The sequence below is a fragment of the Haliotis rubra genome, unplaced genomic scaffold (genome assembly GCF_003918875.1).
Source record: "Haliotis rubra isolate DU_JTF1 unplaced genomic scaffold, ASM391887v1 Scf520, whole genome shotgun sequence".
Classification (NCBI taxonomy): domain Eukaryota; kingdom Metazoa; phylum Mollusca; class Gastropoda; order Lepetellida; family Haliotidae; genus Haliotis; species Haliotis rubra.
The window spans coordinates 259,940-548,297 of NW_025767214.1; the positions used below are offsets into that span (position 1 = coordinate 259,940).

Below are 288,358 nucleotides of genomic sequence, written 5' to 3' on the forward strand. Positions count from 1 at the left end.
GGTTACACTAAATTCCAATTCCCTGTTTCATAAGAAAATGGTATTTACAAATGAAGTTTAATTTTAACTTTAATAACAACGTATTTCTATATTTTATGGCGAGGTGTAGGCAGCATGACCTTAACTAAGATGTCACAGACTGCCCCTGTGTGATGAGGTCGTAAAATGATTCACAATGCATCTGACTTACTGGTTACACCTGTTATGTATTGTTTGTGCTTATTCAAAATAGTTCTGTAACGCACAATGTGACTGATATAATATCAATTACGTACCAGACCGCCAAACTTTTCTAGCGACAGAGCCTCGTTTTGAGATTTCAACGAGTTCCATGTTTCCGTTTGTCGGAGCTCGCTGTACGACAGAGCACGCTGCACGACGTGTTTGCAAGGATTAGAAGATGCGTAGTGTTGCAATATACAGGTGCTTAGATGTATCAAATAATACTGATTAATATTTCTGTATCCAGTTAAATGAATTGGTCTCAAAGTTCTGGACTGGTTATTGTACTAAGTTGCGCAATAGGACGGAACCCAGTCAACGGGAAACGACACTGTTGTGTAATCAATGTTTTGACTTGACCTGCCCCTGGCGGATTGGAACTACTACCAGATTACCGGCCCAAGAACCAACAATCAATATGTGATTTTGCTAGACATAAATGTTTCTTGATTGTAAATGATGTATTAGTAGTTGTAGTTTGAATGATTTTAATTTACATCAATGTAATTAATTTATGTTAGGAAAACTGTATTTCTATGCATTTTGAATGTAGTTTATTTAGTGCTCTATATATCCTTGCATGTCTTCTTGTAAAAAAGAAAATTTCTATGAGAATAACGGCAATCAATCCATATAAATCGTTTATCACTAAAAGGATCATGGATGAAAAAAGTGTGTTATGTATTTTAAGTGGTGTGAATAATGGTTCATGGAAGCATTTCATTTATCTACCGGTTAACAATTTAGTATCACACATGTGTTTAAAATCTTTATACACGTTTGAACATGGTTGTTGACTGAATGGGATGGTGTGCATTTCCCACTATGTGACGTTACAGAAACGACATTACGAAACTTTGTATTGTATTTCCGTCTTGTTGTTTTTTTTTTATCTGTATAAATAGCATGATGCATGGGAATCATGTTCAGTTGTGTTTGACATGGCACCTTGGGAAGAGTATCTAAACGAGATTTATTTTATGATCCAAAACATCCTAGCAGTTATGCTGGACCCAAGAAGTTGTATGAAGCCGTGAAAGCTGAGGGTCGGTATTAAATTCGCTTACATCGAATCAAGAAATGGTTGAAAGGACAAGACACCTATACCATGACGCATCAGGTTAGAAGAAAGTTCCCCCACAATGATGGCATTAATATATTTTAGTCATCATATATCTATGTTCACGTTATTTGTGGGTACGTCCACTCATGTCTACCAAAGGTCAAGAAGTGGTGAAAGCATTAACAGAGTAATGGAATACAGAAGATCGCCAGTCTGGTATTTTTCAATTCGACATGGGTTCAGAAGTTAAGATTCGATGAGCAAAAGACTTTTGGACAAAGCACAAGATAACCCAACTGATTACACTGAATGAAACCAAGACCCCTTATGCTGAGAGAATTATTAAACCATTAAAATGACATTCTATAGATATGCAAGTATGTTGAAAGGAGACGACCAAAGAATACTCAGATATTGACTCAGATGTTGAGAATGTGAATGACTCAGATATCAAACTTAAGATAGATGACAGCTTATTCTTAGAAACATTTCCTATGAAAGTTCGAGGTAAATCAATATCTTTTTCATCCTATCTTAAAAAGAAAACAAAGGACAAAACAAATGGGTTAGAAACTAAAATAAGAGACTGTGAAGATACTATTAGAAAAGATTTTCAAAACGTAGATGAAGCCTTACTATCTGAACTTTCTAAATTAAAATCAGAACTACAACAAATTAAGGAAGAAGAGATACGACGAATTCAACTCAGAAACAGAATTCTGTGGTATGAAGAAGGGGAAAAACCAACAAAATATTTCTCTCACTTAGAAAATAGAAATTATGTCAGCAAATCAATTAATAAAATTATTACAGATAAGAATGACGAAATAACTGACAGCGAGGCAATCTTAAATGAACTTAAAGAGTTCTATAAAAAAACTGTATTCTTCTGCTGAGAACTATGGGAATGATGCATGTTTAGAAAATGTGATAACTCCAACCTTGAGTCACCAACAGAGAGACAAATTGGAAAAAGAATTAGACATAAATCAAATATCATTGACAATAAAAAAGTATGAAAAATAACAAAAGCCCAGGTATAGATGGATTTCCAATTGATTTCTTTAAATTCTTCTGGAAAGAACTAAAGGTCTGGATTTTCAGATTTATCAAAGATGTATCAAAACGAAATAAGATGTCTCTTACCATGAAGAGAGGAGTTATCACTTGTATACCTAAAGCTAATAAAAATAGGAACTTATTGAAGAACTGGAGACCAATTACTTTATTAAATGCTCTGTATAAATTAATAAGCGCATGTATCTCAAATCGGTTAAAAACTACCCTTGATTCCCTGATACATAACAACCAGACTGGATTTATACCTGGCAGAACATTAAGTGAAAACACAAGACTATTATATGACATTATGTTTGAAACTAAGAAAAGAGATATGGCAGGTTTATTAATTTTGATCGATTTCGAAACAGAATTTGACACAGTTTCTAAGGATTTTATCAATTCTGTCCTAATAAAATTTGGTTTTGGTCCAAAGATTATATGTTGGATTAACGTCTTAACATATGACACAACTTCATGTGTTATTCAGAATGGGCATCTCTCTGATTTCTTCCAAAATCAACGGGGTTGTAGGCAAGGGGATCCCATATCTCCATATTTCTTTCTTTTTGTTGCTGAAATCCTAGGATGTATGATAAGGCAACATGAAACTATAAAGGGTATTGTAATTGATGATCAAGAATACAAATTAGGTCAATATGCAGATGAAACTGAATTATTTTTGGATGGCTCAGATGGAAACTTGTATTCTGCTATAGACACACTTAATACATTTTACAACATGTCAGGACTAAAGATAAACATAGATAAGAATAAAGCAATCTGGATTGGCTCAAAAGCTGGTAGCAGGGATATATTATGTGAAGATTTGAATATACAATGGCAAAGAAAACAATTTGAAGTATTAGGAATTAAATTTACTCCGGATTTGAATGATTTATGGGTTATTAACACAAAGAAAAGACTAGAAGAAATTAATAGATTACTAGCAACTTGGAGAAAAAGACATTTGACGCTGATAGGGAAAATTACTGTTATTAAGACATTGGCTCTTTCAAAATTAGTTCATATTTTTAACACTTTACCTAACCCTCCACATGATTTTCTCACCGTGCTTGAGAGAGTATTTTTAAATTCATCTGGAATGGCAAAATGACAAAATCAAACGGAGCACTTTAAAAAAGATTACAAAATGGGGATATTAAAACCTTTGTTAACGCCATGAAATTATCGACACTCAAACTATTGTTAAAAAAACAAAAAACAAATCCGGATACCCATGCAGTTTTCCTTTTAAGGATATGCTTAAATATGGAGCAAATTTTCAGAATATAGTTGCAGTTGATAATCCTTTATTAAAAGCATGGACATTATATTGTATCAAAAATACCACAGATGAACATTAACGAAATTTTAGCCCAACATTTATGGTTGAATAACAATTTTAAAAATCAAATCACATCATTAGTCACTGGGCTAAAAGTGGAATCTTGATGATCAAAGATCTTTGTGATGAACAGTTTATATCCTTTGATCAATTGAAGCTTAAATTTGGTATAAAAGGTACTCACTTAGATCTTGGATATGTTATATATATATTACCTGAACCTTGGAAAAGACTTTAAAGGAATATAGATATATCAACATTAATGACCACAGAATTGCTCCAAAAGGATTTCATATCCCCAAGAAAAGGTTCAAGAATATTTTATGATAAATTGTTATCTGAAAATGTTAAACCTCATATGTGCCAAAAATGGAAACATTATTTGACTGTATTGATTTTGATTGGCATTTGATTTTTCATACTTGTAGAAAAAAATTAAGAGATGTGAAACTGTTAGATTTGCAATATAAATTTCTGCACGGAATTGTTTATACCAAAAAAGAACTTTTTAGAATGAATCTGGTGGACAATACAATATGTTCTTTGTGTAATGATTCTGTTGAAACTTTATGCCATGTATATTGGGAATGTGATGAAACCAAAACTTTCTGGAAGAAACTTGAACAGTGGATTACGAAACGTATCCAAACACTTAATTTGACAAAATCTTTGATTTGGTTTGGCTTTTTAGGTAAGAACCCATTATTGAACCACATAATCTTATCTGCTAAGAGATATATTTACACTTGCTCATTGACAAAAATAATTCCAAAAGTTGATAATTACTTAAGGATATTGAAAGACATATTTACCACTGAATCATTCATCGCCAGAAGAAATAATAATGTTGAAAGCTTTTTAGTCAAATGGTTTCCTCTCATCCCTGAATTTAACCCTGAATGACTATTAAACAAAGAACATATCACTAACATTGATATTCAATGCACTTAGTGTACTATGTCGCTATTGAGCCCACTAGCTTGTATATGCACACATTCCTCTATATGCTTGAACTCATCATGTTTTTGTACTCATCACATTGGGAACAATAAAAAAAATTTAAAAAAAAAAAAAAAAGAAAAGAAAGTATGTTGAAAAACTTTACCTACAGATATGTTGATATCTTACAAGAGGTAGTCAAGAGTTACAACCATACAAAACATAGAATGTTAAGACAGTATTCTGCTAGTGTGAAAAATAAAATGAATATGAAGTTAGACTCTCACAGTACTTGATTGGACCCCAAATGAGGTTCGCAACCGTCAGAAGAGAAGATTCACCTTCAAGGTGTCAGATAAAGTCAATTAGTCATATCAAGAAAAATGGTCAGGGGAAATATTTACAGTAATAAGAAGATATTGGTCTCAAGACACCGACTTGTACAACTTGAAAGTTTTGGGAGGCGATTCTATCAAAGGTGTCTTTTATGCTGCTTAACAGCAACCCGTCGCTGAAAATTCAGATCAGGTGTATAGAATTCAAATTGTCAAAAAGAGGACAGGAAATGAACAAAAAGAAGTATTGGTGAAATGGTCCAAAAATACAGTTCTTGGATACCAGAAGGTGATGTGAAGCAGTATATAAAGGACTGAGGAACCATGTCAACATCATTTATGATAGAAGAGACTGAGGCAGCATCTCTCATGCAGAGTACATCTGCAGATACTACCAGTTATTTGGATAGATTTCTTATTTCTTTTGAATTTCTACTATTAAATATTTTCTTCAATGTTGATAAATTGGGGAAGTACATATGTCTAGTTAGTAAATATTTCAAGCTAATATCTGTAAGGGTTTCACATTTAAATAAGTAATGAAATTCATCGCCTATTGCTGGTGAATTGCAAAGTTTACATGTTCTGTTTTCTCTAGCAACACCATGCCAACGACCAGTTTCTACCAGGAGACTGTGAATACAGGTTCTGTATTTCTAAATAGGAGAGTCAATATAAGTCGGGGAGAGAAGATAGTTTGCAAATATGGGAGTGTCTTTAATATGTTTATAGTAAAATCTCTTAGAGCTGTTTTCAATATCTACTTTCCAACTTTGTTGGAATAGTTCTTCGAATGCAGTCTCCACTTGTGAAACTAGCCATTGGCATGGTACGCTTACAGGGTTATAGAATACAAAAGATAAGCTACATGATGCATCCAGGGCTCAAAATCATGTTCAAACATACTTTGTACATATGCATAATTATTGATCATTTTTGATAATTTCTGCTGCATACCAGGATTATTTTGTTTATGCCAGTAACAAATAATACGCTTAGCCACTGTGATATTTAGAGGAAATCTTTCGAGTTCTCCATATACCGTACAAGTAAAGGTAGAATTTCGTAAACCGCTGGCCAATTTTATACATTTGAAATGGAATTTTTCAATTATATTTAAATTTTCATATGCGCAGGTTTCACAGCCATGCAGAAGAATTGGGGCTATCATAACATCAAATGCTTAAGTAAACAATCCAACGGGATATTATGATTTCTAGGTTTTTTAAAAGACAAAACATTGCTTTGGATGAGCTTGCTGCAAGGTTTTGATTGATAGATTAAATTTCCTATTTCTATTAAATGTCACTCCAAGATAAGTATAGTTATCTACAATTTCAATAGGAGATTGTTCAAAGACAAATTTGAGTTTACTATTATTGTCAGGACCACTTCCAAAAATTAAGACTTTCGTTTTATCAAGATTCACTTCTAATTTCCAGATTTTACAATATTTGCTAAAAGAATCGAAAGGACTCCGTAGTTCGGAATCAGCAAAAAGAACAGTGTCGTCGGCATAAAGGAGTATAATAAATGGTAAAAATAACTGCATGTTTACATTCTGGAGCAAAACACTCTCACGACTGTCATCAATGAGAAATTATTCTAAATCATTAATGAATAAACAATATAAAAGAGGTGAAAGATTTTCCCCTTGGCGGACGCCCGAATAGCACGGCAAGTAACCTGAGAACTTATCATTTGAATATACACAAGATTTAATATTTGCATACACGTTTTGTATAAGCGTACAATCCTGATCACTCGACTGCCACTGATGAGCGTTTAAAAATGTAAAATGGTGGTATGCAGTTATGACGGCCAGTTTTCGAGAATACAAAACACACTACCCCATTCAATCTGTCAGAACAACAAAATGGCCGTCTTTTTTTTACTTTTTACACCCCTATACAACATCCACTTACCTATGACCTAGCACGTATGAGAGTATGAAATATATGATAAATCTAAACCTGGTCACACACGATTTCAAGGGCCTTTAAAGTTGTCAAAGGACAACACTTAAAAATATTTGACACATTATAGATATATGACACATTTACATATCTGTTATATTTGTTTATATAGTCTCTCAAACAATGTTTTATTTTATGAATATGAACATATATTGATCATATACTAACGGAAAAAGGAACTATGCATAACATAAAATTGCATAAAATAACATAAACTGAAGCGCTAGTAAAATCAAATTAATGACAATAACTATAAATAGACATTTCAACCACAACATTTTGTCGGCACGGTGGCCGTGAAGTAGAGCGTCCGCATATTAATGTAATAGGTGCGGTTCTAATCCTGCTTGGGAAAACATTTGCACTTTGAATTTGATCTTGGGCGATATTTTTCAATTGATTTCAAACACTCATATATCATTTGAATGTTGATGTTCATATAAAGTTAGGAAAAAATAAAACCTGGGAAGAGGTCTTACTTACAAAAGCAAAACCTGGGAAGAGGTCTTACTTTCAAAAAGTAAAACTTGAGAGCAAACAAAAACCTCAAATGCGGTTATTCCGGGAAAAGAAGAGATGCTTAATATATATTCTACCATGACTACGTGAAATACTCGATTTTGATTGGACAATCAAGAAATTTAGACACCATCAATCCTGGATTGAGAATGCGTCTGATTTCATGACCGCTTCACTGCGCACGTATACAACACTGCCGCACTACTTCAGCTTGGCCACCAACATGACTAATATCAACACAACAGACGTGATGGAAATTCTTATAATACATTTATTAAACTCTCAAAATACAATTATATGATTTTTCCTCCACAATTATTTAGGGAACCTCACTATCACATTACCTTGTATTATATAAATATTCAAACTCAATTACAATGCACAGCCCCAAACATAAACAAACCATATCTAACTTATAAATCAGAAAACCTTTTACATCCCCATCTATACAAAATTTGCAGTCCCAAATGATGAAAACACTATTTCCAAGGAATTCCAAGTCAGTGGCATGTACACAAAGCGGCACTGTCAATATTTCGTCGCCTGCGTGGGTGGAGGCACGTACGTGAAATCATGATCGACACTCGCCTGTCATAAATATTAACAGTCTTTGATGAGTTACAGGTCGCAGGTCGATCAGAAAAGGGTCTATTCTTCGATTCTGCAGGGTTCAGATTCGACAGTCAGTCAAGTATTTTCCACTGTCACTTCAAATTTCAACCTTTCTCAAAATGTAAACACTGGCTTGTCCGCCATTTCAAACTGTTGCGCTCTCAACTACTTCCAAGAATATAAATTGGTCAGACGATTCTATCATAGTGTGGCCAGAGGGGTGGAGTAACACGGCACGCAAAACAATAGGCTGGTTTCGGTATTGTGAAGTTGGGATTATATATACCAAGCTCTTAGGTATCACATTATTGCATTGAATAAACATTAGTTTGGTTTCTTTGCACAGGATATTTTTTATGTGGCAATGCTAAAAAAATAGGAACGGCACCTACCACTCCCTTCACAGACGAGTTCAATTCGCCTCTCGTCCCATGCCGGATTACGCAGTGTCTTCCGTGGAACGAAGGATCGGTTATGGTAGAATGGAGATAAACATTCTGTGTTTGGAAATTAGATGAATGTTAGACCGAATTGATAGTCTCTAAATTAATCATTTGAAACCTCATGCTACGCGTTCGGCTTCAAATGAAATTTAGAGACTCTCAATTCGGTCTAACATTCATCTAATTTCCAAACACAATACGTTTATCTCCTAAGTGAGAAGCACACTTCAGGTTTATATGTAAAGGATAAAATACGACTCCGAGGTTTTGGTAGCAAATGTAAACCCGCGGAGGAGGGAAAATCCCGAGGGCAATTTGTGCAAATGTCTTGTGTACCTTTACTGAGCAGAACAACATTGTTGGAACAGCCCGCAAATAACGGAATGCGACTGGCAACTGGCAGCCAACACCTTGCCTCGCACGCGCAATGCACGCGCTACCCGTGTCCTGCACGTGCGCTGCCCGCAATACCCGTCTTGTGAAGAATACACGATTTATACTGACAAACGATCTCGTTCTTCACAGCGATCCTTCGTAGCCTAGTTGATAAAACCGCCAGGCTAGAGAGCGAAGGGTAGCGGGTTCGAAACCAGTTATCGCCACAATATATTGGAAGTTTTCACTAATGTGGTATTTTACGATCAGTAACAGCAAGACAAAGTTGTATCAATCATAACCTAGGTTATGAAATGGTCGAAATTTAACCTGATATGAGGTTTCGAAACGTGTACTTCAAAACCTAGGTTTAGAAATGATCAGTGCAAAGTCACAGCAGAGGTCTTACCTGATTCTGGAAGGAACCTACCTTACTGCAGACAAAATCGGAGATAGGTTTATGAAATAGAAGAACGATTGATTATTCTCTAACCTTTGAATTTTGTGGAAACCACGTTAATTTCAGCCTAACCTGCGTGTACCTCATGCCAAGGCTTTTTGAAAATCAGCACCTCCGCGCCGTAGGTATGCTGCAGCCTGGAATGACCCAAAGTGAAGTGGCCAGAGATTTTGGTGTCCATCGAAACACGATCTCATCTCTATGGAGACGTTTTCAACATTATGGCAACATGAGAGATTTGCCTCGGACCGGCCATCCACGCGTGACGTCTTGTCAGCAAGACAACCACATATGGCTGACCCATTTAAGGAATCGATTCCAGACGGCCAGATTGACTGCTCGGACCATTCCTGGCTTACGTCCAATCAGCTCCAGGACTGTACGGAAGCGATTCAGGGAGCACAGCATCCGGCCTGCAATACGTCCAAAGTTGTTCCAACGTCACCGACAGGCACGTCTTGCCTGGTGCAGACAGCATCTACGGCACATGAGACAGGATTAGGATGGTGTTTTGTTCACTGACGAGTCGAGATTCCTTCTGGACAGCTCAGATGGCAGGGCAAAGGTGTACAGACGGCGATGCTGAATGGTATGCTGACACGTGCGTTGTTCAACGCCGACAGTTCGGTAGCAAAAGCGTTATAGTATGGGGTGGCATCACATTTCATGTTCCGACAAAATTTGTCATTTGCAATCTCACTGTGATACACAGATGTGATTATTGGGCCTCATGTGCAGCCGCTCATTCAAGGACAGAGACGTATCTTCACGCTTCAGCAAGGTAATGCCCGTTCACGTGTCGTTTGTGTTGTGACAGATTTCCTGAGACAGAGGAACATTCCTGTACTCCCCTTGCCAACTGTTTCTCCGAACCCGTTCCCTATTGAGCATTTTTGGGATGAAATGGAGCGACTTTTACGTCAAACCCAGAATCAGCCATTGACTAAGCTGAATTGAAACAAGCGTTGGTTCAGACATGGAACATCATTCCCCAAGCTTTCTTCAATCGCATAGTGTCGTTTATGCATTGTGGTTGTCAAACCTACATCAATACCAATGGTGTACACACACGATGCTGAATTTGTAAACTGACCTTTGACACTACATTTCGATCTTATCCTGTCAACAGTTAAACGGTGATTAGGAAAACACCACAAATCATGTTATTATCTTTTTGCATTAAAATATGGCATAACATCAAATAATGCACAGTTACATTATTCCAGTAGTATATAAACATCCGATAACTCGTTAATTTCTTACGGTTAAATTTGGTAAATCCTGTTCCTTCGTTTGGTGAGGCAGTGGAGTAGCCAAGTGGTTAAAGCGTTCGCTCGTCACGCCGAAGACCCGGGTTCGATTCCCCATATGGCTACAATGTGTGAAGCCCTTTTCTGATGTCCCCCGCCGTGATATTGCTGGAATATTGCTAAAGAGCGGCGTAAAACCCAACTCACTCACTCCTTTTTAGGTGCTTAGTAGCACCTTGTATCAGGCCGCTTTAAAACAAGAAGCATCGCAGCTATATCAAGAGGCTCAATGTTAACGCCTCCAACCTTATAATCAGGCTGAATTTTCTCTCTGGTGAAATTCCTCTCTATATATACACTTGGAATATTCAAAATAACTTTAAGCCAATGATACTTAGTCTCTTTGTATTTTAGCATTTCCAAATAACCAATGAACATAGCTGTAGCAAATTAGGAGCCAAAGGGACTTTGTGGATAATCCGAAATAATTGTCCCGCTTTAATGAAGAAATCGAGTTTTCTATAAATCTCCAATTTAAACACATTCTTGTGTTTTACTGATCAAAAACGTTAATAAACTGATACACTTTCATTTCAAAACAATTGTAGTATTGTAATAGAGCACACTTGTACTAGTTCAGTGCATTAATTCCGAATTGCAGAATCGGAAAATTCATTCCATTTTAGTATCACACATTAGGTTTTCTTACACGTGTGTTACTATTTCAGGGAAGGAATCCCCGACACGTCACGTGATTCAAAATGACGCCGCTGAAATGTGAGTGATCGACTGAGAAATTTCATGGCTTGGAAATATTAACCTCTGGCTATTTTTATAACGAAAATAGGGCGCGCTTGTAGGTATAAGTAACTGACAAAGAAGTCATCCATATATCTGCTTCGTGCGTAATAATCATAACGGGTGCGCGACAGTGCGACAATTGCGGCCTATAGAGGTGCTTCATTGCGCTCACGTTTGAGTCTTGTCGTTGGTAAATTTGTTGAAACGACAGTCTTTAAAACTTTATTTCTCATGTTTCTGATATGAAACAGGACAGTGGGTTAGAATCTTGATCGTTCAAATGTTTTTGTCCCGACAATTTATTTAATGACCATTGAAACTCTCGTAGAAACGGGTGAAAATGGACTGTGCGCCCCCCACCCACCTAACCACCCCTTTCCAGAAAAGCTGTATCCGCCCCTGTATACTGGAGAGGAAAGTACCGTATTTGCGATGCGAGTACCGATCTCTAATTGAAGTAAGTCTCTAAGAGACGGAGGTATGGTCATCTGAAGCACTTGAAGTCCTCCTGAGAGGGTACGTAAGTCCCCAAACTTTCAAAGTAAAATGTAAATTAACCATATTTTAACCGTAGTATCTTTGTTCTTTTAACTGCCGGCTACATTTTCCTACAATAGCCAGCGGCTGAAGGGATGGTGTAAATCCAGCTAGGGTCCATGCAGGTAGCAAAAGTAATGTAAGTCCCCATGGTTCCTAGTATGGTGGTCTACCATTCAGTTGTTGGCGATCTATAGCCCGTGTTTTATACTGTATTGTCCTCTTCAATTGAAATGTTTTAGCTTTGTTCGCTAGTTTTATTCATATCTGTGATTCTCTAGTATTTTTACTGTCCATCGTCAACAGGTTTTAATCTTCAAAACGTTTTCTTTTTATATTGTATTAATTGTTTTCGCCACGATATGGCCGAGATATTGCCGATGTGACGTTAAATATTAACTCACTCACTCACTCACTCACTCACTGATGCACTTGAAAGCCGCTTCATCCCCCAAATCATCTCACGTCCGTCTCACTAAATTTCTTAATTTGCTCATGTGTCTCCTCAATTGCCTTTTTAAAAGGCTTTTCTTGTTAAATTATCAAGTAATTGGCATTTAAATTAATCATTTATTAATTAAATTACACTTCCAAATATTAATTGTGTATGTTTTATGAGATTGTTTTATTATTATGTTCTATTATACACATTTGCACAACAATTATAACAGGCACCAAACCACTGCACCATTGTTGGAAATAAACCCACGCCATAGAGAAGGCAAGTGAACGCTTTTACCACACAACTACCCTGTCGTATACTAGACTGGTTCATGTTTAGCTTGAACGTTACTCAACATGAAACCAGTAACATCACAGCTTTATCAGGGTGTCTCCAGTCGTTTGGTAAATTTGTTGAAATGACAGTCTTTAAAACTTTGTTTCTCATGTTTCTGATGTGAAACAGGACTGTGGGTTAGAATCTTGATTGTTCAAATGTTTCATAATACAACTTGAAAAGAAACAAAATGCTTACCCTTTTGGCGATCGCGTGGTGTCATCACTTATAGTTTAACCCTTCATTCCATGAATAATCAAGACTTACGTTCCTGTTTGTCGTTTGTAATTAGGAGATCAAGTGAAAACATCCCCAGTGCATTACCTCCGGTGCTGCTGTCATGTTGATGTTCCTAGTGTGTATGTTCCACTCATCAAAACAGAACTCCGCTGCCCTGCTCCGGTTGTCTACAGCCCTGTGACGGGATATGACATCAAATGTTCGTAGCCTAAAAACGTCTTCATCTGAACCACATGACCTATATAACAACATTCCCCACTCTGCATAAAAAAAAAATTCGGCCGTGGCTGAAAGTTTTATTAAAGACTGTGTTTACATTCAATGAACCTAATATGAGGTTTCTATTAGAAAAAAAAACACCTGTTATATATGATGATAAGGCTGAGTTTTGGTTCAGCAAATTTTCAGCTCAAAGTGCACATAAGAACGTTGTGTAAAGCTGACCTTATGTGCCTTACTTGATATTCACAAGGTCAGGCCTCAGTGAGTACCACTTAAGCTTTGAAATACTATCATTATGGTAAAGGCATGAAACATACTCGACGGTGCGTTCAGACCTTTATGAATGATCTGTTTCTGTTGTGTTTAGATTACTCTATCAATCCCTGTGCCATCTGAGACCTGGGATGTCCTCATATGCTGAGAAGATATGATTTGTGTGTGGTGAATAATCTGTTTGATTGGTGAATAGGCAGTTTTAAAGAAGCAGGGCATCATGTGCGTATGGCGGATTTGACAGTCCTGTCGAGCTTTAGTTGCATTAAGGTGGACAGGTCGTTGGCAGTCACGGACACAATCTGTTTACTCATATCGGTTAGACAGAAAACAAATAGATGCAGCTGGACTCTTTAGGCGACATCACTGCGTCACGTTCTCCTTTGCACTATGTGCTAAGAGTTCGTTGTCTTTATTGGAGAAGTGGCATTCGAGGTGCCGTGATACCGTATGTAAATATTAGGTATGCACACACCCGTCTCTGTTAATAAATAATAATAATAAATAGCGCTGAACGCCACGCCGCATGGGCATACTCCAAGCGCATACAACATAATCGACGTTATTACTCCGGATAGCCCAAGCTGTCTTTAGGCACTGAATGGTTGATAGTCATATGACTTACAAGACCGAGTAACCATTTTCAGCTGGGTGAGACAAAAACAAAGCCACTTGCCTAAGGTGAGACGACATGTGTCACGTGTGCTTCATGTGGGGCAAGCCAGAAGTCCTAAAATGTCTCAGGAGTCAAGCTGCCAAACAGGGTCACCCAACCAAGGTGGCCAAAGTTGCTTAACTTCAACTGACTTGTGACCTGGGCTCTACACACAAGACGACGCCACCACAACATGGTCGCTCCCGAACTCTTATTCACTCGCTGTCAAATTCATCTTTGTGCCCCGCCGCAACGCGGAACGGGGGACTATGTATTCAGCGGCGTCCTTCCGTCCGTACGTACGTACGTCCCGATTCTTGATAACGCGATATTGTGCCCAATGTCTTCAAATTTGGTGACAGCCTACATTGGGGGATTTAGCAGACACCTGTCGATTGGGGTGACCTTGACCTTATCTTCAAGGTCACCAGGACACTTTGAACACTTTTCAAACTCTTGTTAACGCGACATCTAATGGACTGTTGTACCCAATGTCTTCAAATTTGGTGACAGCCTACATTGGGGGATTTAGCAGACACCAGTCGATTTGGGTGACCTTGACCTTATCTTCAAGGTCACCATGACACTTTGGCCGCTTTTCAAAGTTATTTAAGCTCGTTATCTCATAAAACATTGCACCCAGTGTTTTCTATTATTTTGACAGCCTACATTGGGTGATTATGCAGACACCAGTCATTTCAGGCATCTTGTATGTGACCAAAAAATAAAAAGCAGTAAATATAGATATTCCATTCTTAAGCGGCGGGGGACATTGCGATATCAGTGGCAAACACTTGTACTTATTGGGATACGACAGCACTCGAATTCTAACCGCGCCTTAGTCATTTGAGGCCACTGACAATCACCACCAATATACATGCAATGTCCATGACATGTTGCCTAGTAATGTGTTCTAACATCGTAACTCGCAATTTCACGCAATTTCAAAGCATACAATCAACAAGTGCATTCATATCTCAAGAGGACGAAAAGTGTTTTTGAAATATATTATTTGGTAAAAGCAAACGAAGAACAAATATTATGAAATGTTTACCAGCGTCATGCGTGGTAACTGTCTTGAACCTGCTTAACAATGCAGAGATTTGTTCATCAGTCCATACACGTGATGCTATTGAATCGTCCAGTACAGTAATAAGCGAATGTATGATTAAGCCAGTAGTCAGTCTCTACCAGTAGGTAATTTTAAAGCGCATTTAAAACCTTACTGGAAGCAGGATGGGCTGCATAACGAACATTTTAACATGCGCGTTGCTAGGAGGCGATGGTTGTGCGAGGATAAGCCAAGGGGGTGGGTGGGTGGGTTGTGTGGGTGTGTGTTGGTGTGTGTGTGTAAATTCGATTCATATAAATCATATAAGCAGGCCAAGCGAGAATTCCGACGCCGCCATAGACAGTCAAAGCGGGCCTATACTAAGAATCTGTACTCGGACCTACAAACTACCTGTGAGACCGATGTGAATACGTTTTATAAGTCTGTGCGAAAGCTACGTAAGCACAAAATCGGAGTTGATAAACTTGCGTATGATAACTTCAGTGCAACATCTCCCACTGACATCTGTCAGCTCTGGGGTAGATACTATGCAGATTTAGCAAAACCGTACGATTGTGACCAATTTGATCAAGATTTCAAACATCGAATTGACCGTGAAATTGTCAAATTAGCCTCCAGCAATGAAACTAATTCATGGGTTGATAATATACTCTGTGCAGACATATCCGTTCACGAAATCACAAGATATATACAGAAACTGAGTAGAAACAAATCGCCTGGCCCTGACAAAATTAATAATGAGCATGTGATGTTTGGTGGTGAGCTTTTGGTAGGGGAAGTTAGCACTATTATTCAGTACACACCTGCTGCGTATAGACACGGGGTGATTATACCCATCTACAAGGGTAAAAAGGATAAATCAAACCCGACCAATTATAGAGGTATTACGCTCACATCTTGTTTAAGTAAACTTTTTTGACAAAATTCTCCTAGAAAGACTAGAAACGTGGACCTCCCAAAATGCTTGCAATTTTCCCGATGTGCTACAATTTGCATTTAGGAAAGAACATGGCTCGGTCATGTCGCTATTTACCCTTATTGAATGTGTGCAAACCTATCTTAACAGGGCGTCATGTATCTACACATCATTCCTAGATAACAAGAAGGCCTTTGACCGAATCTGGCAATCGGGTCTCTTCGTTAAACTTTACCATCTGGGTATAAGAGGTAAAATGTGGTCTCTGCTACGTCACTGCTACACTTCCATGTATGCTTGCGTCCAGTATAAGGGTGAACAGTCTGCTACCTTTGCTGTTAAACAAGGCATCGGTCAGGGTAGAGTTATCTCAGCTTGGTTATTTCTCGTGTACATAAATGACCCCATAACTGAGCTCCGGAAGGTAGACACTGCAATATGTATAAATAACGTTAGATCGCCATGTGTACTACTTGCTGATGATACTACACTTATTAGTTGCAGCCCTAAAAGTCTACAACTAGCTTTAGACACAGTTGTTAATTACGCATCCAAATGGCGATTAACCTATAATGCATCAAAAAGTAACATTGTGGTGTTTCAAAAAAAAGAAGCAACTAATGCGTATGCATGATTATCATCTTGGAGACCATGACATACCCCTGTCTGATAGTGTCAAGTACGGGGGTGTTCTTCTCCAAAGTAATCTTTCTTTTAAACTATATATTGATGAGAGCTGTACTAAAGCAAGGCGCACTGTTAATTCCCCTCCTCTCTGTTGGTCTAAACAGTAGGGATTTGCATCAGTATTCAAGTATTAAGATATGGAAAAGAATGATATTAACAACGAGTTTTTATGGCTGTGAATTACTACCCACTCTCCATGGTAAAGACCTTGAACTAACTGAAAGCACTCAGCGCTACTTTGCCAGGATTGTACAAGGTTTTGATAAACGCTCTCCTACTGACGCCACCATTGCTGATCTAGGACTCTGGAGCATGGTCGGCTATATAGATAAATGCAGACTACAGCTGCTTGGGCGTCTCTGTAACTTATCATGTGTCCCAATCTGTAAAACAATCTTTTGTGCATCTACCTCACTCTATTATTCTCATACCAAGAACTTAGACAGTTTATGTGGAGTACTGCTTTCAACAGCTAAGAAATATAACTTACTTCATTATGTATTTGACTACATCTGCACAGGAGAATTCCCGGCGAAACATAAGTGGAGAAAGATTGTAGTAAATGAAATAAGTAGCCACGAGGAAGAAGTTTGGAAATATAAACTATCATGCAGAGCTGACTTGTCTAGATATTCTAAAATCCATACAGCACTTTCACCTCATGTGTTATACAGCATGGAATTGTTATACAGAACTGAAAGAATTGCAATATGTATAAGATCCGAAGCAAACAATCAAAAGAATGTAAAAATGTAATACCTTTGCTAACGATTTCTCTATAACCATGTTATCCTAAATTGTGGATCTCTACTTTCAGAGAGAGATGTATTTTCTCAACTCTAATCGATAATCTTGATATTGACATGTATATCAAAATAGAGATGATGGAAGAGCATGACGTGCTGGCATTCTTTCTTGGGGCCAATAACAATGATATTGATGAAATAACAAGGCATTTCACTATTATAGAATTCTCAAAGTATTTGTATAAACTAAAAGATATCCTCAATTACCTGTGGTAATAATCTAGCAAATACCTGACTGTAAATAACCTGTATATATTTGGGGAAATGTTCCCATATTCTATGTATGTACATGTATGTGTATGTGTGTATATATATATATATATGTGTATATATATATATATATATATGTGTGTGTGTGTGTGTGTGTGTGTGTGTGTGTGTGTGTTTGTTGAGTATTCTGTTAATTATATAATTATATAACCATGATGTTTTGAGGATCTTCGGACCTATCTGGAGGAAATAAAGACATTCATTCATGCATTCATTCATTCATCGTTGGCGCTTATGGATGGTTTCCTTTTCTTACTACTAATGTTGTTACCAGCGTTTCCTGCTTGTCAGGGCCCCAGCTGTTAGTTGGGATGAAGGTTAAATACAATTCCCTATTTTAACTTGTACCATACAGTTATGTTTTCTTCCTTCATGAAATTGACTATTACATGTAGAGTGACGTAGGCGCCATAATTCTATATCGGAACGAGGCTATCGGTGATGATCATGTGACCATGTACAGAAAAGCCATTAATATCATGCATTAAGCTCATTACACATACGTTGCCGTGTTTTTCAAACAATTGACTTGCATCTGCATGTGTTTGTGGCCGTGCCATTTGTGAAGAAGTAATTGACCTAGTATCATTACTGTGAAGGCGATTCATAACAAAACACGACATTGCTCATGTTCTTGTCTGAATTGTAAAATCCTGTATTTACTTGTCGTCAAGATTTCATATTTTTATGACATTTTAAAGGTCATCTACGTGAAAAAAAACCCCAACATTTTACATTACCATAATGACTCTCCCAAACTGTTTATGAACCTAAATCACAATCTAAACAATTATATTAATGTTCACGCTGATGAACATGGATGTTAGAATCTTCAAAGAAATATGCTGGGTGATGTTTATCCCATCTGTGCATCCATCTCGAGTGTAAAGAGCATGAAGAAGAACAGGAAGGCCCACTCTGGTGACATTGGAAGGTTCGCAATGCCTTCTGGGTAAGCAGTGAAAGCGAGATCGGAACCTGAAACAAAGTCAAAAGCGAACTGTGTTACCATAACTACCTAAAAATGTTTGTATGTGTGGTATTGGCGTTTTTACAAACCAGACAGCCTGAACAAGAAATCATGCAAAGACCAATAAATGACAAAGATAGGATAAAAACTCCCAAAGTTGAATACGGTTGTTTTGTTTTTGCGGGAGAGAAAATGCTCTCTTCATTGTTTTTCCATTCCCCCGAGTCTGCATTCAGGCAAAGTCAGTTGTCAAATTGTTGATCTGGCGAAATCATTCGGAATACTTGCATATTATTTTATACTATAAGACCTTGTATAGACAGATAATGGAGTTGAGTTAGTTCCGTCATATCGGAAGTAATTATAGACTTATAAAACTCCACACCCCAAAACATGACTGACTGACTGACTGAGTTTGGTTTTACGCCGCTTTTAGCAATATTCCAGCAACATCACGGCGGGGGACACCAGAAATGGGCTTCACACAATGTACCCATGTGGGGATTCGAACCCGGGTCTTCGGCGTGACGAGCCAACGCTTTAACCACTAGGCTACCCCACCGCCCCCCAAAACATGAAACTGATCTCCACAAGGTAGTTAATGCATCAGAACACAATGTTGCCTACTGAGAATATCGTGTACTGTACTTGCTACTCATGTACTAGCCACGTAAAGAAACTGTGCATTGTCAAAATATTATCCCAGTTGATAAGTACGATAACAATGTCAAAGGTACATATAAACTTTAATGGAGAGATCATGAGACCATAACAAGTCGGGAGAATTTCAATTGAAAAGTCAATCACAATGACGTCACGAGTCCACAAGCGGGACAGGGGTCAAACGACCATGTCACAAGCCCAATAACGGGTATGTCCACCATCGGCATTGAGAACAGCAGTGCATCGACGACGCATAGAGCCTATCAAACGTGCAAGGAAGGCTTGTGGGATGTCACGCCAGATTCTCTCAAGTTCTGTTGCAAGGTCAAAGACGTTATCTGGCGGATGAGGAAGACGGCGTAGACGTCGATCCATCTCGTCCCAAACATGCTGTATCGGGGAGAGATCCGGTGAATTTGCAGGCCAAGGCAGTAAGTCAACGTTGTGGTGTTGCAAGAAATCCATAGCAACCCTTGCCGTATGAGGGCGGGTATTGTCCTGTTGGAATGTTAACCCAGGGCCAGAAAAGGCATTGCCACAGGTCGAAGAATCTGATCCCTGTAGCCCACACCAGTTAAGTTGCCCTGAACAATCACCATAGGAGTTCTTTGGCGTGCTGTTATTCCACCCAAAATCATCACGGAACCACCATCAAAGCGATTCCTCTCCAAGACACAGGCCTGTGCATAACGTTCTCCCACGCGTCGATAGGCACGTTGACGTCCATCACTATGGGAAATGTTAAACCTGGACTCATCTGTAAAAACAACATTTCTCCACCAAAACAAGGGTCTGTGGACATGATTTCGGCACCGCATTCGGCGAGCTTTTTGATGCCGTTGTGTCAGGATAGGCCGTATGGCGGGACGTCGTGGTCTGATCCCGTGATGACGTAAACGTTGTCGAACTGTGTTGGGGTGGATACGGCGAAGTCCTGGGATGGTTCGGGCAGTCATCACTGCAGTCTGAAACCTGTGGCGAAGATAGGTCACCCTTATCCATCTGTCCTGTCTTGACATTCCCCCACGGGACCATCCCAATGGCCTCATGACGTTGTGCAGACATGAGCCTTGGCATGCTATGCGTTTCAATAGCCGTTTAATTTTTTGAACGATCTCAAGGGCAGGGGTTGAGCTTTCCAAAGTGACAGTATTGTGTGGCATTCATTTGCTCTGTTTCTCTTTCCCGGAATTGCACGTGCAACAACGTATTGCACGTCTCAAGGACGAACCCACGGACGTCACGGAACGTGGCACGTGCATGCATGTTGGATACATGCCACTAATCTCTGAGTTTAAATCCTTATGTGTCTACACAGGTTTGATAAATTTAGATTTTAAAATTTTTGTATGCACAGTTTCTTTATGTGCCTAGTATAGATAGCAGCATTTTCAAAGTATTATATAACATACAATATAAGTGGCTATCATCACTCTGAACAATGTTGGTTGCCTCAATGCCTCAAGCAGTCATTTATGCTTTAGATGTTATGATATTAGCTGATAGACAAACATAATAAGAATGTTCTCCACCTGCCATACTACTTCGTCCGGACGATGTCGTTTTCAATGCTTTGCTCCTATAACGATGTCTGTATTATGTTTGAATAATTTATAGCTAGACGTTTGACATCTATCATACGCCTTAGAGGGATTGGATAGGGGATTATGACCACCTACCAAATGTTCTGGAGCATAGACGATAACCGAACATGAAAAAGCAAACATTATTTTACGAAAGACATGGTTCAGGCGTATACTACCTACCAGTAGACCAGAACATACCTACCCTTTTCACCTGATGTCATCACTGATTTTCAGTCATCCGTTCAAATACTTTTCACAACTACTTTCTCCTTTACTCCAAACAGATTTTTTTCTGAAGAAAGTCAAAACTAATTATTCTACTGTAATGTTTACAAATTGCTGTAGGTTGACTTCAAAAGATACCTCTATTATAGGTGTCTCATGTGTCATCGCATGGGATTTAGTTACTCGTGGCTACTTTGAATAGAGAGCAAAGGAGATATCTCAATGCTAAAAGTATCTGTAAAGTAATTATCCATCTTCAGGGGAGATAAATACACGTATTTATACAAACACGTGAACCAAAATTTAAACTTAATTATATTTTTACAATTAATGGAAAATGTCAAATACCCAATTGATTTTGAGTGAGGTGGGTACAATTTATTTAGTTATTCAAAGAATGACTCAAAAAACGAAAGCACTCAAAGATTGTTGACTGTTGGAGTTCAGACAGTTAAACATGTCAAGCTCTAGTCAAGCCTGACAGCAGTAAGGGTTGAGTTCTGAAGGCATCTCCTATACGCAAGGCTCTTCTAACGGTACTTCAACAATGCGTGCAATTCTCTGAAGATACAATTGAGGCAATATTGAAAATTCTGATGTGGTCAAACTTCAAAACAATACCAACGGAAGTAGCAAGAACAATTTCTGTTGCAGTAAAAATTGCTGGCATCAAGTTCAAGACGACAGCTACATCAGGACATCAGTGTTTGTTGCAAATTAAAAATGGCCTCATCAAATCTTTGCAGAAGCAGCTTCTACACTCGGTTCCATTGATAATTTGTGAAGAAAAGTACAGATTCACTCCTGATGACTTCAAGGTCGCAACGAGGGCAAATATACAGAAGAAGATGAAATCTGGAATTAGTCATGTATAACTTGACCCTTATCAGTCAACACAACGATGTCCAATCTAGCTGTTGTACAGACAACTACAGGTAAAAGACTGATCAGTCGCCTCCTTGCAAGAAATGTAAAGCAGTTAAAGCTCAAAACCTTATTATCTTTTTTATATTTATGATCTAAAACTGAGTAAAGAGAAAACAACTGACGGGGTTTTGTGATTTGTGACAAAGTATACTTGTAACATTGAAACTCACATAGACATACTATGACTTACAATGAGGACAATGTGATGTACATATGGGTGTTGCTGGTTTGTGTTTTTTGGTCTGTGTTCCCACATGTTAGTGCTAATGAGCATTAATGATCATATTTTCCAAAACGTTTATGAACAGAAATCTACTGACTGATTTTTATTTGTTTTGTTTTTTATGTCCAGGTGTTGTTGAGATAACTGTAGTTGAAATGAATTTATTATATATATGAATGTATTATGTCATGTATTATGTTGAGCTTCACGGGAATCTGAGTAACTGAAACCCACTGGAGCCTTGAAGGAAATGTAGAGAAACGGTCCGGAAAACTAACTGAAACTTAAAGGTCACATGCAACCCAAAAATCAAGCATAATTAAAACACAATTATTACTTATTCATAACATATAATATACATTGCTGATTATGAAAAACATATAAACAAAATTATAAGCGTACAATCGCAAATCAAAAGTGCAATAATTTGTACTTGGGTTTACTTCCCTCGAAACGAAGCACCCGGGATACCGAACCCAGTCAGAGCGGGTGGGTGTGCACTCAAGTGTAACGACTTTCATTGGCTAGTTCATTTGCCGATGCCCTCACGGCTCATTGTGTGTGTGTAGAGATGTTGGGTTTTATAAATACATGCTCATTTTTTTGCGTATAACATGTTGCAATCGACAGACATCATAACATGTCATGTGTACAAGTATCACACCTGCCTGTCTGTAATTACATAATGTGACAGAGATAGAACTCGGGTGCACGAGCCATAAATCAATGCGTTTTGTTTACGGTGTATAGCCTGATAGGTGTTACGTTCAAATTGCATGTGGTCAGTGATCGAAGTGATCGAGTGATCGAAGTATTGCATATTGTCATTAGCAGACAGGCAGGCATACACATAGGTGTCAATAAAACAGACATTGAGTTTTGTCTGTGACAAAGACATATCTATATCACAGTTAGAAATTCTGTCAATGCTAAATAATGACCATTGCATTAAGTATCGAACTGAGAAAGTGACTCTGTAAGAAGAACGTGTGGTGAAATAGACAAATGAAATTATATAAACAGTTAAATCGGTAATCATGTCATAACATATAAAAAGCTCGCGCCTGTGAAATATCAACAAAACATTAGAAAAATAGCTCACATCAAAGCCTTCACCGAGTATTCACCACCAGCGAAGGTTTTCCGTCTTGAAATGTCGAACGCCTCACTGGTTGACACATAGCTGAGTAGATCTAGATCCTAACAAGGTTCTTTTATGTAACGAGTAGATTATTTTCTATTTGTTTTGATTAGACTACTCCTGCTCACGACGTTATAATCCCCACAGTTTGTATCCGGACATCCCGCTTCCAAGCTGCGCGAACCCATTCACTGCGCATGCGCTATGAGCGCAGCCAAACCACTTTTCATCTTAAAATTTAGTGAATCGTTTAAACGCCGATTTCGCGGGTTTTTTTCATCACGTTATTTTTCAACTTGAAATTTGCATTTTTGATGATTTGTAGCTCTAAGTCCATACCGAAAGGTATCAGAATCTGCAAAGTTGTGTTTAACGTTGCATGTGACCTTTAAGTTTCCTTTATTTTTCCTGTGCTTGGATAAAAAAGATTCACTCACGAAGGTTTCTTTACGTAATGCCATACATCTCATAAGCTTAAATTTTGAGATTGTCGGAAAACCAATTGAAGACTATTTGAGAAACTATTATAATGGGTGATATTCCAGGTAAACATCGCATTATAAAATGCGCAACCCTAGCGCTCTCCGATCTCGGGACACGGGAGGATTCAATAAACCCGGTACGGAAAACACGTGGAGTTTGTAAAGCAGAGTATTTGGGTTAAGCTTGGTTATTTGGCTCAAGGTGTCCTGACTTCATCATTCTGCAGAAATGTCAGTTTATGTTACATTTGTTTAACCAATAAGGTTACAGTAATTGCTGCATTTCTCTGATGGGGGAGGGATGTCATGTTGCGTACTGAGAGATGCAGAATATTTTGTTCCGCTAATGAGTTTTTTGTATTAGATGACCGGAAGTAATAGATGGAGCATGTGGCCGAAAACCGAAACAGCTGTGTGGTTTATGAAGAAGACTGCAGTTGTAACTGAACTGATCATACTGCTAATTAACACTAAGCACCCGATGACATATCTCACGATTGAATGAGCCCCGATCTTAACCCTTTGGAGCATATCTGGAACATGATTGGTCGTCGAGTGCAATAAAGGGATCCTCCTGTACAGAACCCGATTGAAAGCTGCTTTACACGAGGAATGGCGTAGACTGTCCCTTCAGAGGATCAGGAGGCTGGCAGGGAGTATGAAGAGAGTGCTGGCTGTCATACACTCACATGCAGGTTATGACATTTTGAATGTTCACATTCGCCAATAAATTCAACATTCCAGGGCCATTCTTTTTCAGACATGGTTCTGTATGAAAACCAGTGTTTTAAAAATGAGCAATTATCATTATAAAATCAACATGAATTCCAATCATTTTGTCTTTTTTTATGAGTCAAAGGATCATACGGGTCAGGAAAACTCATCTTTTTTTCGTGGTCACCACGAGAAGTGTTATGTACGTGTTGAAAACCTTTAATTGCAAAACTACAATTAATTTCTGTGTGTATAGAACCCTAGCTGTAGCCATAATTCAGGAATATGACAAAATCGGTTCCTGTTTTCGTTTTGATGGTTCCCAGCTCATATTGTCAGTTTACAGTCTCTAGCTGTAGTGTAACTGGATTGTCAGAACCATATTTGGTACTCTCTTCGGTGTTCTTCAAACCATTGCAAGAGCCATTGTTGCCCACAGCGTACACCTGGTTATCAGTTGGCGCAGCACTGACCGAGTATCGTCCTGTCCGGTCTTCCTGTTTGGCAGGACCCCAGCTGGCTGTTGGGACAAAGGCCTTCCTCTGAATAGACAATAATCGCTATGCGTGACCATTGTTGCTGTGGCATATGAGTCCAAATGAAAAGTGGCGGTAAAATCCTTTCCAAAGCCATCAGGACAAAATACAACATATTTCAACAAGAAAACGCAGATTTACTGCGGAAAATGCACACTTTGGTAAATATTTTTTTACAAATGCTATAGTTTGTTGTTTGATCTCGAACAAGGGAATGACCCAGCTATATCACGGGGGCGGTAGATTTCATGTTAGTCTCAAAGTGAGTGAATGAGTTTAGTTTTACGCCGCACTCAGCAATATTCCAGCTATATGGCGTCGGTCTGCAGATAATCGAATCTAGACCAGACAATCCACTGATCAACAGCATGAGTATCGATCTACGCAATTGGGATACGGTGACATATGTCAACCAAGTCAGCGAGCCTGTCCACCCGATCCCGTTAGTCGCCTCTTCGGACAAGCATGGGTTACTGAAGACCAATTCAAATCCGGTTCTAGTCTGAAGGGTGTCTTCTCATGTCATGTGAATGAATTTCAGGATATATTTAGCAAAGCTGCAGCGTGTATGTGTTGAGACGTCCATACTTCTCTACACACATCAATTTGAAGCATTTTTCATCGAACTTACTGGCCCGAGCTTGTAGATTTGTACTGCTACAAGGAGGAGTATCATAGCAACAGGGGCGACAACCATGCACCAGCCAATGCCCTGAGCCCACGGTGGGAACTTGTAGTCTCCATAGTTGGCAGGGACGTACTGCATGGCTGACACGATTATAACAAACTGAAACAAACAAACATTAGGTATAGTCCTTTGCACACATATAATTCAATGGGTAAATGGATCTTTGCTCCTAAATTAGGAATGATGGTTCTTTAAATGAGTTAAAATATAGCCCTTCTCATACTCCGTATTACTCCCCTTAGATAAATAAGAAGACATTGATTGGTATAATAGCAAATGCATATGAGACTTACAAGCAGGGTGACGGGAGTCAGAGAAGGAAACACTTACAAGCAGGGTGACGGGGACCAGAGAAGGAAACACTTACAAGCAGGGTGACGGGAGTCAGAGAAGGAAACACTTACAAGCAGGGTGACGGGAGTCAGAGAAGAAACACTTACAAGCAGGGTGACGGGAGCCAGGAAAACCCAGTTGACCAGCCAGTAGGGATTGGGTCGGTGGCCAATCATCATCTTGATGTCCTCCATGAACTGTTTCACACCTGCACAGCAATAACATGACAAGAAACCTTAAAACCCATTTCAAAACCACTTGGAGACAACCCACCGAAGAGATATAACGATATATTTTGATGAATGATGCGGTATATTTTCCATGCCACTATGATAAAAGAGCATTAATTTATTCATTGCGTGCAATCCACTCGTACAAATTTACCAAGTCATTCACGTGTACTTACGTTCGTCTGAGTATGATGTACGTATTACCAATAGCGTAGTGCCACGATGGTTATCGTTATGATACGTGTATATAATCATAAATACTTTTTAAGTTCAGGCTGTCTTTTCAGCAAAACGTTATCAAATGTAACCTTTACTGGTCTCTTATGGCCCAGGTCGATTCTCCAAGTGGCTTAGCTGCGCCCTCTTGCACAAAAAGATCTCAGCTTCACGATAGTCGTAACTTTCATAACCTTGTACTGTGATCGTTTTGTGCAAGTGAGCCCTGGAGACTACAAATTCACCTAGTTCGTGCATACCATAGACATACATGAGGCAGATGATCTCCGCCAGAGCGACCAGCATCAGGTTATAGCTGCTACAGTACCAGTCCATCAGTGTCAGTATATAGATACCGCCCTGGAGGAAAACATAGACGACATTCAGAGGTACAGGCATGTTGATGAATACTATACATGTCCGCATGCACAAATGTTAGCCGTTTAGAGACAGATATTGTATTCAATATTTTGCAACAAGTCTGAATGTCATAATGTTCGAAGTGATATTTATTGATAGGGTTTCAAAATTGCATACATTAAGAGGAATGAAATACACGTACTTATTTTCGCGTGGTGCAATTTTCGCGGAATTGACAGTTCAGACTACATCGCGCGGTCAATTATTCGCGCAATCAGTAATTGCCGGAACTGCCAGCTGTCTCTTTGGCCGTCACTAATAGCAGTGAAAACAAACAGAGTGGCTTAACCTGTCAGGCGGCGTTTATTGCTTACTCACAGGAAATCCCTATCTGTGCGATATACTAGTACACAGTAATCCGTTTACTCACGGAAGAGATGAAAAACACATCAGTCTTATGTTCCGAATTCTGACGATCTGACGAATTAACTTCTACTGTATATGAAGCTCTTTGTGATTTCAAACAAGCCGGGTTGTTGTGAATGAGATGATTGAGTGTTAAGTGACTATTCGCTTCATGATGTACTGGTAAATAAAATCTTAATTAATAAATAAAATACTTCTGTATTATTTCTTTCCGAGTCGTTTCATGGTAATCTGTTTTGTATCAAACCATCTGTCATGTGACCAATTTCCATGGCGGCCACAACACACATTGCTGTTTTCGCTAATTCGGCGATGAGATTTGGCTCATTATTTAATTATGTTTTGGGAAATCCATTACATCGACAGTTAAGTATGATTCATAAATTTATCTAGGGTAAATACGGTAGTCTAGACGGACTACCGGTGGGGGCATGTGCTGCACGAGAAGTTGTGCTTGTTTAGTCACGTGGTAGAAGGTTACAAGGTGGGTTGAAGATATTGTTTCGTCACTCGAGGTCTACGCGTTACTCAGGCGAGTAGCTTTGCCTTGGTTTTTCTTTTCATTGGGGACAGGGCCACTGGGCCGTGTGTTTGGCCACTGGGCCGTGTGTTACGAATGTAGGCCACTGGGTCGTGCTGTACACATGTAGGCCACGGATGTGATGTTATGGTGATATACAAAGTTACTTGATTGAGGATCAGCAGAAGTAAATAGAAAGAATTGCACGCATCCTGGGATTGGTGACAGGGACACAGCCAACAACTCAACAGAGACGAATCTTATGGAGTGGAACGGTCAATATTCTAAGTTAAGTATGCTTTATGTTTAGGCTGGCAATTCTTGTGTGGGTCTTAAATGGTTTATTTTTCTGTAGTTACTTGCAAAAGTTTAAAGTAACGATGGGTTATGTTCCCGAATATTAAGTAAAGCAAGGGATTATATTTCCATTTAAGTCAACGTTAGAGTTACTTATTATAGAAGTTTGCAATTGTATCGATGGCTTTTATGGACCTTGTTTCAGAGGCAGTTCAGCTCAGGGTTGAGTCGTCTCAGATGTATACAAGACTCAAGGATGCATGATTACGTGGAGATCCGGCATTGTGTTCGTGCGAACTATGGAAGGATAACCGATTGGGCAGTGTATGGACTTGCGCGATATCGCATTTATATCTGTGATCTGTGTCGATGAGTTCTTGCTATGTAAACTTCAGAAATAAACCTGCTCGCACTCGAGGCGCGGTAGACAGCACCCTGTATTACGAGTATGTTATACTTGGTAAATGTTTTATGTTCGTTTGAGCGAAGCGAATTAGAACATAATTTATGCTACTATCAGTCGTCATTTTAAGATTCCCGTAGATTTCTGTCTTCAAACTTGATGTGTTATGGTAACAACTCAGGGGCGAGCGTGGCTAGACTGAATGAATTACAGGTTTATTCGCGGTGTATAAATTTTCGCGCTAAAATGTTTTGCGCGAAAAGCGCGAAAATAAAATCTGCGCGAAATATAATACGTTTACAGTAACAAAGGTGAAATAGAGATCCCAGCTACTAGTATCTGAGAATAACCAAGATCAGTGATAGTTAAGCCAACCTTTGTAACCATGGACAAGCCCAGGAGGAAGCCAAGGAGACAACAGAAGGCTGTGAAGGCAGTTTTGTGGGGTCTCAGGAAACGTGGGAAGATGTCACTGATGCCGCTCAACACAGTCTGCACTTGTGTAAACTGCAGAAAGACATAATCCAGAAGTTTCGCAATCTGTAATTGGCACCTTGATTACTTGTAAGCATCCAGACTTATATTTCTGGCATGTGGTATATTTATTCATATTGATAATTGATAATACTTTAATATTTCTCGATGTATCAGTTACAAACACGCAGTGTTTTTGATCAAATATTCGTGTTCACATATTAGAAGAATTTTAGTCAAAAGAAACGACAATGCAAAATGTGAATTCAAATTTCAAGAAAGTACTTTCAGGGTTCCACGTATGTTTACATATTGCAAAAAAAATTAGCCAAAAGAAAAAACTCTATGCAAAATGTGAACTTCAATTTCCCAAAAGTACAGTCGGGGTTCCATATACTTCAGGCAAAAGAAATAACATTATGTAAAATGTGACACAGTGATGGTTTCCGCATACTAAGCTTGTCTGTGCCATTAGTTCAACATGGTTTCCAAGGTTATTTATAAAATATGCTTTTTTTATATAATGTTGGGAAAATAAGAGATTCGGATGTTTTTATGTAAAACCAGGGATAATCTACAACGTTATATAGTCTCCCTGGTAAAACGCATGTAACTTCTTATTATATTTATGAATGTATTTTGGGCCAGTGGCCCATTACTGAATAAAATGTCTGTCTGTCTGTCTGCTTTGGGCATGTCATTCTGTGAGAAACAATATTTCTACGAGGTATGACTGTTCAGACAGAAGGTGACTGATGTTTTTGCTTTACCTGGCCATTTATTCCAAGTGTACAAAACATGAAGAAGAACAGGAAGGCCCACAAAGCAGGCTGTGGTATCTCAGCAATGCCTTCTGGATAAGCAATGAAAGCTAGACCGGGGCCTGAAACCAAATGTCAAACATTCTATTCTATATCCTTGGTGCTATTCTTTATGGCTCATCATTCTTGAATATGCATTTATGTATTACCTCAGAAGTAAAATAATTTATTGATTTTGTCATGTTACCAACAGAACTTCGAGTGATGCAATGTCGAGTGTGACTGTGTGTGAGGGTATGTGCATGCGTGCGTGCGTGCGTGCTTGCGTGTGTGTGTGTGTGTCCTTCTGACCTTGATGTACCACGCTCTCGATGTCCTGGTTGGTGATGTGAGCCATGTAGCCCAGAATGGAGAAGATGGTGAAGCCAGACAGAATACTGCTCACACAGTTGACAAGAGCAACTATAACAGCATCTCTGTAACAAGAGCTAAAATGTACATCGCGCAGAATACCAGATAATAGCTCAAGTTTTCCTGATAGGAAAGGCTATTCCAATAGTCTTGGAATATCCACACCATTTGTCCAACAATTTTTCATAAATCCATAAATTCAGGTTGTGAAAAATGAATCTTTCAATCATTAACATATTCTCGATTTTGGAACAATCTAATATTTTTTTCTACTGGCAAATACGACGTATTGCGTTGGTTGCAAAGACATATCAGTAACTTTCGACAAAGCCTGTCTCTCATCTTTTGATATGATGCTAAAATTATATACCAATGCATCGAAGATTTAGTCAGGCAGTTACTGTAAACAAGTGTGGCCATCCTGGTGGGTATACACAAGCTTCCCTAGGTATATCTGCCGGTGCTATCAGTCGTTTATGCTGAAGTTGTTTAATCCATGAGTGTTTCTTAAAATCAAGTTATAAACTTAACATATATTTTCATATGCCTAATCTATTATTTCATAATAGCTTTTAAACAGGAAATATATTTCATTGATAGAATTGTAACTTAGTTTGATTTAATTAATAACTTGTTTTGAGCAAGTGCCATTTTATCGATGGTGACACGTAACGCCTGATAATATCAAAATGCATTACAAAAGAACGATGAAACATACAACTTTATGGATGATAACTTCTGGTTTATTTGCGTAGAGCGACGTTTCGATGTAGATTCTTACATCGTTATCAAGAATATCTACATCGAAACGGCGCTCTACGCAAATAAACCAGAAGTTGTCATCTATAAAGTTGTGTGTCATTTGTTGACTCACCAACTTCTAGAATGCCGATCAAACAATTAAAAGAACGAATATGACAGGAACGCGGCTTTTATCCTCCATTCTACATTAATCCTATGACTTCTATGTACTGATCTGACTGAACATTACATTAAACAGGAAGTTAACGTTGACCATGTGACAAGGTTCGAGGGATGCTTCTGCAATCAACTCACAGCTCACAGTTGTTGTTGAACTTGTTGTAGCTCGACACGGTCACCACACCGCCATATCCTGCACTCAACGAGAAAAATACCTGAGTGGCTGCATCTCCCCATACCTGCAATAAAACATTAGCCGATCATTAGCAAGCAGTCTTATTTCTTTATACATGGTACTCATATGTGTTGTTATGTACCTTGTCAGGAGGAAAATAATATTTACTCTACGTTTGCAAAAGCAATGAATCTATACACAATAAAGCTGTTTTCGACAATATTTACCTTGCAGACAGGCTTTCTGGATAACTATTTCTTTGTTTTGTGAGTGCGACGTTTCGATACAGATTCTTGTATCAGTATCAAGTAGGGATGATACAAGAATCTGTATCGAACCGTCGCACTCACAGATTAAAGAAATTCATAAAGTTTGTCTTTATTGTACTTCTCAGCTTCCACAATGCCACTCAAATAAGTAATTACGTTGGCCTCTGTCAGCCTGTGGACCTTCGGTGTCATGTAAAAAGCGATGCCCTTCTCGTATCCTGGCAACGTCAGGCCCCGCACCAGCAGCACCAGCATGATGACGTAGGGGAAGGTGGCGGTGAAGTACACGGCCTGGGAGAGAAACAGTACGAACAATCTACATGTGCACATATCTACACGATAATTGACAAAACGTCAACATGACAGTGCTAAATACATGAGCGAGTGAGTGAGTTTAGTTTTACGCCGCACTCAACAATGTTCCAACTATATGTAAATAATCAAGTCTAGACCGGACATTGCAGTGATCAACAGCATGAACATCGATCTAGGCAATAGGGATACGATGACATGTGCGAACCAAGTCAGCAAGCCTGACCACTTGATCCCGGCGAAATACATGAAGATTTATGTCTTCCGTATCAAATGTTAGGTTTCCGTTTGTTTATGTGTGTTTCACAGCACAAGAATGATACATGTAGGTACATGGCATATCTGTATCAACAGTGCGAGTACCCATTTCCCATTAAATAGCCTATAATTTATAAGATAGCTTGAATGTAATCTTAAGTCTAATATCATGTAGTCAATAGGGTTTTATGTCACCGATAAATGGATGTTTTTGACAGAGGATTCAGCACAATGCAGATTTATTTAATACAAAGCGACCGATGAGTGATATTTCTGAAGTAAATAATACTGTAACAAGTGATGTTTGTAAAAGAAAACATTCCGCAGAATCAAATCAAGAATATTGCTGAGCGCGGGATAAAACTAAACTCACTCACTCTGGTGTCATAAATGAGGATAATCAGCTACTTTCAAGATTACCAGCTACTAATACAGATTAGACCACAATCAGAAGACTGACCCACCAGATTCAGGGAAACAAACAGTTCATGGTACATTACCTTGCCAGATGATTTGATTCCTTTCTTGAGACCGATGAAAAGAAGAAGCCAAGTAAAGAATAGACACAAGGTGTTCTTCAGACTGAACCCTCCCAAACCCTCAAACCCATCGGATTCATGGAGACGAAGAACATAGCGTCTAAAATTACAAATATAACCATTATTATAATCACTGACGAAAAAAGTAACATGCTTCATGTAAAGTTTAATAATATACACATACACTGAAATAAGATGCTCCGTCGTTCATTATATATTCATGAGGACATCTTGATTTTAAGGTTTTCAATCACAATTTCAAAATGCGTATTCACGCAAGGTGCCAAGTCGATGGTTACGTGTACGTGTATATCTAAGAATGATAATTAGACGCGTGTTTTTCTGAAATGTGAACTAAGTGTGCAATAGTCATTTCTGCTAACTATTTGTTTTGAGGTGATTAAGTAACTTTTGGATGACATTAAGAGAGAAGAAGAGGATTTCAATGCATCTTTGATGATACACAACGTATGCACTACGTATTATGGACAAACAGGTTGGTTCTACATATAGCCAGATCTGATGCGTACTCCCAGTACTCTTCACTTGCTGTGCTGTATTTGATAAGGCATGTCTTGGTGATGTCGTTCTGGATCATGGTGGAGTGGAGGTCGTCGGTGCTGTTGAAGGTGGAGTTGTAGACGTCAGAGATGTTGCTCAGGAGGCTCTCTACACACGGTTGTTTGTACAACACTTCTGTTAACAAATGCATAATGGCAAGTGATTAAACATTACAGCAAAACCGATGTAAGTAAAAATGTATAGGACTAGCCCAGTGGTTACAGCGTCCGCTCCTCACGCCGAAGATCCGGGTTCGATTTCTCACATGGTTACAATGAGTGAAGCTCATTTTTTTAATACTGTTGGAGCTGAGAAGAGCCACACTCATTCACTCTAAATCCCAAATCCAACTCTATCATCAATTTGACTACATTTTAATATGAATCGTGGGAGATCTTACCAAACAAAGTCGTTGTTCTGTTTGCCTCATCCATCAACGTTAGTGAAGGGAATGGCTCCGACCTACAGGAATTGGTGTTCCAGGGATTGCCACACGACCCCCAGGGTACAGTGTCGTCAAGGTTGACGAAGCTGACAAACATGTAGTAGATGCCGTACATGACGACCACGTTGTAGTAGATGACAAGGATAGACATGGTGATCACCATAGCAACCCCGATACCTGGAATAAATCAGAAGAGTGAGTTTAGTTTGTCGCCGCATTCAGCAATATTCCAGCTATATGTCACAGTTTTTATATAATAGATTTATCTTATCTCATATCTGAAATGATTTGTGTAATACTAATATGTATCTTCCGTGTATGTGGTCTTTTTGCCAATACGCCTTTTGTGAGGGTTAGCAGCAAGGCCCGAGGAGAAAAGCTTTGTGTATGTGAGCCTGAGATTAGAAAAATTACCTGATTATATAGTAATACATTTTTGTTTGAATCCGATTGTGTTACATGCCGTCGTACTGCGAGCACTATTGTCACGTGCAGCCTTTGACAGGAAACAAAACCTACGTTTCAAAGGTTTTTTTGTGTGCAGGGCTGATGCTTCCCACGGAATAGGACATTTTTCGTGAACACCAAATGACATTACTGATTTTCGGTGATTGATTCATGCAGATTTCATCATCATGATGATGATGATGATGATGATGATGATGACTATTGTTCTTTTCAACGAAAGGACATCTTACAGTAGACAACTGGGAATGGTTATTGTCTTGCATTGACGTTATAAATTTGAAACAACTGAGAGAACTGTTGATAAGGCGACCAACCAGACTATTACCCTGGAAAGCGGGGCTGACCTTCCACACCGTGATCGGCCCTTCTGAGGCGAACTGACCGAGGGCCATCTCCAGGAACACTATTGGTAGGCCAAGCACCAACATCATGATCAAGTAGGGAATCAGGAAAGTGGCTGCAAGAAAGAGTACATAGTGTAGAGACGGGATCAGGCTAAAACGGCCCCATGACAAAAGCGGCCCCAATTTTGCTTGGCTAAAACGGCCCCGGTGCAAAACGGCCCCGATGTTGCTATCAACTATGTTGCTTGAAATAACCCCGTACAATTGCAAAAAACAGACGTGAAATATATTTGAGCATTTATATTGACATGGGGCCGTTTCAGCTATAACCCGTAGAGGCGAGTATTTTAACACGGTAGCTACCTGTATGTATCTACCTAAAGACAGTTACAAGAAGCTACAAGTGGCAAGAAAAGAATATATTGTTGCACTTCGGTAGTTTGTGACACACAACTATTTATTGTCTGGTATACACTGGTTCTTTTTTCCACGTTATAGTGAACCTTTCACAGATGAATTTGATTAATAACATTCATTAAAGATTAGGTGAATTGAGGCATCACAGGTTGTTTTGTAATGGACAGCGGAATAAGCACTAATTATTCATTCATTGTAATGGACGGACTAACGATATTCAGTAACGCCACAGAACCATCCTGATACTGTCCACGGCTACACCGAGTAGGCCATCGTCCTGAAACCCTACCTCCTCCATTCCTGTAGCAGAGATAAGGAAACCTCCAGACGGTGCCAAGGCTGGCTGCGTAGCCAAAACAAGACAGCAAGAACTGGGCCTTGTTTCCCCAGGAACCCCTCGCATGATCCTGAAGTGATCAGCCGATATACATTATTGTTAATAGCAAGTGCATTATATAACGTATATATTACCGTCTATAAGCCGACCCCATAGATAAGCCGACCCCCAAACTTGACCCTTAAAATCAGTGTCAAATGGTATGTTTCGTACATAAGCCGATCCCCCGCGATGGGGTCCTAATCCTGGCAAACACAGACCACGGACAACTGGCTGTTACCAATAATTCCTCAAATACCTCAAATTCGGCTTACAGACGGTAATATGAGGTACATTATTATAAAAACATTAAATATATGATATAAAATCTAAAAAATTGCAAGAGTAGTCCAACACTCTAGTACTGAACAGTATGTTCTGGTGCAATGTTACAGTGTATTCGAACAGACTGCAATATAACGGGACACCCAACTCTCTAAAATATAGGGGCGGCGGGGTAGCCCAGTGGTTAAAGCTCTCGCTCGACAAGCCGAAGACCCGGGTTCGATTCCCCACATGGGTACAATGTGTGAAGCCCATTTCTGGTGTCCCCCGTCGTGATATTGCTGGAATATTGCTAAAACGGCGTAAAACCATACTCACTTTAAAATATAAAACCGTTAATCGGAGTAACAATAACCGTGAATAGCTTCACGTCAGCATTAAATGATAATGACTCAATCACTCAGAAATAAGTGTGCCAGAAAATTGGCTATACAGAGTGCAAGTTGAATATTGGGGCAAACAACAGCGTGTCTAATACGGGAGAAAATCATAAATACAGGTATGGAAAGGAATATTGGTATGTGTAGCTCTCATTTTAAGTGTCTAATAATTGGAATGTGTGGTCATTAATGAAATATCTTCATGTATTCGTGTTTCAAAATAACGGAATGAATGCAATATATATGATAAGTTTTATATGCAAATTGATTGAAATAGAAACGACTATGCCTCAACTGTTTCAATGGGGTTGGATGTGGTTCAAATTACTGGAATTGTTCAAATATGTTCCAAACATGATGAAATGGCACTGGGAGTGTCTGTCACACAACCTATTTCTTGAGTTCTAGACGTTTGTGTGTGTACTTGACAGTGTTAAGTGTTATTGGCAGTGTTTGTACATTGTAAACCGATATCAAAGTGGTGTGTTGATCCCTCACAACGCAAGTGGTACGCCAGCACTTGGAATGGGAGTTATGGTGGTGATTTCAGGGTACTGATGTTTATAATGAGATGCTGTTGTCCTGAATCTGATATATGTGCCTATTAAATAAGGGGAGGGTCAGCATTATGGAGCTTGACTAACAGCATTATCAAATTAACAGGATCTGTTGATCTATTAGGGTTGCTAGGTCGGGTTTTGAGAATTTGGAAACTGAGTGGACTTTTAAAAGTTTGTGTTTTGGACGCCTTGCCTGCAGTTTCATATTTAGCATATCAGCTATATAAAGAGAACTCATTGTTTACTTGTTCTTTGTGTTTTTGATAAATTTATAATGATATATGATATATAACGGGTAACAGCCAACTTGTTATTTCTCTGCACTGTCTATCTCTACCTAACCTTGCTATCAGCTTGTCACTGTTTGGTTTGCGCTATTTTTAGGATACACCAGAATAATTTTCATGTCTACATGCATACATGACAAAACACATGCTTACATCATGGCGGCATTGGCCTGAGCTGTGACAACGTCGGCTACAAGAGTTTTGGAACATTGGAGAAAGTTGGTATCGTTTTGGGATTTTTTGTTTTGTTTTTCCATTTTCTTGTTTCCAACAACAGAAAACGAGTGAAAAAGAAGAAATCGAAATAAAACTTAATATAAAGAGCTAAAAAGAGTCGGGCCGTTTTTAGTGACAATAGATCCATTACTTAACACTGGAACCATAACTATAACAGAGCTCAACATGTGTTTTTGTTGCATGCATCAAAAGGCCATTCATTTACGATACTGCAGAGGGTAGATGTCAAGTACCCAAATGTTCACCGTGTGAACAGAATAAAATAAATTGGGTATATCGTGCTACCTGCAGCTGTACCTGTCCACTGTCGTCGCTCATGACATCAACCACTGGAATCGACACAGGTAGAGTATCACAGCTGAAGAATAACAGATTCACGCATTAGAACTAAACTTTAATAATTCCATAATCAGAAAATCAGAAAAAAGAGAAGAGGAATTGATATTTAATGGAATCCTAGAAGGGACATTGTCGACCTTACAAAAACAAGCAAAAAGTGGTAAAATTAACCAAAGTGCGACAATGTGACAACGCGACAATGTACCTTCTAGGATTTCATAGATATATGCAAAATTTGTTGAAGAAAATGTTAGTGCATATTCTTATGATAATATTGATCAGAAGCGATTCGTAATTGTTGCGCTCGCTATAACAGCAAACCGTATATGGAACGTCTGCACACGACTCTGTAGTGGGATAGGATATTTCTATAGCGCACATATCCACGTAACAAGTACATGCTCATCCCCCCTCCCCCCCCCCATCATTGGATATCAATCTGAACGGCAGATGATATTATCAAACTCCATGGGGAGTATACAACTATAGGCGCACCGAGTTATTTCTCATCCTTACGAGATACTCATTCACAACCGGGTGAACTGGGACACATAGTCACAGAACTTTGTCCAAGTTTACTGCACGTTGCTGTACCCGCAACTAGGTGTTTGCTGGTATTAATGTGGCCACCATCTGGTCATATACCAACGGATTCGTGGGTTCTTTTAAGTGCACAAGGTTGTGTTCTGTACACTCGGGGTTGTGACAACACTGAAAGAGTCTGCACACATTTATATTTTTAGTTGACTCCAAGGTTTTTACACTCGGTCACAGGTGGGCTCGATCCGGACACCTCAGGCTCACTGGATCACTAGCCTGGCGCCTAAAGCCAGCTCGCCCACCGCGCCCAACAGTATAATAAAATGAACTTTTTTCAAGTGAATGCTTTCTGTGTACTTTAATATGTCGTACGTTGTTAAGTGTTTGCACTGGTCCCTTTGTCATATATCTCTGCAAAACTCCCAAAGATGCATTACATGCTATTTGCGCGTAGATGTGTGTGCGCGCGTGCGAGTATTTGTAAGTGTGTGTCTGTGTGTGCTGTGTAGTGAGTGAGAAGAGAGTGAGTGAGTGAGTGAGTGAAGAAGTGCTGGATACGACACAAAGGAAATTCATCTTCAGCTGGAAGATGACATTGAAAAAGATATTGGCTGTGATTCCCGTTACCGTGTAACGATTGAGCCAGCTGTAAGCACCTTCAGACAACAGATTTATTGACTGCGGGTATAGAGCAGCCAGCTGCTCACGATTAAAATATAATACAATAAATCTAACATACAGAGCCTCACATAACTCTCGATTCTATCTGTCTATCACACATTGTGATTGTGTATCTTCAGAACTTGTGTGCGTTAGTATCCTGCCTTTGTTTAGGCGAAATGTACGCTTGTTGCAGTCTTATGTGGAGTTATTCAATTTGCGAAAATTAAAATTGTTGGCTAAAAGTTCGTGTACTTTGATTATTAGCGCTATGAGCATTCACCTAGCATTTTGATTGTTAACGATATCAGCATTCACCTAGCATTTTGATTGTTAGCGCTATGAGCATTCACCTAGCATTTTGATTGTTAGCGATATGAGCATTCACCTAGCATTTTGATTGTTGATAGCATTCACCTAGCATTTTGATTGTTAGCGATATGAGCATTCACCTAGCATTTTGATTGTTAGCGCATTTTGATTGTTAGCGCTATATGAGCATTCACCTAGCATTTTGATTGTTAGCGATATGAGCATTCACCTAGCATTTTGATTGTTAGCGATATGAGCATTATGAGCATTCAGCGCATTTTATGAGCATTCAGCATTTTGATTGTTAGCGATATGAGCATTCACCTAGCATTTTGATTGTTAGCGATATGAGCATTCACCTAGCATTTTGATTGTTAGCGATATGAGCATTCACCTAGCATTTTGATTGTTAACGATATGAGCATTCACCTAGCATTTTGATTGTTAGCGATATGAGCATTCACCTAGCATTTTGATTGTTAGCGATATCAGCATTCACCTAGCATTTTGATTGTTAGCGATATCAGCATTCACCTTGCATTTTGATTAAGCAATTAGCATTCACCTAGCATTTTGATTCCAGCCTAGCATATTCACCTTGATTGTTAACGATATCAGCATTCACCTAGCATTTTTAGTGTTAGCGATATCAGCATTCACCTTGCATTTTGATTGTTAGCAAGCATCCACCTATCATTTTGATTGTTAGCAATATGAGCATTCACCTAGCATTTTGATTGTTAACGATATCAGCATTCACCTAGCATTTTTAGTGTTAGCGATATCAGTATTCACCTTGCATTTTGATTGTTAGCAATATGAGCATCCACCTATCATTTTGATTGTTAGCAATATGAGCATCCACCTATCATTTTGATTGTTAGCAATATGAGCATTCACCTAGCATTTTGATTGTTAACGATATCAGCATTCACCTAGCATTTTGATTGTTAGCGATATCAGTATTCACCTAGCATTTTTAGTGTTAGCAATATGAGGATCCACCTATCATTTTGATCCACCTATCATTTTGATTGTTAGCAATATGAGCATTCACCTAGCATTTTGATTGTTAGCGATATCAGCATTCACCTAGCATTTTGATTGTTAGCGATATCAGCATTCACCTAGCATTTTGATTGTTAGCAATATGAGGATCCACCTATCATTTTGATTGTTAGCAATATGAGCATTCACCTAGCATTTTTAGTGTTAGCGATATCAGCATTCACCTAGCATTTTGATTGTTAGCAATATGAGCATCCACCTGGCATTTTGATTGTTAGCGCTATGAGCATTCACCTAGCATTTTGATTGTTAGCGATATCAGCATTCACCTAGTCAAAGGAGTTTAGTGCATTATAAATGCACTTTATTTCTTTACTTAACGTTTATATATGCCATTAAATCACCTTAACATTATTTACGAGCTTTCACAGCGCAGAATCTGTCGGTTTTAGTTGCAAAAAAATGCCTCTTATCACGCTTATTAGTTATACTTTCGAAACAGACAATATGTAAATCCTTCTTGGGTTTGTGTTGGAGAGGGCAAAATGTGAGCGATTGATTGTGTGATGAGATTTTAACTATATGTGCTGGAAACAAGGCTTAAACGCCAGATGTAGACATGACTTGAGTCTCGAAAGTGAAATGCATAACATGACTTAACGCAGGGAATTTGTTTGACCTAACTGAATACATCTAAACTTGCTAAAATAGTATAGCCTTGCCTATAGGTTTTCATTGCGTCGGGCTGCTGTAGGCTGCACATGTGTAGGACTAGTCAGATCGGCTGACCGGGTACTATCTCATTTAAGAATTGAAGTTGTATTTGTTGCCGTATATCACCTGATGAAGACAGTGCTTCAAGCGAGCAAATTCCATGATATATCATGCATGGTGTATTGACAGCTACACAAATCAGAAAAAAAGAGTCCATTTAAATACCAATGTAATTATTCAAAGTGAACTATATTAGCGCGGAGAGCTGCTTTTGTCGCGACGTCATCCGTCCAACAAAGGCGATTAGCGATATAACGTACCTTGACGTTGCAAACGTTACAAAATGGCGGCTTCGTTCACTTGAAATAGAAGACTCACCCAGTAAACGTGGAACTGGAATGGAATCCAGAGCCAGCTGGTGCTGAAATGGATTAATTTGAACTTTTGGTGCGTGTTTCAGTCATTCGAGTGTATGATGAACTGCTGACGTCGGGGATGACCAATGGGACACAGCACAGATGTCTTTTATAGATCTAGAAGCCTCTGTTACTTCAGTAAACCCGTCGTGTCGGGTATCTTGCATATGTGCAGGATCTACCCTAAGGCTGCATGGTTTGACTGTCTGTTGTTGAACGCTGCACTCAGTAATATTCCCGAGATATTCCCGGCTAAGGCAGTATCATATGAAGGCACTGTACCATTGATTCCATGATGCGCAAAATATTGACAGAAATGTAACCTTCTGCTCGACTAACAACACAATCGCTCGTCATTCTGACATTCATCGGGAAATAACGACAGCTGGCTTGGTATCATTCATGCAATATTTAAGAATTGACGTCGTACTGTTGACGTTCATCAGCTGATGAATACGTTGCCTCACGCGAGTTCATTCCATGATGTTCTGCTCGGTTGACAACGTAATCACGCTATATACTGATATAGCGAAATATACAACAATTGGCTTGGTAGTGTTCATCTAGTAACAGAATATAATTGGGTATATCGTGCTATAGAAGGTTCGTGTATTATTTGTGACTTGACAATTCCCGCTGTAAGATGCGACTCATGCGGAGACCATTTGATATTGGCAACATTCTTTGTGTTAATTGTATGTCACGACATTCGGAATAACCTTCAAGGTATGTCATGAGGCTGCCCATGACATACATACATTAACCTTTCTTATAGGCTTAAAAGCCTGTTGAAGCCGTGAAATAATCTGGGTTAGAATTGATCATCCGCAAACCATGATTGTCGTAAGAGGGAACTAACGGGATCGGATGGTCATGCTTACTGACTTGTTTGATGCATGCCATCGTATGTCATTTGCGAAGATCGATGTTCATGGTGTCATGTAGCTTGTCACATGAGTGTGATGTACATGTACTCGTGAAGATCCCGGTCAGAATTGGTCTTTAGCAACTCATGCTTGTCTCTACCTGTGAAGATCCGGGTTAGGATTGATCTTTAACAACCCATGCTTGTAAGAGGCGACTAACGGGACTAGGTGGTCTGGGTCGCTGACTTAGTTAACACATGTCATCACTTCCCAACTGCGTTTGGTTGCTGAAAGCCGATTCTAACGGATTTTCACGATTTGGTTGTCGGTTGGTTTGTTGTTTAACGCCGCAATATTACACCTATATTGCGGCGATCGGTAAATAATGGAGTCTGGACCATACCGTCCAGTGATCAACAGCATGAGCATCGATCTACGCAATACGGGGATACGATGACATGTGTCAACCAAGCCAGGGAGCCTGGCCACCCGATCTCTTACAACAAGCATGGGTTGCTGAGGACCAATTTCAACCTGGATCTTCACGGAGTGAAATAAAGTGAATGACTTCCTTTCTCAGTTACCCCGTCCCTTTCGAGCATCAGTAAGAGGCCCATACTTTTCAAGCAGATCTACTGTTATAGCAATCACTATATCAAACTTTAATTTGGGGAAATTTCATCACTGTACAATGGAATCAAGCATAATGAAGATGATCAACTGATCGTTTTGTGACTGTCTTTAAGATAACAATCTTAGAAGAAGCAGCATCACAGCCATATCAAGGGGCTCTTTAAACACGTCATACTAAATAAAACTTTCTCAAGGCACTCTATAACCATCAATTTACTTTTTATCAAGTGTAATACAACGAGTAATATTGCATCTATATAACATTTTGTTGGTTTTTTTATTAAATTTTACTGTACACATCCAAACATGAATTATGTACGTTTTATTATGTTGTTTCGTTATTATGTTCTATTATACACATTCACACCATAATTATAAAAAGAACAGGCACCAAATCACTGCACCCATGTTGGAAACAAACCCACATCATAGGAAGGACAAGCGAGTGCTTTAACCACACAACTACCCCGGTGTCCTATGGTATACAAGACTAATTCATGTTTAGCATGAAAGTTACTAGTATATCAAAAGGTCATGAAACCAGTAATATCACAGCTATATCAAGGGAGTCCTCAACCATTGGTAAATTTGTTGAAACGATAAGTCTTTAAACTTTGTTTCTCATGTTTCTGATTTGAAAGTTATATGAAACAGGACAGTGGGTCAGATTCTTCATAGTTAAAATGTTTCACAATACAGCTTGAAAAGGAACAGAATGCTTACCCTATTTGGCGAACGCATGGCGAACTTATATTTTAACCCTTTATGCCATGAAGAAATCTGTTTCGATACATAATCAAGACTTACTTTCCTGCATTGTCGTTTCAGGTGTAATAAGGAGATCAAGTAAAACATTCCCAGTGCATTTACCTCCGGTGCTGCTGTCATGTTGATTTTCCTAGTGTGTATGTTCCACTTATCAAAACAGAACTCCGCTGCCCTGCTCCGGTTTTCTACAGCCCTGTGGCGGAAGTGTCAACAGATGTGCGTAGCCAATGAAATGTCTTCATCTGAATCACATGACCATTATGAAAACATCTCCTTCCACGCCAATACCCTCTCTGTATAAAAAAACATTTTCAGCTGTGGCTGAAAGATTAAAGACTTTGTTCACAACCAAGGAACGTAAAATGAGGTTTCTATTAACAAACCACCTGTTATATATGATGATAAAGCTGGGTTACGGTTCAGGAAACTTTCAGCTCAAAGTACATATTAGGACGTGGCGTAAAGCTGTCCTTAGTTGCCTTTTTTGTTATTCCGGTCAGGCCTCAACGAGTACCATTTAAGCATTTTTAATACTATCATTATGGTAAAGGCTTGAAACACACTCGAGGGTGCGTTAAGACCTTCATGAATGATCTCTTTCTGTTGTGTTTAAATTGATTTATCAATCGTTATGCCATCTGAGACCTGGGACGTCTACGGATACTGAGAAGATACGATTTGTGTGTGGTGAATAGGCATCCGTGACGTCCAACGACGTTGGCAGTTTTACATGAAGCAGCGCATCATGTGCGTGTGGCGGATTTGACGGTCCCGTTGAGCTTCCCCGTCAGGTTCTCCTATGCACTGTGTGCCCAGAGTTCGTTGCCTTTGTGAGAGAAGTAGCATTCGTGGTGCCGTGACATGATATCTGATATATAATGATAATGATAATAATAAGGCCACTTAAATAGCGCTGAACGCCACACTGGACCCGCTGCAAGTGCATACAACATAACGAACATTACACACCTTGGGATGATATGGTCTTTACAATAGATAGCTGTTTATTTTGCATATCAACCTCTTGTGACGTCATCAGAGGTTGCTTCTGTAATATCGCCCTAGGGCGACATGGCTTTAAACCCCGGATAACGTTACAAGAGATCAGTCTAAATAGCCTGACAAACGTATCCTCGTCCGGATACATAAAAACTTTGGCTTCGCCTCAGTTTTGTATCCTTCCTCGGTTAAAGGTACGTCAGGATTTCTTGAATATCACTCTCGGCTTCGCCTCAAGCAATATTCAAGAAATCCTTCCGTAAAGATGAGTTGAAGAAACGACACTTCATATTTTATTTCTTGAGCACTACATTGATAGTGCGATTTGATGCTGACATGATTCCACCTGGCATTGATGGAGGAACATCCCGCGTGCACCTGATCTCGCTCGAGGCTGCGGTACAAGTCTTCTCACCCACATCTGTACTACAGTCAGTAGTTGCTATTGCACTGGCCGGAGAACTGTTAATGACGGCGCTGACCTCGATCTTCTGGCCTTCTGATTATCCGTGTGTAGATACAACCTGCAAAATAAAGAGTTGGATGTTAATTTGTAGTATTTGTGTTATTCAGGTTATGACGAATAACTTTGATAATGATTAATTACAATGGGTTGTTCTATGCAGTTTGTGACAAACATGAACATGACTAAACGATACTATATGAACATATTAACTCAGTCCACATACGCCCATTTGTAAAATTCAAACAAGTTCATTGATATGTATATTTATGTAAGGAGGCAATACTATTTCTTTCCACCTCCCGATAAAAAATTCCCAAATCTTAAATAGTAATATTTCAAATAGTTTCATGTTGTCAGATATAAGGATTTAGCATGAACTGTGTATACTGAACCGCAAAAAAAACGTCACTCCCTTTTTGAAATTGTTTGATCATCAATACTTCAAGACGAATTCAGACAATGACAAGTCAAAATGACGACAGTTGGCGCGACAGTGCGATCCGAAAGTCAATAACGTGTATGGCCTCCATGAGCGTTGACAACAGCGTTGCATCGTCTGTGCATGGAGTGGATGAGACGGTTGATGAAGGCCAGAGGAACTTGCGCCTATACTCGGTCATACGCCAGAGAGAGTTCAGCTGCAGTTGTCGGCCCACATCATTGAGCCTCCTCTGAATCTCGTCCCACAAGTGTTCTATCGGGTTTAAGTCTGGACTGAGGGAAGGCCATTGAAGAGTTTGTATGCCGTGTTGGCGGAGAATGTCTGTTGCTATGGCAGTATGGGCACGCGCGTTGTCATGCTGGAAGACATGGTTTCCATGACGACCAATATGTGGTACGATGAAGGGTCTCAGCGCTTGATCAATGTAGCGGGCAGATGTTACACCCTTTTCATCAGCCAGGACCAATATTTTGGAACACCATAGAGCCTAGTTTGTGATTGAGAGCAATAGCACCCCACACCATTATGCTCGGACCTCCCCACGAGTCTCTTTCCAGGACACAATCATCTGCAAAACGCTCCCCGCTTCGTCGCCACGCTCTCACTCTGCCATCAGCCGTCGAGACGCAATATCGGCTTTCGTCGGAGAAGACTACAGTTCGCCACTCCCGGTGACGCCAATTCCGATAATGTGTGGCCCACTGGAGACGAGCACGACGATGTCGAACAGTGAGGATAGGACCCCGGTAAGGCCTGCGACATCTGACGTTTCTCTGCCTCAAACGCTTCCGCACTGTGTCGGCGCTGTTTGGTCTCTGGTTATTGCCAATGGTTGTCTGTGCAGTTTCCGTAGCCCGTTCCGTTGTTTGTTTATGTACAGTAAATTTACAGTTTGCACCATTCTCATGCAGTTTATACTGTTAATCTCAATCTGGATACTTGTCACCCACATCCTCATATCTTAGACGTGGACTGTGTGAGACAAGCAGTGGGGGTAAACCTTGTTTGTTGTCAGTAACCTGGACATTCTGTGGCTAGTTCCAAGGCGACAAGATGTTCTGGAGGGTGGAAGGTGTCATACTGATTTTGTGGCTGACACTTTTACTGCTGCTGAGAGATTCTATAAGATAGGCCCTGTTATTACTTTGGGCCAAGGACGAAGTTTTTGGCGTGTTCCAATGTTGGGTGACCTCGACTTTGTTAACTGCTGAGCATTAGAGATAACTAGACTTCATTTCTAAGCAAAACTATTGTGGCGATTCCTAGAAAAGCGCTACAAGCATTACATAAATTACACATGATAAATAAGAAACTGTTGAGAGGTAGTCGTTTATTATAAGATAGTGATTGTGTAGGAATGTTTACGATATTACGTTTCATGTTAACCTAGCCAGTGGTTGCATCATTAAGGTCAACAAAATGAACAGTAGTCTGTTCCTAGAAACCGTCTTCAGACGTCATAAATGACGAGATAAATAGATTGCATTTCTAACCGGAACTATTGTGGCGATCCATTACGGTTCAGCCTCATGAGCAACAATAAAAGTGACACAGACATTACCCAAATTGTATGTCTCTAATGTCTGACGTTTACGATTACACGAACTTGCTTACATTTTAGGATAATGTTTAAAGTAAGTGGGTTTTTTCTATTCGCCATCCTCGGTGATTGACTAGGAGCGAGTGAGTGAGTGAATTAAAAATTCAGTTCACAGCGGCAGTATTTCAGCCATATCGTGACTAAAACATTTGTACATTTATAAATGAATACATTTTTTTAGAGAATATACTTACTTGTCTGTAAAGGACAGTAATACAACTAAATTATTACAGATATCCATTTAAAACTAGCAATTATATTTAAATTATTTTAACTATAAATCACAATACAATATTAAAACAGGTTGTAGATTGCAAACAACTGAAGGTTGATCATCATACTATGGATCATGGGGACTTACAGTACAATTTTGCTTCCTGCATGGGCCCTAGCTGGGTTTACACCATCCCTTCAGATGTTACCAGTTTAGGGCAATCGAGCCATAAATTGAAATGACATATATACTGCGGTTAAAAAAGTAGTAACGTTTTGGGGCTTACGTAGCCTCTCAGGAGGACAATATTTTTACAGTACTTTAACCCCCTTTGAGGATACAGCCCTGAACAATTCCAGCTGATTGTATCTCTTTACAAAACATATAAAATGTTATGCAACAATTCTATTTCTGTAAAAAAAATAGTAATAATTAAATGAAAATTTACAGTAGTAAAAACATCTTTACAGGTTTTTACATTGAAATCTTGTGAGGGAAAAATCAATATAGTCAAGCAGGACATGTTTGACCGTGAATCTTTCATCACAAGGGATTCAAAACGGAGGAAAGTCACCTTTTAATAAGTATTAATGTGTATATCGCGTATGGCCAATGCGACATCGTCGCATAATGACCTCCTCAAATCTGGACTGACAACCCAAGTAGGTGTAACCGAGTGTTGGTTATATTTGATGTAATTTATTGATACCTACTTGGGTGTCCCACTTCTCCTGCATCAGATCATGGATATCAGATTTGATGATAGCTTTATAATCAGAGTATGGAATTAGAAGTGGTGTCACAAATTTGTTGAGTGCTGCCTTAGCAGCAAAATCGGCCCTTGTATTACCAGAAATTCCCACATGGGTGGGTAACCAAGATAAGACGATGTCGTATTGGCCAGTAGCAAGATCATTATATAATTTAATAATTTCTATTAAAAGTGGATGTTGAGAAGACAAATTTGTAATAGCCTGAAGGCACGAAAGAGAATTGGAAAAGATTATGTATTGTTTATGTGTATACTTTAAAGCTGTAAATATGGCATTTGCTTCAGCTGTAAAGATAGAGCTGTTATCGGATAATCGAGAAGATATTGTTCTGGATCCAATGACAGTGGCAGAAGCAACCGCGCCACCATCCTTATATCCATCTGTAAATATTTGTAAGTTTTATGTTTATTTCTTAATTGATTATATTCTTGTCTGTAATGTAATTCATTTGTTTCGGATTTTTTAATGTGGTCAGTGTTAAGTCTACTTGTGGCCTAACCAATTGCCAAGGAGGAGAATAAAACAGGCGGGAAGGAGATATATTATTTAGGTCGATGTTAGAAGCAGAAGATACGGTTTTATTCGTATTCCAAGAGGTGGAATAAGAGAAGATTTTTTATTGTACAGATCCTCATGAAGAAGATTAAACACACAGTTATAAACAGGGTTTGACTGGGTGTATTATCTAAATATAAGTCTGGGTCTTTGTGAGGTTTATATTTGCGACAAAAACGGATACAATTAATCTTTTTATTTTGAAAATTCAAATCCAAATACCATTTAATAATCTTGCTTAAACAAAGCTGTAGTTGTCTTTCAATACAATGCATATTCATTCCACGACAAGAAATGTTAAAATCATCCACAATTAACCATCCATCAATTAAATCATTAAAAACCTTTTCTAAACTGTTAATCTTTATACGAAACAATGTGACAGACAAAATACTGCCTTGTGGGACACCCTGATCCTGACTATAATGATCAGACAGGGTAGAACCCACTCGTACTTAAATTGCCTGTCATTTAAAAATTTGGTTATAAATTGAGGGCCTCTCAATCCAAAGTCATGTAAATCTTTTAAAATACCGTATGTTCATGTAGTGTTGTATGCTTTTTCTAGATCGAAAGAGATCGACACTGCATGTTGCTTATTAATAACAGCGTTTTTGACAAATGATACTAAACGCACTAAGTGATCAATGGTATTTCTGTTTCACGAAAAACACATTGAATGTCAGTTATTAGGTTCAAAATGTGCAAGCAACAATTTGCATGCTTGACATTGGTAGAATCAAACTTATAAGTGCGCAAAAAGGCTTGTTCAAGTGACTCCCCCTTCATGTTTACTGGAAGAGCTTGTTTTGGAGACACTACCCACCACCCTTTCAGATGACGTAATCAAAAGGACATAACTTATTCTAATGTTTTCACTTATTCATACATGTTGCTAGGGTTCAAACTAAATACTGAATGGTCACACAAGTGTCAGCTCTCAATATATTGTATATCTCGACACAATGTTTTTGAAAAATTAAAATGGGGGTGTCCTTAAAAATCAGTCCCCGACTAAATATAAATCAAGCAATCCAAATCTTTGACTGTTGATTATGATGGGAGGTCATCCAACACTATACTGGACATATTTTATATGATGTTATCTGAAGTCATACCATTATCCAAGAAGTACCAAATGACAGATCGTATTTCATGTTTTGCAAATGTTTAAGAAATATTATACCCCAATGTGTTCTGATGACTAATATCTCGTTAACCACATTATCCACATGTGTGAACTTTTGGATAGGACTTTGCTAATGATTCCTTCAAAATAAATTGGAAGCTTTTCAAACATTGGACATCGAGAATATAGTTAGGCTGGCTACTTTTTCAACGCCCCTCGTAACATACTTAAAAGAAAACAGAACGCCGAAGGAAACAGGCATTCCGATCTCTGCGTACTTCTGACCTATATAGATACAAAATACAGGAATAAAGTAAATAATCTGAAAAGAATAGCCAAGGGAAACTTTTATTCTAATTTTGATAACTATTTATCACTTCAGTCTACTCAACCAGGTGGTTGTTGGACCCATTCCCCCTCTTGTAACTGATGATTCTGGGATACCTTCATTTTTTACAGACTTGGATAAAGCTCAAACATTAAATGGATATTTTGTATATGTTTCAAATGTTAATGATGGCGGCAAGACTTTGCCACCTGTTATTCATTGCTGTGTTAACAGTATGACAAATGTCATTGTAACCGAAAAGGAGGTTTCTGATATGATTAAGACCTTACTAGCAAACAAATCCAGTGGACCTGATGCCATTAACATGAGTGTGTAAAACGAATTTGTACATCTATAGCTGAATCTCTTTGTTTGTTGTATAATATATCACTGTGTGACTGTATTTCCTACAATGTGGAAAACGGGTAATGTTACACCTATTTTGAAAGAAGGAGATACATCCCTCCCAACTAATTACAGACCTATTAGTTTACTATCTATCCTGGGGAAAATTCTTAAAAGAATAATGGTAAAGCATGTGCACAACGTGTTTCATGAACACAGCATTTTAAGGAAATTGCAGTCAGGTTTTACTGCTATTCATTCTACTTTCAGACATCTAAAACATCAAAACATCAATTTGATCAAAACATCAAATTAACTTCAAATATGTCCTTAAAAAATAATTCCAAAATGAAGAAGAATAAACGTACTTTTCAAAGCGTAAACAAACAATATGGTGTTATTTTAGGATATGCCATGAAGAACTTCAACATGTAATAGAATTAACATTAAAATATTGAAAGCTATTGCTCGCAAAATATGTCCTTGCGTCAACAGTGAAAATAACTCCATAATGAATAACAATTAACTTTAATATTCAAAACAAACACAAATAATCTCTGGTAGTTTTAAGACGTGTCACGAATAATTCCACAGCTGGTAGAATCAAAATGAAATTATAGAAACCAATTTCTATCAAAATTTTGAAAATCCGTAATGAAAAGGTTTTTGTCACAAACACAGCTATTACCCCCGCCACATGTCGATATCTGAATATTGCAATAAACCTCTGCGTGACCCTGCAAAATAACTAAACGTTACCGAAACTGTCATCGAATGCCATCTATTAGTTTGCGGGATATCGCAAGAATACTCGCTGTCACCTTGAAAATTATCCGAAGATCACTGAATTCGACTCACGTTAGACGATACTCCCAACACCTTTTGGTACTACTTTTAAGCAGAATATATGAATTGTGTCTTGTGTTTTTCCACTAAAAACTTAGACATTTGCTGTGAACTGTGAGCACAAGTTCCCAATCATCTGGTGTTGGGGGAATCCCGCCAATACACCTTAATATAATTTGGATCAAAATCTATTAATTCTTTCTTGAGTTAACAATCTTTATGTTGGCAAAACCCTCAGATTTTTTCTGTGACCTTGCAAATTTTCTCAAGGTCACCAAATTCAACTGGAGCCGGTGAATCTCACCATGACACCTTGGTGCCAAATTTCTTTCTGGAGTTAACGCGCTAACAATCTGTATATTGGCAAATCCGTCAGAATTTTGCTGTGACCTTGCAAATTATGTCAAGGTCACTAAATTCGTACCGGTGTCGGTGAATCTCGCCGCAACACCTTGGTACCAAATTTAAACAAAATCAATCATTTCTTTCTTGTGTTATCGCCCTAACAAGCTTATATGACGTATGAAATGCAACGAAAAACGAACACACGCGTATTTACGAATCATTAAAACTGTTATTACAATTTACGTAAATATTTATTACATTTTACCGCAACTAAAATTATTACAATTTACATCAATTTTTATTACAATTTGCGTATTACAATTTACGTCAATATTTGTTAGAATTTATGGATTTATTACAATTTACTTCAAGGGTTATTACAATTTGCAGCAAGTATTACAATTTACGTTTTTATTGCAATTTACGTCGTAACACGAGTACCCATTTTCTGCTGGGTGAACAGAGGCAAAAGCAACCCCACTTGCCTAAAGTGACACGACATGTGTCACATGTGCTTCATTGTGACAGAAGTTCTAGAGACTCCCAAGAGTCAAGCTGCCAAACACGGTCACCCATTAATGAATCTCCATGACCAACGTTGCTTAACGTCAACTGACTTGTGACCTGGGCTCTACGCACAAGACGACACACCACCACGTAGTTCCCCCCTGACTCTTATTCAGTCGCTGTCAAAGTAGTTTTAAAAATTGGGATACTGCACCACTCGACATTCTCATCGCGCCATGGTCATTTCCGGCCATAGACAATCACCACCAATACACATGCAATTAATCTCCATGACCTAATGTGCTCTAATATCGTAGCTCAACTCACTTTCGTACAAAATCACGCAATTTCAAAGCATATAATCAACAAGTGCATTTATATCTTAAGAAGACAAAATGTGTTTTTGAAATATATTATTTGGTATAAGCAAACGGAGAACAAATGTTATCAAATATTTCCCAAAGTCACGCGTGGTGAAAGGCCGACATGTTTCTAGTCATGCACAGTAACATCCTTCCGTTGTATTAAACATGGTTGCCACCATTACCATTGGCGCTTGTGGATGGTTTCCCTTTCTTAATGCTACTGTTGTTACCAGCGTACATTTGTACCAGCTGGAAGTTGGGGCGAAGGACAAATTTAATTCCCTATTTTGACTGTACCATACTGTAATGTTGTGTTCCTTCATGTAACGTTTATTTGTTGACTATAACATGTAGCGTGACGTAAGCGCCATGATTCTATATCAGATCGAGGCTCTCTATCAAGGTTATGTGACCATGTACGGAACAGCTATTAATATCATGCATTAAGCTCAGTACACATACGTTTCCGTGTTTTTAGTTCAACAACTAACTTGCTTTTGCAGGTGTTTGTGGTCGGTGCTACTGGTGAAGAGGTATATGACCTAGTATCATTACCATGAAGGCGATTCATAAAAACTTGACATTGCTCATGCTAGTCTGAATTGTAAAATCCTTTATGTACTTGTCATGATTTCCTAGTTTTATATGACATTTTAAGTTCATCTCCGTGAAATAACAACAATAACATTTTACATTATCATCTGGACTCTCCCAATTTGTTTATGAACCTAAATCACAATATAACCATTTTTTTGCTTTCATGTCACATTGATGAATACGGATGCTAGAACCCCGTGTGTAAAGAGCATGAAGAAGAACAGGAAGGAAGGCCCCCTCTGGTGACATTGTAAGGTTCGCAATGCCTTCTGGGTAAACAATGAAAGCGAGACCGGAACCTGAAACAAAGTAAGCGGCGACCTATGTTACCATAACTACCTAAAAAGGTTTATGTACGAACGCAGACGTCCAAAATGAAAAATTTATGTGTGTGGTATTAGCGTCTCGTCTAACCACATAGTCAAAACAAGAATAAAATCATACAAAAAGAAAATAAATGGCATAGTTTTCAAAAAGAAAATCACAAAGTTGAAAACGTCATCTTGCTGAAGAGAAAATGATCTTTTCAGTTTCTTCGACTCCCCCGTGTCTGCATTCAGGCAAAGTCAGTTGTCGAATTGCTGATTTTGCGAAATCATGCACAATACTTGCATATTATTTTAAACTATAAGACCTTGTTTAGAAAGATAACGGAGTTCAGTTAGTTCCCTCATATCGGAAGTGATTAAAAACATGAAACATGAATGCATCAGAACACAGTGTTGCCTACTGACAATATCGTGTACTATACTTGCTACTCATGAAATGCCAACAGCCTTTTGAAAGTGTTATACAACATACAATACAAGTGGCTATCATCACTCTGAACAATGTTGGTTGCCTCATTGCCTCAAGCAGTCATTTATGCTTTAGATGTTATGATATTTGCTGATAGACAAACATAAAAAGAATGTCCTCCTCCTGCCATACTACTTCGTCCGGAAACTGTTCTCGTCACGATATGGCTGAAATATTGCCGATGTGACGTTAAATATTAACTCACTCACTCACTTCGTCCGGACGATGTTGTTTTCAATGCCTTGCTCCTATAATGATGTCTTGCAAAGGGCGTACAGAATAACTCAAAGAACTTATTATGTTTCAATAATTTGTAGTTATTTGACATCTATCACACACCCTACTGGGATAGCATTGGGTGTCCATGGCCACTTACCAAATGTTCTGTAGCATAGGCGATAACCGAACCATGACAAAGCAAACATTATTTTACGAAAGATATGGTTCGGGCATATTTTTTAATTGCGGGTGCAACCGGTTAGGACAGACTTACCCTTTGTGCAAAAACCTGGTGTCATCACTGATGTTCTGTGACCCGTTCACATACATTTCACAACTACTTTTTCCTTTATACCAAACAGTTTATTTCTGAGGATAGTCAAAACTGGGTATTCTTTTGCACTGACGTTCTATAAAAGACGCCATACACGAGCGGTACTGTAATGTTTACAAATTGCTGATGGTTGACTTCAAACGATCCCTCTATTATAAGTGTCATCGCATGGGATTTGAGTTACTTGTGGTTACTTTGAAAAGAGAGCAAGGACGCTATCTCAATGCAAAAAAGGTATCTGTAAATTAATGGAGACAGATAATGATCCATCATCAGGCGAGATAATTAGACGTACTTAAAATATATTTTCGTTGATGTTTTTTTTTTAAGAAAATCAACAAACTGTGAACATAACGACCCATTCTTTTGAGTACAGATATAGTGACAATGGGAGGGATAAGTGAAGAAACTCTCTTCTTCAACGCAGCCTTTGAAGCGGGTTGATGATTCTCAAAGGACCGGCGCACATTCATAATATGGCTGACGGTATCTGGATAGCGAGAACACTGGCAGCAGAGGTACAGATAAGCTGCATATCTGTGTAAATTACGCAAATATTTATGTGAAAACTCAAGTCTTGTCAAGTCTATTGCGTACAAGTATGCTTGAATTTTTGTGAATACTCAATTATTTTGATCTTACATGCGCACACACAAACAGGTCAAATAATAGCTTGCCTATCGGTGAATTAGTTCCTGTAATTAAAATGTTGTATGGCGTCCAAACAACGGGGCAGGAAATCATTCATTCGTCACCACTCGCCCCTTTCCGTAACCTCCGCTTGTCCCGGAATAACACGAGTTGGTCACGAGTGCCCCAAAAGTTCAAACAAACACTTTATTTACGTCCATTCAAGGTCAGGAATCCAAACACATAGTGAGTCTTATTGAACATGTACACTGTGAGGAATCTGACAGGAAAAGACGACACAGCGGGGATACTGTATCAAAAAGACAGTGTCCGAATGGAAAAGCAAATTCCCATATCTTCAGTATCAAATATCCTTAAAGCTGTCAACTGTGTAGTCGTCTAAGGAACTAGTACCATACAGATGTCAAGCATTACTCTTCACAAAGATAGCATCCAACACAAACAAGCTAGTTAAATGAACGTCCCTCTGTGTGTTGTTGTTGTTGTTGTTGTTGTTGTTGTTGTTGTTGTTGTTGTTGTTGTTAATTTCCACTGTTTGCTGTTTCAAATGGTAATGAAATATATTTTGTCTGCTATTACAACCTATTTTCCGGTTTATTACATAATTTGATTTATGATAACATGACATATTTATAGGTGTCAAGAACACAGTTGCACCCAAATATTCACAAATACCTCTGCTTTTGGATTCATGTTGAGTGGCTCTATGCATTTTGTTGCTTATTCATCTATATATTTAGTGATGTCGTAATTCCTAATGGTCAAAAGCTGCCTTTGTGTAGTATGTTGTTTCCTAATTATTTCAGCAAGGGGTATAATGAGAGTGCAATGGCGACAGTGGTAAGAGAAAACTTGACATCCAAACTTATATCCAAAATTGAAAGTATCTAAATTAAATCACTACATCTGAGCTCAGAGGAAAAACTATTTCAGAATGTAAAGAAAATTGAATATATATAGGGATGACTGGTTTCTAGTACTTTCATGATGAGTGTTCAATGAGTATACTAATCTTTCAGTAAGGCTCACACAACTAGTGAGTTCGAATAGTCATACATTATCAGTATATAAAAGGAATATCAAAGTCTATGGGCATTACAGTTACTTTCTTCATGTAATTACTCACAAAATATATATGTTGGGTTTTACAAGGTTAGGGATGTCATTGCCTCCGACATTTTACACATAAATGCAAACAAAAATTAAAATTGTCATTAACTCGTTTATTGTTCACAGTTGGGTAAATCTAGCAACTAATTATTTCAATTTTGCCAGCTAGCAATATCTAATAGAATCGACATTGCATACAAATGCTTTCTGTAGTGCATAATTTCTACTTAATCATGTTGACCATGTTTATAGAAAACTTCCGATACCTTCTCAGTAATGCATATACCTCAATTACGTACTACTTTGTTTGATTCAAGGTGAATATGATAATAATTAAAATAACGGTTGTCGTATTGTAATAATCAGAAAACAGAAGGTGGCTGCAGTCCTAACCCCAGAACTGACATCGCCAGTGGTGCCCGACACAGAGGACTGTAACCTTCTCTACTGTGTTGGATTTTCATGGGAAAGCGAGAAGCTGCTACATTATAAGACTCTACTGGACAATGAACGAATGGCATAATCATGCTCCAGAGCCAAGGCACAAATGAAGACGCCACCCAAAAGAATACATTCAGTTCGTCCATCCTTGCCATTGAGATATGATAATGAGGAGGAACATGACTCCTGATAGTTAGGGATAAGATAGAATGTCGAAATGTACATTTAGTTATTTCCTGTATTCACCCTGTATAGGAAAAAAACAAACTACTATTCAGACAAAATTTCAAATCCATAGGGCCTACGATGACACCATTCCTTCACACCCTCCAAACAGGGCTGGGTTTTGAATATGATAATATAACTAAATGTGTGTTAGTGTGGAAGTGGTTTGTGTGTTTTGTATGATCTAAAACTGAATAAAGAGAAATCAACTGACGGGATTTTGTGATTTGTGATAATGTATACTCATGCCAATAATGGTTGTGAGGTGTGTGTGGAGTTGGGGTGGGGAGGGGGGTGACAACCATTATTGGCATGAATACATATTTGTAACATTGAAACATAGACATTCTGTGACTTACTATGTGGACAATGTGATGTATATAAGGATGCTACTGGTTGGAGTTTTTGGTGTGTGTATTCCTACATGTTAGTGCTATTGACAATATTTTGATGATATTTTAAAAAATGTTAATGATAAATATGAGAAATCGACTGACTGATTTTTTAATTTAGTTTTCGATGTCCAGGTGGTGTTAGAAACTGTACTTGAAGTGAACTTAGTTTATATATGAATGTATTATATTATATATATATTATCTCCAATCATCATTCAATGTGGACATACGTAATGGTAATCACTGAATGATAATAGTTGAAACCAAATGGAGCCATAAAGATTCTGATTTACTTAAACTTATGGAACGTGGTTACTGTGATTAATAGAAACGGAAATCAAAGGGAAACCTAACTGAATTAAGTAACTAACTGAAACCAACTAAAAGTAGAGGATAACGGAAACCCACTTGAGCCTTTCGGTAATCTGGGTAACTGAAACTCATTTGAGCCTTTCGGGAATCTTGGTAACTGAAACCCACTGGAGCCTTTCTTGAGTCTGGGTAAAAGAAACCTACTGAAGCCTTTCGGGAATCTGGGTAACGGAAACAACTGGAGCCTTTCGGGAATTTGTGCAACTGAAACTCACTGGAGCCTTTCGGGAATCTTGGTAACTGAAACCCACTGGAGCCTTTCGGGAATCTGTGCAACTGAAACTCACTGGAGCCTTTCGGGAATCTGGGTAACGGAAACAACTGGAGCCTTTCGGGAATTTGTGCAACTGAAACTCACTGGAGCCTTTCGGGAATCTTGGTAACTGAAACCCACTGGAGCCTTTCGGGAATCTGTGCAACTGAAACTCACTGGAGCCTTTCGGGAATCTGGGTAACTGAAACTCACTGGAGCCTTTCGGGAATCTGAGTAACTGAAACCCACTGGAGCCTTTCGGGAATCTTGGTAACTGAAACCCACTGGAGCCTTTCGGGAATCTGGGTAAAAGAAACCTACTGAAGCCTTTCGGGAATCTGGGTAACTGAAACACACTGAGCCTTGCCGGCTTCTGGGTAATTTGTAAGTTTCATTTCTTTCTGGAAACTTGAAGGCAATGTAGAGAAACGGTCCTGATTGAAACTTAAGTTTCCAGTTTCTTTCAGTTAGGCTTCCGGTGTCCGGAAACCAATCATTTTTCCTGTGATGGGGCTATTGAAGCAACTTTGGTCCCAATGTCCACTGTAAAGAAGTAGAAAAGCTACTTGGGAAGAGTGAGTGAGAAATGGAACAAGTAATGAGAGGTGCCAGGAAACAAGGTAACAAACACGAAGCACAAAGTTAGGTTTCTGGGTGAAGGATATTGACCCCCATATCATGACTCTATCACCACCATATAGGTCAACCTGGGCGAAACAATTCTGGGCAAAACGTTCAATTCGACGTCGATAGACACATACTCGTCCATCACGGAACTGGAGCAGAACGCATGATTCAGTACTTGACCATGCCCCCAGTTTTGTAGATTCCGGACCCGTCGACGTCGATGTAGTCATGGCAGCAAAGAGCTAAATTAGGGTCTTCTGGCTCGAAGTCCAGATTCTCGTTAACGATTTTGAATGGTTTGCACGGACACTCTCCTCAAACCAGGCACTGCACTTGCAGTTGCACTTGCACATTGCAGTTCCTGTGGCAGTTCGATTCCGCAATGAAATATTTGTATGACAATCCGAGATCTACTACTTCGAGGGCGAGAGTTGATTCTGTTTATCTAACATCAGAAATTTCTTCAAGTCAAAAGACGTTAGAGGAATGTTTTATTCATTAACACTGAATAAATTAATAAGGATCTTTAAGCTTGAATACTTGTTTGTAAACAACATTCAAAATAGAGACTGCGAGAAGTGACCGCCGCTCACTGTATACTAGCCTGTCAACAAATTAATTAGGGCTTATCACGTCAGTGTGAATTTACAGTTGTTACAAATACCTCGTGACATCATGATACTTGTTGGGGATGCAATGTTTGACGCGAACTGGGGCTGGAGAAACATTGCCAATTAAGCCGAGTTTTCTAGCTCAAGAATTTCACTCGGTTATTCCCCTTAAAAATTCCCGGCCAAATCTCGTGGAACGTCAAAAGGTGAAATCTATACTTTGTATACATAACATTGTAAAGTTTGTTGAAAAACGAACAGGTTATATTATTAGCAAATACACCAATCAAATCACCGGCAATACCTTAAACTTCAAAATAGGAGGAAATCAAGTGACTGATAACAGTGATAGGATCTACACCGAAATTCATTCATTCATTCACTGCAATAAACAAGTTGACTATCCATAGAACTTGGTTTTCCTCCATCGTCACAACTTCTAAAAATGCCCTCTCAAAAACGTTCAAAATAGGAATTTACTTGTTATTGTATCTAGAAATTATGTCACTCAATTCAGGTATATTTCAGAACACGTTGGCAGAAACACGAATGCACCTCGCAGTGACCGTCAGTGTTGTTATTTTAACACCAATAGGTGTTAAAAAGGAGTGTTGGTATCCGTACAGAAGACGAACATGAGAGAGCATTGACTGAGGGTTGGCCGAGACTCAACACTTGGGTACGACGGCACTAGGGCATGTAAAGAGACCTTTGTCACCAAGTCGTGAAAGGGATCTCCTCCTTAACCTTTTCCAACCTAACTTCAAGAAACGCCCCAATAACCACAGCTACAACTGAATGTCAAGCAATAATCCTGCCTTCTACAGATATTGTAACTGGACCTCTCAGTACACAGGGGTTCAGTAGAACCAGTTTAGTCAATCGGTAAATGTGTTCGCTCGTGACACCGAAGAATCAAGTTCAATCACCGAAACGAATACAACATATAGGTCATTGCTGGTATCACTTCCCGATACTCGTCTTAAAAGTGACCTACTCACCACCCGAGTCTCATTTGCCGTCACATACTCATGGCGCAGAAAAAACAAATTTCGATAAAGACATTTATGGATGTATGTCTTGCACAGAAAAAATAACTTAGTTTCCGTTCTTGCGGAAACCTAATGGATACTGGGTAATGTAATTGAAATCATTGAAAACATATTTAATCGCTCATCCATAGTGAGTGTTGTAAGGTCACCACAGCTGTAAACAACTCCCCACATATGTCGGGTACAGCAGCACATCTGTAAGGGAGCAGCTTGTCCACCGAAATGAGTTTACTATATATAGACACTGTGTGTGCTGTGTGTATGGAACTACATTATAGAAAAATATCATTGTTAATGGCCATCGTACAGAATGTCCTCTATTGTTTGGAATCGCTGTATCGTGAAATGTAATGTGATGTCGTTTAGAATCCAGAACTGTGAATAAACCAGTTCAATCGTGGAATATTTGACATCGTTAATAACGTACAGCGCTATATTAACACTCAAAATGACCCAATTACCTTGCAAACGTCGAATATTTGACACATAATTATTTTGTAGCGCCACATGACTGAATTTAAAGGACCAAAATGACATTCGTGAACTGGTAGCCGGATGCAGAAGCCATCATTGATTTTCAGAGATACATTCATATAACTTCAGCAGAGGATACTATTCCTTTGCACGGGAGACTTATACACGGTAGTTTGAAACCATCCACCCATATTGATTCGGGCAATTCGTCAACAACACAGAAGCATATCAATGATATGCATTAACTATAGCATCAGCTGGTCAGGATCGACTGACCGACAGTCTGTAATAAAGACATGTCATATATATTTAAAAAATGTATTTTTCCAATCTTGCAATATGAAAAGATTTCTGATCATTTCACACAACGAGCATACGGTCTCCTATGGAATGTTATGCTAGCTGCTGATGATGATACATACCCTCCAGTGTTTTTGGCGTCATAAGTGTGGTAATCTTTTGCTAATGGTCATGGGATTTTGTGCGGGAAGGGTTTCTTATACATAGATTCTAGGACAGCATGGTATATAACAATACAAGACCAATTATACGAAATGTATCTAAACCCTTTAAATGACTGGTTATTAGAACTTTAGAAATGAATAACGACCCATGTTTGATATATTGCACTATTGTGCCATGACCACGTGAAATACTCGAATATGATCGGAAAATCAGACATAATCAATATATTGCTGTGTGCGGCGTTAACAACAAACCAACGTTTAACCAACCAACTAAATCTTGTCATTCGGTCATCGGAGCGGTTAGAAAAGCAACGAATAAAACCAACTGAAAGAGGGTTTTGATGCCTTACAAGTACACGATACCACTTAATTGCCTGCTATATTCTTCATCTCAGATCCGCCTCAGCGACCCAACAAACTAGGACGAACACCTTGACAAGAGGAGATCCCTTGAAGGTTCACATTTGACTGGATGAAGCTTATTGAAACCTTTCAACTTACAAATTCGTTTAACAGTGTGAATGTGTTTGCTCAGTTATGTATTTAAGTCCACAGCACCCGCTCACTAGTTCGCGGTTTGGCAGGTTTGTGTGCAGCAATCGTGCATTGAATTTGATTATGTGTTTGGTACCACTTCAGCTCGCGTTTCAACCACCTTGGCACGTACGTTAGCTTCACGAGAGCCCTGCACATACTGTCATCATTGAGACAAGGCAGGCATGTGAGGATAAAACTGAAGACGTAAATAGAAATTGAAATTTTGCATTGTCCGATCGAGAGCGAGGCCAATACACAATTTTGCACGAGTTTCATATAAGGGGTTAACGTCGTGCTTGAGAATATTTCGCTCATATGACTACGTGCATGCGTGTGTATGTGTATGTGCGGCTGCTTGTACTAGCCCAGACTGAAGCTGGTTTTATAGTGCTAGCCCACTGAGATACCATGCCGCAGTGAAGCATGAATACCCCACTCGGACACATTATACTGACTTCAAGCCGACCAATCCTTGTACCCATTAATGCCGAGCGCCAGACAGGGACCAACAAGTACCATATTTTAACGTCTTTTGCTATGACGTTTTCGGGGATCGAACCCGCGACCTTCCGCACTCCGGGCGGACGCTCTAACCACTACACCACTACACCATGGAGGCGGTCGTATAAGTCTTGAGGCACACTTGCTAGTGTAATAATTTCTTTATTATCCCTTTTATTCATGTACATCTGTGCAGATAAACACGGTAAGCAAGTGTGACTGCCCTGTTCATTGACGTCATGTCAATTGTTTAATGACGTCACTGACGACGAAATACAGAAACAATGGTTGCAAGGCAAAAGTGATATAAGCACATTTGCACATATGAAATATATGGCACTGGTTGTAGCGTAGTAATATTATACATCATATGATGTAATGCGCATGTGAGTGGCGTACCGGATGCTCTGGCACTCGGGAAGTAAAAGGCTTATCGTCAACACTTAGTTGGGTCGTCTCTCCTCCTGGGAACTACAAGTCATGCAGTGAAGAACCCATAGACCACCTCACTGGTTATGTTTCACCATATGGATAATAAATGGAGTCATGTTGTTTATGCAAAGGTTCAGCATATATTTACACTTACTAAATGATAGTAATCGAGAGACCTTGATTTCGTCATTAAAGGAAGTTGGGTTCAAGTAAACCTATTGCTGTGGTAATGTTGTGTACAGCGCTGCTTGTTTGACACGTCTATGCTATATGAATATGCATTACAGGCCATGCCACATATGATAGTATATCAAAACTTTTTATCAGAAACATGACTTCTGATTTGTAACGAAGTCGTATATATTTCTGTGATAACCCAGTGTTTACTTTCAGACACGTGTAGAGGCCATACCTGAGTATGGGACAATGTTGGGAATGTTGTTCAGACCAGACACCAAAATATTGGATGTCAACACAAAAGGATGCATTAGGCTCCGTCGTATACCGCGATGAACAGAATTCAGACGCTACACCTGTCACAGGAGAACGATGTGGTGAGAGCGTGGGGCATTCGTATGAGACTGAGCTTCCTAGCACTGAGGAACCGGACAGTATTTGCACCAGAATGGGCATTATTTCAGGCCAGATGCTTTGTTCTTTCATGCCTTGGGTGTCAACACAGTTTGAAGTCGTGACCCACATCCCGATTGAGGAAAGCAAGGAATCTTCGAAGAACAGTGAATCGTAAGTTTATATTTGTGAAACCTGTCTAAACTCTAATTGAAATTGTATACATATTATTGTACGTTGTTTGTCTGTCTGTGTCTGTCTCTCTATCCAAATCCAGAGAAGGCACAATATTGCTGAAATATTGCCGATGTGAGTACAAAACCTAACTCGCTCACTCACTCACTCACTCCATGTGCAGATATATACTACATGACTATTTTCATATTCAGTGGTAAGCGCTGGGTAATTCTGACAGCTCTTTCCCCATTGTGGACCTGGGCCTGGATTTTCGAAGCTCTCTTAGCGCCTAGATAGTCGTAAGTGCCATACATCAACATGAACTTACGACTATCTTAGCTCTAAGAGAGCTTCGAAAATCTAGGCCCTGAGTCGGAAAACGTCCTCAGCAACCCCACAAGGCGACTTATTTGCGTAACACGTTTGCCATGGGTTGCGTCCCAGTGTCGGTGGAGGACGTGATTCTGGTTGTTGACGGAACTGGTGACAGGAATAACGTTTCCTTCGTCAATAGATCACTTCGATGCTTACTTCACTCAGACGGATGGTAGAATGGGCCCGGTTCTGTCAATCGGCTGGTCGTGTCAAGGCGACTAACGGGATCGGGTGGTCAGGCTCGCTACTTGGTTGACACATGTCATCGTATTCCAATTGCCAAGAACGAAGCTCAGAGTGTAGTTTCTGGATTGTCCGGTATTTACAGACCGCCGCCATATAGCTGGAATATTGCTGATCATTGGCGTTAAACAACAAATAAACTATGATATGATGTTGCACAAACATGATTCAAAATTATTAGAATATGTTTTTCAGTCTTGGCAAAGGAAACAATATCATTAAGATTTTCAAATGGATAATATCCTTTATCTTTTTTGCCTGCAGACAAATGCCTAGGAGGCGGTGACTCATGGGCCAATTGGGGAGAGAAAAAAATAATCATTTAGAGTTTCTGCTGGAGTACGTCATCTGAATATCCTTGGTGCTGCAAGTTGGAGACCCACTTCTTTCAAGCATTGTCTTTATGATACTACATGATTAAAATTTAAACTCAAAACATGGCTTATGAACTCGACCCCTCCTCCCTTAAACAGACGTTCTCTTGACGTTGATCCTAATGACATTGAGTATAGATTGCCCAGATGGCTACTGATTTTCAGAAATTCTTTCAAATATCTTTGAAAGAGTTTGGGTGTCGGGAAAATGTCCTTCTGCATGGCGTGATGCTACAATGATCCCAATACCGAAACTTGGACAAACAAACACACATACAGGACACATCAGGAATACTGCTTGACTGTCCTAATTCTGAACATACAAAACAGAATATATCATGGCATAATCGATTTATTCGATGTCTGTTCGATTAGTCTCCAATTCGACACAAATCACGAGGGTGACAAGTACAGCTTGAAGACTGATCACAACACGTTGCTGACCACTGCTACGTGCATCACTTGTTTAGGGTACTAGCCTTCTAGAATATTCAAGTACAGAACCAAACACAGGGACCTGTGTTCCGTACTGTCCTGTCTGTACGGTGCCTTTAGTATAGTATGCTTTTCTGATGCGTGTGGTACATCTCCACCTACTCCTTTCAGTCAGGAGAGAAAAGACGTCTTCATTTTGCTAGTTTTATCTTGGTCAAGATATGAAGGAACACTATATTCATTCTCAACTGGCTATACAGTTTTCTTGTTCAATCTCGATCTTTGGCGTCCACAGTTTGTATTTATAGTCTATCGTTGTAGTATCCAGGATTGGATGATCCTCTGTTGGCGTCGACTGATGGCATCTCCATCTCATTATCGGCGTCGATGCCGTCTCCAGAAGTACCATGAACATTTGCACTGACGAAGTATCTTCCTGTCCGGTTTTCCTCGTTGGCAGGTCCCCAGCTGCTCTTTGGAGAGAAGGCTTTCCTCTGAATCGACAATAACACTTGCTATCATGACGTTATGTGAATCACACTTAGAGAGAGCCACAACATGTGAAAGAATATATTGATATACAAGATCAACATAATGAATATACCTATCAAGGAGAGAGTGAGTAAGTTTTTACGCCACTTTTATCAACATTTCAGCAAAATCACGACGGGCGACATCAGAAATGGGCTTCCCATAATGTACATAATGTACAACTCCAAGGCCAACTCTCGTTACTGTTGACTGGATATTTATGTTGCAAGGATGCAGCCGTAGGAGCATCCTTAATGGGACAGGAAGGTGGTATAGGTGTTAATGTTTCATCTGATTTTAACAATTTGTGTTCACTTATGTTTGCTGATAATGTTTCTGCACTTTCTGATACATGTAATCAGTTACAACAGAAGATAAATGCACTTGAATGGTTTCTGTGAACAAACTGGAATGTCAATTAATCTTAGTAAAACAAAAGTTTTTGGTTTTAGAAACGGTGGGCCATTACGGGAATATGAAAAGTGGTTCTATAATGGTAATCCTATTGACACTGTATCCTTTTATAAATATTTAGGACTTGTATTTACACCAAAACTTGTATGGAGTAAAGCTCAAAGCTGTCTGGTATCTCAAGCTAACAAGGCAATATTTTCTGTAAATTGTTTTTAAAAAAAGATGGGAAGAGTAAATTGCAAAGACTTGTTTAAGATTTTTTACTGTATGGTTTCACCTATTTAGTGTTATGGGTCTGAGATTTGGGGTACTAACAATTGTAGCATCATTAAGTCTGCTCAGGTAATATTTTGTAAATATTTCTTGAAAGTTGGTAAATCTACCTGTAATAACATGGCTCTTGGTGATTGTGGCAGACTTCCTCTACAACTTACTTATATGACTAAAGTAATAAAGTAATAAACTGGTGTCACCTATTGCATATGCCTTATAATAGACTGCCAAAACATTGTTATATTATGCTCAAGTCCTTAGATGGTGTTGGCCGCACTACTTGGGCAACTTGTGTCAGAAATATTTTATTTAAGTATGGTTTGGCTGTGCATGGATGTCAGGATGTTGGCAATGTTGATTATTTCATATCCTTGTTTAAGCAGAGACTTTCGGATAATCTTAAACAATGTTGGTTCACTTCAATTCAAAATTCTAATAAATGTTTTTTATTATTCCCAATTTAAGACATTTATGAATGTGGAAAGGTATTTAAATTCTGATATTCCTTTACACCTCAGATCTGCACTCTCTAAATTTAGATGTGGTAAGTTTAATTTAGCTGTTGAAACTGGAAGATGCAATAAAGTTAATTACAATGAGAGATTATGTTTATTTTGTAAATTGGATGACAAAAATGTTATTGAGGATGAAATCATGTACTCCTTAAGACTGATTTTGATCCAAATGCCAATTTTATTAACATTATGAAGATGCATAATGACTGTATCATAAAAGATGTCAGTATTTTTCTGTATCATGTACTTCAGTGCATTAGAAATGTTCCTCTTACACAGCATGTGCACTAACTATCTGTACCATATGCAAATGACTGTATGATGGGCCTGTGGCCTTTTACTGAATAAACTTGTCTGTCTGTCTGCCGTAGGAGCTGTATATACAGTCTTACAAGGTACAATATTTACAGGTTACAAGTGGTATTGTATAGTATCCCAGTTGTAAATATCGATGCTCATGACATCAGTCACCGGATTGTCTAGTCCATTTGAACTGAACTGAATTTTATTTACACTCCGGCCGCGCGTTCTACAGACCGCTGGAATATTGCTGCGTACGACGTTAAACAACAATCAGACAAACAAACCAGACTCGATTATCCACATACAACCGTCATACAGGTGAAATATTTCTGAGTGCGGCGTTAAACAACAAACAAACTAAAACTTACAGGTCCGAGTTTGTAGATGTAGAACACCATAACCAGGATGATGACAACAACAGGAGTAGCAGCCATACACCAGCCGATCACCTCAGCCCATGACGGGAACTTGTAGTCGCCATAGTTGGCGGGGGTGTACTGAGTGGCCGACATGATCATGATGAACTGAAATACACCCAACATCAAGAAACCCGTAACACTCTATATTTTATGTCCTACCTCCATAAGTGTACAGTATCTTGTATTAATTGTCTCGTTGAAGACATCTGTATTTCTCTGTCTGATATCCAAGACAGATCATAGTACGTTTCATAGGCACCACGCAAAGTCAGCGATCTACCGTGGCATCACAAAATCCACAAAGACGTCAGACAACTGGTAGTCTTGGTCTGGTGTAGGTAGACCGGTCTGACAAGTGTAAACTGGTGGGGATGAAGGTGGGATGGCTGAGTTGGTCAGGTGGATGACTTTGTGTGCTGGCAATTAGGTGCGGGACTCTGAGAGTTTGGCTTCGAATCCCGGATTTGATTTGATAGGAATAAAACACACTAGAATCGGCACTTTCCTTTGAAAGTGTTATCTTAAAATATACTGAACAGCAAAAGAAACGCAAGTCTGGCTTTTTGTCACTTTACCATGTGTTCCATCAACATGAATGCTTACTTTTTATGACATTTCATTTTTTCGAAACTTGCGTTTCTTTTGCTGTTCAGTATATAACAGACATAGTTCCAAGACACCCGAAAATACATAATACGTACGAGTAGGCTGACGGGAGTCAGGAAGACCCAGTTGATGACCCAGTAGGGGTTGGGCTTGTGACCAATCATCATCTCAATGTCCCCCATGAACTGTTTCACACCTGTACAAAGTAAAATTATAATTATAATTAGAAGCGACAAAACCCTTTCCACATTCATAAGAAATCTCTGCTTAGAGCATAGTCGATTGTACAATTGTGACTGTAGATATTTGTTTCAGCAGCATTACAGTTGTTCGATGCTGTATGTAAACAAATGAAAGCGACGAACAACATTTGCTGGTCACTGACATTTTCAGGCAAAGATCTACATAAACAGATGAGGCGGTTTTACTTGGAAACATCCACGTATCTCCTATTTAATTGAAATCTTCGCAGACGGATCATGTCGGGTTTATCTGTATTATGAATATGTATTTAAGAATCACCATCAAATACCGTTGGTATCATTGATGCGTGATTGTTTCCTCATCCATTGGTGCGTCCGTCACAAACATGACATCAGTTTGGTCACTGATCAATCAAATTTGGAAAAACCATTCGACGTACATCCCGTTAAAGGTTTGCAACCGTTACTTTGCGATCGTACTTCAAAAGTTCTTAAATGTAGAGTTCGGGCTGCTAGAATATTATTCATCATGAAACAGACGTTGACTAATTTAAAGTTATCCCTCCTGTCCTACAGTCTTGTGGATAATGTACGTAACTCTAAACCTTCACCCATTAATGTAAATAACAAACACATAAGAGCGGTTTCTAATATTTCAAGTGGATGAACCAGTCTGAGTGAAAGGGATCCGGTGACGAATCTGAAACTTCGTGACTATATTGCCTCGTTTTGATTTTGTCAGTCGGTCAGAACTTCCGGTTTATGTGAATAAAGAGATAAACCAGCAAGAAGGGGACTAGACTAAAATTATGTCTCTGAAACGAACATATTTTACAGAAACATATAGTTAATAAAAAATAATAAAATATAATGAAAAGGAGCAGAATCTAGACTGGCCACATATTCTAGACTTGCATGGGCTCTCTTGTATGTGTTTCAAAGTCTGACTAGAAAAAGACCAAAACCGGTGTTGGGGATCCCAACAGAACGATAAAAAACATCCAGCCCGTAGGAGGAATATTCTAATGTCTGAAGTGAGATTTTACAGATGATTCGCTTTGAACATATACCAGCTTGATCAACTTGTTACCTGCAAACCTCCATAAAACAAAGTAACAAAACTGTTGCATTGAATTTATATCACTGCTATATCTCCAGGGAAATACAGTGTCGGTTTGTTCCAGTTAAGGTGGCATGGTAACTTGGTATTAAGTTTTCAATTGGAAATGTAAAGTGTAAACCTTCTTTCTATAGTTATGCAACATAATGATCACAGCTGCCGCCTGTTATGTAGTGTGGTGTTATCTGACCAAGGTTATATTAGTTCCACTGATATCAGCAGATCTACACGGTTGAGATGAGTCGGGTTCCATCAGGTGGTCTAGTCGTGTAAGGGGCGGTGGGGTAGCCTAATGGTTAAGCGTCTGTTTTCGATTCCCCCACATGAGTACAATGTGTGAAGCAGTGATATTGCTGGAATATTGTAAAACCATACTCACTCACTCACTTTAAGTGATAAAGCCACAATAATTGTACTGCAACGCTATTTCGTACTGCCATTGTTACTCATTTGCAATAATATTCGGCGCTTTGTTCACCTAGAATACACTATAACATATGGCAATAAGGGAGTTAAAACACCTACCAGCACACATTTCACTGTGGAACCTCATTTGAAAACGTCCTGCACACTTGTTCCATGAAGCTTTGGTGAGGCCTTGAATGTTCTAACCTTGGTGAAGCAATTTTACGCTAAATACCTTTCCTAGAAATTACTTAGTCGAACGTACCTATGAAATTGAGGAATATAGACACAAAAGGAGGCAGCTGTAGGAATATTGCCCGGCATAAAGGGCAAATCGACGATTGTAAATCTAAGGTTAACCCTCGTGTCTTCATATTTTAGATATAAAACAATATCAATAGATTTGCATAAATCTAAATATCAAACAGACCAGGCGACTATATCGCCAGGTGACGTTGGTATCTAAGTGGAAGGGAATTATTTTTTGGACTCTTCTGAACTATGTGAAAACATCAATACATATAGCACTAATTCCCTTGCTTCGATGTCAAACAGTTAAGGACCTTTTTTAACGATAATTATCATTTAATCATTAAGAAATAGAATTTTTAAACATTTTTTTATAAATGATTAGATATTAGATTAGATATTTATGAATAGATACATATTTTATCTTTGGAAGTATAATTGAGCAACTGAGATTGTGAGTGGCTGTATTCTCACAGGGGAATGAAGTGTTGTAAAAGTATTGTCCTCCTGTGGGGGTACGTAAGTCCCAAAACATTAAAGGTAAATTAAGCTCCACGAATATTTTAAGACGTAGCATTTTTTGTTATTTTAAGTTATGGCTAAATTTACCTACAATCACCAACGGCTGAAGGGATGATGTAAATCCGGCTAGGGTCCATTCAGGTAGCAAAAGTACTGTAAGTCCCCATGATCCCTAGCATGGTGATCTACCTTCAGTTGCTGGTGATGTCCATCCCGTTTGTATATTGTATTGTCTGTACTATTTGTCTAATCTTAAAAGTTACTTGCTAGTTTTAATTCTCGCAAACCTCCATAAAACAAAGTAACAAAACTGTTGCATTGAATTTATATCACTGCTATATCTCCAGGGAAATACAGTGTCGGTTTGTTCCAGTTAAGGTGGCATGGTAACTTGGTATTAAGTTTTCAATTGGAAATGTAAAGTGTAAACCTTCTTTCCATAGTTATGCAACATAATGATCACAGCTGCCGCCTGTTATGTAGTGTAATGTTATCTGACCAAGGTTATATTAGTTCCACTGATATCAGCAGATCTACACGGTTGAGATGAGTCGGGTTCCATCAGGTGGTCTAGTCGTGTAAGGGGCGGTGGGGTAGCCTAATGGTTAAAGCGTCCGTTTTCGATTCCCCCACATGAGTACAATGTGTGAAGCAGTGATATTGCTGGAATATTGTAAAACCATACTCACGCACTCACTTTAAGTGATAAAGCCACAATAATTGTACTGCAACGCTATTTCGTACTGCAATTGTTACTCATTTGCAATAATATTCGGCGTTTTGTTCACCCAGAATACACTATAACATATGGCAATAAGGGAGTTAAAACACCTACCAGCACACATTCCACTGTGGAACCTCATTTGAAAACGTCCTGCACACTTGTTCCATGAAGCTTTGGTGAGGCCTTGAATGTTCTAACCTTGGTGAAGCAATTTTACGCTAAATACCTTTCCTAGAAATTACTTAGTCGAACGTACCTATGAAATTGAGGAATATAGACACAAAAGGAGGCAGCTGTAGGAATATTGCCCGGCATAAAGGGCAGATTGACGATTGTAAATCTAAGGTTAACCCTCGTGTCTTCATATTTTAGATATAAAACAATATCAATAGATTTGCATAAATCTAAATATCAAACAGACCAGGCGACTATATCGCCAGGTGACGTTGGTATCTAAGTGGAAGGGAATTATTTTTGGACTCTTCTGAACTATGTGAAAACATCAATACATATAGCACTAATTCCCTTGCTTCGATGTCAAACAGTTAAGGACCTTTTAACGATAATTATCATTTAATCATTAAGAAATAGAATTTTTAAACATTTTTTTATAAATGATTAGATATTAGATTAGATATTTATGAATAGATACATATTTTATCTTTGGAAGTATAATTGAGCAACTGAGATTGTGAGTGGCTGTATTCTCACAGGGGAATGAAGTGTTGTAAAAGTATTGTCCTCCTGTGGGGGTACGTAAGTCCCAAAACATTAAAGGTAAATTAAGCTCCACGAATATTTTAAGACGTAGCATTTTTGTTATTTTAAGTTATGGCTAAATTTACCTACAATCACCAACGGCTGAAGGGATGATGTAAATCCGGCTAGGGTCCATTCAGGTAGCAAAAGTACTGTAAGTCCCCATGATCCCTAGCATGGTGATCTACCTTCAGTTGCAGGTGATGTCCATCCCGTTTGTATATTGTATTGTCTGTACTATTTGTCTTATCTTAAAAGTTACTTGCGAGTTTTAATTCTCGCAAACCTCCATAAAACAAAGTAACAAAAACTGTTGCATTGAATTTATATCACTGCTATATCTCCAGGAAATACAGTGTCGGTTTGTTCCAGTTAAGGTGGCATGGTAACTTGGTATTAAGTTTTCAATTGGAAATGTAAAGTGTAAACCTTCTTTCCATAGTTATGCAACATAATGATCACAGCTGCCGCCTGTTATGTAGTGTAATGTTATCTGACCAAGGTTATATTAGTTCCACTGATATCAGCAGATCTACACGGTTGAGATGAGTCGGGTTCCATCAGGTGGTCTAGTCGTGTAAGGGGGCGGTGGGGTAGCCTAATGGTTAAAGCGTCCGTTTTCGATTCCCCACATGAGTACAATGTGTGAAGCAGTGATATTGCTGGAATATTGTAAAACCATACTCACGCACTCACTTTAAGTGATAAAGCCACAATAATTGTACTGCAACGCTATTTCGTACTGCAATTGTTACTCATTTGCAATAATATTCGGCGTTTTGTTCACCCAGAATACACTATAACATATGGCAATAAGGGAGTTAAAACACCTACCAGCACACATTCCACTGTGGAACCTCATTTGAAAACGTCCTGCACACTTGTTCCATGAAGCTTTGGTGAGGCCTTGAATGTTCTAACCTTGGTGAAGCAATCTTACGCTAAATACCTTTCCTAGAAATTACTTAGTCGAACGTACCTATGAAATTGAGGAATATAGACACAAAAGGAGGCAGCTGTAGGAATATTGCCCGGCATAAAGGGCAGATTGACGATTGTATATCTAAGGTTAACCCTCGTGTCTTCATATTTTAGATATAAAACAATATCAATAGATTTGCATAAATCTAAATATCAAACAGACCAGGCGACTATATCGCCAGGTGACGTTGGTATCTAAGTGGAAGGGAATTATTTTTTGGACTCTTCTGAACTATGTGAAAACATCAATACATATAGCACTAATTCCCTTGCTTCGATGTCAAACAGTTAAGGACCTTTAACGATAATTATCATTTAATCATTAAGAAATAGAATTTTTACATATTTTTTTATAAATGATTAGATATTAGATTAGATATTTATGAATAGATACATATTTTATCTTTGGGAGTATAATTGAGCAAGTGAGATTGTGAGTGGCTGTATTCTCACAGGGGAATGAAGTGTTGTAAAAGTATTGTCCTCCTGTGGGGGTACGTAAGTCCCAAAACATTAAAGGTAAATTAAGCTCCACGAATATTTTAAGACGTAGCATTTTTGTTATTTTAAGTTATGGCTAAATTTACCTACAATCACAAACGGCCGAAGGGATGATGTAAATCCGGCTAGGGTCCATTCAGGTAGCAAAAGTACTGTAAGTCCCCATGATCCCTAGCATGGTGATCTACCTTCAGTTGCAGGTGATGTCCATCCCGTTTGTATATTGTATTGTCTGTACTATTTGTCTTATCTTAAAAGTTACTTGCGAGTTTTAATTCTCTTACTGTGATAATCTAGTTATTTATTATCCTTTGGCGACAGTTTTTTTAATAATCTAATTGCGTTTATTGTTATTTTAAGTCACAATATGGCTGAAATGTTGACGATGTGAGTATAAATCTTAACACAGTCGCTCCGAGCATATACTCTGGTTCGTATGCACATACTTCGGTTCGTATGCACAAACAAACAGATAGGCATGAAATGGTTCTGTGCTACCCGTAGGCATTGCTGCTTCTTATAAGAAATGTCTGGTCCCAAACACAGATGGTACTGATGAGGAACCTCAGTATTTTGTTTTCTACGTACATCAGGTGGCATTGGCATCCGTTTTGTGCGAAACTGTTCTGAGCTTCTTACGATAGAAATGTAATAATATCCGTGGCCACAGCGTTTTGTTACGTATGACCCATAGACCAAGAAATGAAGTTTGTCATTAGATGTGTTGGACCAGAGTGTAAATGTTTGGACAAAACCGAACTCGTTTTTTTCTGAGATTGCAAAACGTCTAGCATGTGTCTCAAATACTTTCTGTGAATGTAATTAAAAGTTATTCCTCTTGGGGAATAAGGGTTATTTTAATCTTGAAGACATCGATTTGGTGAAGGTTGATAGTACTGATGCATTGTGTGGGAAGATTTCTTCCCCAGTTAACATACCCGCATGTGACATTATTTGATGTGACACTTCTGTAATGCTCTTTGATCAACCAGTTAATGTACTGATGCTGTCATATAATGGTTATGTTAAGGACCTTGTCCCATATCCAACTGCCCAAACAGTGGACTGTACGTCACATCACAGCGTTCTCCCACAGTGTCTAACACACTAAGGACAGTGGTTGGAGATGATGAACAATGCAGAGAGTACATACCGTACACATACATGATACAGACAATCTCTGCCAGAGCGACCAGCATCAGGTTGTAGCTGCCACTGTACCAGTCCATCAGTGTCAGCATGTAGATACCACCCTAGGAAAAAACCCCAAATAAGTTCAAACACGTTTTTGAAAGGGTATTGAGTGTATTTCTAATCTGTACATACACAGTCAATTAATCATGGATCAGTTAGTGAACATGCCCTACCTTTGGGTTTTGACATTTTGTAGATTTAGAGAAACAAAGATCAATGGGAACCTGTGATAAGGACAGATGCTAGTTTGACCCACCTTAGTGACCTGGGGCAAGCCGAGGATGAATCCAGTCAGACAGCAGGTGGCAGTGAAGGCTGTTCGGTGGGGACGCAGGAAACGGGGAAATATGTCTGTGATTCCACTGAACACTGTCGGCACTACTACAAACTACACAAAAATGAAATATATTTCTATATCCACATTTAACACATTTGGGACAACAACCGATGTGGCGAACTTGTGATTGTCTTGAAGTAAAACATGGCCCTGTATTCCTTCTTTAGTCATCATTTTGCGGGCATATGCATATTCCCTTTAACTCCTGCACAACGGTGTATCTATGGCAAGGCAAGTTACGGCAAATAACATTTCACTCTGGTTATGATGATGTGTTTGCTTGTTTATTGTGGAATCCATTCTTAATAAACGAGATCATGAGATGAAATATAGTTTACTTTTACTATAGGGTTAAATGCGGCAGTCACTGCATTGTTTCCTATCCAACATGATAACCTTTGGCCAGGACTGATTCAGATAGTTCCAATATGCAATGGGTGGAATATAGGGAAAGGCAATAATCTCGATATCAGTTAAACAGGATTGAACTTGTGAGTAGCGTAAGGTTACTCGTGACAAACATGAAGAACTGTTAAAATTATATATTGTTGTTTTTCTACGTGACTCAGGGTGAGTGAGTTGTTTCCCACCTGAGTGTCAAGTCCAAGGGTCACAAGCATCAGGAAGAACAGGAAGGCCCACAGCGGTGACAGCGGAAGTTTCGCAATGCCTTCTGGGTAAGCAATGAAAGCGAGACCAGGACCTGAAACAAAATGATTGATGGCTTGATTTTATGTCCATCGATCTCTTGGGGTTTGTCGGTCAGGAGTAATGCTGTGTCTCTTCAGGCGAAGAGGTGTTTCCAGTCTTAGGCAGATGTTCAGAATGGCTGGTGCTACCGGTGATGCAGTACATGTTTACCTTTGTCGCGAGCACCCGGTGTCAACACTGATTCTAAGTGATACATTCATAATGTTCACAACTAATTTTCCCTTTACACCAAAAATCATTTGTTTCTAAGGAAAGTCAAGACTGGACCGTCTATTGTACTGGCGTTCTATGTTGTATCAGTCTTGTCTCATAGATCGAGTATTACCATAGGGTTTACAAGTAAAGGCATGTTAATGAATATTCACGGTGTGAGTAACTTGTTTAAATCATTCCAATGTGTAGCATAACAGAGAGAATAACTTTGGGTGAGATAAATGACGCTAAGGCTTTGCGTTTGACCGCCAGCACCCCTTGCCTTATATGTAATGTCCTTCTTTGACTTCCCTGGGACATTCAACGATATCTGAAATAGTTGTGACAAATTGATGTCATGTCAAAGGTCAAGGTCATTCATCTGCATTATAGTGGGTTGCTGTGAAAATAAGGTGAGCGTATACAGCCCCACCGGTGACACCCGTCATAAACATATGCTAAGTCTAGTCATTTGTTCACCTGAATAATGCGGGAACGTATTTACAAGTCACAAAAGGGTACTGCATCGGACATCAAATTTCGATACCCTTGGAAGCTTTACTGCGGTCTTGAATGTTGTGACCTTGATTAAACAACTTCTGCGCAAGAGTGGTTTGACGCTCTTTGAAATCCTTGGTAAACAGAGCATGCTCGCTTATACCTCAAAAGTTGTGATCTGTAAACACCAAAGGCTGGAGCTGTTGGAATATTGCTCGACATGAAAGGGAAGTTGACTGTTGGGACGTTGAAATCATCCCTTTTGCCATACAGCCTTGTGAAGAGTATTTTGTCATTCTGAATCTTTATGATGATATCTAAATATGGAACAGTTGAGGCGGTCTCACTTGTCTCCTTAAGTGCAAGTTCAGGTGGGTTGACTATTTTATGGTTTATTGGGCGATACCATATGATCGAAATACCTCAAGCTTAAGTGAAACGTTTTGGCCAAATTACCTTTTTTATTTCGCCAAACCAAGCAGAAATTCTGATTCATGTGCATCAAGAAACAGCTCTGCAAAGAGGGGAGTACAGTCGGTGTCCACATGGGTATGCCTGCTTCTTGTCGCAATGCTTTACCCCCAAATGTTACAAAGATGTTATCAACGAGAAAGTCAAGCATTTCACATATTGTTTTCTCGGTAACTTTCAAATAACATTTGCTTTCATTTTTGACACATTGTCGTGAACCTTTGAAGATTACACACCTTGGTCGACCACGTTCTGGACCTCCTGATTGGTTGTGTAGGCCATGAATCCAAGAATGGAGAAGACGATGAAGCCTGCCAAAATACTCCCCAAACAGTTGACGATACCTACTATGAGAGTATCACTGTAATAAGACAAAAATATATTAAAACAAGAACGCTCAAACATGGCGGTTCAATGGTGCAACGAAGAGTCCACGAAAACAACAGTTTAAACATGTTTCAGCTCATGTATACTACATAAAATAGGCTAAGGAGTTGATGTTTAAAGTTCCTTACTCTTTCCATAGAATCAGATGTTGGTTATCCAGAATACTCACTGTTCAAAGTTGTTCTTAAACTTGTTGTAGCTGGACATGGTCAACAAGCCACCGAACCCAGGACCTAGGGAGTAGACGATCTGGGTGGCTGCATCCCCCCATACCTGCACAATATACCACACCTTCTCCATCTCATATACATGTATAATGTTCATAGTTGTAACCAGAAAATATCTGGAACGCTTGCCTTAAATAAAGATTGTGTGTAAAATTTCAGTCATATCGTCAGTCACCAGTACTGAAAAAGAAGTTGTGTGGATGGTTGATCAGGAAAAGATTAATATTATTGTCAGGAAAAGATCAATATTATTGTCAGGAAAAGATCAATATTATTGTCTGAAAATCTATTTCTTGTCCTGAGTAGTTTTCGCCCATAAAAATAAAATACACATACCAATTGCATTATTTCATGACCTTTATAGATATTAATTATTTGTTGGAATCTGTTGTCACACTTACGTTTCACTGAGTAACGGTGATTACAGCAGATAATATGTATGTCGAATATAACTGGGATTCAGCTTCTGTTGTTGTCCGTGCTTATAATTCCAACACATAATCACTTGCGAGTCCCATGATCCTTAACATGGTGTATGTGTACTGTAAGATACTGTCGTCTATGATATATGTATCAAATGTATCGTCATGGAATTAAATAGGTATCTTTTGTTATGGTTAACCACTGCGAACATGACGGTATACTTTCGTTTGCCAAACAGTTTACATGCCATATATGTTGGAACCAGGTGAACTATTTTATTCTATTTTGAAATGTCATCCTTTGATTTGTTGCAAAAACTCAAAACCACCATGTCAAGTTCATCGTTTAACCAGCTGTAACTAACAATCAATTAAGAGTCTATTGCAAGGATGCTTGCAGCATCCCAAACTTTTCAGTATTCTGACTATGTCACCGGAAACAAAGACATCAGAGGAGTACCGAGTCACTTTGTTGTCCTGTAGGCTAGAGCCATGGAACTGGATAGTTGGTGATGTATTTCAGAATGTACAAATAAGGGACTATGCAATTTTCTGTTTAAATGTTCGTATCAGATAACCTTGAGAATTTCAAAAACGGAAGGTTCATCCTTAGAGACAGAAGTACTAATCACGTTTCAAAGAACTGAGCTAGCGTCGTGAGGAAGTGAGCTAAATGGAAATGTATAGTTCCACCTCTATGAGCCTGTATTTTCCGAAACCGAAACGGACGAAACTGAAAGTTCTTTTGACTTAGTACTGTTCTTGAGGTAGATAAAATCGCTTTTAGCAATATCACGACCATGAGACCTAAATAGGAAATGGGCTTCACACACTGTACCCATGTGGGGAATCGAACCCGAGTGTTCGGCGAGACGAACCACTAGGCTACCCACCGCCCCTTAAATTCTGAAACCGTGAGAGACTTCCATGTATCAAATAAATTGATCCTCTTTGCTATTAAGACTCTTTAGAGTTAGAGCAATTACATGAAATGATGTGTTTGATTTCACTTCACCTGCTGCACCTCAAGCAAATCAGCTCAGCAGCTCAAAAAAGACCACGAATAACCAAGAGCTCTCAATCACCACGCAGTATGTTTACCTTGGCCTCTGTCAGCCTGTGGACCTGGGGTGTCATGTAAAAAGCGATGCCCTTCTCGTATCCTGGCAACGTCAGGCCCCGCACCAGCAGCACCAGCATGATGACGTAGGGGAAGGTGGCGGTGAAGTACACGATCTGAGGAGGAAACACGAGTGTCTTAATATCTGCTGACGGGATATAGACACCAGAGGAAGAAATAGACATCATCATGTCATTTGGATGAACCGTTTACAGATCATTTGCCGTTTTCCATCCCCAGTAACAACCCAGTATCACCCAGTCAAGTTTTGATAAAACCAATTAACATATGAATGACGCTGAGGCTTAAAGAAACGACACAAGAAACAACTGTTCTTCCACTGTCAATGACACATGGCTGTAAGACCTCAGTGACAGAAACAGGTTTCTGGCTGTATATATCCACCGGAGATTTAAAACATGTATTTGTGTTGCAGCACCTTGCCGGATGACTTGATTCCTTTCTTTAGACAGACGAAGATCAGGAGCCAGGAAACAAAGAGGCACATGGTGTTCTTCAGACTGAAGCCACCCAAATCCTCAAAGCCATCAGATTCATGGAGACGAAGTACATAACGTCTAAAATATAATTGGCATAAGTATTAATAACAATATTATTATAGCATCATTGTAATTTTGTCAGTATTTACTTGGGAAAGTTTGGACAAACAGGCCTGAACTCAGATTATTCTGCCAGTAGCAAAATCTATTCTTACTCCCAGTACTCTTCACTTGCTGTGGTGTATTTGATAAGGCATGTCTTGGTGATGTCGTCCTGGATCATAGTCGAGTGGAGGTCGTCGGTGCTGTTGAAGGTGGAGTTGTAGACGTCGGAGATGTTGCTGAGGAGACCGTGTACACATGGCTGTTTGTATAGTACGTCTGTAATAGGGGGAATAATAATGACAAACTGAGAGAACGAATAACAGTTACTGTCTTGAGAAGGAAATTATGGCACCTATTCACGGCACTAAACGAATGTGCTCTCAGACAACTGTGAAAGGAAGGGTCTGTTGACACTATGAGCACCTAGGTACATTGGTTTTCAAAGAGTGATAGTGATGAAATGTTTTTGTATTGACCATAGCAACAAGGCAAGTATATACTGTGTAGCTATTTTCTGTATAGGAGAGCCCTAGGCTAGGGTTTAGAGTCGACTTATGCCCCATCTCTTGTATGGACATATTACTGCTCTTTGTTATTGTATTTAGATTATGATTTGCCCTGATGCGGTGGCCAATAATGGTGTAACGATTTATCGATAGTATCGATGTTTGCATCGTCAACTACGCGATAGGAGTGCATCGATACAAAACACACTTAGGCAATATATAAGGATATTTATATCGCAAGGGTCCATGATACATCGATGTATCGCCACAAGAGACGATATATCCCGATACTACTCACGTAGTTTACTAAGAAAACAAACCATTAGAAAGCTTAGGTCAACAGCTTTTTAAGTGTGTGTGTGTGTGTGTGTGTGTGTGTGTGTGTGTGTGTGTGTGTGTGAATATGAGACAAATTCTGATGTGTGCGTGTGTGAATATGAGACAAGTTCTGATGTGTGTGTGTGTGAATATGAGACAAGTTCTGATGTGTGTGTGTGTGTGTGAATATGAGACAAGTTCTGATGTGTGTGTGTGTGAATATGAGACAAGTTCTGATGTGTGTGTGAATATGAGACAAGTTCTGATGTGTGTGTGTGAATATGAGACAAGTTCTGATGTGTGTGTGTGTGAATATGAGACAAGTTCTGATGTGTGTGTGAATATGAGACAAGTTCTGATGTGTGTGTGAATATGAGACAAGTTCTGATGTGTGTGTGAATATGAGACAAGTTCTGGTGTGTGTGTGTGTGAATATGAGAAGTTCTGATGTGTGCGTGTGTGAATATGAGACAAGTTCTGATGTGTGTGTGTGTGTGAAGGGAAGTGCGACGAAAATCATATTTCAAATGCACGATTTCATATGTAACGGTTATGCAATTTAGTTCTGTACAATTCGAACACATGGTTATACTTAGCGTTTAAATTTGGAAATCATATTTTAGTTGTAATGGTATTCGTACACTTACTCAACAGAGTGATTGTTTTGTTATCTTCGGTCATGGACGACAACGCTGGATAGGGATCGGTCCTGCAAGAGTTGGTGTTCCAGGAATTGCCACATGAACCCCAGGGAACTGTGTGATCGAGGTTGACGAAGCTGACAAACATGTAGTAGACGGCGTACATGATGACAACGTTGAAATATATGGACACCATGGCGCTGGTGATCACCATTGCCAACCCAACACCTGGAACCATCATTGGTATTAGGTAATATGCATTTATTGACAATGTTCTTGTGTATTTTATCAGTAGAATAATGGATTTCACAGACAAGACAGATAATATTTACTAAGTAGATGTGAAATTCAGTTCTAATATTCCAGATTCAGTCAACAATGTCAATTTCATCTTGCCAATTATGCATAGTGATGCTCATTTCTACCAGAATCGCTTGTTTATGTATATGTAGTACGGATGTGTTATAAATGACATTGAACACACCATGGAATGCAGGAGAGAGCTTCCACACAGTGATCGGTCCCTCAGAGGCGAACTGGCCAAGAGCCAGCTCCATGAATAACATCGGCATCCCTACCACCACCAGCATTATCAGATAGGGGATGAGGAACGTGGCTGCAAACAAGGTGGAGAAACTATAAGCACGCTCTTGTTGCTAGGATACTCCTGGTAACACTGATGTTGTAATATCTTCATCTTAGTTAAATATGGCACGTATCACTTTAAGTTTTAAAATTTTAATTAACCTGTTTTATTTATTAATATATAATTATAAAGTAAATTAAAATCTTTTCAGCTGTGACGGTCATCTGTCCGTTAGAGAACTTTTTAGTGACTATATTCAAACATCCAGACAGGTTAATTTGGAATCCTGGAAGGGACATTGTCGCGTTGTCGCATTGTCGCGTTGTCGCCCTCTCAAATACAAGCAAAATGGAGCAAAATTAACCAAAACGCGACACGCGACATTTCGCCCATTTGTCGCATTGTCGCGTTTTAGTGAATTTTTAGGCTTCTTTTTACACATCTTAGATAGGGCGACGCGCGACAACGCGACATATTTTGACCTTGAAAATTGTGGCTATGACGCGTGTCGCCCTTTGGAGGAATAGCAAAATATTATTCAAAACGCGACACGCGACATCGCGACAATGCGACAAATGGGCGAAATGTCGCGTTGTCGCGTTTTGGTTTATTTTGCCTCACTTTACTTGTTTTTGAGATGGCGACAATGCGACATAGCGACAATGTCCCTTCTCGGATTCCATAGGTTACAGATACACTATAACCAGTGCCGGGTTAGAATTGCAACGATATTCGTCAAACCCCGTGGTGGCATTTCAAGTAAATGCTGCACATACCAGCACCACCTTTGTGAAGGCATCTTGAAACGTGAGTAATTGCTGAGTGAGTGGGTGAATATTGCGTAACGCCGCATCAACAATATTGCAGCTATTCGCGGAGAGGAGTAAGTGTTGACCGAACGAGCTGTTGTTCTTTTTAAGGTAAAGAGTGATATCCTGGGACAGGCATTTGATGCACAAACCAAACTGTTTTTGCAATTTCATTTACTGGTTGTATGAGTCAGCGACTCGTGAATACATACCTCCTCCATTCCTGTAGCAGAGGTAGGGGAACCTCCAGACGGTTCCAAGGCTGACAGAGTAGCCCACACAGGACAGCAAGAATTGGAATTTGTTTCCCCAGGATTCTCTCTCTTCAACCTTCTCTTTCTGGTGAATAAATAATTTGGGAATAATTGTAGAAAGGGGTACACATTGTGAAACCAGATACTTTGAAGGGGAATCATGAAAACATGAATTATGCTGAATGAACAGTAGGGTTGAGTTGGCGGTGGATGGGATTGATGTGTTCATCAGTGAAAATAATTTGTTTCTATCACATATCGGGAATCTGTAAATGATGTGAGTTTGTATATTGGTTACCGCGATGGTTCGCAATATTACAGCTATATTACCGTGGCTTGAAAAAAATCGATAAACTAATTTAACATATCATATATTTTTTATTACACTTCCTCGGAAAATTACAGATTCTAGTACTTTGGTTAGGTTGTGTCTCATCCGGGATTCGAATTCACACGCTCAGAGTCCTCGCATAATAGCCCTCACACAACATAAGCGGTCTAACCCACTCAGGTGGGTTTCCACATGGCTTCCAAACGGATATGTTAGGTGTCTCTCCAGTTATACAATTAGGAACTTTTAGTACAGTAGACCATGACATCTTAATAATTGGAAGGTTGGATGAAGCTGTACATACATTCATCTTGAAGCCCCTTTTTATCAAAGGGAAAGATTGTTGAGACAAACTGGCAATATTCCACCATTATCTATAAGAGATATCTTTCGAAAGTCGAACCTTAGCTCAGAAGCACGATCTTTCATACACACTTGGCAACTTCAGAGAGGGTCTTAGAAAAAAATATAATTGTAGTATCGAGCATGATTGCATTTCAAGTAACAGTATCTAGCACAATTCCAAATTTTAAAACATTTATGTGTTAACATATTTTGATGTTGTTGATGTCCCCCCATAACACACACACACACACACTCACTCACACACACATTGATAGCTGAACCGAGAACAACGTAACTCATCCGTGGATCTGTTGGGTGTCCCGGGTACCCGCGCTTTTTATTTTCAGGTTAACCGCATTTTATAATTTACAATTTATAATGAGTTTGCTCATTCATAGTGCCTGCAGAAGATTAAAGAGAGTTTAACACAATAAAATAGTCAAGTACACTTGACCCAGAAGGCCAATGAATGTTAAATCCCTTAATCCCAGATCTAAGCCGCAATTCATACTGGAGATTGACATACTGAGAACAGGACATAGGTTTAAAAGAAGTCCGTGTACGGTTCGCTGTACAACCATAAGCGTCTCTATCAGTGGTAATATTGTCTGTTACATCGGGGACACATTCATGCTCCATCATCTCAGCTATGTCGTTTTCTGTTTGGTCGCTGAGAACACCAGTCCTGGCAGTGAAGTCTCTCCCCACTGAGAATATGTGTCTGTGCCCAACATCTGAATTATTTCGAATTCAAAATAAGATCATGCAGTTTGTCTCTGAAGTAATCGGTGGCCTGAGGTGTTGATGTGTTCATCACCGGTGATAGATCTTTAGAAACGCCACACTTGGACCCTCCTAGCCTCAAAGGTGCTCGGCTACCCCTCGTCTCTAGTGTCGTGAAACGTACCTATCTGAACGTCTTGCAGATCCCGTACGATGCATTCAGTAAGGTGAACCTTCTGCTTCACAGTATTTCGCACGACGTTCTTACTATCTTCAACACCATGCTTTCAAATATTAACATTTTTGCTGTTGCTATGATAAAACCCAAATAAAATCCAAAATTGAAATTTTACATCAAATACTTCATGGACACGGTTCATCTGCTACTGAATTTTCCGAAACAAACAAAGTCATTGTTACGGAATTTCTACAATTCCCATATGTGTTTCCTAAATTGATAGAAACAAATCCACAGTTGTGGTTTTCAAAGCTACGAAATAGATACCACGCCCATGTAATCGGTTAAATATTTGTGTAATATCTCTATGAAGAAAATAACCTTTACTGGGGATGTATTAACCTACACCTTCTTGGCTTGTTTACTATCAGGATTCGTTGAATAAATATACTAGTATATATAAATTATATATATTTGTCTATATACACAATGCCACATTAATCGATTGTATGGCTCGGTTGTATTTTGCATGTCATTGACATATCTGCTTCAGAAGCTGTTTGTTGATGTTGACGGGAAATCATCAGATATGAACATTACAGAGAACGCTTTTGTTGCACAATGATAATAAAATAAATATACAAGTACATACAAATAGTAGATAATAGTCTACCCCGATGGGAATATTTACAATGTCACATTAATGGGTTAACTAAGGCCCGGTTGTACCATATTAATAAACATTCGTCGCGATTCCTGTTAACAACAGATAACAACCAGACAACAACACTACAACACCTGTGGTGATGCATAATGATCATTAACGACAGAGACGTCAATATAATCACTGGATAAAGTGGCACATTCTCGATTAAGATATTTCTATTTTATCAATTTGGTCTAGTTTGTAAGATAGAACTTAACCAAACTGTTTACCTCGTCTGCCATCGTGTACCTCTCCCGTGTAAATGCCGGTCTGACTTGTTGGATGAACGATTCCCTTCAGAGTGTGTTCAGAATGTCACCAACATGAATATCATTAACCAGGGTAATGGACTTGTTATGATCCCAACCTGAGATAGAATACCCGTCTGTCTTTATTGGAATATCAGCTATACAGGATATATATATCAAATATTCGCCACCCATCATCATTTTGAGAAACTGAATCTGATATTTAAGCTCAGTCGAGAGTCTGTGGTCAGAGCTTTGTCATGGTTGATATCACACAGACCTGATCCTTTAAGGTACAATCGAGTATGCTATTTTAACAAGAGTGCAAAGAGGGTCATGCGACTCAGAACTTGCTTTGTCAAGGTTACAACATTCATCAGGACTCAAGTTTTTAAAGCTTTACATAGTAGTCATGGAGAGGATATTTCCAAATTTGAAGTGTCAGTGCTTAACGTGACTTGTGCCATATGCTCTGTGGTTCTTTTCGTTCTTTTATTTATTTTATACTTATTTATTTTATATTCATATTCATTGTATTCTTATATATTATTATTCTTATATAACGTTATCCTTATTTATTTATTCATTCATTCTTTATTTATTTTATTGGGGGAAGGGAGAAGTCTAGACTTTGCATGTCACTTTGATGGATTGCACCGGTGTAGTAATTATACATTTAAGCTCATAACATATTGAAAATTACACAGTGGGGGCGCGGTGGGCGAGCTGTCTAAGGCGCCGGGCTAGTGATCCAGCGAGGTTGAGGTGTCGAAATCGAGCCCACCTGTGACCGGGTGTAACAACCTTGGAGTCTAACTTTGTGTGCAGACTCTTTCAGTGTTGTCACAACCCCTAGTGTACAGTACACAAACCTGTGCACTTAAAAGAACCCACGAATCCGTTGGTATATGAAAGTGGGATAAGAAAGCCACATTAACTCTGTGCGCCTAGGGGCTGCAAGAGTTGTATACTCCGCAGGAAGTTGAGATTGATAATACGATGTGTCGTTGAGATTGATAATACGATGTGTCGTTGAGATTGATAATACGATGTGCCGTTGAGATTGACATCCAATGATCGAAGGAAAAAAATACCAGCGCCTTGAGCATGTACGAGTTGTGTGGATATGTGCGCTATATAAATATCCAATATTTAAAACAAATACAGTCGACTAGCTGCGATTTTAACAGAGGTTTATTGTGGATGTGGAAAGATATGTGTCGCCCTAAATAGTAAGTTACTTTACTGGAATCAGTTTCAGTTTGTCACAGCAACCTGGCTGTTTCTTTCAGTCCTTAAAGGGGGTTGATGGAGCGTAAACTTATTGTCGTCCCGTGAGGGTACTTAAGACCATGTCATTCAAAGTACATATATCCGTATCATGATTTTAATAGTAGGATATGTGTTCATTAAAATTTGGTTAAATTTGGCAAAATCGGTGACATCTGAAGGGAATCCAACAAGAGTCCATGCAGGTAGCAAAGGTACTGTAAGTCCCCATGGTCCCTAGTATGGTGTTCTACTTTCAGGTGTTGGCGATCTATAGCCTGTTTTTATTTTGTATTGTCCAAATAGTGCTATGAGTTTTAACTTTCCTCGCTAGTTTTAACTCTTATTGTGATATTCTAGTTGTATTACTGTACTTTGACGACAGGTTTATATAATATACACATGGTTCATTCCAATGTCAAATATGTTCTCGTCATGATATGGCTGAAATATTGCCGATGTGACGTTAAACTCACTCACTCACTCACCCATGCAGTTAGCAAAAGTACCTCTCGATGGTCTCTAGTATGGTGATCTACCTTCTGCTGTTGGCGACCTGTAGCCCATTTTTATATAATTGTATTGTTGAAGATTATAGTAATCGTGTTTTGTGTTTATATGCTAGTTTTAAGTGTATATATGTGATGGACTAGTTATTTTACTGTCCCTTGCAGACAGATAAATATACAAGTATGTTTTTATTCTTTTATACATATAAAACTTTCATAGTCCCGATATGGCTAACATACTGCCGATGTGACTTTAAATTTTTACTCACTCACTCACTTTCAATAAATGTGGTCTATAATATATTCTGATAAATCATACCAATAGCACTTTAGCCAAGCTGAACACATTGCGACAGATCGTTCATCACAAGGTGACAACACCAGAAGGGTAAGACGAATGATTGTTTTAAAACTATGTCAGATTTTATTACAATTTCAGTCATGCGTTTAGAACTGGTACGTCAACGCTGACAGCTGAAGCGGAGCTTGCGAGTACTATTCCATTTTATGATCGACGATGGAAGTAACAGCCGTAGGTGAGGAATATCACACTGTTTCTGAGAGGGTATGTTTAGAACAAGAAAGGAACAAGTTATTACCTGAGTACTATAGCATCTGTGCAGAACATAAAACCAACACAACAGAGTCTTCGCTTCGTTTTTACAGTCTCTTTACAGAATGTTAAACAAACATAATTGACCTCATCTTTACTTAGTCCTTTTATAGAGTGTAAAACTAAAATAAATGGTCTTCTTATCTTTACCTCGTTTTCATAGTCTGATTACAGAATATAATACAAACTATCTTGCCTAGTTTAAAACCTGAATATTGTATATGTACTGCTTCCAGTGTACCATTGTAGGTTTTCTAAGAATATAGAAGTTGATAACTCTTACCCACAGTGTGGGTTGCTGGTTGAAATTGAAATAGACGACGCTGATACTTGTCTAATAATTACCGGGCGGCGCCTTTGATCTTGCGTCCAATGGTTTGCTTGTTTGCCCATCTAGATTTCGTTTATGCAATAAAAATATGTTCCAACCAAGAAGGTTCCGTCCGAAACGCGTGTGTCAGAGAGTGCATACCCTTGTCCAAGTCCCTACCCACGGGTATACAGAACGGGTTCAACACGCGTGATCAACGTGCTGATCACGCGTTGCCTCACGCGTTGTCCGCATGTTAGAGGAATAAACATGGTATACACTATTCACTGTCTTAATACGTTTAAACAATATATCGGGGATGTTACTTATAGGTATGGCCCATGCAGGAAGCAAATGAACTGTAATTCCCCATGGTCCCTAGTATGACGATCTACCTTCAGTTGTTGGCAATCTATAGCCGGTTTTTATATTGTATTGTCATTTATAGGTAAAATATTTCAGATTTAATTACTAGTCTTAAATTTTATTCCTGTGATAATCTAGTTGTTTTACTGTCCTTCGTCGACAGGTGTTTTATAATGTAATTGTGTTTATTGTTAATTTATAACTTTTTAAGTCACAATATGGCTGAAATATTGCCGATGTGACTATAAATTTTAACTCACTCACTACTTATCTGTATATCCGATCTACCTATCATTGTTGAAAATTGTCGAAAACGTGATCGTTTAGAAATCCTTTGGACTTCAATCGCTACTGAAGCAACTAGAATCATGCATGTATCCAGCTCATGTACTGATGGTGTCTAACGTTGATTTGGACCGCGAGATAGGTGTGCTGGATCGCAATGTGTTGTGAGCTTTGTCATGTATTAATACATAAAGATCACAGGAATCTCTCTCTCCCATCCCACACCTTATCACAGGAGAGACACATTATTACACTGCCTTAACCAGTGTTAAACATATGTTAAGAAGTCTGTACACAGGTTCACAATGTTTGTGTATTCAAATGATGACATGATTCTAGATTACATAGTGTGGGCTATTGTTAATACAGGTGATACTTTTAAATCTAGAAGTTGATATGAATGGATGACGCATATGTTACTTCCAACATTTGTTGAGCTTTCAGCATAAAATTCGCTAATATAACCAGCCTAAAGAAATATAACCGCAAACGTGGCCATATTTAGATTGCAAAGAAACAGAGTGTCTTCACCACGTAGAAAGATAAAAGATATTTTTACTCAGGGATAAACTTACCAACAAATAGCAACTGTAACACCAAAACATAGTGTCAGCTTGTTAAACATGTTATGAAAAATACAACAAACGTTAGCTGCATCTTTCATTACATTAAATATCTTAACATTACAATTGTATCCCATATAATGAAACTTGGACAGTTACTAAATTTATTTAATGACTATTTGACACCAAATTCAAGCCCTACGCCAATACAGGATACCCGACGCCGATAAAGTAACCAGAAGGGAAGGACGATTTAATTAACACTTTGGATAGAAGGAAGGAAAAAAGAATGGTTTGTTGTAGTTTTGTTTTTGTTTTTGTTGTTTTGAGGTTTTTGGGGGTTGGGGGTGGGGGTGGGGTGGGTTTGGCGATGTTAGCAGACTTCGGTTAAAGACATCAATGTTGTTTAAAATATGTGTTATCGATGACATATTTATGTGGTTGAGCAGCTACCATGAAAACAGACAATAGTCAGGTAATTTCCATGAAAACAGCCAAGAGTCAGGTAATAACTATGAAAACAGGCAGCAGAGTCAAGTTAATATATATTTATGTAATAGCTGGTGTTCCTTCCCAGTTTATATTCATGGTAAAATGAAAGTAATAATTATATTTGTTTTTTTTATGATGATGCTTCTGTTCATAGAATCGTAGATGATCCAAATGCCACTGCAAATGTATTCAAAGAGGGCTGATTAAATATTTCTCAGTGGGCTGATAAATGCAATGTACCATTTCATCCACAGACATTCCTAACGACGAACCTAGTCTTCAAATGAAAGGAATAATTCAACTCGCTATGCGTCAAAACGTAGAATTAATCGTCCAATACGATTATTTATTATAAAATTATATTAATAGAACAGTAAGTCCTACGCTGATTTGTCCATTACGACACGCACATTGCTAGTATCTATGTTCAAGTCATGCCAGCCTTTGATTATTGCCATCATATTTATGATAATTGGAAAAACCACACCAGGAAAATCATTAGGACACTTAAAACTAATAACGTGGATCCATTTGATAAGGATCCATTTAGGACGATTTGCAGAGCAACTAGAGGAACAACCCTCAGTAAGTTGTACACTGAAAGAAGTGTCCTCATTATTAGGAGACTTTGGAGATTATAAACAATTACTATGTGTATATAATCCTAATTTTGAGAGTACATTTCTCCAATTATACATCCTCACCTCAGACGTGGCTGTAGTGGTCTAAATGACATTCGATATGAAAGACAAGAAAGTTGTTTTTGTGGATATTTACACGAACATGTGGATTATTAGAAATGATTCATTCTTCTACTCTGATAGAGTTGATCTTAGCCTGTTATTGAAAGGCGATGTTAATGTTACAAACCCTAAACATTTAAACATCGAAATCAGTAAATTCTTAATAAACTAATGTGAACATGTAATTCCGCACATGTACACATTTTATACTACTCATCACTACACACTGTAGCTCACGGTCACTTCCCTTTGTATATAGTATTTTGTGTTATCGTCACGCATTATTTTGGGAGGATGCCTTCGAGGATATATCTTTTACTGGAGAAATGGGAACATAAGCCTTCTAGGCTTGTTTACTGATAAAGATTCATTGGATAAATATACTAGTATATAGAAATCATACATATTTGTCTACAATGTCCCTTTAATCGGTCGTATTACTGGCTCGATTGTCATATAAATATACATTCCGAGCGATTCCTTGACATACCCGCATCAGATGCTGTTTTCATGTAGGAAGGAAAACTGTACTATTACATTTTTCTCAGACACCACTGACTCAAAATACTGACATATATATTTGTGCAATGGTGCATTATGTTTAGGAAGCGTGAAGGTACGGGTTAGAATATTGATCTTCAGTAACCCATGCTTGTCGTAAGAAGCGACTAACGTGATCGGATGGTAAGGCTCGCTGACTTGGTTGACACATGTCATCGGTTCCCAATTGCGCTGACCGATGCTCCTGCTGTTGATCGCTGGATTGTCTGGTCCAGACTCGATTATATACAGACCGCCGCCATATAGCTGGAATATTGCCGAGTGCGGCGTAAAACTAGACTCACTCATTATGTTTAGCACCATCTTGTTCGATGTATACCTACCAGTCGTTTTCAACTTATTACCTGGAGTGGTATTCACATAAACACGTTTTGCTTTTTAACCGATTCAGAGTTCTTTGGAAATAGAAATTTGTTTATAAATTACATTCCTAGCGGTTCCTTGTCATGCTTGCTGCAGAAGCTGTTCGTTGATGTTGAAATCGATTATTTACAGACCGCCGCCATAAAGCTGAGTGCGGCGTAAACCTAAACTCACTCACAGACTGATGTCGGCGGGAAACAACAGATAACAACACTGCAACACCTGTGTTGTTGCATAATGATCATAAACGGCAGAGACGTCAATATAATCACTGGATAAAGTAGCACATTCTCGATTAAGGTATTTCTATTTATCAGTTTGGTCTGATCTGTAAAGAGGGAACTTAACCGAACTGTTAACCTCGTCTGCCATCGCGTACATCTCCCGTGTGAATGCCGGTTTCACTTGCTGGAAGAACGATTCCCTTCAGAGTTTGCTAAGAATGTCGCCCTAATGTTATTGACCAGGGTGATGGTCTTATCAGACCTGATTGAGCCTAACCTGATATAGAAAGATCAGCTATGCAGGACATCATTTCAACCATTTAAGACCTGACATCCTATTTAAACCTAAGATACACCATTGGTCCGGGATTTGTCACGGTTGATCTCGCACAGACCTGAGTCTGAATACACGGTTCATAGTCGTCAACGTCGCATTGATGCAGCTACAGAGGCGTTGATGTCATAGTCTGTAAACATTGCATTGCTTATATTGTTGAGACTAAAATCGCCATGTCATGGATCATGTTTAAAACACGGGTATTACATTTCGTCTGAGATTATTAGCAGTGCGTATTCATAGATCTACGGTGACGTTAAATATTAACTCACTCACTCACTCATAGAACTACGGAGACGGTGGGGTAGTAAGGAGAGGAGGTGGCTTATTGGTCACACACGGCGGATCAGTAAACACGACTGTCCTTGTCAACAGTATGGGTCAGTGGAACACTGCCCCTTGTCAACAATATGGATTAGTGGGAGTCCGCCCTTGTTGACTAGAAAGAGTTACTGCGACACTTCCCTTTGAAATAATCCACGGTAATACAGAAATGCAGCTCCACAAAGGTATATTTCGATTAGAACGCTTCTCGACGTCTGTTGAAGCAGGCGAGGCTTCGACAATAAACGGCAACTGGTACATTGTCCAAGGCCATCGTGACGCAGCTAAAAGACAAATTGATTATTATTGCATACATATACCTTTAGTTCACATCCAATATTCAGTTAGATGGGTTATCGTATGACTGGATTTATGATGGATCACTTAATTGTCTGGTTTGTTTACATGCCCTTGTGGGATCGCAAAAATACAGTTGTGCCGTGTTAGGCCAGAAACATACCTTTCAAACACATGATAAGGAGGGGGTGCTACCTGTCGGAGAAAGTATGATTACCCAAGTTACAACCACCTGGTGTCTGCATTGATTATCAGTAATCCATCCATGTAGTTTTAACCGCACCTTTGTCTTTAACGCCCAATGGAATCCAGTATGTTGGTATGGAGACTGGTGATTTTATGTATTTAAAAGAGACTTCAGTCAGTTTGAGGCACAACAAAAACTTAAATTTCAAGAGACTGTAAAATGTACACAGAGGCCGCTCCCAACTATAGTTTATGGTATATTTACTGGAGATTCGAATAACAAGTTAATATCTGTAACTGAAGTATTGGTCTTGATCATGATATGAATCACTGGATTGTCTGGTTCTTTACAGATCACGGTCATATGGTTAGAATATTGCAGTGCGGTGTTAAACAAACAAACAAAACCTGTTTAAGGTCATGTTTACGTGAAGAAAAACTAAAGTTTGATTGTAAATCACTGACAACAAGGTTATCTGTACGTCTCCTTGCTCTGGATGTTAGGATAATGAAAGAGATTTATATTTCCAGAAACCTTTTGTTCTTTGATAAGGATTCTTAATGCAAGACATTTAGAACTTCGAATGACAAACTGAGACAAATTGTAAGTTTCATGTGAGTTCACATTAATCCGTGTTAATGTTACACCGTCATTTCAGATGACAAGACCCAAAGCCTTCATATATAAATTACAATGATTCATTGACGCAGACAGCTTTTGGTCATCTGACTACCATAGCCCTCATGTATGATGCACACACCCTACTTGAAACGATAATGAACGTAAATAATCTTCCCATAGTTAGGGGTGTTCATACAGAGTCTGATAAAACTATCGACATGCCTATTTCTTCACCAAGCCTAAGAAGATACTTGTGAAAACATTTTCATACTAGATCCACTTCAGTCAGACTTAAAGGCGTTTAGCTGCAGTGGTGTTTAGGAGTATATGAGGAAAGCTGTTTGCCCGCTTTGACAATTGAATCTGATCTATGTAAGTAATTTCTTTTTTGTTCCAATTAAGTCCAAGTATTTAACTGTGTATCTATCAGTGGATACGTCGGACAATGAGCCGAAGCATATTCCGACAGCGCCCATGTAGACTAAACTCACAATGTATAGTTGACCTTGTAGCTCTGTAGGGCACTGAACCCAAACACTGTCTAGGGCACTGAACCCAACCACTGTCTGTGTGACACTGTCTATGCGGGACATTGAAACCAAACATACAATGTGTGTCTGACAGTGCCTGTGTCGACGGTGAACACAGTGTGTATTTGCCCATGAGTCTGTAGGACATTGAATCTAAGCAGTCACTGTGTATCTGTGGCCATGCAGTACACTGAACTCAAGCGTACAATGTATACTACCCATCAAAAGTTTAGACTCACTGGTGTAGATGTAGCCACTTTCTTCAGTCAACTGTTCTAAACTAGATTTTGCAAAATATTCCATACTGTATAAAGGTACTGTTTACACATGAACTGATGTAGTGTGAAACAAATTCGTAACATTGAAAGATTATTGTAATGAGTTCAATAAATGATGAAACTCAGTGAAAATTGGTGAATTCTTAACAAGACTTTACACCAAAACGCAACTGTTCACATGCACGATATTTGCACAGGCTTTTCAGCGATTTATTTATTGATCCTTGTGCAATTCATCTGCATAAGGTTTGCAGTTGGGTCCCCCAAGTCAGTGGAGAAATTCATCTTCGATGTAACCTCATATATATACATAACATATAGTGAGTGCTTTAAGATAGTCTAAACTTTGGATGGGTAGTATATATATTTCAAGTATATTTTGGGTCACGGTCGTTGATGACCAAGATTGTGAAGCACAATTCAAATTCAGCTTACACATTGACTCAATACACGGTTCCTCTGGGCTACTGTTATTCAGCTTGATGACCGGGATCATGTTCACAAAGCCATCGTAGTTCTAAGATGACGGCAACTCCCATTCTTTGTCTAAACCGTGAAGATCCGGGTTAGAATTGCTCTTCAACAACCTATGCTTTTCGTAAGAGACGACTAACAGGATCGGGTGGTCAGGCTCGTTGACTTAGTTAATACATGCCATCGTATCTCAAGTTCGTTGATGTTCATGCTGTATATCACTGGATTGTCTGGTTGTCGATTATTTACAGACCGACGCCATATAACAACAAACAAAAAAATTCCTTGGCTAATGCTTACAACAGTAGTGGTGCTCAGTGAAACATGGCTTTAGTTGACATCAAACGTCATCCCTTATCTTCTGAGATAGACCCACACGGGTTTCACAAACTGACACAGTCGCCAACAGCTTTCAATGTAAAATTTTGAAATTCTTTGTCGCATGTTTTTTATCCATGTAATGTGAAGGAATCGCAAGGTGTTGCATGTGCATTCGGTCTCTCTGAAACACACATTGAATTCTCATGACATACTGCAGCAACGATTACGGTAAAAGGGTTGTCGCTGTTATCTTAATGCGAAGAAGTAAAAGAGGCTGCTGATTAATCAACATATGTCTGCAAGACAAACGTTATCGTTCACTCCTTCATGAGAAACCATGGATTTCGTTAATCAAATATTGTTGTGTGGTTTTACATATACGATATTTCTTGTAGGACATTGTTACCACGTACATTACATCAATGTGTGACACAGTACAATCCCCAGTACAAACTGGGTTAAAGGAACATTTATACTTATCATAATTTTTGGTATGCCCATTTCGTGTTTTATTTTTAAAAATATGATAATGTACTCCAGAATAAATCATCCAAACTTTTCACAGCATGACATTGCATCACCGAGGTCAGTGGGACATCTTCACAACAAACTTGCAAAGGGAAACTCAATCCTCCGCCATGCATCTACATGATCTCTATTCTGTTGCTGGATCATGTCAAATATTTATTGTCGGACACTTAAAAACTAGCTCCATTGTTACAGCGCATATCTGAAACATTTCTGTGGGTCACAGGCGCATTTCCCCGGTAAACCAATGTAACTTTACCCAGTAAGTAAGCAAAGTCTACGCCCAACACGAATTCATCTGACTTATGTCAACACCAAGGGGTGGCTGAACAGTTCTAGGCCTATACTGGATGTAAAGTACAGCTGCGGGTCTGCTTTACATTGTGCTACTTTTTCATGCTGTTTGTCAAATACGACGTATATCTCATCGAGATATGCGAAGCAACGCGTGGAAATTTCAGATTTCACACGATCAGATATTCATCGTTTTTGACAAGCAGCATGAAATTATAATATAATTTTTGATAATACATACATTTATAATATAATTTTGCCAAAATGTTCCCGTTACAATAAGTTGTCTTCAGATGCCCAAGTCGGGTTTGTCATCACTACAACCTTCTCACAAATTCCTCGATAAAAGTTTAACAGATACAATACATGTACCACAGAGAACTATGTCCTTAACTTCCAATATCTATCACTAATATTCTGTATGTTTTGGACGAACACGAAACCCAATGACACACAAAATTGCCTTCACGGCCATCTGCTGTCTGATTAGCTTCCTTCTCGGGTTGCCCCAGGTTATACGTGGAACAATAGAAATGTTCGTATCAAGAGTCTGTCAGAGAATAAGCTATCTTCCTTCTGAGTGAGGTTGCTGGAAATAGGGATCTCATCATGCTATTCTGTGTCCAGTTCCTTTATTGTATGTATACCTTGTCAATGGTCTCCTCTTACTCTCTCCTGGATCTACGATCAGTAATATGTGTTTTTGATATTATCAAGTATACTGTTAAGGTTTCTGTGCGAGCAGATTTGACACAAGCATGTTTAAACAATTATGCATCAGAAAATGATAATTTGTTCCCAGTTCGCCCATAAAGCTGGGTACTAATGATGATCACCGGTTTTTCGTAAGACCAAGTTGCGAATTGTGATGGTCTGACCACCTCAGATTTAGGGAGTGCAGGATTCTTCCCCAATTCAACACATACTGTGACTGACTTTCTCGACTCTCAAGATTTAGAAGGGCGGAACATGGTTGACGACCGCTCATCACGTTCCTGGAGGACGTCAAGAGATCGGGAAGATGATATGCAGCAAGCCCAGCCCCAAAACCCCTCCTTTGACCACACTTGCCTTGAAACTTGAATATCAATCCTGGCTTCACTGGAACAACATCTTTTAAATGTTTTCTGCCAATGCATAATATTAAGTCGATGATGGAACTTGTTCACTTTCTGAATACACCATTCGCAAGAAACATAAAACTCAGTTGATGTTTTTCTGGAAGCTCTAATTGACCTTTTTTAATATCATGAAAGCAAAAAGCAAAACATAAAATGAAATGGATGATGAGAAAGTTGAGATAAGAATAACTTGGACGCTCGGCATAATGTTCTGTGGCGTCTTCATCCTTGAATTTCACACAAGGTGGACAGCGCATCATCGTCACATTGAGCATTTGAACAAGTACATTTGGACATCGAGCATTTGTAGCAAGAATATGATTATATAAAGGCAAGATACCAATCATCTAAATACACAAATACATTTGGAGCTTCTTAATCAGTGCAGTGCAAGACAGCAGGAGTGTTGCATTCTAAACCGCTTTAGAATTTAGAACAGTATGTCAGTTGTTGCGCATGTGGGGAAAACCCACAGACAAAAGTACGATTCACAAAGAAGGATGATTGGGGCAGTGATGGAACACGAAACTACAGGTGGATCCTGAAACTGAATGGGTAGTCACGAAACATGGGGTTCAAGGGTTCTGTAAAGATTATACATATGAAGAAGACGTTTGTCACTGACTTAAGATTCAAATCATTCACTCACGACAAGACAAATGTATGGCAATTATCGAGAAGATGTTTTGACAATTGCAATGATTTGGGACCAACCATGTAATATTCTCAGGGGCCAGTGAGTATTTTTAAACATGTTCCTGAAAATGATCTGCATGATTGGCATTTTAGACTATGACGTGTACTGAGAGAGTAAGATAATTTATGAAACAGCAACTAAAGTTGTTATCCATAAAGTATCTTACTTTCTTAGTTGCCTCAAAATGCTTAAAAATAATTCCGCTTAAGCAATTTTCTGCCACCAAAAATACATTGTGGCAAATTAACATATCAACCGTAAATGAATTTACTTGTCATAGAATTAAGACTGCCAATTGTATTACACACGTTTGACAACAACAGGTATTTATGGCTCAACGTAACATGTGTTTGCCGCAACAGGTATTTCTACATCATATCATACAAAGACAATGGAATCAATATCATCCCTGCTGTACAACAACTGAAATAGCAAATGTGAGTTATATGTTGGTCAGACAGAATGTAACGAGAACTGATAGAAATGTGGCTTGCATACGTGCTTGCGAGGAGTACCAACATACGAAAACCCACTGATGCCACCTTGGTAATATTTCGAGCATTTTGTTGTTATAACGAATATTATCAAAATTTGGAAAGGTCGGTGTTTTACATACTTTAAATAGCTTTACATAATATTGCTTCTGATCGAAATTACCAGAAACAAAATTCGAGAGAGGAGAAATCAAACAAGTTACACAACTAGAAAACAGCTCCATACTTTTTATTGATAAAACCAAAATGGCACAATTAAGTTTCCGTTCTTTTGCGTCAGTACAAGATATATATGTTACAGAAAACGTGTCAAATCAGGAAATGTGTACATTTTCCTGGAATATTTAGGAAATGTGCACATTTCCTGATTCACTCAGTAAATGTACACATTTTCTAAATATTCCCAGAAATTTACACATTTCCTGGTTTGAGGGCTTGATTTTGGTGACACATTTCCTGATACACGCGGAGAAAAACGTATTTCGACACAAAAAGGAAAAACACAAAAAGGAAACATAACGTGGGCGGTATATGTTAAAATCATGCTAATTATGAGAGTGAGTGAGGGTATTGAGTTAACGCCGCTATAAAATGGTGTGTCAGTTCAGTTTGGGTGGTTCTGAGTGAGCCCTTTACCACTGAATTGAAACCCCACGAGCACTGTTTACCAAACACAGACAACGTAGAACTCTATATAGGACATTATACGTGAACAAAGGAATGGAACATTAAACAATATAATACAATGAGCATTTTGGTTATGTGTGACTACATTTCGTTGTACCATTGAGTGGAAAACTTCACATGTCTCTGATGCAATAATAATGACACACAAATGTGTGAGGAGGGAGAGACGATATTTTGTTCACGGTTTGGCACGATTATAAGAAGAATTTCAAACCTTGTCACACATTAAGCCGTGTGACCAAAATAATCCTTCTATCGAAAGTTATCTCAAAAACCTGTACATATCGTTTCAAATAACCGTAAAAGGGTTCACAGATAATTACATAAGTGTGTTGAAACTACATATAAGCATAAATGTGCGTTTGTGTCCGTTTGGCGATTAGGTGCCTGACTCTCAGGGTGTGGGTTCGAATCCCGGATGGGACTCAACCCCAAAAGTACTAGAATTTGAACTTTACTAAGAAAGTGTACTCTCAAATATAACATATGTTACCTTTGACCACTTTCTAAATGACGTTGTGTAATCATGCTTTCAAGCCAGCTTATTGTTCTTAATCAACACATTCCAATAGATGCACTAAGCTTTCTTTAAACTGTTGTTTACATCATGTATTATCAGATGGAAGGCCAGTGGGAACTTATATTTTCAATGTGCCAATATTACGTTGATATAATAAACCAGACGAAACGAAATACTTTATACATTTTACATTAACCAGCAGTTCATTTTGAAGACTTCATGGATTTGTAATTTCAGTGTTATGAGCTTTGAAAATAGTTGGGTTTCTTCGACGACATGTAGCTATAAAACCTGATTTTGTTTTTGTATTGGAATAACTAACAAATGATTTAAATTATTTAAAGTGTGCATTCTTGCATATGTAAAGCTACAGCCTATGGTCGAAGGTCTTGTTGTCAATGCCATCAAAGTCGGGAGGGGACTCGTACACGCTGGGCGGTGCCTTCTTGACGCCATTAACACGGCCAAGGCTGGCGTATTTCCCTGTTCGATCTTCAGGACTGGCGGGTCCCCAGCTCCTTGTTGGACTGAACGCTCGTCGCTGGAAGAAATCAGTACCAAGATACCTGATGTGTAATTATTATGTCGTTTGTATCAACGTTCTTTGAAATGACCGTTGTTTATCAAAAGTCTCTTTAGTCAGCGATGAAAGGAATACGTTCGGGGAACATGATCAGGCAAAACAGTACATGTTTTGAATATTCCCAGTAAAGACTGGCTATCGGTGTTCATTGTATCAACCACTAGCCTACCAAATGGCCATAGTGTTGTATATCGCCCTCGGCAATATTCCAACACCACGGTGGCTGTTGCACAAGACAAACCAATGAGAACTTTCAAAACGCACCCAAGACCCTCGAGATAAGATAACACGGAATCTACAACTGGTCAGGACTGACCACCTAATCTATTTTAACCCCTCTTATGAAAATACATTTCTTAAAGACATTGTTAATTTAACCACTAAACAAGTTAATAATCATTCTTGGAAAATATTCTCCATTGTATATATCTGAAGTGAATAAACATAAAATATATTGGTCATATAACATCTTCATCTGATGCTGGTGCTACTTACTGGACCGAGTCTTATGATCTGAATGATCATGACGAGGAGGATCATAGCAACAGGGGCGACAACCATGCACCAGCCAATCCCCTCAGCCCATGGGGGAAAGATGTAGTCGCCGTAATTGGCGGGGGTGTACTGGGTCGCCGACACTATCACGATGAACTATAAATATTGAAAAACAGGCTAAGTACAAACCATTCTACTGATTTCTGTAAAGATGGCAGAAATGTGTGCTGGATATTTTTCGAATTACTGGTATATTTAAATTCTACCGTAAATTGGCGTCGATTGGCTATAGACCGTTATACATAGCCAAAGGAATATCCGGAAGCTCTACCTTCTCAAACCCGGCGTCAACGAAATTACTCATAGTATTTAATTTGCAAGGTTAAACGCGTTAACGCATTGCCCTTCTATCAAACCATCTAAACAAGGACGTCAGTACTTACAAGGATAGCGACAGGAGTCAGGAAGGCCCAGTTGATGATCCAGTAGGGGTTGGGCTTGTGGCCAATCATCATCTCGATGTCCTCCAGGAACGGCATGTAAGAGCGTCTGGCTCCGTGTTGTGGCCAGAACCAACTTACTAAGCCTTAAATTTTAACGAAACATTCAATAAGAAAAAGCGATGAGTTGAGGACGAAAGGTAACAGCGAATCCAAAAACATGACTGCATCTACTTACCATAGACATACATGAGGCAGATGATCTCCGCCAGAGCCACCAGCATCAGGTTGTAGCTGCCACAGTACCAGTCCATCAGTGTCAGCATGTAGATACCACCCTGGAGGAAGGCAATGTTTAATGTGACACTGTGTCTAATGTCCAATTAATGCAGTTTCCATCTCCCACCGCTGTATGGTTATTGTAACAGCGGTTCACCAGCATCTCACCGTGAAGATCCTGGAAGGTGGACCTCCGCTCTTAGCAATTGTTGGAGTGGCCAAGCTACCCAACACAACGCAACTAGGAAATGCCGCAAACCTATAACCATTGGTGGAAACCATTGCATAGATTTGTAGCTTTCTCAGCCAGTTCCACCAGAAGTATTACGCATTAGTGTTGCAAGAATGACATTTGCTTTTCGTGTTAAATAAATCAGGGAAGCCCTTGATATATACTGGGATTAACCACTTGATATGTACAAATACACGGGTCGTAGATCTACGAGAGAGCAAACGGAGGACGCGTACAAATTATTAATAGAAGGACACAGAATATCTACTCCTATAGGTGCAGACAGAGCAAGAGGAGGTCATTCACAAAGTCTACAAGATAGAAGCAGGATACACAATAACCTGTTGAGATCCCTATTTCCGGCAACCTAACTCAAAGGGGAGAGGATCTTATCAATTCTATGTCAGATTCTTTTCAGTAACATTCTATTGTTGCATGTGTTTACCTTTGTAACCTGGGGCAATCCAAGAAGGAAGCCAATCAGACAGCAGATGGCCGTGAAGGCAATTTTGTGTTTCCTCAGGAAACGCGGGAAGATGTCACTGATGCCGCTGACCAACGTCTCAACCATGGCAAACTGTAAGCATTATACAAATTCGTTAATGCCATTAAGATGCAACACACACACGCATGCAAAGTTCGAAACTAGTTAGTCAAACTAATTAACAGCTCATGAAGTTGTACACAAGATTAATCGACTGAATCTATTTGTAGTTCTCCAGGTCCTCTATTTACCAATGTTCTAGATATTTTGTTTGTTGTTTAACGCAGCACACAGCAACCGCCCAGCTATATGGAGACACAGATGTGTGTCCTACCTGACTGTCCAAGCCAAGGGTAAGCAACATGAAGAAGAACAGGAATGCCCACAGCGGTGACAGAGGAAGTTTAGCAATGCCTTCAGGGTAGGCAATGAAAGCAAGACCAGGACCTGAAACAAAATTAAAGATGACGTGAAATGAGAATGAGAAAGGTTTGGTATGCTATATATCCAGTTGTCAATTGTGAACACTAAGCTGTCAATCATTCATGGGTATGATTAGTGGTATGAATGATAATTTATTACCCTGGTCGACCACGGTTTCCACGTCTCGGTTGGTGGTGTATGCCATGTGACCCAGGAGGGAGAAGATGGCGAAGCCGGCGAACACACTGGTGCAGCAGTTGATGATGGCTACGACAAGAGCATCCCTGAAATTAACAGCGTTGAAATATATTTAATTAGGGATTAATGTATGAATCGAAAGACCTGTGTGTAACCTGTTGAGCCTGTCACAGGGTTGTCTGGTCCAGACTAGATTTGTTACAGAACAACATTGTACAGCTGTAACACAGCTGCAACTAATATGTGCTCATGATAATGTCACAACTGTACAATCGACTCTGCTTTTAGCAGAGATTTCGTATGGATGTTTAAAGTGTTTGTCGCGTCCATATTTCTGTAATTATGTACATTGTAAGCGGAAAGACAAGTATCAGTAATATTTGAATCATTGCTACACACACTAAGTCTCAGTTTACTTAAGGTATAAAAGATATTGTGAGATATCATATAAATGGCGTCAGTGTTTGAAGGTTGTTAGGGAATTCAGGACTGGAATGTCTCGAGAGTCCTCACAGTTCACAGTTGTTCTTAAACTTGTTGAAACTGGACATGGTCAAGAGCCCTCCGAATCCGGCTCCCAGGGAGTAGAAGATCTGGGTGGCTGCGTCTCCCCATACCTGGACAAGAATTCCGGGAATTGAGAACACAAGGACACAGTGATTGATATGGGAAGCAGGAACTAAGACAACAAACTACACTCACCTTGACATAATAACAATCAGAGGAATGAACCAGGTCGTGCTACTAGACGTACCGCACTGTCAGCTACACAACATATGCTTGTGCTGTAGGCGATTTCATTATGTCATGTGCACTAATGTTCAATAACCTTTATGGGCACTTAGGATGTTCGATGATAAAAGGATTTCCATAGTATCTTTAAGAGTTAATTTTAATTGGAGAACGCATATACCTGTCACGTTTAACGATCATGTCCACAAAAACATCGTTCCGGCCTGTATGAATTTCCTTACCTTAGCCTCTTTCAGCCTGTCAAACTGTGGAGTCATATAGAAATGTATGCCCTCCTCGAATCCTTCTAGAGTCAGACCGCGGATGAGCAGGACAACCAGGATGATGTAGGGGAAAGTGGCGGTGAAGTACACGACCTGGGGAAGGATTAAAAGTTTATATCGGTTTCATGCGGGGTTTGTGTTTCCTTACGAAATGTTTCAATAAGCTGTTTGAACATGGAATTTTTCCCTGCAAGCTCTATAAGAAATCCACTTCATAAAAAGGGCGACAGAAACGATCCAGATAATTATCGGGGTATATCATTAATGAGTATCTTGGGGAAAGTATTTACGTTGATATTGAACAATAGACTATCAAACTGGGCGAATATGCGTGATAAGATTCCTGAATCCCTGGCAGGATTTAGAAAGGGATATTCTACCACTGATCATATATTTACTCTGTATGCACTAGTCCAAAAATCACTATCAAAAAGAAAACATAAGTTGTACATAGCATTTGAAGATTTTAAAAAAGGCATTCGACTCAGTCAATCGTTTTAAATTATGGCAGTGTTTACGCAAGGCAGGGTTAAGAGGGAAAATGATTAGCATTCTCAAATCAATGTATTCTAACGTTCGATTTGTGTGCGTTGCAAAGACGGGGTTACAGATTTTTGCGATTGCCCACTTGGTTTAAGACAAGGTTGCTGCTTAAGTCCACTCCTATTTTCCTTCTTCGCTAGTGAATTATATCACGATATCAATTTAGCTGGAAAACATGGAATCCAAATGTACCCAGATCTTGTAGAAGTCCTAGTGCTCCTTTTTTCTGACGACGTTATTTTAGTTTCGGATACTGTGGTCGGTTTACAAAATCAATTAAATATCTTAGAAAGTTATACTAAAGAATGGAAGTTTACAGTAAATTTAAGTAAAACAGAAATTGTGATATTTAGGAGGGGCGGTCCCGTGGCCACAAACGAACGCTGGTTTTATGATGGTCAGCTGATTAATGTATAAGTATTCTTACTTAGGGTTTTTTGTTTTCAAACAGAATGAACTTGAATAAATGTGCACATAACTTAACTTTACGTGGAACAGAGGCTTTAATACAAGTTTTATCGGTTGGAACTATGTCACCCAATGTGTTTTTTAAGATATTTAATTCTCAGATTCAACCCATTTTATTATATGGATCGGAAATATGGGGTTTTCAGCGTTTTGATTGTATTGAGAGAGTGCATCTTTTAGCCTGTAAAAAGTACCTCAATGTAAGCTCAAAGACACCTAACTGCATGGTATATGGCGAATGTGGCAGATTTCCTTGGTATATCAATTCTCAAATAAGATGTTTAAAATACTGGTTTAAGGTTTTAAATATGCACGAACAACGTCTGCCAAAATTAGCTTACAATATGCTTTTAAATCTGGATAATTTGGGAAAACACACTTGGGTAACTGATATCAGAAATTTATTATTTTCTCACGGTTTCCGTTTCGTATGGTTGTGCCAAACAATTGGCGATGTGAACTGGTTTATTAATGAATTTCGTGTTAGATCAATAGATATGTTCAATCAAGAATGGAAATCCACCCTAGATTCAAGCTCACCATATGAATATTACAGGACCTTTAAAACGTTACTCCAGCCAGAAAAATACTTATCAATAATTACAACATATAGTTTAAGAACAATGTTCGTAAAGTATCGTTTAGGTTTATTATCTTTAATGATTAATGAGGGTAGAAAATCCTCTGTCCAGAAATAAAGTCGATATTGTCCTTTATGTAACGTTGGAACAGAAAATGAAATTCATTTTACCCTGATATGTCCTTGTTATCACGAATTAAGACAGAAATATATACCGCACCATCTTCTTGTAAAGCAGCCCCATTATGCATATATATCTTTGTTGCAAACCAATAATGAAAATATTCTTGCTCAGTTGTCCTTATATATAAAATATGCATTAGCTAAAAGAGATCTTCTTATAAAGCGAATTGTATACCCTTAAATATATATGTAAATATCCAGAATATTCCTTTATCACTGTAACTCTCATGTATATGGGCTGGAGGCCTTTCATGCAATAAACATCTTTTGACTTTGACTTTGACACGGCAATATTTACTCCGCTGTTTAGGCCTTCAGCAAATAATACAGTAATATTGTCAAAGCTAATAAGATGCATACACATATGTAAAAGATATGTTATTTCAGCAAATATTACAAGATATATATTGTAGGTAAATGCCACCTAACAAAAATATTAAGTACAGATTGATTAAGTAACCTCAAGTTCCTTGAAATGTCAAGGGACAGATTTAGCTCTAGTGTCAATGGAGATTATTATCCCTTGCAATATTTACATTGTGATGATTCTTTGATACAGAATTCTGTATCTACATGCAGCAATTGTTCATTGCTCTGCTCAAATAACTATATTAGAATATAAGAATAATCTGCCATGTTATCCTGTATTGTGTCAGATTAATACATTAATGCCTACAGCTTAGCTCCACTTTGAAACGTTTTAACTAATCATTATTTGATCCTGGTCAGATATTACGTTCAATTGTAGAAGTGAGATGGTGAGGTGAAATATAGTTTAAAGAATATTTTGCTCATATGACGACGTGCATGCGTGTGTATGTGTGGCTGCTTGTACTAGCCCAGACTTAAGTACTTATATAGTACTAGCTCACTGAGATACCATGCCGCTGTTAAGCATGAATACCTCACTCAGACACATTATACTGACTCCGACCTGACCAGTCCTTGTTGTACCCATTAATGCCGAGCGCCAGGCAGGGACCAACAAGTACCATATTTTAACGTCTTTTGGTATGACGCGATCGAGGATCGAACTCGCGACGCTCTAACCACTACACCACGGAGGCAGTCTCAATTGTTGAAGTGATCAGGTCACGCATGATATGAATGGATCCTTATATCAAACCAGGATTCATTTCCTTCATTCCTCACATAGTTTGCCCAAACTTCAACCTTAAATTTATTTGCATGTTCAATTTTAAAAAATGGTTTGTGTTCAGTCGTTAGGATTATATGAACACATATCTCCAAAAGCCTGCCTAGGCCATTGAACGACTACAACAACACCGACAAATAATGAGTGAGTGAGTATGCTTTTACACCGCTTTTAGCACTATTCCAGCAATATCAGGACAGGGGACACCAGAAATGGGCTTTAAACATTGTAACCATGTGGGGAATCGAACCCTGGTCTTCGGCGTGACGAGCGAACGCTTTAACCAATAGGCAACCAATAGGCAAGGGTGGGATAGGGATGATGTTTTTTATGTGCACGGTAAAGAGACTTAGAGTTGTGTCAACTCTGTTCTTGTTCAACCGAAGGGGTTATCGGCTTGTAATACGTTTGTTTTGGCTGTTATGTTATGCTCCCACACTTTCGAGACGGTAAAACAAACAAACAAACAAATAAACAAACAAAGTAGAGAGGGTTCTAACATCAGTGCTGGTATACCTTGCCGGACGACTTCACTCCCTTCATGAGACAGGCGAAGATCAGGACCCAAGCAAGGAAGAGACACACTGCGAACTTCAGGCTGATTCCTCCAAGGTCTCCTAAGCCATCAGATTCTTGAATACGGAGGACAAAGCGCCTTGAAAAAAGGGATAACTGGACTGACTATAGGCTTAAGCTGCCTCTAACAAATTTACGGCAATATAGAAACATGCAAAACATATTGCAACACTTCATATTTTTCATGTTATCAATATATTACCAACAACCATTGCAAAAGAACCAATCCAAACGTGAGACTAAGTTATTCTCTGGATAAATGGACCCTCAGGGAATCTGAGCAAATCTGAGCGCAAAAGGACAGAAAAACTGCTATGAACTCAGAGAAGCAAACATGGCAACGCATTTACTCATGTTGTAGTGTTGATGACTACATGTATGGTGGTATGGCATCACTAAGTGCAGTCATATTTCCAACCTTCTGACATGCAAAATCATCACATAAGCACAATGTCAATATCTGGTGTAACTTCCGCCAACTGCAATAACATCTTCTTCCTCAATGACTGTAGAATATGATGTTGAAGTATTGTACAACCCATAATGTCCCAAATATACTTTATGAGATTGAGAGCTGGACTCCTTGTGGCCAAAGTAGAGTTGCAAACGACGCGTGCACGATGTGACCTAGCATTGTCCTCAGTGAAGACTAGTCTAGTGTATTCAACACTCGAATACACACATATATATATATATATATATATATATAAACACAGACATGTACTAACAGTATTCTACACTTGGTGCTACGTACAGATACGCACTCATTGCATTCTACCCTTGGTGCTACGTACAGATAAGTACTTACAATATTCTACATTAGGCGCTACGTACAGATACGCACTTACAGTATTCTACACTAGGTGCCACGTAAAGATACGTACTTACAAGTATTCTACACTAGGTGATACGTACAGATACGCACCCACAGTATACTACCCTTGGTGATTCGTACATATACGTACTCACAAACGACAATACTTACTCCCAGTACTCAGCGCTTGGTGAGTAGAACTTTATTTTGCAATCGTCCGCGAGCTTAGTCATGACCATGGTGGAGTTCAGCTCTGATTTGTCTGCGAATGTGTCGTTGTACTTTTCAGAGAAGTTCCCGAGAAGATTGTCAATGCATGAGGTGTTGTACAGAAGGTCTGCAAAATGAAAATCGGTCAAAGTATAAACATTGGATTGACTATGAGCGTGTGAAATATGAATGTAAGCTGTTTGATGTTAAGCATTTATACGACCCCTCCTGAAAAAACATAGTTTAGGGCGCCCTGGACTAGTAATCCAGCGAGCTTGAGGTGACGGGATCGAGCTCACCTGTGACCGGGTGTAAAAACCTTGGAGTCAACTTTGTGTGCAGACTCTTTCAGTGTTGTCACAACCCCTAGTGTACAGTACACAACCCTGTGCACTTAAAAGAACCCACGAATTCGTTGGTAGATGACCAGATGGTGGCCACATGAATACGTGCAAACACCTAGACGCAGGTACAGCAACGTGCAGTAAACTTGGCCAAAGTGCTGTGACTATGTGTCCCAGTCCACCCAGCTGTGAATGGGTACCTCGTAAGGATGGAAAAGCCACATTAACTCGGTGCGCCTAGTAGGCAGCAAGAGTTGTATGTTCCCCAGGGAGTTGAGATTGGAAAGAACTACAGGCCTGTGTCGAACCTCACGTTTCTATCTAAGCTCATGGAGCATGTTGTAGTCAGTGGTCTCCAAGCTCATCTCAAGACTGGAAATGTACACGAGACTATGCAGTCAGTACGGAATCTACTCTGTGTTCAGAACGATTTGCTAATGTCTGTCGACTCTGAAGGTGAAGCAGTGCTGCTAGACCATCGACCATTCCATCCTTCTGTCCTTCCTGGAGATTCGTGTCGGTGTTACTGGAGATGTCTTCTGTCGCTGAAAGTTATAATTAGTTACATGGAATAATATGTTATTACGATGTATTTGTTATGGATTACCATGTCAAACTGAATAAAAGTTGGTAAAGAAACTGAATAATTTTTTATGTTTTGGGTGGTAATTATCCGGGTGGCAGTTGCGCGGTGTGGCAATTGTTCTTGGTGCCATTTGTCCAGGTGGCAATTCTCCGGTGGCATTGTCCGGGTGGCATTTGTCCAGGTGGCAATTCTCCGGTGGCAATTGTCCGAGTGGCCACGAACAAGTAGACACAGGGTAATACTGACCGGTGAAGACTTGCATCTCCATCAGCGACGAATGCCTGGGGTATATGGTCAGTCAGCAGACAATGACCAGGAGACTCTGGGCTCAAGGAATCGGACCATGCAGACCTGACAGGGGACAGACATTTACAGACCCCATTGTCGTTAGAGGCTGAGATGGGCCGAGACGTTGACAGAGACGTGGCTGACAGAGGGAACGAAAAGCGGCATGTTGCGTTGTGGGTGTTGTGCTGTGGGAGGAATTCGTTGGCAGGAGAGAATAGCACTGGTCATCGTCAATGGAAATTGGCAACTCACCTTCAGTTCAGATCGGTCGTCAGTTCATGTCTATATAAACTCTATGACTGGTGAGTGCAAGTGCCAGGAAATTGATTGAGGCGCTCGTAAAATATAAAGCATTGCGACTGACTGAAAGCTTGTACAGATGCGTGACACCGTTTGTGTATACAAACTCTGTATCAGCGCTTGAGTCTTTGACACCTGGGTTACCTTCCTGGTATGAATAGCTCCGCCGTGAGGAGTTTGATTGCAGCTGTCATCACAACTGGAATGACATTATTAAAGACGATTTTCGGTAGGTGTCCCTAAAATGCTAGCGGCGTTCCAACATGAAAAGGAGTCAAGGGACACCAGAGGCCATTATTCGGTTTGAGTTGTAATTTATCTATTTATCCCTTGCAGACGGGATATATATCGGAGTACAAACACTATTCTGTCTGCCCCCAACACTAAATCCTTGCTAAAAGAAAGATGCATGTGACCCATTTGAGCATTCGTGGCCAACTCGTGTTAGTCCGGGACAAGCCGAATAGCGATCTTCTTAAGGGTTATGGAAAGGGGCGAGTGGTGATGAATGCCATGAATGAGTGCACTAACGTCAGCCATCTGTGTCAAGGAGTGCACTAACGTCAGCCATCGGTGTCAAAGAGTGCACTAACGTTAGCCATCTGTGTCAAAGAGTGCACTAACGTTAGCCATCTGTGTCAAAGAGTGCACTAACGTTAGCCATCTGTGACAAAGTGTGCACTAACGTTAGCCATCTGTGTCAAAGAGTGCACTAACGTTAGCCATCTGTGACAAAGAGTGCACTAACGTTAGCCATCGGTGTCAAAGAGTGCACTAACGTTAGCCATCTGTGACAAAGAGTGCACTAACGTTAGCCATCTGTGTCAAAGAGTGCACTAACGTTATCCATCTGTGTCAAAGTGTGCACTAACGTTAGCCATCTGTGTCAAAGAGTGCACTAATGTCAGCCATCTGTGTCAAATAGTGCACTAACGTCAGCCATCTGTGTCAAGGAGTGCACTAACGTTAGCCATCTGTGTCAAAGAGTGCACTAACGTTAGCCGTCTGTGACAAAGAGTGCACTAACGTCAGCCATCTGTGTCAAGGAGTGCACTAACGTTAGCCGTCTGTGACAAAGTGCACTAACGTTAGCCATCTGTGTCAAAGAGTGCACTAACGTTAGACATCTGTGTCAAAGTGTGCACTTACGTTAGCCATCTGTGTCAAAGCGTGCACTAACGTTAGCCATCTGTGACAAAGAGTGCACTAACGTTAGCCATCTGTGTCAAAGAGTGAATTGAAATAGCATTCATCATCTGTGACGCAGAGAACACTTAACTCTGCCAACTGTGACAGAGTTCAGTTACTTTTGTCAACTGTGACAAAGAGTGCACTTACGTTTGTCAACTGAGATAGGGTGTCCCTCCGTGATACTGCTGGAATATTGCTGAAAGCGGCGTAAAACTAAACTCACTCCCTCACTCACTATTCAATACAGGCATACAAAGCTCCATTCTGCCTAGGAATCGAACCACTACCTGTTGCTCACTGGGCAGACGCTCTCGCCAATGCGGAAGCTGACGCTTTTTCATTAAAAATATCAATAACATATTGAGAACATGTATGTTAGTACACGAACAACGACATCTCTGCACCTGTACGCACAAAAGGTAATAAAAAAACAAACATCGGTTCTTAGTTTCACCCAAATCAGAAAATGCACTTTCGTGTCACTGGGTTGAAATGGTCAGCATTTCATTGTCTGGCAAAGCCTAATTGTCCATAGTCCGCCGGAGTGCAAACAAAGACCTAATGCAATCTATACAAATTGTTTGAGTGACTCGTACTATCAGTTGGGCAGGACCTGCTTACCCTTGAACACCGGTGCCATCACTGAATGTCACCGATCCAGCCATATGACCTATACGGCTGTTTAGTATTTAACACCCGATGGATCTGTTTCAGGGGATAATTTGGCCTGGTCATGCTTTGTCAGTGGCGTTTTGGATTTTATATTGATTAGAGTAAGAACAGATGCTACTAAGGTCTTACAAAGACAACAGTTGGGTGAATGTTATATACAACATTATGAAGCGATTGCATGTGATCTGGATCAAGCAAATCAGCACACTGACAGCACTATCAGACGCTACCAGTGACCATATCTTGTATAAGATGTTGTTCAAAAATGCGTGTATCTAATGCGCCAATCCCGTGCACTTATACGTGCACATGGCGCTACAGAACATCAGTCATGAATAAACCGAATGCAACTGATTGTAGGAAGTGGAAAAATATGTTTTTAGTTTCGATCGAAGATTGTAAAGCTAGCTAGCTTACTTATTTGATTTCAAAGAAGTAGTGAGTCCCACAAGAAGGATGAGTGAGTGAGTTGGGTTGTACGCCACTTTAAGCAATTTCCAGCAATATCACGGCGGGGGAACACCAGAAATGGGCTTCACATATTGTAATCATGGGGGAATCGAACCCGGGCCTTCGGCGTGACGAGCGAACGCTTTAACCACTAAGCTACCCCACCGCCCACCTCTTTAGTGATGTTGGCGGGAAACCATCAGATAAGAACACTGAGAGAACGTTGACAGAAGAATAATGCTCTTCAATGACATAGACGTCAATATAATCACTAAATAAGTTGCACACTCATAAAGATATATCTAATTTATCTTTGAGGTAAAAGTTCGTCAAATTTGAATGTAGACAACCGACAATTTAACAACTAGGTTACCCTAGGCTCTCTACCACCCCCCAAGCCAAAGAATGGATCACATTGGGGAAATGATAGCCTGAAGACATGACAGTTCTGGAGTGTCAAAATACGTACTCAGGAGTGTCAGGAGTGCTTGGGTCAGTGAAAATAGGCAAGAATTATCCTGGCAACCAATGGAGGTGTTTTTAGGAAAAACGTGGTATGGGTGGTTTCGGAACTTAAAATATTTCACTTACCGTAGAGTTTAGACATCCTATCCGTTTCATTCATTGTCTTAAGAGGCGGATAGGTGGCCATGCATGAGTTGGTTATCCACGGTCCGTCACACGTCGCCCAGGGAACCGTGTCGTCGAGGCTGACGAAGCTGACAAACATGTAGTAGATGGCGTACATGATGATGACGTTGTAGTAGATAGACACCATGCCACTGATGGTCACCATAGCGAACCCGATACCTGGAATGTTTGAGTTAGAAGTGACTCACAAACTGGACCATATAACAACGAACGTAACCGTGCCGTTTTAAAACGTCTTGTAAGGAATGACTGACGTTGACCAATTTGGTGAAATCAACAGACACAGGTGCTCACCAACGATGTTTCACAATCAGGGTGAACATATTATTTTAACCCATGATCAACGTGTCCTGGAACAGGTAAGGCACACAGTTGTGTCAGACAGACAGGTACAAATCGATGTTGCGAAATATGTTTTAGGGCTTTTAGCAAGGTGAAGGTTTAACACAAGATTGCGTTGAATTATACGTTTTGCTTTCCTAATCTGTTTCTGAGTGAACCATGGGATCACCTTTTAAAATAGCATGGCGTCCTTCATTGCAACACAAATATAACGAACATTACTCCAAAATCGTAAGCTACTGAATGTAATACATTTCTACCTACCATGGAACGCAGGGCTGACCTTCCACACGGTGATCGGCCCCTCGGAGGCGAACTGACCGACGGCCAGCTCCAGGAAGAATAACGGCAGACCAGCAATGACCAGCATGATGGCATAGGGGATAAGAAAGGTGGCTGAAAACACAAGAGTAATGTGGCTTGCATTAAACGATAAAGGAAATCCCTAAACCACAACGAAGAAGCGTAGACATATGGGCTAAGTCAAACAATAAAGGTCATGTCTGCAAACAAATAAAGTAAAATGATGACTTGGTGATTTTACTGACCTCCTCCATTCTTGTAGCAGAGGTAGGGGAACCTCCAGACATTGCCCAGCCCCACAGCGTAGCCCACACAGGACAGCAGGAACTCGAACCTGCCTCCCCACGTCCCTCGCTCCTCTACCTGTGGGACGCAGACAAGAAAGTATACACACACAGCTATAAGACATGGATACAAGGAATTGTCCTGAGTGACAGTAAATGCTGTAGAAATGATGTGACATTAGATTAAAGCTTGTGTCATCGTTCATAGGCCAACTGAAGGAAATACCTGTCTGAAATCAAGCACATGTTTTCAACATCATTTTGTAGAGCTATTATCTGTCTGTACTCCAGTACATGCTTTCAACAACGTTTCGCACAGGACCTATCTGTCAGCTACATCCATTTGTCAGCTACACATCACATTCATGATCATGTATCAGATTCTGGTATCTACTTCAAAACACCAGTTAGATTGCAACTGGATAGCAACCATTAATTCTACACGGGGTCTTGTAGATTATATCAGTCAGTCACTAAACTACTCTCACAACCACTCTCACAACCACTCTCACAACCACTCTCACCACCGCTCCCACCACCACACACACCACCACTAAGACAACCACTTAATTAATCACTCATTCACTCACTGCAGCACTAAGACAACCGCTTAATCACTCAGCCACTCACTACAGCACTAAGACAACCGCTAAATCACTCAGTCACTCACTACAGCGCTAAGACAACCACTTCATCACTCAGTCATTCACTACAGTACTAAGACAACCACTTAATTAACCACTCAGTCACTCACTACAGCACTAAGACAACCACTTAATTAACCACTCAGTCACTCACTACAGCACTAAGACAACCACTTAATTAATCACTCATTCACTCACTACAGCACTAAGACAACCACTTAATCACTCAGCCACTCACTACAGCACTAAGACAACCGCTTAATCACTCAGTCACTCACTACAGCACTAAGACAACCACTTAATCACTCAGTCACTCACTATAGCACTAAGACAACCACTTAATTAACCACTCAGTCACTCACTACAGCACTAAGACAACCCCTCAATCACTCAGTCACTCACTACAGCACTAAGACAACCACTTAATCACTCAGTCACTCACTATAGCACTAAGACAACCACTTAATTAACCACTCAGTCACTCACTACAGCACTAAGACAACCACTTAATCACTCAGTCACTCACTACAGCACTAAGACAACCACTTAATCACTCAGTCACTCACTACAGCACTAAGACAACCACTTAATTAACCACTCAGTCACTCACTACAGCGCTAAGACAACCACTTAATCACTCAGTCACTCACTACAGCACTAAGACAACCACTTAATTAACCACTAAGTCACTCACTACAGCGCTAAGACAACCACTTAATTAATTACTCAGTCACTCACTACAGCGCTAAGACAACCACTTAATTAATTACTCAGTCACTCACTACAGCGCTAAGACAACCACTTAATCACTCAGTCACTCACTACAGCACTAAGACAACCACTTAATTAATTACTCAGTCACTCACTACAGCGCTAAGACAACCACTTAATCACTCAGTCACTCACTACAGCACTAAGACAACCACTTAATCACTCAGTCACTCACTACAGCACTAAGACAACCACTTAATTAATTACTCAGTCACTCACTACAGCACTAAGACAACCACTTAATCACTTAATCACTCAGTCACTCACTACAGCACTAAGACAACCACTTAATTAACCACTCAGTCACTCACTACAGCACTAAGACAACCACTTAATCACTCAGTCACTCACTACAGCACTAAGACAACCACTTAATCACTCAGTCGTTCACTATAGCACTAAGACAACCACTTAATTAACCACTCAGTCACTCACTACAGCGCTAAGACAACCACTTAATCACTCAGTCACTCACTACAGCACTAAGACAACCACTTAATCACTCAGTCACTCACTACAGCACTAAGACAACCACTTAATTAATTACTCAGTCACTCACTACAGCACTAAGACAACCACTTAATCACTCAGTCTCACTACAGCACTAAGACAACCACTTAATCACTCAGTCATCCCCTCACACAGCCATGTGACCACTCACTCTATCACTCACACGACTTGGCCTCAGTCACTAACAAAACCAATTTTACAGCCTCGAACAGAACCTCTCTGGCGACCATATAACTACACTCACTCACTCACTCACCCGCCTCTCTCACTCACTCATTCACTCACTCACTCACCCGCATCACTCACTCGCTCGTGGACCAGTGGAGAATTATAACATGTCGGGATAGAATCGAATATTTAGCGGTATACTGGATAGGCACCCATGCTGCTCCGATCTACTTCCCCCAAATATTAAAATGGCCGGTCCTGTGTGTTATTTCTCATTTCCTTTATTCTGTTGTGGGGTAAACGCATCATGGACGAACCTTCTTGCACGACAGCAAACAGCAAAATTTCCCTGCATGACTAACCTCGGTCCTGCAATGTTTACTTCGACCTGAGGCGACGGAGAATTTTTTTAACCTGTTCATTAAAACATGGTACGCAATACCTCTGAGTCATCCTGAAACTCCAGGGGATTCCCCCGTCAGGGTGTGACAACACGGGTCTACGTTCAATATGTAAAGTGGAACATTGTTCATGTTACAATTAGTGAGACGACACATTGTTCATTATACGATATGTGCAACGACACATTGTTCAGTATACGATATGTGTAGCGACACATTGTTCATTATACGATATGTGTAGCGACACATTGTTCATTATACGATATGTGTAGCGACACATTGTTCATGATGCGATATGTGTAACGACACATTGTTCATGATGCGATATGTGTAACGACACATTGTTCATTATACTATATGTGTAACGACACATTGTTCATGATGCGATATGTGTAACGGCACATTGTTCATGATACGATGTGTGTAACGACACATTGTTCATGATGCGATATGTGTAACGACACATTGTACATGATACCATATGTGTAACGACACGCAGTTCATGATACGATAATGATGAAGAGTGGTAAATTGTTCATGATACGACTTGTTAAGAATTATACTGTCGATAGTACCATATATGAAACCATGTGTTGGTCTTCACAGAATTCATGTCTAAAAGTCCTGAACAAATGAGACGCCATTAACATTCATACAATAACTCACAGTACACTGACCCCGTGCAGACCACTCCTAAACTAGCAGAAGGCAAGGTAACAACAAGTGTCTTTTAACGTATTTTGGTATGGAGCAGTCGGGCATCGATCCACCTACTTTCCTACCTCCGGGCAGGTACGCTACGCACCAGGCCACAGAGGAGATGGACGATAATTTCAATAATTAGACGTGTACTGGTACTGAGCTTTAGGTCTCCCAGGTCACTGTGATTGAGCTGAACTAAATATCGGCGTCTTCATGAACACACAGCCTTTACTCTCGAGTTGATAGTCAAGTCAAGTCAAAAGGTTTATTGTACAGAAGGCTTCTGGCCCATATACAAGAGAGTATGTATACCTCATACTGATACACACAGGAAGTAACACGTTCTTTCAACAGTTCATTTCTTTTTTACTAGTGCATGTTTAATATATAGTGAAAGGTTTAAAATATGGGATTCGATCTAAGTCGTTAAAATATATACGAAAGCTTTCAATGGCGGCATCCCTAACAAATAATCTTTAATATATTTCTTTCGAAGGTCACTATAAAATGGACAGACGAAGACAAAGTTAATTTCATGTTCTATTTCTACATCGCATAACTGACAGATTCGTTTCGATTTTGCCATGGAATGTTTTCTTCCTTCATTTACAAAAAAGGTCTATCAAACCTAACCGATATTTAATGAAATGCTTCCTTAAACTTTCCGTCGTGAGTATTGATAAATAAATTTCTGGTTGAAGTAAGGTCTTGAAAGTTCTATAGTAAGCATATCGTGAACTATCTTCTAAAGTGGAATGCCATTCTTGGTGAAACATATTAACAGACCGAGTTCTAAATTCATTAAGAAACATGTCTACACTTCCAACTGACTGACATAACCATATAAAACCATAACCATGGGAAAATAGAAGATTCCTTATATGCGATACCCATGTAATTTTCATGATCAACGTTGATAGTCATGATCAAAGCTTTGTGCATTGGTAGGTTATTTTAAAGCACTTGTCGTTATTATCAGACATTTTCGTTAAATATATGACGTACGTTTATATTCAGGAATTAACCATGGAACTAATCCCAAAGTATGTCAGGCGCTTAAGTCACTGAAAACTAGATATATTTGTAACTTCTTCATTGTATGGAAGCACGTTTCGACGCTATGAATGTGCGTGAATGTATACATGAGGACATTATTTTTACACATAGTAGCAATTATGCTGAACGACGTCTTAATAACTTTTTAAATGCCCATTACATACTAACTATTACATGTTTGCCGCCACTGTGAGGTACATAACCAAAAGGGCACCACGTGATTGGGATTCACGTGAATCAGTTTCAGGTGAAATGGCTTCTTAGGTGAATGGAGTTTGGGGTGAAATATTATAAATCATTCATTCAACAAGACCTTTTCTCAGTGAAACATGTAGCCAAGTTTATAAGCCAATGTCTTCGTAGCGAACAAGATTTTGCGATGCGTGTAGTTCCGGGTTTTTCACATGCACACACATTTATGGCATGAGGTTAATCGGAGTCCATCAAATTGCAAATCGATGTGTCAAACTTTAATCAAATGCAGTTTGAGTTAGTGTATGAACATAAGTAATTTCATTGTCAAAACATACTTTCCGAAAAAGAGAATAACAATGTATTAGAAATAGAAAATGGCTTTCAAAAATGACTGCCAAGGTAGAACATTTGTAATGAAAACCTAACGCCCAAACACACATGATAAATAGCATGTGGATAATGTACTCCATTCATGTAGTGGGTCATCCCTGATCAACTTAGCGTTTTCAAATCATTCTGAGCTGTTAGTGTTGTTGATCTTCCTTGTCCTCATTCAGAGACCAGGTTTTAAGAGAATCGATTACAAACAACCAGCGGCATCGCAGTCTGAGTTGTCCATCTCACCGAAGTTAAAGTTATCGGCCCAACTATTGGAAATCGTCTAGGTTCAGACCATTGGTTCCTTGCACGAAGGAACCTATACTAAGGTTAACTTTAACTCCAATTTTTTAACATTGCGCTAAGGATACCTTAGTGACTTTCGATCATCTCAGTGCTGTGTGAAAGGAGGCCCATTTCTTGTACCACAATTAAAAGTTCGACACCTTCTAGCCACACGCAAATGTTCGTTGGAACGCAGAAACTGGGAGAATCACCAATGGTCTCATTAAGTTATTTCACCTGATGAAGGAACAAGAGTTAGCTCGTGTTAAAGACGTTGTTACCCATAACGTGCCATGTATTCACGTTGTCATGTAATGGTTTTCAGATGCGTCCAGATTCAGTCTGGACTTCCTGGATGGGGATGTGTCATGATGCGGTACCGAAGGTCATCCGAAAGCCAACGAAATGCAATGGGACAGCCTAACAGACAAGTTTGATCTGTAGTGGGATCACTCTGACTGCTAGGGCGCCTCTGCATACATACATTGAAGAGTCAACCTACTACCAACATACTGGCGCCTATAGTTGTCCCGTTTGCATGTCCTGCTGGTCCGAAGACCCGGGTTCGATTCTCCACATGGGCACACTGTGTTAAGCCCATTTCTGGTGTCCCCCGCCGTGATATTGCTGGAATATTGCTAAAAGCGGCGTAAAACTAAACTGAGTCAGTCAGTCAGTCCTGCTGGTCTAGGAGGTTTTTTTTCAAAGAATTACGACGATCAGGTCGTAATTCTGATGTCAAAGCTGCAGCTCGTCAAAACGAACAACAGACACGAACTGGACGAACTTGAATGATATTTTGATTCATGCATTGAATCCTTGTTGTATTGAACTAACGCTGCTCGTTGTCCTCCACCTAAAGATTTCCATTCATGGCCACAAGAAGTTATATAAAGGGTCTAGCTGGTGTTTTTACAACTAGTTCAATGCATTGCGCAAGCAACGAATACTGCGCATTTAAAGTTTATGTTTATAGTTACCCGTTTCTTTGTTAATTCAAATCAGATGTGTATTTTCGGGTTGTTTTAAATCTTCTGTTACTAATAACGTATATCACGTCTGACAGCTTTTGTCTTAGTAAACAGTCTTGTTGTCTCTTGTAGTTTCAAAGACAATCGCTCGCCATGTACATATGAATATATGTATACAGTATATTCATAGTCCACCAAAAACCGGCAAATCTATGGTAAAATGAACTCCAGAAGAACCTGTGAGGATCGAGTAGTAACAAATAAGGTGATGTTTCCTCTGCCTGAATACCATTACAATTATAAACGGCAAAGGAAAGCGTACACTTGAAACTAGGATTCAGCCAAAACGTTTTCATAGCGTTTACTAGATTTAAAACAGTTTTGAGAAACATTGGAAACCGACACTTCGTAAAACACAACTTTGATACGTAGATTAACACCTCACCATCAAATATGCAGATCTGGTTTGTTTCTTTTCGCCACCATCAAACATGGCTGTTTACTTTTCTTTTGCCGAAAGTTAAGTTCATGTCCAGTTTAAAACATAAACTGATAATAATTATAGCGAAAAATGCACGACATAAGAGACGTTGCACTTACCTCTTCAGTCATGTTGTTGTGTCGTAGATATGCTGGCAATCCTGTACAAATAGAATGCACAATGTTCTGTTGCACGCTGCACCTCTTCTGTCAATGTTTGCACCGTCGGCCAATGAAAGGCTTTGATATGAAACACGTGACTGGCCGATGAAGGCGGACGTTTTAAGGCTACGTCTCGGTACAAGGTAGTTAGCCTAAAGCGCAATCTGTACATAAGTGTTGTCGACGACCTCGATGGGTGTTTGGTGCGATGTACCCTATGTGTGTCTATGGATCGAACCATGAACGTATATCACACTCTGTAAACATGGTGAAACACACTATATACCCGCGGGGCTGTGTAACGAATTTTTCTAGCCGACATTCATTCATACAGGCCCGAAATACATATCCGCAGGCTCACTGAATCGGCCATTTTGACAGAAGCAGACGACGCAAACGAACCGAGTTATTTCCCTTTACCGAATGCATTCGGATAAACATCGGTTCAACGTTATTTATGCGTGGTACGCATGTGTTGCATGGCATGTCTACCCCGCATGTGACAGAGGCATACACACATGTAGAATGCTTTCGTCCTCCTCAACCAATCAAAAGCTAGCATTTCTATGTAAGGTAAGGTATCTGGTTGTCTTGTTTATTTGATGATGTTAATATTTGTTTTCCATTTACGCAATTAGTAAAAGAATGCTCTTGAAACTGTTTTACAGAAATGAACAAACAAATATCAAATCCCATCAAACGTTGATGTGAATATGTAGTTATTTTTCATGATACTGTAACCTGTGCTCATATATATATATATATATATAGATAGATATATAAAACAGAATTTTCTTTTATAAATAGAATATATATATATATATATATATATATATATATATATATATATATATATATATATATATCTATTTATAAAAAGAAAAAGGCATTCTGTTTTTATTTATCTATGTATAGTTCAGGAATATAACGAACTGATCTTTTTGTCCACTTGCAAGCGGATCAAGAGAACAAAAACATGTTCTCTTCGTTATAACCGTTTATTTTATTATGTCTAATACGGCTTTGAACAATGTTTTTGGAAGGTCAAGGCCTATGAGTGCCATGTGTGAGTGAGTGGATTTGGTTTTATGTCGACTGAGACAGGTTTTAAGTCATGTGACTGTGTGGTGAAAGTGAAACAATGGCTACGGAATGAGGTTTTGTAATCTCACAATCAGCTGATCCTGGCATGTACTGAGGGACGCAATTCGTTAGCTGTGGACGACAGACACATACAACATGTATAAATTAAAACCGTCGATTTTTAAAAATAAAAGTGTTGACAACTGTTAAGTGTTACCAGCATTCCACTGGGTATGCGCAATTGGTATGAACTTGGACGAACGAAATGTGTTCAGAGTTGGTTAAACACGTAAAGCATAAACATAACAAACTGTATTTCTCAAGATTTTATATATGAAAACCTTTTATTAAAAAATATATATTGCCAAAGACAGTGAGATTCATACATAAAAATGATATAAAACTTTGTAAACAATGAAGTCTGTGTATGTACAAGTTAACATGACATCAGTTCAGATTAGCAGTTTGCTTGAAATATAATTTCTGGTCGTTAACATGGGATTATATAACGTTGCATCTGCAATACAATGTTCTGTGAAGGTGTATGAGGACATACCTCAGACATACTACATCAATACAATGTTCACTGCAGGTGTATGAGGACATACCTCAGACATTCTACAGCGATGGAATGTTCTTGTAACTATACTAACCCTCAGATTAATAGAAATAGATTTGCACACTTCTACGATGTTAGTTACTGTAACTATATTTCTTAACGTACAACAAGAAATTCTACATTTCAGAACCCACTTTAGAGGATGTACAAATCTAAATCACGAATATAAACATTATTCTATTGAACATGGAATATTTAAATGAAAAGTAATTAAATTCCAAAACACAGTCACGTATGATATTTACACGAATGACCTGGTGTAACACGTTACACGGGCTTTTGCCGAAATCAGTCCATCGACACAAGCACGACATAGGTCCAGATCTTGTCAACAAAAGGGTTATCTCATGTTCAGGGACTTCTGTATGTGTTCTACACACGTCAAGGTTACAGTCTCTCATCGTAGTATGCAGAGTTAGCATTTCCTCCGTTGGTGTAGGGAGGGGGGTTTCCTTTCTCGCTGTCCATGCTGTTGACGATGTAGGGGGTTCCCTTTTCGTTTGAAAACCCAACATTAACAGTTCCAGAGACGGCAGCATATTTCCCTGTCCGGTCTTCGGGGTTGGCAGGTCCCCAGCTTCTTGTTGGGCTGAAGGCCTTTCTCTGAAACGGAAATCAATATGTTTATTACCTTCATTTGAATGAGGGGTGGTGGACCCTGTGGTCAAGGCGTCCGTTCGTCACGCCAAATGCCCGGGTTTTATTCCCCATGTGGGTACAATATGTGAAGCTCATTCCTGGTGTCCCCCGCCGTGATGTTGCTGGAATATTGCTAAAAGCGGCGTAACACCATGCTCAGACTACTCAGACTTTGTATGGCAATCCTAAAGGCCAGATAGTAACCAGTCTAGCTTATATGTGAAACAGATTCCATGAGACGTAGCAGGCAAAAAATGATGACCATTCTATGGACCATTGAAGATTTGTCTCCACACCGGGTGTTTCAAGATCTACAATACGGACCCGTGACTGACCCAAAAGTGTTTGTTGATTAGAAAAGCTAATGCCAAAGGAGGACTTCCTATAAACAACTGAGTGTGGACCAGACAATCCAGTGATCAGTATCATGAGCAATAATCCACGTCGTTGGGGCACTGCCATTTTTGGTCAACCAAGTCACCAAGCATGACCGGTGCCAGCGAGTACCGATATGTGGAAATCCAGTAAAGTTCACAGTATAGGATAGCACAACGTATCACTTTCGGTAAATAATGTCAATGCCACGAGTTTCTTCAATGACTTGACCTTGCCTTTGACAATAAGGCCTTTATCGAAAAGCATAGCTGTTGGGAAACAATATATTTCTCTAAATCTGTGCATTATGTATTTGACCTAAGGCTTGTGTGTTGTTTTTATGTAGTGGTCATCAATATTCCAGCTATATGGCGGCGGTCTGTGAATAATCGAGTCTGGACCAGACAATCAAGTGATCAACAGTATGAGCATCAATCTACGAAACTGGGATACGATGACATGAGTCAACCAAGTCAGCGAGTGTGACCTATACACAGGGGGTCGCTATAAAGTGATGGTATATTGTACGAAATTAATCACGCATCAAAACATTTATCCTCCCATCCTCACCTTCAGGGTCGAACATTAACGATGGTTTCACAGAGACATTTGAGATTTATAAGATAACTTTTTATCTTTGCAGCATCGATCACCTCTTCACTGCCTCTGATGGAACTTGATACATTTTGTTGATGAGAGATGTCACTAACTGCTACACTTTTAAAATGGCCATCATTATGGTATAAATATTCACAATTCGGCATGACCAAGAAACGTATTAGGTACTAATATCAACTTTGTGACTGCACTACCTTTAATCTGTTTAACTTTACTGTTAACTCACCGGTCCGAGTCTGCAAACTTGTACAAGCATGACGAGGAGGATCATAGCCAGGGGGGCGACAACCATGCACCAGCCAATTCCCTCAGCCCATGGGGGGTAGATGTAGTCGCCGTAGTTGGCGGGGGCGTACTGGGTCGCTGACACGATCACGATGAACTGAAATAAAATAATTTGATTTGAAGATTTAGCTATTAATACATTTCATGCATTGGAGCCATTCGTCAATTAAGTAAAATTATGTCAGTAATGTTTAGGCTTGTTGAAAGAGCCTGACAAGGTTATCCATTCAGAGTGGCATCCTGCCTTGTGTATAAAGCAAAATATTAAGATCTAAAATTATGACTAAAATTATGGCATACTAGGACTTACAATGATGACGATGGGGGTCAGGAAGACCCAGTTGATGACCCAGTAGGGGTTGGGCTTGTGACCAATCATCATCTTGATGTCCTCCAGGAACGGGACGATAGTTCGTTTACCCTGGGTCTGTGGCCACATCCATCCCGCCAAAGCTTAAATGATAACCAGTCAGAATATGCATTGAACAACCTACTAAATCCTGAAGGGTAGCGAAACAGTCAGATGGAATATCCTTTGAACCAACCTACATAGCTTAATGGTTAAAGAAACAGTCAGTTACAATACCCATTGAACTAAGCTAATAAGCTTAAATGGTAGCGAAACAGTCAGTTACAATATGCATTGAACCAAGCTAATAAGCTTAAATGGTAGCGAAACAGTCAGTTACAATATGCATTGAACCAAGCTAATAAGCTTAAATGGTAGCGAAACAGTCAGTCACAGTTGCAATATGCATTGAAATGGTACAATAATGAACGGTTAAGCTTAAATGGTGGCGAAACAGCAGTTTAAATGGTAGCTTAAAACAGTCAGTTACAATATGCATTGAACCAAGCTAATAAGCTTAAAATGGTAGCGAAACAGTCAGTTACAATATGCATTGAACCAAGCTAATAATGGTAGCGAAACAGTCAGTTACACAATATGCATTGTCAAGCTTACTTGGTAATGGTTTAAGCTGCATAAGCTTAAATGGTAGCGAAACAGTCAGTTACAATATGCATTGAACCAAGCTAATAAGCTTAAATGGTAGCGAAACAGTCAGTTACAATATGCATTGAACCAAGCTAATAAGCTTAAAGGGGAGCGAAACAGTCAGTCACAATATGCATTGAACCAAGCTAATAAGCTTAAATGGTAGCGAAACAGTCAGTTACAACATGCATTGAACCAAGCTGCATCGGATAGTGGAAACAGACTGTTAGACATTTTGTTACCAGACGTGACAATATTAAATCCTCTCGTTATACTTACGATAGACATACATGAGGCAGATGATCTCTGTCAGAGCCACCAGCATCAGGTTGTAGCTGCCACAGTACCAGTCCATCAGTGTCAGCATGTAGATACCGCCCTGGAGGAAATGTTCAAGGATTTCAGTTACGTTCTGATCTAAAGTCATGCTTGAAAATGTCTTAAACTCAAAATACGAAATAGTTGCAGAAGCAGAATCACAGAATTATAACAAAATCACTTAGCAGCAACTACGAACTGGATGTTGTCACATTAAAATAATACCGACAGATTGTTATAATCTGTGAAAGGTCGCACTCTCAAAATCATTCTCAAAACCATTCTTGGTATCACCACTGTAATTTTAGTAGAAACACTGGGACGCTAAACGCTACAGTGAAGGTCACATACTGGAGGGTGTTACATATTTCAAGAAAGGCAACCGAATGTTTGTATTTCTCCCACCTTTGTGACTTGAGGCAGGCCAAGCAGGAAACCGATAAAACAGCAGAAGGCGGTGAAAGGAGTCTTGTGTTTCCTCAGGACACGTGGGAAGACGTCACTGATGCCGCTGATCAAGGTCTCCATCATAGCAAACTGTAGTAGAAAGTGAAAATATTACTTGACACCTATTCCTGTTGAAAAAAATGAAAAGAAGTCCTCTACATATCTTTGGGTGTTTTTACGCTTATGAATATTTATCATTGTGCATCTGAATGCATTAATCCGGGGTAGAATAGGTCTTCAGCAACCCATGCTTGCCACAAAAGGCGACTATGCTTGTCATAAGAGGCGACTAACGGGATCGGGTGGTCAGGCTCGCTGACTTGGTTGACACATGTCATCGGTTCCCAATTGCGCAGATCGATGCTCATGCTGTTGATCACTGGATTGTCTGGTCCAGATCGATTATTTACAGCCCGCCGCCATATAGCTGGAATATTGCTGAGTGCGGTGTAAAACTAAACTCACTCCCTCCCACTCTCACTGAATGCATTAATTTTCCAGGACCAGCCATCTTTAGATATATTTTTGTCCCTTGCTTATGTTTCTTCTGTCAGGAAGACGCGATATTTCTAGCCTAAGCCGTCGCGATCCGATGTTCAGGGTTTCGTTTCTTACAGGTTCGAATCCCGGTTAGACGTGATTATGTTTTTCGGTGTGCCAGCACTGTGGTGGTGATAATTAGTTTCAACCGCCAATGCCTGCATTGTTTCAGTATGTTCTCCCAGTCAAGCCTTAACATTGCTGAAATACTCGTAAATACTGCGCTGGACAAGGGTCGATTATTCTCTTCCATTCATTTTGGACGAAGGCTTCTGTTGGCGATGTGACCTACCTGACTGTCCAAACCAAGGGTCAGCAGCATGAAGAAGAACAGGAAGGCCCACAGTGGTGAGACCGGAAGTTTAGCAATGCCTTCTGGGTAGGCAATGAAAGCAAGACCAGGACCTGAAACATGGAAACCCCATTATTAATGCTGGGTTAAAGCGCAAACATATGGTTGGTCTGGTTGGTGTTAGAATGTGTGCATTCTGGCTCATCACGAGGAACGATGCATTTAAAGGCTTAAAATCATTACAGTACCTAGTACTCCAGAATGGTCAGGAATTCAGATTTGTGAAAGATCTGACAGCTATGAAAGCGCACACACCAAACATTCATTACTGACTTCAAGTCATAACCTTCTTAAGGTGCTAATATGGAAAACGTACCTTGATCGACCACATTCTCCACATCCTGGTTGGTGGTGTGAGCCATGAAACCCAGGAGGGAGAAGATGGCGAAGCCCGCGAACACACTGGTGCCACAGTTGATGATGGCGACGATGAGAGCATCTCTGAAAGAAGAGTTATAAGTCAATAATTGTCCACTACATAATCACAGTGCTTGCGTTCTATCTCAAAATACTGGACGAGCTGGTGAAGCCGTGTTGACCAAGCTAAAACCCCAGTTGAACGTGATTGACCAATGCTTATGCATGCTAACTCGTTTACGTCATGTATGTCAACTGTCGATTGACCTCTGGAACCCCTGAAGTATTGTACTCCAGGAAACACCATCCAAGTGACGTCATGGATGAATCATGAACATAAGACATTTGATGAATCTAACTAACTAGGTTTGAATAGTATAACTTGTAAATATGATTAAGTTTGATGATCATTTTGCTGTACGGGATATATTTAACTTTCTTTTCGTTTTATAACCACTGAGTAGAATATGTAACACTTGTTATAGATCAGGCACCTAATCGCCAGCACACAAAGTCAGCCATCTAACCCACTCAGCCAGGGTGGCTTACACCATGTAGAATGTATGTCGTGGTTCTTAAAGCAGATTGTTGCGTCACCAGAATGAACTTACCGTTCACAGTTGTTTTTGAACTTGTTGTAACTGGCCATGGTCAAGAGCCCACCGAATCCAGCTCCCAGGGAGTAGAAGATCTGGGTGGCTGCGTCTCCCCATACCTGGACAAATAGGTATGGTGTGTAACATTTTGAAATGATCTATATAAAAGGATGTGATGTGAATATGTATTCGAGAAATACACGACGAGGGAAATTGTTTATGGTACAATTTACGACGAAAATATCCACGCCGATATTCCAATCTCCTGAAATGACATCTAAATGTGACCTGGCATCGATGTTTATAGCGATATATATCATGTTCTTTGTGGTTTATCTCACTATACATATAAATGCAAGCTATTCATGCCCCAAGCACAAAATGATGTTCAGATAAGATCAAGCACAACATCCGTGTTCTTTCACAAAGAGTAAATACTGTTGAATATTGTGGGAATGGATTGCTGAAGGGTTAACTTGTCCCACCCTAGCAGATGCGTCAAATTGTTGTTTCTTTGTTACCTAAGTCCACAAAAGATGCAAAACTATTCAGGCCCAATTCGTCTCCTTCCGAGACGTAACTATAAGCAAGTAAAGCCAATGCTAAACCCTTCATGGCGTTCCACAGTAACACGATATAAGTCTCCTTACCTTAGCCTCAGTCAGCCTGTGGACCTGTGGGGTCATGTAGAAGGTAATGCCCTTCTCGTATCCCTCTAGAGTCAGGCCTCGGATCAGCAGGACTACCAGGATGATGTAGGGGAAGGTGGCGGTGAAGTACACGACCTGGAGGAGGATTTGATGGGTTATTTGCTAAGTTTTTTGCAGGCGGAATTTGCACATACGTATGAAGAAGGAGCGTTTTCTCGGAGCATGATCATGAATAATCTCACAACCGGTATCAGCTATAGAGCCACAATGGTGATGATGAAAACACAACAATGTACTTTCTATACAGCATGTCCTCGTCTCGACGCGTTGTAAAGACATTGTACATTAACGCCGTTATTAAATCAGTTAAAGAACAAAGTACTTATGCTGCTACAATGAATGTATATACCAACTTGTCTGTCTTCATGTCTTTATATATGACCATGGGAGGAATAAACTGCATGAACCGTTTGAGAGAATCAACTCAGAATATAGCAATCTAGCTTGAATGGATATTAATGTACTCTGCAATACAATATCACGGTACTCATAATCAAACAAACAAACAAACAAACAAACAAACAAATAAATAAATAAATAAATAAATAAATAAATAAATAAATAAATAAATAAATAAATAAATAAATAAATAAATAAATAAATAAATAAATAAATAAATAAATAAATAAATAAATAAATAAATAAATAAATAAATAAAATAAATAAATAAATATGCAGCACATCGCCGGTGTGATGATGGTGGTTTAGCTGGAAATACGTATCTCGCCACTGGATGCAACTATCGGATAGTGTATCAGTGACAGACTGGTCTAACATCAGTGACGGTGTACCTTGCCGGAAGACTTAACTCCCTTCATCAGACAGAAGAAGATGAGGATCCAGGCAAACAAGAGGCAGATGGTGTTCTTCAAGCTGAAGCCTCCCAGGTCATCGAGCCCGTCAGATTCATGGATACGAAGCACGTAGCGCCTACAATTCAAATAAATCAGTTAGGATTGTGCTTAATGTAGGATTGTGCTTAATGTAGGATTGTGCTTAAGGGTAACTCGTGGTCAACACTTGTCACGGTCTGGGTTTGATTCCTCATAGGAGCATTATGATGAACACCTTTCTTGTATCCAGGGGCAATGGGGTAGCCTAGTGGTTCAGGCGTTTGCTCATAAAACTGAAGAACCGGGTTCGATTCCCCACATGGGTACAATGTGCGAAGCCCTTTTCTCGTGTCCCTCGCTGGATATTGCTGGAATATTGCTAAGAGCGGCGTAATACTAAACGCGCTCACTCACTTTTTGTATCCCCTGTCGTTATATCGCTGGAACATCAGTATAAAAACCATTGAACAACGTGAGACGTATATCAGGAATGGGAGAACATCCGCTGTGTTACTGCTTGAAGGTAATCACTTACAGAGTGTCTGATCTTACCATCTGTTGTTTACCTTTCTGGATGATGGGCAAACATGGCCATAATGTAAAAAGCTATATCAGTACCCATTATGTACCAATGTGTTACTGTGAGGTTAAATGGTGTTTCAATTATTGTTCATGCAGCATGTTTGGAATCCGAAAGGAGTTTTAGAGAAAGGCGTTTAGAAGAATGTTGGACGAACTTGAATACATGACACGTTTTAAGGATAAAATCTTCTTATTCTTAATCACGATGTTTCAGAGCTTATTGATGATCTTCACCAGATTAAGGAGCAATAATTAGCTCCGATCCGTCATGATAAAGAATCAAAAGAAATCGTTATCCATACACTGTGTCATGTATTTATGTATTCGTTAGATGAGCCATTACAGCTGCGGGGAAACCAATGGTGACCTTCGTGGGGTATCAACCCCTGGTGTTCAACAAACTAGTCGATGTCCAATGAATCGATCACTTTAGGACATAAGTCTCGGAGGTGTGAAATACAACCTTTATTAGCCATATTCTCTCGTGTGCCTAAGCTGATTACTCAATCTCTCGACAGTAAAATGGGTGAGTGAGTGAGTTTAGTTTTACGCTGCACTCAGCAATATTCCAGCTATACGGCGGCGGTCTGTAAATAATCGTGTCTGGACCAGACAATCGAGTGATCAACAGCATGAGCATCGATTTACGCAATTGGGATACGATGACATGTGTCAACGTAGTCAGCGAGCCTGACCACCCGATCCCGTTAGTCGCCTCTTACGACAAGCATGGGTTACTAAAGACCAATTCTAACCCGGGTCGTCACGGGTATCAACTGTAAAATGAAGAATAGGAGACTCAAACTGAGTTGCCGGTACGATCCTATGGACTACCTACTCCCAGTACTCCTCGCTGGCTGTGGTGTAGGTGATCTTGCAGTCGTTGGTGATGTTCTTGTCCTGTATCATGGTGGAATTCAGTTGCGTGATGTTGTTGAAGGTGTAGCTGTATGCCTCAGAGATGTTGGGAGGAGGTCTTTGACACATGTCTTATTGTACAGTTCCTCTGCAAGACGGAGATTACAGAGTAAATTAAAATGGTATATGTCCATAGGGAATAAAACCTCTTTCCGGGTTATGAACTTTAACGCTCCAGAACCTAGGTTAAGCGCTGCTTGGATCTGTGTTCCACGCGAGTGGCAAATCCAGCATAGTTTATGGCAAATATGGGGTTAGAAACTCCCTTCATAATCAGACTATAACAAATATTCAAACATGTTTATGCTTCGACCTAATGACAGTATGTATATTCACACTTACTGAACAGCGTCATTGTCTTGTTGTCCTCGTCCATGCCATCCAGGCTTGGGTAGGGTTCAGTCCTGCAGGAGTTGGTGTTCCACATGTTGCCACAGTTCTCCCATGGAACTGTGCTGTCCAGGTTGACGAAGCTGGCAAACATGTAGTAGATGGCGTACATGATGATGACGTTGTAGTAGATGGACACCATGCCGCTGATTGTCACCATGGCAAACCCGATACCTGGAATTTATGAGGTTATTTGTTGAACGGGCCAGAGATGCTTCTATTACCACATGCGCTTATGCAGTCCAACACCGTTGTGTCGAACTATGATGTGTCGAACTTCCGGTTGTGTCGAAGTAAAGACTTGGTTCCTTCTTATGCTCTTTTTTATTCTTTATTCATAATATTTCGGTTATGTCGAACCTTGGATGGCACGGCCTCATCAACTTCGACACAACGGTATTCGACAGTAGTGTTTGGTAATTGTTCCCTACTTACCATGGAATGCAGGGCTGACCTTCCACACTGTGATCGGCCCCTCAGAGGCGAACTGACCGACGGCCAGCTCCATGAAAAATAACGGCAGACCAGCCACCACCAACATGATGACGTACGGGATAAGAAACGTGGCTGTAAACAAAATTTGAAATGGATAAGTTACTCGAAGTACCAATAAACACTACAGAGGAACGTGACCCTGTTGCAACACACACGTGATGTATCAGACAGATACGTCTGTATAGTACCTCCAGCTGAACCACCAGCCAAACAACAAGCATGACACCTGCGATGTGCTGTTTATATTGTCGTTGTTCATTTTTATTTATTTATTAATTCATTTATTTATCTTTTCATTCATTCATTCATTCATTCATTCATTCATTCATTCATTCATTCATTCATTCATTCATTCATTCATTCATTCATTCATTCATTCATTCATTCATCCATTCATCATTCATTCATTTATTTATTTAGAAAGAAACGTGGAAACATGAGACCTAAAAACTGTCGAAGGGGCAATTAAGGCATTAAAACGTATTTACAAAGATTTCATAAGTTAATATCCATGTAAGTTTCCTTCTTCATTTTAGAGAAACAACAATGCGCATTTCTTTTAATCCCAAGAGAGTTGCTCACTTGCTAAAGTCGCGATATTCCTACCTCTAAGGTTTTTCTAAAGAGCTAAAATATGCTAATTATCGTATAATGACTCGTAGTCAAATGTCTATTTGCATACTGACCTCCTCCATTTCTGTAACAGAGGTAGGGGAACCTCCAGACATTGCCCAGTCCCACAGCGTAGCCCACACAGGACAGCATGAACTCGAACTTGCCCCCCCATGTCCCTCGCTCCTCCACCTGTGAGATGAAGACACACGTTAAGGACACATGACATCGAGTTCAGGGTATGATGAAATGAAGGTTTCACAAGGAATGTTGCATATCATATTTTTCCTGTCCTATGGTATAGAATATCGTCAGTGTTACAGAGCATTAGGTTAGTGTGAATTCATGTTTTGTAGATATTGTCCATAAATACGTAGTGGACTATAACTAAAGTGCATCTTGTCGACAGTTTAGTCTAACTTAGGAGTGAGTGAGTGGATATGATTTTACGCCGCTTTTAGCAATATTCCAGCAATATCACGGCGGGGGACACCAGAAATGGGCGTCATCTAAGGATTGATAATGTAGCTGCTAGGAAAATCTCAATATACTGGCTAAAAAAATTGCAATTACATCCTAATAAACGGTGCATAAACGTGTCTTCTCCCTAAGTTATGTGTGGTGTATTAATGTGGTAATATGTCTCGCTGTTTTTCTGTGGGAGTCTGTGACCGGTTACTATTGAATGCATCTGTTTAAACACGCTTCCTATGCAGTAGAAGGCCATTTAGGGTTTTCTTTTCTGTAGGAACACCTGCACTGAATTCACAGAGCCTTTCATTCTCCCATAGCTGGATATACTAGTTTCACTAGTTTATGTGACTATTACATCGCACAAACTCCGTGGCTGCAGCCATGTATGTTGTTTGCTTTCAAATGGTGCACCTGTTTGTTAGTAGCGATCGGAAAAGCTGTGTGAAAATCAGTCGTTAGTTTGCACCACTTTTCTAAATGTAGTCTGGTTTCAAGTAATATCCTGCAATTATTACACCATTCCTTCCAGATGTATTTATGTGATAATGGAATATGTCGAGCATACCCGAATGCTTCTTCCATCGAGTAATGATAATCTATGCTGACTTGAATGAACCCATCTACCCGGAAAAGACTAGCGACTCCGACAAGCTGTCAACAGGTTACCACATCGGTAGGACATTGTCCCCCATAAGACCTTATCAGAAAAATCAGCAATCATGTCGTGACACTTCAAACTTCAATCACAATGTAGAACCGGTTGGACTCGGGTTTTCAATGTCCTTGATAACATGGCGTGAAGGTCACGGGGTCATAAGGTCAAATTCCTACGTAATTTAAGGTCCATGCGTTTGTTTCTTCTGTACATGTTTCTCAAACAGGTTCTGAGAAAGGAGTAATGGCGGCAAGAGAACAATTGAAAACAGGGATAATACCAGTGAATAGTTTCGGTCGGATGTGATTTCTTTTTATGTTCGGTAATAAGCAATCACAAGGCAAGCCATGTGATTTAAAATAATAATGGACAGGCTCTTACACGGCTCCGGTTAAGCTAGTTTGGCGTAGAAACTTTCTGAGATCACGGATTTAATGACACACAGTCACAATGCAGATACTAAAATAGGAAGGCCTAGCATGTGGTCGTATTTAATTTTCGGTTGTTGATTTTCTAGGTATGTCGAGGACATGTCCAAATTTGACCTCGCCTTTTGGAGAACACAGGGTATTAGTACTATTTGACGGTGATTATATAGGTGTAGATACCCACAGCTACGTAAAGTAGTATATATCCAGTTACATAAAGTGTATATACCCACAGCTACATAAAGGTGTAGATACCCACAGCTATGTAAAGGTGTATATACCCACAGCTATGTAAAGGTGTATATACCCACAGCTACATAAAGTAGTATATATCCAGTTACATAAAGTGTATATACCCACAGTTACATAAATGAGTATATACCCACAGTTACATAATGTGTATATACCCACAGTTACATAAAAGTGTATATATCCACAGTTACATAAATGTGTTACATATGTATATACCCACAGTTACATAAATGTGTATATACCCACAGTTACATAAAGGTGTATATACCCACAGTTACATAAAGGATGTATATACCCACAGTTACATAAATGTGTATATACCCACAGTTACATAAATGTGTATATACCCACAGTTACATTAAGGAGTATATACCCACAGTTACATAAATGTGTATATATCCACAGTTACATATAGGAGTATATATCCACAGTTCCATAAATGTGTATCTACCCACAATTACATAAATGTGTATATACCCACAGTTACATAAATGTGTATATACCCACAGTTACATAAAGTGTATATACCCACAGTTACATAAAGGTATATATACCCACAGTTACATAAAGTGTATATACCCACAGTAACATAAAGGTGTATATACCCACAGTTACATAAATGTGTATATACCCACAGTTACATAAATGTGTATATACCCACAGTTACATAAAGGTGTATATACCCACAGTTACATAAAGTGTATATATCCACAGTTACATAAAGGTGTGTATATACCCACACATAAAGTCTATATACCCACAGAAAGGTGTATATACCAACAGTTACATAAAGTGTATATACCCACAGTTACATAAATGGTGTATATACCCACAGTTACATAAAGTGTATATACCCACAGTTACATAAATGTGTATATACCCACAGTTACATAAAGTGTATATACCCACATAAAAGTTACATACCCAAGTTATATATCCACAGTTACATAAATGTGTATATATCCACAGTTACATAAATGTGTATATACCCACAGTTACATAAAGGTGTATATACCCACAGTTACATAAAGGTGTATATACCCACAGTTACATAAATGTGTATATACCCACAGTTACATAAAAGTGTATATACCCACAGTTACATAAAAGTGTATATACCCACAGTTACATAAATGTATATATACCCACAGTTACATAAAGTGTATATACCCACAGTTACATAAAGGTGTATATACCCACAGTTACATAAAGTGTATATACCCACAGTTACATAAAAGGTGTATATACCCACAGTTACATAAAGTGTATATATCCACAGTTACATAAAGGTGTATATACCCACAGTTACATAAAGAGTATATATCCACAGTTACATAAAGGTGTATATATCCACAGTTACATGTATATACCCACAGTTACATAAAGGTGTATATACCCACAGTTACATAAAAGTGTATATACCCACAGTTACATAAAGGTGTATATATCCACAGTTACATAAAGTATATCCACAGTTAAAGGTGTATATACCACAGTTACATAAAGATGTATACAGTTACATAAAGGTGTATATACCCACAGTTACATAAAAGTGTTATATATACCCACAGTTACATAAAGGTGTATATACCACAGTTACATAAAGGAGTATATACCCACAGTTACATAAAGGAGTACATATAGTGATTGTGTATATACCCACAGTTACATAAAGGAGTATATACCCACAGTTACATAAAGTGTATATACCCACAGTTACATAAAGTGTATATACCCACACTTACATAAAGTGTATATACCCACAGTTACATAAAGGTGTATATACCCAGGCGTATATATGTATATTGTGGTGACAAGCTATACCAGCCCGAAAATTCTAAAACATGAAAAACAAGTTGGCCACCATGTAAATATGAACTGAAGGAGATAAACAGGTTATTTAATAATAAAAAAACAACACCAAAACACGAGCTATGTATCTGTGTATGCTTGGATGACGTAACGAGGTATTTGTATACAGTTAATGTCACGACATTCATACAAATGTGACTGTCACGCGCTGTGAATACCGTCAACCGTCGCTGCGGCATATTGAAGCTATCGCTGAAATATATTGTATTGAGCGCCATGACGTGCACAGACGCAATGGCGTTTTTATCAGAATGTCTGTTTACGTGTCTGGTGATTGGCAGAATGCGTTCATCAATTGTGTTGTGTGGATGAAGCATTCCATCAGTGTTTAACACTCACAATAGTAATGACGGCATGAGCCACGGGAGATTCATAACTTTTGTATAGGTCGTTACAGTGACGTCGTTGTAGTGTATGTTGCGAGCTAGCCGCGGCAGCGTTGGTGTAGAGTGGGGTCAGTGTCGTCACAGCCTGGAGTAATGGTTGCAGGGATGGTGTTTATAGCGATGACACAACCAGGGTAATGGTTGCAGGGATGGTGTTTATAGCGATGACACAACCAGGGATGTGTTTATAGCGATGACACAACCAGGGATGGTGTTTACAGCTATGACACAACCAGGGATTGTGTTTGGGTGTCTTTCACATTTCGTTGTGGCCAAATCAGAATAAAAATGTCTCTTTGCATTGACCATAAAATCAACTTATATATACAGCAATTTTATCTGAATGTTAATCTACATGGATCATGAGTTATTCATATGAATATCATATACAATACACATGAATACAGCGAATGTAAGTCTGTACAAACATACTGAAAGGCAAGCTTGGCCTTGACATTATACTAGCCATGATAAGTAACGCACTAATGGTTCTGAGTGTTATAGGTGTCACATGACGTGCTCCAGTACTTCAATAAGTGCTGCCTTACATGCGTGTTCCGCTCGACTCAAGATCCCACGATAGACCTTGTCACTAAAGACGAAACATTGATCTGGAACAGATTTGCGGTAACTACAAAAATAACAGAAGATTTGGTGTTTGGTTGACCTGTTATCTCACGCTTGTTCACTGAACTCATACGTCATTGGATACCATTTAAGATCCTGTTTTCTTTAGGCTTTGTTGGGAGTTTGTCAAGTAAAACTTGTTTTGGCCGGCGTTTGACCTCACTACACTGTTTGATTACCTCTGAAGTGAGACGGCAGCCATAATATCAAATGTGCTTCTAAGAAAGCAACCGTATTGTACATTTTGTGACGGATTAATGCGCTGCTTTAGATCTTCGCGGCGCCTTCCCGTCAGCATTGTCCCCCATTGCTCGGTGAAGAGAAGAAGGTTTTTATGAGGTTCCCTACGTCAAACCTGTTGGTTAGGTTAGGCTGTTGAAGCTGTAAAGTGAGAGGGTAGGATGTGGTAGGTAGGTGTACTTTTAAAGGGTAGGATGTGGTAGGTGGACTGTTAAGAGGGTAGGATGTGGTAGGTGGACTGTTAAAGGGTAGGATGTGATAGGTGGACTCTGAAAAGGTAGACTAAGGTAGTGAAGGATGCAGCGGTGGGGAAGGCTGTGGCTGGGTAGACTGCGAGAGGGTGAGCTCCTATAGTTAGCTATGATTGATATACTGTGTTATGGTAAGCAGTGACAGGTAGACTGTGGAAGCTATAGTTGGTATGCAGTGACATGGTTGACTGTTGAAAGGGGAAAGCTATAGGTAAGCTGCATCCAAACTAAAACAGTAGCGAACAGCTTTAGAAGCTTATCAACTACAAGTAGTAACTCTATATTAGAGGTTCAATATGTACACGCTCAATTCTTCTACTGACAAATGTGTTCTTACTGCGTGAAATATGGAGTCACGGTGCCCTGAGAATCTTGCTCATTAAGTGAGTTGATTATATCAGCAGCCATGTTTCTTAATGATGTCCCATTCGATAAATATCTAGAGACAAGGGTGATTCTCTCACTGGATACATTGACAGTACAATGTGTTTGGGGAAGGAATTTTTTTATGAGTTGCGATTTGTAATAGAAGCTGTACATTCCAAGGGAACCCAGCCACAATAGGATAGCGAGCGCTCAAGGGCAGTGGGTGCGTGCTGCTATCGTTTCGATTTCCCGTGCAGTCGAGCATAACGTCGGTAGCATAGAAAATACAACAGCGCGATCAAATAGCAGTAAATCATCCGTGGGTGTCTTGAGTGCCAAGTGTCAAATCGGTGCTCATCTAGTGAAATGTGGACCTGGACAGAGGGGCAGTCACGGTAGATCAGACAATGTGCCCTCAACACAAGGAACGAATCAAACACTAAGAGCTAAGAGCCCTTGAAAGTGTATGGTGAGAACACAGTTGACTTGGTATGCCTTGAATGGTTGTATGTATGGTGGTGGTTTGGTGGGGGTGCGGGGTAGGGAAAAGGGAGGTGGGGGCTACAGGTATTGCCATGCACCTGTGTATCAGTATGATGTCTGATAACATACTAGTATCCTGCAGATCCATCTGTCAGTCTTTTACCTGTAAATCCCTGGCATCTTTGTAATGACTGCCGTGGCATTATTCTTTAATGCAAAGTGTTTGAGTGCCCGGTTCTACGGTAGGACATGCGTACCCTATCACAAACAGTGATACATTTATATACGTCACACCTATTCTGCTTTTAACGCCCACTGAGATCTGTTTCAGGAAAGATTCAAACCTGGTGTTATATTTACTTATAAACCGACAGTGACGTCACTCTATTGTTCTTAGGGACACTTTTTCTCGCAATATCCCTCAAATCTGATACAATCTCGCTTCCTCGGGCAATTATCTAAATAATGCCCCTCTGTCCCGGGCAGTTATCTTAATATCGTCCCTCTGACCGGGGATTTTCTGAGGAATAGCCCTTGACTTTGAATTTTTACTTGTTTTGAAGATTGATACGACTTTGTCTTGCCATCAGTGAATGCGATCTTAAAATTTGACATTATTGACAATTTCCAACACCCGGTTTCGAACTCGCAACCCTTCGCTTACTAGCTTGGCGGTTTTATCCACTAGGCTCCGAAAGATCGATGTGAAGAATGAGATTGTTTGTCGGTATGAACCGTGTGTTCCTCGCAAGACGGGTAGTGCGGGCAGCGCACGTGCAGGGCACGGGTTGTGCGCGCAGAGCACGTGCATTGCGAGGCGTCGGCTGCCAGTCTCATCCCAATTGATTTCAACAGTAAATACCAAATTTTAAAATTATATCTTAAGTATATCTTCGGTCGGTTTATAAGTTGGATATAACATGACCCGTGGGCATTATTGAAAAGTAAGCTCTCTTCTCTTGGCCCTTGGGCATTTCCCGCGGGAAGCGGGCTTACTTTTCAATAATGCCCACGGGTCATGTTATATCCTACACATACGGTTGATGCACTAACGCGTTGGAAGACGGTTAACTATGCTAACGTACATTCCTAATTACGGGTGACTGCTGACGCAATATACATGTATTTCTGAACATACAGCGTTCTATTATTCTCGTCTGAAGAATGGCAATCGAGTTTAATGGAGTAGAAGACCGAATCCCTAAGAAGGCAGAAAAAATCCCTTAATTCTCTGGTCCGACTTTGCCTTCTTTCACCGAGGATCCCTTCCACTCTTGGTGTGGTGACGGGTGGACTGGGGACTCATCCAGGCGAAGGACTTCACGGGGTTGTTCCGCACACTGCACATACACACAATGCTGCGGTCGTTCAAGGCTTTCCGTTGAGTGAGTTTAGTTTTATGCCGCACTCAGCAATATTCCAGCTATATGGCGCCTTCCGTTGAAATACTGAGCTTGTACTGATTTCATATGACACTTCAGTTGGTTGATCTTCATTTCTGTATCCTCCAGCAGTGCAGCACCATTACCAATATCAACACCGACATTAGGATTATGTCCGACATATTTGACTGGATCCAGAAAACTGTGGAATGCCTTGTTTAAAGATTTTCACAAGACAATGAAATATGTGGATAAGTGCACAATTCTATCAAAGAGCTCCCGTGTTAATAAGACCATCATAGTGGTCATTATAAGCGATGCGGGGATGAGTGAGGGTGATGGAAATACTATTGTGCAACAGTATCACCTGGTTCGTCCATTCGTCTCATAGCAAATGCTAATTACACCAACAGAATAGGAAAGGACGGGCACAGTATAAGTATTTGTTGCTTTGACTTTACTTGGAAAAGGAGTGAGTGAGTGAGTTTAGTTTTACAGTGCACTCAGCAATATTCCAGCTCTATGGCGGCGGTCTGTAAAGAATTGAGTCTGGACCAGACAATCCAGTGATCAACAGCATGAGCATCGATCTGCGCAATTGGGAACCGGTGACATGTGTCAACCAAGCCAGCGAGCCTGACCACCCGATCCCGTTAGTCGCCTCTTACGACAAGCATGGGTTACTGAAGGTTCATTCTAACCTGAACATTCACGGGTCATTGGAAAAGGACTCAACAAGGAGATTTGTTCTAGGTTGGATGTTCCATTGACAAAAAGTGTAATAATTGTTAGTATTATTGTATACATCATTCCCTTAAGAACCATGTAACAGGCATTATTTTCCCGATAGCAGTCATACTGAAGTGCTACCATTTAGTCAGACACATTCGGTAAATGTAATACAATGGTGTTCGTTGTGTGCAGGGGTTGCACCGAGAGGCCCCTATCTACTCTGTGTCACTGTAACATCACCGTCACAACGCGTTTACATAATAAGGTACGTGTGAGCGTGGTGGAGCGTTGTCCCGGGCAACTATGGTGTGACATGTCACTCTGCGCACAATAAGCTTCTACTGAACAGATTGAGTGATGATCCCGTCGCCGAAATACCTTAGTTGTGCGTGCGACGTTAAATAAAGCAAATAACAACAAGATTGAGTGATTTGTCTTCCTTGTCCGTACAACATAAGTATTAAATGTTGAATTTAGAGGTTCATTCAAACGAGAGGGAGAACTTGTCGTGCTACAATGGTTAAACCGTCGCCAGCCGTCAACATAGACTTGTGGCAATATGCATCCTTCGTCTATTAAACACATCCTCTTGCCCACCTACCATACCTAACACGCCTACATCCCCTCGCCCAACTCCAATACCTAACACGCCTACATCTACCACCCTGACGGATAAGGCACGCTTACATCTACCACTCTGACAGATGCAGCACGCTTACATCTACCAAACTGACAGATGCAGCACGCTTACATCTACCACTCTGACGGATGCAGCACGCTTACATCTACCACTCTGACGGATGCAGCACGCTTACATCTACCACTCTGACGGGTGCAACACGCGTACATCTACCACACTGGCGGATGCAGCACGCTTACATCTACCACACTGATGGATGCAGCATGCTTACATCTACCGCTCTGACGGATGCAGCACGCTTACATATACCTCTCCTCTCAAACATGTTTGACTGTTATACCTCTCTGACGGATGCAGCACGCTTACATCTACCACTCTGACGGATGCAGCACGCTTACATCTACAAGTTGATATGTACACTCTGACGGATGCAGCACGCTTACATCTACCACTCTCTGACGGATGCAGCACGCTTACATCTACCACTCTGACGGATGCAGCACGCTTACATCTACCACCCTCTGACGGATAAGGTACGCTTACATCTACCACTCTGATGCAGCACGATATACAGCACGCTTACATCTACCACTCTGACGGATGCAGCACGCTTACATCTACCACTCTGACGGGTGCAGCACGCGCACTGGCGGATGCAGCACGCTTACATTACATATACAGCATGCTTACATCTACCACTCTTGACGGATGCAGCACGCTTACATCTATCACTTTGATGACGGATGCAGCACGCTTACATCTACCACTCTGACGGATGCAGCACGCTTACATCTTACATCTACCATCTACCACTCTGACGGATGCAGCACGCACGCTTACATTACCATCTGCAGCACGCTTACATCTACCACTCTGACGGATGCAGCACGCTTACATCTACCACTTTGATGGGTGCAGCACGCTTACCACTACCACCTGACGGATGCAGCTTACATATACCACGCTTACATCTACCACTGACGGATGCAGCACGCTTACTGACGGATGCAGCACGCTTACAAGTTACCACTCTGACGGATGCAGCACGCTTACATCTACCACTCTGACGGATGCAGCACGCTTACATCTACCACACTGACGGGTGCAGCACGCTTACATCTACCAAACTGACGGATGCAGCACGCTTACATCTACCACTCTGACGGGTGCAGCACGCTTACATCTACCACTCTGACGGGTGCAGCACGCTTACATCTACCACTCTGACGGGTGCAGCACGCTTACATCTACCACTCTGACGGGTGCAGCACGCTTACATCTACCACTCTGACGGGTGCAGCACGCTTACATCTACCACTCTGACGGGTGCAGCACGCTTACATCTACCACTCTGATGGGTGCAGCACGCTTACATCTACCACTCTGATGGGTGCAGCACGCTTACATCTACCACTCTAGCGGGTGCAGCACGCAACAAGTTGATATGTAACATGATTACATCTACCAGTGTTGCCGCGGAACAGAGGACTCTACAGAATGGCAGTGTGCGACAATGGAATGTGTAACTGGGTTACTTTGTACATAAAATACCAACCAACAAAAAACACGCCCTTCTTACCCTTCTACCTCTCGTAAAACTTAACCTGAAGTATACAGATAGCTCCTGTCAAGCTCTGTGTTGATTGATAGGACCTGGTGCAGCACTAGTCAACACGGAGGCCGGTCTGATACACTGGGTGTAGTAATACTAATACTCGGAGCAAATCATAATGTCATTGTGATTGCGTCGTCATTATTATCGTCATCATCATCATCATCATCATAGCAATAAGAAAAATATTGCAAAACAACAATAGCAATGATATCAATGCATTCAGGAAACACCCATGACCCTGCACGGCCCTCACTGGTACGTCAACGATGTTGCCGAGTTGAGAGACGCAGTTTCGTCACCCCTACCCCTACGTCGGCGTTATCTTCATCATCATCATCATCATCATCATCATCATCATCATCATCATCATCATCATCATCATCATCATCATTATCATCATCATAACAATAACAAAATATTGTAAAACAACAATAGCAATGAAAACAATTCATTCAATAAACATCCTGGACCCTGGTACGTCCACAATGTTGGCGAGGTGAGAGACGCAGTTTCGCCACACCCTTCACCGAACCGGTTAAGAGACCTTCTCCCGGGAGACCATGCTCTTTAAGTACCGACTTTCTTGTATTTACCTCCTTAATTGAAAAACCCTTGTGACGTAACGTGTCCTGTATAAAATATCTATGGTGCGGCAATATATAACTCTGACAGACGTTTATTAAATTCCCTGTGAAGTGTTATCGAGTACTTGGCGTGACATATATCAAGATTGTCTAGCTGATTTCACATGTCGACCCCACGATCCAGGTTGTGTCTAATGTGAGGTGTGTTTTCAAATAAGGTGCAAAACGATCTGGTATATATTTGGCAGAGCAGGACAGGACAAACATTGGAAATATTTAAATAACATTATTAATTTATAAACACAATCAGTTTCATCTTTAGATGTATATGTAATATTCTCTCGAGCGAACAAAGTTTTAATACGTTCTCCTGTAGTGTAATGGTGATTATTAGTTGAGAAAGATGCACCAACTTACCTCTTCTCCCATGGTTCCTTACGGCGAGAAAATTCCAGTTAAGAATTCCGAAATAAAATCTGATTCACCTGACGCTCTCCTCCGAAATAACCTGAATTAGGAAAGTCACGAAAAATACAATGGGCTCCATCCAATCAAAAGCATCGACCTGGGTCACGTGACACGAAGTCAAGGATTTCACCGTCCAATAACAAGGTCTGGTTCACGGAAGAATGCGCACGCCCCCCCTCCACCCTGATCCTACTGGACATGTATGGGAGGGTGGTACATGCGCAGTTTAAGGGGATGGTTTGGTTTATATATTAACATATGAAATGCAGGTCAATTGACGGTTTCACAAAGATCTATAGTTTGTAAGCTTATACTGGATAACTATATATCACATGTGAATTCAAGAATATGAAAACTCGTTATTCAAATTTTCTCGGTTACCTCAAGCGGCACGGTGAACCTGACAGCGAAAGAATGCACTGGTACTGTTGCATGTATGTCCATACGTCACACTGTAATTGTACTCAATGATGTTAAACGAATCCTGTATGCACCAACAATTTAACACAGTTAAACAGAATGCTATCTACAAAAAGTGAAATATATTAAATGACAATATCTGTTATGGCAAGGCTCATAAACCTTTCCACATGTAGGGCTGTTAACAAATACACTATTTTCAACAGTTTCCCAACAAACGTATGCCAAACCCTGGACCAAACGCCTAGCCTGAATTTGTTAAACCTTTGTATCAGTATTATATGTGGGGATAGCAAGCTTATCTACTGGCGATATCAGCTTGCGACAATGTAGGTTTTCCTCCTCGCCGCTCTCAGTGAGGTGACGCTCCCTACACCGACAAGGTGTGCGTGGAGGTCAGTTTGTAAACAAACACCTGGGATGTTGATTATTTACCACGTGGTTCTTATTTACTTGTAAGCAGCAGAATTTCTGCTCATGTGTGCAGAGAATTAACAGCAGTAATTAGGAAACGAATACTTTTGAATGCAAAACGTGTACGTGGTTACCGATAAAACAGGACATCTGTACCTGTACATAAACATCAGGTGTCTACAGTTATTTTCAATTATTTATTCATATCAATGATAATTGTCATTCATATTTCAGTTGTACAGGGAGTGGGTTAGCCAAAAACATAAGCATTCACGCCGATGGCATGGGTTCGATGCCTCACATGGGTACAATGTGTGAAGCCCATTTCTGGTGTCTCCCGCCGTGATATTTCTGAATTAACAGCATAAAACCATATACACTTTTCACCAATAGTTTATGCGTAATGGAATATTCAGCGGGTGAGATGGAAACAACCATGTGAATGACGTAGCACCATAAACATTGCATATTAATGTTAGGTGTGGTTAGTAGAGTCCATGGTAGGGCGGATCACACTTCTGCGTGGGTATTTTCCTATAGTCAACAACAGTTACTGCTGTCCTTGATATGCCAAAGTGTCATTGTGTAGGTGAAGACACATCGAGGGTCCGTCAGCGGTCAAGCGTATCCAGTCTGGTTCAGTCGGACGTGAAAATACCACTGTGCCTACATGTCGGAATATTTCAAACATTAGAGTTCAGGTGTACGAGAGTTTATACGTAAGCGCTGGGATTATTCTCAACTGCGTTAAAGTTCACCGCAGTCTGTCGCTACCGACTCTTAACATACAGCACTCAAAGATCAGTGACGTAGGACGCCGTTTATGGCTTGTTGACATGCCGTTGTGGTGTGGCAAGAGCTCCACTGTGAGGCGTTAGGCAATAAATATACTTAATGCGAACTGTGTGAATGGCAGGAACTACAAGTAGGACAGGGAGTCCTATCCCAGGTGTCATGCCCGTGGTCCATTCATACAACTTTCACAGATATTTTGCATCGACGTATTAAATAGAATTCGATTTTTGTTTCAGATTGGCGTGCGGTGACTTTCAATTTTTTATTCACTGTCGTAAAGATTGGTAGATACACTGAAGACCACATACCTCTGAATCACTAAAACGGGAGGTTCAAGGGGGTTGAAGGACTGAGTGAGTATGGCTCTACGCACCTTTTAGCAATATTCCAGCAATATCACGGCGGGGGACACCAGAAATGGGCTTCACACATTGTACACATGCTGGGAATCGAACCCGGGTCTTCAGCGTGATGAGCGGACACTTTAACCATTAGGCTACCCCACCGCCCCTGTGGGTTGAAGGATGGGTATGGGGGCTTCGCGGGGGACGAAACAGGAGAACTGAAATGAAACTTACACCCACATCGCATCTCGGGATGGAATACATGCATACCACGGGTCAACGTTATGTCATAATGTGTATTGTCAACATGGGACGCGATCAGAGCATACAGAGTGGAGTTTCACATTATATTGCAGGTGCATGTACATCCATAATTCAAATATCTCTATCGTCAGTAACACATCGCTTCATAATCATAATTGTCAACAGATGTGATTAAACACATGGCTTGGGGACAAACTCTAAGCCGCTCGACCTAGATCTATTGGAGACAACAACACCTGTCAGTAATAACGCCTCGTCATACTACCCAAACAATGTATACAATATATATACATGCACTGATAATCAGACTGCTCAAATTGAGGTTTCATTTGTAAATATTTCAATTAAACGCGTTGAACTAGACCTGTGTTCATGTAAAGGGAGATGTGGATAAAATTCGAAGATGAACCTTTCGTCTCATGATGATGTGCCGAACTTCAGGCTCATAACTAACTGAAAACTTTATGTTGATGAAAATAAAGGTCGACGTCAAGGATGATTCATTTTCAAATTGCGAGGACAATGCAGGATCAAAGAGTTGTTAGAGGAGGATAATCCGGATTATGCGGATGAGAGCGCAATGAGAAGATGACAACAGATGACAGATTTTATCAGTTGACAGATTTTAGCATTTTTAAATACATGTACATCGTAAATCGCTATAGCACACATTTTTCACAGATTTTAGATTTTAAATGCATAGGTGGGATGCAGAATCAGCAAACTGCCTCACGGACAGTAATCCTTGTTTTGGGGACAAATGGCATCTAGTCGTCGCTCCAAATCCCTGCATTCCTCTTTTGACGGACGCTTCAGGCCATAACTACTGACAGTACCTTTTTTCGGTGTTGGAATATTTTGCAAAAGCTAGTTTAGAACAGTGGACAAGTAAGTCCCTTCTAGGTTTACACTAGTGAGTCTAAACTTTGATGGGTAGTATATATACATGTAGTCTCGTTTTCTGATGATCAGACTGCACAAATTGAGGTTTATCTAATATTCATTTGTCCATAATATGTATAATATGAACACGCGTTGAACTAGACCTGTTATTGTAAACTTTTCAATCAAAAGGAAGATATTGGATAATCAAAACATCTATGTAGTTATCCGCAACGCTAATGAGGCCTAATCAGAACCTAACCTTCAAAGGAAACCGCAGGTCGGCGTCCTGAGACTAGTGGAAAATCGAAAGGTCGGCGTCCTGAGACGACACCGATGTGCCCAGGGCTAAACTCTGTTTAGAACACATCCTTCCTGCTTTAAGGAGAGTGGGGTAACAGTTTATATATAGGATATAGCTGGGAACAAGTGTTTCCACACACGTCAATATCTTTTTATGAAAGTTCATTTAATGTTTATTACTGCTCAAGAGATCATCGTTAACCATTGCCTCACAGGAGTGGCAATAAGTGTATGATGATGGACAACCTTGCAGTAACGCTGTGACGGACCACCTACCAGGTGATAGATGCATAATGATGGACAACCTTGCAATAACGCTGTGACGGACCACCTACCAGGTGATAGATGTATAATGATGGACAACCTTGTAGTAACGCTGTGACAGACCACCTACCAGGTGATAGATGTATAATGATGGACAACCTTGTAGTAACGCTGTGACGGACCACCTACCAGGGGATAGATGTATGATGATGGACAACCTTGCAATAACGCTGTGACGGACCACCTACCAGGTGATAGATGTATAATGATGTACAACCTTATAGTAACGCTCTGACGGACCACCTACCAGGGGATAGATGTATGATGATGGACAACCTTGTAGTAACACTGTGACGGATCACCTACCAGGTGATAGATGTATAATGATGGACAACATTGCAGTAACGCTGTGACGGACCACCTACCAGGGATAGATGTATAATGATGGACAACCTTGTAGTAACGCTGTGACAGACCACCTACCAGGGGATAGATGTATGATGATGGACAACCTTGCAATAACGCTGTGACGGACCACCTACCAGGTGATAGATGTATAATGATGTACAACCTTATAGTAACGCTCTGACGGACCACCTACCAGGGGATAGATGTATGATGATGGACAACCTTGTAGTAACACTGTGACGGATCACCTACCAGGTGATAAGTGTATAATGATGGACAACCTTGTAGTAACGCTCTGACGGACCACCTACCAGGTGATAGATGTATAATGATGGACAACCTTGTAGTAACGCTCTGACGGACCACCTACCAGGTGATAGATGTATAATGATGGACAACCTTGTAGTAACGCTCTGACGGACCACCTACCAGGGGATAGATGTATAATGATGGACAACCTTGTAGTAACGCTCTGACGGACCACCTACCAGGGGATAGATGTATAATGATGGATAACCTTGTGGTATCGCTGTGACGGACCACCTACCAGGGAATAAGTGTATAATGATGTACAACCTTGTAGTAACGCTGAGACAGACCACCTACCAGGTTATAAATGTATAATGACGTTGTTGTATCGCCGTGACGGACCTCCTACCAGGTGGTCAGGTGATAAGTGTATAATGATGTACAAACTTGTAATATCGATCACTATTAACTTACACTGACCTATTGCCATATCAAAACCTTATTAGGAATGATTAAATATATGGACAAATCCTTACAAATACATACACATGGAAAAGGTATGGCAACACCTATGATTTTAACCCATATATAGAGGCTTACATTCGTGTCATGACTATGTTTGCTTGCATAATTATTTTTTAACCTTCGGACGCTCCATAAATGCATTTTAGATGTTGCACGTTCCACAATCACGTGCAATATGTGAGCCCGTCACTAAGCAAATATCAAGTTTCGGTAAACTCTTGTTACAGCCCGATCACTTAAAAAATCAGTAACTGTATATTTCGTTGTTGATAAGCAAATATCGGGCCTCCTTCACTGACAGCTGCTCATAAATGACAAGTTACTGGTATGAGAATAGGGTTATGACAAGGGGCGTTGGTTGTTATCCACCGACAAACAGTCCATTGGCCAGAAATTATCAGTAAACTGATGAGGATAAGGACCGTCAGCATTCAGAACGAACACGAGTGGCAACTTCGAGGAAGGATAAAGCCCTACTCCAAATCACAAACTTCATCTGTTCATCATCGCTTCCACATCATCGCTTGTCCAACAGAACGGTCCAAAATCGCCCAAAGGTACAGAGCCAAGTGACCTATCAGACTTCTGGTGTCATCCCCAGCCCAAAGCAGCACGACCAGGTGTCAAGCTCGACGTCAGTGGAATTTGAGGTCATGAGTTAGCGTCCACTGGTCGGACGGAAGTCGATTTCTATAATTGTTCGTAATTGCTCGTGTTTGGTGCCGCAGAAACAGTTTATATATCTGGGAGCAAAACCCTTTAGCGGGTTTATTGATGGTGTTGGGGTGCCTCTTACATGACCGTAAACTTAACCTTGTGACGATCAGATACAATCTGAATCACTGACACCCTTGACAGGGTTGCTGTAGCACAGTTCGATGACCCCTGAACACAAGGTCAGTCTTCATAGACGGCAATGCTAGGCCACATCGTCCACGTGCCGTTGGTAATTTCTGAGGTCAAGAGGCGGCAGCAACTCTACCTTGCCCACCATGTGTCCAGGGGCTCCTTTTACCAGACAACCTTTACTAAGGTTAACCTTAACTCCAATCCTTTAACATTGAACTGAGGTTACCTTAGTGACTTACGATCACACCTTAGTGCATTGTGAAAGGAGGCCCTGATCTCAATCCCACAGAGCATGTTTGGGACATTATGGGAAAAGAATACGCCAGAGAGATAGTTCAATGCAAAACCTTGGTGATATTGGAACAAGCCTCAGATCAAGAACACCTCACCATGAGGGGGAGGGTCAGGGATGTTGTTGCAGTTGGCGGAGGTTACGCCAGATATTGACACTGTGCACGTTTATTGATACTTATGTGAGTCAATGAGCCTCAGGAATTTTGCCAGAATCTTGAAAATGTCCGCTTTCGTTAACGTTCCACGGCTATAGTTATCAGCACTACAAAATGAGTCAATTTGTTTCCATGTTTGCTCCTCTGAATAAGTACCCGTGAAGGTCCGGGTTAGAATATTGATCTTCAGTTACCCGTGCTTGTCATAAGAGGCGACTAACGGGATCGGGTGGTCAGGCTCGCTGACTTGGTTGACACATGTCATCAGTTCCCAATTGCGCAGATTCATGCTGTTGATCACTAGATTGTCTGGTCCAGACTCGATTATTTACAGACCGCCGCCATATAGCTGGAATATTGCTGGGTGTGGCGTAAAACTAAACTCACTCACTCCTCTAAATATGCTACCATTTCCATGTGTATATGTGTATGGATTGTCCGAGAATTCTCACCGGGGGTGTTAATGTTTGTATGATCCGGATGAATACCGTTTTGTCTTCCTCAGCCTTCCTCTTCTAGAATAGCTTTGTGTCCATTTCGTTCTATTCAGCATGTCCACATAGAAACATGACATCAGTTAACACTCAAAGACATTAAAAGGTTTGCCTGTAATTCTAATGTTGGGGACGGGCGGGTATCGTGTAGTAAAGTGATATAAATACAATACGGTAAACAAAGATATGTTTAAATATACAAAATAAATTTGTTGTACATCCAAAACTTAAAGTATATTTCTTTTCATGTCTGCGTCGTATGACAATGTAATTAAAACCCAATTTGTACAAAAAGTTCATTTGTAATTCCAATAGCCTCAGGAGCTAACTATGCTCTGATTTCGTACATTTGATCTCTACACTGTCATTCTTGTGTCAATTTTGTGCTGTGAATTTAGGCCAATGACTTTACCCCTCTCGAGAGTTACTAATTGGGTGAACGTAACATTTATGATATTTGGGATAACATTTACATTGTAATCAGTAAGTACAGACTCTAAAGCTTTTGGGGGTTGGGTCCCATCCTGGATTCCAGCTCACATTCTCAGATTGGGACACCTATTCCAAAAAGTAAGCGATGTAACCCTGGAAGTCTAGATCACATGTTTTGTGTACCCCTCTGGCGAATGTAGGTGACTGGCGGGTGACATGTATCTCCATTTCCGGGTCGCCATCATGTTTGTTCTCATTTCGTTAACTTCCTCGTCGAACTTCTTTAATGTCAGCATTTCATTATAATGTACTTCGTTATAGGCGAACACGATTTACTAGCCCTCGTTATAGCACATTCAGCTCACTTCATGACAACTCTCAACTTACTGCATGTAGACTGGCATCTCAGCGCACCTGGATAATGAGGCCTTTGTTCGAGGCCATGTTAATGACCTGTATTGTGTGTGAGAAAGTCACTGTGTACATACCTAAGAACCCAACTGAAGCTGCTATTGTCTGGAGTCGTATTGTTATAAGTGATAAACGCGTTAATTGTGTCATTAACGCTGGCAAGTCAACAATAACCGGTGATACGACCATTCTGGAGGAATGCGAATCCTCCTGGTGTCAATACAGGTGTCTGTCTTCAGGTAATTTGTGCATTGATGTGCCGGCTTAAGGAACAGCTACAACAAGCAGGGTTAATCACACCTGTTCACATCTTGGAGTAATTATGTAAACACTAACATATACCCCCCGATACTTGTATAACATCAACACTTCCATATAGCGTAAAACATTAATTGTTACAATCAATAATCATAAATCTTGGTTATACAGCTCAATAAATAAACAAGCAAAGGGAATTGAAACACAGTGTATGTTAGACATACATTTAATATCTTGCGCGTTGATGTCTGTATATGTGCTGGTTTTATCGTGGGCTCTCAAATATAGAAATATCTGGCCTGATTCACAACAATAGTAGAGGCGATTGTTTACATCACAGATCTCTTGATCTCCTTGATCTCCTTGATCTCTGTACATCTCAGTTCTGTAACACTATCTCACTGGCTTCCTGTACATACTATATATGTTGCTCGTAATCATATTCTGTCATTCACATGATGAAGGGGCAAGAAGTAGCCCAGAAACGTCGTGTTGTAAATATTAAAGAAGTTGTAAATCCATACCATACGTTGTCATGTCACAGATATGTGGTAAACACTAGATATTCATACCCACAACAGAAGTTTAGGTGTATAGGTGAGCGAGTGGGTTTAGTTTTACGCCGCACTCAGCAATATTCCATTTATATGGCGGCGGTCTGTACATAATCGAATCTGGACCAGACAACCCAGTGACCAACAGCATGGACAACGATCTACGCAATTGGTTAAGGGTATAGGACAAGAGTGGCGACAGCATAAGAGAAACATTTTTTATGGATAGACAACGTCTTCATTGCAATAGATGTGACATTTCGGTGTAGATCAGAGGCGACTGACGGGATCGAGTGGTCAGGCTCGCTGACTTGGTTGACACATGTCATCGGTTCCCAATTGCGCAGATTCATGCTCTTGCCGTTGATCACTGGATTGTTTGGTCCAGACTCGAGTGTGGCGTAAAACTAAACTCACTCACTCTACACAAAGTTGCCCCCGTAGTTGCGTCAGGATTCGAATCCTAGATATTTATTAATTAATAGTTATTCCTGGTGTGAATTGCTATCGCTATAACCGTGCTGACTGTCACGGTGTTGTGCCCCTGTGTAAAGGTATCATTAGACACGAATAAAGCAATGCTAGAAAATGTCGTAAACGTTCACAGTCTTATCATTAGCTGCTAAATGTAACTAAAGACAAGCGAAGAGATCAAAGACCCAATTGACACTGACAGATCAACTACACAAGCTCATTAGCTAACCAACGGCATAACCGCTGTCTCTAAAGGTAGCTAAATCCGCTCTCTGACAAGACAAATTACAAGACACATACACAGACAATTAGGTCGGCTGGGACCGATTATCACCTGGGAGCAATTATCGACTGAGGACCTAATGTCACGCTCTACAGAAGAATGAGCCTTGAGAGCCTACCCCTAAAAGAATACATTTAATTTGTTTGAAGAAATTCATCGCCACATTTGGCGGTAAGAAAGGTATATTCAAGCCTTTGACCTGTATTTGGGAACCTGATTATACCCTTAATAAGAAGAAGAACTATTACAATCATGGAGTTTACTGTCAGTGGTTTTGTGTACAATATAGAATTCAAAACATAATACAATGACATTGTGTGCAATATAGAATACAAAACATAAAACAGTGGTTTTGTGTACAATATATAATTCAAAACATAATACAATGACATTGTGCAATATAGAATACAAAACATAAAACAGTGGTTTTGTGTGCAATATAGAACACAAAACATAAAACAGTGGTTTTGTGTGCAATATAGAATACAAAACATAAAACAGGCCTAGGAATACATGGCTTTTAGGAGGATGATAATAGGAATAAACAAGATGTACAAAAACAATTTTGAAGGAATGTCAATGGTTGTAATACTCAAGGGGAGAAGCTGGATACATAGGTGCTATAACTATAGGCAGAGTTGAGCACACTTTCATGCCTGGAGAGAACTTTACGTCATGACGCGCACATTATGACCTATGACTGCATTTGTAAGTAAAAATGATACGCTTCGAACATTACCTCTGAGGTAAGATGTGCTATTCATTATGTAGAAAGATGTATACATGATAAACGATAATAACAAGAACCTCAAACCAAGAATGATAAGCCACAGTAATGGTATTTTGTCCCTAATGGTAGGTGTAGACTATGAGTGAGTGAGTTTAGTTTTACGCCGCTTTTAGCAATATTCCAGCAACATGGCGACGGGTAACATCAGAAATTGGCTTCACACATTGTACCCATTTGGGGAATCGAACCCGGGTCTTCGGCATGACGAGCGAACGCTTTAACCACAAGGCTACCCCGCTGCCCCTGTAGAATATGAGTGAGTATTGTTTTACGCATCGTCAGCAATTTTGCAGTTATTCGCTATTGATATTCTTATAATTCCAAATAGTATTAAGTTCATTATAACCACAGTAGACCTGATTTCTAAGTTCGTGATTACTTTGTCGTCGTTTTTATCAAATATGATGATGCGTTTGGTATCTGAGTAACGATTTCTGTAACAGTCGAACATTAGATATACATAATCACTGTCGTGTCTTAGTCGTTCATTATACCGTCTGATTAACGTTACTTTCAAGATATCGATTTGGTATATGTTGTATTCACAACTTTGCATATTCGGATACTGATAATGAGTGATCATAATCAAATATCAGGGAATAACTGTCCATTAACGCACACGTGTGGTGCTGTACACATTTTATTAAAACACACAACATATAGTTAACATCTGTTCATTGTATATATGTAACATAATCATGTTCAGGAAAACATATCTTAAACACGCGAGTTATTGTGCGGGATCTTTCATATGCATAAGCATTAATTAATACTTCTACATACAAACAAGGGATCATTATGTATACACAGTGCAAGTGTATCTCAAAGTGTTTGAACAGCACTAAATTGTTACACAAAGCCACTATTCTGAGAGACAGAGCTGTTAGGTTTCTTTGGGCTGGTATCTCTACACGTCAAGTGGCCAGAAGGTTTACTTGTCACAATTCAAAAATCGTCAAGTTATCACAGAGCCTACGGCAAACTGGCAGAACACGCGATCGACCACACCCAGGGCAACCATGTGTCGCGTGATCGTCACATCGTCCTCAGGAACAGGTTGAAAACAAGCGTCAAGAACAGCCACTACCATTCGTTGACGAACCGGTATTATCAGTGTCTAAACGGTACAACGGCGATTACATCAGCTAGGACTGCCGATACCCGAAATGGAACCGATACAGAGATTACAGACTCAGGCATTCGTAACTACTCGCCACTTTCCGTGACCTACAAGAAGACTCGTACCTGTATAGTACGCCAGTATTGCCAAGAATCGCGGCAAACCAATCAAATCGCGCGTAGTAAAATGTGAAGTGAAGACAATTAGTTTCTTTGCGATTATCGATTTTAATTATTATTTCCGTGATTATAAAATTATCTTGTTACAGATATTTGTCAACGACATAAGAAACTTACTTAAAGTGATTTCGTGTTATATTATATATCACTAGGTGTTTGGAAATTCAGAGTTATCTATCCTTGGAAATAGTCCTAGACTATTTTTATCTCGGTGCCTGTTTCCGCTTAGACAAGAACCAGTCGTGAACATGGCCACGAGAGGGGTGCGAGTCGCCATCCGGCTTGCCTGAATGACACGAATAGTTACTAATGAGGCTCAGGAACACCGACAGCAACGTGTACTTGGGTGCAGGACATTTCGGCGATGGATCGTTAGTCGGCGGGAAGGTGTTCTCTTTACTGACGAGTCCAGATTTCATCTCAGAGATGGGAGGATCAGAGTCTGGCGTTGACGTTGAGGACGTAACGATGATTGTGGCGTTCAGCACGTGAACCGCTGGTGGAAGTGTTATTACAAGTATCTGGTAAACACATTAAACATAAATAGGTTGGGATACTTCTCGTAACGCTTTGTTCAACTCAATCTGTGAAGTGGTAGTCCACAGGCAGATAAAAACGAGAGTGATTTTGCTTAAATGTTGAATATCAACCCATAACCTGATTAAACCAAGCATCCATGCCACTATCATCTATCAAATGTTCGTCCATCCATCCATCCATGGATATACATACATTCATCCATCCATCCATCATCCATCCACCCATCCGGTCTTCCATCCCTTCAACCTACCATCCATCCAAGCTTCCATCCACCCAGCCTTCCTTCCATCCATTCAACAATCCCTCCATAAATCCATCCACACGACCCCCATCCTTTCTTCAATTTATTTAGCACCAAGCTAAGCAGTTTTCAGTCAGTGTAACCAACCATCTATCTAAACCAACCATGTATCTAATCTTCCATCATCCATTGTCTTCCATCTATCTAAACTTCCATCCGCCACAAACTCCCTCCATTTAGTCAGCCTAAACCTTAATGCATTTCGACGTCGCAGTGAAACTCGTTCCTGAACCAGTCTCTGGGTTCTTCTGACTACGTTTTGTGGATTGTAACAATGGGAGTTTCCTTACATCATCCCTCTTCCACAGCTGTATTGTAGGTGTTTCTGTTGTGACATTTGTCATTGACGGTCAAAGTCACTCATTATGAGCTGGACTTAAACAAGAGCTTGTGGACCCAATGCTGGCGTATTTGTGAGCGGAATATGAAGATATTTAAACATGCTTTATCTGCAATAGTCTTTATCTGATTACCGATGAATAGTACGTAGTGTGTGTATGTATGTGTGTGTGTGTGGGGGGGGGGGGGGGAGGAGAGAGAGAGAGCGTGGGTGTGTTTTGCCATCTCACTCGTACATATTATATCAAGAATAACACTTGATGGTTTCTGGATCATATCAATGTTTGCTGAGAAGTAGGTCAGAAATGTAAACAATGATATGAAATTAGGTTCATTCTTACTTCTTGGAAAGTATGAATGCAATGCCGTGTTACGTAATATCAAATAAATGTGCCACATTTGGGAAACACGTGACCAGTGGTGATTTTCATGAGAGTTAGACCTAATGGAGCAATAACCCCAGAGTACTGCACAATCTTACTGCCGCCTGAAAATCCAACTTACTAAATCATGTACAGTACACAAATAAGCTCACCTGTCCATACGAGAAACATGTATCAAAACAATGCACGATGAAAATGAAAATATAACGTAAGTGAAAAGTATTTCTGGACAACAAATTCCCTTATGAAGCCCTAATGACTATCAAGATCTCCTCGACCGTGGGGGAGGGGAAGGCGCTACGGTCACTGGACCGTGGGGAGCTTTGTTTCGCGACCCGGTGTCACTCGGTGGGTTATCTAAAGCAGAAAAGGCCTCCTGAGTCACCCACTGGGAAGCCGTGACACCACTGGAGCGCTGCCAAAACACGCTGTTGACACTGAGTCTGTTGGCGAAGATGCAATCCAACCTGTTTATTGCACCCTGAATAGATGCCACGCTTCAGCGGAGAAGGTATTGCAAGATCCCTGGATGTGATCCCTGTGGTATTCATTCATCTGGGGATGTATTGCGCACATACATATTAACATAATATATTCTATTTCTATTATGCTCTTGGTCTTTCACCTTATACAAATGATAGCTGATACAAACCCTCCACAATCAATGCTCGCTTAAACTCCCCAGATACAGAATAAATCATATTGGAAAATATCTGATACCTCGGTCAAACTATACTCAGTTGAGCGAACAGGCGGGGTATATGGACTTGTAATCCACTTCCGGTGTCGTTGCCATGGATGCACGGGGCAGGATACGATCACCATTTTGCGAAGTATGAGTATAATCATTATTCGATTGTGATTCATAAATAGCTGCTTTGTCCTCGTACCTCACGTCAGTCACTGGATTGGCTGGTCCAGACTCGATCATTTACAGACTGACGTCATACTACTGTGGCATTGCCGAGTGCGGAGTTGAACAGACACTATGTCTTTATTTATTTTTTTATTTATTTTTTTTTTTGTAAAAAAAAAATAAAGACATAGAACAGACACATGCTTATAATGTCGTTTGAATTGTTCAATCGAGTCTGCTTTAAGCCAACATTTCTTATTAATGTGAAACGGGTTTTGTCGCGTCTGTTAGTAAGGGTATATCCAAGGACGTGTTGATCCCATCATACACACACATACTTTCAAGGACTTGCCGGTACCTACTTGCAAGTGTTGTTTGGTTGTCGCCAATAAAGACGTTGGGGGTCTTCACGCATGGGTGCAAGTGAATCATGGAAAAATAAACTTAACCCCAAATGTCTACTTGGATACGAAACAAAACACAACTGTGGGCATAGTGTGGGTAAATTTCCTACACATCTTCATTACGTGCAATACGTTACATAACAGGGGTCTCGGTATCACGTTTCTCTCAATATAGGTCTCAGTGCGTTCTCAGTGTATAGTATTCAAGTCAATGATATCCGTCAGTCCTTGTAGTTTTTCATCACAAAGTAGATCCCTGGTGTTCTGATGTTATTGTGTTTACAGGTGATGCGAGTAATACCTGCCGCCGATGGTGAAATAAGATGCAGGCCCAACGTCCTCAAATGACATCACGTTATTGACACCAGAGCAGCACATGTGTTTTCATAGACTGAATCTGTGACATCACCACGGGGACACCAGAGAAGCACATGTGTTCTCATGGACTGAATCTGTGTCATCACCATGGGGACACCAGAGAAGCACATGTGTTCTCATGGACTGAATCTGTGTCATCACCACGGGGACACCAGAGAAGCACATGTGTTCTCATGGACTGAATCTGTGTCATCACCACGGGGACACCAGAGAAGCACATGTGTTCTCATGGACTGAATCTGTGTCATCACCAAGGGGACACCAGAGAAGCACATGTGTTCTCATGGACTGAATCTGTGTCATCACCAAGGGGACACCAGAGAAGCACATGTGTTCTCATGGACTGAATCTGTGTCATCACCACGGGGACACCAGAGAAGCACATGTGTTCTCATGGACTGAATCTGTGTCATCACCACGGGGACACCAGAGAAGCACATGTGTTCTCATGGACTCAATCTGTGTCATCACCACCGAGACAACAGAGAAGCACGTGTGTTCTCATGGGCTGAATCTGTGTCATCACCACGGGGACACCAGAGAAGCACATGTGTTCTCATGGACTGAATCTGTGTCATCACCTGTGTCATCACCACGGGGACACCAGAGAAGCACATGTGTTCTCATGGACTGAATCTGTGTCATCACCACGGGGACACCAGAGAAGCACATGTGTTCTCATGGACTGAATCTGTGTCATCACGTTATTGACACCAGAGCAGCACATGTGTTCTCATGGACTGAATCTGTGTCATCACGTTATTGACACCAGAGCAGCACATGTGTTCTCATGGACTGAATCTGCGTCATCACCATGGGGAGCGAACCTCACGTTGCCTCCTTTTTCTGCATCAGTGAAGGAGACACGAAACTGAAACCTATGAAAATATGAAAAAAATAATTCTGCTATGTCATGTTTGCTTCAGCAAAAGTGGGCCATTATGCTGGTTTTAAGAATGTTTTCATCAACACTGCACCCAGGACCAGCTGGCTAAATAACTGATATATCAGCTTTACTAATGGACTTCGCTAAAATATCAAAGACGCCGACAGAACTTTATCTATCGATGGTGTAAACCATTTGAGTTTCATCACAATGGGTTGTCGTGACCAAATTAGCTCCCCAGCTTTGTGACATGAATCTACCAACCCTGTTAACCAAAACAGCCCATACACATAAATTAAGGATGAACGGTTTAAGGGTTTTCTTAAGGGGTAATATGGAAACATGATGGTCCCCATACCGTGGGCTGTAGAGTTATCCCGGTCACGTGCAAACCACGGTGCCCGTGCCACAGAAGACACAACGTTGGCGGTAGCGTGACCTTGGATTTAGGTCTGTCTCATGCAACAGGGGTGAGTGAGTTTAGTTTTACGCCGCTTTTAGCAATATTCCAGCAACATCACGGCGAGGGACACCAGAAATGGGCTTCAAACATTGTGGCCAAATGAGGAATCGAACCCGGGCCTTCGGCGTGACGAGCGAACGCTTAAACCCCAAGGCTATCCCACCGCCCCCAAAAGGAATGAGAAATCCTTGAAGACTTTCCCAACCACAAGTATACCTGTTGCTCAGTGTAGGGCAATGATAATATACTAAACGACACCACCGTTGTCCCTCCGCCATTGTTGGTCCCACAGCGACCAAAGCCGTCGATTCACGTTGTTTACGTTACACGATGCAGTCGTCTCGGTAAGCTCTCCATTTCGTGGTCTGAAGTTGTTTGGGTTTTACATTACCAGTGGCTGAAACATGAGAGCCACAGAACGCATCCGATCGTACAATAACAAGTTTCAGTATTAGTGTTAAATTGGGCATACACAACAAATAGTTTGCCCTTCCTCTATGCGTAGTGTAATACAGTATAACTGTGCCTATTGCAGCTGACACATGTCAACCTCCAGTACACCACGCTGGTACAGGGTCATTTCCACTCATTTTAACGTTTATAACGAAATAATGGGATGGGGCAGGGGGGTCTTGTAGGCCTGTGTTCAGAGCATCCCACACTGTGTCCGTCTGTGTGAAGGTGTAGAGCAGGTGAGAGGGCGTTGACGGCATGACGTCACCAAGACAATGCACTCAGGTACATATAAAACGTCGGACTATACGAGGACAAAAGCAGGTGGGTAATTTACGTTTTCGCTGAGCCTGTAAATGAACGATCAAAGAGATAAATGCAATACATGTGACTCATTTGTTACTTACGCGACATTAGTCAGGTATCTATGCATCATTACCTGCCTCTTCCCGCACAGTTTTATTACCGAATGCACATCAAAGAAGGAGGTCCTATAACGCTAAAGAAGGCTCAAGATGAACAAGTTTGTACCCAAACCATCGGCCCTTACATGTTTACGTTGTTTTGTTTATTTGTTTGATTCTTTGCTTTTTAACGCCGCACTCAGTAATATTTCAACTACATGGCCGCGGTCTGTAAATAATCGAATCTGGACCAGACAATCCAGTGATCAACATTATGAGCATCGACTTACGTCTTATACGTCATGTGTCCAGTAAGTCAGCGAGCCTGACCACCAGTCCCGTTAGTCGCCCCTAGCAACAAGCATGATTGCTGAAGACCACATGTTTACAATACAAAAACGTGATAAACGTTGAATGTGAACTTAATTTGAAGTTTGTGGTGTCGTGTTTAACAACATGAAGTCATTATGTTCGGATTATTTTCCAGATGTGCTTTGTGAGAGCATCCTCGTTCACACACAGCTGCTGGTGTTCTGTTTATGACCCACTATAAGAAAAAAGGAGAGGTCAGATAAGCGCTCCTCTCTGTTATTGGTGAAGTAAGGAACTGACGCGAAGCTAATTCACCCCCGAGTTGACGTCACAAACTCCATCCAATCAGATACTTCGACTCCTGACATTTCCTCTGCGGTGGTATTTACAAATCGAGACTCGTGTTCTAAAACGAATTAAGTTCTAAAAACTGACAGTGTAAATAAATGTCTATTGAAGTGTAACCAGCCACTCCTGGGTCAAAGTTCATGTACGTGTCTGCGGGCAATGGGATTTCACCAACCAATAGACCCGGATATATTGAATGTTGCCATAAAACAAGTACCCTTGACACGCGACTCACCAACGAATTGCGCAAGCAATAATGTTGTCGTGTATATTTCCATGGAATGTACCTAACAATTTGAACTTTGGTTGGCTGGTTTGTTGTTTAACGCCGCATTCAGGAATATTCCAGCTATATGGTGGCGGTCTGTAAATAATCCAGTCTGGACCACACAATCCAGTGATCAACATCATGAGCATCGATCTAAGCAATTGGGGTACGATGATATGTGTTAACCTAGTCAGCGAGCCTGACCACCCGATCCCGTTTGTCGCCTCATACGACATCATGGGTTGCTGAAGATCAATTCTAACCCGGATCTTTACGGGTGATCGAACTGGGAGTAACAAGTGGTAAATATGAGTTGTTTGGTTTAACCTCCCTCCCACACCCGATATGGCAGCTATGTGATGGCGGCTTGTAAATAAACCTGTCTGGGCCATGCAAACCAGTGATTGATATTGTGAGCAAGCATTCACTTTATCGCAGGTCCGTGGCAGAAACAACCACTTCTCTGAGTCTAATCTATTAAAAACGACTTCAGTTCTCACCCCGAATCTCAAGGAGGTTTACAGAAACCTCTCAGCGAATATCAGATACGATATTTCACGTGAGTACAATGTGGGAGACCATTTCTGGATTGCTAAAACCGGCGTGAAACTAAAGTCACTCACTCAGTCATATACGAAATTTTCCGAATGTCCGATATATACTAGGCAAAATTAAGCAGTATTACGACATTAAAAATTTATAGTTTTAGTTTCTGGTGAAAACGATATATTTGTTAAATTCTGGTCATCAATACATGGTACATTGAAAAGTTGATTTATGTGACTTTACCTCATTGTCTGTACATCGTAAAGGATCAATGTATCTTGTGTACCTCATGTATGTCAAATTGTGTATATGTAACTGTTGCCAATGACAAACAGAATTGTAAAATTGAAACCATGAAAAATAAAAAATAAAAATCTTTTAATAAACATCATATATAATTCACTGGTTCTTAATTGAGTGTACAACTTCGACCCTGGTCAACAAGGTCGACAATAACCTATTCTCCCACATCCTGTAAATAGAATACATGTCAGGTGTTTTGTTAAAAACACAACGAACTCCTGTCATTGTTACAGGTAATTTAGCATCAAACGTGCTCGCACGTCTCTATTTCTTATGTCACGTTAAAAACAACATTACATCTCAAAATTTACTGTTGTCCTGGTATACAACTAAATGGTTCATGTACAGTACATGTGACCGGTCAGAACCATGGACTGTACTCTAACCCCCTCTATACTATACTATGTATGTACTGTCTGCGATGACACGCCTCCCTACGGCAAGTGACCTTGGAGGGTTGTCCATGTGTTTCTTGCGTGGCTTTAGAGGCTGTTGAAAGTATATGGGGCTATTTATATCATTGTTTACGTCTACTGTCAATATTGAGTCAGATCATACGATACACAGGTACTGGTTTCACCGACATAAAGGATATTGTTATTTGTTCAGGTTTAAAGGGGTGGCTGAAATTCATATATTCAACTGGTATTATGCATATGTAATATAGGTTTGAGGGTATAGGAAAATATATGAGGCCTTGTTGCAACCACTCAAGTGTGAAGGGGGCTCTCCTGGGCAGATAGCTAGCGGTGCACTCAAGCGTTGCGTTTGCACATTCCTTTCAAATAGAGCAAGCGTTGACAGGCGACAAGAAAGAATAGGTTTTGCTAAGTCATGTCTAACTAATGTAGCCTGTGGTAGATGTACCTCATTGTGAAGAAATTCTCTTGGCCTGTGTGAAGTGTACTTAGCACACCATAGCCTTGGGCAATAAACGTGGGGTATTGTTCAGGTGTTGTATTGTCTTTTATACACAATGACAATGGATATTTTCATGCATTAAACTTGGGCATGTGTTTTTTAGAGGATAGGGTTTAGGTAAACATTTCACATGACGAAAAACAGCGGATGGGTTGACCTACTCTACACCAGGAGTTTGTCTAACCATCTATAAGTGGTCTGTTCTTCAACATGGGCTTGTCTCGGTATCTATAAGTGGTCTGTTCTTCAACATGGGCTTGTCTCGGTATCTATAAGTGGTCTGTTCTTCACAGGAATTTGTTTAGGTATCTATAAATGGTCTGTTCTTCACGGGAATTTGTTAGGTATCTTTAAGTGGTCTGTTCTTCAACAGAGCTTGTCCAGGTATCTGTAATATTTGAATTACGCTATACCCGGTGCTTGCATATGTACCTATAATTGGACTGCTCTACACTTGGAGCTTGTTTGGACATCTCTATACTAATCTTGAATGTCTAAACATGATACTGTTATGCAAGAGCATGTTGTGTCCCCAAGACATTGTAGCTGATAATTTCTTTTACAAATTCGTAATTGGCATGTTGGAAATACTTTGCCGTTACGTTGACATAAGTCTATCTGATCTATCACTTACGACGTTCTGTGCACAGTTAGTGGGATTGTATTCTCCACAAGCAACTTTATCCCAGGGAAATCCTATCGTGGCATACGGTTGAGCCAATGGTAGTTGTTTTCGACAATATTTTGTTAGTTCCCGTTTCTGTTTTGTCAATTTCATTTTTTTTGTGAAAGACAAACAATTAAATGTGTACGATGGTGGTGATTGTTGATGTTCATCGACGAAATATGTTGGAGATGTTTACGGGCTTCGATGGTAACAAATACTGGCCTTGATCTCCAGTTTCATCATGTAAAGTATCGTTGGTTAGAACCGACTGGAAGTAATGGTGGAGTTGTCTCCCTTGTCAGGGTATGCGTCTCGTTATTACTCCAGGTGAAATCCCTCGGTGATAAACGCGCTTTTCTTGAGCCCAGTTTTATCCATTTGAGATAACTTGGTTTGATTCATTGAGCCTTTTGTCGACTTGTGGTACAAAGTTTATGAGTAAGATGAAAAAGAAAAAACAACATTTGTTGACAATGACTTTTCTTACAAAATATTTTTAAATTTATAAAACAATTAGACAGACGTATACAAATTACAGTGTCAATCATGACAATCATGTTTTTATAGAACGTAGAATTACAAATCACAATAAACATAAATAGTGTCATTTGATGTATTTAAAAAAAACGAACATTTGTTTCAGGGAAGCTGTCACAGAGTGTTACTGATATGTAAACAACATGATAATGGACGAAAGAAATCTCGTGATTAATCCTCTGGTAGATAGCGTCAAGTACGCATAAAAATTATGTTCATAAAAATAAACTTAGAGTTGTAAATACATTTGCCAACCATTAGACATGTTGTAATACTACTCTACAAAAGACACGGACATGTCAGCCTGAATAAGAAACGTGACATATGGTAGAAACGGGGTTGGAAAATATTCGAGGTTCACATAGCAACAGTTATGACAGGATATGTTCCATCGTTGTTAGCCTTGTCATTGTACTGTTATATTCGAGTTACAGTTATATTCGAGCGTGTCAGTGTTGTGTTCTGTTTGTAAGTCTATCAAGTCCCATCATGCTGAGAGAACACCCAGGACACTGACTTACCAAACTGTTACACGTTTAGCCCTAGTATTGTAAATCTGTATAATCAAACACAATAGAATTGACAACGTCGGGAATTGGGAACCTCATGTAGACATCTAAATGTTTTACAAACCAAATCGTGACTGAAGTCAATTAAAGTTTTGTTCTCTCCTGAAATTGACAATTTTGACGGACATGTAACTTGAAATCAGTACATGTGTACCTGTACAAGGTTACTGAGATGACATTGAGTATTACAAAGTAAAAGGAATAAAAACGAAAAATGAGCAAGAAGTGAGTACAGCGTGGAGAAGGGAGATAACCCACCAGGTATCATTCAAATAAGTCGCCTGGATTGGATATTGACCTTTCTTTGAGTCCAGGACAATGGTCCTTTCCTGGTGTCTCTCTGGAATTCTTATATCACAGCTTTTCGCTGTAGAACACTGGGTTATCGGATCCTCCATTTGTGTAAGGCAATGGTGGCTTTTCCGTGATGACGCTGTCGAAGGTTGTGGTGGTGGCGTATCTGCCGGTCCTGTCCTCTGGATTAGCGGGTCCCCAACTCGGCGTTGCCTTGAAAGCTTTGGCCTAGATAAAAACACGGTAGTGTATATTAAACACCCAGTGAGATGAAAGTGACGTACAGCAGGTGAAGGTGGCTAGCCTTTTAATCTGTTCCTAGTTCACTGCATCTTCAGCGGTGAAAGATGATTCTAAATTACTTTGGTTATTTGACATATTTTTCCATGCATATTTAAACATTTGGCAAAACAAGCTACTTTACCTAAAATGCACCTTAACATGGAGGTGGCCATGTAACAGTATTATTTACTGAGCCTTGAGAACTCACGATGCAGTTGCTCAGTGTGTGTTTGATCAGGGTTATAACATTAAAGGCCTCAATAAAAGTTTCGAAACGTTTTATGGTAGACATACAGAATTGATCAACGTATGGAATATTTCTAAACTTGACACATCAGTGGCAAACATTATATCCGATGCATTTTTCATATTGACCATGTTTTACATGGCATCATCACTTTTTGATAGAAATCCAGAAACGCATGCTCATAATACAGTCTAAGTTTAATAGTCTAATGCCTATCCAAGAAATATCTTTAATTTGAAATACTGCCATATTTTGCATCTCACAATGAATCGCCGCATGGCCATAGTTTCTTTAGTGTGCCTTCAATAGTACATGAGTCGTGGGCCTACACAAGTAATGAATGAGATACACCTGGAATGGTACAGTTTAGTATCATTATGGAAAGGTTTTGGGTCACTCACACAGAATTTCATAACATTAATCCTGTGCTGTGAGCATGCTGTCGGTGTGAATTTAGCCGGTATAAATGGATTAATTATTATTATTATTATCATAGTTTTTAACTGGAATCAAGTACGAGTTCGTCTTAGATGAACTGCGTCGTTTATACTCACCGGTCCTAACCGGATGATCTGAATGATCATGATGATGATGATCCAGAGGATTGGCGACACGACCATGCACCATCCGAGGCCCTGGGCCCAGTCGGGGAACACATAGTCTCCGTAGTAGGCAGGGATGTACTGGGTGGCCGACATCACCACGATGAACTAGAACAGTGAGAAGGGCAGTGTAACATGGGTTAGCAGACGAGATGAACTAGAACAGCGAGAAGGGCAGTGTAACATGGGTTAGCAGACGAGATGAAGCTGAACAGAGAGAAGGGAGGTGTAGCATGGGTTAGCAGACAAGATGAACTAGAACAGCGAGAAGGGCAGTGTAACATGGGTTAGCAGACGAGATGAAGCTGAACAGAGAGAAGGGAAGTGTAACATGGCTTAGCAGACGAGATTAAGTTGAACCGAGAGAAGGACAGTGTAAGATGGGTTAGCAGACGAGATGACCTTGAAGATTGAGAAGGGCAGAGTAACAAGGGTGGGCAGACGAGATGAACTTGAACAGCGAGAAGGGCGGTGTAAGATTGGTTAGCAGACGACACGAAGTTGAACAGCGAGAAGGGCAGTGTAACATAGCTTAACAGACTGGTAAACTAGAACATTGAGAAGGGCGGTGTAAGATGGAGACGGGATTAACTCTAACAGCGAGAAGGGCAGTGGATACCTGAAGATGAATTAAGTAAATCAGGAAAATCCGATTAAAATTCTGGAGACATGAGATGACGTGACCCATCTGGTATAATACACATAGGTAGGTTACACGATTATACCACTGCTTACCACAATAACCACAGGCGTGAGAAAAAGCCAGTTGGCGAGCCAGTAGATGTTGGGCTTGCTGCCGACCATCATCTCGATGTCACTCATGAAGTTCTTGTAGCCTGGGGAAAATCAACATAAGGATAACAAAGAACAACGTTCCACAACTGACAGTACTACAGGGCGACATCGATTAAACAGGGCGTAGTTAATTTGCGTGACGTTTGAGCGACGAAGACTTCAATTTGCAATCAAGTGTATTCACATTTACATTTCCTTGCTTCTACTTGTCACTCACCATAGACATACATGATGCATATTATCTCCGCCAGAGCCACCAGCATCAGGTTGTAGCTGCCAGAATACCAGTCCATCAGTTGTAGCATGTAGATTCCACCCTACCGGATAAACGGGTATATATTGTATGTGTGTATAACTGTATCATCCTGCTATAGATAGTAAAATGATAATAATATAACACAAGGCTTCAGCCTCGCATACGTCATATTCCATCAAGATAAGGGAGCCCCTACACACCTCCTGTGTCGGATGAGTATCAGGTCACACAAAACGATAGTTCTAACGAATCTAACGACCATTATAACTTGAGGCAGCACTTTTATAGATTCCGTGAGTAAGGATTTACCTTTGTGACTTGAGGCAGCATTTTTATAGATTCCGTGAGTTAGGACTTACCTTTGTGACTTGAGACATCACTTTTATAGATTCCGTGAGTTAGGACTTACCTTTGTGACTTGAGACAGCACTTTTATAGATTCCGTGAGTTACCACTTACCTTTGTGACTTGAAACAGAACTTTTATAGATTCCGTGAGTTAGGACTTACCTTTGTGACTTGAAACAGCACTTTTATAGATTCCGTGAGTTAGGACTTACCTTTGTGACTTGTGGCAGTCCCAGAATGAAACCAACGAGGCAACAGAAGAGTGTGAAAAGTGTCTTGTGTTTCCGGAGGAACTTCGGGAAGACGTCAGAGATTCCACTGATGACGGTCTCCATCATAACGAACTGTGGATAGAGAGGGGGTTGGTGAGCTGTAGTCCAGCTATATCGCCACAGGAGATATCAGAAGAATGATGCCCTATTGTACTGATGTTAGGAATAGAACTCGAGAGTTTGTGTGTCAAAATCTATTTACATGCCACAGTTATGCCTGGTTGTATTTGACGTACATGCAAGAGACGAAATGCTCTCTGAGCTCAAGAAAATGTATATTATAACTGACATGACTTTAGCCATTGATAGTACAAGTTCTATTATTACTCAATATTATAATGACTTCACAAAACATTTCATCAGGCCATTCCGCAAATCCTAAGATAATCAGCTCGAAGCAGATGGCAAGCATCCTATAATGAAGAACAAAGAACTTAATATTTCACATTTTCAGATGATGGGAGGATCTTGCTCTTGCACCTCCTTTCATTTGGATGTCAGTGTTTCAGCATAGCCGTTATGATCCACAGATTTCAAAAACTTTGGTATTTACCATATCTAAATGAAAAAAACCCACACATTCCCACACATTCCCATTAAAATCTTTCGGGTTAACCGTTATCCGGTCTAACGTAACCGTGTTAGAGTTATGTCCCTTTCTTTATTCCAGGATGTAGATATTTAGAGCAGTGGCAACTGCGAGGTACTACGTGTTTTAGAGTAAGTGATGACGAGGTGGTACCTGACTGTCAAGTCCCAGTGTTAGCAACATGAAGAAGAACAGGAACGCCCAAACGGAAGACACCGGAAGTTGTGCAATGCCTTCTGGGTAAGCAATGAACGCTAAGCCTGGACCTATTTGAAAGGAAATAACACTTTGTAAATAATCTTTATAAATTAATTGAAAACTAATACTTTTCGTGCAGTGACTGAGGCTGCACGGCCCTTTGAGCGTGTTTCACAAACTAAACTGATAATATGTATGTGATGTCCTAGACGTGCACCACTTCGGTGTAACACATGAGCATGGGTTCAGTCATCTGACACCAAGGGTCCGGATCATCGCGATTCTGGAATTAGAACCCACGACCCGAGGTGATGTCAAGGGTGAGGCCAGTGTGTCTTGTGCGTTGACTCTTGTGGTTTGTGTTCTCGGTTGTGGTGTGTATTGATTATTGTGGCCTGTGTTGACGATTGTGTGTGATTATTGTGGCCTGTGTTGACGATTGTGGCCTGTGTTGACGATTGTGTGTGATTATTGTGGCCTGTCTTGACGATTGTGTGTGATTATTGTGGCCTGTCTTGACGATTGTGTGTGATTATTGTGGCCTGTCTTGACGATTGTGTGTGTATTAACTGATGTCGTGTGGAATATATCTGTCACCCTTGTATATTCTAAATTTTACAAGTATTTTCTACAATGTTATTTATACAAAGAGCCCCTGAACGTCTCGGTGTGTATGGGATCATATCTATGCAAATCGGCCAAATATACCGAATCAATGAGTGTGTAACTCTCCCAACCTTGTGATGGTCGTAGTGTAAAGTCTGGGTATATATTATCATACAGGACTATATTGTAAATGTGTGGGCACGACCATAATTTGAATACATCTACAGTAGTGGTGAACACCTTACCTGAGTCAACAACGCTCTCCACTGGTCTGTTGGTGATGTGAGCCATGAACCCAAGCAGTGAGAAGATGGCAAACCCGGCAAAGATACTAGTTCCACAGTTGATCAACGCGACTATAACGGCGTCCCTGCAACGACATCATCACGGCCACACGTGAGTGAGTTAACATCGGACGTCGCGTGATCATTATTTCAGCCATATAGCCACGAGACCAAGTCTACACATATACTGACTGACTGACTGAGTTTAGTTTTACGCCGCTTTTAGCAATATTCCAGCAATATCACGGCGGGGGACACCAGAAATGGGCTTAACACATTGTGCCCATGTGGGGAATCGAACCCGGGTCTTTGGCGTGACGAGCCAACGCTTTAACCACTAGGCTACCCCACCGCCCCTACACATATACAATCGTCCAACATATATACAAAGACAGGGAATATATATACATATTATTTAAATATACATTTCAACATTACAATATGAATTACAAACACCATTACATCAAACTTAAAACCAAAATAGTTATACACAGAACGATTTAAAATTTATGATACAGACCAATTTCTTTCAAGTAGTTACAATGAGATGTCCACACAAACGAGAGCAGTTGTACATGCACAGGTCAGAGTGGGGAGGGATTCGAACCTGGACTCACCGTTGGCAATTGTTCTTGAACTTGTTGTAGCTGCTCATGGTGAGCAAACCACCCCATGCTGGCCCAAGAGAGTAGAAGATCTGGGAGGCTGCATCTCCCCATACCTACACACAAGAACAATGAACAGCTGTAACATTCAACTATGAAAACTAGATGCCAGGTGCACGTTTCTGTGTTGTTTAATGCCGCACTCAGTCTTGACCAGACAATCCAGTGATTGACACTGTGAGCTACGAGTATAAACGTAAGTCCTGAGTAATGAAACACAATTACAGTTTTTTGGAGATTGCCATATTCGTTGGTTACACATTAATATTTCGACTCGCTGTGCGCATGCGCAGAGCGTGTTAAAAATATTCACTGGCCAACTTGCGGTTTTGTCGTATGCTTTACCGAGTGTAAACACACTCTAACTAAAACAAAAATCAAAACAAATATCTAGTTTTATGTCAAATGCAACTCATCCCAATTGATTTATGAAACAAAAGCCAGGATTAGTTATTTAAATAGCTTAATTTATGTTCACAAGCTCTTGTGTAAAGACATCTCACCACCACCGTCCTTCCTGCACATCCCCTTCTCACAACTAAACAAACACATCTCAGATGGAATTGCAGCCAAAATGGTACATCAATTTTTGAAAAGTATAGGCATGCGCACAGCGAGTTGAAAAGTAATGTGAAACCAACGAATATAGGATACAAACGGGATTGTTCGGCTGTATTATGCCATCATGAACAGCTGCAAGCTTCCAGTTCTATGCTGATCTGGAGAAACAACCCAGGACTCCCGTTACAACTTTACCTCCATACATAAACAGACGGTGGATTAATTAACGTGTTTGAACAATGGATATAGACGGGCAGTTACGTATGTACTTTGTAGCTAGAAAATGGGTTACATACAAACTGCGGAATGGAACGAAGAGATACATAAAGACGGTTGATTGAGACTCGTGAGTATTTATTGACCATATAAAGACTTATATAAGAACTGCATAAATTGACGCAGAGTTGCATATAGGCAATGGATTGGAACACGGAGTTACATACACAGAACGGTTTGAGAGACGGAGTTACATACAGACTACGGATTGGGATGTGGGGATACATATAGACTCTAGTATTGTACACAGCCCTGAATAAGATGAACTCTCACCTTAGCGTTCTTCAGCTTCTCTGGGACGGGAATCATGTAAAACTCGATCCCCTTCTCATATCCGGGCAGGGTGAGGCCTCGGATCAGAAGGACGATCAGGATGACGTAGGGGAAGGTGGCGGTGAAGTACACGACCTGGAACACATGCAGGGGGGATGAATGCTGCTTTATGCCGCATTTAGCAGCATTAGACAGTGAGAAAAAGGTGATTTAGTGAGTGGGATTAAGGCCGCTTTAAACAGTGCTTCAGTTACAAAGAGACGTGTGGCGGTGGGGTAGCCTTGTGGTTAAAGTGTTCGCTCGTCTCACCGAAGACGCCCCGTTTGGAACACCATGTGTCACCATCGATGTTAAGAGATCCAGTAATATTTTGCCTTTTTTTGCCCAATGAATTCTGTCAGGTTGATACCATAGACTGGTAACCCTCATATGTTGACGTCCTATATCTACTCCCAGTGTTGTAAACGGCCGTGTGTATATTAATATGATTTTATTAAATTTATTCTGGGTACCTTCCTATGAATTTTTGTCTTTTATTGAGCATTGCTTTGCACATGGCATTCAGTGCCGATGGAACTTATAATAATTGCCTCCAAAATGACTGTTCTCATGCCTGATATGTGTTAGAGATAGAATGCAAGTAGACTCTGGGCGGACAAATAAGCCTGACCTCTACATTACGTCCGACAATATGAGTGAATGATTGAGTGAGGTTAGTTTTACGCGGCTTTTAGCAATATTCCAGCAATATCACGGCCGAGAACACTAGAAATGGGCTTCACACATTGCACCCATGTGGGAAATCGAACCCGGGTCGAACACTTTAACCACTAGGCTAACCCACCGCCCCTCTAACGATTAGAGAACAAGCGGACGATAAGGCTATTGTGGCTTATGTAGCGTCGTAACCGCAGTTGATCACGTCCATTTACCTTGCCAGATGACTTGACTCCCTTCATGAGACAGAAGAAGATAAGGATCCAGGCGAAGAACAGAGTGACGGCGTTCTTCAAACTGAAGCCGCCCATGTCTTCAAAACCATCAGCTTCGTGAACACGGAGGACGTAGCGTCTGCAAGAGGAATGTCATTCCAGTTATGTGTGTGAATCTTGTTTCCATCGTAACACAAAATATTATATTTACATAAGTCTTACACATGGCATTGTCAGCACGCTCGTGTAAACATCAGTTCAGATCAACCATCACTGTGGAGAATCTGCAAACTGCAAATCCTGACAAATAAGCTCAGAAGAGTTATCCCCCTTTATTGACTAAAAAACGGGATGTTTGGGACGCCGAACTCAACAATATTTCAGCTAAATGGCGATGATCTATCAATGATCGAGTCTGGACCAGACAATCCAGTGATCAACATCTTGAGCATCGATCTTCACAATTGGGATACGATGACATATGTCAGCGAGCCTGACAACCCGATCCTCTTAGTGGCCTCTTTAGACAAGCATGGGTTGCTGTGGACCGATTCTAACCCAGATCTTCACGGGTTGACACCTTGAACTGAGACAACAAATGTTTATCAGTTGTCTTATTTCTTTGCCCTTTATTCATTTCTTTCCATTTTTTTCGTCAACAAATCAGTCATCAGTTGTTTAAACTACATCTTTGTTGCAACGTTATCGATCTCTACTTCCGACCTATTCGTACGATTTGATGACATTGGTTTAAGGTTCCTGACTTCCTGGGATTCCCCCCATGTCCTGGTCACAACTCTGGTGTCCCCGCGGTGACATTGCTGGAATATTGCTGTAAGCGGCGTAAAATCATACATATCCATTCACACTCTCAGATGACTGTTTTCCTGTATCACTTCCACATCAATAACAACAGCTGTAATCCGTGTTCAAACAGTTGGTACTAGGGTGTTACCAATATCGGCTCGGGGAGGAGGAATTAGGCCGAAACCTTCAAAAATGATAAACGTTTGTGGTATATCATTTATCGATAACCAGAATATAAACTTGGAAACATAATTCACTTCGACCAACTCTATTTGGAAACTTCAATTTATTGTTAGAGTTGAATCCTACCGTGGGTTCGCTAATTTTCGGTTAAAGAATGTTAACTTCGGGTGTCGATTATATGACGCAGAACTATCCGAGCAGTCAGAGCGTCATAAGTTACCTCCCATTTATGAAACATCGGGTTCTCGTGTGTAGGGTATTAATGATACGTTATTACTTTCACCTTCACCGTCTCAAAGTTGGGGGGCGGTGGGGTAGCCTAGTGGTTAAAGCGTTGGCTCGTCACGCCGAAAACCCGGGTTCGATTCCCCACATGGGCACAATGTGTTAAGCCCATTTCTGGTGTCCCCCGCCGTGATATTGCTGGAATATTGCTAAAAGCGGCGTAAAACTAAACTCAGTCAGTCAGTCAGTCTCAAAGTTGGCATGGACTCAAAAGCATAAGACATGTCAGGAAATTCTGTTGAAGCCCTCTTAAAATCCCCGCAGTGAGCACGAGTGTAGGTTTTATCAGCGGAGAAAATCTGTCATATTTCAAACTCGTGGGGTTTCAAACGCAGTATTTTTCTGGCCGTCGTCGTATGGGCAACATTAGGCAACAAATAAACACCTACTTTTTTATGTTAAAATATGAGAATGGTGAATGCTGCCGGCAGAGTAGGACATGTTTACCATTTTGGAACACCCGGTGTTCCAAAATGGTGTTACCAGTCTGTAGTATCATCCTAACAGAATCCATTGGGCAAAAAGGGCAAAATAACTGTGAAAACAATATTAGTGGATCTCTTAACATCGATGGTGACACCTGGTGTTCCAAACGGGGCGTCTTCGGTGAGACGAGCGAACACTTTAACCACAAGGCTAACCCGCCGCCACTCGTATCTTTGTGGGGCGGTGGGGTAGCCCAGGGGTTAAAGTGTTGGCTCGTCACGCCTAAGGCCCGGGTTCGATTCCCCACATGGGTACGATGTGTGAGCCCATTTCTGGTGTCCCCCGCCGTGATATTGCTGGAAACTAAACTCACTCACTCACACTCGTATCTTTGTAACTGAAGCACTGTTTAAAGCTGCCTTAATGTCGCTCACTAAATCACTGTTATATGGTTTGCACAGTTATTTTGCTTTTTCCCCAATGGATTCTGTTAGGTAGATAATGTAGACTGGTAACCCTGTTATGTTGACGTCCTATATCTACTCCCAGTATTGTAAATGGCCGTGCCGTTGTTAATAACATTGTATTAACATTTATTCTGGGTACCTACCTATGAAATTTTGTCTTTGAATTAGCATTGCTTTTGCACTTCTCATTCAGTGCCGATGGAACTTGTAATAATTTTCCTCCAAAATTGAAATCGGCTGTTGTCATACCTGATATATGCTAGAGATAAAACGCAAGTAGACTACGGACGGACAAATAGGCTTGACCTCTACATTACATCCGACAAAATGAGTGAATGAGTGAGCTTAGTTTTACGCGGCTTTTAGCAATATTCCAGCACGGCGTGGGACACCAGAAATAGGCTTCACGCATAGTACCAAAGAGGGGAATCGCGCCAAGGCCTTGGGCGTGACGAGCAATCGCTTTAGCCTCTAGGCTACCCACCGCCCCTCCGTCTATATGAAAAAACATTCTCACTCCCAGTATTCTGCACTGGCCGTTGTGTACTTGATCATGCAGCCCTTGGTGATGTCGCTTTGGATCATGGTGGAGTTGAGCTCGGTAACGTTGGTGAAGGTGGTGTTGTAGACGTCGGAGATGTTGTTGAGAAGGCCTGCTACGCATGGCTTCTTGTAAATCTCGTCTGTCGTGAGAAGAAATATCACATCTAAACTGTGTTGTCAAGGCAACATATGTTTCAGGATTCGACGAGTTCAGGTTTCAACACACCATGCGATCGCCTTCGTGTAATATTTAAACTAGCTATTCATACTCCCTGCAGAATTAAAGATTTATCAACACTGTCAGCTCGGTGTCAGCAAAATCAAATATGGTGAATGTGGAAGAGTAGCAAATGACACTGCCATAACACATCCTTATGTTCTGCCCTATCACAATGCTTGAAAGAAATGAACTGTTTGACAGTCTATGTGATATCACTGATGTAAATACCTTTGTTGACTGGTAGTCTAATGAGTGATTGAGTCAATTTAGTTTTACGCCGCATTCATCAATATTCCAGCTATATGGCGGCGGTCTGTAAATAATCGAGTCTGGACCAGACAATCCAGTGATCAACAACATGAGCACCGATCTGCGCAACTGGGAACCGATGACATGTGTCAACCAAGCCAGCGAGCCTGACCACCCGATCCCGTTAGTCACCTCTTACGACAAGCATGGGTTACTGAAGGTTCATTCTAACCCGGACCTTCACCGGTCGGTGGTCTAATGATGACGATGTCATTATGTGTTTTATGTTTGGAGTTGTACCCGACTGTTTGTCGGATGTTCCATTTTAAAACATGGAAAGACTGTATGTTCCTTATAGTACGCCATTTTCCGAAATGGTATCATGTTTTGCAACCTCATTCCATTGTGTAGACATTATGTACATACATCTTGATGCCGTATAAATCATAGGTGTGTCCATGTATAACGTTGTTCAATAAGCTGTAATCTTCAATCGTGAAGGAAATAAACACAATCTATCTATCTGTTAAGGCGTTTGGCGTGTGACCTACCGACATTCCTGACATTGACAACACGCCTTGCACATATAAGCATTTACTTATATATGTGAGCTTTATAATATGTCAAACATTATCATATTGATTATTGGAACCGTATCATTGTAGGGACTCTATCCACAAAGCGTCCGTCGCTTTACGCCATTCGTAATCCCATGATAAAGCATAGCGTTACGATAGGTCGCATCGTTACGAACGCTTTGTGGATCGGGACCAAGGTATATACAAACAGAGCATCAATTAGTCGGTCTTTTACCAAATAATGTCATTGTTCTGTTCTCCTCGTCCATGCTTTTCAGATCAGGGTAGGCCTTCTTCCTGCACGCTAAGGTGTTCCAGGGATTGTTGCACGTCTCCCAGGGAACCGTGTCGTCGAGGTTGACGAAGCTGACAAACATGTAGTAGATGGAGTACATGATGATGACGTTGTAGTAGATGCACACCATGCCGCTGATGGTCAACATGCCGAAACCAATACCTGTGTTGGACATTAAAGATAAGAAGTGAAATTGGACAGTATTGTATTCATAGTGTTATGGTGTGAATTATGAAATTGAAGCAAAATGGCTAACCTAGACTTCAATTAGTTCCAAATTCTGAAAACTATAAATAACCAGATCCATTCACAATGAACACAATGTGACATTTCATTGCTGGCAATGTTAGTCCAGCAACACAACAATGACAAAAAAAATATAGACAATCATGACAGACAATACAGACAATCACGAGAGACAATAAATAACCATGACAGACAATAAAGACAACACGTACAATAGGTAAAATTATGGCAGTATCAACACGATGATATGTCAGTGCACTAACGAATGTCCATAATTTTGCCACTGTCCAATGTCTTGTATCTGGATCTTGAATCATTATACTGTCAGATGCTTGCATGATTTCCGTGCTTCTAGACAGGTATCCAATCCCCAGGATGCAATCAAATGCCTCGAATCGCCCTCCTGTGGCTCTTTTACAGCAACTTCCAGCATTCAAGAAACTGTCAGATCACGAAACTTCTCACACGATGAAGCCTGCGACGTTCGTTATTAAAAGCAAGGGGCGGTAACTCTAATCACACTTGCTGTTCAAATAAAGCTGCTGTCAAAATCTGCATTCGACATTGTACCAGCGCTTCAATCAGTTGCTGCTCCAAATCTACCCATACCTCTAATCCACCAAGTTGTTCAGAACGTCTCCTCTCCCCCATTACTGTACTGTCTTTAGTATAATCAAGTGCAATTATTACATGTTTATCGTTAGAAGAAGTTCCACAAGCAGCAGTAGTAGATGTAGAAGCGATAACCGCGTTCAACTCACCTGTAAAGGCAGGGCTGATCTTCCACACCGTGATGGGGCCTTCAGAGGCGAACTGTCCCAGGGCGAGCTCCAGGTAGAACAAGGGCAGCCCAGCGAGGACCAACATGATGAGGTAGGGGATGAGGAAGGTAGCTGGAACAGATCACACAGGGTCACACTGGACTATCCCGGTACTGCTTAAACATTAACTTCCATATCATGTCAAGTGTCAGTTTCCACAATGACACCTTAGAACTCAGCCCCTAAGTGTGAAACTGTATATAGTAGACATAATGTCGCAAATGTACATTGATCAGTTATATTTAAATGGTACAGGAAACAAATTCTTTGTATCGGTGTATAAATCCTATATAGGGAGCAGAATGCATATGTCTTACATTGATGATGTCATTTAAGCGCATTTCTCAGAGTATGTGTTCTGCATAGACCATATCATCTCGTTGTATACATCATGCAATGCCATCTCAGTGTATATATTCTGCAATATCATCTCCGTTTATATATCTTGCGTGGACAATATCATCTCGGTGTATATATCCTGCAATATCATCTCCGTATATATATCCTGCATAGACCATATCATATCGTTGTATATATCATGCATTGTCATGTCAGTTTATATATCCTGCAATATCATCTCGGTGTATATATCCTGCAATATCATCTCCGTATATATATCCTGCATAGACCATATCATATCGTTGTATATATCATGCATTGTCATGTCAGTTTATATATCCTGCAATATCATCTCGGTGTATATATCCTGCAATATCATCTACGTTTATATATCCTGCATAGACCATGTCATCTCGGTGTATATATCTTGCATTGTCATGTCAGTTTATACATCCTGCAATATCATCTCGGTGTATATATCCTGCAATGTCATCCCCGTTTATATATCCTGCATAGACCATATCATCTCGGTGTATATATCCTGCAATGTCATCTCCGTTTATATATCCTGCATAGATCATGTCATCTCGGTGTATATATCCTGCAATGTCATGTCAGTTTATATATCCTGCAATATCATCTCGGTGTATTTATCCTGCAATGTCATCTCCGTTTATATATCCTGCATAGACCATATCATCTCGGTGTATATATCTTGCATTGTCATGTCAGTGTATACATCCTCCAATATCATCTCGGTGTATATATCCTGCAATATCATCTATTTTTATATATCCTGCGTGGACAATATCATCTCGGAAAATGCGATCTTAGTGCAAATATCCTAAAAGGGGAGAGTCATCTTCATGTATATATCCTACATGGGGAGCCTTATCTTAGTGTAGATATCCTACATTGATATACACTACAATACACTTGCCGTTATCCAATGATTCATGGCTTATATATTGTCTGCCACGGTTTAGTCCTCAGACCACTGAAGATGGGTTGCTACATATTTTATATATCTAGACCGACTGTCCTCCATCGAATCCTATCTGTACTTTTATTTTATTACCTTGGCCCCATGGTGAATTCGACACTTAAAACGACACAGAAAACGTTTAGGGAAGATTTACAGATAATGGATCCATTTGCCCACTGCAAATGTGAAAAACATCTTAACAATGGTGGCTTTGTTCCACGCACCAGTGCACACTGTAACTTCTTCACGAAGTACTCGTAAAGGTGTTGATGAGAATCTAGTTCATGTTTGACTGATTCTCTGCCAGGTATTCGTCACTATCCTCTAACTCACCCGTGTGCTTGCACACCATCGTTCATCACTCTAAATGTTTGACATCAAACATGGATCTGTTAGCTTTCACCATGTCTCAAACATGTAGGCATGTAGGTTGGTGTTACGAAAATCGATATACTGTGGATCTGTACCAGTTTATGGAGGCTTCAGTTCATTTCTGTGGAATTCTATGAACGAGTGACTATCAGAATGTCGTACAATGTTTGACCCAGGTAGCTGCCGCCTTCAGTGGTGAACCGTTTTTACACAGGACGTATCAGCTTTGGACTTATGTACGTAGTCCGGTTTTGTCGACATCAGCGGTTTTAGGGCTGGGACGGGTCCAATTTCTCTACCCGGCTACTCCACCCCCTCTTACCCTACCCTACCCTGATACCCGTTTTGTTAATTCCTGACATCAAATTTGTAAGAAATGGCAATATATTCTTCAGCTCGGAGGGTAAAATGTTTTAATATGTTAACCATTCATTATATTCAAAACAGGTGACTAAATTATGTTTTAATCTTCAAAGACAATACAACCTGTTTTTTATCATCAAAGAATAACATGTCTAATCTATTAGTCACATGATCATAAGGGGTCCGGGTATTGAGACGGGTAACCGGGTCCAACTCATTACCCAACCGTCCCGGGTATCCGAGTTACCCCTCCCAGCCCTAGTATGCAAACTAGTGTTGGTTACAGAGCTGAAAACGAGGCTGGTTTGAACAGTTCTGTCAAATCAGCGTTTGACAATTTGATGGGGGATGAAAACCATGACAACTTTCGCACCTCTATCACATCGGTGAAACCTACAATAACAGGTGTAGTTATGTCAAACCAAGGATTGAAACATGTAGCAGTGGATCGGATACCACACCTACCTCCTCCATTTCTGTAGCACAGATACGGGAACCTCCACACATTGCCGAGACCGACAGCGAACCCGATACAGGACAGCATGAAGTCCATCTTCCGGCTCCAGTTGCCGCGCTCTTGTGTCTCCTGGCAACAGAAACAGGATGAGTGAGTGAGTGAGTGAGTGAGTGAGTGAGTGAGTGAGTGAGTGAGTGGGTGAGTGAGTGAGTGAGTGGTGAGTGAGTGAGGTGAGTGTGAGTGAGTGAGTGAGTGATGAGTGAGTGAAGTGAGTGAGTGAGTGAGTGAGGGAGAGGAATGGATGGAGAGTGAGAGGAGAGGAGGAGTTGGAAGGAGTGAGGAGGGAGGGACTTGCCTATACGACCTCAGTAGATTACAATGAAACCTAAGTGTTTGACCTTGACATGCTCAGTTTCTCGAACAGGGACTAATGTGGCACTTTACTGCAGTCCAGTCCAATCCTTATCCCCACCACCCCTCAGGGTGTTTCCCACGAGCGGCCATCTTGCTCGCCTCCGTACCAACACAAGAAGTCGGGACATAGACTGACTGACAGTATGATTTGAATAATGACAATTAAGCGATACAGACATATCGATGTCATGGCTGGTAATTAGCCTTTGAGATTACATGTTTATTCGGACAATGGCTGTATTGAATCAGTCGCTTTGACAGATGTAAGAGTGATGTGTATTTGGAAGAACCCTGTTCATGCTCACGTTTTCTGAACATGGTCTCAAGCCTGACTGTTTTGTTTCTAGGGTAGCTTCCGATCTAAGGTTTTGATTCCACTAGGTGGAGTTATTACACAGGGTAAATGGCCATGGAGTGTCTGATATCTCAGCTGTCTAAGAGGGATTACTCAAGATATATTGATTGTTCATTCTCGGGAAATATGAGCTACAGCTTCAGTCTATGAAAGAGTGGGTGGGTGAGTTTAGTTTTACGCCGCGTTTACCAATATTCCAGCAATATCATGGCAAAGAACACCAGAAATGGCTTCACACATGGTACCCATGTGGGGAATCGAACCCGGGTCTTCGGCGTGACGGAGGAACGCTTTAACCACTAGGCTAATCCACCGCCTTAGTCTATGATAGAAGTTTCTTCAAGCATTGGATGCAAGTCATATGTGATGGTATACATGCGCATACGCATACGCACACCCACACACTGACACACAGACAACTTGCGTGCACGAACGCGCACACCCATATACCCACACAAACACACACGTACACACACAACTTCCCTAAGTTCCCCTGGCCAATAAGACCAGGCCCACCGGATACAGTACAGTTTCCCTGGTGTCTGTACAAGCAATAATGCATGGCCCACCAGGTACAACACATGTCTGTACAAGCAATAAGGCATGGCCCACCAGGTACAACACATGTCTGTACAAGCAATAAGGCATGGCCCACCAGGTACAACACATGTCTGTACAAGCAATAAGGCATGGCCCACCAGGTACAACACATGTCTGTACAAGCAATAAGGCATGGCCAGCTGGGTACAACACATGTCTGTACAAGCAATAAGGCATGGTCCACTGGGTACAACACATGTCTGTACAAGCAATAAGGCATGGCCCACCAGGTACAACACATGTCTTTACAAGCAATAAGGCATGGCCCACTGGGTACAACACATGTCTGTACAAGCAATAAGGCATGGCCCACCAGGGACAACACATGTCTGTACAAGCAATAACGCATGGCCCACCAGGGGCAATACATGTCTGTACAAGCAATAACGCATGGCCCACCAGGGACAACACATGTCTGTACAAGCCAAAGCAAAATGTGTCTGTGCAAGCAATAAGGCATGGCCCACTGAGTACAACATGTGTCTGTGCAAGCAATAAGGCACGGCCCACTGGGTACAACACATGTCTGTACAAGCAATAAGGCATGGCCCACCAGGTACAACACATGTCTGTACAAGCAATAAGGCATGGCCACCAGGTACAACACATGTCTGTACAAGCAATAAGGCATGGCCCACCAGGTACAACACATGTCTGTACAAGCAATAAGGCATGGCCCACCAGGGACAACACATGTCTGTACAAGCAATAAGGCATGGCCCACCAGGGACAACACATGTCTGTACAAGCAATAAGGCATGGCCCACTGGGTACAACACGTCTTTACAAGCAATAAGGCATGGCCCACCAGGTACAACATATGTCTGTACAAGCAATAGGGCATGGCCCACTGAGTACAACCCATGTCTGTGCAAGCAATAAGGCATGGCCCACCAGATACAACACATGTCTATACAAGCAATAAGGCATGGCCCACTCGGTACAACACATGTCTGTATAAGCAATAAGGCATGGCCCACTGGGCACAACATATGTCTGTGTAAGCAATAAGGCATGGCCCACTGGGTACAACACATGTCTGTACAAGCAATAAGGCATGGCCCACCAGGTACAACACATGTCTGTACAAGCAATAAGGCATGGCCCACCAGGTACAACACATGTCTGTACAAGCCACCAGGTACAACACATGTCTGTACAAGCAATAAGGCATGGCCCACCAGGTACAACACATGTCTGTACAAGCAATAAGGCATGGCCCACCAGGTACAACACATGTCTGTACAAGCAATAAGGCATGGCCCACCAGGTACAACACATGTCTGTACAAGCAATAAGGCATGGCCCACCAGATACAACACATGTCTGTGCAAGCAATAAGGCATGGCCCACCTGTACAAAGCAATAAGGCATGGCCCACCAGGTACAAACACATGTCTGTACAACCAATAACGCATGGCCCACTAGGTACAACACATGTCTGTACAAGCAATAAGGCATGGCCCACCAGGTACAACACATGTCTTTACAAGCAATAAGGCATGGCCCACCAGGTACAACACATGTCTGTACAAGCAATAAGGCATGGCCCACCAGGGACAACACATGTCTGTACAAGCAATAACGCATGGCCCACCAGGGGCAACACATGTCTGTACAAGCAATAAGGCATGGCCCACCAGGTAAAACACATGTCTGTACAAGCAATAAGGCATGGCCCACCAGGTACAACACATGTCTTTACAAGCAATAAGGCATGGTCCACTGGGTACAACACATGTCTGTACAAGCAATAAGGCATGGCCCACCAGGGACAACACATGTCTGTACAAGCAATAACGCATGGCCCACCAGGGGCAATACATGTCTGTACAAGCAATAACGCATGGCCCACCAGGGACAACACATGTCTGTACAAGCAAAATGTGTCTGTGCAAGCAATAAGGCATGGCCCACTGGGTACAACACATGTCTGTGCAAGCAATAAGGCACGGCCCACTGGGTACAACACATGTCTGTACAAGCAATAAGGCATGGCCCACCAGGTACAACACATGTCTGTACAAGCAATAAGGCATGGCCCACCAGGTACAACACATGTCTGTACAAGCAATAAGGCATGGCCCACCAGGTACAACACATGTCTGTACAAGCAATAAGGCATGGCCCACCAGGGACAACACATGTCTGTACAAGCAATAAGGCATGGCCCAGCAGGGACAACACATGTCTGTACAAGCAATAAGGCATGGCCCACCAGGTACAACACGTCTTTACAAGCAATAAGGCATGGCCCACCAGGTACAACATATGTCTGTACAAGCAATAGGGCATGGCCCACTGAGTACAACACATGTCTGTGCAAGCAATAAGGCATGGCCCACCAGATACAACACATGTCTATACAAGCAATAAGGCATGGCCCACTAGGTACAACACATGTCTGTGCAAGCAATAAGGCATGGCCCACTGGGCACAACATATGTCTGTGTAAGCAATAAGGCATGGCCCACTGGGTACAACACATGTCTGTACAAGCAATAAGGCATGGCCCACCAGGTACAACACATGTCTGTGCAATCAATAAGGCATGGCCCACTAGGTACAACACATGTCTGTGCAAGCAATAAGGCATGGCCCACTGGGTACAACACATGTCTGTAGAAGCAATAAGGCATGGCCCACCAGGTACAACACATGTCTGTACAAGCAAAAAGGCATGGCCCACTGAGTACAACACATGTCTGTACAAGCAATAAGGCATGGCCCACTGGGTACAACACATGTCTGTACAAGCAATAAGACCAGGCCCACTGGGTACAACACACTCAGTTTCCTGATGACTGTACAAGCAATAAGACCAGGCCCACTGGGTACAACACACTCAGTTTCCCTGATGACTGTACAAGCAATGAGACCAGGCCCACTGGGTACAACACATGTCTGTACAAGCAATAAGACCAGGCCCACTGGGTACAACACACTCAGTTTCCCTGGTGTCTGTACAAGCAATAAGGCATGGCCCACCAGGTACAACACATGTCTGTACAAGCAATACGACCAGGCCCACCAGGTACAACACACTCAGTTTCCCTGATGTCTGTACAAGCAATAAGACCAGGCCCACTGGGTACAACACACTCAGTTTCCCTGGTGTCTGTACAAGCAATAAGGCATGGCCCACCAGGTACAACACATGTCTGTACAAGCAATACGACCAGGCCCACCAGGTACAACACACTCAGTTTCCTGATGTCTGTACAAGCAATAAGACCAGGCCCACCAGGTACAACACACTCAGTTTCCTGATGTCTGTACAAGCAATACGACCAGGCCCACCAGGTACAACACACTCAGTTTCCCTGATGTCTGTACAATCAATAAGACCAGGCCCACCAGGTACAACACACTCAGTTTCCCTGATGTCTGTACAAGCAATAAGACCAGGCCCGCCAGGTACAACACACTCAGTTTCCTGATCTCTGTACAAGCAATAAGACCAGGCCCACCAGGTACAACACATGTCTGTACAAGCAATACGACAAGGCCCACTGGGTACAACATACTCGGTTTGTTTGATGTTTTGTTCAAGCAATAAGGCAAGTGCCACCGGGCAGGAAGGTTTGAGAATGTCATGAAATGTTCGATTCAGAGTCTGACTATCATAAATCCACTCAACAAAGGACAACCAGTAATTATAATTATTCATAAAGTTGTATCTGTTTAACCGATGACATAATAAAACGTTTTAAAAAGTAACATTTTAAAAATCCTTATAAAGGGAGCATGACAGGACAGTTATTGTGAATAGAAATAATGTGTGTTTTCGACTGTGACTGTAGCCAACAGCAAATCCAGGTACAGAAATTGTAGATAATGCCTCATGCTCAGGTGGGTTAATTTTTTAATAAAATTATCTACGTGAATCATGGGTTTGATCTTTGTGTGCTGGGATGGCTGGAATGTGCAACAATACATTTACAGTGATGAATCAAGGAAGCTCGATGTATTCTCCGGTAAACAACGTAATGAGGTTCCTGTGTTCTTGTTGTAAACAGAATTATGTTAACAAAATAAGATATTAAAAAATATATTTCTGTATTTCTTATGTGATCCATGTTCTCATAGCCATTAAATCTTAAATCGAGACGGCTCCGTTCTACATAAAGAATGTTCCCCAAACAAAATTTATATTTTGACTACCACCGTTGATTGTGACCGAACCTCCTTGAACCATTGAGCCTGTCAGGTAAATGAATCTCGTGAGAAGGCAACACTAGTGACACCATAAACGACAACATCTGTACAAAAGGCAAACGCTATTTGGCGTGCTTCCAGTTTCCGTGCGTCTCCAACCAGCGAATGAATGCACGATATGTCGACAAACATATACCCATGTTATTGCCTTGATGTGGAGGCAATATGTAGGTTCATTTCCATTTCAAAGAGGGAGGTTTTCCATGCCCTGCGCATGGTGATTAAAAACAAATCAACAACCTTCCACGCCAAGCGTTCATTCCAAGCGCCTCTCTCACAAAGACGTTCATATGACAGTACTATTTTAGCGTGGTGTAAGGTTTGACTAGCAACATAAGACTTGCGTTTGTAGAAAGAGAATTTCTTTGAGACCTCGAGTAACTTCTTCCAGTGATTAGTTCTCGATCTACAGTTTCCTTTATGTGTGTATCTAACCATGCCTCGAGATGGTTCATGAGAGAGATGTTTGACTACCTTCAATAATAACAGGCTTAACGAACCGTCGGCATAAAGGTCTTTAGAATATTATAAAAACACACAATAAAACACATCATAGCTAAATAGCTCCACAGCAAACCGAAGAGTAGAACATTAACCCTTAAAAGACTTGATACAACATATCTGGAAAAGCAAACAAATATTTGTGATATCGCCGAATTAAAAGCGAAACCCGCGGACATCCCATTACAGGTCAACACGACGTCATCCGCCAACGGTAGCGTCGCTACAGACGTCGTGAAGGTGTAAGACTGACGAAAGGTTAACAAGGGACATTCGCAACAGTCAGCGACTAAACGGCTTACTTTGAAAGCTGGACATCGTCTCTCGTTTCAAAAGATACACATTTGAAACGAAAACTTTCCATCGGCGTGTGAAGTAGCGCCACTCATTCACGGCCTCCTGTCAGATATTATGGAATTTTCCTCTGTTCCGTTTTCAAATTTTGAATCCGGAATTTTATTCCAATAGTTTTCTGAGTACATTCCTAATATGGAGCCATAGTTTGGAAACTAAGGGGTCGTTATGCTTCAGCTGATTGCTTTCTGAATGGCCAAAGACAACGTCTTGTTAGTCATTTAATAGGTCGTTTAGCTAGCGAAAGATCGTAACTATGTGGCCTGTCATTTGATATGCGCAAACGATATATGTTACAACTGTACCGAGCGCTACAGTCAGATTCTAAATAGCATCGAATTTGTCCGTAAACCAGTTCACCATTCTCTGTCTGAGTGTCCGGAGAAGGAAAGTGTGATTGTGGACATGTATATATACCTCCAACCAGATTCCAGAAGAAAAATACTGTAATTATAATATGATAACTGTCAACATTTTCTTTTCGACTACACTGATAGATTCGAAGTTTATGTAAATGTGAAATTATTTCTTTATTATTTTTAATGTAATGTATCTTTTAAATTTAGTGAATAGTTAAAGCGAAGGTTATTCCGTCAATGCGATGGTTCGGAATTTGATTTAACATTTCACAATAAATAAAAAGATAAAGTTGATTAAATATGTAGTAAACCCTAATTCCTTCTTATCTTTAGAGTAGTTTGTTTTTAAACAAAAATGGATGATTCTTAAGCAACCCCAAATTCAATATTTTATTTATTTTTATTTAATTAGCTATATTTTCCAAATGTTCCTATTTTAATATATTTCATCAAATAAACATTGCTAACAAATTGACCCACCTCTCCAGCCATTTTGGGATCCTGGAACGATCCTCCCTTCACAGCGTGTAAGTAAAATCCGTCCTGCTCCGTCTACAACGGGAACCAGAGTGGTTGGAGAGGTGCGCCGACGCAGGTGTGTGTCTACGCTTCAGTGGTCCTTGCCTGGATCACGGGTCGTGGATTGGGTACCTATTGGACGATGATTTGGAAATGTGTATATTCATAAATGAAGGCCGTCATGTGGGAAAGCTTTATAGCTTGCTATCGACATGCGTTCGATACCCTATCTTAGGCCATATTGTCACTTGAATAATAGCGAAATAATCATAAGAAATAGCTATTAAAAGCGAAGTCCATTGTATGGCTGCACCATATGAAAGAGGTAAGGTTTTTCAGCAGCGAGCTTGAGTGACAGTGTACTTTTAAGAAACTCTGAAACAAGCGATGATTGCTTGAGGCAAGAGAACAAAGGTTCAGACTATCTACCAATATAGATTCCGATTGCGAAACTGAAACAATTGTGCAACACGATAAAACCAGCAACATCCTATAAAGGCATCTATTACAATAGTCAAGTCGTATTAATTACCCCTTACTTTGCGTGATAAAAGTGCTTCATGTTCAACAATACTATTACAGGGTTATGACATGTAGGTACGTGATCATCCATATTTGAAGCAATTACCACACGTCTACAGAAACAAGATGGTCCAGCTAACTAGGTGGTCACCCTGAGGTCAATATATACACAAAGAATATAGTATCGCAACATCCATATTTTTCAACATGGTACCATTAACCATAGCAAAAGAAACTTATTTGAACCTCAATTCAACCTACTATCTGGATGAATTGATCCCCGCGTAATATTTGTAGCGAACCTAAACACAAAAAGAACGAAATATTATAGTTTATCCAGATAAATAAACACGACAAAACTTAGACTCATGACATAGTGCTAATAACTTTGGTCGTAGGACGTCATTTTCGAAATTCGGGCATGAAATCTCCAAGAAGTCACGTAAGTATCAAAAACTTGAACGGATGAAGTCTTTGTGATTCTGTGAAGGACTGAATCCCCCCTAGGACTTATTACTCGTGGTCGACCTGAACACTGACGGTCCTGAACGTCGTTAGTTTGCTGATGTGTTCTGGCCAATCGGCTGACAGGCAATGCATCACAAATAGCATCTCTTGACATTGCCCTCAATGACATGCCTGCATTCCACATACCAATCACTTGCCATTTCAACAACGAAATAAATGATTTGCCAGGTTATCAACCTCGCAGCTCGAACAGTCTTTCTGAAACTTGATATTTGCTTAATGATAAGTTCACGTATTGCACGCGATGTGATTGTATCGCGTGAATATCTAAATTCATTGTAAAGAACAAAACAATCATACAACCAAACATTATTCTACCATGACTTCAGTAAACACTGGATTGTGATTGGTTAATTAAAGTCATTCAGAGGTATATAATCACGTTATACAGGTCTCTGATTTTCCGAGCGCAATCATACATAGTTTACGGTAATGCACTATTTTTGTCTGCCCACCAACATGGCGGACACCAAACAACCTACCGATGCATCGATAAATTACGGCGATTTTGCTGTCGGAAATTACACATATGTCTTTAAAGATGGATTTAGCGATGACGGGCTCGACTCACTACTTGCGTAAATCACAGCCAATAGGTGTTTATACATACAAAAGTACTTCGAAAGTATGGAAACAAATATTCAGTCGAACAAGATCAAAACATCGTCTGCTTTCCAAGATCAAAACATCGTCTGCTTTCCGAATAAAAATTCAGCAAAAACAAATATGTTTACGTTGATTCTATGGTATGTCAGAATAGATCCAGCAATAGACTGCTACATAATTTCCATGTTAAATATATTATCAGCTTTCGTCAACGATATCGCCACTGATCTTGATCCGGTAACGGAGGATGCTTAACATCGAACGCCGAAGAAATTTTAATGCCTTCCGTCCACATAAATAAACAGTTGGGTTATCAATTCAAACAAAATGATATTTTGAAATTTGTAATGTTTCAAATTTAGCGGTAGTAAAACACAATTACAGAATCTGCAAACCGTTCTGTTTCTAAAAGTATAATATCGTTGAAAAAGTTATTTAGCTTAGTCATGATCCCTCTTATCCATTACACTGCTTGATCTAAAGTAGTCTATTAAAGTATAATTAATTACCTTACCGTGTTTATGCCAGAGGTACACCCTCATGTCCTGATCCATCCTTTCGGAAATATCACCACAAATCTGACTCTTTGTCAACAGACTCGCGAACATGCCAGCGAATCCGATTCAATTTGAATTCACTACACTTTGAAGCCACTAGGTCACAAAACACTTTCCAAAAAGTAGAAAATAATATCCGTAGAATCGAATTTGAGCACAAAGTACACACATGAGTGTGTAAGAGTCACCACAGCTGTCGCACGCAGACGTAGCTCTAGGTGCGTGAAATCGTCAAGTTGACAGGGCGCAAAATTCAACAGTATCTAAATTCGGTACAACCCGGACTTCTCGTTACAGCAAAAGCGCCTCTACTCTTGAATTTTGTACCAGTACCAGTAATTAGATATCAAAGACTATCTCAGTCATACAATCAGGTTAACCGTGCGCAAACTGTCAGAGGCTCTCCTGTCGCATCTTTCCAAATTTGCACGTAAATGTAAACAATGACTTCCGAGAAAAGGTCAAGGCCATGAGGTTGCTGCCATTATTCTGGTGGGGAAAGGGTCTACAGTGGCATTTTCAAATGTGAACCAAGCTTTTTAAACTTATTTGATATATGTTTTCCAACTTATCAGTTAATGATTGGTGATTGATGCATTGAAAAAACAAAACGTGATTTGTTATTACTGAATCTGGAGTTTGTTAGTCATTGACGGTTTGCCACCAATCGCCCCGTTTCGGGCGATGCACTTGAGATTGGAATGCGAGGCCGCTTCACGTATTGACTCGTAACCAAAGAAAGAGCTCCGCCTGAAATTGTTCATCATATTGTCATGGTAGAATGGAGATAAACCTACTGTGTGGGAAAATCAGAGGTATATAACGAAATTATAATAGCTCTAAATTGTTCATTTAAAATTACGCTACGCGTTCGGTTATTATATAATTTCGTTATATACCTCTGATTTTCCCACACAGTAGGTTTATCTCCTAATTATTACATGAATATACATGACTGTATTGGGGTCAAAATACTTTTATATTTATTTCCATGTGTATATTAGTATGTTTTATGCATTCATAGTACATGAAACGGTTATTGATAATACATTTGTTTAGGTGGAGGTACTCGTTTACTAGTATATAGAATAAAGCGTTCGAAATTAACGTCGGTCCTTAGGCCCGAAACCGACTGAAAACTACTCGGACCCACAGCTTTTGTTTTCTGCAGGTCCATATGGCCAACAGTTTGTTCATTCCCAATAACTAAGAGTATTATTTTTCAGAAAATATCACTCAGTAATTTCTAGGTTAAATTTCTAAATTAAACTCTTTAACTCAGTTTGTTAGTTGTCACATTTTTGGTTTGCTTGGAATTACTTATATTGTAGCTAAAATATAGGGCCTACACATTCTGATCAGGACCCAAAACTTTTTATGATTCTGGGTCCTTAGGGCCTGCAGTTTTTTAGGGTTAAGGGCAAACACTGCTTATAAGGGTATCCAGTGTAAAGAGCTGATGACTGTCAGTATATCAGTCGGTCAGTCGGTTAGACATTGGAGAAAGCGGTCAATGTGGAGCAGAGGCTTCCCATGCTATTTATAGGAATTTATTTCTAAACAGGCTCAGCATCTATTGTATACTCTGACAGCACAGAGGACTGGAATGGTGTGTGGGGGCGCTCTCACTGAAGTGTAAATATTTCAAAAAGAAAGTCACGAGTGTGGGTCCTGTCACGCACCAGTTTCTGTAATGAACACACACATAACATTGAAACATGCTTTCAAAGAATAAGTCTTTATAAAGTATGAATTATGTGAATGCGTTGGTTCTAGTGAACTTTCGCTTTTGTTGACTATGAGGACATGTTCTGTTGTGTACCATAGATGGTATTCGTGGTACACGCAGATGAATGTAGCTATACAGTAGTTTAAGGAATACACTCTTTGTCCGTTTTACCTAACTGTTACGTGTTGAGTAATGAGAATGAATAATCCGAGCCTACTACAGATGTCTTGCATTAAGTTTGAGGAATATACCTGTGTGTGTGTGTGTGTGTGTGTGTGTCTGTCTGTCTGTGTGTGTGTCTGTGTGTGTGTGTCTGTCTGTGTGTGTGTTCTCTCTCTCTCTCTCTCTCTCTCTCTCTCTCTCTCTCTCTCTCTCTCTCTCTCTCTCTCTCTCTCTCTCTCTCTCTCTCTCTCTCTCTCTCTCTCTCTCTCTCTCTCTCTGTGTAACCATATATGTATTATGCCGGTACATGTATATTCATTCATTCATTCATTCATTCATTCATTTATTAAGAGACAATGATTGACTAATAATCGTAATGTATTCCAACGGGTAGACTATACGTTACATGTTATGTTCAGTACAGGAGACTGAAAGAAAGGTGTGCAGTATGACATGTTCATTCACCCGACCATAGCCAGTTTTAAGATTAATGCCTATAACTTAGCTGCAGTGTTTCAATTTAAGCATAAATATCATACCACCAGGTACTAGAATCAGAGTTACAATAACACAAGATGTTTGTGAACAACTGTAGTGTACCATTAAAACACCAAGTGTTCATTGATGAATGAGTGACAATATTTAGCGTCACATCAGCAATATTTCAGTCATATCGTGACGAGAACAATGTATAGATCAAATATCAAGATCATTTAAACATACAAAATCTGTCGTCAATCGACAGTAAAACTACAAGAGTATCACAGAAATTAAGTTAAAACTAGCATGTTATCACAAGAAAAGATGTTATTACAGAGAACAATATAAACTTATAAACGGGCTGTAGATCAACAGCAACTGAAGGTAGATCACTACACTAGGGACCATGGGGCTGTAGATCAACAGCAACTGAAGGTAGATCACTACACTAGGGACAATGGGGCTGTAGATCAACAGCAACTGAAGGTAGATCACTACCCTAGGGACAATGGGGCTGTAGATCAACAGCAACTGAAGGTAGATCACTACACTAGGGACCATGGGGCTGTAGATCAACAGCAACTGAAGGTAGATCACTACACTAGGGACCATGGGGCTGTAGATCAACAGCAACTGAAGGTAGATCACTACACTAGGGACCATGGGGCTGTAGATCAACAGCAACTGAAGGTAGATCACTACACTAGGGACCATGGGGCTGTAGATCAACAGCAACTGAAGGTAGATCACTACACTAGGGACCATGGGGTTGTAGATCAACAGCAACTGAAGGTAGATCACTACACTAGGGACCATGGGGCTGTTAAGTACTTAAAATGTGTTTTGCGAAGTTTTTAGTCTGTTATTACAATAGCTTCACAAGCTTCCAATACCAGAAAATTATCGCTTACATTGTAAAGCTATTGAAAATGAGCAATCATTTGCTATTGTCGTTTGTGGCTTGTCATATATACAAAGATAATTTAAGGTCTGCAATAACATGGAGATCAAATTATGTGTACAGTGCATATAAATACATATATACATGTACTAATGTGTTTCCGTGTTGGCGACAATTATTGGAAAAATATACAAATAATAATTAATGAAGACTTTGGGTCATCGCATGAATGATGCATATACAATGGCTTCTGTATGTAGGGTTCTCTTGTTGCGATTGTCATTGATGTCCTATGTATTGTTGGACACGGTGTTTTGGAGACACACACACATACTGGTACACGCGTACGTGAACCGGAAATCCTCAGATATCTTACATTAGAGCACGTAAAAGTTGTAGTCAGTAGGAGTCATCGAGGTGCATGTATGTTCTGAACAAAGTTTAAAGATTATATTTCACTAAATGTTCCCGATATGTTTATTATTACTTCAGTTGATGTTTTTATCTAAAGATGGGGGTTGCCGGTAGAGGACGACATACGTATACTTTCATGAACACCGATCGCTACAAAGTTTGTTTTCGTTATAGGAAACAGTTTCGGCTGATTATTGTTTGGCGTTGTCGTTTTTAATCTACTGATGGAGCCCAAGTATGACCCTGGAGATGCGTATATAGACTCTACAAATTGCTTAATGATTGTATTTCCACGAGACATGTCCTCAATTCACAAAAACATTGTACACGTATCTTGTTTCGTGACTGCCTACATCTGACGGGCATCCATGCGTTGAGCTGCTCGTGTTATGTCTTTTGATCTACAGACATAAATGTCAACCACAAACTTTATGCATATTCATGATGCTGAAAGGTATGAAAGTCGTCATATTTTATATTGCATGTCAGGTCTAAGAAAGTATTCTCTGCAGGACTGATGTTCAATATTGCTAAGGTACCCATGTAATATCTGGTGCTGTCACACGAGTGGTCAGTAACAAAACCGTGTTATCACCACACGTAGTGTCGTCCCGCGATGTGTCTACCGAAGACCTTGTGTCGTCCCGCGATGTGTCTACCGAAGACCTTGTGTCGTCCCGCGATGTGTCTACGGAAGACCTTGTGTCGTCCCGCGATGTGTCTACCGAAGACCTTGTGTCGTCCCGCGATGTGTCTACGGAAGACCTTGTGTCGTCCCGCGATGTGTCTACCGAAGACCTTGTGTTGTCCCGTGATGTGTCTACCGAAGACCTTGTGTCGTCCCGCGATGTGTCTACCGAAGACCTTGTGTTGTCCCACCGAAGACCTTGTGTCGTCCCACGATGTGTCTACCGAAGACCTTGTGTTGTCCCGTGATGTGTCTACCGAAGACCTTGTGTGGTCCCGCGATGTGTCTACCGAAGACCTTGTGTCGTCCCGCGATGTGTCTACCGAAGACCTTGTGTCGTCCCACGATGTGTCTACCGAAGACCTTGTGTTGTCCCTTGATGTGTCTACCGAAGACCTTGTGTCGTCCCACGATGTGTCTACCGAAGACCTTGTGTTGTCCCGTGATGTGTCTACCGAAGACCTTGTGTGGTCCCGCGATGTGTCTACCGAAGACCTTGTGTCGTCCCGCGATGTGTCTACCGAAGACCTTGTGTCGTCCCACGATGTGTCTACCGAAGACCTTGTGTCGTCCCGCGATGTGTCTACCGAAGACCTTGTGTCGTCCCGCGATGTGTCTACAGAAGACCTTGTGTCGTCCCGCGATGTGTCTACGGAAGACCCGATGTCCCCACGCGATTTGTCTACTGAACACCTAGGTTGATCACGGTTCTCCTCAATGTATCTTTGCATGAAATGTTTATACCTTGTGCAAAGATTATATACTTCGCATGTCTTATGGTTTCATTTATTAAACGTTGTTGCAGTGCAGCTAAGTTATGGGTGGGGTTAATATGTCTCCGCTTCGATGGTTGTTGTGCTCTGTTACTTGTCTATACGCCAGTCAGACGCTATTGATAACCAAGAATACATCTCAAATAGTCGGCCCCAAGTACAGTTTTATGAGGTCACCAGAACGGTCACCATGATTCATATGTTTCCCTTTCATGAATTTCCACATAGTCATGCTGTCAGCATGACCTCAATACATCCGTCAACACACCTGGAAACAAACTTGTCAACACCCTGCGTTGCAATCATGACTCGATACATTTGATATACGAATCTTAAAGTCAATGTATGAAATGACTGAAGTTTCCACCTTTCCCAATATTGCAGTCCTTTTTCAAACTTACTGAAAAATCTGTTTACTGGTTTAAATGTGATGACAAATTCTAAATTTTTAATGTTGCAATTTATCACCCAGTGTCTCAAAATGATAGCATTTTAATAAGTTCATTTTTGGTTGTTATATTTATCTTGCAGAATTGCTGGAATTGCTTAAATGCATTGCAATTAGTAAATTATTCGAGTGAATCACATCTTAATAGATAATAATAATGCTGAATATTTATAACGCGCCTTTCCAGGCTTCACATCCTGCTCAAATGACACAATCAGGTCATTATTACTCTGGATAACCCAAGCTGCCGGTGAGGCGCATGAAGATTAAGAGTCACATGTCATATCCCGCAGTGTACCTATTTTCTGCCGGGTGAACAGAGGCAATTTTTAATTTGCCTAAGGTGAGACGATGTGTATCACATGTGTTTCCTTGTGGGTCAGGACTAAACTCCAAGAAACTCTGAGGAGTCAAGCTGCCAAACACGGCACCCTCCCAAGAACTCTCCGCGCCCAACGTTGCTTAACTTCAACTGATTGTGAGCTGAGCTCTATGCACAGCACCACATACCACCACGGAATTACGTCTTACACACTGGCATATTATACACAGTGACGTATCTGTCTTACATATGTAGTTCTCTTATGTTTTACCAACATATATTTGTTTGGTAAGAGAGTGAGCTAATATAAGTTATGGTTGCAACGTTCCTTGTGTATACATATGCTAAATCAGCTGAGGGAGTAAGTGAGTAAGGCTTTAGCAATATTCCTGTTACATAACGCGAGTTCCTGGACACCACAAATGGCATTTGAGTAAACGTGTGTCTCCTTTCGTGACTTGGGACTTAGTTAGCGAGTGACACGGGATTAAACCGCTGTTAGAAGCAATATTTAGCAATACTCAAGCTTTAACCACTTGGCTACCAGACCAAAACGATCATGTCATTACTAAAGGCAGGGAGTCCTGTCAGCCGACTTATGTGTGAGTGCGTGAATTGGGTTTAACACCTGACGTGGAAGGAAAGCAGGTCTCAGACATTTACCACTGTGTGGAACCCACGGGCAGGGGCAGGTTCTCACAAACCTAGAAATATTACGTGAAAGGACGACTGAAAATCAGAGTTGACCCCGGGTGCTCTCATCCTCCGGGTGTCCTTCATAAGAAGGACAGTGATGCCCCGACCTCTCGGTAACAGTCACCACTCACACTGTTTTCATTTAAAAGTAAGTTCTTGCTGTCTAACGACATGACCGACCAAACGCCTGTATTAGCGCGGCACCATGCAAAACTGGCAAGGTAAGTAACTGTTCGATCTCAAAACTACCCTTAAATGTCTGCATGGGGTAGCATCGCGTGACAAGTGAACAATCAACGTGTCACGTTTCTTAAATTCCTCTGAATGTCTTCCATAAAAATTCTGCGATGACTCGACAAGGAAATAATGTATTCAGTGTTAAGGAGTTCACGGTAGGAAAGCTCTTTCTTTATGCCTGTTTTCATGGTAGTTTTCCTTCAGGCTTTCTGAAGATCAGGGTCAGACATATTGTGTCACGGTAATCAAACATCTTGGCGGTATGGTAGACTAACATCTTGTCTCTGAAATGAACATACTTTACAGAAAAAGAACTGTTCATATAATGAAAAGGAGCCCAAAGACTTTCTTCATTTTCAGAAATCTAGACTTGACACATATTCTAGACTTGCATGGGCTTTCTTGGATACATTTGTTTCAGGGTCTGTATGACAGACAAGCGGTAATGCAGATCAACGAATCACAATATGGCGATAACTTTCCGGTATACATGTATAGTCAAACCCAACCTTCAGGCCATCACTGAGGATTTCGGTCTTAACATTGTTGATATGAACAGGTTGACAGGAATGACTTGGAATGTTTAGATTGTAATTACAGGCCAATTTGTGGTCTGGAATGTAGTCAATAACCAATCCAAATGTTTAATACACGTTCAGCCAGTCAACAGGAGAGCCGAGATACTGGATGCCGGTTTAGAGAGCGTTAATTACTGTACAAACTGTCAGTTGGGTGGTCTTTGCTGTGACGAAATACGGAATAGACTGACGCCGGATCAGAGGACGTGTAAATGATCATAAATTAACTAGTTTCTGCCGGGACCAAATTCTAGTGCCGATATTGAGAACATGCCGGATTGGAGGGTTGGCGGTTTAAAGAGCTTCCACTGTATTATACTGTGACCATCTGATGTTGATATCAGTATTCCATTATACATTTCGTCGTGTTGCCTATCCAGTGACAAATAGGCGCCACGTTGATCAAGACCAGGAAGAAATTTCAGATAATAATGCACTTTTTATTTCCACTTAGAGAAACTCTGTTCAAATCCCGACCTGTTGAAATGTCGCTCCACTGTAGATATTGCGTGGTTGAAATATTTGAAAATGACGCTCAGCTACACCAATAGGTGGTAGTCAACGTGAGATCTAGATGAGATACCGTCGCCTTCCTTGTTCAGACCACTTCGGACATGCATGAGAGGCTAAATCCATTGTTAAGTTGTACTTGACGTCCTTGCTGAGTAGTTGGAAAATAGTTTCAAAACACGCAGCTATTAAACCAGGTGACTTCACCAGTGTAATGATAATACGAGTCATGAACCAGGATGTCTCAGGTGCAATGGTGTACACAGTCCGTTAAACAAACTGTTTTCGACCCGAGAACAAATCTCAGAAGCATTGCAAAGAGTGAGTCTGTGAGTGAATGAGGTTAGTTTTACGCCGCTGTTAGCAATATTACGGCGGAGGACACCAGAAATGGGCTTCACACGTTATACCCATGTGGGGAATCGATCCCGAGTGCTGAGAGTGACGAGCGAACGCTATAGCCAATAGGCTACCCCACATTGCAAAGAAGTCATGATAGACATTTGAAGAAGCTCGTCAGCTGAAATTGTCATTCTGATTTTTCAATATCAGTCGTTGTCACTAAGGATGAAGCGATTACTGTATTGGCTCTGCTCAGGCCCGTAGCGTTTAAAATCAACGAACCGTCAATCGTCCGTGTTCGTCCATCCTAATTACCCCACCACTGAATTTTCACCGGGTAAACAGATGTACATATACTAGGGGTGGGTATTGCAGAGAATTCTTATATTGCGATGTGAAAACATATATTGCAATATGTATTGCAATATATTACAAGAAGAATTTTTAAACAAATATACTCATGTCAATAATGGTTGTCACCCCCTCCCCACCCCAAGCCCACACACCCACACCCACACCCCTCTCCAATAAAAAAAATTGAAGGGGGTGACAACCATTATTGGCATGAGTATATCTACTTATAATCGAGTTAATGCTTGATTTATAAAGCAAAAATGGAACAAAATCAATATGCTTGATTAAGCTTTAATATCAGTTCTTAATCATGACAAAATATAAATGTAAATAAGTTTTAGCATAAATGAAACAAGAAAATATGCGAAGATTTCCGAGTGTTACAAAGATATTCGAATGCAAGTCAAAATACCAGTTTTCGATCGGCGTGTCGTAATACGTATCGTTTTCATGTCTGAACGGGTAAATACCGGTAAACCGGTTATATTGCGCAGCCCTAACATATACTTATACCAACTCTAGAACGCATGTCCGCACGCAGGCTCGCTTGCTCAATCACTTTTCTCTCCTTTCCTCCCTCTAGGGATCACAATGACACATGAACCCAAACAACCCACCCCATCCCCACCCCACCCCAACACACACCCCACACACACCACCACCACCACACACACACAACCACCCACACCCCAACCCCTTCCCTGCTAATGGCATCTGCATTGACTTGCTCATGGACAACTGATTCGTCTTGGTTCTCGTCTTGACCGTTTGTCGGAACGTGACTTGACTACGGTATTCCCACGTTGACCTCCAGTGACACCAAGAACCCTCTCCCCCTGGTTTAACATTTGACCGCGCACAGACCTGCACAGACACATGGCTCCAGGGTCATCGCCGTCATAGATCAGGGTCGTGCATATCCATATGCCTGAGTGTAGTGTTGTCATCAGTTGTTTGATGCCAGCTTGAACGCACGACAGCGGGAACATGGATGGAATAAATGAATAGGTTTCGGTCAACACCGCTATACCGTATCGCAGTTATACCACCACCTGTCTGTTTTATGTGGGATGAAACTCCGAAGTAGTGAAGATAGTAGTGATTACGTATGTGATGAAACATGAGCATGGGTATGGTGGAGACAAAAACAAAACACTTCCTGGCGGGCCTAAGGGCCGCAACTCTTTACGGTGATTTGAGAATGATCATGTACATTTTTTTTCTCATCATAAGCAACGGTAAGTGCAGCTTAGTTCTCGTGGATACCATGTTCGCTCCCTGAATGTTCCTTATCAAGCTGTGGTCAGCGCATCTCATTCACTTTCTCGGAACCCGTGAAGGTCCGGGTTAGAACTGATCTTCAGCAACCCATGCTTGTCGTAAGAGGCCACTAACGGGATCGGGTGGTCAGACTCGCTGACTTGGTTGACACCTGTCATCATATCCCATTTGCGTAGAATAATGTTCGTGATGCTGATCACTTGATTGTCTGGTCCAGACTCGATTATTTACAGACAGCCACCATAAAGCAGGAATATTGCTGAGTGCGGCGTTAAACAACAAACCAACCAACCAACAACTTTCGCGGACATCTTGCTAAAACATTTTGTGATCAGGAATACCGAATGTAAATTTTGTTTCTTCCTCGTGTGACTTTGATGTGTTCTCGTGTAACTTTGATGTGTTCTCGTGTGACTTTGATGTGTTCTCGTGTGACTTTGATGTGTCCTCGCGTAACTTTGATGTGTTCCCGTGTAACTTTGATGTGTTCCCGTGTAACTTTGATGTGTTCTCGTGTGACTTTGATGTGTTCTCGTGTAACTTTGATGTGTTCTCGTGTAACGTTGATGTGTTGTCGTGTGACTTTGATGTGCCATCGTGTAACTTTGATGTGTTCCCGTGTAACTTTGATGTGTTCCCGTGTAACTTTGATGTGTTCTCGTGTAACTTTGATGTGTTCCCCTGTAACTCTGATGTGTCCTCGTGTAACGTTGATGTGTTCTCGTGTAACTTTGATGTGTTCTCGTGAAACTTTGATGTGTTGTGTAACTTTGATGTCTTCTCGTGTGACTTTGATGTGTCCTCGTGTAACTTTAATGTGTTCTCGTGTGACTTTGATGTGTCCTCGTGTAACTTTGATGTGTTCCCGTGTAATTTGATGTGTTGTCGTGTAGTTTTGATGTGTTCTCGTGTAACTTTGATGTGTTCCCCTGTAACTCTGATGTGTCCTCGTGTAACTTTGATGTGTTCACGTGTAACTTTGATGTGTTCTCGTGTAAGTCTGGTGTGTGACTTTAGTGTGTTCTCGTATGATTTTATTTCCAAATATAATGCTTGCAATAGCCAATTATCATGCTCTACTTCCATGCGTCTATTTAAGCAATAAACCGTTTGACTTACAATTTAAATGGGTGGAGAGCTGGGCCCGTGTCACCAACAGGATGAACACACAATAGACTGGGGAGATATTTCATCACACAGCAGGTCGAAGTGTTATTTCATGCACAGCAGGTTGAGCGGGTATTTCGACATACATCTGATCGATATGGTATGGTATTTCAGCACACAGTTAGTCGAGGAACTATTTCAACACATAGCAGTTCAAGGAGGTTTTTCATATAAAGGTTTGAATATGTATTACCAGCTTCACAACTGCGTCATCAAGGTGATCTACGACCTTGACCCTCTTGGTCAGAGGTCCCACACTGTTATCAGCTTTCACAGTTGCGTTAGAAACAACTTACTCACTAACCCTTCAAATACAAGTACCCCCTCCGTGGTGTAGTGGTTAGAGCGTCCGCCCAGAGAGCGGAAAGTCGCGGGTTCGATCCCCGGCCGCGTCACACCAAAAGACGGTAAAATATGGTACTTGTTGGTCCCTGCCTGGCGCTCGGCATTAATGGGTACAACAAGGACTGGTTAGCTCGGAGTCAGTATAATGTGTCTGAGTGGGGTATTCATGCTTCACTGCGGCATGGTATCTCAGTGGGCTAGCACTATAAAACCAGCTTATGTCTGGGCTAGTACAAGCAGCCGCACATACACATACACGCATGTACGTCGTCATATGAGCGAAATATTCTCAAGCACGACGTTAAACCCAATTTCACCTCACCTCACCTCAATCACAAGTATAGGTTTTTGCAAAAATGTTAACAGTGGCCGAAACTGTCTGAAATGGAAGGCGATCCTCTTTTCTATCAGTTAATAATCTGTTAACGAACGTGTTGATGGTGGGCGCAAGGACGTTACTTAATAGAAGTTGTAGTAGGAAGATAGTACGTGAACATCGCTGTACCGTCAGACAAATGAAAGACAACACTTAAAACCTTGAATACTACAATCTAAAGATGAAAACTGTCAGATCATAACTCTGGTTGACCCGTATCAACACATCACCATCGAATAACCATTTCTTGTTTTGTTCATTTTTCGCCACCATCGAAAATATAGTAGCAATATACTATATTTTTTAAGTTTACACCAGAATGTGACTTCGAATTATGACATCAAACTACTGATGCAAGTATCAGACTGTCATAAAGTGTGTATTCGCAGTAAATTCAAATTTTAGTTCTATTTTGTTCAAGTGCATATATACTCATGCCAATAATGGTTGTCATCCCCCCCCACCCACACCTCACACCTCACACCCACCCACCCCTCTCCAATTAAAAGAATTGAAGGGGGTGACAACCATTATTGGCATGAGTATATTTACCAGGCCACAGCTAAACCCGTTTGAAGAAATATCAGATCGTCTGATTATAACCAGCTTTTCAGTCAAGTTTCTCCGATAATAATGGGATTTGTAAAACTTCTTGTTTACAATCCACAACTGTGAAACATGATTTGACATTTTCTGTGGTCGGAACAGTCCTCTAAAACGCCTAATTCGCCGTCCTGTTTTGTCAGTTACTCTACATCCTGGGATCCTGGCTTTGAATATAAAGCCAGTATCATCGTTGTTTGTCAACGCAATGCCCATACTAAACACCTGCTTCCCTTGGGGTCTTCTTCCGTGCTATAACCAAAATACTCATAAGACCTTGCGAAACACAACCGTTTTTAATATGGCAGAAAACATATATTAATTCAAAACAATATATTGCATCCATGCACCCATGCGATGTAAACGTTTAGTGGGTTGTGGTGAGGAGGTTTCGCTTGGAAGTGTCAGAGAAGGGTATGCATACACGAACACCTGGTGTTATCATTGATTAATAGTGATCTGTCCCTATAGTTTTCACTGCTATTCCGTGTTGTACACTCAGTATAATCTGTCTCGGCAATTGAAAGTATTCCCTAGCGCTAACATTATATATCCTTACAATAAGTCCAGGCGTATCCCTCGAAGTTGAAATATATGTAAAGAGCAAATAAATATCATTACGCTACAGCCCAAACGAATATCATTATGCTACACAATCCCCTCTTTAACGCGAACTAGTTTAAGGACAGTTACAACATTAGGAGCCATAGTTTACGAGATTACAAAAAAGTGCTGTTACGGGAGAGTCCTGTATACAGAGTAAGTAGCGCCTACCGGTGTTTGGAGATGAAATGGTTGCGTTGTATCTACGCTCAAACCGTCCAGTACCGTTAGCGCTGCCTGTGCACTCTACCTTTGGTAAGTGCTACAATAGTGTGCTTTGAGACATCATCGCAACTGACAACCTACTGCATTTACGAATCAAGAAAGGAGTAGTGTCCCTTGTATATAGGTGGACGATTTAGACAGTCACTGTAGATCGAGGATCGAGTCAGACAAGTCCGGTATAGTTAGCTGTAGGCTGTAGTTAGCTAAACCACAAGTATCTGAAATTGCACTGGAAATGGTACAGGTAAACCTTCTTTTTCTTTCTGAAAACCACACACCAAATTCAGGGACTACATTAAAGGCGTTTTGGAAAATACAACGGAATTCTGGACAGGCCGAATGTAGCGGGAATTAGGTGAGAGAAAGGGGGGAAATAGCTGAGTAAATTTCAGACTTAAACGTAAAGTCTACAGACGAAGGGAGTAAGACGAGCTTAAGTCCTCCTTTGTGGGCGTGTCATCGTGGAGCGAGTGTCCGTTCAGGTTCTTGAGGGGAAGGTCGTCCGTCTCGAACGCCTCGTTGACCTTGGAGGAGATGTTGTAAGAAGGTGAGGACTCAATGGCAACGCTGTTCATGACAGCGTACCTGCCGGTTCTGTTGATGGGGTCAGCCGGACCCCAGTCAGCTGTGGGCTTCAGTGAGTTCCACTGCGAGGAGAAGCGTTCAGAAAACATATTTTAATCATTCATTTAAAGGTTGCTGATAGCTTAAATATGTTTAATAAATACTTATAACTGATATCATAATTGTATTCTGATATATATGATATAATAAAAGAGGATTAACGTCCTCGCCACTAGAAATATTCTGATGATTATTTAACAAAGATGTCTGTAAGTGTACGTTTATATGTACTTAAAAAGAGAGAACAAGCCCTTACTTACTGAAATGACAAAACATGCTATTTATTCGTTTACAGAAATATCCATTTTGCCAAAGATAAACACAAACCATTAAGTTTGGATTACGTAGTTAAAATCCGGGTTAGGTGACTTTCAGATAGAGCACTGAAGTTGGTAAATAGCCTATTTTTCTTTCGATCCGTGCTCGTAATGTGCGTGAGATGCACATATACATCGCTAGCAAAATTGATATTTCTTGAAAAATAATTCTTTGTATTTTTTGGTAAGAGTACTTTTAACCAGCAAGTAAGGACCAAACACTGTAGAATAAAGCTGTACTACAAAGGTATGGGTACGACCTTAATTTACAATTGTTTATTTACATGGAGACATGGAGATACTGATTATAAACTACACGTATGATGTTTTCTGCAAAACACTTCGTATTGTCCTCCGTTGACTTTCATTCCATACCAAGCACCAGTCAATGTTATGTTTAGTGTCGTCCAATCACAACCTGCCACTGTCATGTAGCAGGATCCCAGTCAAGATCTAATTGTTTTCAACATAGGTTTTGTATGCATCTCATTAACTTGTGTTATTGATATAATAATTCATAATTATTATAATTAACGATCAGCATGCATCACCAGATTATTGTCTTACCAGACCATTCCCTCCTCCCAGCACCAGTTCCCATCCCAGATTCCCGAAAACTGATGATCAATTTCAGACTCCACTATTTACACAAACTTACACATACATTCAATATCTGGATAAATAATAGTCTATAACAGCGCCATAACTTTTTACAAAATATACTGGATAGCAGTTCATTTCACCAGCGTTGTTCCCGGGGTCTGCTGCGCCCAAGCGTCGGAGCGGTAGCGCAGGCGCAGCAGACCCCGGGAACCAGGCTGTTTATTTGACACGGTTAACTTCCGGTTTCGACTTACAAATCCCAGTCTCTTGATTTGTATGAGGGCGACGAGGATGATGACGGCAACCGGCACCAGCGACATCATCCAACCAAGTCCTTGAGCCCACGGCTCAAACGTGTAGTCGTTGTAGCCGGCCGGAGATGCGTTGATGGCGCTGATGATGATGATGAACTACAAAGGCGAGAATGGTTTCATGTCTCACATAGCAATATTCAAGTATTATCACGGTGGGGGACACAAATATGCGCATATTGCATTGAATCCATGTCGGGAATCGAACTCAGTCTTAGGCGTGACAAGCCAACACGTTAACTACTAGGCTACCGCACAGCCCAAAGTGCATGTTCCCCATTTTGCACCTGGGACCCACTGCTACAATAATTTCGTTAAAAATTATAATCAACGTCTGTTTAAAATATTTGCGTGGGAAATTCAGAATTAAAGACATGAAAGCTCTCACCACTTCACTCCTTATATGGTCCAGTAATACAAAGGGCATACGCTGGATAATCGAGGGTGTGGTTCGAGTTTTATGGTTCTATCATGGCTACCTACAGGACGGACAAGGCAGTCATTGATTATCTTCCATGAATCCGCAACACGGCGACAGTGATCAATTGTCCTATCTGTATCTATGCGCTATTCAGAATAGTATTTATGTAGCTTTTATGTCGCATTCATCTCGTATCTCGCGAGATTCTCACGCATGACTCGGCAACATGGATTCGCCAGGTAAAGAACTGACCAGCATATATACATGCTTCCTCTAAACAGGCACTAAGAAGACGACAAGAAAGCCAATATCGGCATGTGTTCACAGCTGGGCTCTCAGGCGAAACAACGTTCACTTTCAGTGTTTGCCCTTAACCCTGAAAGGCTGCAGGCCCTAAGGACCCAGAACCATAAAAAGTTGTGGGTCCTGATCAGAATATGAAGGCCCTATATTTTAGCTACAATATAAGTAATTCCAAGCAAACAAAAAAAACGTGACAACTAACAAACTGAGTTTAAAAGTTAAAAGATGTCTCAGTGATTTAAACGGCTTCCTCGAAAATGATAGTCGTTTCACTTACAGACAACAACTGCTGATCGAGATAAAAACTAAAAATTACTGAATGATACTCTCCCGAAAAATAATACTCTCAGTTATTGGGGATGAAAACGCTGTTGGCCATAAGGAACTGCAGAAAATAAAAGCTGTGGGTCCGAGTGGTTTTTCAGTCGGCTTTGGGCCTAAGGACCGACGTTAGTTTCGAACGCTGTTCACTTTCGTCTCTGGATAGGTCACGTGTTGTCAATCGTATCTTTGACATAATGTCAACACAAACAAAGGGACATCATTCTGAGTCCTATGTCTAACAACTTGGAAGCAACTTGCGATTAAAATCGTTAGGATTAGGGTGTTTTGACGTTGCAACTGTCTTGTAATTACAAGACTCTGATACCTAAAACAATTAATTTGCCAGTGACATGACATTGAAGATAAGTGTTAGCGGGAAATGATTGCTGTAGGTGTCACACTGGGCCCAGTGAAATAGCCACGATTATAGGAAAAAAAGTCCTATTATTGTGAAAACAGATTAAGTGGATGTTGACATGAAAGTTATTGTAGAGAAAACATAAAGTGATTGTGTATAAAAGACATGGATTAAATACTGAGTTAACCAAGAACAATGATATTTTAACCGGACAGATCTAATCCAGGATTTAGCTTGAGTTCTGTTTGTCAAAATGTGATTTTAGCTGATTGAATCAAAGAATAATTAGTGTTCACAACAAGATTGTTTTAACAAACTAGCTTGTGGAGTACTGTTTGAGTTCTGTTTGTCAAAATAAAATGTGATTTTAGCTGATTGAATCAAAGAACTTCTGGGGGGTATATAGATGTATTCCTGAAAAACATTAGTAACCATTTCATCATGGAAGTCATTGGGACCAACAAGGGTGGCTTGAAGCTGGTGTTAGATGGTCACATGTACACTAAACATGCTACTCACAAATCAAAGATATATTGTTTGGAAGTGCAGCCGTAAGTCAAGTATTAACTGCCAGGGCAAAGTTTGGACTTAACTTGCAAAATGAAAACACAGAAGTGACCAAGTCTCATAACCTCGATGATGTTTAGTCCTGCAAATGTATCAGTGCAGATGCAAATTTTTATCAATTTACAATGTTGTATGTGAAAGTGCCTATGTGAATAAAGTATTAAAAAATTATAAAGTCCTGCAAATGTATATTTGTCAATTTACATTGTTGTATGTGGATAAAGTATTAAAATCCCGAATATCTAAGTTTCTTCACATTTGTTATAAAAAAATAAAGTACGACTTTTTTCATAGGCAAATTTAGTACTTTTTTACCGGTACTTTTTTCCTGAGGACTTTTTTTCCGAACCCCATAGCCACTGGACCGCTAGCCCATGGCAAGTTAAAATCCAGTCTGGCCAGTAAATCTTCACATTCACTGGCCCTACTGGCTAGCAAAATTTGGAAACTATTTCGCACGCTGCATTGGGCACGTAACCCCATCGTACATCTAACTACAACTAAAACCACTGACTTACGATAGTAGGGAGTATGCCCTTACCACAATTGTAAGGGGTGTAAGGACCGTCCACATCCCCCACCAGTAGAAGTTGGGTTTGAATCCTATCATCATCTCAATATCACACATGAATCTCTTGATGCCTGGAAAAACAGAAAGTCATCACTCGAAACCAGCAACCCAGGATACCAAGGGACATATTTCATAAGAAAGTAATGTGTTTTTCTTAACTCTAGCCAAACTTAAACAAATAATTAATATAGATCTGTCCTAAGCCAGTAATAAATGTGAACATCTGGCGAGTCGTATTTCGAGTACCACGTTCTATACTTGTGTATAACCCGTTGATATTTTAAAAGCGAAAAATATATGAACACGTTTGGAATGTTAACCCTGCAGAGAAATTACCCTTCTGTCAAGGTATTGCTGACGCAATGTTTGTGGCGTCAGTTGATGGCGTAGTATTGTATGTTTCACAATAGGAGGGCAATGTGACGTCAGAATGCTGTAACTCGACAATCAGTATTCATACTAATTAAAATGCACATGAATAAACACTCGATCTGTCTACCTTTGACACGTAACGTTGAAAGATAACTGGTTGCACTATGCAATTAATTAAAAAACTTTATATTTTAAAGAACAAAACATTTAAATGAAGCCAAGTCAAAATTAGATTTCAACGTACCGTAAACATACACGATACAGGCCACCTCACAAAGGCCAATCACGAACAGGTTGTAGCTGCCACTGTACCAGTTCATCAGGGTTAACACGTATATACCACCCTAGAGGTTGAGAATAACAGATTAACATATATACCACCCTAGAGGTTGAGAATAACAATTAACATATATACCACCCTAGAGGTTGAGAATAACAATTAACGTATATATACCACCCTAGAGGTTGAGAATAACAATTAACATATATACCACCCTAGAGGTTGAGAATAACAGTTAACATATATACCACCCTAGAGGTTGAGAATAACAATTAACATATATACCACCCTAGAGGTTGAGAATAACAATTAACATATATACCACCCTAGAGGTTGAGAATAACAGTTAACATATATACCACCCTAGAGGTTGAGAATAACAATTAACATATATACCACCCTAGAGGTTGAGAATAACAATTAACATATATACCACCCTAGAGGTTGAGAATAACAATTAACATATATACCACCCTAGAGGTTGAGAATAACAATTAACATATATACCACCCTAGAGGTTGAGAATAACAATTAACATATATATATACCACCCTAGAGGTTGAGAATAACAATTAACATATATACCACCCTAGAGGTTGAGAATAACAATTAACAGATATATACCACCCTAGAGGTTGAGAATAACAATTAACATATATACCACCCTAGAGGTTGAGAATAACGTCAGTGTTAACAGATATTTACCACCCTAGAGTGAGTGAATGAGTTTAGTTTTACGCCGCACACAGCAATATTCCAGCTATATGGCTTCGGTCTGTAAAAAAAATCGAGTCTGGACCAGACAATCCAGTGATCAACATTATGAGCATCGTTCTGCATTGGGATACGATGATATGTGTCAACTAAGTTAGCGAGCCTTACAGTCCCGTTAGTCGCCTCTTACGACAAGCATGGGTTGCTGAAGACCCATTCTAACCTAGATCTTTATGGGCCATATGACCACAGAGGATGAGAATAACGTCAGTGTTAACACGTGCTAGTACATTCATACATCTGGTAGAGATTACAATTCGCGTTAACACGTGTACCGCCCTACAGACTATCGCCAACCCTAACACGCATCTGCTGTCCTATGAGTAAAGACAAATACATTTTATTTGTGTTGACACGTACATGCGTATGCAACCTCACAGTTTGAGAAATGTATCATCGTTAACACGTCCAACCGCAAACCCCCTGCTGGTACAGACGTTGGCTGTACATTCTGAACCATCCGTACAGCTTAATGCATTACATGATTGATGTCATGAGCTTGATGACGTCATTATACTGGACTTTAAGGAAGTGGTGGTATCCATAGCAACAGAAGTTAGAGACAAGAATGATACAAACAAGCGAGACAAGTGACCAGGTCTACTCACGTAGGTGACGATCGGTATGCCCAGCAAGAACCCTATCGTGCAACAAAACAAGGTGAAGGGCACCTTCCGTTTACGGAGATAATTGGGGAAGACGTCCGAGATGGCGCTTATGACTGTCTCCATCATGGCGAACTGTGGACAGGTCATAGTAGGGTCATGTCATGGGGTTGGAACATGTGCTTGAATATGTAACACATAAGTGAGCAATAACACGAAATAAATTCGCACTGTGTATGTTAAAAATATATCCATAATATTCCTTGTCATAAATCTATCCAACTCCCTAATGTCTATATTTACACATTCCTTATCGTCTTTGAACGCAAACTGTTAAAATGCAGTTAAAATCTGAGCTGAATAGTTGGGAAAATTGTTTCTAATCTGGTGTTACACTGCAGTTTAAGTAGTGTAGTGGTAGTGACAATTTGAAACATACTTTCAAGTTAAAGCAAAAAATGATTGTACAGGCAACGGGTTGTATTGTACGTTTCTGAAGAAAACTCAATGATTGTACAGGCAACGGGTTGTATTGTACGTTTCTGAAGAAAACTCAATGATTGTACAGGCAACGGGTTGTATTGTACGTTTCTGAAGAAAACTCAATGATTGTAAAATCTTTACGTTACTGAAGAAAACTCATAATTAAAATCTTTCATGCGAACTGTGGATGAGTGAGGGGGTCGTCTCCATCCTACCTGGCTGTCCATCCCCAGGGTCAGCAAGCATGAAGAAGAACAGGAAGGCCCACAGTGGGGCGACCGGAAGTCTAGATATACCTTCTGGGTAGGCAATGAAAGCTAAACCAACGCCTGAAATATACAAAGTTGGTAACTTCTTGACATCTTGGGGCATTTGGCCTCTGGATACACACATAAACACTGAAGTTATCCATACCCACCCACCCTAAACATTAAACACCCACCCACCCAAAACATTTAACACCCACCCTAAACATTAAACACCCACCCAGCCTAAACATTACATACCCACCCACCCCAAACATTTAACACCCACCCTAAACATTAAACACCCACCCACCTAAACAATAAACACCCACCCACCCCAAACATTTAACACCCACCCCCCAAACATTTAACACCCACCCTAAACATTAAACACCCACCCACCCTAAACATTAAACATCCACCCACCCTAAACGTTAAACACCTACCCACCCTAAACATTAGTATGGGTTACCTGTCCCACCGAACCGCAGTTGTAGGAGCGTCAAGGATTTTTCTCTTCTTTGTAAATAAAACCACTTGCTCTGTTATCTGAACTAATTGGCCTAATGCAAGCCTTTCATTAGTATATCGGTGCACTTTTTATACTGTTTTGCATGATTATATAACTTATGATACAACTGCATAACAATCGAACATTTACATATCAAAGTGGGCTCCTTGGCTTCTGGCATCAAGTGGAACAGTGAAACCAACGTCAACAACGGATACCCACGCAAATGGAAATAGTTTTTTGGAAATATTATACAATTGAAAAACGTGCAATATATTGAATGGACTACGTAAGATGTGAGCAATCGTCACATGGTGGCTGCCTGTGGTAGTGGTACTGTGCTGGTCGCTTGGATCTCCCAGGGAAATGAGACATTCCTCTTTACAATACGGCTTTGGGATGACCAGTGTTACCTACCCTCGGCTGCGACCTCGGTCACTTCGACGTTGGACTGGTAGGCCATGAACCCAAGGAGTGAGAAGACGGCGAATCCCGCAAATACACTCGTGCCGCAGTTGATCAACGCCACAATTATAGCGTCCCTTGTAAATAAGTCATGAACGAAATATATACTCGAAGTCATTAATGAAGGGTCAAGCTATTGGTAACACTATTTCTTAGAAGTTGTCAAATCTTCGATTTTGTTTGAAATATATACAACTGAATGTTTTACACACTTTCTTAACAATATGGAAACACAGCAGGCCGTTGAAATGTCATTATTACGTTCTTTAACGTCCGATACATTCTGTTACAGATGGCACGTTTTTTATTCAAATTATCAACATGGAAATCCACCTGCCACTTAATGTCAATGTTTTGCACGTGCAAGTCGCTCTATCCATGGAAAGTGGAGGACAATACACATGCATTGATGCTTGTTCACCGTCGTTCACTGTTCAGGAACCTGTTTGAAATCGCAGCTCAAAATGAGACTTTTTTTGACACTTGCTGAAAGGGGTCAGGCTATAGGCCTTTTGGAATCGAACTCAGCGGCAGGTTGTTGTCCGTTATATTGTGAGTCAAAGTGCAATTGGTAGTCGGTGGGAGAGATTTCAAGCCAATGGGTCCGTGGACTATGCACGTCGACCAGGTCGCCCCAGAGTCACAACAGTCCGAGATGACACAGGTCGGACTCGGTTCGTCCACCTCTAACACCACGTCACAGGCAGGCGCGTTTGACATGGAGTAGACATCATGGCCGCTGGAGTCAACGTCAATGGTACCGCGTGCTCTTCACAGATGAAAGCAGATTCCATTTGTCCTTCCATGATGGTCGGCAGAGGATTTATCGTCGCAATGGAGAGCGAATAACAGATTCATCTGTGGCACGCATAACAGATTTGGCGGGGGTATGTCATGGTTTGGGCAGGGATAATTCCTACTGGACGTACTCCACTGCACGTGGTCGACGGCAATCTTTCTGGACAGCGTTATCGGGACGAGATTCTGGCTCCTATAGCAGTACCATTCCTGCAAGCTATGCATGGCTTTTATGGTCGACCCTCTTACTGCAAGACGACAACGCTAGGCCTCATAGGGCCAGGATTAGGCAGCAGGGTGCAGAGCGGATGGAGTGGCCAGCATGCGTGCCAGATTTGAACCGAATTGAGCATGCCTGGGATGAACTCGGTCGATGTGTGTACACACGCCACCCAGCACCAGTGCATCTCCCAGGATTCCGCAGAGCTCTAGTAGATGAATGGAATGCTATTCCGCAAACTGTCATTATGAACTTGATAAGGGGCATGAGAACAAGATACACCTGTGTCCTGGATGCGCGAGGAGGGTACACAAGATATATTCATGTGTGTCATTTTGTGTGGGGTTGGTCTAAACAGCTGATGTTTGCTAGTGCTGTTTGAACTTTTTGTCTGTATATCACGATGTGTCACGTTTGTCAACACATTAAACATTATGATGACACTTAGTTCTATTGTTTCTGAGAAACTTTTCTTTACATGTTCTGTAGATCATTTGACCCTATATTAACAACACCCAGTATTATAGATACACATGGATTCGGGTTGACTGCAATGTTTGATTCAATTATATTTACAGGAACACGACTTTAAGAGCGCATATTGGATATGTTGTTTGTTTCTTTGAAAATGATATATTTAAGCGTTAGTCAAATTGAGAACCTGTAGCAGTTGTTGTTGAACTTGTTGTAACTGGCCATCGTCAACAAGCCACCAAAACCTGGTCCAAGGGAGTAGAAGATCTGGGCCGCAGCATCGCCCCATACCTGGGACAAGAAACAACACGGTGTCACAATGTCAGTGCACGAGGGGCGATTAGAAAGTATGTAACTTCACCAAGAAAATTATACAAATGCGTCTATTTTTATGTTTTATGTTTCTACATATTATATTCTACATGTTATGCATCACAAACTTCAGGAAACAAAATATCATGCAAGAAATATTTTGTGTGTTTGAGACAGATAGAAGTCCGCTAGAATCAAACTGATATATTAAACTGCATAAAAAAGCAATTTGAAAGTGAACACCACCACCCTTACACAGTAAGTGAATGCCGCTTTGCCAAGTAATCTGAAGTGATATTTCAACGGTCGGTAAATAATCGAACGGCAATGTGACACATGAGCATCCAACAGGGTCCTCATGACAACATCAGTCAAATTACGGATCCTAGGTCTCTATCCCCTTCAGTGGTCACCCCATACCCTTCAATGGTCATTCCTTCCCCTTCAATTGTCACTCTATCCCCTTCAGTGGTCAGTCTATCCCCTTCAATGGTCACTCCATCCCCTTCAATGGTCACTCTATCCTCTTCAGTGGTCACTCTATCCCTTCAATGGTCACTCTATCCCTTCAATGGTCACTCTATCCCTTCAATGGTCACTCTATCCCCTTCAATGGTCACTCTATCCCCTTCAATGGTCACTCTATCCCCTTCAATGGTCTGTCTATTCCCTCAGTGGTCACTCTATCCCCTTCAGTGGTCTGTCTATTCCTTCAGTGGTCACTCTATCCCCTTCAGTGGTCACTCTATCCCTTCAGTGGTCAGTCTATCCCCTTCAGTGGTCACTCTATCCCCTTCAGTGGTCACCCCATACCCTTCAATGGTCATTCCTTCCCCTTCAATTGTCACTCTATCCCTTCAGTGGTCAGTCTATCCCCTTCAGTGGTCACTCTATCCCCTTCAGTGGTCTGTCTATCCCCTTCAGTGGTCACTCTATCCCCTTCAGTGGTCTGTCTATCCCCTTCAGTGGTCACTCTATCCCCTTCAGTGGTCGGTCTATCCCTTCAGTGGTCAGTGTATCCCTTCAGTGGTCACTCTATCCCTTCAGTGGTGGTCCCTTCAGTGGTCACTCTATATCCTTCAGTGGTCGGTCTATCCTTCAGTGGTCACTCTATCCCTTCAGTGGTCGGTGTATCCCTTCAGTGGTCACTCCATCTCCTTCAGTGGTCACTCCATCTCCTTCAGTGATCACTCTATCCCATTCAGTGGTCGCTCTATCCCTTCAATGGTCAGTCTATCCCTTCAATGGTCACTCTATCCCTTCAATGGTCACTCTATCCCCTTCAGTGGTCACTCTATCCCTTCAATGGTCACTCTATCCCTTTCAGTGGTCACTCTATCCCTTCAATGGTCACTCTCTCCCCTTCAATGGTCTGTCTATTCCTTCAGTGGTCACTCTATCCCCTTCAGTGGTCTGTCTATTCCTTCAGGGGTCACTCTATCCCCATCAGTGGTCACTCTCTATCAGTGGTCCCTTCAGTGGTCACTCTATCCCCTTCTCTATCCCTTCAGTGGTCACTCTATCCCTTCAGTGGTCAGTGGTCTATCCCTTCAGTGGGTCTATTCCTTCAGGGGTCTCTATCCCCTTCAGTGGTCTCTCTCCCCTTCAGTGGTCCTTCAGTGGTCACTCTATCCCCTTCAGTGGTCACTCTATCCCCTTCAGTGGTCACTCTCTCCCCTTCAGTGGTCACTCTATCCCCTTCAGTGGTCTGTCTATTCCTTCAGTGGTCACTCTATCCCCTTCAGTGGTCTGTCTATTCCTTCAGTGGTCACTCTATCCCCTTCAGTGGTCACTCTATCCCCTTCAGTGGTCACTCTATCCCCATCAGTGGTCACTCTATCCCTATCCCCTTCAGTGGTCTGTCTATTCCTTCAGTGGTCACTCTATCCCCTTCAGTGGTCTGTCTATTCCTTCAGTGGTCACTCTATCCCCTTCAGGGGTCACTCTATCCCCTTCAGTGGCCGGTGTATCCCTTCAGTGGTCAGTCTATCCCTTCAGTGGTCACTCCATCTCCTTCAGTGATCACTCCATGCCTTTCAGTGGAAATTCTGGCCAAGAGTTGCCATGACGCCTATCAGAACGGGGGTTGATTAATGGCGTGTGACTGGCAATATGAACACACTTTGGAGCCACTAGATACTAAATCAACGATAAAATGCCTCAAATTTCGTATTGTTATCATATTGTCGAGTAGCTTTTACAAAACACAAAGTCACAGACACTGAATAGGTCACATGTTCACCAGCACCTCCTAACCCTTGGCAACAGAAGACGTGTTCACTGTTATCTTGTTCGCAGCAGGAACACAAGGACCCAGCTTACCGAGGGATTGAGGAGACGTTCCCACACTGGTATGATATAGAACTTGATCCCCTTCTCATACCCGGGCAGGGTGAGACCTCGGACCAGCAGGATTATCAGCACGATGTAGGGGAAGGTAGCGGTGAAGTACACGACCTGGAACACAGGAGGAACACATGCAGTTCATTCGCTGTGTAATATACACATATTATATAACCACCAGAGGAACACACAGACAGGTTATATGACCAGCAGAGGAACATACAGGCAGGTTATATAACCAGTGGAGGAACATACAGACAGGTTATATAACCAGTAGAGGAACATACAGACAGGTTACATAACCAGTAGAGGAACATACAGACAGGTTACATAACCATAGAGGAACATACAGACAGGTTATATAATCAGAAGAGGAACATACAGGCATGTTATATAACCAGTAGAGGAACATACAGACAGAGGTTATATAACCAGTAGAGGAACATACAGACAGGTTATATAACCAGTAGAGGAACATACAGACAGGTTATATAACCAGTAGAGGAACATACAGACAGGTTATATAACCAGTGAACAACATACAGACAGGTTTATATATACAGTGGATGAACATACAGACAGGTTATATAACCAGTAGAGGAACATACAGACAGGTTATATAACCAGTAGAGGAACATACACAGGTTATATAACCAGTAGAGGAACATACAGACAGGTTATATAACCAGTAGAGGAACATACAGACAGGTTATATAACCAGTAGAGGAACATACAGACAGGTTATATAACCAGTAGAGGAACATACAGACAGTTATATAACCAGTAGAGGAACATTATATAACCAGTAGAGGAACATACAGACAGGTTATATAACCAGTAGAGGAACATACAGACAGGTTATATAACCAGTAGAGGAACATACAGACAGGTTATATAACCAGTAGAGGAACATACAGACAGGTTATATAACCAGTAGAGAGGAACAGAGGAACATACATACAGACAGGTTATATAACCAGTAGAGGAACATACAGACAGGTTATATAACCAGTAGAGGAACATACAGACAGGTTATATAACCAGTAGAGGAACATACATACAGACAGGTTATATAACCAGTAGAGGAACATACAGACAGGTTATATAACCAGTAGAGGGACATACAGACAGGTTATATAACCAGTAGAGGAACATACAGACAGGTTATATAACCAGTAGAGGAACATACAGACAGGTTATATAACCAGTAGAGGGACATACAGACAGGTTATATAACCAGTGAACAACATACATACAGGTTATATAACCAGTAGAGGAACATACAGACAGGTTATATAACCAGTAGAGGAACATACAGACAGGTTATATAACCAGTAGAGGGACATACATACAAGTTATATAACCAGTAGAGGAACATACAGACAGGTTATATAACCAGTAGAGGAACATACAGACAGGTTATATAACCAGTAGAGGAACATACAGACAGGTTATATAACCAGTAGAGGAACATACAGACAGGTTATATAACCAGTAGAGGGACATACAGACAGGTTATATAACCAGTGAACAACATACATACAGGTTATATAACCAGTAGAGGAACATACAGACAGGTTATATAACCAGTAGAGGGACATACATACAGGTTATATAACCAGTAGAGGAACATACAGACAGGTTATATAACCAGTAGAGGAACATACAGACAGGTTATATAACCAGTAGAGGAACATACAGACAGGTTATATAACCAGTAGAGGAACATACAGACAGGTTATATAACCAGTAGAGGAACATACAGACAGGTTATATAACCAGTAGAGGAACATACAGACAGGTTATATAACCAGTAGAGGAACATACATACAAGTTATATAACCAGTAGAGGAACATACAGACAGGTTATATAACCAGTAGAGGAACATACAGACAGGAACCAGTAGAGGAACATACAGACAGGTTATATAACCAGTAGAGGAACATACAGACAGGTTATATAACCAGTAGAGGGACATACAGACAGGTTATATAACCAGTGAACAACATACATACATGTTATATAACCAGTAGAGGAACATACAGACAGGTTATGTAACCAGTAGAGGAACATACAGACAGGTTATATAACCAGTAGAGGGACATACATACAAGTTATATAACCAGTAGAGGAACATACAGACAGGTTATATAACCAGTAGAGGAACATACAGACAGGTTATATAACCAGTAGAGGAACATACATACAGGTTATATAACCAGTAGAGGAACATACAGACAGGTTATATAACCAGTAGAGGAACATACAGACAGGTTATATAACCAGTAGAGCAACATACAGACAGGTTATATAACCACAGGATGAACATACAGACAGGTTTTATTACCAGTAGAGGAACATACAGACAGGTTACAGACAGGTTATATAACCAGTAGAGGAACATACAGACAGGTTATATAACCAGTAGAGGAACATACAGACAGGTTATATAACCAGTAGAGGAACATACAGACAGGTTATATAACCAGTAGAGGAACATACAGACAGGTTATATAACCAGTAGAGGGACATACAGACAGGTTATATAACCAGTAGAGGAACATACAGACAGGTTATATAACAAGTGAACAACATACAGACAGGTTATATAACCAGTGGATGAACATGCAGACAAGTTATATAATCAATAGAGGAACATACACACCTTATCTTACCTCTCAAATAAATGTCGTTTTCTGATTGGCTGAGCCAATCAATGTATCCCGCTTACAAGCGAGTAACATTTTCTGTGTTACCAGCTGGAAATGCCGAACTGTTAGAATTCTTTTGGTACTTCGTGTTAGAAGTGTTTGGGCTGTTGCCTAACTCCGGTACTTCTTATTATGATCCAATACCCGTGCTTCAAACAGTTAAAAAATGAACATTGAGGTGTTCGGTAAGATAAATATGTTGTTCAATGGTCCCTCGGGGCCCATGGGTTGATGTAGGGAACATAAACAAACATAGAGGGTACGTCAACCCATGTTGTCCCCCCTCGTGTACAGTGAACAACATATTTATGCAAGTTATGCATATATAATCTCTAGAGGAATAGAGACAGAAACTGTAATGGCTCTGCTCACCTTCCCAGAGGATTTGACGCCCTTCATGAGACAGAAGAATATGAGGATCCAGGCGAACAGGAGACAGATGATGTTCTTCAGACTCACAGAACCCAGGCTACCGATGCCGTCGGACTCGGGGTACCGCGTTACATACAGTCTGAAACAGGTCACAGCTCACGGCATCACGGCTGAGTGAGAAGTGGAATTCGAGTTGGTAAGTGCATATTGAACAAGAAGGAAGAACTTTCTGCTATAACATTGTCACAAACAGAAATTCATTAGCAGGGCGAGAATCAAACCTGAATATCGAAAAACATTAACAATTATGCCATCCCACTTCACTTCTCAGCACCGGTAACCATAGCATTTGAATTCATAGTTACCCTTACCATACGTAACAATGATTGCAGGAAATTGCATGAAAGTTCTAGTAGAAAGTTTTCGTCTTACGACCAGTATTCTGCGCTTGCTGAAGTCCACTTGATCTTGCAATCGTCGAAGTACTTCTCGCTGCTGTCGAGTATGGTGGAGTTGAGGGTGTCATAAGTGAGGCCTGGCATCATGGTCTTGTTGGCTACGGCGCTCACCAAATCACTCACGCATGATGAGTTGAACTTCTCAGCTGCACAAATCAAGAACATGCTGTTGGGAAACTGGGAGAAGTAACAGTGAGATGGGCAAGATGGAGTCCTGAAAGGCTGTAAGTAACAAGCAGGTAGCGGTGACTACACTTTCATGTCATCAAGTGATACATAATTACATCGTCATGATTAACAATCACTTTTCAAGTGATTAAGAATATTATATACGGGTAGTACAATTTGTATTAAACCAGTCAGACTAACCGATCGCTGTCAAATACTCTATAACTTGTCATAAATTCTAGCTGTCTGGTTTTCTTAAATTCATGTACAAATCAGCTGACCTGCCCGTAAAGGACATCGTGATGTCACGAACAGCTTTCATGGCCCAGTGGACAGAGGGTTTACCTGAAGAGTGGGAGGTCTATTGTTCGATTCCTGGCCCCGCCATACCAAAAGACGTAACAGTTATACGGGTGTTATATGGGGTACCATGCTGGTAACCATATTTTATCTTACCTCTATGACGTCATACATAATGACGTCACCATCTACTCGCACGTTGACCAGTCACCTTTCACTTGGGAGACACAAATACTTATGAGACAGACATATTTTCACAAAAGAAAATGTTTTAGCCGGAGAGCCACTTCGAGACGTACGTTGTTAGGAGTTTGAACGGAGGTTATTGGCCTCTGGGGGGCGACGTGGTAGCCTAGTGGTTCAAGCGTTAGCTCATCACGCCGAAGCCCCAGGTTCGATCCCCCACATGGGTACAATGTGTTTCTGGTGTCCCCCGTCGTGATATTGCTGGAATATTGCTAAAGGCGGGGTAAAATCAAGCTCACTCACCCACTATTGGCCCCTTGGCGCTCAACTGGGTACTTGCAGGATGGGTATACAGAATGGCAGAACACGTATGACCGATGTCCTACCGTACAACTTGCTGAGTTTGAAGGTCTCGTTAGCGCTAGTCAGATCTGTGAAGGCTTCTCGCCGACAAAGGTCGGTGTTGTAGTTGTTTTCACACGATTCCCACGGCAATTTGTCGTCGAGGTTGACGAAGCTGACAAACATGTAGTAGATGGAGTACATGATGATGACGTTGTAGTAGATGGAGACGACGGCACTGGTGATTACCATGGCGTACCCGACACCTAGAGGGTAGCACGGGTAGAATGTCACACCTTAAGTATATACACTAGAAGAGGCAAGCAGGTAATGTTATTGATGAAACACTGTTTGCTCCTATCTAAACCAAACCACCGTGTTGAGAGAAATTCGAAAATTGATATTTTCTATCACGAGATTTATAAGTATAGATGACCCTTCCTGACTTACCTGTGAAAATGGGGCTGACCTTCCACACTGTGATGGGTCCCTCAGAGGAAAACTGGCCAAGGGCGAGTTCAAAGAAGAAAATGGGGAGGCCAGCCAGTACCAGCATAATGATGTATGGGATTAGGAAGGAGGCTAAAAGAAAGAAAGAATAAGTATCTAAAGGTCATATCATGAACGAACAAACGAATGAATGAATGAATGAAAGTACAAATAAATCAATATCTGTGATCTGTCATTTTATTTGGCTCTGGTTCTACAATGACATCGAGTGTATTGACAGCTATCAAGGCATCACAGTTCTGTAGAAATCAATACTTAATTCACGCTATTGATCATGATACCACAATACCGTTGTGAAAGGGATATTATTACCGTTGATTAACACTGGAAATACATTGCACAATCGGGAACCCAAGCAGTTATCAAAGCAGTTATCAAACAACCGCTAAAAAGAACACTGTCTGCATGATAATGCAATCACTAATATTGCATTAGATATTCCTCTTATTGTCTCGGTTTATGGACATATGTTTAATATGGATGGTACGTGAGGCTTTGATGAGCGACTCCAGCAGCAGGAGAACTAGGTTCCTCCAATGGGCCTGTCAAGAGGCAGTCTAGACTATCGCAACGTCTCTGTATATATAATTCGGATACAAACAAATAACTCCATTTAAATAGAAAAAGGAACCCCACTGAGCACAGAGATTCAGAACCTAGTTAAATTTAAACTTGCTTCATCTAGAGATTTTTGCATTGCAAAAAAGGTTGGATGGACGGGAAGAGGGGTAATCCGGCCAGGATGGTTTCAGTTGATTCATTATTCTCAAAATAGTCAGTTGGCAAGTACCCAACTTTCCCATCATTAACCCCAACCCCTACCCACGTGAATACCCACCACCCCTTATACCAATATACTCAACATCTCATATCAATACCCCCCACCCACCCTACATGTCGACACCCACCACGCCACATGTCAACCCCCTACATGTTTATACTCACCACCCCACATGACGACACCCACCACCCCACATGTTTACACCCTGACCCCAAATGACGACACCCACCACCCCACATGTTTATACTCACCACCCAACATGTTTACACCCTGACCCCCCAAATGACCCCCACCCACATGTTTACACCCCACCCCACATGTTTACCCCCATTCCACATGTTTACACCCCCACCCAACATGTTTATACCCACCACCCCACATAACGACACACACTCCACATGTTCACACCCCCACCCCACATGTTTATACTCACCACCCCATATGACGACATCCCCCACCCCACATGTTTACACCCCCACTCCACATGTTCACACCCCCACCCCACATGTTTATACTCACCACCCCATATGACGACATCCCCAATCCCACATGTTTACAAAACCCACTCCACATGTTTATACCCATCACCCCATATGACGACATCCCCACCCCACATGTTTACACCCCCACTCCACATGTTTACGTCCCCACCCCACATGTTTATACCCACCACCCCATATGACGACATCCCCGCCCCACATGTTTTGTCGACACCCACCACCACCCCACATGTCGACACCCACCCTGCCAGATGCCAGTACCCACCTCCCCCGTGCTTGTAGGCGAGGTAGGGGAACCTCCACACATTGCCCAGCCCCACGGCGTAGCCGATGCAGGACAGCAGGAAGTCCATCTTCCCGCCCCATCCCCCTCGATCCTCGACGTCAACCTATAGGGGCAAAGAAACAGTAGATTAGTGTGTGGTAAAATTAGATTATATGAGGATCTAGTGATAAGAACAAATATCTTTGTTGAAATAGGTTTGTTTGGTTTGGTTTGTTGTCCTACAGTAACATCCATCTTTATGGCGGAGGTCGGTAATTTATCGAGGCTGGACCAGACAATCTAGTGATCATGAGCCTCGATCTACTCAGTAAATCCATGAACTTACACTTAACGATTTGATTTCATCTAATGTAACAGCTGCCATGGTTATTGTTGCAACTCTGTTGTATACAGCGACATCTCTGAACGCCTGTACTAAAATCCTGAGGCCTCCTCATTATAGTAACATAGATTGAATAGTAACATAGGTTGAATAGTAACGTAGATTGATAAATTACCTCGTGGAGGGGGTCAGTTTGATCTGTATTGTTATGGATTGAGTCTCTGTTTAAAAAGGCTTCACATTATGGATATTATAAGTAAGTCAACCATTTTAGATTGAATGATCGGCGCCTTTAAAATCAATTAACTGAACTTTGGATAAAAAGAAGCTGAATTGTTACTAGCCCTGTCGACATCGGCTCATATCTATGTTCATGTTTTGACAGCCTTAAAGAGTACCTCGTGAACGCTATCCGTTATTAATATCTCGTGGAAACAGGTTTCATTCTGATTACCGCGAGATGTTCGTCTGCGCATGCGTTATGCACCCTAGTTATGGAATGTGTGTCACCGACTTTGAATGGCCTACATTCGACACTTCTAACTCCAACAAAGCCACCGTGACACCGTAGTGGGAATTTTCCATCGCGTCGAGTTAGCGGGTGTGTTTGACTAACAAACACATGTTCCGATTAGGAGCCTGATCAACAGGGATCGAGCTACACTTGAAGGGATTACCGTTTGTCGAGGTGTCGCAGTCTCGAACACTGTGCGGTAAATTACACGAACATACATGTATACTGGCTGAACTATTCACTTCATACAAAACAGACAGACGACGCAGCATCCAATATGTACTACCGTGCTGTATTATGGTAGTACTACCATGACGTCACTGAAAGGACAGACAGAAGAAGCAGCATTCAGTATGTATACTACTATGACGTCACTAAAAGGGCAGACAAAAGAAGTAGCATTCAGTATGTACTACTATGACGTCACTGAAGGATATGCACTGCATGTGACGGTAGACGAGGCTGCATCCTACAGATGAGTTAATCCTTCCATTCACTCAACTGGGGCCCAGCGCCATGGCATGGGTCATTCACCTCAGCAACCAAAGAACACATCGGGTGCCAAAATTCTTTTAAAAGCGCGGCTTTCTCATTCACCCATGAAAAACGGAACTGACGTAGCTCATAGCCACCTAGTGCTTTGGGATTGTTTCACGCGATGTAAATATTTTGAAAAGTGTTTTGTTTTGTATTTTTGTCACAAACCGTGTACGTGCTGCCAAAACACTACATATGTCGTACCCAATTGCGACGGTAACAGCGCCTCACGTTCCAACGTTGTCGTTTGTGTGATGATGGTCTGCCTAACACTGCAACATCTGCGATAATTCAATGGCAGGTTCTCGTTCCGCTGCTAATTATCTTGGTAATTTGATGACTTGTTTTAATGGGTTTTCAGCTAACCCCTGTCGACTGTGTTTCATACTGGCGGTGCATATCAAACACGTGAGATTCAACAAAATTTCATGATATTCCATGCACGACAATGTAAAGGACATCTGTGGTGGTTTGGCACAACCTACACAAAACCTTTGGCTTGTAAAAAATAATGAAAACACATTTCAAAATATTTACGTCGTAGTTCTGGAAAATAATTAAACAAACAACAACAAAACAGGTGTGTACCTTTTGGGTGTGTCAGTATGTATTGTAATAAAAACATCACCTCAATATAGTCACGCTCTGGTAATTATATATTCGTACTGTAAGTGTCGTGTATACCGCGGTTCATTCCACAAAACATGAGTTGTGTTGGATAACGATCGATGGGCAAAGCACTTCTTATTAGGATGGAAGCCAGAGGAGGTCCCTGAGCACAGTTGTTCATCATTGTTCCACTGACCCCGAGACACGGAAAGCTTTACCCAATTTGGATCCAAACAGCCCTCGGGAACGGCGCAATGTCAGACCTGTCAATTCCCCCCAAGTAACATGAACCAATAGTCTCAGTTGGTCATGCTTTGACTAATACAGACACCTAAGAACTGCATGTTTGAACAAACCATTCCATAATGACCGTTTGGATCTCCAAGTGGACATGAGGTCGATATTTCTGAAAATGTGGAGAAGGTCATCGCTGTCAAAGCCAGTACTTCAAGAAAAACGAATTAAATACAGCATCATGTGGCATTTTCCTGTGTTTATATACGTTTTCAAAAAGATAACTCGTTTGGAACTATAACCAAATATTCTTGATCTCATCAACCCGACACGACCGCAGAACATAAAAAATTGTGTTCGGAGCAGAAAGTGCACCGAGTACTGCTTGAAACCATTGAGACAAAGACTGGCTCCATGCTGTCGGTGCGCTTCGACATGTTTATAAATGGACATGGATATCAGTCAAGGACATGCCGTAATTCAATGCATGATGCCTTCACTGACGTTCGAGGAGACATATCTTTCAGATTTGTTGTTCAATATCATTGTCAAAAAATTAATGTCAATTTCAGGTATAATATAACCTTTTTGAAACGAAATTTAACCCTTTAATTTATGACAGAAACATAATCAATATGTATTGGTATGGCGTGAATAATTGTATTCATTGCTGCACGAAATATTTCAAACGCTTTAAAAAGCTTTCCTCCACGCCGTGCGCCACTGGTCAGTCAAGTCATGAACACATTGATAAAAAACACCCATCTAAGTAATTCCATGGGTGTGTGCATTACAAAGTATCAACAGCCGTTGCCTGGTACGCGTCGTTCCTTGGTACACTCTGGGTGTTATTCAACAGAAACGGACTCAAACACTCGCCTTGTTGAACCCCTTGTCGCGTTTCTGACCCTGTTTGATCAATACAGTCATGTATGTCCAAGTACTGGGCCAAGTACACATAGCTTGCTGAGATGAGCTGCAACCTTGTAGCCGCGGAACGCCACAGTCAGTATACTGCGCAGTATTTTGCAGTATTCAACAGTATACTAAACGCCAAAAGAAACGCTACCCCCTTGCCTTTATGAATTACTTAAAAACTATCAAAGATATGTTAGAAGGTATTAGTTGAAATAAAATTCTGCTTTGAGACAAAGATTCACCATTTTTCAACTATTAAAATAAGGAACAACTGATGTAAAGTGTGTAAAATTGTAAAAGAATCATTCCTATGATTTCAGTCTTATAAAACATTTTCTGCTGATTTGCATTAGTGAAAACAAGTTAAACGTGTCTTTGATATTGTGGAAAAACGTTTAGGAACATCTAAAATTATCTTTGTTAACATTTATGCTTGCAAAGTAACATTTTTCCATTTTCTGTTTACACTTAGAAATATCAATCGCCAAAACGTAGCAATATTCAATCAGTATTTGCATCCATTTCACGTGTAGAATGATTCTATAGGGTATAAAGAAAGCGTAGAATGCATGATATGATACACAAATAGGAGAAATATGCCGCGATTAACAGCTGAAGAGAGAGAAAGAGCCATTGGGATGGTGCAGATGGGGGTCGACGTGCAATGTTGTTGCCAACGCCCTCGGATGCCACCGTATCACGCTTATAAGCCTTATTTAGAGCTACAGACAGACTGAGGTCACCGTAGACAGACCAAGAAGTGAACGTCCACGCATTACAACGCCAGCTGACGATAGGTACCTCCTTCATTAAGGAAGGACGGTAACGTTTCTTTGAGCGTTTAGTGTATTCAAGCATGTCACGGCAGTCTGTAAATATCGAGTCACGAATGGACTGGTTGATAAGATGACATTATATGAACAAAACCATAACTTTAAAAACGAAATTTGCATCTAGCTAGATAGGGCTGGTTATACGTTTGTAGTGACACTCTGTATTTAATATTGTTTCACTTGAATAACATTTCCTGTAACTTGTGTGTTCGTCTATGTCAGACGTGTAGAGTTAGAATACTATAATTCGGTTAACCAAAGCAACAACTGGATTCATCACCAAACCACACGCACCTTGTGTCCGTATCATGGTAGCAATAATCATTAATTTTGTATTTACAATTAAAGGAAATATTGTTAAAGATATGATGATTTTTAAAGCAAACTAACTATTCCTATACAATTAATCTAAAAACATATGCAAATCTGAAAATAACATGTTGATGCATTTATCTCCATGGAAACAGATGTCAACTGGTAGTCTAGACTGCGGGCCTTGTGTACCTCTCTGATAAGTCGCGGTAGCTGAGCAGGTTGAGCGGCTGACTTTGTGTGCTGGCGATTAGGTGCTTGACTCTGAGGGTGTGGGTTCGAATCCCGGATGGGACTCATCCCCAAAAGTACTTGAATCTGTACTTTACAAAGAAAGAGTAATCCCAAATATAACATATGTTACATTTGACCACTTTCTAAATGGCATTGTGTAATCACAAATTATGATAGTTGTTTTATTCTGAAAGATTTCCTATGAGACAACCTAGATTGGCAAAATATACTGGGTGGCGCTTAACTTTTATTCACAGTATAGTATTTCCAGAAATTATTGAGAAAGTTGTTGTGGCAAATATCTCATACGTGTATGTAAACTATAGAAGTTTTACTTAACTGAATATTTTTGTTTTGTTTTGGAAAGTTATGAAATTTATTCATCCTACTTAAATATGTTGAGATATGATTCTCTTACAGTCCATGTGTCTTTTCAGTACTTTGTGAGACCACCTTGCCCTACAATATACGACTGAATGCGCCTAGGAACACTAACGATCCAAGTTTGTAGGAAATTGTTTGACAGCATATCCCAATATTCGACCACTTCTTTCTTCATATCCCCAAGTCCATTTTTGTTTATTCTGTCCTTCATTAGTCCCCACACATTCTAAATAGGGTTAAGATCTGGGCCTACATTTTCGAAGCTCTCTTAGCGCTAAGATAGTCGTAAGTTAATGTTAATGTATGGCACTTACGACTATCTTAGCGTTAAGAGAGCTTCGAAAATCTAGGCCCTGGGCTGTAGCTGAGCCAGTCTAAAACTTGAACATTTTCGTCCGACAACCACTGTTTTGTGTAGCCCGCAGTGAGTTTTGAGTCGTTATCATGCTGGAAAATCCAAACTTCTTCATACAGTGTTCGGGCCGTTGGAAGGTGATCATTTAAGATGTTAACATATCGTTCCTTCGTCAAATTTCCAGTGAAAATACTCAATGGTGTTACTCCACGTGATGATATCCCACCCCACATGTGAACTTTCGGGTTATGTTTTGGGCGTTGGTAAATATACCATCCCAAAAAAGAAACGCATAGGCGTTTTGTATTTTTGAAAATCTATTAATTACCAATTGTGTTCAAACAATCGTCAAAATATGTAACAAAAGTGCTGATAGCATGATTTTACACTATTGCACAAGTGTAGAATCGACTTTACCTGAAAATGTTGATTTTGATGAGATTTCTTACAAGAATTAAGAAGGCATCACCACAACGCAACAGAGTTCACCTTCCAGTTGAATTGTGCAGCAAAGAGCGTGCACTGTCGGGCTATAAAAATCCAGATTACTTTCGGAAATTGGCATTCGTTTTAAAGGAGTTTCAAGGTCAAATCACTACACCACGTCTTGACGCTGCGACACGGAACATCGGTATTGAAAGAATACACGCTGGAGATTACCAGTTTTCGGTTGCCAGGCGTCTGAATGTTAGTCTGAGCATAATGTCACGGCCTGCAGCTCGTTACAACCAAACAGGTATAACAAATGACCGTCCCCGTGCAGGCAGAGCTCGAGTCACCACTGCAGCCCAAGATCGGTACATCCGGGTACTACATTAGCGTGATCGTACTGCCACGGGTGAGAGCACAGCAGCCAGGGTGCCTGGACTTCGGGGGATATCCGGTCAAACTGTACGGACATAGGTTGCTATGTTGCCTACAGTGTGCATAGCGTTGTCATGGTCGACACTCTGTAAATAACGTCATGATGCATACAGTGTGTATAACGTCAATATCCACATTCTGTAAATAGGTTGAGAGAGATTAGACTGAGAGCCAGGAGGCCCGACGTCGGGACCATGCTCCGTGGTCACCATCGCGCTCACCGTCTCCGTTATCTAAAATTATCCACTGGGTTGTATAGACATTACCTTCGCAACTGATGTAAAACTTCATGTCCTAAAGTCTATTTGTGGCCAAGTTATACTTGTTTGAAAATACAACATTTTCGCAACATAATTCTTGGGTTATGCTTTTCCTTTTTGGAATAGTATAGGTTTCACGGTATCTTTTGTCCAAATTTTTGACACAGTTCAGTAAAAGACAGACAGAACTTTCATCAGAAAGAAAACATTATCCCAATCTTGATTTTCGTGAGCCCTACACCAGTTTAAACGTCTTTCTTTCCGTGCAGTTTTCACCAATGGTGGGTGAATTCCACACTTTTTCACTCAGTGAAGCCTTTGTAGTTCTTGTCTAAGGGTTCATTACATACCTGAGGACTTCTTCTATTAATCATCTCATTTCTGATATTCTCAACGCTTTTCAATTTTCCCCTACTCACAATCTGATCAAGTCGCTGGCGATCAGTAGTCCTGACTGAATATTCTTCTATTATCAGTGAGAGAGCGGAAGGTCACGGGTTCGATCCCCGACCGCGTTATACCAAAAGACGTTAAAATTTGGTACTTGTTGGTCCCTGTCTGGCGCTCGGCCTTAATGGGCACAACAAGGACTGGTCTCGGAGTCAGTATAATGTGTCTGAGTAGGGTATTCATGCTTCACTGCGGCATGGTATCGCAGTGGGCTAGCACTATAAAACCAGCTTATGTCTGGCTAGTACAAGCAGCAGCACATACATATATACACGAATGCACGTCGTCATATGGGCGATATTTCTCAAGCACGACGTTAAACCCAATTTCACCTCACCTCACCTCACCTCACCTCACCTCACCTCACCTCTATTATCAGTATTAGGAAACAATGATTTTTCAATAATTTCTGGGAAAACTGTATACTATCCCGTAAAGATCCGGGTTAGAATTGGTCTTCAGTAACCCAGTGATCATTTTCCAGTTGCATAAATCGATGCTCATGCTGTTGATCGATGGATTGTCTGGTCCAGACTCGAGTTTTTACAGACCGCCGCCATATAGCTGGAATATTGCTGAGTGCGGCGTTAAACAACAAACCAACAACCAAATTTACATTTACAAGTATTGAAATATAAGCCTGGAGCAGGAATGGGCGGACGGATAGAGGTAGACACGGAAGACACAATTCAACACCTACGGAACTGAGAGCTAAGGAAAGGGACTATATTAGTTCCAAACACTCTAACATTGAATCTATGTAACTAAAATGGCTCAAGTCACCGTGTGATGTTGAGGCATGTTTACTGAAAGTTTAGCAAGTGCAGATGGTATTTGTCCAGGAACATCGTCCATTCGGTGAAGGTCAATCCCCCATCATGTCGGGCAGCATGGAGAAAAAACATACCGCCCACGTCAAGTTTACCGCTGATTCACTAATCAAACCGTCTTGTTCCGCCATGTACAAGCCAAGTGTGGCCACGCGCTTCTGTTTGACCTCTCGAGCGGCACAAGATAAACCGCATCTTCGCTAAAACTCTGGACCTGTTACAAAAGCTTCTGGCTTAACATGGCTTTAATCAATCTGTATCACCCTCAAAGGTATCTTGTTCCTGGTTATAGGGATTTGTCAGATGTAGGTTTGGACAAAGATGTAGTGTTTCTCGATTTTCTAAAAAAATACGGGGCGATGGGGTAGCCTGGTGGTTAAGCGTACGCTCCCCGGATCCGGGTTCGATTCTCCAAATGGGTACAGTGTGTGAAGCCCATTTCTAGTGTCCCCCGCCGTGGCGTAAAACTAAACTCACTCACTCAGTCACAAAACTACCATTAAGATGTATCCGATGTTAACACTTGACTGTCTGAGCTAATCGTAGCCCTAAGCCTCTGAACAAAACTATTTGGTTCCAGTGAGGATTCAGTTTTACAAAATTTTCTGCAATATCCAAGCAATCTCATAGCGGGAGGGCATCAGACATTGTATCTATGTGTGGAACGGAAGTTTTGCTTTGGGGGTAAGGAGTGAACGCGATTGTATTCTCAGGAATCTTAATAGAGGAGTCAATGTATCAGGCTACATGACTTGATACCACATATGCATATGCACCTTCGACCTTCAAAGTGTTATGGACAGATTAAATTTACATTCTTCCCATTGTCTATGCAGTCATTCTTTTGGCGATGGTGTCATGTTGCCGATATACATACAGATGTACCTATATGCATAGAGTTGTAATAGTATGTGTGCATAGATATGTGAACGTACGATGTAGTTGTCCCTTAATGGATATTGTTGTACGTTTATGCACGGAGTTGTACCTGTATAGATATTGTTGTACCTGTATGAACAGGGTTGTACCTGCATGCATATAGTTGCACCACAATCAGTGGATCTGTACCTGTGTGCACAGAGTTGCATTTCTATGCATATAGTTGTTCCTGCATGCATATAGTTGCACCACAATCAGTGGATCTGTACCTGTGTGCACAGAGTTGCATTTCCATGCATAGAGTTGTACCTGCATGCATATAGTTGCACACAATGCATGGATCTGTACCTGGGTGCACAGAGTTGCATTTCCATGCATAGAGTTGTACCTGCATGCATATAGTTGCACACAATGCATGGATCTGTACCCGGGTGCACAGAGTTGCATTTCTATGCATATAGTTGTTCCTGCATGCATATAGTTGCACACAATGCATGGATCTGTACCTGGGTGCATAGAGTTGCATCTCTATGCATAGAGTTGTACCTGCATGCATATAGTTGCACCACAATCAGTGGATCTGTACCTGTGTGCATAGAGTTGCATCTCTATGCATAGAGTTGTACCTGCATGCATATAGTTGCACACAATGCATGGATCTGTACCTGGGTGCATAGAGTTGCATCTCTATGCATAGAGTTGTACCTGCATGCATATAGTTGCACACAATGCATGGATCTGTACCTGGGTGCATAGAGTTGCATCTCTATGCATAGAGTTGTACCTGCATGCATATAGTTGCACACAATGCATGGATCTGTACCTGGGTGCATAGAGTTGCATCTCCATGCATAGAGTTGTACCTGCATGCATATAGTTGCACACAATGCATGGATCTGTACCTGGGTGCATAGAGTTGCATCTCTATGCATAGAGTTGTACCTGCATGCATATAGTTGCACCACAATCAATGGATCTGTACCTGTGTGCATAGAGTTGCATCTTCTATGCATAGAGTTGTACCTGCATGCATATAGTTGCACACAATGCATGGATCTGTACCTGGGTGCATAGAGTTGCATCTCCATGCATAGAGTTGTACCTGCATGCATATAGTTGCACACAATGCATGGATCTGTACCTGGGTGCATAGAGCTGCATCTCCATGCATAGAGTTGTACCTGCATCTGGGTACATACACAGAAGATGCAGATCCACTGTTCACGTGTGTTGTCTGTATCTCTCAACAGTACCACCTACATAACGGTACATACAACATGCGGTATCCAACCTCACGCTTGCAAACCTGCCTCGATATCGCGTAAAGGCATCCAGAATACTCATGTACATCCGTTGAGTGTACAAGGACGTAATAAAGATCTTATGGTGACATCAATATCACGCTGTAAACCAACCTGTCTAGCGCCGGCTGTCAGAAAACACCGTGCAACATACTTTCATCTTGAGGGTGTTATGTTTAGCATGAGAACTCTGGTGGTTTACATTCTGTAGATCTGATATATTTGTATGTGTGCAATTGTAGCCTTTGTGTGTCGTTGCCTTGATGCAATCATTGTGTATAGAATCATGATGCAGACATTATGCCTGGCGTTGTCATGGAGCATGGAGCGAGTATAGAGTTGTTTTCTGCGCATGTGTATAGTGTTGTCTGAATGCACACAATGTGGACAGTGCTATGTTGCCTACAGTGTGCATAGCGTTGTCATGGTCGACGCTCTGTAAATAACGTCACGGCACATACAGTGTGTATAACGTCAATATCCACATTCTGTAAATAGCTTCTTGATGCATATAGTGTGTATAACGTCAATATCCACGCTCTGTAATTAGCGTCTTGATGCATACAGTGTGTATAACGTCAATATCCACATTCTGTAAATAGCGTCACGGCACATACAGTGTGTATAACGTCAATATCCGCATTCTGTAAATAGCATCTTGATGCATACAGTGTGTATAACGTCAATATCCACATTCTGTAAATAGCGTCACGGCACATACAGTGTGTATAACGTCAATATCCGCATTCTGTAAATAGCATCTTGATGCATACAGTGTGTATAACGTCAATATCCACGCTCTGTAATTAGCGTCTTGATGCATACAGTGTGTATAACGTCAATATCCACATTCTGTAAATAGCGTCACGGCACATACAGTGTGTATAACGTCAATATCCGCATTCTGTAAATAGCATCTTGATGCATACAGTGTGTATAACGTCAATATCCACATTCTGTAAATAGCGTCACGGCACATACAGTGTGTATAACGTCAATATCCGCATTCTGTAAATAGCATCTTGATGCATACAGTGTGTATAACGTCAATATCCACACTCTGTAAATAGCGTCATGATGCATACAGTGTGTATAACGTCAATATCCACACTCTGTAAATAGCGTCTTGATGCATACAGTGTGTATAGTTTTGTCTTGATGCACTCAGAGTGAATAGTGTTCTTTGGTTGCAGGCACGTAGCCTCATGTTCACCACGACTGGTGTCTTCAGTGTGTGTTCAGATGACAGACAGATTCTGTCACATTTGTGGTAAAGGTCGAAGAAGGCAATCTACTGCGGCTGGTCAATAGTCTGTCTCCACAAGAAGTAATTACAAGTTTTTCACATTCTTCAATCAACACACCCACATCACAAGCAGTAATGACAAGTTTTTCACATTCTTCAACCAAGACATCTCCATCCCCAAGTGTGTGTACTCACGGTTAAAGTTATAGATTACGATGTGACAATAAGACACATTGCTTTAAAATCATTTAGGATTTTTAAGAGAACATTGAAACCCTTGGCGGAAAGCTTTGAGTTACTTTTTGAAGGAAATGTTTATTCCGATAACGCTGACTAGTACACCCAATACTTTCCAAGCACTGGCGGGTTTTTTCCAAACCGTGATTTTATCTCTTCCTGTCTTGACAGATATATGCTTTTTATATATATATTTTAAAATATCACTATCTTGACCTTGTACTCAATACCGTTTGATTCCATAACCATAGTTATAAATTTAAAACTAACAATAAAAATATGCACTTTTTAAGGTAACCAACAGTTCGCACTCACCTCTTTGTTCCCCATATTGGTTATATCCTGGAAGTGGTACTGAATGACTGGGGTATGCCCGGACTCTTTACTACAGTCCACGTATTGACATAGCCTGTTCAAACACCGTCACGTGGTGTCTTGACACAATACCTCTTGCAGGGGATCCCTTCACCATGCTCTTTACATATTCATGATCCTCGTGAAGTTCATTTGTCAGAATTACTCATAGTTTTGTAGCATTAGTGCATCATAGAAATCATAATCAGAAATGATTTTCTGAGTATAGGAAATCAATTAAATAACATTTGTGCTTTTATTACTGTTGATATAAACATATTCTGTTGTCCAAACGATTGCTGCGGCAAGGTGTAATTGTATCATCCACGTTTTCGCCTGTACCCATCTGACAGTCTGTGTAGAGCGACTCAGTTCCATCTCACGTTAGAATATGAACAATTAATTTATATTATCTATACATTACTTAAGAAAAACGCCGTGTTTAAACTGAAATTATAACTGCCAAATCGCGTTATCGCTCAATTCAAAAGAGAAAACGCCACTTGAAAGTTTATTGGCTAGCATGTTTGTTATCATGCAATGACACCCCTTAGTGCGGAAACCCTATCAATCGTCTGCTATGTTTACTATGGCTACTGTGCAGTTTGCCTGCAGTCACTTTGCAGAATTGGGACGTGGCGTGGTAGTTCGCCTACAGTCAGACAAAGTACATCCCTCTATTAGTTTGGGACCAGTGTCAACATCAGTCTATGGTGCACGTCGCGATGTACTCAGTGCTAGTAGAATGTCGTGTTGTAGAAAGACTAAAGAATGAAATACAGTAAAGGAAACACAAGGAAGAGTCACAATTAAGATATTAAGGAAGGTTTGAGTGTTTGTTGCATACCGCTGGCGACGGTAGGTATTAGTGAATGCACCTCCAGACCACTGATCATGAATATTGGGTAACGAATATGAATATTTATTCACGATAACAAATTGGCAACTAATACCTGAACTATGTGCAACGCCCATGTTGACAACGTTTATTTGTCACAATAATCACCAGTAATCTCATGATAGTCAAATTAGGTACATGTAATAGTAGTTATAGTCGACAGCACAGTACACGGCCTTGGCAAACTAACATGACTTGCGCTACTGCAAGGCTAGTACATGTTCCATTCTTGCATATCTCACTTTGAAAGTAACATAAGGGTTCAAATAAAACACGCTCCCTAAAAATATCTTAAATATTCGTGAATATTCGGTTCTGTGGACCGCGAATAACGAATTGGATTCATGAAGGGCTAGGGTTCGTTTCACCGAATATGCAAGTGAATTGTAACGGCCTTATTGAATACCACAAACAATTTTGTGTGATATTAAAGGAAATGAGAATTCTATGGGTAGACCTAGGTTGTACTGGTCAAGGTACCACTGTGGGCCAGTTTGTGAGACCCACACAAATATTGAAGTGAAAATCAGACAACAGTTACATTTCTTAGCAACGTCCGTTAATGGGTTTAGACTGAAAACATCTTCTCAAGGTATTTACCAAATCGCAATCCTTGACAAAGATTTGGTATCCTTAGAGTTAAGGCTTTCCTTGATGACGGAAGCTAATTAAATGAAGAGTTGGTACCAGGGTTCAAATCACCGCTGACGTTACTTGTTGGCACAAGTAAAAACTGAATTGGTTCAGTGCTCGGTACTTTAAGATATGCATGTTCATATTGAATGAAGGAGGAGAAGGAACAGACGAAGGAGGAGAGGAAGAAGAAGATGGACTCGTCGTTTGGATAAAGTCTGTTTGTTGTTCAGGACCACTCACATCCCACACGTAACCTCCAATGTGTGATTTTGCATTGATTGTTACTATCAAATGTACATTACTAATTTAAACTGAATTCAAATAATTTTATTTTCAACACCTTGGCCAGCATTGGCTCAAATAGTTACTGGCGTGGCTCACTACTTCAACTACCGTCTTCACCATGCTCGTGGTTTGGACCCAGAGGTCGATCCAGAATTTTCAGATGACGTCATGGAAAATGTAAAACATTCCTTGGAGTAGGTCCATATACAGGCTCGGACACATCCAGGAGAATAAACCATAACCTGATTGTTTTTATATAAAGCCACTGAAAATCATTTAGAACACTGAATTCTCTGCCCCTTTGACTGTAATGCAATTGCCAAGATTGAAGGAAAACTTGGCTTACAAAAAGTCAGTCTTGCAATTTGTGCAAATCCATAGTGTTTAGATTTGGTACCTTCCAATCTCTTGGCTGATTTTGGGAGAGTGCCTGTGTTTCCTGTCAGGAACACAGCTCCTGTGATTCTCTGGGTAATGCAGAAGGCTGCAGTGTTTAGGAGTCTTTATATTCTCCGAAAGGTTCTTCCGGTTCGACTAGGCAGGCTTGTTGGGTGCAATCCCATTTACTGCTTAGGTGTAAAAGGAGCAAGACCAGAAGCTGATGATGCGTCTAATCAGGCTGATTGTTCCAGGATCGCCCAAAATATATGGGCTGCAGTCATTAATTAAATCGGTAAATAATAATAATAATCATAATGAACTTTAGAGGAATTATATGGCGAATCATATCCAGATGCTGTTCAAGCGTTAAAAACGCTCAATCATTTGTTCTTTTGACGTAGATGGTCATGAGTGTTCACTGAACTTGTTGATATCCTTTGATCTCCTGTCATCCACTAGACGCTCATTCCATACACCTACGCCCGCTCTGCTAAATGCACTGTTCTTATCGTGCAGGTGTCCCTTGCCCGTTCAAGTTGGTAAGAAAATCCCTTTCCTCTCGGTACACATGAGCCAGAACAAAGATAGAAAGCAGCAGCTTAAACATGATACTGACCTGCAGCAGTGAGCGTTGGTATTTGAGGAGCACTGTTATGTAATCGCGAGTCAGATCGTGTGATGAACCTGACAGGCGTTGTCTGTACACGTTGTTGCATGTTCAGATGGTGTTCCTCAATGTCATGCAGGAGGATGTGTCAAACCACGTGACAGTGTCTACATGCACGATCATTTGTCGGATCTGTTGATCTCACGTGGATGCTACATGACTGCTTCAATAACTGTATACGTCCTGTAGCTACCGGACATTGTTGGATCCTGATATAAATGAAATACTGATCAAAACATTAAACTCACTCACTCACTCGATCGTTCAATCAATCAATCAATCCATTGATCCATCGATCGATCACTTACAGTGTGTGTCTTTAAGTGTCCGGAGTAATAATGGGTTTTGAATGCCAGACCCAGACACAGTATACTGTCCTTGTTGTGTCCCCAAAATCCCAAATGTTAGTCACCAAAAGCAAAAAGAACTATCATCTTTAATTACCTTGCTTACGCACGCCGATAGAAACATGCACATTATCCGACGGTGAATGGCACAGCGGGAGATAGATTGAAATATGATAGGCATTATCTTCAAGCTGTTTTTAAATGAAAATATGTGTACAGTTTGTACTTTCTTAAAGCAGTTGTTATTTCAGCTGAATGCTCTATATGGAAGGCTGGAGACAAGCATGGGTCAGGAAGATAGGGTTATGTGGATTCGGCTCTTTCGTCACTGAGTCAAAAGAATGTGTTCATAGAGCAACAACAGCCGTTTTGTCTTTCCAGTACAGATCGTTTAGGTTAGAGTGACCTTACCTAATAACCTTGACCTCCAAACTGCAGTGTGCAGTGTGCAGCCTGTCGACGCCCGATCGCTGGTCGAGTTTGATAGGTTGTGTGAGTGAACAATGAACAATCATGAACAATGTTTCAGTTATAACACGGCGGGTCAGTTTAGTGTAGGAGGCAAGCCTTAAGTGCATGTCTCAGACGTATACCATTGTGGTAAAAGTCGGGTATGGTGCAGACCAAACCAAGATTCGTTGTCAGGGACCGGTCGAATCAATAGAACCTTCAGAACACCGTTCTACTGCGCTTTAGGTCACCCAGCAATCTTATTACCACTCCATTCACCCACACCTGCCCCACGCACTGACACACCCCTCACACATTCATTCTCACCCCCATCCTACAGTTACACTAGCCCCACACACTCACAACCCTCACTTACACCCCTGTCATCCCACGCAAACCACACACGCACGCACACACACACGCACGCACGCACACATACACACACACATACACACACAAAACGTTGGCGGCAGAGACGAAGCACTAATTTTATTATAAGTGGCTTTCAGGTGGGCAATAAAGGTACGATGTACACCATTATTTATGGCCCCTCCACTACTATCACGACAGGCTGATACCTGGAGTGGGTCCATGACATTGTATTGAACCTGGAGTCGGGGACGTGCACGCAAACCTCTAGCTACAACGTCACCAAGAGCTGACACGGGACCTACACCCGAGATGTCTCACAAAGGTGGTTAAAGCCGGGCTTCACATTGCATGCATATGTTTTTATATCGGTCCTGAGAATGAGAATTGACTCTTTATGCTGACTCTTCATCCCACGTCAGTCCAGACACTGAGGTATTGTGTTATTGACGCCTCATCCCGCGTCAGTCCAGACACTGAGATATTGTGTTATTGACGCCTTATGCTGGTTTTATGATGTGTCATCCCCTGTCAGTCCAGACATTGAGATATTGTGTTATTGACGCATTGTGCTGGTTTTATGATGTGTCATCCTTGTCAGTCCAGACACTGAGATATTGTGTTATTGACGCCTTATGCTGGTTTTATGATGCGTCATCCCCCGTCAGTCCAGACACTGAGATATTGTGTTATTGACGCCTTATGCTGGTTATATGATGTGTCATCCTCCGTCAGTCCAGACACTGAGATATTGTGTTATTGACGCCTTATGCTGGTTTTATGATGTGTCATCCCCCGTCAGTCCAGACATTGAGATATTGTGTTATTGACGCATTGTGCTGGTTTTATGATGTGTCATCCTTGTCAATCCAGACACTGAGATATTGTGTTATTGACGCCTTATGCTGGTTTATATGATGTGTCATCCCCCGCCCGTCCATGGTCAGACACCGAGATATTGTGTTATTGACGACTGGTTTTATGATGTGTGTCATCCCCGCCCGTCCATGACACCGAGATATTGTGTTATTGACGCCTTATGCTGGTTTTATGATGTGTCATCCCCTGTCGTCCTGACACCGTCCAGTCCAGGTGAGATATTGTGTTATTGCTGGTTTTGACGCCTTATGATGTGTCATCCCCGCACCCCGATGTGTCATCCCCGTCAGTCCAGACACTGAGATATTGTGTCATTGACGCCTTACCGTCAGTCCAGACAGAGATATTGTGTTATTGACGCCTTATGCTGGTTTTATTGTGCTGGTGTGTTTTATTGACGCCAGACACCTGATATTGTGTTATTATGCTGGTTATATGATGTGTCATCCCCGCCCGTCCATGGTCAGACACCGAGATATTGTGTTTATTGACCCCATTATACTGGTTATATGATGTGTCATCCCCCGTCAGTCCATGGCCCCAGACACCGAGATATTGTGTCATTGATGTGTCATCCCCCCCGTTATACTGGTTATGATTATGCTGGTTTTATGATGTGTCATCCCCCGTCAGTCCATGGCCAGACACTGAGATATTGTGTTTTTGACGCCTTATGCTGGTTATATGATGTGTCATCCCCCGCCCGTCCATGGCCAGACACTGAGATATTGTGTTATTGACGCCTTATGCTGGTTATATGATGTGTCATCCCCCGCCCGTCCATGGCCAGACACCGAGATATTGTGTTTTTGACGCCTTATGCTGGTTTTATGATGTGTCATCCCAATCAGCAGAAGTAGTGAGGTGTCTCCGGCATCCACGTGTCTTGCTCTGTCATCCCCTCGTGTGTGCACTCAGTAGCTCTCATGGAGGTACTTCATGCTTCGTGACTGGGTGAACAAAGACGATCCCGAATTGTGAAGAGGTCTCTCTATAGGTTATTGCAATTGTTTAGCATACGGGCATCAGTTATGTTTATGTAATCTGTCGTGTCACGTCATGTTAGACGGGTTAAGTTGTGTTTACAGAGGCTTGTGTTACGACACCGACTTTGACTGCACCCTATTAACCTTTTGACGCACTTCTATTGCAGTCAGCACTTTGTACAGACAGATTTGATTTTTTATGTCGAGCAAGTTTCGTGTACATGCTCCCAAATACACAATCATGATCATATACTTTACCGGATTATTATGACGCATTCTAGTATGATTCTGGAACTCGGCCAAAATGACACCAGATGCATCGAAACAAACACTTCATTCTGGGGGGGTTCTTCTCCTATTTACAATCCATGATGATCTTGTAACAAACATCCTATATGATCAGTAGGCAGAAGGGTACACGCTATGGATACAGACTTTCTCAACTACAGTACAACCAGTAATTATTGAGAATTTACAGATTGTATTTTTTTATTTTTTTTCACTCATTACTCACGTATCAAATGTGAATATTAGCAGAACATAACTCCAAAGACAGGTGAACAGTTAGTATTTTGTCAAGTCACCATGGGCAGCAATGCAGGCTTCAATGCGACAGGGCATACTACTGATCAAAGAAGTTAGAAAGTCGTGGTCCATGCTGTCCCAATATCGGACCACCTCTTCTTTCATTTCAACAATATTTGTCAGATTTTTCTTATTGACACTTTCCTTCATAAGTCCCCAAACATTTTCTATTGGATTTAGGTCAGGGCTATAGCTTGGCCAGTCTAATAATGTAATATTTTGGGTCCGAAACCAGGCCTGTGAATGCTTTGAACGATGTTTTGGGTCGTTGTCCTGCTGGAAAATCCAAAACTTTCCATAGAACACGTGAGCAGATGGAAGTAAATGTCCCTTGAGAATATCCGTGTACCGCTCACTGTTCATATTCCCTTCAAATACACAGAGGGGCGTTGCCCCTAACACAGATATGCCACGTCACACGTTAAATTTCGGACTGTACTTTGGGCGCTGATACAAAGGTTTTTCAGTTTGTTTTGTCCAGAATTTCAGTGTATTAGGAAACAGCCACACAGAACTTTCATCAGAGAAAATCACATTGTCCCAGTTAAAATTTCTATGCTGTAAGCAATATTTTTCAAAACACGATAAACAGTGGACAAAGGGATGCCTGTTCTACTTGAAATCACTTTAGCTGATCTGATGTCCTTGTTATAATATTCTAAAATCAACTTCCTCTTCTCTAAATCATCCATACTGAGGATCACTGAAAATGTCGTCTGCCAGCGAGTAAACAAAGGGGGATAACTCTTCACAAACTAAAATGAAAAAGGATTAACGGACTTTTCTCTCTTGAATGAAACCAAGCACTTGATAGCTGGTCAAGGTTGTTTATACTAGAAATCCAATTAAACATATTCCTAAAATTCTCAATAATTTCTGGTCATACTATATATTGTTCGTCCATACAGCAGGAACACATCAGAACAGCCCTAGGGGACAAACGCAGGAACGCATCTATGCATTCACTCTCGCTCGAACGCACGCACGCACACCTTACTCGCAACTTATACTGTCTGTCTGTTCTGCAGAAAGACACAGCCTGTTGGTAAATATTACACTTCAAAGCCAGAGAATAACCAGTCTCTCCGCCGGAAGGGAGCCAGTTGGGCTTGAGAGAGGGAAAAGCCGAGATATTAATTTTTTATCAAAGGATAACTTAAATGACACCAGGTGTTAGCGAAAAAGGTTAAGCCTGTCGAGCTCCACCTGTACATAGCTGCCACTTGTCAACAGTACTGCCACTTGTCAACAGGATTGCCACTTGTCAACAGTACTGCCACTTGTCAACAGTACTGCCACATGTCAACAGTACTGCCACTTGTCAACAGTACTGCTACTTGTCAACAGTACTGCCACATGTCAACAGTACTGCCACTGTCAACAGTACTGCCACTTGTCAACAGTACTGCCCCTTGTCAACAGTACTGCCCCTTGTCAACAGTACTGCCACTCTCAATGTTCTTGTTGCATATGCGGGGCTGTAAATCGCTGTATGAGTTGCGGCCCTTTGTGTTCAGGATATGCTGGTCGTGGGTTCGATTTCCTGTTTGGTTGGAAAATAATCCTTCGTCTGCCGCCCCCACATTTTTGGTTTATATACATCCCTCTCGATTTATCTCATGAATAAGGCTGACATGCAGTTGTTTTGCAGATACATTTCAAACTATGAAAACGATACTGACATTGATATTTGCTCAGCTGCTTGCCAGTAAATAGTAAAGGAGAGGGTTAAAATCTCTCTCTAAGACAAACTCCGGAAAGAGTGCGGGCACTGCACATAGTTGTACACTCTACTATGACAACACAACATTTGAAGCTACAAATTCAGTACAGCCCTTGGTGTACAGTTTTTTGGAAATGGGGAAATGTTTATTAGATACATTCCGTCGGTATACCCTTTGAACCCTTTGTATTTTCCATTGAAACGAAAACTCTAAAAGTCAGATATAGCAGCAATAGTTGAGCCAGGATTAACATGCAAAGTTCAACCTGTTACACTGAACAGCTGATGATGTGTGCTCCAGAAATGAAATATCTTCTCATGTGTCTGTCGTGTTGCCTTGGAAACGTAAACAATAATGTCTTTTAGCACACAAAGAATATAATTTCGGTTTGGTATGTATACAAAGTTTCATAATCAATAGTGAGCATATTATGCTCCTAAACAAACTCTCCTTGCTTATCCTTTGGTGTACGTCTAAATGCCATGGTGAGAGAAAATATATCATGAAACTCACTTCACAGCGAACAGTTAACAACCAAACCAGTATTCTTCTCCTTCTCTGGAACGTACGTCCGTTTATACAAATAGTTATGTTAAACATGCGGTTGAGGTTGTCAATATATAATTGTTGTCATTAAAAATATATTCATTTTTTCAATACTTTTTCCGTTAAACGAAAAGATGAAAACACTCTTTGAACAAATTGATAAATACACAGTCATGTGTCTTCCACACCCACAGTAGGTATAGGGAAAAACAGGGATCGTAACCAAAGATTAGTTTGAGAAGATCCAGTAAAGGAAACTGAAGAGGCTACACTAATCCCCGGGGTCACATCACTCCTGATGTATGTGCATAATCGCCCTGAATTTAGAGACATAAGGGTACTGTAAACATACCCACCATCACTAGATGAATAGACAGGGAATCTTTACTTGTACTGTATTAATCCGGTATTAAGACGTAGTGTGTACTGGGTGGTACTATACAAACCTGGAATACATCTAGGGTATTCCGTGACAATGCGGATCAGCGGATGTGTCGAGCGGCTGTGTTTGTGCGTCGTGTGTCAGCGGGAGGTCTTTAGACGTCTTTACCACGCTGGCCTCACGGTTTATACCCGGACTGTTGACAACAACAAACAACCCGTCCAAATTACTTGTGGACAGTCCGGGAAAGGGGATGATGTTCTACGTGAGTGACTTCACGCCCAGTGTTCTCGAAATTAACAAACCAATTAAAACAGAGTGATATATATAGAAGACAATATATTTATTTAGTCAATATAACAACATGTATGTATCATGTCACACAATATAACATATTTGTATATATATTTCAGAGATCTCACACAATATATATTTTGTGTGTGTGTATTATAGAAATAAGGGATTTCTGCATGTGTATAAGCAATAAATATATAAAAGATGAGTCCAGATATTTCTTCTTGCCAAAACTCCTTTATATCTGCACTAAAGTAATCTGTAATGTTCAGCCAAGATGAAGCGACTCTGACACATGGTCTGTGTAGTTCAAGTCAGTAAGTCTGTTGGCAAGAAGGGCCGAATCCTAGCGTCGATGATTCAGTAGCGACGTCTACGGAACGGGATCTCTGCTGTCCTCGGATCTGCTGAGTTTTAACTTCAGTAGCTGACTGTTCTTTTTGCAGCATTTGCACAACCTCAAACACATTCGGATGTGTCTTCATGGCATACTTGTTCATTTTGTTGTGCCAACCTTCCAAATTATTGTTAGTTGTTCTGTGTCCATCATTTTCAAAATAATTCCATTTTGGCAGAGTCCATGGACCTTCTACCCAGGTGGTAGTAACGGAATCCAAATGTATCCTAAATGTTTTTAACAGCATTTTAATAATCCTTCTACTCCCAATATCACAAAATAATTTGTAAGCTCTCTGTTTCTTTCCGGTACTTTTTTTGCATTTTAAACTCCTAAATGGTAATCCTTCCAATCGCATAACGTATTTTAAAAATAATAGTCTGTTTGCAACCTTAATTCTCTTACAAATTGTTAAAAAGACATTCTCTATAATTAACGTAATTCATTTACTCATGAAACGAACATGGTCACTTGCAAATCACTAAGCAAACATTCTCTTTCACTAATTAACACCGTCACGGTATGTTGACCACGCAATGTCGACACTCCGGGTTTTTTGTTCTGTCGACGATTAGCAACATCCTATTTGTCATTTGTCGACAGATTGGGCTGACACCGGCCTCACACCATCAACGGGTGATGTTGTGTGAAGATGAGCGGGATTAACTATTGACAGTCAGGTTAAAAGAACTTTCAGACAGGCGGGTTATGCGAGCTTGCAACAAAGATAAAGAAACCAGCTTGGTAACTTTCTATTTGATCAAGTCAGGGATACAAAACGTACCTTATCAATATTTTTCTTAAAGTGGGGCCCGAACTTACGTTTTAGCATGTCCAGTGAACCTGATACGTTAGGGATAGAGTGAGTGAGTGAGTTAAAATTTAAAGTCACAGCGGCAGTATTTCAGCCATATCGTGACTATGAAGGTTGTAAATTTGTAAATGTATACATGAATAAAAACAAACTTATAGAGAATACTACACGAGGTCTCATTACATACGAATTATACGAAACGAGTGTCCTTCCTATGGTATCTGACCGAGCGAAAGCGAGGTCAGATAACATAGGAAGCTTAAGGTCACGAGTTTCGTATAATTCGTATGTAATGAGACCGAGTGTGGCATTTTATTTATTACCCACGTCTTACATGCATTAAATTGATAAAATGGCGTAATTTTGTTATGTTTTTGGTTTCAAACCGAAACCGGTTTCATAAAGAGGTTGCGGAAGAGTTTGTACTGTAGTACAATATTTGCATGACGTCACACTGTAATGAACTGCAGGAATTGCATCGCACATGATTTTATTACTGGTGAGTCAGATCTTGAATGTCCCGAACTTGTTTACCCGAAAACGTTTTGAAAGCTTTACTGAGGCCTTGAATAGTATAACATTGAATGAACATGTTCTGGGCAAGATATCTGAAGCACTTGCAATGATAAAAAGCCTCCTCGGGCTTGGATAATAACATTCATGACAATACTACCCTTTATTCCACTGCAGATGGAGGTAGAGCGAACTTCAATACTTAATTACATACCGCGATTCATGTTTGAACACATGTCAGGTCAAAACTTTCAAATTAGATGGCAGCATTTGGCACCAGGAAGTCAACACCAATGTCTATTTTAACATGTACCTGTTACGTAATGTATTCTGTATCCTATGTTCCAGTGTAAAGTTACATCTATTCAGTAAAATTTGTTATGAGAGTTAATCAGTGTGTATATTCATGCCAGCACATGCTCCATGATAGACAATACGGGCACCTGCCTAATCCCCTCTAGTCATGGTCATCAAGCCTAGCGTATTAGATATCATCTTAGCATAATATGATCAAACCAGGGTCTTCATAAACTTGATCAATCATGGTAAATATGCCAAAAACATCAATTTGAACAAACACCTGGTTATAATCTCATGCTGAGTGAATCTATATCTTAATATCTCGATGCATGAAGGCCATTGGCGATGCACTTAATGTCACCACCATCGGCCTGTCTACTTAAATACACTTAGAGTATGTGACCCGCTCTTGCAGGTGGTGGTACTGAAACAGCACATATGTTGACGTATCCCCTTCACTAACAGGGTTGTGGCTATCAATGTCAGGTCATGCGTTTCGGGTCGGTCTGATTATCTGAAGTGGACACTGCCCAGCAATAAACAATAGACTAAACAGAACATAAATATTTTGTACCTCGGATTCAGACATATGAGCCGTACCGTGCGAAGTAAACACCTAGACAGACATGGACCGTGAGAGAGCAGTATTATTTTATTATTTACCTCCAGTCAAGAAATCACATTTCATCCGTCCGCCAGAAAATATGTACAGGGTGTCTCACAAAGTTTATGTTATTATATATTACTTCATACGGAGCAGAAAGGGGCCAAAAAGGGTTGTTTGGGTTGCCAGGATCAATTATTAGTTTGAAAAGTTATGTTTACTATTATAAAATAACACACCAAAGTAACCTGTCAATGTGTTGTGTTGAAGTCACTCGAATGTATCGACCTCCCAGAGCGATTACTTGTTCTACTCAAATATATTTTCGAAGGGACAGGCCCTGACCTGGGACCCACTTGCCTCAGTGGAGGAATATTCCATGACAATTATTTTTGCCCTTTGCTTTTCTGTCTGTGACTACATCCATTTAGATTAGTATGTAACAAAGGGAAAGATTGCCTCACCAGAACACATCGCCAACACGTCTTCCTCCCCACATTCCATGACCTTGAACCTGTTCTATGAGACAGGACATCACTCCATGCTCTAAGCGCTTGGACAGTATTATTCAAAGTTCATCCTCAGAGCTGAACAGAAACACATGACGAACAAAGTCACCACGGTAAGGTGGCTGATTTATGGTATCTCGCCTCGCCGAATTTTAAGGGATGGCCCTAATCAGCCACCATACCACGGAGGCACCCCATGTTCTTCGTATGGGTCAGGACCAAGGTCCCAAGAACTCTCTGGAGTGAAGCTTGCGAACTTCACCCAACCAATGACGCTCAGCGCTCCATGTGCTGTGCACGGAACCACGAGCCAACACGATACATACACAAATACATACAAAATATACAACTTGCGAAAATAAACTCTGTCAAAAATGAAACGCAACCCCTGTATTTTAGAGATTTTGATCTGAAGTTTTAAGACGACACAGCATTTTTATTATTTAAGACAGAAGTCTGAAATTTGGCAGAATAATAACCAAGATGGGCATGTTTAAAATTGTCATTTCAAAAGTCATCTCACAGACACCAGTTTGTCACCAGGGGGGCGTCTTTCTCAGTATCTCGGATGAGCACCACGAGCTGCAATCACTGCACGGCATCTCCTTGGACAAGAACGGATAAGACGCCGGATTCTTTCCTGGGGAATGGCTCTCCACTCCTCCTGCAGTGCAACGCCGAGCTGTTGCAGCGTCTGTGGCGGCGGCTGACGTTGACGTACGCGTCGACCCAGAGTATCCCACAGGTGTTCAATAGGGTTGAGGTCTGGTGATTTAGAGGGCTATGGCAAGACATTGACGTTGGAATTCTGCAGAAAGTTCATTGTTGCACGTGCAGTATGAGGCCGGGCGTTGTCTGGTTGAAAATCTGTGTCTGTTGGTCAATAATCGGGAGAAGGTGAGGCTGTAATACGTGGTTGATGTAACGTTGGGCTGTCAGGTTCCCTTCAACGATCACCAAGTCTGATTTCTGGTTGTATGAGATGGATCCCCAAACCATAACGCTTTCTCCGCCAAATCTGTCCCCTGTCGGACGCAGATGGGCGCAAAACGTTCATGACGTCTCCTATACACGTTTTCTTCCATCGTGATGTTGCAAAGAAAACGGGATTCATCAGAAAACCAGATGCGCCTCCAGTTTTGTAAAGTCCATATCCTTACGTTGTTGCACCACCTGAGTCGTCGGCGGAGATGTAGGGGCGTAGTACAGGTCCAACAACTGGTCTACATGCACGTAAACCCGCTTCTTTCAGACGGTTCCTAATCGTTTGAGCTGACACTCTCCTCAAACCTGGTATTTGTGTGGCAGTCACGGTTGGTAGGGAATGCCGATTACGCAGGTGATGGACCCGGATGTACCGATCTTGAAGGGGTCGTGATTCTTGGCCTTCCACTTCTCGGGCGATCGTTGGTCAAATTGAAGTTGTTGTAGCGGCTCCAAAGTCGGGATATCGTTGTTTTGTGAACATTTAGGTGCCGTGCAACAGTTCCAAAACTTTCTCCGGCTTGAACACGACCAATGGCGATATTTCGGTCGGCAGCACTCAATCGTGGCATTTTTAACACAGCTTTTCGGCGACAAATGAATGAATATAATACGAAAGCACATGGGCTTTTATACACCCCTACATTAACTGCCATTTTCATGATTTGCATGTGTTTTTTTGTGCGAAGTCACCATGAGGGTCATTTCATGCGTTGTGACGGAATAAGCAATAAAATACACTTATGCGTACAAATGCAGTTGTTTGGATGGTAATCTTCATTAATTACGTGTATAATTTCAATACATTCGAATAAAATTTAGTTTGGAAGCAATAACTTCATTCAAACGAATTTTTCATATCTGAGGACAGGGGTTGCGTTTCTTTTTTGACAGAGTTTATTATTAATATCGTATAACAGCAACGTCGAGAATACGATTTTGGAATGCAGAATTTATTTGATAAAACATTATTTTCTTCATACAAAGAACTGGGCCAAAGAAAGTATACACCTACTCTTAATGGTCACAAAAATTGACAAAAAACCCGATTGTTCCTTAACGATGTATCATAGTTGTATTTTGGAGCTTTAGGTTGCAGTGTTCAGGAAACTCTTTCAGCCTAGTAATGTTTCTAAAACGTTTCTATTTTTAAATGTTTAGTCAAATCGTTTTCCAAGTGACCAGTTTATGACAATAGTTACAGAAAAATGTCACAACATTTTTAAACAGATTTGCCCCAGACCTTTAAATCAAATCCTGATATAGTGTACATAGTTACTTAATAAGAAACAAGAAGGATTGTACTAGGTCAGTAGGTACAGAAGCGTAAATCAGTCCGTCTGTGAACGAGAGTTAACAGCTGATGGGTAGCCCAAAGAAAGGTTTAGATATTTAAAGAGATGGTTAGATTCTCATGGAAATGTCATTCAGTCGATATGTTTATCAGCCGTTGTTACCCTCGACCCCGTTCCTTGCCCTGATTTGTGAGACAAACACTCATCAAGGGCACGTTTTGTTCTTCTTCTCGATGCTTCAGTCTCTGCTTGAGGTGTTGTGCGTGAAAACACTCCCTTGGCCGGTTCTTTTTAAGTTCCAAAAAGTACAACGTTTCGGAGCACTAAACTGTCTATCCAAGAGACGTCCAGCTAATAATGTTTGTGACTTTCTGTAACAGTAACAGTATTCCCCAAATGGGTGCAATGTGTTTCAGTGTCCTTCACCATGGTATTGCTGGAATACTGCTAATAAAAGCGTCGGCAAACACTCACTCACTTAGGTATTTATAATGCATTGTGTAAATAGTTGCTTCTCATTGGTCCGTTGACGTCGTGACCCGTATGTTGGTGACGCCTGCAAACATAATCCTCGCAAGTCAGAATGACGTCATGGCGGCGTCGCTGCGTAACATTATTCTGGAACACCACACCATACTACAACGTTATTGCTTTGCTCATAGTTTCAACCTTCCAATCACAATCTAGTCTTTCCTTCTGTGCCCTCCAGTATGTCTCCATCAACGGCCATTTCAATATCACTATTTACAACGCTGCCGTTTTTGGCCTCGGTTTCGCCATCGGATTGGAATGCTGGGTTGGTACTGGCGTATCTGCCTGTCCTATGTGCAAGCTTAGCAGGGCCCCAGCTGTCTTTTGGCTTAATGGCATTTCTGACGGACTGAAACAGTAGAGGAAACAGAATGACGTAGGTAAAGTACTGCCCTCGGCAATCATACTGATAAGATTTTAGTGACACTCACTGTTGACGATTGCGATATAATTGTCGGAGCAGCTAAGTGACTATCCCATATAGCATCATGGAATTCAGGGATGACTGACTCGGCTAAGTGCAATGTCAGGTTTTTACAACCAGATGACGTTTGTTGTCTGCAAGAATTGCTTTTCCCTGAGAACTATTTATAAATGCAATCATATACGCCCAAGCCTGGGAAAGCACGCAAACACATGTATAATTATGAAAATTATATTCATTTACATACTGCAATGATATTCTTATGAAAAATATGAATGTTGTTGTTGCGTAGCTGAACAGTTATCTCCCCTGGTTTGTTTATGACGCCGGTGTTGTCAGATGAATATGATTAGAGAATCATCGATCACTCACTCACTCACTCAGAAGTGTGACGGTTCATGTTTTTATGTTAAAATATAAATCTTGTTTCTCACAGCAAAACACAGCATATACAGGTGGAAGCCGATAAACTAGTGATGGCAAGTTTCTGTTGTACTCACGCCGTGCCTTATGATCTGTATCACCATGGTAACGAAGATGCAGGCAATGGGCACGGACACCATGACCCACCCAACATCCTGGCCCCACGCTGGGAACTTATAGTCGCCATAGTAACTAGGGCTGTACTGGACGAAGGACATGACTATCATCACCTGTAAACACACGGTGTAAGGTATTTATAATTATACATACTATATGAATTAACAAAAACTATACTCATATATGCTTGTCCCAATTTAGGTTTATTTCTGAAGAAGCGTTGAACGATCTAGGATCATGTCCAGTATTGGCGTTGGTCAATGCGATGGTATCACTCGTATGACCTAAGATAAAGTGATTGGGTAGTATTCAACACACAACTTGACCGGTTGAAAAATTCAGTTTCATGGTCTTAAAGTCTCAAGGTAGTAAAATATTTCTTCACATTACTTTGAGATGAATGAAAAAAAGGAATAACTAGGGTTAGGTTATCCAAATCCGTGTCACAAGAAGGGTGGTCAGACTCGCTGTCTTGGTTGACACATGTCATCGTATCACAAATGTGTAGATGCTCATGATGTTGATCACTGGTATTGTTTGTCCCAGACTCGAATATTTACAGACCGCCGCCATATAGCTACAACACTGCGTTTAACAACAAATAAACAACCAAACAACTTACAACGATGGCAAGTGGGGTGATGACTAGCCACGTGGCCTGCCAGTAGTAGTTGGGCTGGAACCCCATCATTAGCTCCACATCTCGACAGAACCGCCTTAACCCTGCAACCACAGACAGCATGTGTATAACAGAGAGTACGTATGGACCTAAGGCAGACAATGTATATATACGTATAACAAGGGCAATGTACGTATATGTATAATGAAGACTATATATATATATGTATATGTGTGTGTGTGTGTGTGTGTGTGTGTGTGTGTGTGTGTATACATGCGTTTGCGTAATATGAAACGTCAACGACAGTGAATCATCCGTGATAGGCAATATTGCAATAACTTAAAATCCGAAATAAGTATTCGACAATATAGGTTTATATTATAGTGAAATTATCGATATATACTAAATGATAGACCTTAAGCACTGTTTCTGGATTTTGCAAAATGGTTGGACAGTGTTAATCTTGTGAAATTGTTGTCAGTTTTATAAGAAAAAAGTGTCTAAAGAAATAGAATGTGTTCAGTTGATATATCAATAATCAGTAACATTTAGTGTCGATTTTATTGCTAATTTCTGAAATGTTTTAAAGTCCACGTCCCTGTGTCAGTCAGGGTTGCGTTTCAGACACACCCTTATCGGAAATGCGTCCTTAAGTGGAAATACAACTCCATCTACTTAGTTATTACCCGAAACAGATACCCCCCTTGCATGGGCAATTGTTTTATTTTTATTTATTTTATTTTTATTTATTTATTTTTTATTTTTTTATTTTTTTATTTTTTTTATTTTATTTATTTTTATTTTATTTTATTTTTTTGGGGGGAACGCCAAAAGAAATCTTCAATGTGGTCTTAAGTCATTTTCAAAAGGGGGGGATTCGAACCCCCTGACACCACCCACACCCACACATCCCTCTGGGTCCGTCATAAGCTTTTGTTCTTTTCAATATTTGATGAGAGATTTGCCCATATACCTTTTTCAATCAGAGGTATTGGGGGTTATCAAAAGGAAAAATAGGAAACAGTGTAAGTTTTGGCATGTAAGCGCTTTTTCGGTATCACGATATCACAAACTACACTGAGCATGGAAAGTGCGGTCGATATCCATTTTCTGAAGCCATTATGCATACAAACAATGTATTAATTATCCGCTGAAGCTCAAAACTATACCTGATTCCCGACACCCATAAAGATGTTATGAGATGCTGTTACAGGCATCCAGTTAAAACAGTTTAGGTTTGGCTTTGGACTGACTTCAGAACAGAAGAATATTTAAATGTTCTTTTATCAGAATCAATGTCACGCCTAGACTATATCAACGAACAAGATGGGCATTGTCAGCGATGACGATAATTTATTATATCATGAAAGCTTACACTCGGACAGTAGTACCTCAGCTGTCTCTGACAAGAAATTTACATATTGGTCCCAGCATACGTTTTCACATGAGTGGCATATTGGAAGAGATATGAATACACCCAAGGTGGTCGATTATGGAAATATTGTAATTATGGTTATAATGAGGATGAATATCATTTCCTACTTGTGGCACCAGCAGTGGTAGCACGCTGAGCAGCTGCAGCAGCTGTTGCAGATGATGTTTTGTGTGCACACAGCATAAAGTGAATATTGTCCTATGCCTGCGCAGAAAGGCGGGGAATGCGTCAATAATGGCGCTCAGGACGGATTCCATCATTCCGAACTGAAAATAAACCACAGATAATAATCACACAATACTGATACACTTGCATATGGATATTTGTAAGTGAGTGAATGGGTGGGTTTAGATCTACGCCACACTCAGCAATATTTCAGCTATATGGCGGCGGTCTGTAAATAATCAAGTCTGGACCAGACAATCCAGTGATCAACATCATAAGCATACGCAATTAGGATACGATGACAAGTGTCAACCAAGTCAGCGATCCTGACTACCCGATCCCGTTAGTCGATCCCGTAAGTCGATCCCGTTAGTCGATCCCGTTAGTCGCCACAAGCATGGGTTGCTAAAGATCCTCAAGGGACTGACTGACTGACTGAGTTTGGTTTTACGCCGCTTTTAGCAATATTCCAGCAACATCACGGCGGGGGACACCAGAAATGGGCTTCACACATTTTACCCATATGGGGATTCGAACCCGGGTCTTTGGCGTGACGAGCCAACGCTTTAACCACTAGGCTACCCCACCGCCCCTCCTCAAGGGAGGACCTGGTCACGACTGTGAACTCAAACCAGTAGGGACGGAGACTATAGTACTCACGGAAATAAAAATAAAACGGGTTTTGACGTTTATTTCGCAGCCTTGAATACAAATAAAGGTTGCTTGTTAAATATTCTATGACTATCGTTTTTCCCAACTTTTATTTTCAACACTTTTTGTAAAATCATCCGAAATAGATGAGGTTACAGGAGAGCAATTCGTTTCATTTTTACCCCTTGAAATTTCATCGAAGTCAAATTGTACGTTCCTGATGCAAGCTATAGTATGCATATGGGATATACTCTCCATAGGTTCGTATACACAATATAGTTATGAAAAACGTCATATATTAATTAATCTTGTGTTTTCGTTTATCCTAACTGATATTCAAAATAATTGATTCAGGCATTTTCTCTTGTTGAAAATTTACTATTTTTACAAGTTCATTCATAGCTTTGATTGTCAGTTGCAAAATTCCTATGGCAACGCTTGTGCAAATGCATCTTCCCGTCTAAACTGTGCTGCAGGTATTATAGTTGTTACCACCCATTGTTGATTGTGACGTCAGTTATAACATGTTTCCAAATTTGTTGATTGTATGCAATTTTTGGTTATTTTGTACCTGTAAAATGGTACTTTGGATGATGATTAGAGGACCAAATTAGAAAGCCTTGTTCGCAAAAACATAGTTGTTCTGATATTTGTTACCACTACCTATCTTAATGAAGAAATAAACAAATAAACGCCGTGACTACTTTAATAGGACATTTCCGATGAAGAAAAACGTCTAAGCTTCTTCATATATGAGCCATGATATAGCTAACGTATTACGTACCAAGGACTCACTCACTCAATACCCAGTCAATCACCCACGACTAAGACGCCATTTATACGCATGACTACGACGTCACATATACCCATGACAGCGTGTAGAACCAAACTCATCCTAGGTGAAGTGATATTGTGTAGCCTGTCCATTGAAATAGTGTGTTGTTGATGCTTTATGCTAGTTGATGCGTCATCCCCCGTCAGTCCAGGTAATGGGATATTGTGTTATTGACAACTTATTCTGCTTTTATGATGTGTCATCCCCGTCAGTCCAGACACTGAGATATTGTGTTATTGACACCTTATACTGGTTACATGATGTGTCATCCCCGTCAGTACAAACGGTGAGGTGTCTCCGGCATCCACGTGTCGTCCCTTTCATGCCCCCGTGTGTGTACACAGTACCTCTCTACTTGATGAACTGTGTATGTCATGAATAGTGACCGGTCTTCAGTCTCTTAGTAAGTTCATATCTTTATGTTAGCACCCCGTGTTACTTAAATAGAAACTAAGTATATGTGTAGTATACCTTGAGCACGGCACTTGTACAAAGGGTGCACGATTGCAATATACACATACTTTAAAACATTAGAACGTCTAGAGACCGGGATGAGAGATGGGATCACAGAAGGTGGGTTAGTGAGGTAGAAGGTGGGTTAGTGAGGTAGAAGGTGGGTTAGGGTCATTGGCGGATCCAGAGGAGGGTTTCAGGGGGTTCCAAAAAAAAACCCACCCCACCCCACCCCACCCCCACCCCACCTCACGTGGTCAATGCCTTTTACATGTCTTGACATATTCCTCTTCAGATAACATTGACAAGATCCCATTATCTGATCCCTAGATGTCACGATAACGCATCATAAATAGTGTCGGTGTCGAGATCAAAGGAGTTGTTTTCCCCATTACTATACGATAAACATGCGCCGTTGTAAGGAAAGAACTAGCCACTCGAGGTAACAGTCAGTGTGTTCTACGGCCAAGCAAACCTTGCTGTTACTGGGCGTATCGGTGTGTGGACTGAAGTCTAAAGTGGGGGAAGGGGAGAGGGTAGCGGCCGTGTAACGGATCTCCTGAACTAAAGGACAGAATGTGTCGTTCACTTCTTCATATGCTATGGCATGGCTGAATGTGTCCCCATCACATTACGGGCGCCCAATATCATATAACGGGTCTCCATTATCTCCTGTATCTAAGGCCGAATGTGTCACTATTATGTGACAGATCTCCTGTATCTAAGGCAGAATGTGTCACTATTATATGACGAATCTCCTGTATCTAAGGCAGTATGTGTCACTATTATATTACGATCTCCTGTATCTAAGGCAGAATGTGTCACTATTATATGACGGATCTCCTGTATCTAAGGCAGAATGTGTCACTATTATATTACGATCTCCTGTATCTAAGGCAGAATGTGTCACTATTATATGACGGATCTCCTGTATCTAAGGACAGAATGTGTCCCTATCATATGACGGATCTCCTGTATCTAAGGACAGAATGTGTCCCTATCATATGACGGATCTCCTGTATCTAAGGCAGAATGTGTCACTATCATATGACGGATCTCCTGTATCTAAGGACAGAATGTGTCACTATCATATGACGGATCTCCTGTATCTAAGGACAGAATGTGTCCCTATCATATGACGGATCTCCTGTATCTAAGGCAGAATGTGTCCCTATCATATGACGGATCTCCTCTATCTGTTCCCATCATACATGGGATCGGCGGTATCTGAAGGCAGAACGTGTCCCATGACATCTCGGGTTTCCAATAACCCAGGGCAGAATGTGTCCCAAAAGGATGAAACCAAGGGACTATGTTATTTGACGTCAGTAGGTATGTATTCAAGACCAGAAGCCCCCGGGATTATAGGCGCTTGAGCTGTTTACCCTCCCATAGTAAACACATGAAGTGGCCTCTTGATCAACACTCTCAGTGCATACATAATCTATCCGCATAAACAGATTAAAGGTATACAGTACATCTGGGCCGAGAATCCAGCGTAGAAAGAGGTCATATTTATCTATCAGACGTGTAAACTGTTACAATGGGGCTGTTGCCTGGGAAGCAGCTTTGGGACACGCTTGACGTGTGTCAGGCCCAGCGTCCCCCTCAGTGGAGGTACCCCAACAGTCCTCCCCCCTCCCCTGTGGGGGTTACAGGACACCACAGGTCCCCATTGACATACGAGTATGCAAGACGTGACGTGGATAAATGAATGGATGACTTGTTTGATTTCGGGTACCATGGTGGCGAGAGACGTCGTTTATATATTTACCACCGCTGTCTGGACCGAATGTGTCCAGGCGTTGTCATACAGCTGTTTTCATGCACATGGCGGTGTAAAACAACAATGAATTTCACTGCAGTGGAATGGAGGTTCAACGTCTGTAGATCGAGGCCCTGCTTTACACCCCAACACAGAATCAAGGCCCTGCTTTACACCCCAACACAGATTCAAGGCCCTGATTTCCACCCTAACACAGAATCAAGGCACTGCATTACACCCCTACACAGATTCAATGCCCTGCTTTACACCCCTACACAAAACCAAGGCCCTGCTTTACATCCATACACAGAATCAAGGCCTTGCTATACACCCTAACACAGAATCAAGGCCTTGATTTACACCCCTACACAGATTCAATGCCCTGCTTTACACCCCTACACACAACCAAGGCCCTGCTTTACACCTCTACAGGAAAGCAAGGCCCTGCTTTACATCCCAACACAGAATCAAGGCCCTGCTTTACAACCCTAAACAAACTCAAGGCCCTGCTTTACACCTCTACACAGAATCACGGCCCGACTTTACACCCCTACACACAATCAAGGCCCTGCTTTACACCCCTACACAGAATCAAGGCCCTACATTTACACACCTACACAGAATCAAGGCCCTGCTTTACACCCCTACACAGAATCAAGGCCCTACTTTACACCCCTACACAGAATCAAGGCCCTGCTTTACACCCTAACACAGAATCAAGGTCCTGCTTTACATCCCTACACAGAACCAATACCCTGCTTTACACCCCTACACAGAATCAAGGCCCTGCTTTACATCCCTACATAGAACCAAGGCCCTGCTTTACATCCTTACCCAGAACCAAGACCCTGCTTTACACCCCAACACAGAATCAAGGTCCTGCTTTACATCCCTACACACAACCAAGGCCCTGCTTTACATCCCTACACACAACCAAGGCCCTGCTTTACACCCTAACACATAATCAAGGACCTGCTTTACACCCTAACACAGAATCAAGGCCCTGCTTTACACCCCTACACAGAATCAAGGCCCTGCTTTACATCCCTACACATAACCACGACTCTCCTCAACAACAGTCTATAGACCCAAGAACCTGCTCAACAACTGACAAAAGCCAAGAACCTGCCCCTCACAACATACACAACCTCATTATCCATCTTAGATATGGACTAAGGTTGGCCTTTAAATCGGCATTTATTGCTATGTGTACATTAAAATACTTTCCTGAAATATACTAGTATTTAGGTCAATAGGTTGAACATTTACTGTCTTGACTCTATATGCTGGCAAGTAGAATGTTTATTTGGTTTAGAATATATTGTATAGGTATGCATGTGGGTTGTAGCATGTACCGTGAGTGACGTCACGCACCTGTGAGTCCAGTCCCAGAGCCACCAGCATGAAGAAGAACAGAAACGACCACAGTGGGGCGACCGGCATGCGCGCTATGCCTTCTGGGTATACCACAAACACCAGCCCAGGACCTGGAGAACAAGGGCATAATTATATCTGAACGTTACCCTGCAAATACGTTTCTGAACGTTACGCCCCACATACATAATTATATCTGAACGTTACCCTGCAAATACGTATCTGAACGTTACGCCGAACATGCATAATTATATCTGAACGTTACCATGCAAATACGTATCTGAACGTTACGCCGAACATGCATAATTATATCTGAACGTTACCATGCAAATACGTATCTGAACGTTACGTCGAACATGCATAATTATATCTGAACGTTACCATGCAAATACGTATCTGAACGTTACGCCGAACATGCATAATTATATCTGAACGTTACCATGCAAATACGTTTCTGAACGATACGACCCACTGACAGAATTATATCTGAACGTTACGACCTCCTTACGTTATCATATCTTGACGATACGTCCAACAAACGTTATCTGTATCGGTTCACCCCGACAATCTGGTTTTAGTTTAACACCCTACCCTACATATAAGGTCGAATCTATTGCTCTAAAGCCTAATTTTACTCTGAACCCTAAAGGCAAACCATGTGGAAACGAGACTCATGGAATATTTGCATTTGTCTAATAACATGCATGTATACTTTTAGATTAATATAACTGAAGTGGGTGAGCGAGTGAGTGAGTATGGTTTTACTCCGCTTTGAGCAATATTTCAGCAATATCACGGCGGGGACACCAGAAATGGGCTTCACATATTGTACCCATGTGGGGAATCGATCCCGGGCCTGACGAGCGAACGCTTTAACCACTAGGCTACCCCGCTGAAGTGAATCACAACAACATATTGACGCATCTACATCTACTCCCAAGAGCAGCAGCAGTGACGGCTTACCATCCACGGCGACATCCTTCACGTCCTGATTGGTGGTATGCGCCATGAACCCGAGCATGGAGAAGATGACGAAGCCGGCGAACACGCTGGTGCCGCAATTGATGAGGGAGACGATGACGGCATCTCTGGAACATCAAACATCGACATCAATATGGGGTTTCCACATAAGTTAGATGTTGTAGATATTGTATTAATTAATATGGCTAAAATTCTTGAAAATGTTCGCTCATTACTGCATGAAGACAAATAGATATATAGTTAAAGGAGATTGTTTGATACCGTGGACGTTAACATGAGAGACGGTTTCATTCAAATACTTCACACCCAAGCTGTTTGTTTCCTATCATACAGTGACAATCTCACGGGTGACCCAATCAATGCCATTTCTGGTGTCCTCCGCCGTAATATTGCTGGAATGTTGATATTAAAGCGGTGTAAAACCATACCCAGTCACAGGTGGCCATGTCCATTCCCTAAAGAGTTGCGTCCCTTGCGCATGCCAGGAAGTTGTGTCAGAACACTATCCGAGACTACGGCCGTGATGTAACTGACAATTCTGTTCAAAGGGGCGTTAGACTCACAGAACAGCCTCGTTTCTCAAAGATAACTAGATAAATTCATTTTGGTTGGCGACACACGACAAAGTTGCCTTCGTTGAAACTCTTGTTATGACTTCCACTGGCATTCGTCGCCCTGAATGATCAGGCTACATGTAAACTCTGTCAAAAAAGAAACGCAACCCCTGTCCTCAGATATGAAAAATTCGTTTGAATGAAGTTATTGCTTCCAAACTAAATTTTATTCGAATGTATTGAAATGATACAAGTAATTAATGAAGATTACCATCCAAACAACTGCATTTGTACGCATAAGTGTATTTTATTGCTTATTCCGTCACAACGCATGAAATGACCCTCATGGTGACTTCGCACAAAAAAAAAACACATGCAAATCATGAAAATGGCAGTTAATGTAGGGGTGTATAAAAGCCCATGTGCTTCCGTATTATATTCATTCATTTGTCGCCGAAAAGCTGTGTTAAAAATGCCACGATTGAGTGCTGCCGACCGAAATATCGCCATTGGTCGTGTTCAAGCCGGAGAAAGTTTTGGAACTGTTGCACGGCACCTAAATGTTCACAAAACAACGATATCCTGACTTTGGAGTCGCTACAACAACTTCAATTTGACCAACGATCGCCCGGGAAGTGGAAGGCCAAGAATCACGACCCCCCTTCAAGATCGGTACATCCGGGTCCATCACCTGCGTAATCGGCATGCCCTACCAACCGTGACTGCCACACAAATACCAGGTTTGAGGAGAGTGTCAGCTCAAACGATTAGGAACCGTCTGAAAGAAGCGGGTTTACGTGCCTGTAGACCAGTTGTTGGACCTGTACTACGCCCCCTACATCGACGCCGACGACTCAGGTGGTGCAACAACGTAAGGATACGGACTTTACAAAACTGGAGGCGAATCTGGTTTTCTGATGAATCACGTTTTCTTTTGCAACGTCACGACGGAAGACAGCGTCTGTATAGGAGACGTCATAAAAGTTTAGCGCCCATCTGCGTCCGACAGGTGGACAGATTTGTCGGAGAAAGCGTCATGGTTTGGGGAACCATCTCATACAACCAGAAATCTGACTTGGTGATCGTTCCAGGGAACCTGACAGCCCAACGTTACATCAACCACGTGTTAGAGCTTCACCTTCTCCCGATTATTGACCAACAGACACAGATTTTTCAACGGGACAACGCCCGGCCTCATACTGCACGTGCAACAATGAACTTTCTGCAGAATTCCAACGTCAATGTCTTGCCATGACCCTCTAAATCACCAGACCTCAACCCTATTGAACACCTGTGGGATACTCTGGATCGACGCGTACGTCAACGTCAGCCGCCGCCACAGACGCTGCAACAGCTCGCCGTTGCACTGCAGGAGGAGTGGAGAGCCATTCCCCAGGAAAGAATCCGGCGTCTTATCCGTTCTTGTCCAAGGAGATGCCGTGCAGTGATTGCACCGCGTGGTGCTCATACGAGATACTGAGACAGACGCCCCCCTGGTGACAAACTGGTGTCTGTGAGATGACTTTTGAAATGACAATTTTAAACATGCCCATCTGGGTTATTATTCTGCCAAATTTCAGACTTCTGTCTTAAATAATAAAAATGCCGTGTCGTCCTAAAACTTCAGATCAAAATCTCTAAAATACAGGGGTTGCGTTTCTTTTTTGACAGAGTTTATATTGTGATGTGGAACTATTGTGTTACTGCCGACATATGATTGCAGTACCGTTCAACAGCGGACATTGTGTTTGGCCATATGTGTTGTCACCCGTGAACCTGTGAAAATCCGGGTTAAAATTAGTTTTCAGCAACCCATGCGTGTCGTAAGAGGCGACTAACGGGATCTGGTGGTCAGGCTCGCCGACTCATCGTATCCCAAGTACATAGATCGATGCTCATGATGTTGATCACCTGATTGTTTGATTCGGAATCGATTATTTACAGACTGCAGCCATATAGCTAGAATATTGCTGGAGTGCGGCGTAAAACAACAAACACAACGAAAACATGTTACCTGTGACAGTTGTGTTTGAATGGGTTATAGCTGGCCATAGTCATGAGACTCCCGAACCCTGGCCCCAGGGAGAAGAATATCTGGGTGGCTGCCTCCCTCCACACCTGTCAACGTCAATGTCAGCGGTGTTATATATTACGTCCGCTTCGGAGAATATTTACAAACGCCGTTGTAGTTCAATGTGACAGTGCGACGTAATGTATGACGAAAACAGGATAATCTAGTTAACTGGCATTTTAGAATATAGAACAATTTTTTATGGATAACAACTTCTTTATTTCGTGAGTGCGACGTTTCGATACAGATTCTTGTACCGTTGTCAAGCAAGACAACGAAATAAAGAAGTTGTTATCCATAAATCGTACGTCTAAACTGCTAAAATGCCACTCAAACAAAGCATTTTAGAAGTTGATTCCTAAAGTATCCTGACTCTCTAAGTAAACAAGAGAGCACAATAATTCACTCTCGCCATCATCACAAATATTAACTACATGTTGTAGACCATTCGTTACTACTCGTCCCTTTCCGTAACCTCCAAGAAGACTCGTCCCCCCTTTCGATGTTTGTTATGTTCGAAAATACGACAAACCAATCAGAACGCGCGTAACGATTGCGGTGCTTTGATAAAAATAGTCCCCAGTACTTAAATCGGTCATGGTATTATGAGTTTGTTTTAAAAAATCATTAAAAATATATATCGTCATATTGAAAGTACAAAGAACGTAGCTAACAGAACTGTGATGTCTCGTGTAGTTTTTAGTAGGGATAATGCCATTGAGAGATTCAAATACACGCACGTGCGTTTGTTGACATAACGGCTCTCATGGGTGCATTTGAGTGTATTTATGACGATCTTACGGGCTTGTTTTGGAGATCATACGTGCGCTTCCATCATATTTAGGAAATGTAATTATAGATTGCTACGAGTTTCAAAACTGACTGACTGACTGACTGAGTTTACTTTAACGCCGCTTTTAGCAATATTCCAGCAATATCACGGCGGGGGACACCAGAAATGGGCTTAACACATTGTGCCCATGTGGGGAATCGAACCCGGGTCTTCGGCGTGACGAGCCAAGAATTTCAAAACAATAACATTACAATGTATATCTATATTTAACTAATCAACTTTAACCTTTAACACTGGGCTTATATTTCACATCTATGAAGATATTTTAGTCTGACATTTGGGGGATCATTCATATTTTCTTTAGCGAATTCATTTAAAATTCCACCAGGGGTATGACAGCATGAATATTCAGTTTGAGCAACATTTTAATGCCATTTTTAAGTATCTGCTTTGGGATTTCTGTAGCTGAATTTTATATATATTATATTTGCACTTTCAATAAAACAAATCCCATTTGTGATTATTTAATTCTATTTAGAAGTATAATTGGAAATATACGGTGAACAGCTGGTAATAATTACGTTAGATTATGTCTTTCTCAAACATATTTTCTCTTTTTTTTAGTTGTATCAAAGAGGTTTAATTCTTTAAAATAAATAAGCACAAACAAAAACAGCAATGCAATGTACGAGTGCTTCGGTGATATTAAATACCATTGAAATCAAACAGGAATAGAGTTATTGTTATTGTTTAAAGTAGTTCTGATGTTCATGTGCCAATATGAAATCCTTCCAGAGGGGCACGAGTCGCTATTCGGCTTGTCCCGGAATAACACGAGTTGGTCACGAATGGTTGTGGACAGATCCTATTACTACTCAATCCAATCTCAACATCACATCCCTCATGCATAATGCATATTCAGGATCCCCTTTAGACACTTTGGCTAATATACAGTGGAGAACGGCCACCGATTTATACTGCTTATTCCGAAGGGGATCCGACAGGGAATGTGGAGGTGCGGTCTTCCCATCAAGAGTTTTTCATCGTTGTAAGATTATTTTATAGATGATATTAGACATTTATAAATATGTATAGATATGTTAGAAATGGTATTCAGCAACCCATGCTTGTCGTAAGAGGCGACTAATGGGATCGGGTGGTCAGGCTCGCTGACTTGGTTGACACATCTCATCGTATACCAATTTCGAAGATCGATGCTCATGCTGTTGATCACTGGATTGTTTGGTCTAGACTCGATTATTTACAGACCGCCGCCATATTGCTGGAATATTGCTGATTGCGGCGTTAAACAACAAACAAACGAACGGAAGAAACGATGGTCTAAGCATTGAAATCGCTTTGTGGAACGGGGTCGTGTATAGGTTTACACATAAATATTTTGCCCGGGGCATGTACACTCCCATGCCAAAGGTTTGTCAACTTTCTCGACTTGCCCGCAATAACGTGTGATGTTTCAGTATTTCAAACGTGTCGCGTTGTGCGAGTTGGAAACGTATCACACTAAAACTTAGCATGCAAACGCAACGCATGCTATTTTTAGACATGTGCTAGGCGGAAGTGATTTTTGTCGTCTGCTTTCGACGTCTGCTCGAGGTAAACACAATGGGTCGTAGGGGTAAAGATCTGTCGACCTCTGTGAAAACAAGCATCGTGTCGCTAACTGAGAGTGGATTAAAGCAGTCAGAAATTTGTAAAATATTGGATTTGTCCAAGAGCACAATCAGTAAGTTTTTGAAACGTTATCGATATCGCGACAGGGAAAATATAAATAACTCTGCTCGAAGGGGTAGACCGAAAGTCATTCGGATTCGTGGCCAGACAACATTATAAAGAATTGTTAAGAACTGAAGGCGTAACAGTTTGTCTGACATTACTAGTGAATATAATACTTCAGTACTTGCACCTGCTTCAACTAGATCCATTCATCGTGAATTACACCGTTTGGGCTATGATCGGAGGATTGTTTGTAAGAAGCTAGGAATTCGTGAGGTAAATCGGAAAAAAGGTCTCCAATACTGTAGAGGAAAATTACACTGGAATGTTGATCACCACTGGCGAAAAGTAATATTCAGTGATGAAATGACAATAGTTATCAAGCCAGATGGAAAAATCAAAGTCTGGAAGGTGGCTTGGCCAGTGCCTCGGTTACTTAGCTGACAAACCTGGTCGCACTTTAAAGTTAATGATGTGGGGCTGCATAACTTACTGTGGGACCGGTGTTTAAAAGTTTGTGGCAGGCAACATGAACAGTCAGAAGTATATTGAAGTACTTGACAGGTGTTTGTGGTCAGTGATAACCAAACACTTCACCAATAAACAAGGGATGTTCATGGATGACAATGCCATCTCCGCTCTGCTGCTACAGAAGCCTGGAAGCGAACAAATGAAATTGCCCCATTTTTCTGGCCTCCACAAAGTCCAGATTTAAATCCAATTAAAAATGTGTGGCTTGTCCTGAAGAACACTGTTAAAAAACCATTGCAAACGTGAGGACCACTGATGACCTCAAGGAAGCGCTTACGACTGCCTGGGAAAAACTGCCGATTGCATACATCCATTCGCTTTATTCTTCTCTTCCACGTCGCTGTCGACAAGTTCTAATATCAAAGGGTCACATCACCAAGTATTAACTTTATTGGACTACTGTAAGGTACGATATTAATATTTAAAATTGGACTTTTGGCATGTGAGGAATAGGAGCAGGGCATGGTACCAGTGATGATATATCGAACTGACCGTGGCGTCGAGCAGTCGCTCCCACTTGGGAATAATGTAGAAGTTGACGCCGAGCATGTGGCCGTCGAGAGTGAGCCCCCGGACCAGCAGACAGATGAGGACGATGTAGGGGAATGTGGCCATGAAGTACACGACCTACAACACAGATGCCGCCAGGGTAGAGTTCGGGAGTGTAACGTAGCTTTGTACAGTACTGTATGTCATGGTGCCAGCTTGCTTGCCGTCAAAGGAAAACAGGTATAACACAATACTACTTTGGTGAAAGCCTTGGTGGAAGACATGAATAGTGTTGTAAGGGGATGGAGGTTGTTGGTACCACTGTTTCGAGGACGTCTAGTATAGTCACCATGTTCCTGTGCCTCACTGAAGAGGAAACTCAGATGGCTAAGAAGCGAGTGAATTAGGCCCTATCCAGATCAACTGATTTTCACCGTCTCTTCACCTCGTTCTTGCACCTCATTGCCTTCGCCAGCTTCCCACACCACCATGTACGCCCCTTCCACAGACACACAACCCACCTGGCCTACAGCTCCATCTTGTTCCAGAGACACACTATCAACCTTGCCCTATGGCTCCACCCCTTCCAGTGACACACCACCCACCTGGCCCCATGGTTCCACCCCTTCCAGAGACACACTATCCACCTTGCCCTATGGCTCCATCCCTTCCAGAGACACACCACCCACCTTGCAAGATGTCTGCACCCCCCTTTCAGAGACACACCACCCACCTTGCCAGAGGTCTTCACCCCTTCCAGAGACACACCACCCACCTTGCCCCATGGCTCCACCACTTCCAGAAAAAGACCACCACCGACCTTGCCCGATGTCTGCACTCCCTTCCAGAAACACACTATCCAACTGGCCCCATGGCTCCACCCCTTCCAGAGACACACCACCGACCTTGCCAGATGTCTGCGCTCCCTTCCAGAGACACACTACCGACCTTGCCCCATGGCTCCACCCCTTCAGTGACACACCACCGACCTTGCCAGATGTCAGCACTCCCGTTCCAGAGACACACTACCGACCTTGCCCCTTGGCTCCACCCCTTCCAGTGACACACCACCGACCTTGCCAGATGTCAGCACTCCCCTTCCAGAGACACACTACCGACCTTGCCCCATGGCTCCACCCCTTCCAGTCACACACCACCGACCTTGCCAGATGTCTGCACTCCCTTCCAGAAACACGCTGTCCACCTTGCCCCATGGCTCCACCCCTTCCAGTGAAACACCACCGACCTTGCCAGATGTCTGCACCCCCTTCCATAAACACACAACCCACCTGGCCTACAGATCCACCTTGTTCCAGAGACACACCATCCACCTTGCCCTATGGCTCCATCCCTTCCAGAGATACACCATCCACCTTGCCCTATGGCTCAATCCCTTCCAGAGACACACCACCCACCTTGCCCGATCGCTCCACCCCTTCAAAACACACCATCGACCTTGCCCCATGGTTCCACCCCTTCCAGAGACACACTATCCACCTTGCCCTATGGCTCCATCCCTTTCAGAGACACACCACCCACCTTGCCAGATGTCTGCACCCCCTTCTTGAGGCAGAAGAAGAGGACGAGCCAGGACAAGAGAAGGACGAAGGCTAACTTGAGGCTGACGCCGCCCACGTTGCCAAGGTCTTCGGCCTGGTCGATGTTCAAGACGAAGTTACTGAAGAAGGAACTCGATCATTAAAACCAAAATAGACACCACGATTGTGAAGATGTTAGATTTAGATTGATTAATCAGTGCGATGCAGTAAATTCTACATGTAGCGTAGTTTTACGGTGAAAAAAAACCCAGCACGTTTGTCACATATTTACTCAATATATTATCTTGCGCACACATTGAGTACAAAAGTGAAAGAATTGCCTAATTTCTCTCAGATCCTTCTTGTCAAGTTGATTCCCCAAACCGTTTACTCACGTCCAGTACTCCTCGCTTGGAGTGATCAGTCTCCAGCTCTTGGTGTCGTTGCAGGCGGTGAAGTTGCTGAGGGTCAGGTTGTATGTCAAGTCGCTGTAGTTGAGATTCATGCGACTCAGTGTCGTGTTGACGCAGTCTGGCTCCAAGTGTCCTGACACACAATTACGTCGGGTTAGTTATACATGAAGGTTACCAAGGCCCACTTGCACAAAGCGATCTTAGTGCTACGACTATCTTGAGCCTATTTTAGAGAATGGGAGTTACAATCATCGGAGCGCTAAGATCGCTTTGTGCAAGTGATCCCTGATAGTGTAGTTTTCCGTGTATCTGAACGGTCCTCTGCTATACGCCAAATAAAACCAGAATCTTCCATCGGTTTACTACGAATGCGCGTTCATAGTGAGTGATACGGCATAAGATCTGTATCATTCCTAACGTCAAGCCATATTATTTATTGTTAGCACAGTCTTGGGTCCACAACATTCGGGACCAACTCGTGTTAAACCGGGACAAGCCGAATAGCGACTCGTGTCCCTCTGGAAGGATTTCATATTGGCGTAGGAACATCAGAACTACTTCAAACAGGAACGATAACTCTATTCCTGTTTGATTCCAATGGTACTAAATATCACCGAAGTACTCATACATTGTATTGCTGTTTTTTGGTTTTGCTATTTATTCTAAAGAATTAAAACTCCTTGGTACAACTGAAAGAAAGAAAAAAAAACATATTTGTTAAAGACATATTCTGACGCAATTATTACCAGATATTCACCTTATATTTCCAATTATATTTCTGAAAAGGGTTTAATAATCACAAATGGGATTTGTTTCATCGAATATGCAAATAAAATTTGTAAAAAAAAACCCGCTACATCTAATCCCAAAGCAGAAACTCCAAAAAGGACTTTTATAATATTGCTCAAACTGAACATACGTGTAACCTTGCTGTCATACCACAAGTGGACTTTTAACTGAATTCGCTGAAAAATATATGAATGACCACAATAAGGTCAGACTAACATATTCTCAGAGAATTGAAATATATGCCCAATGTTAAAGTTGATTAGTTACATACAGATATAATATTATTGTTTTGAAACTCATAGCGATTTATACGCTTCCTAAAATTGTTGGAAGCGCACGTACAATCGCCATAGCAAGCCCGCAAGATCGTAGGAAACACCCTCAGTTGGACCCATGAGAGCCGTTATGTCAACAAACGCACGTGCGTGTATTTGAATCTCTCGCCATCAATCGCATGATTCTTATCAAAAACACTATAATAGGCAGCAAAATCCTGTTAGCTAAGTTCTTTGTACTTTCAATATGACGATATATATTTTTCATGATTTTTTAAACGATGACATAATGCCATAAACGATTTAAGTACTCGGGATTATTTTTACCGAAACACCGCAGTGATTTACGCGCGTTCTGATTGGTTTGTCTTATTTTCGCACATAACAAGCATCGAGAAGGGGACGAGTCTTCTTGCAGGTTACGGAAAGGGGCGAGTGGTGACGAATGGGGTCTACAACCGTTCGCGACACATTCGTCACCACTCGCCCCTTTCCGTAACCGCTATTCGCCTTGTCCCGGAATAACAGTTGCATTCGTAACTACTCGTGTCATTCCGGCAAGCCGGATGTTATCTTCTTGTAGGTCACGGAAAGAGGCGAGTAGTTACAAATGTAACAGTTGGTCACGAATGTTCGTGACAGGGTTAACGGTAGGGGAGACAACTCTGGTCGGACACACTGCATGAACCTTAACTGATACCTACTCATTGTAATGTTGAGTTTCTCTACGTCTGTGATGTTGTCAAACGACGGTCTTGCTGACATCGTGCATGCTGGTGTGTTCCAGTAGTTGCCACAGCTCATCCACGGGAGGTTGCCGTCGAGGTTGATGATGGACACCATGAGGTAGAACATGCTGTACATGATGATGACGTTGTAGTAGACGCACACCATAGTGCATATAATTACCACAGCAAACCCGATACCTGTGAGTGAGTGAATGAGTGAGTGAGTGAGAGGGTGAGTGGGAGGGTGAGTTAGTGAGTGGAAGGGTTAGTGAGTGAGAGGGAACGGTGACTCAGGCAGTCGCTTTGCTACAGTCTTATCATGTGTCATCTGGGGATATACCTAAATGGGAATCGAATCGGATATTTAGCGTGACGTAAGGTGAGGTGAGGTGAAATTGGGTTTAACGTCGTGCTTGAGAATATTTCGCTCATATGACGACGTGCATGCGTGTGTATGTATGTGCGGCTGCTTGTACTAGCCCAGACTTAAGCTGGTTTTATAGTGCTAGCCCACTGAGATACCATGCCGCAGTGAAGCATGAATACCCCACTCAGACACATTATACTGACTCCGAGCCGACCAGTCCTTGTTGTACCCATTAATGCCGAGCGCCAGGCAGGGACCAACAAGTACCATATTTTAACGTCTTTTGGTATGACGCGGTCGGGGGGACGAACCCGCGACCTTCCGCTCTCCAGGTGGACGCTCTAACCACTACACCACGGAGGCGGTTACCCAACCGTCATTGTAGCTCTAGCCATACAATCAGAGAGTTGTCCTTGTAAATGTCTATTTCATCTTCTTACAACAGCTTTTATTTGACTGTTTGCTGCATACATCATGAGAACATAAATGGGTTTTCTTTGACTAATAATAACATGGTTAGGAGCAGATTCCCCTCCACCATGTGCGGGTGCCCATGGGACCTCCTGGCTAGGTGATTATAATTTTGTTAGTTGTTTTATGCTGCACTCAGCCATATTCCAGCTATATGGCGGCGGTACGTAAATAACAATGGACAAGACAATCCAGTGATCAACATAATGAGCATCGATCTACACAACTTGGATACGATGACGTGTGTCAACCATGTCAGCGAGCCTTACCACCCCGATTCCGTTAGTCCCTTCTTACGACAAGCATGGGTTGCTGAAGACCAACTAAGTCAGTCAGCCTAGAGGCGACTTATTGGAATGGGTGACCATGGTCATGGTCGGTCACTTGGTTGACTGCATGTCATAACCCAACGGTGTGAGTGAGTGAGTGAGTTTAGTTTTACGCCGCTTTTAGCAACATTCCAGCAATATCACGGCAGGGGACACCAGAAATGGGCTTCACACATTGTACCCATGTGGGGAATCGAACCCGGGTCATGGGCGTGACAAGCGAACACTTTAACCACTGGGCTAACCCACCCCAACGGTGTGGATCGTACCTCTTAATATCACTGACCTGTCTGGTCCAGATTTGATCACTAAAAGCTGTGTTAAAGAAACGTGTTAAACAAACAATATACAAACAATATGATACTCACCCATGAAGAGCGGGTTGACCCTCCAGATGGTGATCGGCCCCAGGGAAGCGAACTGTCCCAGGGCCATCTCAAAGAAGAACATGGGGAGTCCGGCCAGGGCCAACATAATCACGTAGGGCACCAGGAACGCCCCTGGAGAAGGAAGTACATCTTAGCACCACCGTATACAAGAGTCTATCACTGTGGTATCACTGGTATGTACCGCCATATAGCTGGAATATTGCTGAGAGCGGCGTAAAACTATACTATGCTGTGGTATGTAAACAATATACATGAGCATTAATCAAACACTAACCAGTTTTATTATATAAGTACGAAAACACTGCATGCTGTTTTATGTTTTTATGCCGCCTATTTAAATGGTTACTCTAACATAGTTTCTCTGATCAACTCAAAACAAAACTGAAATTGAAATTTGGTAACAATTTAATTGCAGTCGTAGAGGATTACACCAAAACGTGAATAACACATTATGCGGGAATAATGGTCACTATGACTACGCCAAAAATCAAATTCTCAAAAAAATAATTCAAATTCTCCCACAACAATAAGGGGGTACACGGATTTTTGGTAAAAAACAAAACATTCAGTGTGTGATTGTTTAAAAGATTGTGAAAAATATCTATCATAATTTTGATGTTACAAAGAGCATAGTTAGCAGAACTGTGTTACCTAATTCGAAGTTTTTAATAAGGAGAGGGCCATTAATGATGAGAGATTCAAATACACGCACATGCGTTTCTTATCTGACGGCTCTTTAATAGAGTGTTTACACTGGCGTTCTTGCGGCATGTTTTGGAGATTTTACGTGCGATTTTTGACATCTTTAGGTGATGCAATTATATATATAGTTTCGAAACAATGTACATGTATTTATATATTACTAAACAACTTTATTTTTTAAAGACTGCGCTTACATATCACGTCACTGGGGGATATGTTAGTGTGACGTTTCGGTTGTTAATCATATTTTAATTCCACCTCGGGTGTGGCAGCAAGGTTTCCTTCCTGCAAGTACAGACAGTTTACGATATGTCTCTCCACGAATTCTTCAATTTGATATATATTGTAAAGTCATTTTTGTTTATCTGTTTTGGGACTTATTAAAGCTGAAATTAGATGTTGTTTTGATTGCGTGTTCATGAAATAAACAATCCTATTTGCGATTCTTAAACCGTATTTAAGAAATATACATTTGAGGTGAACAGATAATAATAATTGCGTTAGAATATGTTTTCAACAAAACATCATCATCATTGTTTAAAACAGCAACAATTCTTTATTAAAAATAGCAACTTTCGAGTGCAGCCTGGTTCCCGGGGTCTGTTGCGCTACTCTTCGACACTGACCCCGGGACCAGGCTGTTTTCGAGTGCTTCAGTTATGTGTATTAGTGTTGGAAATAGGAAATAGAGTTGTCGTTCCTGTTTGAAGTAGTTCTGATGTTCATACGCCAATATCGAATCCTCCCAGAGGGACACGAGTCGGTATTTGGCATGTCCCGGAATAACACAGGTGTTTCACGAATGGAACCACCACTGGCGACCACATTAGTACCCCCGTTCCGATACCCCCGTTCTCGTACTGGCCACCAAGCAGAATCCTCTGCCATCACTCATGGAACATGGAACATAGCGACTTCCACAAGACCAATGCATGTCCTCAAGTTGCTGATGTCTCGGAGCTAGACTAAGGCTTAGTCTCTGAATATATATATATCATTTTGATAGTAACAAACAAGCCCATTTATATTGAAAAGGAGCCCTAGGGAGACCAGAGATTCAGAGGAGCCTGCACCACGCTATATGTTCCTGCCTGTACACATCTCTTAGAAAAAGTCGTCAAGGCCAACTTGCATAAAGCGATCTTACCGCTGCCACCATCTTAAGGCTAGGTTAGAGTATGGGAGTTACGATCATCGTAACGCTAAAATCGGTTTGTGCAAGTGAGTCTCCCTCACACCAGCAGCCTACATCGTCCTTCTGATGGCGTTGGTGAGGAGGTAGGACTTCACTCTCCATTGATGACGCACTGCAGTTGCGTCTTTACATAGGAATTAGGATTCGGTCAACACAGTCACTGGTCTTCCCCAGTTTTCTATGTCGATCCTTAACTTCATCGGTGACCACGTGCTTCCTCAACACTCGACTAGTAACCGTGCTATTGATGTTCAAGTGAGCAGTGATGTTGTGACAGGACTCCCCAGTTTTGTGCACGCCAATAACCTGTCATCGTGTATTTTATATGTCTTGTCATGTCAAGAAATGTAAATGTTTAGTACTGTCTAGGGCTGCGCAATATAACCGGTTTACAGGTATTTACCGGTTCAGACATGAAAACGATACGTATTGCGATACGCTGATCGAAAACCGGTATCTTGACATGCATTCGGAAAACTTCGTAACACTCGGAAATCTTCGGATATTGCCTTGTTTCATTCATGCCAATTATTATTTACATTTTTATTTTGTCAGGATTAAAAGTTTTTATTAAAGCTTAATCAAACATGATGATTTTGTTTTGTTTTTGCTTTATAAATCAAGCATTAACTCGAGTATAAGTAGTTTTTTGGTTGAAAAAACTTCTTGCAATATATTGCAATACATATCGCAATATATGCTTTCGCATCGCAATATATCGCAATATGAAAATTCTCTGCAATACCCACCCCTAGTACTGTCGTGTTTTAAGTCTGTTCAGAAAGCTGTTGTGCATTCTGATGACAGGACATTTATACCCAAATGTGCTTGGCACCTTCGCAACACACCAACATATCCCAAGAAAAATGCCACTCCCGTCTCGAAATACAACCTGTTAGTTTTGTCATGTTCTACTTAAAATCAACACTATTATATTCTCAGTAAGATCAACAACGTTCCATATGTTCATGTTCTTTTTCACGTATGAGTTTCATGTAACTCCGTCTTACAACTGACCGCATGCCGGGTTGCCGTCAGAACATAACTCCCATGGTTACTAAGTGTTTACTCACCCCCTCCGTTTCTGAAGCAGAGATACGGGAACCTCCAGACATTGCCAAGTCCAACAGCGTATCCCACACATGACATGAAGAAGTCGAGCTTCCCACCCCAGTTGCCTCGCTCTGGCTCCACCGCAGCACTGTCTCCTGCCATCTGAAATACATACAATGTGTTTACGGGCGCTTCCAGTAGTGCTCATTTCGCACCGTATCCATAGTAGTATCTGAACATCGATACGGTGACTCATAACTGAATATTTGTCAGACACACCATGCAGCAATGTTGCTCTAGCGGATTAGTTACAGAACGCCGCCATATAGCTGGAATATTGCTGAGTGCGGTGTAAAACTAAACTCACTCACTCGCTGTTAGAGCTAGCTGTAATCCTTGATTATGTGCACTGAGTATAACTTCAACCTTACCTCACGAAGGCTGTGTTGAGAACTTGTTCTTTTGTGTCATATGAACACTGGTTTATATTTCATGGTTTATGATGGTGAAAACACTCAAAAAGTGTGTATTTGCTTTTTTGAGATCACGTGTCCGTCAGAGGCACGTGAAGCCTCTTTGACCTACTTAATGCAATAGACTATCACAGCTGTTAAAACACGATGTGTAACTCTTTACAAGATTAAAACCACCTTATAATACAAGAATCACATGTGATGTTACATTCCAGGGTCACATGCGACATTACGTTAGATGACAGGAAATAATTTTTAATTTAAGCGTTATACATTTTATGTGCACCTAATACACGATAATGCATATCAGCTCTGGACATGTGTTCAATTCCCACGCTGGACAAATAGAGTTCTTTGGAGTACGTCAGCATACTAGTTTCACATATATAATTTGACACATGCAACAATGTAAAAAATAATTTTGAAATAATGATAGTAATAATGATAATAATTTTCATTATTATAATAAGGTGGAACAGCTGTTTCTCAACGACGGACACTGTGCTAGTGGTAGCCAGGAGCTTGAAGTGACCCTCTTTGGGCTGGAGCATCAATACAATCCGTACTTACCGTCAGCTATGATTTACCGGTCTAACAAAGTTTAACGAGGTGCAGTTTGTGCTTCAGCAGGACGAGTTGCCGATAACAATACCTGTGTTTATGCAATACACATTTACAGTGCCAAGGTGAAGGTCGATGTTTGTTATCTCTGTTTAACAGAAAATACTCCACAGCTCTGTCGTTTTAACAAAATCAACGCTAAAATATCCCACAGGGTGGACATGGCAGCGTTGTGGTCTCACCTGCCACTTTGTTTGCAATTGCGTTCAATATGGCAGATATCTAAAATCCCAGACTGTAATGACGTGTGCTGGTTTCGTCAGTACGGTACCCGTGTTCGTGTGTTCCACCAAAGTGGTAATACTCGTAGACCTGTATCTCTTTGAACCTTCCTTCCAGAAGGTGGCAATCTGTAGGATAATCTACATACTTCCAAGGTGTCGTTGTACTCACTCACTCACTCACTCACTGATAAATCAGGATTTTTGAGGGAAATATTCTGATCAGAAGTTTCAAAATTTAACTTGTTGGATCGGCATTTTAGAAGTTGGTGAGTCAAATATGAAGCATACAACTTCAGAGAGAACTTTTAGCTTGATAACGGCATAAGAATCTTCATCGAAACGTCTCCCTATGCAATAAACAAGAAGTTGTCATCCATAAAGTTGTATACCCGTGAAGATCCGTGTTAGAATTGATCTTGGGTAAGCCATGTTTGTTGTGGCGACTAACGGGTGGTCAGGCTTGCTGACTCGGTTGACACATGTCATCATATCACTGCTGTTGATCATTGGAATCTGGTCCAGACTCGATTATTTACAGACCGCAGCTATGTAGGTTGAATATTGCTGAATGCGGCGTAAAACTAAGCTCACTTACTCACTCATAAAGGACCCAGAACTTCGAACGCTGCCCCGATCTCAAGAGTCAACAGTGGACATTTGATAAAAAACTTTCTTGCATTAAAATCCTCCAATGAGTAAACAATATAACTTTGAAACGAAAGGAAACTATATTTCACAACCGCTACATATCAATGACGCAATCGTATTTTGTGGGCAACAGCATCTCCCAACACTCTACGTTTATACACTCGTGGGAGATTGCGGTTTTTCATTGAGTAACTAAAAATTTTCCGTTAGTTTTAGTGCATGTGACAACACATAGCCCTGGAGTGATCCATACCCGTCACTACACGCTGGCAATACGGGTGTCGAGGTCAGGGGGCCATTCCGGGTGTCATCAATCAGCCGAGCTTACCCCCCCACCCTGGATACATACCGAGGTGACCAGGGTTCCCATCCCACGCAGACACGACGATAGTGTATTGAGAGGGTCTGGGGTGATAGGGAGGGACGGTGAGCGACGTCTTTATGTTCCCAGATTTGTGTCATACCCGTGATTGTATGGTTCAACAACATAGTAAACCCGTGACGCCTGCGTTACTTCGGGCTTTACTCCCACATAAGCCCGACCCGCTGTGATGTAACTAAAAGTAGTATTAAACCAGATGTTAACTGAAATATTTATTGATATTACAAATTCGAATTTTGGACATCATTTTTGATATCCGAAGTCTTAAGTGGTTTCAATTTGTGATATTATCGAATTTGTGATATACATAATTCGTTTCATTTCGAATTAATAATGTGATTTAATTTTCTCAAGCACGATGTTAAACCCAATTTCACCTCACCTCACCTAGATATCATCATCGATTTATTGACATCACGAAACAGGGAATAAAAGTAAAAGGGGGAAAAGGTGCCTCATAGTTCCTGTGGAAGGGTATTTGATTTAATCATTATAGGATATCAATAGTTACATCACAAGTTCTTATACCAAGTCTCATATCTGTAAACCAGTTCCCTCTTTCAACAGTTCTCACCCTTTGATGACACGATCTTCATAAAAGTTCTCACGACAATCACGGCGTTCTGAGAGACTGGTGCTTAATCTCAGAATACATATTTGGTTGTTTTATTTGTTGTTTAACGCCGCACTCAGCAATATTCCAGCTATATGGCGGCGGTCTGTAAATAATCGAGTCTGGACCAGACAATCCAATGATCAGCAGCATGAGCATCGTTCTACGCAAGTGGGATACGACGACGCGTGTCAACCAAGTCAGCGAGCCTGACCACCCAACCCTCTTACAACAAGCATGGGTTGCTGAAGACCAATTCTAACCTGGATCTTCACGGGTCCAGAATATATATAATTTCGGTAGATCCAATTAACTTCAGTTGAAATGGATCCCCGTTGATCGGGGCGATTCCGACCTGAGAAAAATCTAGACTTGCTGCATTAAGGGCTTTAACATCGCTGAAAGGGCGGGGCGAAAATGAAAATGAGGTTTGGGAGGCAGGCAAGGTGCAATGAGGGTCTCTGTTCCGCTATCTCCCCTGCACAAGGGCAGAAGGGTAGCCCAGTTGTTAAAGCGTTCGGTCGTCACGCTGAAGACCCGTTTTGATTCCCTTATGGATACAATGTTTGAAGCCCATGTTTTGTGTCTCACGCCGTGATACTGCTTCATAACTCAAACACTCACTCACAATGACTCATCATCTAAACACAGATGATGACTGATCATTTCTTGACAAACTTCGTCCACTGGTTTGGTTGGTATGTATTTGCCTTCTGTTTATGTTTGCGAAAGACAAAATTTAAGGTGAACAAATGACCCATAGATAGAAAGGGAGGAGATGTTGAAATGTTGACCTCATAGCGACCTCATGGTGATAACAGTCGAGTGTAAGTGGACTTTGATTTACAATATGTGAAGATCCTCCAGATTGTACTTGACAAGTGTAGGGTCGTCTTGTCATGATATTACCATCCACGTTATCTCACCATTGTAAACGACTAAAAATGCAAAACGATGCATAAACTATGCATTTGAAACATGTTCCGAAATGGTTACATATTAGAGGTGCCATGCCTTTGGGACACATCAGAAATGAAATATACTGCCAGCAATAAAACGCAACTCAGAATTCATGAAAATTATATTTTTTCAGCATGACTTTGGATTTGATGCTTTAACACAATTGTTTCGATTTCTTGAATTGCGTTTTATTTGCTTGTCAGTATATATTAGGAATCTTCGTATATTTGGGAACTTTATAGAAGAAAGAGGTGCGAGTGAGTGAATGCGTATGTGCGTAAGTGATATCAACCACGGAAAGTCCAATGTTATGCTGTTGTAATATATGTAATATGTAATATATATTACGACAGCTCGTATATAATACACCAGGTATTCTTTTTATAAGCAAGGGTATATCAAGGTACCAACATAACATTATATTTATGATTCAGTTGACGTTAACATTCTTTATTAAAATAAGCGTTACCGTAAGAAACATACGTTTGTCGTACGTGGTGAGTATATGGACCACGTGGTTAGGTTCGGAAACGTGATTCATAGCGTGTCAGCGTAACCCAACGGTGGACTTTGTACATAATATCAATCACGGGTTTATCTGGTCGATTATTCACAGTCAAGCAATCCAAGTCAAAACATTGATTACACAACAGTCTCGTTTCCTGCTGACTGGGTTCCGTCCAATTGAGCAACTTAGTACAATAACCAGTCCAGAACTTTGCGACAAATTCATTCAACTGGATACATAAATATTAATCAGTATTATTTGATACATCTAACCACTTGTATATTGCAAACACTACGCTCCTATTAATCCTTGCAAACGCGTCGTGCAGCGTGCCCTGACAAATGGAAATCTGGAAATCGTGGAATTGTCAAACGAGGCTCTGCCTCTAGAAACGTTTGGCGGTCTGGTACGGACTTGGTATTATATCAATCACATTGTCTGTGACAAGACTACACTGGACAAGCGCAAAAAACACATAACAGGTGTAACCAGTGAGCCAGATGCATTGTGGATAATTTTACGACCTCATCGAACAGGGGCAGTCCGTGACGTCTTAGTTAAGGTCATGCTGCTACACCTCGACATAAAATACAGAAATACGATGATGTTATTAAAGTTTGAAATTAAAATTAACCTGTAAATACCATTTTCTTATGAAACACATAATTGGAATGCAGTGTAACCAAAGTTGTATGTGGTGTCTCTTTTGACTTTAACACGAGAAAATTCGGATCGTCTGAAAAGTAGGTCATTGTCTGAATTGGTTAATGAGACTCATGTTTCGGTTTGCATCACTGGAATATCACTGAGTACAGTGTGACTCAGTAAACAAAGTAGTTAGTCGCACAGTTCAATGTCGCTGTCAGAGGCAGGGTAGAAGAGTAACTCGTTGGGTCAGTGACTATTGACCACAAATCCCCAAGTGGAGTACGGCCGTGTAGAAGCTCGCTCTGGAACGTCCCCAGCTTCCAGTTTCTAATGAGTGGAACTTTCCCCAGGTTATCTTACTCTGACACTGTGTGAGCACAGATTTCATTGAGATAAGAGTTGCAAGGTCGTTCATTCAAGTTGTAAACACGATTACGCTACTATGCAGTTGGAGTGAAGTGTGCTGTCACGTGATTTCCCCCTTCGTGTTCGCGCTACTGGAAACATTCGAGCGAGTGCGTTAATGGAAAGTCTTGGAGGTTTACCTTGAAGATGCCCTAATATAAGATGTTCAGTTTGAATTGTACGTTTCTAATATGTTTCTAAAGATTTAAATGTTAGTTTTCAGTTTTCACAAAGTGCACTGTCTCATTATAAATAAGGGTTATCGGCAACTTGTATACTGAAACACTCTGAAAACGCAACGCCCCTTAACGAAGTAAAAGCAATGTGAACCTTTCAAATGTGTGTCCTGTTATTCGTAACACATTGGACACTACAGTGAATGAGTGAGTGAATGCTTTTTATGCCGTCAAACTGAAACATGAGTCTCATTAACCTATACAAAGAATAACCTACTTTTCAGCCGATCCGAATTTTCTCGTGTGAAAGTGAACATAGACATCACAAACAACTATGGTTACACTGAATTCAAATTCCTTGTTCCATAAGAAAATGGTATTTACAAATGAATTTCAATTTTAAACTTTAATAACATCGTATTTCTATATTTTGTGTCGAGGTGTAGGCAGCATGACCTTAACTAAGACGTCACAGACTGCCCCAGTTTGATGAGGTCGTAAAATGATTCACAATGCATCTGGCTCACTGGTTTGTGTTTTTTGCGCTTATTCAGTGTAGTTCTGTAACGCACAATGTGACTGATATAACATCAAGTCCGTACCAGACCGCCAAACTTTTCTAGCGGTATAGCCTCGTTTTGAGATTTCCACGATTTACAGGTTTCTGTTTGCCAGTGCTCACTGTACGACAGAGCACACTGCACGACATGTTTGCAATGATTATAAGGAGCGTAGTGTTGCAATATACAAGTGCTAAGATGTATCAAATAATACTGATTAATATTTATGTATCTAGTTAAATGAATTGGTCTCAACATTCTGGACTGGTTATTGTACTAAGTCGCGCAATAGGACGGAACCCAGTCAACAGGAAACGAGACTGTTGTGTAATCAATGTTTTGACTTGGTCTGCATGATTCGTGCCTCATTTGGGAAAAACTAGTGTCTGGAGACAGAGTTACTTTTTCATCGACCAAATCACAGAAAATGTCCACCCGATTCAAGTCGGTTTTTACGACCTGGCAGTGGAGACGACGTCCGGTCGGGACGACAACAGGGACAGCCCTAAATAGCCACAGTTGTCGTCTACGCCATATTTTTGAGCCAACATTGACAAGGATGACATTGATGTGGACTAACGATAATAATTATTGTAAGACCACACGTATATAACTTCCACCAGTAAGAGAGCTGGCGGGCGAAAACATGAATGGGTGCATATACTCTCTCAAAAAAGAAACACATAGGTGATATTAATATAGGAAATTTCAAACATTTTTCAAAATTGGTGTTTGATTGTTATAATTTCGCCGTTATAATATCGATTTGTGTACATGGAACGAATGCACAGAGCGAACACGCATCTTCGGAACTTAAATGCAGGTTTACGTTCGAAAGTGTGGACTTGCTTGAAGATGTCATTTAGGAAAAGTGGTTCGCAATGTGCACGTGCAGTTCTGAAGAATCGTGAGCAGGGACATTGCCTATATAAGGCGTTTTGTTTTTAGGCGGTCATCGGTGCTCAACAGGAGAACATAACAGATGTTGAAGACAGCGCCCAACTGGGGACGGACGCCTTCACTTATTGAACTTTTTATAAGCTATACATGTTAATAGAGATTTGATCCTTATTCTGTGAAATGTAGCTGCAATTGATCCAGAATTACATGTGTTATCTCCCTTTAACAGTTTAATTCCGTGAAAATACGCCTTTGCGTTTCTTTTTGGGGAGAGTATAGAAATCAGATCTTTGAAGGACATTCATTCCTCAACATTGTTAAACATTAGTCTCAAGTTATTTGAAAATGTACATTTACTTCGAAATATTAAATGTGCACGAAGAAAGATGAAGCTGACCTCTGTTTTTATGAGTGTTGAGGGGAAAGAGTATATCAGAGCATACATTTCAACAACGGAAGGGAAAATTCAGATTAGAAAACGTTTTATCATTTCACATCGGAACGACAACTCAGGTCTGTTGGGAAACGCAGACAAGTTGCTGACATGCTAATCATGACATCGGTTTGTGGTAAGGTACACTATTCTCAGGCAGTACATCATTGTTGTTAGTTACAGTATGCAAGGTGATTAAAATCTCAAAGTATGGTGAGACGTTTCACCATGGATGTATTAACCATCACGGATCCTGTATCATATAAAGTATTTAAGGAAAACATCTCGTCATGTGTGCAGTGAAGCAGCTGAGAAAAAGACATTATCTTGTTTACTTAAGTTCATATCGGCCTCAGATTATCATCTGTTGTTTAACAAAGTCCAACCTCTATAGCACAGTCATGTGTTATCTAGGACATGCAGCTGATTGTGGAAATTAACCGGTCTCTCAACACTGCTACACTGACACACTTGACAGATACCAGTCTCTTCACAACATTAGACACATACCAGCTTCTCTATTTCACTTGACATATGCAAGGCTCTCTAATAGACCAGACTGGCGCAGGGCTCTCTAATACACTAGATAGACGCAAGACTCTCTCATACACCACATAGACGCAAGGCTCTCTAATACACCACATAGACGCAAGGCTCTCTAATTCTCCAGATAGACGCAACGCTCTCTAATAAACCAGAAAGACGCTAGGCTCTCTAAAACACAAGACTGACACAAGGCTCTCTAATTCACCAAATAGACGCAACGCTCTCTAATACACCACGTAGACGCAAGGGTCTCTAATACACCACATAGACGCAAGGCTTTCTAATTCACCAGATAGACGCAACGCTCTCTAATAAACCAGAAAGACGCTAGGCTCTCTAAAACACAAGACTGACACAAGACTCTCTAATTCACTAAATAGACGCAACGCTCTCTAATACACAAGATGACACAAGGCTCTCTAATACACCAAATTGACGCAACGCTCTCTAATACACCACGATAAACGCAAGGCTCTCTAATACACCACGTATAAGACGCAAGGCTCTCTAATACACCACATAGACGCAAGGCTTTCTAATTCACCAGATAGACGCAACGCTCTCTAATAAACCAGATAGATGCTAGGCTCTCTAATACACAAGACTGACACAAGGCTCTTTAATATACAAGATTGACACAAGGCTCTCTAATACACCAGATAGACGCAAGGCTCTCTAATCGAGATAGACGCAAGGCTCTCTAATAAACCAGAAAGACGCAAGGCTCTCTAATAACACAAGACTGACACAAGGCTCTCTAATTCACCAGATAGACGCAACGCTCTCTAATACACCACATAGACGCAAGGGTCTCTCTAATACACCAGATTGACACAAGGCTCTCTAATTCACAAGATAGACGCAAGGCTCTCTAATACACCAAGACTGACACAAGGCTCTCTAATACACCAGATTGACACAAGGCTCTCTAATTCACCAGATTGACCCAACGCTCTCTAATACACCAGATAGACGCAAGGCTCTCTAATACACCACATAGACGCAAGGCTCTCTAATACACCAGATAGACGCAAGGCTCTCTAATACACAAGACTGACGCAAGGCTCTTTAATACACAAGATTGACACAAGGCTCTCTAATGCACCAGATAGACCCAACGCTCTCTAATACACCACATAAACGCAAGGCTCTCTAATACACCAAATTGACGCAAAGCTCTCTAATACTTAAGACTGACGTAAGACTCTCGAATATACCACATAAACGCAAGGCTCTCTAATATACCAGATGGACGCAAGGCTCTCTAATACACCACATAGACGCAAAGCTCTTTAATACACAAGATAGACGAAACGCTCTGTAATAAACCAGATAGACGCAAGGCTCTCTAATACACCAGATAAACGCAAGGCTCTCTAATACACCAAATTGACGCAAGGCTCTCTAATACTTAAGACTGACGTAAGGCTCTCTAATATACCGGATGGACGCAAGGCTCTCTAATACACCACATAGACGCAAGACTCTATAATACACAAGACAGACGCAACGCTCTCTAATAAACCGGATAGACGCTAGTCTCTCTAATACACAAGACTGACGCAAGGCTCTTTAGTACACAAGATTGACACAAGGCTCTCTAATTCACCAGATGGACGCAACGCTCTCTAATACACCACATAGACGCAAGGCTCTCTAATACACCACATAGACGCAACGCTCTCTAATAAACCAGATAGAAGCTAGGCTCTCTAAAACACAAGACTGACACAAGGCTCTCTAATTCACCAAATAGACGCAACGCTCTCTAATACACCACATAGACGCAAGGGTCTCTAATACACCACACAGACGCAAGGCTCTCTAATTCACCAGATAGACGCAACGCTCTCTAATAAACCAGAAGAAGCTAGGCTCTCTAAAACACAAGACTGACACAAGGCTCTCTAATTCACCAAATAGACGCAACGCTCTCTAATACACCACATAGACGCAAGGGTCTCTAATACACCACATAGACGCAAGGCTTTCTAATTCACCAGATAGACGCAACGCTCTCTAATAATCCAGAAAGACGCTAGGATCTCTAAAACACAAGACTGACACAATGCTCTCTAATTCACCAAATAGACGCAAGGCTCGCTAATACACCACATAGACGCAAGGCTCTCTAATACACCACATAGACGCAAGGCTTTCTAATTCACCAGATAGACGCAACGCTCTCTAATACACAAGACTGACACAAGGCTCTTTAATACACAAGATTGACACAAGGCTCTCTAATTCACCAGATAGACGCAACGCTCTCTAATACACCAGATAAACGCAGGGCTCTCTAATACACCACATAGACGCAAGGCTTTCTAATTCACCAGATAGACGCAACGCTCTCTAATAAACCAGATAGACGCTAGGCTCTCTAATACACAAGACTGACACAAGGCTCTCTAATTCACCAAATAGACGCAACGCTCTCTAATACACCACATAGACGCAAGGGTCTCTAATACACCACATAGACGCAAGGCTTTCTAATTCACCAGATAGACGCAACGCTCTCTAATACACAAGACTGACACAAGGCTCTTTAATACACAAGATTGACACAAGGCTCTCTAATGCACCAGATAGACCCAACGCTCTCTAATACACCACATAAACGCAAGGCTCTCTAATACACCAAATTGACGCAACGCTCTCTAATACTTAAGACTGACGTAAGGATCTCTAATATACCAGATGAACACAAGGCTCTCTAATACACCACATAGACGCTAGGCTCTCTAATACACAAGACTGACACAAGGCTCTTTAATACACAAGATTGACACAAGGCTCTCTAATGCACCAGATAGACCCAACGCTCTCTAATACACCACATAAACGCAAGGCTCTCTAATACACCAAATTGACGCAAAGCTCTCTAATACTTAAGACTGACGCAAGACTCTCTAATATACCACATAAACGCAAGGCTCTCTAATATACCAGATGGACGCAAGGCTCTCTAATACACAAGATAGACGAAGGCTCTTTAATACACAAGATAGACGAAACGCTCTGTAATAAACCAGATAGACGCAACGCTCTCTAATACACCAGATAAACGCAAGGCTCTCTAATACACCAAATTGACGCAAGGCTCTCTAATACTAAGACTGACGTAAGGCTCTCTACTATACCGGATGGACGCAAGGCTCTCTAATACACCACATAGACGCAAGACTCTATAATACACAAGACAGACGCAACGCTCTCTAATAAACCGGATAGACGCTAGTCTCTCTAATACACAAGACTCTCTTCGCCCACATCCCTAATTGCCCACATCCCAATTGGCCCACAAAAACATCAGAGGTTAATTAGGGTCAGACAATGCACCCCTACTCTCATAATGGGGTGTCCTGACAAGGATTAGTCTAAAATCACAGATCTGGACTTGACAAAGTGCTCTTGTCTCAGTGTTGTGGTAGTCACACAGGATGGAGAGGCAACTTAGAGAAGATTTAAAGTATATTTCAATTTTGTCTAAATAAAGTAGAGAGTATTATTAATTAATGTATCTACTAATCGGAAATAACTTCTCTCTCCTTTCAATTTAGTAACTCACTGCAACCCTATAAGTATGGTAGTTTGCAAAGCATGGGCAGTCTCTAACCTACAGAGAAAGCAGAGTTCACTCTAATCACAGAGGAAAACAGGTTCTACACGGAGGTCACAAGTATCGACTGCACGTTGACAGACAGGTAGCCACTCACTGGAAGTGTATCATCGACAAGTGCAAGGGTAGATGCAGCCTTCTCCCTGCTGCCAAGCAAGTCTCGTGATACATACATTAGATTGTTTAACTACTTGAAGGACTCTGTGCTTGCTATTGTCGGCGTTGAACTTTCTCCCTCCGTTGTACAGACTGACTACGAAGCTGCTGCTATTGGAGCCACTGAGAGAGTCTTCCCCGATGCAGAAGTCCGTGGATGCTACTTCCACTTCACCCAGGCGGTTTGGCGGCAGGTTTCAGAGAAAGGCCTTGTGAAAACCTACAAGGACAACCGTGCCTTCAACAACGTGCGACGTGCTGCTTTAATCCCCTCCTCCCAGTGGATCAGATCCAAGATGCCTGGATGGAAGTATTGAACCAGTCTCCCGACGTTGACGGAATCGCCAGTTCAACGACTACATCACATCTACATGGGTTGACTACTGACGCAAGATTCCCACCTCGCATTTGGAATCAACATGTAGAAACACTGGGCCAGAACAAACAATCGGAACCTGGACAGCCGCCTGCACAGACTGCAGCAGCAACTGGAAACTGGCAGAAGATCACCGCTACAGTTTCTGGACGCGGCTGGACACGCCTGATCAAGTTTGAACTGAACATTATGAAACTTTGTTACAGAAATAAAAACAAAATGTAAATTACTTTTGTCTTCATTTGCCCACATCTCAATTCGCCCACATCTTCAAAATAGGAGAGTCCATTCTTCAGTCATAGGTATGACACAAGTTGATCATTATGTAATCCCTAACCAATATGTTGTTTTAAAACTGTGGGCGAGATGGGATGTGGGCGAATAGAGAACATGCCCTCTTTAGTACACAAGATTGACACAAGGCTCTCTAATTCACCAGATGGACGCAACGCTCTCTAATACACCACATAGACGCAAGGGTCTCTAATACACCACATAGACGCAAGGGGCTCTACGCCACAAGCCCGATAGCAGTCGCTGTACACCACAAGACTAACACCAGTGTCTAAATAACTAGACAGATACCAGTCTGGATGTTGCTGGAAAAGAATAATTCTGAAAATGCGAAAAAAAATAAGACAAAAAAAATTGGTTCCGCATTTTCTGAGAAACAAACTCGCCTATATAATAGCTCTGACAAAAATGAAAAACAAATATGCCGTATCAAGCACAAATAACATAACGAAACGGAAGCTGCATAGTTTAGATATAAGAAGTAAATAATTCATATTGAAGGACTAGTTCCTTCCTACACCAAAAACGCCTGTCCGCATTCACCCAAACAATATCAAATGATCGACATCCATCATACGCTAAGATTACTCTTTTGTTTTGTTTTAATTTCCATTTTTCAGATTGCATTTTCTTCGATACAGATTATGTTGAGGGTAACATCGATCTGACAGTTCCATGGCTGTGGGGTAGAAAGTGGTTAAAGTGTTCGCTCGTCACGCCGAAGACCCGGGTTCGATTCCCCACAAGGGTACAATGTGCGAATCCCATGGCCTTTGTCCACCGCCGTGATATTGCTGGAATATTGCTAAAAGCGGCGTAAAACCACACTCACTTGCTAATTTACCAGTTCCATATACAGGTTGTGCTTCGATACTGTCTCAGTGTGTTTAGTTTTTGTTTAGTTGAATACCCCCCCATCACAGATAGGACTCCTCCGTTTTCAGTGGGGATTATTTATATCCGTGTTCCTGAGACAAGATCTATGATGGTTATGTATGGTCATCTTGTGTTTGTAGTTCGCAATTATTTGGTCACTGGCAATATTCGCATATTAGATGACTTCTTCCCATCGGACAAGCCGTTTCAACTACATGTGTTACTGTTTTAGATCAGCTACAAAGAGAGCGTTCGAAGATACCACAATTTTAAAAGGTACATTTATCATGACAAATCCCCTAGCACTTGTTTGGAAGTTCTTTGTCTAGCAGTAACAGTTTCTTAATCCTTTCGAATTTATCTTTAAAGCCTCTTTTAATCATATATGTAAATACTTCAAAAATGAGAAATGTATCTTCAAATAAATCCTTTTTCACATTCTGCGAAATTAAGTCATGTAATATTTTGCATTCAATCTATAAAAGTAAACCTGAACCAAATAGAAAAGGCGTTAAAAACTATTTATTTATTCATGTTTGTGTTTATCTGAATTTCTGAGAACGCTTTTTGCAAGTGGTGACTTTTTAAGGCACTATATTACATAGTTTTTTTAACCAAGAGACATAAGACGGCAAATATACACATAAACACAGAGTTTTAAAAAACCTGACACGTTTATAAAAAATTCTAAATGATTGTTTTTGATTCAAACGATCCGTTCTGTGATATATCTGCCATGTGATCGTTTTAAAAGAAAATCTCACAGATGCGTTCATCAAACAAAGCATTCTGAGCAAAACTTGCATTTGATCAAACATATGGCCCAAAAATGTCCATCTTACCTTCAGTTACTCTAAGACCTCGGGGTTCTGTCCAACCTGTCTTAGTAAATGCTCGGGGGCCACTGATAGAAGAGCCAGGTGCAAATAACGCTCAGATACGGCATGCCTCCCCAGGTATGTCACTGTCCACTATTGGATACGCGGAGACCGGTTACAGTGCCAAGGTGTGAGCAAGGGAGGGTCTGCTGGTGGAGGGCGTGGTCAGGTAACTACTTGGGTCGGTGTTTCTGGGTAGGCGAGGGAGGGAAACAGGTAGGGGTGATACCTTTGGTGGCGACGGAGGGTAAGAGGTAGGGTTGTATCTGTGGGTGGCAAGGGAGGGTAACAGGTAGGGGTGGTACATGTAGACGGAGAGGGAGGGTAACGGGTTGGGGTGGTACCTGAGGTGGCGAGGGAGGGTAACGGGTGGGGGTACCTGTGTGCGGGGTAGGATAACAGGTAGGGTGGTACATGATGGGGAGGGTGACAGGTAGAGGCGGTACATGATGGTGGGGGAGGAGGAGGTAACAGGTAGGGTGGTACATGATGATGGGGAGGGAGGGTGACAGGTAGGGCGGTACATGATAGTCGAGGAGGGAGGGTGACAGGTAGGGTGGTACATGATGGTTGAGGAGGGGAGGGAGGGTGACAGGTAGGGTGGTACAAGATGGTGGAGAGGGGTGACAGGTAGGGTGGTATGATGGTGGGGGAGGAGAGGGTGACAGGTGGGGTGGTACATGATGGTGGGAGAGGAGGGTGACAGGTAGGGTGGTACATGATGGTGGGGAGGGAGGGGTGACAGGTAGGGCAGTACATGATGGTTGAGGAGGGAGGGTGACAGGTAGGGCGGTACATGATGGTGGGGAGGGGAGGGTGACAGGTGGGAGGCGGTACATGCGGTACGTGATGGTTGGGGAGGGAGGGTGACAGGTAGGGTGGTACATGATGGTGGGGGAGGGGAGGGTGACAGGTAGGGGTGACAGGTAGAATTGGTACATGATGATTGGGGAGGGATGGTGACAGATAGGGGTGGTACATGATGGTCAGGTAGATGGTCGAGGAAAGGGAGGGTGACAGGTAGGGTGGTGATGTTGGGGAGGGATGATGGTGGAGGAGGGAGGGTAGGGTGGTACAGGTAGGGTGGTACATGATGGTTGGGGAGGGAGGGGTGACAGGTAGGGCGGTACATGATTGTGGGGAGGGAGGGTGACAGGTAGGTGTGGTACATGATGTTGGGGATGGGAGGGTGACAGGTAGGGTGGTACATGATGGTGGTACAGGAGGAGGGTGACAGGTAGGGCGGTACATGATGTGTGGGGAGGGAGGGTGAGAGGTAGAGGGTGGTACATGATGTTGGGGGGAGGGAGGGTGAGAGGTAGGGTGGTAGAGGTGGTACATGATGTTGGGGAGGGAGGGTGACAGGTAGGGTGGTACATGATGGTGAGGGAGGGTGACAGGTAGGGTGGTACATGAGGGTTGGGGAGGGAGGGTGACAGGTACATGATGGGGAGGAGGGTGACATTAGGGTGGTACATGATGTGTGGGGAGGGAGGGTGACAGGTAGGGTTGGTACATGATGGTGGAGGGAGGGAGGAGGGTGACATGATGGTGGAGGGAGGGTGGGGTGGTACATGATGGTGGGGGAGGGAGGGTGACAGGTAGGATTGGTACATGATGATGGTAGGGTGGTACATGAGGGAGGGGGTGACAGGTAGGGAGAAGGTGGTACATGATTGTGGGGGAGGGAGGGGTGACAGGTAGGGTGGTACATGATGGTGACAGGGAGGAGGGTGACAGGTAGGGAGGCGGTACATGATGGTGGGAGGAGGGGAGGGTGACAGGTAGGGTGGTACATGATTGTGTGGGGAGGGATGGTGACAGGTAGGGTGGGTGGTACATGATGGTGGGGGAGGGAGGGTGAGAGGTAGGGTGGAGTACATGATGGTGGGGAGGGAGGGAGGGTGACAGGTAGAGGGTGGTACATGATGGTGAGGGGAGGGTGGAGGGAGACATGACAGGTAGGGTGGTACATGATGGTCAGGGGAGGGTGACAGGTAGGGTGGTACATGATTGTGGGGAGAGGGAGGGTGAGAGGTAGGGTGGTACATGATGTTGGGGGAGGGAGGGTGACAGATAGGGTGGTACATGATTGTTGGGTGAGGGAGGGTGACAGGTAGGGTGGTATATGATGGTGAGGGAGGGAGGGTGACAGGTAGTGGGCATACCTATTGTTGTCCGATGGAGGGTAACAGGTGTGGTGGTGGGGGTGGGGGGTTTGTTGGTATGGCAAATGGAGTTGTTATGGCAAATATTACTCACAATTGTTGTGTGCCTACTGCGTATTAGAAATCCCCAAACTAGACAGTATTAAAAAGGCAGCAAACTGGTTCAAGACTACAGGGAAGATAGCAGGACACTGCATATTGACACCTGCCAGGAATCGAGGCACTGGGTCCGGCTTCACAAATGATACTATAACTACGACCATC

The 288,358-nt window shown here is 41.0% G+C and overlaps 6 protein-coding genes, 2 long non-coding RNA genes and 2 pseudogenes across 8 annotated transcripts; 2 read left to right on the forward strand and 8 right to left on the reverse strand.

The window, feature by feature from the left end:
• Positions 1-26,897: 26,897 nt before the first annotated feature.
• LOC124252662 (sodium- and chloride-dependent glycine transporter 2-like) lies at positions 26,898-43,654 on the reverse strand. The gene is made up of 12 exons (XM_046686324.1): positions 43,637-43,654; positions 35,443-35,560; positions 34,718-34,849; positions 33,880-34,101; positions 33,449-33,611; positions 32,880-33,018; positions 31,966-32,100; positions 31,501-31,604; positions 30,385-30,509; positions 30,043-30,155; positions 29,174-29,305; positions 26,898-27,152 (listed from the first exon to the last, which is right to left on the reverse strand). The coding sequence occupies exons 1-12, from the start codon at positions 43,652-43,654 to the stop codon at positions 26,898-26,900; spliced, it is 1,656 nt and encodes a 551-aa protein (XP_046542280.1).
• A 21,366-nt stretch (positions 43,655-65,020) lies between these two features.
• On the reverse strand, positions 65,021-85,046 carry LOC124252664 (sodium- and chloride-dependent glycine transporter 2-like). The gene is made up of 15 exons (XM_046686325.1): positions 85,035-85,046; positions 82,480-82,606; positions 81,357-81,488; positions 80,879-81,100; positions 79,518-79,683; positions 79,242-79,380; positions 78,784-78,918; positions 77,203-77,306; positions 76,883-77,007; positions 75,365-75,477; positions 74,694-74,825; positions 74,397-74,496; positions 67,875-67,975; positions 67,123-67,278; positions 65,021-65,212 (listed from the first exon to the last, which is right to left on the reverse strand). The coding sequence occupies exons 1-15, from the start codon at positions 85,044-85,046 to the stop codon at positions 65,021-65,023; spliced, it is 1,956 nt and encodes a 651-aa protein (XP_046542281.1).
• Positions 85,047-96,752: 11,706 nt separating this feature from the next.
• Positions 96,753-119,957, reverse strand: LOC124252647 (sodium- and chloride-dependent glycine transporter 2-like). Its single transcript, XM_046686310.1, has 15 exons — positions 119,833-119,957; positions 113,113-113,230; positions 112,829-112,960; positions 112,163-112,381; positions 107,702-107,867; positions 106,657-106,795; positions 103,169-103,303; positions 102,708-102,811; positions 102,156-102,280; positions 101,908-102,020; positions 101,535-101,666; positions 100,817-100,916; positions 100,582-100,724; positions 100,139-100,294; positions 96,753-99,601 (listed from the first exon to the last, which is right to left on the reverse strand). The coding sequence occupies exons 1-15, from the start codon at positions 119,842-119,844 to the stop codon at positions 99,428-99,430; spliced, it is 1,968 nt and encodes a 655-aa protein (XP_046542266.1). The 5' UTR covers positions 119,845-119,957; the 3' UTR covers positions 96,753-99,427.
• A 1,313-nt stretch (positions 119,958-121,270) lies between these two features.
• LOC124252646 lies at positions 121,271-143,227 on the reverse strand (annotated as a pseudogene).
• A 17,958-nt stretch (positions 143,228-161,185) lies between these two features.
• On the forward strand, positions 161,186-164,326 carry LOC124252650. The gene is made up of 2 exons (XR_006891993.1): positions 161,186-162,666; positions 162,706-164,326. It is a non-coding gene; the product is annotated as an uncharacterized LOC124252650 (long non-coding RNA).
• Positions 163,492-186,637, reverse strand: LOC124252648 (sodium- and chloride-dependent glycine transporter 2-like). Its single transcript, XM_046686311.1, has 15 exons — positions 186,531-186,637; positions 179,258-179,378; positions 176,674-176,805; positions 175,607-175,828; positions 174,299-174,464; positions 171,614-171,752; positions 170,682-170,816; positions 169,524-169,627; positions 168,868-168,992; positions 167,972-168,084; positions 167,170-167,301; positions 166,572-166,671; positions 166,295-166,395; positions 165,512-165,667; positions 163,492-164,656 (listed from the first exon to the last, which is right to left on the reverse strand). Exons 1-15 carry the CDS (start codon positions 186,540-186,542, stop codon positions 164,489-164,491), a joined length of 1,926 nt encoding a protein of 641 aa, XP_046542267.1. The 5' UTR covers positions 186,543-186,637; the 3' UTR covers positions 163,492-164,488.
• LOC124252651 lies at positions 178,948-191,342 on the forward strand. The gene is made up of 3 exons (XR_006891994.1): positions 178,948-179,053; positions 180,045-180,049; positions 191,331-191,342. It is a non-coding gene; the product is annotated as an uncharacterized LOC124252651 (long non-coding RNA).
• Positions 191,343-201,470: 10,128 nt separating this feature from the next.
• Positions 201,471-232,627, reverse strand: LOC124252683 (annotated as a pseudogene).
• A 14,445-nt stretch (positions 232,628-247,072) lies between these two features.
• On the reverse strand, positions 247,073-272,764 carry LOC124252665 (sodium-dependent proline transporter-like). Its single transcript, XM_046686326.1, has 15 exons — positions 272,668-272,764; positions 271,645-271,786; positions 268,654-268,785; positions 267,095-267,316; positions 265,309-265,459; positions 264,915-265,053; positions 263,379-263,513; positions 259,772-259,875; positions 257,186-257,310; positions 256,223-256,335; positions 251,087-251,245; positions 250,936-250,946; positions 249,548-249,755; positions 248,886-249,038; positions 247,073-248,310 (listed from the first exon to the last, which is right to left on the reverse strand). Exons 2-15 carry the CDS (start codon positions 271,784-271,786, stop codon positions 248,107-248,109), a joined length of 1,998 nt encoding a protein of 665 aa, XP_046542282.1. The 5' UTR covers positions 272,668-272,764; the 3' UTR covers positions 247,073-248,106.
• Positions 272,765-286,041: 13,277 nt separating this feature from the next.
• LOC124252666 (extensin-like) lies at positions 286,042-287,136 on the reverse strand. The gene has a single exon (XM_046686327.1). It carries the CDS (start codon positions 287,134-287,136, stop codon positions 286,042-286,044), a length of 1,095 nt encoding a protein of 364 aa, XP_046542283.1.
• Between the last annotated feature and the right edge of the window lie 1,222 nt (positions 287,137-288,358).

Bases quoted from the DNA above. Each gene is read 5' to 3' on its own strand.
- LOC124252664 (XM_046686325.1), bottom strand. The intron at 81,489-82,479 runs GTATGTATTCAC...CCTTGTTTGCAG, and splicing joins CTGCTACAGGAATGGAGGAG to CCACGTTCCTCATCCCCTAT. The intron at 75,478-76,882 runs GTGTGTAATCTT...ATTTTGTTTCAG, and splicing joins CCAGAACGTGGTCGACCAAG to GTCCTGGTCTCGCTTTCATT.
- LOC124252648 (XM_046686311.1), bottom strand. The intron at 169,628-170,681 runs GTGAGAGTTCAT...TCTTGTGTGTAG, and splicing joins AGAAGCTGAAGAACGCTAAG to GTATGGGGAGATGCAGCCTC. The intron at 166,672-167,169 runs GTAAGTCCTAAC...TTTATCCGGTAG, and splicing joins GACTGCCACAAGTCACAAAG to GGTGGAATCTACATGCTACA.
- LOC124252662 (XM_046686324.1), bottom strand. The intron at 31,605-31,965 runs GTAATTACTTAT...GTTTTATTGCAG, and splicing joins ACAGGCTGACAGAGGCCAAC to GTATGGGGAGATGCAGCCAC. The intron at 30,156-30,384 runs GTCAGAAGGACA...ATTTGGTTTCAG, and splicing joins CGAGAGCGTGGTACATCAAG to GCCCCGGTCTAGCTTTCATT.
- LOC124252666 (XM_046686327.1), bottom strand. From the start codon at position 287,136: ATGTACCACCCTACCTGTCACCCTCCCATCCCCAACATCATGTACCAC.
- LOC124252647 (XM_046686310.1), bottom strand. The intron at 107,868-112,162 runs GTAAGTGAAATA...TTCATTTTGCAG, and splicing joins TAGGATGTCTAAACTCTACG to ACCTTCTGTACAACACCTCA. The intron at 106,796-107,701 runs GTAAGTATTGTC...CCTTTTTTCAAG, and splicing joins CCAAGCGCTGAGTACTGGGA to GCGCTTTGTCCTCCGTATTC.
- LOC124252665 (XM_046686326.1), bottom strand. From the start codon at position 271,786: ATGGCAGGAGACAGTGCTGCGGTGGAGCCAGAGCGAGGCAACTGGGGT. The intron at 251,246-256,222 runs GTGCGTGACGTC...GTTTATTTTCAG, and splicing joins CTCTGGGACTGGACTCACAG to TTCGGAATGATGGAATCCGT. The intron at 248,311-248,885 runs GTGAGTACAACA...CTACTGTTTCAG, and splicing joins TACAGATCATAAGGCACGGC to TCCGTCAGAAATGCCATTAA.